At 43.3% G+C, this 288,358-nt stretch overlaps 3 protein-coding genes across 7 annotated transcripts; 2 read left to right on the top strand and 1 right to left on the bottom strand.

The window, feature by feature from the left end:
- Positions 1 to 107,418: 107,418 nt before the first annotated feature.
- Positions 107,419 to 229,199, top strand: TRPC7 (transient receptor potential cation channel subfamily C member 7). Of its 4 annotated transcripts, XM_045552657.1 has the most exons (12): positions 107,419 to 107,710; positions 115,408 to 116,185; positions 148,547 to 148,729; positions 174,763 to 174,927; positions 183,118 to 183,334; positions 193,931 to 194,164; positions 198,646 to 198,910; positions 213,073 to 213,268; positions 218,074 to 218,295; positions 218,947 to 219,027; positions 226,060 to 226,135; positions 228,378 to 229,199. In XM_045552657.1, coding segments are annotated over exons 1-12 (2,589 nt in total). In that variant the 5' UTR covers positions 107,419 to 107,708; the 3' UTR covers positions 228,548 to 229,199. The 4 variants fall into 4 exon arrangements, with proteins under 4 accessions (XP_045408613.1, XP_045408615.1, XP_045408614.1 ...); XM_045552659.1 differs by lacking the exon at positions 148,547 to 148,729; XM_045552658.1 differs by lacking the exon at positions 174,763 to 174,927.
- A 16,929-nt stretch (positions 229,200 to 246,128) lies between these two features.
- On the top strand, positions 246,129 to 246,467 carry SMIM32 (small integral membrane protein 32). The gene has a single exon (XM_045552656.1). The coding sequence runs from the start codon at positions 246,156 to 246,158 to the stop codon at positions 246,465 to 246,467; it is 312 nt and encodes a 103-aa protein (XP_045408612.1). The 5' UTR covers positions 246,129 to 246,155.
- An 8,505-nt stretch (positions 246,468 to 254,972) lies between these two features.
- SMAD5 (SMAD family member 5) lies at positions 254,973 to 286,737 on the bottom strand. 2 transcript variants are annotated; one of them, XM_045550850.1, is made up of 7 exons: positions 286,617 to 286,737; positions 274,676 to 275,247; positions 268,861 to 269,112; positions 266,566 to 266,685; positions 263,563 to 263,784; positions 261,200 to 261,456; positions 254,973 to 260,045 (listed from the first exon to the last, which is right to left on the bottom strand). In XM_045550850.1, exons 2-7 carry the CDS (start codon positions 275,076 to 275,078, stop codon positions 259,902 to 259,904), a joined length of 1,398 nt encoding a protein of 465 aa, XP_045406806.1. In that variant the 5' UTR covers positions 275,079 to 275,247; positions 286,617 to 286,737; the 3' UTR covers positions 254,973 to 259,901. The 2 variants fall into 2 exon arrangements, with proteins under 2 accessions (XP_045406806.1, XP_045406805.1); XM_045550849.1 differs by having other exon boundaries at positions 286,621 to 286,737.
- Positions 286,738 to 288,358: the final 1,621 nt, after the last annotated feature.

The raw sequence follows: 288,358 nt of genomic DNA, 5'->3' as shown, positions 1-288,358 counted from the left end.
GTGAGGAAACTTCTGTCTCAAAGTCTCTGGTGGACTTTCTCTCATTGTACCCAATTAACCACGTGCGCGTTCCCGAACCGATCAATCTGGCCAGGGTATGAGGCCATCTCATTCATATCCTGACAGTGCTGCAGTTATAATTACGTGCTTTGTAAAAGTGGGATACTGTAATTTTTCCTGCTCTAGTCCATCTGGGCAATGCTATCTATGAAGTCATGGGTATGATTCGATGATTTTTAATTTCCTGATACATATTTACTAAAACCCTACATGTTAAACATTTTTTTAAAAAAAGTTTGGTCTACCACCCAATTATACACAGATACACATACTCACTTGGCAATACGAGGCATGACTGAAGAAGAGGGAAAGAGAGAACAGTGCGGGTGAGCCATGGAAGAGCAGATGGTGCAGCACGTTACAGGGACAATGATTCCTAAGAGGATTCACTGGAAAATGGTGGAAATGAGAATTAAAAAATTGGTGGATAGTGAAGGACCTGGAGTTCCAGGCTGAGGAATTTTGATATCACTGGATAGATAACTGGGAGCCTTTTTGAGTGGGTAATGGTGTAATGAAAGAATTGTTTTAATAACATCAAGTTTATGAAAGTTTAATACCATTAAACTGTCTGTGAAGGATTGATTGGGATGGAAGATCTTTGCAATAACAAGGGAATAAAGTAGGAAGACAAAGTGAGAAAAAGGGAAAACATAGGAAGGAAACATTTCAAAGAGAAAATTGACTGCATTTGAGAAATGTGATACCCAACATGCAAAGAATGAGTCATCTAGAGTGATTCCAAGATTTATTAGAACAGATTCTCTGATCCAAGATCCCATTCGGCCTATTTAGAGTTATCAAATGTAAGCGTGCATGTGGCCAACCCAGACTCAAGATCCCTGTCAGGTAGACTCTTGACTTGTTCCCAATATATCACTGCTCTGAAAGAAAGAAGTCATGAGTGGTGGGAAAGCTTGGCCTTGAAAAAACAATGACATGATTAAGTGGTCTCGCCAAATCAGTCCTGAAAGTTAGACCCCATAGTCCATGCTGAACCTTTTCCCCCCCTCAAGAACAGGCCTGGACACCCCCTTGCAGACAAAGAACCTGCCTCACTTCTGCTCCTGCCCCTTAGGTGTCATCACCTCCACCCTTTAGGAGTTTCAGCCCAGGCCCTGCACCATGGAAATGTAATGGGTCTTTTCTATGTAGAGGACGGGCAGAGCTCTGTTTCTGGAACAGGCCATCTTCCCAATGTCTGCTGAGCAGCTTCCTGGAAGAGTGGACACACGGAGCAGGTGCTGGAGAGAAGTTGCTGTGGGATCAGTCAAGCTCAGCACAGAGTTGCACTGGCGGCCTTCCCACTCACTCACTGTGGGGTATTTTACAGTAATTTCCACCCTGTATCCTGGATTCCATGACTCTTATTTCTCAGTGTCACTGGCTGCCAGCTACCACAGTCCCCTGGGAACAGCTCCTGGCAGCTGTATCCCAGAGCAATGGTGAACAGAGGCCCGACTAGATGTGGCTGCCATGCTGCTCTTGCAGCTGTGGTCTTGGGAATCAGGGGCACACCAGATGGCTGCCCCTGCAATGAGCGGGCAGAGCACTTGGGCTCCCTGGCCAGGTGGTAGGGAGCTCAGGGTTCCAACTATTTTGTTTCTGAGGTGCTAGGAAATGCAGAAGTGTCAGGGTGACCAGGAAGATAATCTCTTGACAAATGTCTGCTCATCTGGCTAATGCCACCTAGACAAAACTGAGTTCTGGCTTGTAAACGTCCTCTTGATTATCTTTTTTAAAGACTATTTCCTGAGGTTGGTGGTTATTGCAAAAATATACATATACAGATGGCCAGGTTTATTTGCTTCTCAATCTTTCTCACTGCTGTGGGTAGAAGGGAAGTGCTGGGTGCAAACAGTAGTAATAACAATAATGTGACAGCAACCATTACCTTGAGGTTCCTACGTGTCAGGCAAAGTACTAGGTACTTCAAATGCATTATTAAATTAACACAATTGTATGAATTTTGTACTGCTGTCACCCTGTTTTACAAACAAGAAAACAGAATTTAAAATGTTAAATGTCTCGCCTAATGTCACACAGCAAATAAGTGGCAGAACCAGGACTTGGACCCAGGTCTTTTGGAGTCCAGAGCCAGAGCACTGACTGAGCCCACCACTCAGACCACCTACAGGAGTTTAGCCCATGAAACTCCAAATGTATGGATTTCATGCAGTTAAATATATTTTAACACAATGAAAAGCCTTCTTTCCTCTCTTAAAAGTTAAGTGGAAAATTGTCATATACTGTTGGTAACAGTATAAATTAGGACAACTACTGTGGAAAACTATTGCCATTATTTGCTAAAGTTGAAGATTTGGATATTATATGATCCAACAATTCTACTCCTGGGTATATTTCCAAAAGAAATATGTACACATGTGCATCAGAATAAAGGCACAAGAATGTTCATAGCAGCATTACTTGAATAGCCCTAAACTGCAAATAACCCTAAAGTCTACCTACAAGAGTGTGGATACACAACCGGGGCACATTCACACGATGGAATACCACACAGCAATAAAAAATAATGAGCCAGTTAAATGCAACTACATGGATGAATGTTGTGCTAAGGAAGCCAGACAGAGAGAACAAATGTTGTAAGATTCCATTTATTTAAACTTCAAACACAGACAGAACTAAATTATACTGTTTAGCGATTCATACTTATGGGGCAGAATTACAAAGGAAAGCAAGGAAGTGATTACCATAAAAGTCAGGAAGGTTGGGGGGAGGCATTATGAGAAGAGGCTGAAGAAGCTTCTGGGTTCTGGTGGCTTCTATTTCTTGGCCTGAGAAGGCAGTTACATGTGGCTTGTTTGATAGTAATTTCTGAAATCAGACATATGCATTTTATGCATTGTCTTTATGTGTATAATATTTTATAATAGAAATGGCTTTTTTAAAAGTTTAAAGGAGGAAAAGGAAAAAGTAAGACAACATTGGGTTTCTGTTTGAAAATTCAGGCTAAAATGTCTTGGTAAGCAGCCCATTTTAGGGCAGATTTTAATCAGCAGAATCTGCCACCTCTGAAATCCCTCCTGCCCTGTTTGCTGACCCGAAACCTCCCCACTCCCACCCTTTGTTGTCATTAATGTTTTTCTTGTTAAACAAATGTTTTCTTGCTCACTTTATAGGGGACTGCACTCAAGTGTTGTTTCTCTACGAAGGAACTGATTGATTTTTCTGGTCTGCTTGGTAGAAGTAACCATGAGCTCCTTGACTCAAGAACATTTCTGCAATTGGAAAATGGGAACAGCAGGTTTATTGTTTTAATTAACACATCAGAATAGAAGCTTGTCAGAGCTAGATACACAGGCAGCCATGATACTAGGCAAGATGTCTGGATATCCCCAGAACTGGGGACGGGGCTGGGGTAGGAGGAAGGACTGGGTCCAGTTCTGACAGGGAGTCAGCTTGAGCACCTCTGGCCAGAGCAGGTAGTGGGTTGGAGCCCAGTTCATAAGGGTTTTAAAGCTCTAAGTAGGCAGCATGTCAAGTTTGGATATTCAGTGGAGTTGTCTCTAAACTCTGAATTCTAGAGGACATGGCCTTTTAAGCTGAGAGAATTCAAGATGTGTTGAGGATTTCTTTGCATTCCAAGTTCAGTGACAGAGTACAGTAAGTGGTAGTAAGAAACCCATTGCACATTCTTCAGAGTAGCAGGCTGTCTCGACTGTGACATCTATCAACAGCCACCTTCATATTCACGTGCCCTGGCCTGTATCCAGTACAAAGCAAGAATCAGAGGGGAACGGGAGGGAAGAGGGTGCTGTTCATTTAGGGACCAGATGGCAAACATACTCAAACAACCCCACGGAGTTCGACACACGAGCTCGATCCATCCATCTAATGACAGTTGCCAGTGGAAGTACAAGCCTAGTGCTCAGAGTGTTGCTACTTAAAGTGTGGTCAGCTGACAGTTCGTTACCATTTGGGACAAGATAAGTTCAGAATGGAAAATGGGCGTTCAGAAACGTTATAGTAATTTGACAGAGAAATTTTATGTCTATTAAATCTAATAATTAAAAATTGGGGGCTCATTTTGTATGCCTTTGCTATTTTGTATTTCTAGTATTTACTTTTTATGGTATTTTATACACGTATTAGTCTACAATGAACTGAAAATTATAAAAAACTAGTGTTTCCTCACATACTGTTTAGGAGACACCACTCCTGATAAAGAGTCTCTGAGGGACATGCCTAATCAAACCCAGCCTAGCCCATTGTTCTTGTTAGTGGGGACAGGAATGGATGAAACCCTTGAACGGGTTCATGTGGCAGGTATCTGCAGTTCATAAATGGACACACATTTATGACTAAATAGCTTTGTTAATTCAGTGTAATAGAAATTCAAGTTGTAGAAGTTGACTGACCATTACTGTTTCCCATGCACTGTTCTAAGCTATTTAGATATAGCATTTCATTTAATCTGAAAAATTATGAAGTTGGTTCTATTTTTTCTGTCCCATTTTATCAAGGAGAAAGCCAAGTAAGGCACAGAGAGGTTACGTAGTTTTGTCTTATTAGAAGCCACCACGCAATCCTTTTGGGGAGAATGTAGTGTGCAAATTAAAGTTAATCCTGAGTTTTTCTTTCTTCCCTTTACTTCTCTGAATCTTACTTACCTTTCAAGGCCCACCTAAAATTCCACTTCCTTCAAAAGCATTCATTTGTGGATTTAGTTTTCCCTGAATTACATTATATCTTCTTAAATTTCACATTGTGACATTATTTATTCCCATTATTTGTGACCTCACTGATGCTTTATCTCCCACGACAGCCTGTAAGCTCGAGACAAGAGCTGTAGACGTACGTCTGTACACCCCATCCTACCTCACTTCCCAAACGGTGACACTTGCAGACACGTGCTGTGCACTTCCACTGTTGAACTGAACTGAGTTACTTAAATTGAAGTTTACTTTTGTTATTTTCATAAGGACCAAGTGCAGAACTATACACATACGTAACAATTTCACATGTGGAGAATCAAAGAGAGATGTTAATTTTTACTCTGTGTATTTCTGTATTATTCAGGCTTTTACAGAAAAAGTTTTACTTATAAAACTCAAAATTCATTTTAACCTTGAACTTAAAGTTCCTGACAGAAAGAGCAAGGTGGGCAGTGAGTTGGAAGAACATGAACTGGAAGAAGAAGATGTTGATTTCCAGTGCTGATTCTACCTTGGAAAAGTCTTAAAGCTTCCTGAGCTGAAGAGAAGGGACCAAGAGAGGGACGATAAAGCCCTGCTCCAGCTTCATGACATTAAGCCCAATTATGTATTTGCGCTCTCAAAATTTTGTTGTCCAATTATATATATTTAGATGCCATAATCCTATAATTTAGTACATTTTAGACTTTTCATGTTGTCAGTGTCATTCAGTGTGTGCACGTGTGTGTGTGCACGTGTGTGTGTGTGTTTCTTTAGACACAGCTGGGAGGAAATAAGAACATTTGGGACCTGGGAATAAATTCATTACTGGAATTCAGACATCAAAATTTTCCCTTGAGCTTTCTGAGAATCAAAACTAAGATACACATATAGTTAGGCCACAGTTGTTTAGAATGGTTATTTCCATTTAAAGGGGTGTCAGCATACAGCATTTGCTTCTTATAAAAGGACCTGGTTCTGTAGGATGTGTTATTCCATTCTACAATCTTTCCTGGCCAAATATTTGAGCTCATTTAAATTGGAACCTTGATCATCCATCAGTCACTTTCCAATGTGGTCTGAATTTATATAGGTTATTAAGCATGAAATATCTGATTTTCCTTAAGTACTAAGTTTGACAGTTAATATCTCTGACATTTCACTTTGACACTTCTAATTTTATTTTTATTGTGAAGGTACATCCTCAGTCTTTCAAACCTATGTTTTGGCTTGCGATTACCTTTCACATTTTTTTAGAGCAATTGTTGTGAAACCATAGATAAGTCAAAAACTCGTGTTATTTTTGAATATAAGTTCCATCACGGAACCAATTCAGTGAAGACAGCTAGAAATATCAACGAAGTGTTTGGGAAGGACGTGGCTAATGAATGCACAGTATGTCAATGGTTTGAGAATTTCCATTCTGGGGATTTTCATCTTGAAAATGAGCCTCATGGGCGACCTGAGACCAAGGTGGATAATGATGAACTGAAAGCTGTAGTGGAAGTGAATCCATCTCAACCTACACTTGAAGTAGCAGCAAGGTTTGACGTTACTATTCCAACAATATTGGACCATCTGAAGCAAATTGGCAGGTAAAGAAACTGGATAGATGGGTTCTGCATGAATTAAACAAGTGTCAGCAGAGAAATCCTCTCAAAGCTTGCCTTTCTTTGGTGTCATGACATAAAGGCAAACCATTTCTACACCATATTGTTACGTGTGATGAAAAATGGATTCTTTTTGACAACCACAAGCATTCAGCACATGGTTAGATAAAGACAAAGTGCCAAAACACAGTCCAAAACCAAATGTTCATCAAAAAAAGCTAATGGTATCTGTTTGGTGCTCCAGTGCTGATATTATCCACTACAGCTTCATGAAACCTGGTCAATCAATTACAGTGGATGTCTACTGCAGCCACTTGGATGAAATGATGAGGATGCTTGCAATTAAGCACCAAGATTGGTCAATAGAGACAGGCCAATCCTCTTGCAAGACAATACTTGACCACATGTCACACAAACAACACTGCTCAAACTACAGAGGCTGGACTTGGAAACTCTCTGTCATCCACCACATTGACTAGACCTTGCACCAACTGACTACCACTTCTTCCAGGCTTTGGACCACTTCTTGCAAGGAAAAATATTCAATTCTCAACAAGCTGTGGAAAACACCTTTCAGATTTTATCGCCACTCACTCTGCAGGCTTCTTTGGTATTGACATAAACAAGCTACCCTTAAGATGGCAAAACTGGTGTCGATAGCTTAGGCACATACTTTGATTAATCGTACTGCTTCTTGTTTGAGATATAATAAACTACACTTTTGATTCAAAATTAGGCATTTCATATTTAATGACCTAATAACACATATGAGTGTATTAGAAATCAGCCATTTTAGGGATTTTGAAACTGTCAAAGACTCATGTCCACAGAGCACTGCTATTAGTAATTTATTCACGGAAGCTCATCCAACAACTGATAAAAAGAGTATGTGTGTACACAATATAATTATTTCAGACTCAATGTGCTTTTTCTATTAGCTTTTAAAATCTGTTTGCATAAAAAATTTCTTTCCCAACCAAGCTCCTCTGCGGGTTCTTGTGGGAAGAACTGACTGGGGACATGATCTTTGCAATATTTCATTTCGTTATCTCTTATTATTACACGGTGGCCCAGAGCATGGCATGAATAAAGCTGTCTTGTCATCAAAATGCATTCATTCATTTAACAAGTTCCTGAAAATAATGGAACAGTTGCTAAGCAATGGGGAAATTATACATTCTCAGGGATCTGTGCAGATTCTAAAAGCAAAAGTAGTTCTGGGAATCAGTATTAGTGTCTCTGAACCCATCTAAACAAAACCAAGAAAATCACGTGCTCCGCCTAATAGCCAGGAGGCAGCATCTCTTCATTTTTCCCTCATTCTGACCCAGGTTTTCAAAGTGACGATGTAGGTAGAAAATTACCTGGCAAACAGTGATTTGTGTCCATTTATGAGCTACAGATACTCGGTAAGTTTTTATCACATTTATTTTAAAAGAACTATGGTACGAGAGGATGTATTCTTTTAACTAGGAAGTTTTACTTTAGATGTAATAATAATATTTTAATTGCAAAAATGCATATTTAATGAAAAATACTTAACACACAGACACATTTTTTAAAAAACACACAAAGTTAAATTATTTAACACATACATGGACAATACACATATACACATACCTCATTCTAAACAATGTAAATATTCTTTTTAAAAGAATTCTTGAAAATTTGGGTTGTCCCTAGTACATGACCATTATAAATAACTCCTAATTATCCTGCACACACATTTTTAAAAATTAAGTACTTGTTATTGCTAAAGTAATGCATGTAGAGAAACATTTCTGGAATAGTGCAGTTAGAAACTCTGAAAATCTGCTACTCCATAAAATCAACAAAAACACTAGGAGAAAAAAATGTCCAAAAAAACTTTCTTAGAATTCTGGAAATTAACAAAAGGCTTAGAAAAATACAAGTATTTATTTAAGAAAAATGGCTGAATCTCAGCAATAATCTCAGCAAGTTTCCTGGAATTCTAACTTGCATTATTCGCATCCCCCTCTCCTGAGATCTACAGGAAACTTGAAAACCAGCAGCCTCACAACCGCAGGTGATGAAAAATCAGCATCCTAGCACCCACTGGAGGGAGAAAAATGGGTTTGGAACTCTCCAAAAAGCCCTGAATCTACAGATTGTCACTATATGACCGGGCTGGCAGCTCACTGGAAAATCCCCATTTGCAGTGTTTGTCTTTATATGACCTGACTCTCGGAGCTTGTAAATGGAAAAAAGCCCGATCCTCAAGGTGTTTGTTAACACAGCCGCTACAGTCAGCAATACCATTTAGAGGAAAGAAAAGCTGTCTAAAGAACTTAAAAGAAAATCTGAGAATAAGATATTCATAGCACATTTTGAAAAGATCCAATGTATTCCTGGGGACTTAAAAAGCCACGTACTTATGTAGAGCTGTGTACATGCCCAGGAAAAAACTGAAAAAGTCCCAATATTTCTGCATATGCAGAAGAATTTCTTTATGATTTATCCTCAAAGGTGGAGTGGCTGGCTTGTAGGTTTTGCTTGTCTTTAATTTCGCTAGCTATAGCCAAATTGTGTGTACAAATTCACACTCACATTTGACCAGGTAAGGCCCCTGACCTTATGGAATTTGCATTCTGATATGTGTTCAGAGGATGAGAGATTGATGAGTCTTATTTCTTTGCATCCTTGATCAGCCTGGCATTGTGGGCTTTTTAAAATATCTCATTATTGTTTTAATTTATTTTTAAAATTACCAGTAAGATTGAAGATCTCTTTATTTGTCAGTGAATTTTATTGATTTTAAAATATAACTTCCATTTTTAAACATATATTTTTATGATTTAACACCACTCTACATGAGCCAAATGCATGGATCCAACAGTAGAGAAAAAAAGAAAAAAATATTTTATAATAGTAGAAGATAATATGAAATAGTTTGATTGTCATAAATAAGAGGGTTTTTTTTTTTTTTTTTGACATCTGGCCTTAGGAAACAGTAACAACTGATAAAAATAAAGAACCAAAGTTTCTGATTAGGAAGACAATTTAGGCACTTGATTTCTACAGAGAGCGGCCTACACTTTGGTTCCTTTTTGATTGAGTGTTTTTTTTAAAAAATCAAAGAAGTTAATCTATTCAATTCTGAAAATGGTATTCCAAAGGACTTTCTGCCTTAAAATGCTTGAATTATTTAGAATTGGGGTAGCCTGGGTAAGAGCTACTTGCAGGCCGCTGGGGTTTGCATGACGCACGGTCTCCATGATGTGAGCAGCAGTGGCGTGTCCTGGGTCCTCATGCTTTATATAGGGGACGAAGAAGGAAAGAATTTCTAAAGAAAATCTCTCAAACTCGAGTTCAACCTAGAAAGGATTTTCTCATTTGAGCACTGAACATTGAGTATTGAGCATTGAGCATAGAATATTGCCCAAAGCCACTTAACTAGCATTCAGAACAATCTTTAATTTTAATCTGTTTCAAACAAATGGGCTAATAAAGTAGCAGGACTTGGTGCATAGCCCAGGATGTTATTCATGTCTCATCAAGTCATGATTTATTAGAATTTTTCATGACAATATTAAACTGATGGATTATAGCAATTATAGAGCAGTGATCACAAAACAAAGCAGTGTATTTTAATAAATGCTTGCATGCTTCTTTAGAATGGCTTCATCCTGTCTGGCATTGCATTCTGATAGGTGATATATACACTCCACTGAAGTTTTTAAGATTAGACGCACATTAGAGCTGTAGTACAATTTCCTTGGAGCATTTAGATATTTCTATTGGACTTTGACCTGTAGCTATTCTGCTACAAGATAATAGACATTCTGAATTTCCTTGACCACCGCTTCCAGACCTTTGAGGACATTCCTTTCTCTCCTTCTTGCTTACGGATCTGCTCTCAGGAGTTCTGCTGAGACTCCGCCTCTTCACCCTGAACTGCCAACTGCCTGTTGGAAGATGTTCAACTACAAGGGGATGGAAGTCACTTCTGCTTTTGTTCCTCCAAACAATCACAGCCAGAGAGCAGCTTGTTCTGTCTCACAACCAGACTAGATGCTTTTAGTGTTTTTCTTGACCCTTGATAAGACTGGATTCTTCCATTTTCACTCCTTGGCTTGCCCAGGAGTCTGAACTGTCTCACAGGCTACTGCGGACAATGAAAGCAGCCAAACTCCTCTACCAATGTGCTACAGCCAGGCCTCTGGAATTCCATCCTAGTCCTGCTGTGGAAACCACCCAGACCTCCGTAGATGCCCTTACTGGTTCTGTGGACCCATTCCCCAGCTTCTGTAGTGTTTGCTCCTAGTGGTACACGCCTTCCAGAAAGCTGCATCAGAGACCTACCTGTTGGTTTCTGGAGCTGCTCCACTCAGCTACTGAGAGCCCAAAATCCGGGGAGTTAACATGCTCCTGGGGTAAACCTTAGCCCATAACCGACTGTTGCAGGAGGGCGAAAGCCCAGCTCCTTTGGATTAAAAGACTCTGCTCCAGATATTCTGGGGGCATCAGGCTTAGGCTGAGTCTTAACCTCGAATTGTCTCCTTGCTTGGTTTCTTCCTCTCCCTCCCTTACTTATTTCTCTTGGAAGAATAAATCCTCATCCTGCGTCTGCCTTCAGAGAGTCCAACTTAAGAAACCTGCTTTCAAGAATGATTATCTTTACTTACCAAAATTAATTCACTTAAATATCTACAGAGCTCCTACCTTCTGCCAGGCCCTGCTTTATATGCATATATGCTGATGAATAAGACAGATACAGTCAGATACTTCATGAAGGTTGCTTTCTTTGGGAAGGAAGTGACACATTCACTAAAGAAGCACATAAACGAACAAGATAAGTTGAGTGGCTAGAGGGGTTATTAAGGAAAATAAAATAATGTGATAGAAAATGACCAAGGAGGAGTGATGGCAGCTATCTTAGACTGAGTGGTCAAGGAAGGAGTGTCTGCTGGGGTATTTGAGCAGTGACTCTAGAAACTGAGGGAGCAGGCCATACAAAGGTTTGGAGGAAGAGCCTTCCAGGTGGAGGAACAGCACATGCAGGCTTGGCATGCTCTAGGAAAAATCAGAAGTTACTGTAGCTGGAGCCAGCGAATCAAGGCAAGAGAGACAAAGAAGGCAGCAGGGTGAGGAGTGGCCAGGTCAGATAAGGATTTATAGACCACATGGATAGCTCTTTAGTGTTGATAGAAATCCACTAAACAGCTCTAAGGAGGGTAGTGGCATGATTTGATTTATATTTTAGAATGACCACTGAGGCAGCTGCATAGAGCCTAGTTTGTAGACAGCAAACTTGGAAGCTGCAGGACCCAGTAAGAAGCTCTCTGTGGTGACCAAGCCACTGTTTTGAACAGGGACACTTTTGAGCACATGAGTAGAGTGGTGTTAGCCTGACAACAGACAGTCACAGAGTAGTGCTCTTATGGTTGCAAGTGGGGGTACAAGGTAAGTAGGGTTGCCGCATAAAACATAGGACATCCAGTTAAATTTAAATTTCAGATAAACAACAAATAATTTTCTGACATAACTATGTCCCAAATATTGCATGGAGAGAAATGCCATGGGACACTCTTATACTAAAAAATTATTCATTGCTTACCTGAAATTCAAACGTAACTGGGCCTCCTGTTGTTGTTGCTGCTGTTTCCTAAGTCTAGCACTCTATGAGTAACAGCTGCTGAACAAAGAGCCCAAGTGAACTAACAAGAAAATAGCCGGAATATGCGGAAATCTCTTAAATCTCAGTGTCTGTTTTTTTCTCATCTGTTGTAGGGTAAAGTCAAAATGAAAGCATCATGTCACTGATGTTAGAAATAATTTACAATCATACTGCTTTATGTGAAGACTTAGGCATTAAATTATAACAACAACAACACACACACACACACAAAGCCCTGATGATCCAGACTCCATATCTTCCAAGTATGTCTCTACCCTGACTTTCTGTCCAACAGAAAGTTCTGTCATATTTTCTTTTTTTTAATTTCAGCATATTATGGGGGTACAAAAGTTTAGGTTATGTATATTGTCTTTGTCCCCCCTCCCCCTGAATCAGAGCTTCAAGCATGTCCATCCCCTAGATGGTGCCCATCGCACTCATTATGTATGTATACACCCATCCCCTCCCCCCAACATCTGCCTGACACCCGACTAATGTTATTCTTAAATGTGCTCTTAGGTGATGATCAGTGAAACCAATCTGATGGTGAGTACATGCAGTGCTTATTTTTTCATTCTTGGGATACTTCACTTAGTAGAATGGGTTCCAGCTCTATCCAGGAAAATACAACAGGTGCCATATCACCATTATTTCTTATAGCTGAGAAGTACTCCATGGTATACATATACCACATTTTATTAATCCACTCATGTATTGACGGGCACTTAGGTTGTTTCCACATCTTTGCAATTGTGAATTGTGCTGCTATAAACATTCAGGTGCAGATGTCTTTGTTATAGAATGTCTTTTGTTTGTTTGGGCAGATGCCCAGTAATGGGATTCCTGGATCAAATGGCAGGTCTACTTGTATCTGTTTAAGGTATCTCCATATTGCTTTCCACAGAGGTTGCACTAGTTTGCAGTCCCACCAGCAGTGTATGAGTGTTCCTGTCTCTCCACATCCATGCCAACATTTATTGTTATGGGACTTGTCAATAAAGGCCATTCTCACTGGAGGACTGTCATATTTTCTTTATTCTATAAAACTGTGCTGAGCTAAAAACAAGGGTAATCCTTTAAAGGTAACCTATATGGTTATGAAAATGGTCAAACACTGTCTTGGCTGACCAGTGTACGTGCACCTTAGAATGTGCCCAGGAATGCCCAAGTGTCCTGAGAATGATTTCTGAACCTGCTACAGGAAACATCTGGCCTCTTCTGGGGTCAGATAGCTCGGTGGTTACAGAGCTTGGGCTCTAGAGTCTGGCAGCCTTGGGTTTGAATTCCATGTTGACCACTGAGAATCTATGTGAACATAAACAAATGAAGCTATTTCCTTGTGAGAAAAAAAAAATAGATTCCCTTTGGGTAGACGCCTAGTAGTGGGACTGCTGTATCAAATGAGATTTCTATTTTTAGCTCTTTGAGATATCTCCAAATTACTTTCCACAGGGGCTGTACTAATTTGCAGTCTCACAACTCAAATGTGGTGAGCACACATTTGTGGCAGCACAATTCACAATTGCAAAGATGTGGAAACAACCCAAGTGTCCATCAATACATGAGTGGATTAATAAAATGTGGTATATGTGTACCATGGAGTACTGCTCAACTACAGAAAACAATTGGTCATCTAGCACCTCTTATATTATCCTGGATAGAGCTTGAGCCCATCCTTTGAAGTGAGGTAATCACAAGAATGGAAAAACAAACACCACATATACTCGCCATCAAATTGGTACTAACTGATCGACACTAAGGTGCTCACATGGCAGTAATATTCACTGGGTGCCGGTCAGGTGGAGGGAGGTGATAGGGGTGGGTAAACTCACAACTAATGGATGTGGAGTGCGCCGTATGGGGGAGGGCACGCTTGTAGCCCTGGTTTGGGCAAGGTGAACACATTATATAGAACCAAAATGTTTGTACCCCCATAATATTCTAAAAAAAATTACAAAAAAAAATAGATTCCCTGTAATATGTGCATCAGATGGGATACTGCATGAGATAGTGCTTAGCAGAGCACTAGATTCATAGTACAATTTCAAAATTTTTAGTTACTGTAGATTTTATTAGTCATTAGAGTGCACAATACAAAGAGAATTTTCCTGACATAAAACTTTAAGTCTACATATTGATATATGTGCCTTAGGGCGCATTCCCCAGAAGCAGATATAATTGTGACGATTTGTATGAAATTGATTTGTTAGTGATGACTAAGACAGAGACAGTCAAATCTGTCCCTAAATGTTCTTAGGAAAGTGGGAGGGGGAGTGGGAGCTGTGAAGAAAAGAGGTCAAGCTGGGGTGCAACATCCAGCGGAGTTCTGTGAAGGATGACTTTGGCTCAACCCCTCAGGAGAGCTCCGGAGACAGAGTAGGTCACACTTGAGCTGTCCATCTCAGGACACAGGGGGCTGTGCAGTCACAATAATTGTTCAAGGGATGCCCACAGGGAGACGTGAAGTCCCTGCGGGGAAAGTGGGTTATGGCATCATGAGGGCTGTCCTTCTGCAGGTGCACATGCTGGCTGTTGGGAGTGGAAACACACAGGGATCTACTGTATATAAAAAGGCAAAGGGGTCTTGGTGGGAGAAGCACTGGCAGTGTCCACTCCCCATCCCCTCATTCACCTTGAAGGAAGAGTCCCAGAGGGGACAGGAAGAAGGGGGATCTGTGGTTCTCACTCACTTCAGTGCAGGATGCCTGCTGGGAAAAAAAGGTGGGTAGGTATAGATACTTTCTGGGGTGGTAAGCTGAGGAGAATTATTTGCAAACTTTGCTTAATAAATGGCATTTATTAAAAATCCAAGTATTAATATAAGCATCTTTGGTGTTCATTAACTATGAGTCCAGGATGGCTGCTCACATCGTTTCCTCTTTTAAATTTACCTCAACTATTGTTCATGTCTTTTGCCCACTTTTTGTTGGGGTTGTTTGTTTTTTGCTTGCTGATTGGTTTGAGTTCTTTGTAGATTCTGGATATTAGCCCTTTGTCAGATGTGTAGTTTGTGAATATGTTCTCCCATTCTGTAGGTTGTCTATTCACTCTGTTGATTATTTCCTTTGCTGTGCAAAAGCTTTTTTAATTTAATTAAGTCTCATTTATTTATTTATGTTGTTGCCGTATTTGCCTTTGGGGGGTCTTCGTCATAAATTCTTTGCCTTGGCCAATGTCCAGAAGAGTTTTTCCTACATATTCTTCTATAATTTTAAACGTTTTCTACATTACATTTAAGTCTTTATTCCATCTTGAATTATTATTTTTGTATATGGTGAAAAATAGGGTTCCTGTTTTATACTTCTGCATGTGGCTATCCAATTTTCCCCCTATTATTTATTGAATAGGGCTTCCTTTCTCCAGTGTATGTTGCTCTCTGCTTTGTCAAAGATCAGTTGGTTGTAGGTAGATGGTTTTACTTTTGGGTTCTCTATGCTGTTCCATTGATCTATGTCTCTACTTTTTATATCAGTCCTATGCTCTTTTGTAGTATAATTTGAAGTCAGATAATGTGATGCCTCCAGATTTGGTCTTTTTGATTAAGATTGTTTTGGCTATTCAGGCTCCTTTTTGGTTCCAAAATAAGCTTTGAATTATTTTTTCTAGATCTGTGAAATATGATATTGGTATTTTGGTGGGGTTGACTACTAAAAAACATTACATAGAAAACTACCCTGTTATTGCCTCCCAAATGGTAAATATTTCAATAAGAAAAAGAGAAACACTGCAATATAAAAATGAACAAAGGACATGAACAGGCCATTTACAGAATAACAAGCAAAAATGGCTGATAAACATAACATTGTTGCTAAAACTCACCAGTATCCAAAGAAATGCAATTTAAACTATAGGTTTAAACTCAATTTAAACCTATCAGATATGCAAGGATTTTTAAAATAATAATACCTAAGACTGCCAAAAGTATAGAGAAATGAGCACTCTTATATAATATAATGTTGTTATGAGTACAAATTTATATAAATTTCCTAGAAGATAATTTGACTATATATATATCAAAATACATAAAATATGCAGACCCTTTGACAAAGCAATTAAACTTCAAGTGATTTTTATTTACGAAATGATTAACGTGTATAAAAATTAGCTTCAATAATGTGACTGCAATGCAACTTATAATATCTAAAACTGGAAATACTACAAATGTCTACCAATAGAGTATCCAATTAGAACAGGAGTATATAAATTACCATAACTAACTATATAGCTATTTGTAAATGTTATGAAGATATACTTATTGACAGAGAAAGATTTGAATCATATATTACTGTCAGAAAATTAGAGAATATAATCCAATTTAAAAAGTTAATATATATGCATATAAACAAGTCTGAAAGGATATATACTAAAATATTAATAACAATTATCTTTAGGTACCAAAGATGACCTTTAATTTCTTCTTTTGCTTCTCTGTACTTTTCTCATTTTTCTACTGTAAACATATGTTGCTTGAGTAATAAAAAAAGTTATAAAATATTATTTCCTCTCTGTACTTAGTTAAAAATGAAGCACTCTCAGAGATTGAGCAGCAATAGATATTTTTCCATTTTATTAATTTCCTGGTCCATTAAGTGTATGTAATGAACAACCTGCCATGACTCCAGCTGGCTGGAGGAGAGCCAAGTGCTATCCCGCAGGCGAGGCCGGGGAAATCGTCCATCCCCAGCTGAACCCCAGCCAGCAAACCATGGCCCCAGGACTGAATCCATCAAGCTGCACTTTTAGACAAAGTCTTCAGTCATGTAAAGGATTCACATGAGCTAAAGTTGTCCCTAGAAAGGCACCTTTTTATAGTAGTTGCTGCCTCACTGAATTTGAAATGTTGGCAGTGACTTTACAGTTGTAAAAACCTAGCAAAACGTCCTGTGTGTGATAGATGCTCAAGAAATGTTTGGACTGCAACACAACAACCTTCATTTTAGGAGTGACAGAGCTGAAGGGAAAGCTAGGATGATAAAACATTTGATATGTGCCACCAGGAAGCCATTAAGCACCCATATTAGTAATAATGTATATTTTTTTCTAAATTCAAAAAGTGTGAGACAGGTCCTGACTTACAAACTCCTAACTGTCCATTGCTACTGGTGCCCCACTCACTGCTGCTTATTTAAAACAACAACAACAACAAAAACAACAACATCAAAAGCTTGATGCTTTCTAAAAGCTCTCGGCTGAGAAGCAGAGGAAAAAACAAGCCATGAATACAAGAAACAACTCAAGGCATACCCCACTGCCAGAGTCTGAATTGACCTGTTTATGTGATCATCTCCTTGTCCAAAATACCCGTTTTCATCCTTAGCACCACACCCAGAGATGGAGTGGACACTAACCCAGCTGACAGTCTTCTCTGTCTGTCTGTTATCTTTCTCTTTATTAAAAATGTGACCTTTTGTCAATTTCCCTGCCAGGGTCTTTGTAAATTTTATATCTAGAATAAATTGGAGTTGTATTTTGCCCACTGCTTTTAAATCTATGAAGTAGTGGATTTAAAAAAAAAAAAACAATTTCATCTCCAGCTTATGTGTAAATACATAGGTTGCTTTGAAAAATGTTTTGTTTACCTAGTGAACCATAATGGAACCCATTAGAGAAAATTTATACTCCTCCATAGTGGCTTAACTAATAAATTCCATCACAAAAATATTCTGCAAATGAGGCATTTCATTTTAGCCTCCTTTTCCATTCCAGTAGCCTGCAGGAGTGAAACAGTCCCTTAGTATGTCGGCTACATGTGGGTGGCTAAGAATGAGCTTTGAGGTTTTAGTGATCAACTGCCAGATGGAAAACCAGAAGTAGATGTATCACCACCTGTAACACAATCAAACTGTGACCCTGTTCCAGAAATCCAGGTTGGCAGCCTGAAGTACCATTATGGACACATACTCAGAATTAAATAACAGGCATGTTCCATCCCAAAAAATGTGAGTCGGGAAATGCAGACGACTCAGGGGGATCCAGCACCAAACACTGTGGGAGAGAGTACTTGGAAGTGTGTCCATAAACAAGGAGAATGTTTGAAGGTACACAAAGTCAACTATGGATACTATGTGACATTGGTCCCAGTGTCATTTGATCTGTGGCAGGGCAGAACTGCTCCTCCTTTCTCCTTTCCACCACCTCTTCTCTTGTCTGGTTTCAGATCGGGAGGAGAGTCTGAACACGAGTCAGAGATCCCAGGGAATGAAGCATCTTCTGGTGCAGACAGGCACCCACCTGCCTCAAGAAATTTGAGCCATTCTGTGCTTCCGTCTACAACTGCTATTGCCTCCAGTTAATGAATTTGGTTCTCTCACGCTCTCCTGTCTAATAGCCATTATTTCTTTAAGGAATCGCACATGTTTGTAAAGTGTGAATATCTGCAATGAATGCTTCACCTCCATGGCTGAGGTAGGTTTTCCTGCCTTCATAGGGCTGTAAGTCTGTTGGTGGGAATATAAATTGATGCAGTCACCATGGAAAACAGTATGGAAGCTCCTCAAAAAATCGAAACTAGAACTGCTATATGACCCAGCAATCCCACTTTTGGGTATATATCCAAAGGAATTGAATTCTGGATCTCAGAGAGATATCTGCGCTCTCATGTTCATTGTAGTATTATTCATAATAGCCACGACACGCAAGCAACATAAATGACCACTGATGAATGAATGGATAAAGACAATGTGGTATTTATACACAATAGAATATTATTCAGCCTTTAAAAAGAAGATCCTGTCATTTGCAACAACATGGATGAACCTGGGAGGACGTTATGCTAAGTGAAGTAAGCCAGACTCAGAGAGACAAATACCACATGGTACCACCTATATAAGGAATCTAGAATAGTCAAACTCATAGAAGCAGAGAGTAGAATGATGGTTTCCAGGTGCTGGGGGGGAGTGGAGAAGAAATGGGAGGTATTAGTGAAACGGGATAGAGTTTTAGTTACGCAAGAAGAATAAGTCCTAGAGATCTACTGTACAGCATAGTGCCTACAGTTAGCAATGCTGTATTGTACACTTAAAAATTTGGTAAGAGGGTAGATCTTATGTTAAGTGTTCTTATCACCAAAAAATAGTAATAATAAATAGAGGAGAGGAAAATTGTGGAGGTGATGGATATGTTTATGGCATAGATTGAGATGGTTTCACGGGATATACTTGTCTCCAACTCATCAAGCCGTGTGCATTAAATATTTACAGCATTTTTCCATAGCAATCATACCTCAAAGTGGTTAAAAAAATATTAATAAAATAAAATCATGCCAAACATTTTAGCAGAAAAAAAAAATAGTGCTGTAAATTAAGGTCTTTCATTCCATAGTGAATCCCCTTTTCACATAAAACAGTGCCATGGCACGTGTAGAAACTCAGTATTCTCCTTAAATTAAAACAATCCCCTCTCCTCAATACTGTGCATTGACCATTCTTACTCTATGTGATCAGACATCCACTGGTCTGTCTGCCTTTAGGCTCCAAATCTCTTGCTCTAAGTCAGTTCCCTCAAATTTAGGGCCTGGTTTCCAGTCATCCAATATTCTCTAGAAACAAGATTAGAGGCTACAATCACCTTGCTCCCACCAAGAGGCTCAGGCACAGCTGCTGCATGGCGGGACCCCAGCAACACGCAGAAGAGTCTGGCTGACACAGGATGCAGAAAGGTGGCTCCTCCTCAGCCTTCCGCCTTTCCCACCTCACTTCTTCCAGGAACCTTCCTCTCTCGCATGCATCACAGAAGTCCCCGCCTCACACGGTATTTATTTTATTAGTGTGGACATCCAGAAACTTCATTTCCCTTGAGACAGAGAATAGAGTCGTGCCACCAGTGGTGGCCCCTTTTTTACCTGATTATCATGTCATTGTCTTCTTGTTCTAGGAAGAACTCTTATTTTCTACCAGAACTATTTGGCTTATTTAAAGTGTCTGGACTTTGTACTTTCAAAAATAGAAAGAAATGAATACCACAACTTAGAGACTAAGATTTCATTAATTTTAATTAAGGAAACAATTGTCTCATATACATCAACACAGGGAATTACAAAAAAAGTTATGATATTAGCAAACAATATATTATTTGCTAACATATAATATATAATTATATATTATATTCCTTACACTACACTAGTCCTAACATAGTCTGTTAGATTTATAACTATTTCATGTTTTCTGGTACTTTTGTAAATGGCAGTTTTTTAAAAAATTTTAAGTTGTTCATTGTATAAATATATTTATATAATTTATTTTTATATATTGACCTTGTGAAGTTTTTAAACTCACAATTAATTCTAGACTTTTGATGGATTCATTGGTATTATCTATGTATATATTTATGTCATCTGTGAATGCAGAGTTTTATTTCTTCCTTTCCATTCAAGATGCTTTCTTTTTTTCTTTTACTTGCCTTATTGCACTGACTAGGACTTTCAGGACAATGTTAAATGGAAGTGGAAAGAGAAAACATCCTTGTCTTGTTCCTGATTCCAATCTTTCACCATTAGGTATGAAGTTATCTGTAGGTTTTGGTAGATGCGATTCACAACAATGAAGAAGAGTCTTTCTACTCCTAGTTTGCTGAGAGTTTTTAACAAGACTGAATGTTGAAATTCACCAAATGCTTGTTCTTTATCTGTTTCTATGATTATAAGCTTTTTCTTCTTTTGTTTGTTGATGCGATACATTACAATTACTGATTCTGAGTGTTAATCCAGCCTTTAATCCCTGGTTAGAATCCATCTGCTTGTTGTGTCTTATTTTTCTTATTCATTCCGAAAACCTCTCTCTTAATTGGTCTCTCTGGATGACTTACATTTTATATAATTACTGATATGATTAGATTTAGGACTACCAATTTATTACTTGTTTTCTGTTTTTTTTCCTTCTGTTCTTTGTTTCTGTGTTCCACATTTCTTGTCTTCTTTTGGATCATTTAAATACTTTTGTATTTTATATTAACTTACTAATTGGCTTTTTGACTATATAGCTTTGCATTATTGTTATTTTTGCTTTCTCCAGGAATTAAATACATGGTTGAAATTTGACCACTGTGAGTAAAACATGGAAGCCTTTCAACCCCATAGTTTCCTTTATCCTCTTACCTTATATTATGATTGTCAGATATATCACATACATCAAAAAACCCACCAGATGATGTTATACTTTTAATGTTCCATAGTCATGCTATTTTAAAGAATTTAGGATGATGGATATGTTAGTTTGCTTCAGGTTAGTTAGTAACTATTTTACTATCTGTATGTACCCATAACATTATGTTGTATACCTTGAATATACACAGTAAAATTTATCTAAAAAAACATGATATGCTAACTTCATTTTTTCCTTCTGACAGGGCAAACATTAAAGCAGGTATGTCTTAGTTCATTTTGTGCTACTGTAACAGACCACCAGAGACTGGGGTAACCTACAAAAAAAGGAAATTTATTTTCACAGTTCTAAAGGCTACAAAGTCCAATATCAAGGTGCTGGCATCTGGCAAGGGCCTTCTTGGTATATCATCCCATGGTAGAAAGTGGAAGGGCAAGAGAGAAAATGAGCAAAAGAAGGTTGAACTCAACCTTTTATAAGAAACCCACTCCTGTAATAATGTACCCACTCTGGTGGTAACTACATTTGCCATTCACAGGGGCAGAGCCCTCGTGGCCTAATCACCTCTCGTTAGGCCCCGCCTAATTGTTGCACTGGAGATTAAGTTTCCAGCACATGCTTTTAGGGGACACATTAAAATTAAAGCAAGATGAAACACTACTTTCAAAAGTGTTAAAATGACCATCAGCTAAACTTTGCAATGCTGAACATTGTCTGCTCTCATGTCTAGCTAAATTTATAGTCTGTATTAGATATGAACAGCAGTGAAGTTCTATTGCTGGAGGTGTTCACGGATCCTGGAAACAGTTGATGCTGACTGTAGGATGCTCACAGAAAAAACACGAGACACTGAACTGAAGCCACCTTAAGGTCATTCTTGAATTTGACAGTGTCTACCCAAATTAGTAGTGCACATATCCTTTGACCAGGCAAATTTAATGGTGGTAATCTAGCCTACAGAAGTCCCTGTACATGTGCTTAAATATACCTTTGGAATGATGGCCATGTATTACTTTTTATAAAAAATCAAAACAAAATAAATAGCCAACAATAGAGAAATGACTAAATGAACTACTGTACATCCTTTACATCCTTCTAGGAAATTTAGTGCAAAATTTGAAAGAAAATTTACCTATATGAAATTACATGAAGATTTCTTCAAACATATTAGTGGATTAAAAACAAATTGGAGAACATTAATTATTATGCATTGCTCCAACTTGGTCCTAAAACATACACATAGAAATGTACTCTCTATGTGTATAGCACAGAAATATGTGTGTATATATATACAGCAAACTCTTTTCTACTTTTGCAACAGCCTTATTGAGATATAATTCACATATGTAATTTACCCATTTAATGTGTATGATTCATGGTTTTTATTTTCACAGAGTTGTGCAATCATCACTATAATCAATTTCAGAACATTTTTATTATCCTAGAAAGAAACTTATACCCATTAGCAATCACTTTCCATTTTCCCTCAATTCTTCCCCTCAGCCCTAGACAATCACTAATTTGCTTTCTGTCTTTACAGATTTTACTATTCTGTACATTTCATACAAATGGACTCATACACTGTGTAGTCTTTTGTAACTGATTTTTTTCACTTAATGTTTTCAAGGTTCATGTATGTTGTAGCATGTATTATACTATATTCTCATGTATGCCTCTATAATATTCCATTGAAGGAATATATTATTTTTTGTGAATACATTCATCAGTTGATGGACTTTGGGTTATTTCCACTTTTTGGCTATTACAAAAAATGCTTCTATGAACATGGTGTGCAAGTTCTTGTGTGGAGATATGTGTTCATTCCTTTTGGATATGTACCTACAAGTGAAACAGGTGAGTCATACAGTAGCTCCATTGACTTCTGAGGAACTGCCAGACTGTTTTCCAAAATGGCTGCACCATTTTACGTCTTCACCAGCAGTGTAGGAGTGTTCCAATTTCTTCACACCCTCATCAACACTTGTTACCTGCCTTTTTGATTACAGCCATCCTAGTAGGCATGAAGTAATATCTCACTGTGGTTTGATTTGCTTTTCCTAATGGCAAATGATGCTGAGCATTTTCTCATGTACTTGCTGGCCATTTTTATATCTTCTTTGGTGAAATGTCTACTCAGATTCTTTGCCCATTCTTTAATTGGGTTATTTGTCTCTTTATTATTGAGTTGTAAGAGATTTTTTATATATTCTAGATACAAGTCCCTTTTCAAATATATGAATTGCAAATATTTTCTCTCAGTCTATGAGTTGTCTTTTCACTCTCCTGGTATTATCCTTTGAAGTACAAAATGTTTTAATTTTGATGAAGTACAAATAGTCTTTTTCTCTTACATCTACCTATGCTTTTGCCATCATATTAAAGAAAGCTTTTTCTAACCTAATGTCACAAAGAATTACTCTTATATTTCCTTCTAATAGTTTTATCATTTTTGCTCTTACATTTAGGTCCATAATCCATTTTGAGTTTATATACATTTGTTAGGAAGGGGTCCACCTTTATTGCTTTGCATGAGGATATTCAGTTGTCTCAGCACCAATCACTGAACAGATTATTCTTTCCCCATTGCATTATCTTGGCATCCTTGTCAAAAATCAGCTGACCATAAATGTGAGAGTCACAGCAAACTTTTAACAATGGTAATTTGTAGGGTTACATCCATAGGGAGTAAGATTTGAGGTGGCACAGCAACATGTGAGGAAAGTTTGTTTTTAATTTTTATATATTTGTATCATTGAGATGTTTACAATCAGCATATATGACTTTGTAAAATAATTAAAATATCAATTAACTCTTAAAAATACCACATTTGATACACCTTTTCTGATGAGGAAAACCTACTGCCCAAATTGATACTGTATTTCAGAGACAGAACCACAAGAGAATATTTTCTAAGCTGTTTTAAAGGTATTTTAAGGTTAGTTTTGCATATTCAAATATGAAATTTTTAATGTAGCCACACAACACTTGTATTTTTACCTTTCAGGTTGAAAATGGCAATGGAAGATACTGAAGGGGAATGTTGATATCCTGACAGGGTAGACAAAAGAAGGAGTTAAGTATTTTATGAAGCACCTGTTCTGGTTCTCTTTGGTTGCTCCTTCTTGTTTTATAGACTTGTGTTGCCTGTTTTATTCCTGAATTAGAAAATTTAGGTTTGTGCTTTTTGCTTAAGAACTGCCCAGTGTTTCTTTCCTTTTTCATTTTATTTAATTAATTGACAATGATTTAATTTGTCTGATAGCTTCCTAAGGAGATCCAACATAATCAAATGCTTTTAATAACATCCCAGAAAGCTTATCTTTTGGCACCTGAGAGTAATGGTGCCTTTCTTGCATTTATGGGCTGCCAGGAGCATCTAGTTGATTATGTTTTTTCTAGAACAAAAGAAAATCAATATAGTTTACCCAATGTATTTGCTCTTCTTGTCTAGGCCCATGACTCTGTAACCATTTGCTGATCCTCCCCTTTTATCTTATTACTAGAATTGGAGGAATACTGGTTAACTCTAAAATGAGGACACTTTGATGTGATTGATTTAATAAATATATATGGTACCCCTGAATCATTTCTTGTGATCTAGGGATGCAGTGGTTGGTGAAACAGCCACAGTCCCTGCTCTCATGGGACTTAAACTATTGGGAGATATAGACATTAAACAGATAATAGCATAAGTAAATGTGCTATTACTGAGGGAGGTGAGAGCTTTAAAGAAAATGAAAACAGTCCTGCAATAAAAAGCCTTCAAGGAAGGCTTCCTTGAAGAAGTGATGTCTTAGGTGAGAAAGTTAAAGAGGTGAAGAGAGAAGAAAGGGTGTTTCAGTCAAAGAGAAATGTACATTTTTGCAAAGGTCCTGTGGTAAGGGTAAGTATATTGGAAGAAAGAAAGGCTAGTGTGGCTCGAACACAGAGAGGGAGGGAAGAGGTGAGACATGAGGCCAGATAAGTGAGGAAGGGCCAGACGATTCCCAACCTTGCAAAACTCAAGTTCCAGCTCTGTCACTCACAGCCAATCTGACTGGGGCCAAATGACTTAACCTCAAAGAAGCTCAGTTTCCTCACCTATAAAGTAGGAATAATAATAACTACCTCACTGATGCTGTGAGGAATTCTAAATGAAGTATTATACATAAACACAATGATAGTAGCTCAATGATTAAACAACAGAACTGCTAGAGATTATTTCACACTGCTCTGCCTATTTCTTTTCTCCTCTACCATCAATCCTCCGGTCACTGGGAACCTACTAAAACATGGTAAATCGCATACCAATATTACTTAAAAAACAACAGTCATCCCTGGTTCTCTCCAGCAGGAATGGCAAACAGGCTTCAGCTCAAGTGCTGATCCCAAGTCACTGACAATAGATTTCTGGGTTGAGACTTCTGGACTCGGTAGTAAATATCCCTATAATTGGTTAGTAATATCTGCCATGGGCACTGAATGAAGAAATTGCAATAGGTGCTTCATTCCTCAGCTTGGAGTATAAGAACTTCCTCTATCTTTTCCCTGTTTTTCCAGTGTCCCTAACAGTCACCCTCTGTCCTCTCTCCCAGTTTCTAACTCCAAGAACTGTGTGGCCAGAACACACCCTTCATTTCATTTCACCTTGGTTCATGCTGTTTATTTTGCCTAGAATACCATTCACAACTCAGGGAATTCTTAGTCATTCACAAAATCTTTGTGTGTCCTATTTGAGAAGTCTGTGCCTCTATCCTACCGGATTTCCCACCAAAAGTCTCTGGGACTTTCATTCTGTGCATGGAAGCACTCGCCACGCTGATTACAGTTCACTGCACTGTGACGCTCTTGGCGTTAGTCTATCTTATTCATTGCTATAGTCCTGAGCTCTATCACAGTGGTATGTGATTGATACTAAGTATATGTTAAATTAATTGAAAAAATAAGTAAATTAGTGATATGCTATCAGAGTGAAAACATCTTTGTTCAAAAACAAATCAAATTAGAAAAAAATTTTTTGATGTTGTGATGGTTAATCTTACGTGTCAACTTTACAGGGCCATGGAGAGCACATTGAGTCACACGGCACGCGGGTGTGTCTGCGAGAGTGTTTCCGGATGAGACTGACATCTGAGTAAACTGAGTAAAGCAGACTGCCCTTCCCAATGCCGGTGGGCTTCATCCAGCCCATTGAGGACCTCAGTAAAATAAAAAGGGTGAGTAAGAAGGAACTCTTCCTGTCTGACTGCTCCAGCTGAAACTCTGGTCTTTTCCAGCCTTTGGACTCAGACTGAAACAGCAGCTCTTCTTGGGTCATGAGCTGCTGACTTTCGGACTGGAACTTACACCCTCCGATCTCCTGGTTCTCAGGCCTTCAGACTCACACAGAAACTACACGTTGGCTCCCCTGGTCTCCAGCTTGTCAACTGCAGATCTTGGGACTTCTCAGTCTTCATAATCCTATCAGCTAATTCCTTACGATAAATTTCTCTCCCCGCTCCTCTCTTTCTCTCTGCTTTCTCTCTCTGTCTCTCCCTCTGTCTGTCCTATTTCTCTGGAGAACTCTGACTAATGTACACGTTTTGCTTTGTGATCACAATAACTCTCTGAACAGGAATCCTAGAAGCAGACTCTGAGATGAGAATTGAGGTACAAGTGATTTACTAAAGAGTGGCTTCTAGGAGAACCATGAGAGCAAAGAGGACAGGAAGGACAAAAATTCAAGCAACGGCATTATTTAAGGCAAAGTCCCATCTCTAGCCTATCTCTCGGGGAGAAACTCTGGAATACAAACTCTACCTTGGCTTATCCCCACTGGAAGCCAAGGAGCTGGGCCTTCTTGCTCCCTTGCGAGACTAGCACTAGCTAGAGGCTGTACTGGGAGAGAAACCATGCCATTAGAAGCAAAATCACATAGAAACTGTGCACAGAAGTGGGAAGCAGGAGGATTTGGACACACACAAATGGTAAAAGGGACTGGAGGGAATCTGGGCAGAGCACCTACTGGTTCCACTTCCGTAACTGCTATATTGATCTGGTTACAACAAATCCTCTACAAACCATTATATAGATCAGTAAGTGCTTCACTGAAGGCATCATTTTAGGAGTCAGCTTTGACACTTTTCTCTACTTCTCCCCACATACCTGATCCATCTATCAATCAGTGCTGACAATTTAGGACATAAACATTCTCCAGCCCTTGGCCATGACCAGCTCTCACCTGGACAACTGCAAAGCCTCCAAACTAGTCTGCCTGCCTCCATTCTCATCCTCTAGAATGTACTTCCTCCATAGCAGGCTGACAATCTTTTAAAGAAAAGTCTGAATCACATGACCAGTTGAAATCCTGCAATGGTTTTCTATTGTTCTTAGGACACAGTCCAAACTCTCCCCAAGGGCTGGAGGGCCCTGCATGAGCCAACCTGTTGGCACCTCCAGGAAGTCTTGTGCTATTTTTCCCTTCACTCTCTCTACACAAGGAGCCACTGGCCTGCTTTCAGTTGGTGAATTCACTTTGCCCTGTGTGGCACTGGGCCTTTGCACACCCCCTCCCTGGGATGTTTTACCCTTTCTCCCCATCCCCATTTGGTTCCTCCTCATCCTTCAGATCTCAAGTATCACTTCTTCAGAAAGCACCCCCGACCTGCTGGTCTAGGTAGGTTCTTTGAGTATGTGCTGCCTTGGAAACATGTGTCTTCCCTCCAGAGACCTCATCCTAGTTGGAAGTTGGAGTCAGCAACGCGATTATGTGATTACTGCCCGTCTCCCTCACCACACTCCCAGCCCACAAGACAGGGGGCCATACCTGTTTGTGTCTACCTTTCCATCTCCAGCACAACCACCTCGCCTGCCAAAGGTGCCCAATACATTCTTGTTGAATGAATGGACAGTCCCAAGGTATTTCATTTTTTGTGTACCCTTTATGTAAATTCCTCACCAATTCAGTATCAATGCCAAACTCCAGGTAAGAAAGGAGAGAAAAAAACATGATTCTCATATTTCAGGGAGTAGCAGTTGTTCTACCCTGATCTTCCTGGCCCAGACTCTCCCATTATCCTTCATTGAAAGATCTGTCTAGATTCCCCAAACAATCATTGGAATGCATGTGTTGAAATAATCTAGAGATCTAAAGGAAAAATTGGGATGCCTCTCACTTTCTCCTATTGGGCTCAAAATACCCTTTTGATGTGTTAATTTCTCATGTACCAAAGTCAGAGGTTTTGTTTTTTAGTGACATCTAAAGATCAAAATGAGAATTCTAGCTCCATATCCATTATGATTTCAGGCTGTACACTACAACGATTTTAGGTAGTTATATGGAGTCTAATGCTGCTATCCAGAGCTCCAATGGATTACAGTCTAGGGGAGAGAAGGTAAAGGAAATACTCTCCTCTGGGCAATTCTGGTTCCACGTTTTCCAGCTAATAGAATCTTCCCCCCAATAAATCCTAGGTTTTATTCACAATAACACTCCAGTTCTTGAGTAAGAAGCAACCACTTGGAATATTGAGGGAAGCTCTGTTGGGAGGTGCAGGCTGAGAATAATGTTGCTACTGTACAGATTCAGGGTCCCCTTGAGGATGATGCCCTCCAGCAGTACATGCACGCTGTTTTGGAGCTGACAGGGATCTCAGAAAGCTTCCAGTCTAATATTTTCATTCTATAGATGAGAAAACCTGGAAGTAGTTATAACTAAATCTGTGAGACACTCTATAAAACAGCATTTTTTCAAAGAGTGTTCCTTGGTGTTCAAGTCTTGTGAGATGTTAATATTTGTTTCAAAAAAGGAAGAAAAAGACTGTCCTCACATTAGTTTGGGAAATGTTGAATTAGGGAAAGTTCAACAAGTATCTAGTGCAGGAATTCTGAGGGGCTCTGACAGTAGATGATGAGTCTCTCCAAAAAGGAGGATGCAGGGAACAACTTCCCAGGTAGAACTGTTTTTCAGGGACTGTTGAAAGGTGTTAAATGAGGATGCCGCTTTAGCCCACATTTAAAGGGATTACTTCAGGAGAAAAGCTAGGAATTGGAGGAGGGAAAGACGGTCAAACTAACTGAGCCTCTGAACTGACTTAGCAGCACGCAGGATAAAACCAAAGAGAAAAATTCACAAAGTGCGACTTGAAGCCTAAGAGAGACACCTCCAGTCTTGACAGAAGTGCCGCGTTTCTTTAGTAATGGGGACACTGCTTCTTGGTTCACCTAGGCAGGCTGGGCCCTCAGGTCACGGAAATAGCTTTCCTGCACAGGGACTTGCACCTGCCTGCTCAGCTCTACCCACAAAAGAGGATGGAACCCAAACAGAGAGCAGCTTCATAATTGGACTCTTGTTAATGCCCCTTCACATGAGAGGCAAAATGGAAAACAGGAATGTTTGAGGTAATTGCATTCTGCCTAAATCCATTCTGCCTTTGGTTACAATCGGATACCTCTGCCTTAAATTGTTGTCTAATGTATCTGTGGGTTGTTAAATAGCAAATACCTTTCATTTCACAGGAAATGGCTTTTGACTGTATAAAGCAATTTTTGTGGGAAGTTTATATTTCTCTTCATGCTTGCGAAGTGCTTTGGAACAAAGGTCACTATAAAATCCAGATTTATTATGACTATTAGCAATAGTAAAAGTGTTATGAAGCCATTTATTCTGCTTTTGATATTGATAGCTGAAAAAAGGCTGATTCTCCTGTGTGGAACGGGAACACAGCCTCAAATTATAAACATCCGTCTTCTCCATGGGCCCCTCGCTCCCAGCTGCAGGTGTGGAGAGGGGCTGGGCAAGGGTTTTGGCAGCTGAGTCTAGGATGTGGGCTTTGTGCACACGACACCCCTGAACTCGAGCAGCGCTGAAAGCCACACCTTCTGAAGTACAGGGGAGCATGGGTATGTACATAGACACTATCACAGTGTATCTAATGCTTGTTCCAAATAATCAGCAGCGGTTTTGTTTTGTTGCTCAGATTTGTCTTTCTTTCTTTCCATATTTATTTATTTGTCTTCACTAGAGCTATCTTAAAGAAATTAACTATAAGCTTTTAAGACTGCCCAGAGAAGGGGAACAAAGAGTAATTTCACTGGCCCACTGGAAATTAGTTTCAAAGAATCCTATTCCTCAGATCTTCTGAGTCCAAGCTGGCCCCACTATGCACTCTGACATTAGATTTTCTTGCTCATTCTTTAGTTTAAATTCTTACCCTTTCCCCATGATCAAATGAATACTTTCTATCTGAACATTTGCTATCGTGGAGAAATCGAGAAAGATATGTTTAACATGAAGGTCAACTTCTAGCAGCCTTTAATTATTTGATTTGGTAAGCTTGTTAATGTCAGTTACAGGAATAGAAGCACTGTTTCAGTAAATATTAACAAACATCTTATATAAATCTCAGTCCACGGAGTCTTACACGTCTTACCAGGAGTTAATAAGGCTGACAGACACGTATTCTCCTCCACTCCCAGCTTGCATTAGCTACCTCAACAAAATCACTGTCCATTACTCAGTGCTGTAGTAACTAGGGGAAGGCTGGACGAGCATTCAGGGAGAGCTGTTATTAATATGGAGAAACTGGAGGCTGCCTGTGCACTGACAAGAAGATCAAGCAGACAGGACGCACTGATGATACAGAAGAGAGTGTGAATAATTAACAGCGTCTGGCTCCTAAGAAGATGGAAGGGAGAGGATTTAGAGAACAAGTGGGATAAACAAGGAGGAAGGCAAAGAGGCTTACAGGATGGAAACTCCTCTCCCAGGCCTTCTACTCTCTCTTTAAGAGAAGGTCATCTGCTAAGAAGATGAAGACGATAGAGGGAAATTTAGGGGTCCTAAGGATACCAGGAGACCTGGACAAGCCAAGATAGGTCTACACTGAAGGTGCAGTTGAAGGTGAGGTCATAAATTTATAATGGCACTGACTTGCCAGGTGACGTCATTTTCTCCAGCAGCTCTTGGCTGATCAGGTACCAGCCCAGAGAGGACAAGAGGCTGGGTTACCAATTTCCAGCATTATTCAGGTTCAGGAATGTTCAGATGAGGAACATCACCTTGCATAGGGGTTAGGAGTGACCCTAAATAAAATGGAAAAGAGAGGAACCCTTAGCTGCCTTGGCCGTGAGGGGCTTGCTCTCACCTCACCCGGTCAGCAGGGGCGGCCCTGGGACAGGAGTGCTGACACCAGAGTTCACCAACGCAAGTTCCCTGCTCTGGGGCAATCCACCTCCCTCCCGGTTTGGATATGGGGAGACAGCACATGTAACTTAGCACATAGTAGGTGCTCAGCAGATGATGATTAAAGGAGTAACAAATCGATGATGTTCTTTTTTAAAAAGCAATAGTGGGAACTCAGAATTTTTTGAATTTATTCTGAGCAAGGGGTTAATTATTTTTATAGCTGAATTTTATCTTTGCTATAAGAGTTCCCTAAAAAATTATGGGTTTTTTTTTCCTCCACTACTAAAAATAAAACGAAGGAAGGAAGAAGAGAAGGAAGAACCAAAAGCGGGGAGGGAGGGAGAGGAAGGAAAGAAGGGGAAGGGAGAAATAGAGGAAAAGAAAAGAAAAGCAATTTCTGCATGCTTTGAAATATGCCTAAGAAAATGACTAATAAAATGGTTAAATGAATTCTTAAGTAATTCCAAGAACTCAAACTGCTACCATCCATTACGGTCTGGGATTCATTTTAAAGTCCTATAAAGCTCACACTTGGCCTTATTCTCTTTGTCGCCCCGTCTGACAGCGCAGCTTTTCCCACATGGCAGCCTGTGCTGTACACGAGCTCTGTCGTACGTGGCTTTTAAAGATTTGGAGCCATGTGAGCTTTGGTGGGAAAAGGATGGTCCAAAACCTAAGGATCACTAAATCACGTAAAGGAGAGTCATATTTCATTAATTATATTTTAATATATTAGTGTGTGAGGAGTTTTTACTGCCAGAGCCACTTCTTCTCCCCTGCTGCCGTATCAGGTATAGACTGTAACAGGTAATCAGGTATTAAAGTACTTAACCATAATTCAGCACATTGCAATTTTAAAATATAAATGGGAGTTTTTACTCTCCTGAGTGTAAGGACCTTTTTCCTTGGCATGCCTCACTTAAGGAATTACCTTGGGTTATAGCAATGAGCAAATCACGGAGAGCATTTTACGAAGACACAGGATGCCCATTTTAAAAGCGACATAAAACATCTTGAGGACTATAATAATCTCTCTTTCTTTTCACTTCTTTTACTCAACTCTAGGGACAATTATCCATGCATTTCTGCATTCAGTATTTTTTTAAATGTAGGGTAAGAAGATGGCATATGTGAGTTATTGGGGTTTTTAATTTACTCTACTATAGTTTCCAGTTATTCCAGTTAGACAGAATGTCCTGGTGTCTGAGTGACGAGTTTCAATAGCTTCAAATATCACTTTTATTTTTTCTGATTGTAAAAGCAATATACACTTATGTTTTCATCCACAGTAACTGTATCCACTTTGCAGAGAGAAGGTGAAGCACAGGGACTGAGAAGAAAGACTCTGGAGTCAGGCAAAAACTTGGTTCAAATCCTGCTGCTCTCACTTATTAAATTACGGGTCACTTTTGACAAACAGCTCTACCTCACTAAGATTCAGTTTCTTCATCTGTAAAAGTGGGCTGAAAATGCCTTTCTTTTGAGGTATTTTCAAAGCCTCAGTTAAAATGCTCAGTCCAATGTCTAGTAAATGCCCCATCTTAGCGAGGATGGGGAGGAGATTGGAGGAGCTTTTAGCCATCAATTATTGAGTTGTCTGGTAACAACGTGGCAGGTTCTGCCTTCCTGGATTCTCCAGGTATCTGGGATTCTCAGATGAAACAGCAGGGAGGTGTCTGCCTTCTCAGTTCTGTAGCTTAAACCTGATGGGCTCTAGACACTAAGCCATCTCTTAGACTTGAAGAATCCCTAATTCATTTTCCTACTGGTTATTAAAAGGCGAAATGAACTTAGCATTGATGAGACTGAGCCTGCTTTCCAATGTCACGCAGCTGATTTCCATTTCAATTCAATCCTTGAGCCTCCCCACCCCATCTTGACAAGACTGACAATATCTTGATATGCAAAATGTTTTCCAATTTACAAAGCACTTTTGAGTGGTTAGATCACAACAGCCTTGGGAGGGGGGTGGGATGGCTGTCATCAAAACCATGAAAGCTGTTAGAAATCTGAGTTCTCAAACTGAAGGCCTAGCTCAGAATCCCACAGGTAATGAGTGGCAGAGCCAGGATCTCATCTCAAGACTTCCAAAGGTAAGTTTTCCAATTTCTTGTTCACACCTCTCTGCTCTTGTGCTCTGATCTTAGGTCAACATCTCGGTCAGCAGTTCTCAGGTTTTGGGTTGTACAAGGATTGCCTGGGGAACCTAGGAACGTGCAGCTTCACAATCCTACCCTCAAAGATTCAGATTCACCAGTTCTAAGTGGAGGACTGGGAACGTGAAAGCTTCATGTTTCACAAGCTCCCGGGTAATTCTGAGCTGGCCCCACACCTGGGGAACTGTGAGTTTTATATATATGTATACATATATCAATTTAAGATTTATAAGTGCAGTTTGCTACATAGATATATTGCATAGTAGCGAAGTCTGGGCTTTTAGTGTGACATCATACCAAAAATGTACGTTGTACCTATTAGGTAATTTCTCACCCCCCACCCGCTTCCACCCTCGCACCCTTCTGAGTCTCCAGTGTCTACTATGCCACTCTATGCCCATGTGTACACATCCTCATTTAGCTCCCACTTATAAGTGGGGACATGTGGCATTTGACTTTCTGTCACTGAGTTGTTTCACCTAAGATAATGGCCCCCAGTTCCATCATTTTGTTGCGGTGAAAAATATGATTTCATTCTTTTTTATGGCTGAATAGTGTTTCATATATCACATTTTCTTTATCCAATCATCTGTTGATGGACACATATAGGTTGATTCCTTATCTTTGATATTGTGAATAGTGCTGCAATAAACACATGAGTGCAAGTATCTTTTTGATATAATGATTTCTTTTCCTTTACATAAATGCCCAGGAGTGGGATTGCTGGATCAAGCGGTAGTTCTATTTTTAGTTCTTTGAGAAATCTACTCTTTGAGATTGTACTAATTTACACTCCTAACAACAGTATTGGTTGCATTCCCTTTTCACTTGGAGAAACTTTGAATCCTTAGAGCTCTCTGCTGTCCACAAGTCATGGCATCACTTCTCTGAGAAGACCAGACCATTTTGTCAATACTCTCCACAAATATGAAGATGATATTAATCAGCTGAGGCTCAGGTGTGCAGCAGTAACAAAAGACTCCCAATATTAGTTTCCTGCAAAAGCAAAATTTGGCTCACTGACTCACGTTTACGTCCATATGAATTGGCTATGACTCTACTGTATGTTCTCATCATTTGGGGACCTGGACTGAGTAATAGTCCCACCTGGAATATCCTGGTCTCATGGCAGAGGGAAAAGAGAGATGGAAAAATCTCATGATGGCACTTAAAGCTTTTCCTAGGAAGTGTCATATGTAACTTCCACTTACATTTCATCAGCCAAAGAAAATCACAGGCTCATCCTTGTCATCAAGGGGACAGGAAGTAGTCTCCTCCCTTAGAAGTGGACCCGAAGCTAATACCCATGATCACTTTCACAATAATACAATGAACCCAGAGGCCCTATCTGCAGCTTGGAATGGGTTAAATTGTCCATTTTTCCTGAACTAACCTCAAGATTTCTTCTTCCAAGTAAGTATTTGCTGGCTAAGCTTAATATTTTGCCACCATAATTTCCTTCCATTTTTTTATTTAGCTATCCTTTTCAGGTAAGTGTGTTTTCCATCTTCTGGTACGTGAATACTTTTGATTACTTAAACATATAAGAGCCAAATTTCTAAAGTCTAAGATGTTATAGCGTTTTTAACATTTCTCCATGTTCAAAAATGTGCTTTAAAATATTTAAAGCAGACTCTGGGTCAAACAGTGATCCTCTGTATCTCACAATGTCTGTTGCTGCTTTTGGAGCATGCCGGTGGCTGCTGGCCACAAGCCTCAATCACAGGCAATTTTCCTCTCTCTGTTTAGCTCTGGTTCCCAACCAGCAGAGAGAATAACTCTGAAGCTTTCCCATTTCTGTAATAAACAGGCACTTCCAACACCAGTGTCCTGTTCATCATGAAAATCCATCTTACACTGCGCCACCTCCCAGGTGATGACTGATTCATGGTAGAGCTCAAGTGCCTATTTTGCCCCTGGATCCACAAGGAATGCATTTGGCAAGTGTAATCTTATTTTCTATGCTGAGTAAGTGGTTGTTAGATTATATTGAATCCAATATGTCTATAGACAGAAGCATGTGATTGGTAAAGCCAAGACTTCATGAGACACACCACCAAACACGTTTCCTCACTTCGGAATGACTGATGCTGAACTAAAAAGGAAGCTGATGGAGAGTCAATATGAGTTTTCATGATCAGCTATATTTACTCACAATTTTCTTTTATTTTGGGGGAGAACTGCGAACTTTATTTCAAATCATAGACTTCATATAATAAACTACATATGATCTCTGTAAAAACCAATGTGAAACGGGAGTGAGCTCTGAAATATCAGTACTTGTTCTCTCTTTCTCTTGTTCTTTCTCTTTCTTCCTTTCCTCTCTTTACAAACCTAGTAATCTTCCCAATCGTTTTATTAATGAGCCCGGATCTATCCACCCAATCCATAAATACACACTGAACATCTATGACGTAGCAGGCCCTCTCTGAGACATGGGGGCACCGCAAGGCACCAAGCTCAGTCCCTGCACTCATGGAAAACACTTCTAGTGAGTGCATACGCAATCTGGGAGTTACTGTTCATAATACATATTTATTTACCATATGTTTAATGAAATTTGACCCAACACTTACTATGTACCACTCACAGTTCCATATGCTGCAGAGACAGTGGGGAATAAAACCAACAAAAATCCCTACATTAATGAAGCTTACATTTAGTAGGGGAAAAATGATAATGAACTAATAAATAAAACATAAAATAAGTACTATGGAGGAAAGTAAATCACAGAAGATGACATAGCAGGTGCTGGGAGCTGCAATTTTAATAAGACGCCTGAAGTTGATGAGGAAGGGAATTATGTAGGCCTCCGGGCTGAGAGCATTCCAAGGAGAGGTAATGGCAAGTGCAAAGGCCCTGAGGCAAAACAGTGCCTGATATTTTCAAGGGCAACAAGAGAGTCCCGACGAAGGTAGGAACTGACGTATACAGCCATGACATGTCTAACCCAGCTTCTTTTTATGGAAAAATAAACTCTGAATCATCAGCTGGAGTAAAGCAGAAGTAGGCAGATAGCACAGGATTATAACTGAAAAGGTCTTGCTCATATTCTTACCACCTAAAATAGACATAAGATGATGATGAGAAGGATACTGAAAGAAAATGACATAATATTTGCATACCACATATTTACAAACCATATATCTGATAAGGGGTTAATATCCAAAACATCTTAGGAACTATAACTCAATAGCAAAAAAAAAAAAAAAAATCCCATTAACAAATAGGCAAAGGACCTGAATAGATATTTCTCAAGAGAAGACAGAAAAATGGCCAACATGTATATGAAAAGGTGCCCAAATCATTAATCATCAGGGAAATGCAAATCAAAACCACAGTGAGATGTTACCTCACTCCTACTCATTCCTATTAGAATGACTATTAACAAAAAGTCAAAAGATCGTAAGTGTTGGCAAGGATGTGGAGAAAAAGAAGCCCTTGTATGCTGTAGGTGGGGTTGTAAATTGGTACAGCCATTATGGAAAACAATATGGAGATTCCTCAAAAAATTAAAAATAGAACTACCATATGATCCGACAGTCCACTTGTGCGAATATATCCCTGTATCTCGAAGAGATATCTGCAGCCCCATGTTTACTGGAGCACTATTCACAAGGTCAAGGTATGTAAACAACAGCAAGACATTTGAACAAAGACATGCAAGCGTCCGTCAATCAACGAACGGATAAAGAAAATGTGGTATATGCACACAATAGAATATTATTTAGCCATAAAAAGAAGAAAATCCTGTCATTTGCGATGACATGGATGAAACTGAAGGACATTATGCTAAGTGAAATAAGCCAGATATTGCATGATCTCACTTATATACGGAATGATCCCACTTATACATGGAATTTAAAATAGTCAAACTTCTAAGAGGCAGAGAATAGAATGGTGGGTGCCAGGGGCTGAACTGAGGGAAATGATAAGATGTTAGTCACTGGGTATAAACTTTCAGTTATAAGATGTGTAAGTTATGGGGATCTAATATATAGCATAGTGACTGTAGTTAATATTAATCTATTATTTACATAAAATTTGCTAAGATAGTTGATCTTAAGTGTTCTCACCACATTTATACACACACACACATACACATACAACAGGGCAACTATGTGTGGTAAAGAATATGTTCATTAATTTGATTGTGGTGATCATTATACAATGTATACATATATTACGTATATTAAGTCATCATGTTGTACATCTTGCATGTATACAATTTTTATTTGTCAATTATACCTCAATAAAGCTGAAGAGGAAAAAAGAAAAAGAAAATGACATCAAGAAAAGTTTGTGCCTGAATAGCATGCTCTTTTTCTTAAATATTGCATCTAGATGTTGACTACAAGATAATTAAAAGCTTTCTCCATTTTAATCTGGATGCTGGAAGAATTTACCTTAAGAAACACACCTTACTTCTGAAAACAACCACCTTATGAGTTCACTATTGAAAAAGTACAATGACTTGACTCTATTTTCTTTTCTTTTTAAAACAGCTATAATTCTCAATGAGCTCTGTAATTTCCTAGGTGGTTTATTCCTAAATATCTTCCCGTTTTTTTCCATCCTTTGTGAAACGATAGAAACAATTCCCTGCAACATCCCGAAAGAGAGCTGACTTTATAGCAGATGTTATATAATATATAATATATATTATAAAATCATAATTAATTATATATATTTTATAAAATCATAAATATAATTTCTAGCCCTAACAATTACCACACATTATTATTTTAGTGCTGGAATTCTACATCAGTACTTTGAGGTTTCTTGTAACAAATATATAGTTTTCATTGTCCCGTTGTTGTTGTTGTTGTTGTTGTTGTTGTTAGGAACCCATCACAGGCAATGTCACCTGTGAGAGCCTTCATGCAGTCCCTATGCTCAATGCATGTTATTAATAGCTAATATTATGGATAATAACTGGTACATTATCTGCTCATTTAAATATGAACCTGACCAAAAGTCATATATGAGGGTATTCCTTTACATAAGCCTTTCCCTGGGCCTCCTTTGTTTCTCTCTGGGGTCAGAAGGCAAGGAAGCCTTCTGGGTTTCATGAACAGGACATGGAGCCTGGGCTGTGATCACTGGAGTCACACTCCCCACTTACATCTCTTGGTTTTGTCCTCTCAATAGGAAAACTTTCAGAAAATGAGATTTACCCTCTGTTAATAAAAATCTACTTTATTTCAAATCAAAATTCTAAAATGTGTTAGTTTTAAAATAGTTAAATCATGTCTTCAATAGTTTAAGTTATTTTATGCAGAGAGCAGCCAAGAGGAGAATCATTATTAAACACTCAAAAGAAAGAAAAAAGTCTCTCAAAGCAAGACCAGCTGTTTAATAAATAATCCATTGAATTGTTGCAGCCCTTTCTTTCAGATAAAAAGCAACGGCAAGGCCTGTTAAAGAAACCCACCACAGCAACATCCACACCCAACAGAAAGTGTCTGACAGAGTGAGATGACAGCACAGCACAAGGGCTGAAGGAAGCCTGTCTTTGTGAAGGGAACAAAGATGTCTCTGGCAATCAGAAGCACGTCCGTCTGTTCTGGCTGTGCTGCAGGGAGAGACCAGGGAGACCGCAGTGTTCTGGGTGCTGCGGGGGTAACCCTCCTCTGAGGCATGTGGCAGGAACACATTAACGGGGGCACAAAATAATGATCAAATCAGCTAAATTGGTATGGGACTATTTTAAATGCACTATAGCATAATTGTAGTCTCCCATCTGCTCTCATGTTTTGTCTGCTGTGTGGTCGTGTCCTTGTGTGCTCGGGTGGAGATAAGCCGCAGTAGAAGTCTACAGGTCCGTCTCCTGGGGGTCGGCACTAGCCTGGCAGGGAAGGCCTGCAGATCGAGGACTGGCCTCCCATTTTAGAGCCTCTGCTCTCGCCAGACTGACCAGATTGGGGGTCTCCGACCAGGATGTGCTCTCCAGGTCTGTTAGCAGCCACTTCCTCCTGCCCACCGCCGTTGTGCTTTCTGGCCTGGCCACGCTTCTTCTATCGGGGGCCGTCCTTACCTCCCCCAGCAGACTTCCTTGTTCCCTGTTCTGTCCCCAGGGTGGTACCCAGTGCCACACTCTTCTCAGAGCTCGGAACCCCACAGGGCCCTGCAACTACGTACTTGTGTGTCTTCCCGTGAGGCTGGGGACAGTCAGCTCCACGTGCCAAGCTCCAGCACAGCCCTTGACACTGAGAGGGCCACAGTCGATATTTAAATCAATGAGTATAACTTAGTGAATAAGATTTATCTGTGTGGAATATGGAATAACAGGGTGTTTTTGGTTTGTCTGTAACTTCCTTAAACAAGCTTTCATCCTAGAGCTTCTCTGAGGTAAAAATAAATGAGGTTGTTGAGTTTGGGCCATTAAAATGTTACAGCTCCACTGTATTTTACCAATATCCGGGGGCCCAGCCAGACCTCATTAGATGCTGCTCGTAGGGAGGGTTCTGTGATGGGGGGCAAAGCCAGCCCTTTCATTTCTGGATAGGATTGAAAAAACCAATTTGTAAAACAGAACGAAATTCAATCTGGGGTAACTGAGTAATCCCATTTTGTTCACTGAAAGAAAAACAGGTTTATTCAAGTCTTCAATAGATAGGTATAAATTATCAACTTCATAACAGGATTGCAAATGTAGGACTTTTAAAAGTAATAATTTCAAGTCAAGAACAATAATTTTGAAAGGTAAGTGATAAAGGTGTTCATCCAACCCATCTGTGCCTCCCAAGCCCCAGCCTCTGAGAGCACACGGTGGCTGGTGACCAGACACGGGGCACAGCAATTAGTGGCCAGAGCAAACTCAACCCAAGAACCTGCACTAAAACTGGGAAAGCCACAGATTGCTCAGGTGAACGGAAGAGGGACTTTCTCCACATAATCCTTCCTCATTCCAGAGAATATTATTAGAAAAGGGTCCAAGGTTTAAAATGTTAGCTCTATGACCACCTTGTAAGCCCACCCAAGAAACTTGATGGTTTTGGTATTTCACATTAAAAATATTCATCAGCTACTTAGTCAATATCTGCCCCAGTCCAAGCCCTGTGATGCCACCACCCATGTGAGTTGTCCTCTGCCGTCTAACAAGGGGAGACAGACAAGTAAACGAATGTGTGCAGTCATTTGCCCTGGAAACCATCATAGAGTGGGTTTAGGTTGCTGTGGGGCCATAAAACAAACTCAGATTGTCATTGAAGGTGGCCAAGAGGATCAGGAAAGGGTCAAAGAGGAGGTAGCTCTAGAACTGCGGTCTGAGACATGATGATGGTTGCCATGGAGCAGGGCTCAGATGGGAGCACAGAGTGGATGGGTGGGTGCAAGAAGGCAAGGTATGTCCTCCAGGAGAGTATGTTGGAAGACTTCTCACAGCGGATGGGACGACAGCACAGAGCACTGGGGAGGGCCGAAGGAGTCGGGGCCAGGAAGGCACCTGGGCAGGTAGACAGGGCTTGATTATTAATGCTTCGATATGCTAGATTGCAGAGTTTGGATTTTATCCTACAGATGATAGAAGCCCCTTAAAAAGATTCAGAATGGGTGAGAGGGCCTAGAAATGAAGTAATTGCTTTACACTTTAATTTACATACATTATCAATCAGCCCTGAGACTCGCTTTTCAATAAGAATTCTAGGTAAGTAAAAATTCATGCTAAGCACCAAAATCTTTCAATATCTGTAACTCATTTCCCATTCACTTGCTCCTGTCATATTTAACATACTTGAAACTTGTATGCTTCTAATTGTCTGAGATACTTGATAAGATCAGAACAAAAACTGTCCCTTACTGTGTGATGAGATGTCCCCCACTTGGTCATGGAATATGGAGAAAGTTTATTTGCCTTCTTTTGTCTAAACACTCACCCAACCACACAACTTAAAGACCACTAAACTACAATCCTACCTGATTTCTAAACCTTCACGTTTCATCAAACACGAGTCCAGCCTTCTCTATAATGCATCTGCTGCCATGTCCCAGGTCCAGGCATGTGTCCCTACAGAGAGCCTACATCAGAATTACCTGGGCGCCAGCCCAGACCTCCTGAATAAGGTTGACAGTAAGTAGGGCCTGGGACTCTGCATTTCAGCAAGATTCCTAGGAAGTTTTTTTTTTGTTTGTTTGGTTGTTTTCTTTTTTTTTTTTTTGAGACACAGTCTCACTCTGTTGCCCACGCTAGAGTGCCGTGGAGTCAGCCTAGCTCACAGCAACCTCAAACTCCTAGGCTCAAGCAATCCTTCTGCCTCAGCCTCCCGAGTAGCTGGGACTACAGGCATGCACCACCAGGCCCGGCTAATTTTTTCTATATATCTTTAGTTGTCCGGCTAAATTCTTTCTATTTTTAGTAGAGATGGGGTCTCACTCTTGCTCAGGCTGGTCTCCAACTCCTGACCTTGACCGATCCTCCCGCCTCGGCCTCCCAGAGTGCTAGGATTACAGGTATGAGCCATCGTGTCCGGCCTACCTAGAAGTTTTTAATCTCATTGATATGTGCAACCTACTGGTCTCGATTTAAGCACCCTTATGGAAAAACATCACCCTGGGAGTATTTTGAAGGTAACTGGCTCTAATTTAAGTAAAAGTGATCTAGCAGTTTCAGGGAAATAAACGTTTATAGTTCCCCACAGTATCAGGCTCCTAGCTGAGAACATGCTGTAGTGACTACTTGGAAGGCTTGTGTCATTTTGCCAGATTAAATGATCCTTTGGTGGGTGACTTCTCCCCGCCTCACTGGACTAACTTCTGATGTGGAGGTTACAGACTTCACACCTTCTCATTTCTACGTCAGTGTCTTTTGCCCAAAGCCTTACTTAAAAGCATCAGAAAAATGTGTTTGTCTCTATTCTCTCAAAACAAAAGTCATATTCAGGAGACTGTCGTGAACTCATCGTGTACTGTCGGCACCTTTAAATAAGCATGGATGAGCACTAAGGGGTGTTTAGGACCTGTGAGAGACTGGAAGAGAGAGTGAAGGACTTGGATCTTGGGAGGAGTGGGCTGGAGTTTCCCAAGAGTGAGGAACAGGAATGAGAGAGGACCCTGGGAGCCAGCGCAGTCAGAGGGTCCTTCCCCAGGGATGGATTTGGCAGAGGCAGGGGGAGATATTGACCTTTAGACAGAATGCGGCATAATGAGAGTTAACAGCAAATTTAATATTGTTCAGTGTTCAAAGGAGCTTTTTTCTTTGTGGAGTAAAAATGAAGCAATTTCACTGGATATAAAAAAATGGCAATATTTCTGACTGTCCTTGTGTATTTTTAGCTGTCGAGATGAGATGATTATCTTACAACCATAGTTAATGCATGATTTTCAATGGTTCAGATTTTCCACGTTGCAGATTTGAGTATGACATTTTAAGATCTCTTTGTGTTGAGGGAAGATAGATTTCTTTCTTTGTTAATGATTTAGAATAATTTTTATCTGAGTTCTAACAGATTTTGTTCTTTCTGAAGACCCTTTTCTCTTTTTAAAATGACAAAGAAGGAGAAAGAAGTAGGGCTGGGAGGCATTTCAAAGCCATCTTGTCCAGTCTGCTGGCCTATGTGGGAACACATTTCCGGTTGAGCCATTTCAGACACTAATTTGTTTGGACACAAATGCAATGACATTCAAACAGAACATCCAAGTCTGGGTTGCTCCAGACACAAGAGGTGCTAAAATGAAGAATGCATGAGATTTTGAGCATAAAATATATGACAAGTCAAGGCATAAAAACAATAGTTCATTGATTTTAAGGAGTCCATGCTCACTTTCAAGAACTTTGGTAAAAGGACATCATTTTGCAGTTACCCCAATGGGCTGATTATATTCAGTATCACATCTTACAAAAGACAATGTTGAAATATTGGGAAATTTTTATTTTGCAATTTAACAAATGTATATGAAACACTTTAAAAGGTAGTTTGGAAGGAGCCAATTCATATTAGGTGCTCACCTGTGGTGAAAGATGCCCTCACACTCTGCCAGTGGGATCAGCAATTAGATAACGTCATGGGACTGTAAGCTTTGCAAGGATGGAGGCTTCACGTTCCATTGTGTTCGCATAACTTTTCTCCAATGCTTATTACTGCCTAAAATATAGTAATTGCTTAAAATATTTTTGTTAAATGAATATATTAATTAATGAGAATTTGGCTGTAATGTTGTACCCATTTCTTTCTCTAGAGAAATAAAAATGGGTGAGATCAAAGGTTTAGGTATATAGATTCTCATCATGATCTTTTTAATAATGGCCCCCAAAAGTATAGGAATATAAATGTAAAAAATGGGGCTAGGAAGGATAAGTTGGTTAAATTATGGTAAATCTATATAATGGAGTACTATGAGGACATTAAAATGGTGTTATATAATGGTATCTAGTGATAGGAGAAAATGAAATATGTTGATAAATTAAAAAGTAGATTACCAATCTGTAATACCTGTAATATTTATCCAAATAATCATAGCACTTATCACAGGGTCTTGGAATTGGAAACAAATTCATTTTCTTATTTTTTTTTATTTTCTACTTTCTATCATGAATGTGTATTATAGATGGTCTTTGTAGCAGTAAGACATTATTAAAATATAATACAAGAAAAATATTCTCCTCCTCTCCAATGGTACCTGAAATTTCCAAAAAGTTTTATTCTGTATAATACTCTATTGATTAAGCTTCACAGGAGGTCATTAGTGAATTCCACGGTCATTGTTAGTTTCTGTTTAATTTACTTTAGACAAAACAAAAATTCAAAGAATAAAAAAAACTGAAAAGCTACAAAGGGGTATATTTTTTCATTTATACTTAGAAATGGCATTTCAGAAGTGTATTAGAATTCTTGGTGCCACTGGAAAACATAACACGACATGACCGCAGAGCACCTGCTATGGTCGTCTAGGACCTGAAGTCCCTCCCCACTGAGTGGTGCCTTCGGAGGTGAGACGTGGCTGCAACGATCCCTGTTAAGATGCCAAGTGACTACTGGGGGGATCACTGTGCTCAAGCCATTGAAATTAACAGATCAGCACAAACAGCCATTCTTATGAAATGATATCAAGCTCCGGTCTTATTCAGCTCAGGCTGCTATAACAAATACTGGTTGGCTTAAACAACAAAAATTTATGTCTCACAGCTCTGGAGGCTGGAAAGTCTAGGATCAAGGTGCAGACAGATTCAGTGTCTGCTGAAGTCCTCTTCCTTGTTTGCAAATGGCCACCTTTTCACCATATCCTCACACGGTGGAGGGGGTTCTGGTATCTTCCTCTTCTTACACAGGCACCAATCCCATCATGGGAGCCCCACCCTCATGACTTCATCTAAACCTAATTACATCCCAAAGGCCCCACCTTCTAATCTATCATATTGGGGGTCAGAATTTCAACATATGAGTGGAACAGGAGCCAGAATGGGAGACCAACACTCAGTCCAGAGCACTCATTCTTGCTTTTTGCTAGATTCTAGCCAGGTAGAGCTAGAAATATGACTCTGAGGACAGGATGGATGAAGTGTTACGGCACAGCAGGCACAGGGAAAGCCCAGGGTGTGGAGCTGGCTGGTGCCCAGCAGAGAGCAGGGCCGTGTGTTGGGAAGGAGGCCGCCTGCCAGGAAAAAGTAGAAGGTGGTAGCATTTCTTTAGGACCTTCCAGGTGCAAAGCACTGCTTCCTTCATTATTTGTTCCAAGCCTCACACAATTTCTATGAGCCAGAATTATGGTCCACATTTTAGCCATGAGAAAAAAGAGGCTCAGGCAAATTAAGTCACATAGCTAAGAAGCAGGGGAATTGATTTTAGAACCCAGAGCTGGCTGGCTCTGAAGCTAGTACTCTTTCTACTTAATTATGTAAATTGCTGGAATTTAATTTCTATGAAAGCAGGGATCTTTGTTTTGGTCACTGATGTATTCCAAGCATCTAGAATAGTTCTATACACAATAATGAGTGTTCACAAAGTTTATTTGTTGAATAAATGAATTAATCAAGACAAAAACTACAAGTTGCATGGGAAACATCAAGTCTCACATCTTTTTTCTTGAGCTGAGTTTTCACTGACATTGCAGATTGAGCCCATTAAAATTGCGTTGGCTGTGTCTTAGCTTATAAGGTGTTCAGAGTAACAAAGCACATGTCTCAATATTGTTCACAAATACAATTAATTGCTAAAAGATGACATGGCTAGAGAAATATTCATTCTGGTTGGTGGGGTGATTCCCAGCTAACGGCAACAACGTGCTGCCCCTGCAGGTTCTCTGTCTCCTGAGGCTGCCCCTTCAGACCTTCACCTGTCCTCACTGCAGCTGCCCACTGGGACAGGAGAGCTGCCAAGCTGAGCTGAGCAGGGCAGGATGCCATCAGCTGATGCAGGCAACCTGATGTCTTCCTCCTTTGCAGCTGGCTTTACACTCTTTATTTCAACTCTGTCCTTGAATACAATTCAAGCACAGTGGTTTAACATTTTAGTCAGTCCCCAGTTCAGCACATTCCCAATTCAATTTAAATGATGCCAAACGGCATTTATAGTCATCTCACATAGGCGGTGCCTCCGGGTAGTTTCATTAGAAATCCTTCCCCATGCAATTTCTGTTACAGAATTTATTTTAAAACCCCACCCAAGGATTGTAGAAAAGACCAGAATTGGCTGGATTCTGATAGATTTGCTCTTATACGTGGGTGTCTAGGACAGGGTTAGACCTCTCAACCTGTGTACGTTTGCTTTTGGCGCCTGGAATCCACACCAAGAGCAAATTTTCTCTATGCCTATGGGTGCAAAAATACAACATAACTTCGAACAGAGCATTTGAACTCTGTAAGCTTCAATTCCCTATTCTGTAAATTGGGACCAACATAATCTTAAAAAGTCTTGTGAGTATTAAATGAAAAAATGTGGTCCTGTAGCCCTCTTGTTAGGGGAGCAGGCGTCAAGACCCTGAGAGGCCAGGTGGCTTCCACCAGCCACACAGCGAGCGAGAGGTCCCTAACTCTATGCCCACTTGTCATCTTGTCACACCTACTACATACTTCCCAATTTAGACAGGAATTAGAGCACGTTTTGTATCATATCTGGGCCATAATTTTCAGTCCAAAAAGCCAACCTGGTGTTTTTCTAAAGAACAAACAATATACAAATTATATTAAAAATGATTTACAGTTATTTATTCTTAGGATGTTGAGATACTTCATGCCCCTTTTGCCTCATTTTGTTGGTCATAATATGAACCTGGAATATAATTATTACTTGCATTATTCATGGAGTAATAATTTGTCCTTGATTCAAAAAGTAGGTGTATAGAACATTTTTTTTATTTTCTTACAGAAAAAAAAGTTGTGATCTTTTAAAAAATTTAAATAAATGATTCCCAAACTTGATCTTGCATTAAGGTAAATTATATTGCCAGATATTTTAGTAAATATTTAGGCTCAGTTAAAATATTACTCTAATAGATTCACAGGAAATGCATAACAGTTAATAATAAAGACACTCTATTGTAGGATATTCACTTTTGTTGATGTCTGGCTTCACTGCAGAATTCCCAAATAGAGTATCCAATTACTTGGCATTTGAAATCAATGGGAAAACTCAAGGAACCCAGGAACAAGATGAACATGAAAGCAGATGCCAAGGTGCCTTATACCTTCTACCTCCTCCCTTGGCCCCTAACCCAATACTGGTCATAGTTCAATTCATTGCCTAAATAGTAGATTCACCAGGCATTTGATTCTCTAAATTGTGTTTCCTATGAAATTTCTTCATCGTGATGTCAGTGTCAATCTTTGGACCAGCAGTGGAGTATATACACCATGACTTTCTTACTCTGACTGTTGTCATAAAGGATGTTATCAACACCTTAGTTTAGGTATAGAAGTGCAGCATCGTCATGTTATACCTAATGAATAGCCTATTGTGGCTGTGCTGGAGAGGGGTTGCCAGAGTCTCTGGTACTTCCAGAATCGATGTGGCACCAGGATGCATCCCTCCACAGTGCAGGGCCTGGGGACTGGATGAATTCATCGGAAATGGCACTTGCAGGAAGCAAATGCAATCATTTGTCAGAGCCCTGGAAATCAGCTAAGCTTCCTTTAAGAATCCTTCAGAATTTAGAAAAAATAACAATTTATAGGAAAATGAAAAGATCATCCTTCTACTGTACAAAAATGCTATTATCTATCACTGGTAGAGAACGGGAAGGCCTGATGCTACATAAAAGATGTTGCTGTGTTCTTAGCTCGCTTCAGGCAAAGCCCAGTAGTGTTTGTTTTGACCACAGGAATTTTTCCCCCTCCCTTTGTCCCACTGGCAGAAAAGAGATGAAGTTCTTTGAAAAAATATTGTGCTTAGATTTTCTTGATATATCAAGGTGAAAAGCCTTACTGAATTTTACAACTTCATAAAACCTGAATTAAAGTGTGAGTACTACCTACTCACTACCTGATGCTTCTTCCTGGAGAAGCACAACATTTTTCCTGGTCATTTCAAAAGTCTGCTGTTTTGCCTGCAATCTAATCTGGATGCAATGATTGCAAACAATCAGTAAGAATTGGGCCTTTGTGATTCTGGGTCCAGCCACACAACCATAACTCACTCGGGCAGCTCAGCATTCATCACATGGAAGCTTGTGGAAGGGTGGCTATTAATCTCCACAGGGCTTCCTTTTCCATAAATTTTCAATCCTGGCACTAATGCCGTGGTTCAGGATATGGTATGCAGCCAGCTGGAACTACCAGACCAATCCCTGCAGGGTGGATACACATTATGTCCATTGGCAAAATACCACTCCCCATAACAATGGAATAAAATATTACCAAGTAGAAGCTATAAATTTTATGTAATTTAACAAATATCTGATGATTTCCTACTAGCTCTACTCTGCCACAAATTAGATATGTGAACATTTGGGAAAGTTTTCCAATTTTCCCAAGCCTCAGTTTCCTCATCTTTAAAGTAGAGATAATAATAGATCCCTTCATAAGGTACTTGTGTGGTTTAAACGAGATGATACATGTACATGAAGTAATATTTGTAAGTGCTTAGAATAATGCATAGCACATGGTAAATGCCACATAAATGTTTGTTTGTTAAATAAAATGCTTACCCTGGTGCCTGGCACACAGAAAGTGCACAATAAATGCTTGATGTTATTGTTACTGTCATTGTCACCATTATCGTCATCATCAACACATCAGGCACTATGCAAGGCATAATGAGGGAGAAACAAAGATTTAAAATGTAGTCTTTTTTCTCAAAGAGCTTATCTTTAGTAGAGGAGACAGACACACAGTATGTGGGAATGCATCCTGCTGGTCACTGATCTTAAAAGTAAACCCAGAAACGGTAATAGTGGTATCCTGGATTGAATCCCATAACAAAGAGCGTTAGGTAAAACTAAGGAAATCTGAGTAAAGTATGGACTTTAGTTAACAATGATGTATCAAATTGTTTTATTAATTGTAACAAATATACCACACTAATGTAAGATGTTAATAATAGAGCAAACTGGGTATGAAGTACATGGAAACTCTTTGCATTATCTTTGCCATATTTCTGTAAATCTAAAACTGTTCTAAAATAACACATGTATTTTTAAAATGTAATACAATGTATAATCACATAAAAAACACAAAATCCTTAGAAGTTCAACAAAAGACATGTAAGACCTCTACTCTAAAAACTAAAATTCATTTCTGACATAAATTGACCTATAAATCAAAATAATCCCAATCAAAATCTTAGCAAAATTTAAAAAAATTGTCTAGCTGATTTGTCTGAAGTTTATATACAAATTTAAAGAACACAGAATTCTAAAACTATTTTGAAAAGGAAGAAACAAAATTAGAGGACTGTTACTATCAGATTTTGAGACTTATTATAAAGCCACGATAATCCTGAGAATGTGGTATTAGTGAAAGGACAGGCACATAGACCAGGGGAGCTGAGTAGATAGCTCAGAAATAGACCTACACGTATTTGATAAATTGCTTTTTTTATACAACTGCCAAGGTAATTCAATAGGGAAAAAATAGTCTTTTTATAAAATGGTGCTGGAACATTTAGATATTCATATGGGAAATAAATGAACTTCAATCCTTACCTTTAGCCATAAACAAAAACTAATTCAAAATGAATCATATACCTAAACTTAAAAGCTACAACTGTAAAACTTCTGGAAGAAAACAAGGGACAAAATACTCATGACCTTGAGGTAGTCAAAAATATTTTAAACAGGACATAAAACATTAATAAGAGGACAATTTAATAAAATATGGGTAAATTATCTGAAGAAAATACATCAAAAAAGAAGATATACAAATGGACAATAAATACATGAAAAGATTTTTACAACATGGGGAAAAGCAACACGGGGAAAAGCACAATGAGATGCCGCCACACACCAACTTGAATGAGGACAATTAAGAAGACTGATAATATCAAGTACTGGCAAAGTTGTGGAGCAACTGGAACTCTCATATATTGCTGGTGGACATGTAAAATGAAACAATCACTTTAGGGAAAAATTTGGCTGCTTCTTAGAAAGTTAAACATATACACACCCTACGACCCAGCAATCACCTATTGCTCCAGACTATCGTCTCTTGCCTTAGTTACTGTCTTGGTCTCCTGTGGCCTCTAGTTTCTCTTCTTGCAATTCTTCCCTTAGGTATTTTACCTAAGAAATATGAAAATATATGTCCACCAAAAGACTTTCACAACTATATTTATAGCAGCTTTATTTATAATAGCCTTAAACTGGAAGCAACCCAAATTGTCCATGAGCAGGTGAATGGATAAACAAACTGCAGTATACAGGCTGAGCATCCCTAATCTGAAAATCCAAAATCTGAAATGCTCCAAAATCTGAGTCTGTCCAAACCTTTTGAGTGCCAACAGGATGCCACAGCAGAAAATTCCACATATGACTTCATGTGTTGGGTCACAGTCAAAATATAGGCACAAAACACACAGTTTATTCAGCACCCCCAAGAGAAAAAGACCCTCCCAGCTATTCAAAACAGCCATCTAGCCAAATGCCTCCTCATTCCTGGAGGACCCACTTCCTGGTCCCTCAACTGCTTCTGATACTTCTTCTTGCCTAATAAATAAATAAATAAATAAATTACGGTGTACAGTAAACTTTTAATCAAAACACAGCATTACAGGCAGAGACTGAAAGCCTGCTGTTACATGTCATGGCTGTTGTTTAACAGTTGATGCAGGTAGGGTCGTCTGGTGGAGCTATTCTGCTGATTAGTTACCCTGAACATATTATTTTTTCACATTGTTAATGGTATGTCACATTTTTTAGGGTCAAGTATTTATGTGTAAATAAATGTAAGGAAATTATTGCTTATCAGTAGCATATAAATTCAGAGTCAGGAATGATGGTGATGCCAAACAACCACAGACTGTCCACATGTGTGGCTGAGATAGTGACACCTTTGTTTTCTGATGGTTCATCGCATACAAACTTTGTTTCAGGCACAAAATCATTAAAAATATTGTATAAAGTTACCTTCATACTTTGTATACAAGGTGTATATGAAACATAAAAGAATTCCAAGTTTAGACTTGGGTTCTATCCCCAAGATATCTCATATATTTGCAAATATGCCAAAATTCCAAAATCTGAAACACTTCTGGTCCCAAGCATTTCAGATAAGGGATACTCAACCTATATTCACACAGTGGAATACCACTCAACTACTCAAACAAAAAAAAAAAGGAAAAAAAAACACAAAAAACCGCTGACACACCTCGCATAGATGGCCTCACAAATAGTACACAGAATATAAGGAGAGAGACACAAAAGAACACACATACTGCGTGATTTCATTTATACCATGTCCTAGAACCGGCAAAACTAACCCTTAATGATAGGTAACAGGTCGATATTTGTCTGGTAAGAAGAACAACCGGTTGACTGCAAAGGACCTGAGGGAACTTTCTGGAATGGTTAAAACGTTCTATATCTTAACTGGGGTGATGATTACATCGGTGTATGCATTTTTTTCAAAATTTGTACATTGAAAATGCATATATTTTATTGTACAAATTACACCTAAAACATTGATAAATAAATGTTTAAAAAAATCCAGTGGGGGAGGGAAACGCACGGAGACAGCAGGCCTTGTCTCCTCCTACGCCCCGTGTACCCCGCTAACGTCTGAGAATCCTGCAGCAGGAATCAAACGCAGCCCCTGCCCACACTGGCAGCACTGGGTAGCGAAGTGAGCAAATAATTAAATACAATGAGGAAAATGCTCTGATAGGACTTATCTAGGTGTTATGAGAACACAGGAGGGGTGGCGAACTCTTCCAACAGGAGGTCTTCAAAGGAGAGGTGACAACCAGAGTTCTGGAGGAAAAAAAAAACTCCAAAATGCTAGAGGAAGGAAGGGTAAGTGGTCATAAGGAAGAAAATGACAGGCAGAGGCAAAGGAGCAGAGAACAGCATAGCTTCCTTGGGGGGCGAGTTCAAGACGGACAAGGGATGAGGTAGCAGTGGAAAGGAAACAAGGACAAGGACGTGTGGGGCCAGGCCCCAGACATCAGAGTGGGGATTTTCCTCTGGAGATGACTGGGAGGCATTAACCTGAGAAGAAAGTTGTCAGATTTTGAAGGTGGGAAGCTCATGGTGGAAACTACGGGACATGGATTAGAGAAGGAGCAAGAAGACAAACTAGAGGCCATAGGAGACTAAGATAGTAACTGAGCCAAGAGATATTAATAATAACCTGGAGCAGCAGGTGGGCGAGCAGGTGGCAACTGGAGGAGGGGCAGTGCTCAGCACCTGCCAAAATCCCTGAAGCAGGCCACAAGTTCAAGTCCATTATCTCTCAAAATGAAATCTTTCCTAACATCTCAACCTTCTTCAGCCGTTAAAAAACTAACCTAGTACATCCAGTTATAGAGCCATTAAGTCGCACCAGAGCCTCTCTGTGATTAGAAAGGAAGGGATACACCACCTCTGAGCGTTAGTTCATTCAAATTTCCCTTTACACCAACAGACATGGCAAGAGTTTCAAAACAGTGGTCTCCCACATGTTCTTGGGTACTGCCTGCCCTTCTACAGCATGTTGGATGGGAAACTCCCATTACTGATCATGCCCCTTGGTCCTTCTTCACAGTGGATTGAAATTCCTGTGCACATTGTAGTTGCCCATGAATCTGGAGTTGACACCTAATCTTGCCATTCATTTTTCTCCTATATCCCTGGGACCAGGCTAATTCTCTTTATCCTAATGAGATCCAGATTGCAGACCTGTACCACTCTATTTAGCATCTGGTAGCAGCTTGAACAAGAGGTTATCCACTCATGTCATGGCATGTTTAACTACTCTGACAAAAACAGGAACAATAGATGGGCACTCACTCTCTGAATATTTAGTGGGCATGGAAATGACCCAAATCATCCTGAGAGTTCTGAGAATGAAGAAACAATCTACTACAGCTTAGATTGAAAGTGTGGTGATGACTTCACCTCCAAGTTTCAAGTATTCATTCATCCATCCAAGAAAGTATTACTGAGCCCTATGATACCATACTGTATACTGGGCCATCAGAGGAGGGGACAGTAGGAGACAGTTCACATGCTCCCATCTGAGCTCTCTGAAGACATGAGGTGCTTCACAGCTGTCGTGGAATGTGGGGTTGGCTGGGGTCTGTGGGCACACTAGGGCAGAGCCTGATGGATGCTCCTGGCACTCAGGGCAGGGGGATTCTAGGTCAGAGACTGACACCCTGGTATGTTGACAAGTGAGAGCAGAGAGACCCTTCTTCAATCAGGGAACTGCAGAGGAGACAAATCATTGCTCTGACCTCCTGGACTTCAAGAGAGGCCAACAAGAGTGTGGACAAGCCTTTCCCCTCACCTGAGCTTCTTCACCTGTAGAAGTGTCTTCCTTCTTCCTAGGGAACCTTCTCTCTCTCTGTCCCCCATCGCCAACCCCCCTTCCTCTTTATCCACCTGGAATCAGCTCTGACAGCACCTCCTCCTCAAAGGCTTTCTGATCATCCAAGGCGGAGTTAGATACTCTGTCCTTGGTACTCTCATGATCCTTGTATGTCAGGAAGAAGGTGGTACTGTAGCTGGGCTGAAAGACTGGGTAAGATTCTGGAAACGCTGTGTATACAAAATAAATACAGGGGCTGGTCACAGTGTGAAGTCTTGGAGGGGTGAATGCAGAGTCACTAATCTACTCGCTCATTCATTTAACACATAGTGCTGGGCTCTGACCAGGTGCCCAGTCAGTGCACAGTGTGAGAATCTGGTTGGGACCCGACAGACCCCGTCCTGGCCTTCGCAGAGAGGTGGGCTAGTGAGCAAACGTGGTCTCTCTCACGTGAACACGCGTGCTTTCAGCAAACAGCGGTCCGCTGTGGCGGCAACTACAGCGTCTGTGTCATCCCGACCTACGGGCTCAGTCTTGGGAAGGGCTGGGATTTTATAGCAGATTAACAGCAAAGCCTTGCGGAGATCTGCAGAAGACAGAACCACAATTGCGTCCTATTTTTATACACAAACAAGGCTTTTTCTTCTCTGTTCTTGCTATATCATGGATAGGAATCTTCTTAGAAATTGTATATCTCTGGAGCTAATAGCAGGATATATTTTTCTGGATTTTTTTCCATTTATTTCCCCACAAAGAAATATTTGTTTCTAAAAGAAAAGAAAATCTCCCAATCAGTCATGTATCCTCTGGAAATACAGATGGGCTGGATTATTCTGACCAAGCGGAACGCCGGGGTATTTATCACAGTGGAGAAAAAGACGGAGTGTGGTTTCTCTTTGAGCACTAGTCGGAAACTCCAGAGAAGGGACTTTCATATATTCGTATCAATTCCTACTGCTGTGGTGCCCCAAATTTGGGTGGTTTTGACCTCTGCCTAATTTTGTTTCAGCTGTTTTCAGCCTCCTGGTCAATGAGTTATATGGCTTATTAATCTTTAAATAAGTGAGCTAGATGTAGTTTTCTTTGGAAGGACTGGGCGCTGCTTTCTGAAATAACGGGTGGTTCCGCAGAGGCTCGGAGAACGGTCACAGGGAAGAGGCCGTGGATCTACGGAACCAGAAGCCCAACCTCGCACCAGGGTTGAGGGCAGAGCTCAGCAGCCACTCCCGGTCACCGGGCCAGGCTCAGGCCGTGGAGGAACCAACAGGAGACTCTCGGCCTTTATTCATCCAGCACTCTGACAGGTCTGGTGACCTTTGTCCCCAGTGGGAAACAAGCAAGTACCCTGCCTGGTGCAGGAGACAGGCAAGGGCCTGGAGAAGCTCCCGTGGGCCGGGCACCATGAGAGAAATGAGCACAGGGTGCCAGGGGAGAAGGGCAGCTGCCCCCACCCGGGGAGGAGTGAGAGGTGTGCTGAAAGGAAGGAAAAAGCAATACTTAAATAAGCCTCAAAAGGCAAATGGAAGAGAGGCAGGTGAAGAGAGCTTGTGACATCCCGGAGAAAGGAAGCAGCATGTGCAAAGATGTGGCGTGTGGACAGTTCACACTGTAAAGTGCAGATCACTCCGCATGGCCGAAGCAGAAGAGGCATGAGGGGTGTGGGAGGAAGGGGCCTGACAGTACTGTGGGTACCTGCTACACACTGCGCTTAATCATTACCAGAACCCAGTCAACAACCACCTCTAGAGTCTTTCTGGGCGAACCCGAGCAAGTTACTTCATCTCCACTTCCTCATCTGTAAAATGGGGATAATAACAGCAATAATAATCACCATAATACAAGAGTCCTGCCCACATAGACTTTGCATTCTGTAAGTGACACATGTATTAATAATATGGTTGGCCCAATGACTAGCACAGTGGAAATCCTTAAAATGTTGTAAGTGCCCTCTGTCTTTTACTTTCCATCACTACTACCATTATTATTGCTCTTTGCTTTCTTTCAAGAGAGAATATTCTTCCTACCAATTTGTATTTCCTAAGCCCCTCTCAAAAAACAAAACCTGTGTAAAAGCCAATCAGATTACTTTCGCTTTCTTAATTCATGCCACAGTGCAAAAATATTGCTTTATGTGCCTATTTCAGTGATAATTAGAAAGCACGTTTATTTCCCTTTTAATTGGTAAATTAAAGACATCCATGGGGATAGGCATGAACTACATAGAGAGTAAAACTATTTGTACAAAGAAACTGACCCCTATAAATTAACAAGAAAATTAAATGAACTGAAAAGAACTTCCTGTGTTCCCCCAGAATGTTAAGGAAATAGTCTGTCCATCTGATCTAACCAAAGTCATAAATAAAATATTAGCAAGTGGAATCCATCCCTGAGTTTAAAGAATAAAAACTGAAGTCAGTGCTAGAATGGTTCCATATTAGGAAATGTGTTAATATAATTAACTGTAACAACATATGGAGCAATAAAAGGAAATGACTGTTTTGATAATGCCACGGCACTTTCTGTCGAGTGGTTGAGACAGAAGCTCTGACTGCAGTGGGCCCAGGAGGGAACTGGACGAGGAAGTAGAGATGGCAGCTGCAAGGCGAGTCTTTCAGGGCTTGTACGAAGGGGCACAGGAAAGAGAGATGGAGACAGAGGATAGTGTGTCGAGGGACTGTGTTTTCAAGGGTCAAATATTAGAACACATTTACAGCCGCAAGACAGGAGCCAGTGATGGGGGAATACGTCAATAAAGGAAAGGAAAGGAGAGGAGAGGAGGTGAACTCTCCGGCCATCAGTGAGTAGTATAAGTGGCTAAGAGCTCACATCTGGAGCCAGACTGGTGGGTCTGCATCCTGTCTCCTCCATCATTTCTGTCTGTGTGACCTTGGGCAAGTCATCTAACCTCCCTGTACCTTATATCCACACCTGTAAAATAAAAATACTAATGGTGCCTTCCTCATAGAGTTGCTCTAAGGATTAAATGAATTAATATTTATAAAGTACTTAGAATGGTGCTGGTACTGTCTGTTAAATAAAACAAAATAAATGTCATCTATTAAGCAGTACTTGGTATTACTAATTCTTAATACTACTAAGTATAGAAAAGATATTATTATTTATATTATGAAATAGATATTATTTCTTTCTGATGGAAAAGGATGGAAACAATGAATTGAGAAGATGCCAGACAATTAGAGGAGGAGTTGAGATCAAGAGTTGCTGATGCTGCCAGGCACGATGGCTCATGCCTGTAAGCCTAGCTAGCACTTTGGAAAGGCAAGGCAGGAGGATCGCTTGAGGCCAAGAGTTCAAGACCAGCCTGGGCAACATAGCAAGACCCCCATCTCTACAGAAAAATTAGCCAGGTGTGGTGGTATGAGCCTGTGGTCCCAGCTACTTGGGAGGCTAAGGTGGAAGCATTGCTTGAGCCCTGGAGTTCGGGCTGCAGTGAGCTATTAATCACACCACTGCACACCAGCCTGGGCAACAGAGCAAGACATTGTCTCTAAAATAAAAAAATTTTTTAAAAATCAGGTTTACTGACACCACCTACAGTCATCAAGTCATCATCAAAAAGAGGATTCCCAGAGTGTCGAAAACAATAAGTCAGACAGAAACCCCAAATTTCCATTCGCCCCAGGAACACACGGGCCACTGTGACTAGACAAGGAGCACAGGGGACTGGAAGGCGGAGCAGATGGAAGCAGGACGGGGTGAGGGGAGAGCAGCCGGGAGAAGAGCCAGGAGGTGAAAGAGGGGCCTTCACGTTTTCTTCTACGTACCTCAGTATTATTTGAATCTATGACAATGAAAATGCATTAGTGTAATATTTAGGTAGTTAAAAAAATTAGTAAAGTGTAGAATGTTACCATCAGGGGAAACTGCGCAAAGGGTACACAGGAGGGTCTCTCTGTACTATTTCTTACAACTGCACGTGAATCTGTAAGTACCTCAATAGAAATTTCAATTTATAAAAGGATGGTAAAGAAGAATGTGCTTAAAAGAAAACCTGACACTGTCTTTCTGACTGGGACCGCAGACAGCACAGTAGCGTGGGGCACATACTTTGTATGTAGAAACAGAGATGACGACGAAGGGCAGAGCTCTTGGTGCATGTGGTGATGCACAGGGGGGAGGCCAGCACGCAGTCCCTCCAGGGCTGGCGCCATATACTTCGCTTCGGTCTCTTTGCCATGGTCCATGGTCTTTCTGCAATTGTTTGGCTCAGAATCTTGGTGTTGTCAGTGTGCCAAGAACTCACCAGTACTCAGAAGTGGACAGACAGAAGCCAAGTTCACCATACTGACAAATGAACCCAGTTGCTAGCACAGCCAGGATGGCTAAGAACACAGATTTTATGAAGAAGTAGCCTTCAGTTGAAATTCCTGTTGCCACTTACTATCTGTGTGGCTTTGGGCAATTTTCTTAACCTCTCTGGGCCTCTTTTTCCCCATCTGTCATAATTAGGTTACTGTATCACCTAATATTTGGAAGATGAAATGTCAGGAGACTTCATGATAAACATGGTGGACTGAATAAATATATTGATACCTACTCCTCCCAAAACTTTTTAAAGATGACAGTTAAGGAATACAAGACATAACAATATTCAAGGCCAAAAGAACAGAGTAGACAAAAGGGGACAGAGGCATCAACAATATTTTGGTATATAAGAAATTGTTAAAGGAAAGTAATGGACCAGACAGAACAGAGGAAACTGAACCTAAAAGTATCTACCCAGCCTCCCTTGTAAAATCCAAGTATTGAAGAACTAAAAGAAATTTTATCCATCAAGGTTCACTTTTTAAAACGGGGGACTAAGACCCAAAGAAGGACAGGGACTTATCCCGGGAGACACGGCAGCGGGTAGCAGAGCCAAGGCTACAAGAGGGTCTATACTTTCCAACTCAGATCCTAGCGTTTTGCCCTTAGGCACTTCTCATTCCTTGACTTGGTGTTTCAGAGAGAGTTTCCCATGTGCTGACCAAAATCAGGACTTTCTATTTTTCTGAGTCTGGGGCCCTAGAGACCTGAAGGAGGAAATGAGAGTTGCTGAGATGGGAAGGAAGGAAGGAGTCTTGGGACCCAGGAGGAGCCCCAGGGCACCTCCGCGGCCAGTATTAGCAGTCTGTTTGAATTTTCCGGAAAGTATCTGCAAAGGCAGAGAGGGGTGCTCTGCAGAAGACAGTAGCACGAGGGAGGCCGCTCTTGATCTTCTGAAACTAGTGGGGGTTCAGAATGAATTTGCTGCTTCTCTGGTCCCAGGTGACAGCGCTGCTGGAAGCCTGAATGAAGTTCAGAAAATTAATCTTGCATATTTTATGGGTCCTGAATGCTGTATGCACAGCGTTCCTGACGTTGATTACTGTCTCTGCCATGCAGGGGGGATTTGTTTCATGATGATTTCAATTACAGATAACTGTTATACCCGGAATCACACATCAGCTGCTTGTAAACCAGAGCATACTATGAACACAGGCTGTCAGAGGCCAAGGGCTGATGAGAAATAGCTCTGGTTCTAGAGAAAGTTCTGTTTCTTTCACGTTTTGTGTGCTTTCCTGTGGGCCCTGTCTCTGCTTTGGATTTGGAATGACAAAGAAATGGAATGTGACAGTATTGCTGCTCTATGTTCCCTCCTGGTTTTCCATTGGGAATAACTGAAATTTTAATACGTATTTGTTGTACAGACCTGGGCAGAGAGAAGTGACCCTGCAATCCTGGCACTCTCAAGACGAATTTCCCGCATTATATAGTAGGCTCCCGGCTTCCTGCTGGTGACCCAGGAGGACACCTACAAACGATGCCCAGAAACACCACCGGGTGGGGGGCACTACGGAGAGACAAAGGGCCATCGAGCTTGCAGGCTGCCCGGGCAAGAAGGCCTTTGCCCTTGTCACGCGTGGGCTCCTAAAAGCCAGCCTTCCTCTCCTGAAGCCATCAGGGTGTGCCAGCCAAGGACAGCACTCTGAGCATCTCAACTGGAAAGAGACCAGATCTCAGTGACAGCTCCGTCACCGAGGCCTAGAGCACCACAACTGGAAAGGAGCATGCCCTCTCATTTCACTGAGGGGAAACTGAGGTCCAGAGGGGGCAGGGTCCTCCTCAAGGTCACAGGGAATTGGAGTCTCCTCTTGGACTAAAATCTGACCTTAATGCTCCAAGTTCAGTGCTAAGTTTAGCAACCCATTATTTGTGTTTCTAACTGGTCCCTCATACCAGAGTCTCCAAAAAGGCAAAACGTGTAGGAACTTGTTCCTGCTATCACATCTTCCATCTCTTCCATTTCTCACCAAATAGCACCTTGGAGAATGCCACACTGTTGGGTTCTCTTTTCTGTTTTAAATAGCTGGTGGCCACCCTGCTGCTCTCCCACCCCGGGAACGCTGGTCGGCAGTAAAGCAGAGGGACAGGCGGCCAGCCCATTACCCTCCAGCACGTGTGAGTAGGAACACGCTTGTTTTCCTTCACCTGCACTTGCACAGGGTCGACTCCGCACACATCAGCCCTGACCCCTCCCGCCTTTGTCTTTCTGGTCCAAAGAGTACTTTCTGCATTTTCCATTCGGGAGCCCTGGCATGAATCCCACATATTAATGTAATTGATTTTGATTTTTATAAAGAAAAATAATGTCTTATGCAGATTTGTGAGGATTCCCATGGAAACCAGGAATCCACATCCTCACCAACCTTTGACCACAAATCAAAGTTACCATTTTTGTACCTAAATTATTAGAAAGCATAAGCCCCATTTATATAAATCCCTCTAGCAAATTCCCAGCAACTTCCTGTTAGACCCCTTGTCTGGCCAGACACAGCTGCCTCTTCCTCCTGGTCTCTGCTGGTGGTGACACCATTCCAACTTTGGGGTGAGAATACTGTGTTTTCTAATTCCCCATTGCACAGCTGTAATGTTCACAAGACAGCACAGGTTAAGGGAAGCGTAAGTCTCCCCAAAAAGTAACTACATTCTTTTGGAGCTGGCCATTCTAAAGGCCCTGTCTGGGGCTGGCTCGCTCAGCACGTACAGAGCAGCTAGGGGTCCTTGCCCATCTCCCAGGCTAGCTCAGACGGCAGGGCCCAGCTCACTGCCTGCACCAGGATGCTCCAAGCATCTTCATGCCCGCGGCCTCCCAAACCCCTCTTCACTTGTGGCTCCAGATTAAGGACAAAGTCCTTCTACACCTCCATCCAGTGCCAGCAGTCTTCTTGCTCTAGAATTAACTTCTTCCCAGGCTGACAGTGGAAACCTCCAACTTCCTCAAGAAGCCACCTACAAGTGCACCCTGCAAAAGAAAGTCATAATAGCCAGTAGTAAATTTAGTGACATCGGGCCTCTTACTACGATAGATAACAGCACAAGAGTTATACCAATGGGACAATCCACCCTGTCCGAGCTTCTAGCTCCCTTCTTCTGTGAGTAGATGCCACAGTGAGAAGACTAATGTGTTTTCCAAGACCAGGCAAGGGCAGAGAGGTAAGAGCAAAACACAATTATATAGAGCAGCTCTCCAACTTGGAGGGGACACATGGCTAGCTGTCTTTTCAGAACACAGCACTTACAATCTCAGTCTAAAGTACTTCCGTTTCATTCTTCGGTACACGTGGGAGCTTCCCCAAGAAAAATGAAGGTGTTATTAACTGCCCCCCTCTGCATAGCTGGAAGGGCCCCCACCAAAGAGATGGTTCTCCCCGAAACTTAGAAGGATCTACCCCAAAGGCAAATTGCAGTGTTCATTCAAAAATGAAGAAACTGCCTTCAGCTCATCAAATGGCAGAATTTCTAGCTTCTAAAAATTATGCAGTGTCTGCCAGACTTCCTACTGCATTCAAATGACCCTCCCAGTGCCGTTCGTGTGGAGATTCGACATGGATGTTTCCAGGCTTCCTGTCCACAAGGAGTTTGCTGAAAATGTAGCTGCCTTAAAAAAAGGGGGGGGGGCACAGCATGACCAGGTATTAAAGTACAGTTTTGGTATATTGAAGCCTTTCAGGGAAAATGGCATGTACAAACATGGTGGCCCACTTTAGCACATCAATTTCTTGAAAATGCATTAATTTTTTCTTTCCAAATAGAGAACTAGACTTAGGGAGTTAGATTAGTAGGAGATAAGAAACTAACATTCTACTAAATCACAGCCAAAAAGGGGAAAGATCAGGATTTAACAACGCTCCAAACGTTAGGAAGGCATTCAGTTGACCAGAACGGGAGAGTTGAATCTCACCCTCAGGACCACATCGCCCCGTGACGTGGGCCAAAATCCACCCTGAGAGCTCCACGTCCGCTTCTCCCGGGGCACCACATCCCCTGGTCACCACGCTCCCTGGGCAGTGCCACACTGCTGCACACACCTGTGGCCCTGAGAGCCCACTGCCTCGCCCAGACCCTGCCGCCACTTCTAAGTGGATGCTGCCTCTGAGAGGTCCCTGGATGCTCAAAACGGCACAAGGGTTATAAAGGCATGGGGGAGGGGAGGGGGCTTCATATGCTCTCCAAGGGGGCTGGAAACAATGCTCCTTGGTCACCTTCGTCAGACCCACCTCCAGCTGCCTGCTCAGCACAGACCTTAGTCATCTGTCCGAGGGAAGCCCAGGGCCAGAGACAAATGAAGGAGAAGGCCTTTCCACTGTGTCCTTCCCAGGTGTGCCCTGCCTGGTTCTTCTTCCCTTAGGTTGAGTTCTCTCCAGGAGGCTTCTCAGCTCCTTGTGAAGAGAGGATTTTTGCTGGTTCACTTACAAATCTAACAGACACACCGACATGAGTCTGACACCCCGTGGGCACTAAGCTTAAGTGCCCCGACCCAAGCAAGTCCACTCTGTAATACGTCCATTCATTTGGGGAGCTCTTAAATTTCTCAAGCCCGCACTGGTACCATAGACATGCAGCCCCAGCCTCAAGGAACTTAGAATATAAGAAACACCACAGATAAAACTTCACATACACCTATTCAAGAAAATATCAGGAAGACATCTCTAAGGGAAGCAAGCCAGCACAGCCAGAATACTCTGTTTGGCACCGCAAGTAGCAGCTATCCTGGATCTGTAGTTTCACACCCAGCTTCATCCAGTTCTTTGGTGAATTTAACTTTGCCCCTTTTATTGATGGGGTCTGAGTGCCCTTTAGTTCCTGCCTGGGTTGACGAGGAAATGAGCTGATGGGGTGTAATCTTTCAATAAAGAAAATACATATGGGAACATATGTTTGCTCTATAAACCAACAGTCTCCAGTGTAACCCTTAAATGATTATTTCCTATATTTCCTCCAATGCTCCCTGGGGAAGCTGTCAGTAGGAGGGACGGAGTGTGATGATGGAAATCAGACCTGAGGAAAAGCAAACACTCATTCCTTGGCCTCTCTTGCCAATGTTGCTAAATTTATTGATGGCATAATGGGAAAGTTTGGCTTTTAGCCAGTGCTGCCTTCTGAACAAGGGGTGGGTGCTGGGGGAGCCATAAAATGTGAGTTGCTCTGTGTGCAAGCTCAGGGCCAGCTGCCCCGTGCTTCTGCGCTGCATCCGTCATCTCGGCCCCTGGTCCCACCCAGCGATGAAGAGGAATAATGAACACCGACCTCCTCAGGGGCCGCAGCTCCTGTCTGCACAATTAACATTTATAATACGGGCCTCACGTTATTGCCAATGCTCTGGAAGCTCCATTCCCCAGACAGAAGCGGAGGGTGCCCGCGTTTCTGAGTGTGCGGAATGAAGCAGTGGTCGGGCCCACTAGGCCAACAGTTCCCCAGGGACAGAGAGTCCCATCTGCCACTGCTGAATCCTAGCCCACTGCTCAGCCCCTGGCACTGAGCAGAAACATGATAAAGAGCCACAGTCCCGTCCCTCTGGCTGTTGCCTGCAGGTCTCCCCTCAGCCCTAGACCCACCAACACATGCAGGGAACCACAGACACACACGAAGCCTCAGCCAGACACCGCACAGCACGCATGTACGCAAACAGATACAGGCACGTTCGCAGCTACCCCACCCCCCAACACACGCACACACACTCAAACACACACAGACAGCTTTACCCTCATAACAAGATTTAAGGATAGAATTACCACCACTTCTTTCATCAGTTTGACACTGCACTTTGCTGGTGAAAGTACAGCAATACGTACGGGGTACAGGAGCAGTTATTTTGCTTTATTTATTTCCCAGTTGCACTGGAAGAGCCATTGGAGTTTTTCTAGGCCAATCTATTCATTTTAAAGGTCAGAAAACCAAGGCCCAGATGGGGAGGGGAATTGCTTAGGCGAAGCAGAGATGGTCAGGAATCAGTTCTTTGCTTCTTAAGCTAAATGGTCCTTCCGGAGATGACTTCTCAGCCATCACAGCCACCATGGTTAACCTGATAATGAAAGGGGCCACCATTTGTTGAGTGTCTCCCACTTGTCGGACACAGGACTGGGCCCCTGACACGTTATCTCTAATCTCAGCATCAACATTGTAGGGTACATATTGTACCATCTTAGCACTGAAGAAACCAAGGTTCTGGGAGGCAAAATACTCTACTGAACCATGTGAAATTGACAATATTCCATCATTTCTGTCTGACAAAAATGGCAAATCAGTAATTTTCCACAAGCCTCAGAGCAGGTAGGGGCTGAGCCATGCTGTGCCTCCAGAGCCCCTACCCCTCTCTTGCCACCTCCCTGAACACCCAGCCCAGGCACCCAGCTCCTCTGGCACCCACACTGGCCTGCCAGTCAGGCCGGCTCTCGCAACCACCACGCCCACCCTGCACCCTGCATGTAGAATCTCCATTGCGGCCGTCCTCTGTCTTTGCTGATCTCAGCTCTCTCTGCTTTGGAACTTTTCCTCCCTCATCAGGTCTCTCATCATCCCTCTGACGCTTCCTTTATCCACGAGGACACCTGTGCCCACACTTACCCTCCCTTGTGCACACTGGCCCAGACAGCTCCTCTCCTCCGGGACTGTCTACCCTCTTCCTCACTCAGAGCCTCTTAAGCACTCACGCCTCACATTTTTGCAGTTTACTTTAAGCATGGATGCTGCCTTGGCTTTAAAAATACGTCCACAAATGTTTTAATACTCCAGCTTTCAGGAAGTGAAGCTTAGCTCCCCTCCTCCTGAGTGCAGGCTGGACTGAGGGACTGGCTTCCAACAGAGAGAATGCAGCAGTGATGGGATTGCACTTCTGAGATGAGATTATTTTAAAAACACCTGCTGCTTCTAATTGCATTCTCTCTCCACCATGGATCACTTGCTCTGGGGGAAGCCACGTCATGCACAGCCCTGGAGAGAGGCCCACATGATGAAGAACCAAAGGTTCTCTCAAACAGCCACACGAATGAGCTTGGAAGAGGAACCTCCAGCCCAGTCAAGCCTCAGAGACTGCAGCCCTGCCAACCGCTTGACTTGAGAGAACCCAAGCAGAGCCACCCAGCTAAGTTGCTCCTGGATTCCTGACCCACAAAAAAAGTTTGAGATAATAAATGTTTGTCTTTTTAAGCACCTAAGTTTGGATGAATTAAATAACTAACACGGGTGGCTTTGGCCTTACTTGGCAGAAAAAGGCCACTCCCGTAGTGACACTCACTTATTGCAGACGGGCTTCCTTATCCGTTCTCCCTGATTATTCTCCACGCTGCCTCCTCAGTGGCCCCCTCCCCGGCGTCTTCTTTTGCTGGGTGCTCATTGCTTCCAAGACCTAAGCTAATGGGTATCTTCAGAACTAGCTTGTTTTTAGTTCTAGTTATAGCTATAAAGCAAAGAAACTAATAAAAAGTGAAACTACAACAACATTTCCAAAGATATGATGTACCTGTCTGGTATGAATATAAGCTGCTTCAAAACTACTTACACAGCTACAGCACCACTCGTACAAAACATCTCGTTGCTTTGTTCCTGATCTCTGATTTTGAGCTACAAGATGAGAATTTTCCAGTCTACTGAAATACATGCTGACATTAAAAACATGTCAGAGTGAAGACAGAGACAAAAGACTTGAATGTCAGAAAATTGGGTTTGATTCTCAGGAGTGTGCACCTTGCCCTGTGTGGGCAAATTACTTGAAACGTTTACGCAGGGATAAAATCCCACAGCTATGAACATGCACGGCCCTCGGGGTCCTTTGGTGGCCATGGAATTCTGTGGAATAGAATTTGATTTAATGTAAGTGGACTTTGAACCTGCGTTGGGAATTCAGAGGCTTTTACCACAAGAGTGTGTTTGATAGAGCAGCTCGCGTTTGCTTTAGGCCACTTAGGCAGATGTTCCTGGTGTTTTCTCTCTCATTCGCTTTGTTCCTTTTGTGCCACCGCTGGCTTACACTCCCTCATCTGAGTCTTAAGCCACTCCAGTCTTTTCAGAAGAGTTGGGGACAAGTTTCATTACTTGTGGCTGGTCTATCAAAACAGCTCACAGCAGATGGCTTGGCGTGGGTCCCATCGCTCCTCTTCCTTTCCTAATCTCATTCCCCAGCCCTTGCCTGCCCCTAGGTGAGCAGCTCTGAGTCGTATGCATCTTCAGGAGTCCAGGGTGCTGGGTGGGAGCTGATATTAAAGATCCGCTCACCCTTGGAGCCACCAGGCCTGAACCTCTTCTCACAATGGAAGTGCACTGAGAGCACTGCCTGGCTCCAAAGTTGGACAGACCCCAGGTGCATGGCTGTCAAGATGGAAGGCTGTCCTATAAAAGAGCTGACATCGTCTAAGGTAAGACATAGCTAGAGGAGGTCACATGAAGTGGATAAAAGCAAATCTTAATTAGAGAAAAAAAATAAGCCTGTTAGATTTGCTTTTGGAATTGCAGATAAGGGAATTTTAAAATATAGCCTGTATGGGCTTCCTCCACTTGTCAATTCCACTGACTAAATGGATTTCTGAAGCAGCCAACTGGAAATGTAATCTGTATTTCAAGAAAGCAAAATCGGCTTTCATCACTCACATTTGGTGATTTAGTGTCAGCACACATGCTAAAGCATGAAAAAGAGTAAAACAATTTGAGATCAAAGCCTGAAAGCACACAGATGATGAAAAAAAAAAGCAACCGGGCCCTTATCAGGGACACCCTTTATTGTCCCAACTGTTAACAAACTCTGGATCTAGCTATGAGATTTCAGTTTTGTTCCATAACCTCTCTGTGCCTCGGTTTCATCACCTGTAAAGCAGAGAGGTTAATAGAATCTTCCTCACAGGGTAATTGTAAGAATTAAATAAGATCACGTATTAGAACAATTCCTGGCACTTAGGAAGCACTCAATAAATAACAGCTCTTGTAGTTGATGTCACTTTTATCACCATCCCATTCTGCCCCCGTCGGCAGATCCACATGGGAGAGCCACGTCATAGTCATAGTGCTACTGCGTGAGCACAGGGTCTGCACATCAGGATGAATCCGGGGTTTAAAGGCAACAGCAGAGAAGGCCTGGTACCCCAGCTCTATGCAGAGGAACGGTTTTATCAGTTGGGCCAGGATGTTCTATTGCAGAAAGCTGCTTCTATTCTGACCTGATGAGCACTATTTCTGTGTCTTTTTGCCTCTCTGTCCTCTGCCATTCTTTCCTTTTAATAAATAAAACATTCTAGATAGTCTTTCTTTTTTTTTTTATCTCAGCATATCATGGGAGTACAATTGTTTTGGTTACATATATTGCCTTTGCCCCACCACCCGAGTCAGAGCTTCACGCATGTCCATCCCCAGACGGTAAGCACCGTACTCATCAGGCATGAATATACCCATCCCCTGCTCGCCCCTCCCACCTGACTGACACCCGACGAGTGTTACTACTATATGCACACATAAGTGCTAATCAGTTAATAGCAATTTGGTGATGAGTACATGTGGAGCTTCTTTTTCCATTCTTATGATACTTCACTTAGTAGAATGGGCTCTAGCTCTGTCCAGGATAATACAAGACGTGCTAGATCTCCACTGTTTTTTGTGGCTGAGTAGAACTCCATGGTATATGTATACCACATTTTATTCATCCACTCATGAACCGATGGGCACTTGGACTGTTTCCACATCTTTGCAATTGTGAATTGTGCTGATATAAACATTCCAGTGCAGATGTCTTTTTTATAGAATGTCTTTTTTTCTTTTGGGTAGATGCCCAGTAATGGGATTGCTGGATCAAATGGTAGTTCTACTTGTAGCTCTTTGAGGTATCTCCACATTACTTTCCATAGAGGTGCACTAGTTTGCAGTCCCACCAGCAGTCGATGAGCATTCCTATCTCTCTGCATCCACACCAACATTTATTGTTTTGGGACTTTTTGATAAAAGGCATTCTCATTGAAGTTAAGTGGTATCTCATTGTGGTTTTGATTTGCATTTCCCTGATGATTAGAGATGTTGAGCATTTTTTCATATCTTTGTTGGCCATTAGTGTGTCTTCTTCTGAAAACTTTCTGTTCATGTCCTTTGCCTACTTTTTAATAGGGTTGTTTGATTTTTTTCTTGTTGATTTTCCTGAGTTCTATATAGATTCAAGTCATCAGCCCTTCATCAGATATGTAGCATGCAAATATTTTCTCCCATTCTGTAGGTTGTCTGTTAGTTCTTGTGATGGTTTCCTTAGCTGTGCAGACGCTTTTTAATTTGATCAGGTCCCAGTTATTTATTTTTGTTGTTGCTGTGATTGCTTTTGGGGTCTTCTTCATAAATTCTTTGCCTAGGCCAATGTCTATAGAGTTTTTCCAACATTTTCTTCTAGAATTCTTATAGCTTCATGCCTTAGGTTTAAGTATGTTATCCACCATGAGTTGATTTTTGTGAGAGATGAAAGGTGCGGATCCTGTTTCAGTCTTCTACATGTGGCTATCCAATTTTCCCAGTACTGTTTATTGAATAAGGATTCTTTCCCCCAGTGTATGTTTTTGTCTGTTTTGTCAAAGATTAGATGCGTATAGGAATACTACTGATTTGTGTACATTGATTTTATAACCTGAGACTTTGCTGAATTTGTTTGTCAATTCCAATAGTCTCATGGCAGAATATTTGGGGTTTTCAAGATATAAAATCATATCATCAACAAAGAGCGATAGTTTGACCTCTCCCGCCCCCATTTGGATGCCCTTGATTTCTTTCTCTTGTCTGATTGCTTTGGGTAGGACTTCCAGCACTATGTTGAATAGAAGTGGTGATAGAGGGCAACCTTGTCTGGTACCAGTTCTAAGCGGGAATGCTTTCAATTTTTCCCTGTTCAGTATGATGTTGGCTGTAGTTTTGTCATACATGGCTTGTATCATTTTTTGGTAAGTTCCATCTACGCCTATTTCGTTAAGTGTTCTTATCATAAAAGGGTGCTGAATTTTGTTGAATGCTTTTTCTGTGTCTATTGAGAGGATCATATGGTCTTTGTTTTTACTTCTATTTATTTGGTGAATTACATTTATAGATTTGTATATGTTGAACCATCCCTGCATCTCTCGGATGAAGCCCATGGTCTTTTTTGGATGGAAAAGCATTGTTTCTCTTCTAGGTCTCAATCAACTTCTGTTATGATCAGTTTGCATTAATCATAACATTTTCCCTCTCTTACTTCCTTCTCTTCCTAGTTCTTTCTGGGTACTATGAGCCCCCTCAATTTTACTATCTTTCTTACTGACAAATCTTTTGCCAATAAAATTTTTTTGGAAATCTGTAGAATTATCCGAATTCAATTTAGATATTTCACATGTTCATTATTCTTTTTTCTGAGTTTGATGAAGGCAATTTACCGTGAGGTTTAGTATTGCTGTTTATCCCTACTTAAATGGAACAAGGAAGAGATCATCCATGATGACTTAATTCTAAGGAAACTTGAAAAAATGTAATCATCGTTATATATAACCCTGCTACAGTTTTGGCTGATCATGGGACATTACAGCATAACTGCCCAAGAAACCCCATTTGAGATTAGCAAAAGCAATTGATCAATACCAGGAATAATAGCTTTAATCATTTTTTCTAATGATATTTTTCATTATTTTTTACAACTGCCCTTATAAATAAGTAGATTATCCTACCTACATTTATCCAAGGGATACTTCAAGCCAGATCAGACTCCCATATCAACTGTAGACAATGAATCCACTTTCTCTGAAATGTAATCCTAATACAAATTTGGTCAGGCCAAATTTCTCTAATACTGAAAGAGATCTTTCCATGTGCCAAATTCCTTATACCTACTGCACCATCAAGTTTTTACAACAAACCTTTGAGCTAGCTATTATGTGAATGAGGCACAGGTCCATTAACTTATCCATGTACCAGAACTAGTAAGAGATAGAGTTGGGATTTTTTTATTTTTTTAGCAATAATTCAACCTGAAAAGCAGAAGCCACTCCAGTTACTTTAAGTAGAGAGGGATTAAGTACATAGAATTGAGTTTTAAAAACTACCGGGAAGGCTGGAGGAGCAAACAGGGGTCATGGTGCCATCCACAGATGAAGAACCGCAGGGAATCTTCACCCACTCCAGAGCTGGCACTTTTCTGACCCATCCTCCTCTGCTGCCACCTTCACGGGCACTGCAGCCACCTGTTAGTTCCACTGGTGCCAAGGCTAGATGAAGTTCATTTCTCCCTGACTACACCTAAGTGCCCAAGTAGGAGAACCTACTGGAAGAACCCAAATGAGATCCCTGCTGAAAAGAGTCTGTAAAATGAATTCACAGGGAACCAAGGGGTTGATAAATGGAATTCAGGGGACTCAGAAACTTGGATGAGGAAAATAATGATGTTACCATTTTTACTAGCCTCTTGCTGAAATTTAGCATATATTTCAATTATGAGCATAGGTAACTACCGACAGAAGAATGAATAATACTGTGACATTTTGATCAACAGAAGTCACAGGTAGGCATCCATAAAGAAACAGGTATATTACTACATCACAAACTTATCATTTTATATATTATCATAGCCAATATCATTGGTTTCTTAAGAAATCTTATGTACATTATTTTAGTCTTTTAAAAGCATTACTCTGAAATGGAGTTCACGGGCTTCACCAGATGCTGAGAGGTCTATGGCTCAGAAATGCTAATCACCTCTGGCCTAGAAGGGTACCAACACACACAGTCCGAGATTCGAACCCCTTTCTATCAGACTTTCAAATCTGTGCTTTAATCATCACACTCTACTGGGCCTTGAGAGTTAGAGTAAGCCTTTTAGGTTTTCTGGATGCCATCAAAACCCTGAGTGTTCCCAGCTTGCCTGGCATCAATGCAGCCTTGGGAATCCCCGGTGAACACGGCAGGAGCAGTTTTTCATCCAGAAGATCAGTCCTTTTCAGGGGGTTGGTAGGGGTATCGTCTTTCATCATCTTTGAAGAATTTCATTCCATTTCCACACATTTTGCCTTTTCATTTGCAAGGTTACAGTGATGTCATTAAAACTTCTCTAAACAACATAGCTGATTCCTTTCTTCATCAGGCAGAGTAATGATATGTGCAAAGATTAAATGTTTAATGTGTTTAGAATAAGAAATAAAGATGTTATCCCAAGATTTTTTTCTGTTAAATATCCAACTCAATGCTTATGTATAGTATTTTCTTTTCTGACAGGGCTTCCATCTGTGAGTATGACTAAAAATTTGGATGATCTGTTTGTCTTCATACATCTGAGAAGGACAGAACTAGAAGAGATCTCATTTACCAGATAAAGAAACCAAAAGAAATACTGTGTAGCAGTTAAGAGCTTGACTGTCAAGTCAAATGGGCTTAGGTTTGGACCCTCATTTTTTCATACTATTTGTGTGACAATGGGTTCAGATCCTGGATGGGGGGGTCAGAGAGTCACTTAACCAAGAGTTCATCACCTATGAAGTAGGGAGATGTTATTTGTCAAGATGTTTTCTTTTCTAATAATAAATGAGATAAAACATGTTGAGATGACGAGCACATGCAATGAATATTATAAGCACAGAGATGAGACTACTCAAGATCATGAGATGGTACAGAGCCAGGTCTAAGACCCACAGATTCTGGCTCTTTCTGCATGTTCTTTTCTGTGCAAAGATCTTCTATGTGACTGTTTTCTTTTCTCTAGGACTTAGCTGGGCAGCTAGTAAATTGCCTGGCCCCTTTCTAGCTTGTGCCTAGGGAAGGAAAGGTATAAAAACAGCATGTTTATATAACAAGCAGAGGCCCCATAAGTTACGCTTGCTGCTTCCATCACCAGAAGATGAAAGAATAATAGTGGACCAGCCAAAGACAGACATCAAGGAAGCTTTTAATCTTGTACCTGCTAGTAATCTGATTTTTAGAGTCTAAGCTCCCTCTGATAAACTGGCTGCTCCCTTCTCACATCTCTGTCGTCCATTTGCAGCATGTGCACAGCCAGGTCTTCCATTCAAATCATAATCATCTTTGGCAAACTCATTTCTAGGTGGCTCAACAGACTTCTGAGAGATGACATGTTCCAAGGTCATCCTGTCATTCACAGGGGGCTCCTATCCCACCCTCTGGGCTGAACTGAGTCAGAGAACAGCATCTCAGACATAGTCCATGTGCTCAGGGATCTCATGGTACAGAGAAGAGAACATGAAAACAGCTTGTGACAAGACAAACCCAGGATTCCAGTGGAGTACATGGAAGGAGTTCTGATCTTAGTGGAAGAGGCAGTCAGGGAAAGCTGCCTGGAGGAAGTCACCTACACTGAGAAGTAGTTCAGCAGGTAAAGAGACAGAAGAAATGTCCAATGAGGAAACAGCATATTCCAAGGCCCAGAGGTAAAAGAAGTAGAGTGGGTTGGAGAAAATAAAAATTAAAATTAAGAAAATATCAATAATGTAGAGAGCACAGAGACTGAAAGGAGAAACTGCCAGAGGTGAGGTGCAGAAGTGGGTAGAAGTGAGGTGCAAAGGGTGTCATCGAAGGAGTCTGGACTGTTTCCTGAGGGCAAAGGGATGCCATCAGGCTTCACACAGAGAGAATGCCAGCCTTAAGAGGAGAGTGGTAGGGAGAAGTGGGGCTTCAAACTTGGGGCCAATCTGCATGGGGAGGCCAATCCAACAGACCACTTTGGACTTTTACGATGGAGTCAGTCTGGGAGGCCGAATGCCCCACCAGCCTCTCCTCCCAAATAACTCTTAACTCTCTTCTTCCTGCTACTGAGCTCTAATGGTTTCAAATGGTCACCTGTGTCCTCATCACATCAGCTCTATCCTTCCCTCCCATCTTCACTGGTTCCCTGTTACCTGCCAAACACCTTGTCCTGCTTGGCGGATGAGACCTTCCTCTACCTGGTCCCACCCTCTTTTTGAGCCTCTTTTCAGTTCATGAATCTCATGCTCTCACTGAACTGATCTCCTGTCACCTCTTGTCTCTATGACTTTATCCCTATACTCCTTTAACTAGAATAAACTCCAATGTTCCAAACCCCACTTGGGCTACTCTTACCCATCCTTCAAGATTAGCCCAGTGCCCATCTCCCATGAAGTCTGTACCCATCCTTCTCTGACCCTCCATCAGCATTAATCCAAACCTCTCCTGCAGCATTTATCACATCTTATCTTGTATGTTTACTTATGACCTGGTTTTCTGTCCCCTGGTAAATAGTTAATTCCTTAACACAAGGGTCATGTCCTTTGGATTAGGGCCAATTGGAATCCTCCCCAAGACCCCAGACAGAGGAGATACTCCACCAAACTGGAATTTAAATTCTGTGAGGTTCTGGGACTTGTGAACATCCAATAAAATCTGACATCTTAGATTAAGAAAGTTTTCTTTCTTTTTCCCTTAACATCCTGTTTTATGCTGCACTGAGATAGAGCCAGTTATTTCCAGAGTGGAAGGACCATCCTTGTGGGCCTCTGACATAGCTGAGAAACCAGTGATGAGCACCCACTAGTTGCTGGGGTCTGTGTGAAACATAGCAAGAGCCTTCAAAGAGACCACTGGGCTGGGCCTGGCAGCTGGAATGGCCTCACTGCACATTTCTCTCCCAGTGAGAATGAACCACGCAGGAGCATGACAGCATTCCCACTGACGGTGCCTCCAACAGACTCCCTGCTGGAGGGATCGACCAGAGGTGGGGCTGCATTTCTACTGAGCCATCCACTTAGTGTCCTGAAAGCTCTTGCTTGCTAAAGGCAAGAAAGCAAGTCAGGATTTGTTGACTCAGCCTAGGGTGTGAACTATTCCAGTTTGCCCCGGACTCAGGGCTTCTAGGAATATGAGGGTTTCAGTGCTAAATTCAGGAAAGTGATGGACAAACCAAGACGAGTTGGTGGTCCCAGTGCAGCCCCGTACAAATGCACCACTCTGTGCTAGGCCCAGGCTATACACTAAAGAAGCGGACAAGACGTAGTTACTGCCCTCAAGAATTTCAGAATGTAGTGGAAAAGACAAACATGTAACCAAAATAAACCCTGGGACCCCCATGGAGCCCTGTCTTGATTAAATGGTGAATTCAAAGAAACAAGTGCAGCAACTAAAAGTAATTAAAGTGTAATTCTAATCTCTATTTATATCGCTCAAAGAATATCAAATGGGATTCAGAGGATTTCACATTTTTTTATCTCTTTTTCTTAAATATCTCTGTTCCACCTTGTCCCTGAGGCTCTGAGGCCCTTCTCACACTCAACTGCCTCCCCAAGATTTCCCTGGCACCCTTCCTTCAAGGGATCTTCTTCCTTCTCTTTTCCCTGAACGTGAAACACTAATTCCCTACCAGGGTGCCTTTGGGGACCAGCCTTTCTTTGGCCATTCCAGCAAGGCAGGAGGACACAGAGGGAGCCCCTAGGAAGTGCAGCTCCTTTCTCACTGTGGCAGCATTTCTTGCAAGAAATTCTCTACCTCCGCCTCATTTCATCACATAAGCAGATCAGTTCAAACTGCTCTGATAAGTGCTGTGACAAGGACAATGTGTGCACAGGGAAGTGTGCAGCCACAGAGGCGGGCACTTAGCTCAAAAGCAAAGCAGGCGCTGGGTCTTGGGAACCAAAGTGGGCTCTGTCCTACAGATGTGGAGCTTCTCACTGTTCTGTGCCCAGAACCCAGGAGCTAAACTCAGGTCTGTCTGACTTCTAAGCCCATGCCTTTGGCTCTTTTGCCATCTTGACTTCCCAACCCAAGTTTTGGAGAACTATGCCTTGAAGAGTTTGTCTAGGACCCTCATTTAGCACCTGCCTCCCCAAGAAGTCCCTCAGAAATCTGGGGCTGTGTCTCACAAGAACCTCTGGGAGCTGCAGAGGAGAGGCACAGCCATGGGGCCAACCCGCCTCCACCTGGTTCCTTGCAGGCAGGGTTCTAGGCCAAACCCTGACATCAGATAATGAGCACAAGCCCCTAGTGGAGGGTCCATGTGGGAGCCAGCAATGTCGTTCTCACTAAAACAGTCTGCTTCCTTCCAGCCACCTTGCTCATTACTCACAAGAGTGCCTCCCTTGTAAAGCACTCCCTGTCCTCACTGCCAAGTGACCAAGAGAACCTTAGGTCCCTAGAGCCTTCCCCATCTGGCCAACTCTCCTCCCCAGAGGAAGGATGCCATCTCTCACTTTGAGGGCAGCTCCAAGGATGGGCTCAGGCCAGGACAGAGGACAAGACAATTCCCCAACCTAACACTACAGCTGTTTCTGAGGATTAACAATAAGAACGGTAAATATAACAATGAATGTATTATAACTGTCATTATAACAGAAATAGGAACTAACATGAATTGCAGGAGTAACTGAGTGTAGGGTGCTATTCTAAGCGACTTACATACATACATAGTCCACATACCTATCACCATTGCCCATGTGCCAGGATAAACAAAGGACAACTCAACATGTCTTGTCATCTTCCCAGGCTCCACCCAGAAAGTTAAGTGCAGATACCTTCTGTCCCAGGTTGTCCCCAAACCTACCTGGATATGTTATCCATTCCCGCCCTAGACACATCCTCCCTAGGACCCACCCCCGAGAGTCACGGGACCCTTCCTAAAGGAACAGCGCCGGTGCTTATTTCTACTGCCTTCCCTCCAACTCTCCTCCATCAGTCCAGAAAATCTTTTATGGAACAAGAAAAAAAAAAACTGATTCTGATTGATCTTATACTCTCTAGACCCTGGGTCCGTTCGAGGCAAAGACTTTTGGAATCCCAAATTCCTAAGCTCTTAGAATCCAAAAGACTTTTCTGTCAAACTGTTGTCTGCACATTGAGTTTTCAAGCATATTTTGAAACTCAAAAGCCAAGACTTGATTCTTACATCTCTCTGTGTTCTGCTGTAACAGCTCTTCCCTGAGGCAAAGAATGCCTCAAGGTCTAGTTTAAACAGGGAATGTGCCACAGGACAAAAAGAGAAAAAATAGTGGGAACTCAGAGTAGTAAACACATGGAAATAGTATCCCACTCCTTCTGTTAACTTGTCTGATTCTCTGACAGACCAAGCTCTCTGAAAACAATTATTCCATATGTTTTACTGATCCTTACTATATGTTCAATGAATGTTAGCCGGCAATAAATGAAACATGATTGATTTCTGCTCACAGTGTTTGGAATTTCAAGGAATAAACAATACAATGGACTATTAAATGGAGTTTGGATTGTTAAAAGAAAAACTTCAGATAAATTAAATTTAACAGAGTTTAATTGAGCAGCGAATGATTAGCAAATCGGGAGGCCCCCAAGCCACAATAGGTTCAGAGTGACTCTGGGGCTGCCACATGCCTGGATGATACTTAAGGACAGAAAAAAGAAAATGATGCACGGAAGACAGACATGAGGTACAGAAACAGCTGGAAGGGTCACAGCTTGGCATTTGCCTTATTTGAACATAGTTTGAACAGTTGGCTGCCTGTGATTGGCCAAAACTCTGTGATTGGTACAAGACTAGGTGACAGTCTGTTTACACATCTAGTTAGTTACAGTTCGCTATGTACGAGAAACCTCTAGGCCGAACTTAAAATATGTAAGGAGGCAGCTTTAGGCTGAACTTAATTTACCAGTATGAATAACACAAAGGGAAGAAATCTCCCTGGGAAAGCTATTAAAATGGTGAAGACAACCAAATGACTATTCTTGATTCTTCTGCATGACTTTTTTTTTGTTGTTGGAGACAAAGTCTTGCTCTGTCACCTGGGCTAGAATGGTGTCATCATAGTTCATTGCAACCTCAAATTCCTGGGCTCAAGCGATCCTCCTGCCTCAGCCTCCTGAGTAGCTGGGACTACAGGTGTGCACTGCCACACCCAGCTAGCTTTCTATTTTTTGTAGAGACAGGGTCTTGCTCTTGCTCAGGCTAGTCTCAAACTCCTGGCCTCAAGTGACCCTCCCACCTCAGCCTCCTAAAGTGCTAGGGATTACAGGCATGAGCCACTGTGCCCCACCTGCCTGCCATTTTTTTTTAAACACTTATTGAGCAGTTACTATGGGTCAGACACTGTAGATGCTTTATATACATTATCTCATTTCATTTCCACCTTAGAGAGGGAAAAAATGAAATCTTCCAGGTCACAAAACTGATAGCATTCGGGGCCCACTTTTTTCACTATGAGATGGGAGCCGCTCTTTCCCCATGGAACGGCTGCCATGCTCAAAGCCTGGGCAGCTCAGGTGGAGTGAGACGGGGGACGTGGGAAGTCGTAGGAGCTGAGCATCTCTCCTGGCATCTGCGGCACTGACCTCATTAGATCTGCAGGACAAAAACCTGGGAACATATTTATCATTTCATTTTATGTTTTGTATAATCAGCTCTTGAACTGAGATGCATTCATGGAACTTAAAATAGGAAAACTGGTAATAATTTCAGGGAGGCTCTTAGAAAGCTCATATCGCATTTGCCCCGAGGCTCATAATTTGACTTTCAATCAACACAGCTGAAATACGTGGCATAAAAATTTTATAGCAAAAGGAAAATGTGTGCACCAAGAGGTAACCTCCTTTATGAGTTAATTATTTACTTTTAAGGGGAAAATGCCGCGATGTAAATCACAGGTGCACTGTTCCTCATATTCTGACTGGAGTATGGAGATGACTATGCTCTGTAAAACCAAATGTAGTCGTTTATCCAGATTCATCCAAAAGCCATTGCTGTTCAACTGTATTGTCAAATTGGAAACTAAGGAAAAGGCAATTTGGTGCTGGGAAATGATTGCTAGACTTAGCCAAGGGACTCAAGCTCAAGCCAGGACTCTCTCCTGCCTCGCCTGCAAAGTCTTTGTGACCCAGACTTGTTTCTCACCTCTCCCCTGGGGATAATATTAATAATATCAACCCTACCTATAGCACACGGTTGCTATGAGGACCACATCAGCTGACACATGTGAAACAGGTCTGTGCACTGCAAAACGCCATGCCCTTGTGCAAGCAGAGAAGTGCCCTATCAGGCTTGTGTGTCCTGTCCCTCTCGCAGGAACAATGAGAATGACAGCCAACACTTCTCTGTACTCTCCAACACCAGCACTGCTCTGAGTGGTCAGCCTCAAACAACCCAACGTGACAGGTACTCGTTATTATTCACATTTTCTATGTAAGGAAACTGAGTCATGGAGAGGAAGCTGTAAAGCTGGGATTCTAACCCAGGCCATCTGGCTCCGGAATCTCTGTTCTCAATGCCCTTGGTAAGGATGCCTTCCAATCCACCTCCAGCTCCCCTCAGACATCTTTCTCCTTTGATCTACTGAAAAGCCATACTTCTTTGGGCCATTAAGTAGCTAAGAGAACATCTCTCCAGAACAGGGCTTGCCTTGGGATCTGACACCACCACCCCCCTTAGAAGTGTATTTACAGATCCTGTGGAGATGTAACTTCTGCACGCTGGTCCTCCCTCTGCCCTCTGGGGCCGTGCAGAGCAGGTGAGCCCCTTCCACATGGGGCAGTTCAGATCCTGAAGACAGTCCTCAAAGCCCCCCGTGAGCCTTTTTTAAAGACTGAACATTCCAGACACTTCAGTTTATCCCATGGGCTGTTCCTAGGATTTTTCCAGATGTTCACCAACCACCTCTGTGTTTCTCTGATGTTGTCCCCTGGAAGTGGGCTGTTGACAATTGGACACACCACCCCAGCCGCAGTCTGTCAGGGCAGGTCCAGGCCTGTGCACCACACACCACCAGCACAGCCAAAACTCACGCTTGGCTTTCACACACCGCTGCACCTATCTGAGCTCAGCTTCCCTTCAGGCCTGGTGTTTGCAGGCTCTGAGATGTGGACGCTCTTTCTGGTAGAGAACAACTTGTCTAACTGAGGAAGGCTCAGCCAACTCCCATCGCCCAGAGCTTGGTTATTATTTTTAAATTATTCTCCCTCCCTTCCCCCCATAACCTTGGTTCTTTTCATCAGCCTTCCTTCAGGCCTTCCTTTTAAAGCTTCTCCAGTCATTTATCCAATCATTCACTCAACAAATATTTATGGAGATGCCACAAAATAACTGCCACTCCAGAAACTGGGGTCAGGAAACATTAGAATTGCTTAGGGGTTCTGAAGAAGGTGAAGATTTGCTTTTTTTGTTTGTCTTTTTTAATGCTTTGGAGAATTTGTATAGATCTAATTTATCGAGACTGTCTCTCTGCTTATCACAGATATGATCTACCTTTCCTTATAATAGGTGCTCCATAAGTGCTTGCTGAATTTAAATACAGGTGTATAAATGTATCATGTACATAAATATGATGATTTATGGTGTTTCCAAACTACTGTTGCAAAGAGGCAATGGAGAGGCACCCACCTTACTTTGTGGGCTCTACATTTATGTTTCCATCTTGCAACTGCACTAAGAGAGTAACAAGTCAGGTAGTTTTCAAAGAAATGTCTAAATAAAGAAAACCGTATGTGAATATTCTCAAGGACATTCTTTATTCTGGCTTAGCTGTTGACTTTGGGGGGATGTTGGGTACTCAATGGTTTGTTTTAATAATAATTTCTTTAGATGAAGGGTTTTCTTCAATATCTTTTGTGTTTAAAACACTTCTCTGTGGAACAAATTATTTAACTCCCAGCCAAGAACAAAGAGGGGACTTGTTGTTAAGTCACTCTATACTCTTAAAGAGTTTTTAACAAATAAATTGTTCTTTTTAGGCCTTTAATAGAGCTTTCCTCTCCTTTTATATACGTATCACTCATCTACCACTGCATCACACACAGCCTCAAAATTCAGCGGCCTAAAAACAACAGTCACCGCTGCACGGCTTGTGTCTGCTCCACGTGGAGCCAACTGAGACAACACCGTCAGCAACAGAAGATCCCGGAGAGCCTCATTCACGTGTCTGGGGGCTCGGTGCTCGCAGCGGGCTGGACTCCAGAGGCTCCGATATGGATAAAATTCAGAAAGACAGAAACACAAAGTACCAGAAGCGAGATCTGCCAAGAAGGTAGTCTTTAAACCTAGAAAATGGAAGGGAAGGAAGATTCCTTGGGAAACATTCACGTAACTTCTGCCAAGTCTAAAAGTGTGTGTTTGCTGGTGTGAGGACCCAGAAACCGCCCCTGCCTTTGAGGAGCTCAGGAACACAGGCCTTAAGTTGGGGTGTCCCGGGAGGCCAGCGACTGTGAAGAGGAGGAAGCAGAGGCTGAAGGGAGGCCTCCAGAGAGGAAGGGCAGGATGGAGGACACAGATGTGCTCTCAGTAGCAATATAGTAAGTGCATGAGTGACAGGGCTGAAATGCCTATTTCCCAAGCCCGCTAGTGAAACCTTCCACAATTTGGCTCCAATTTCCCTTACCAGGATCATCCCCCAAAAGTGGAATTGCACGGAATGAAGAAAGAAACTGTCCATACTCCATGGGGTACTTACGAGGAGTAAGAAAATTAACATACATGTGAAGCGCTAACTCAGAGCCTGGTCCATAATTTATACTCAGTAAATGTTATGTTTCTACTCCAAGTGCAGTTGTGCAGTTGTACACTGCTCAGACGTTGCTCAGTAGCTCCAAACCATGTTCCTAAGAGGTGCATTTGCCCCAGGGAGCACCATTTTCTCATTCCCCACAACCACTGCATAAGGGCCTAATTACATCATAAGATTTTGTTAGAATTAATTGAGATTATGATTATTACGTGCTTAGCTCAGTGCTTGACAAGGACTGTGTTCAATAAATATTCATTGTCATTGCTTTATTGTTGTTGTTGTGCTAATGATGTTTGAGCCCTAAACCCTCTACACCAAAAAAATAAAAAAAATCCTTTCTTGTCCAACCAGTTTACCCACTGTCTGCTAAACATGGAGTGTGCGTTGCCCCTCCGGGCTTTTACTCACTCTGTCTTGTGCACCCTCAGACTTCCTTTTGGGTGGTTTAAACCCAACTCAGGCTCCAAATCCCTCTTCAGTTCCTGCACCCTCTGCAATACCTCTGACAACTCTTACCTCCCACTTTTGAACCCCTAGAGCATCAATTTAACATAATTTACTTGGCAACTAATCACATTCTGCCTTGTCACAGCTCCAGGACATAGTTAAACCAATCATGCCAAACTGCCTTTGTAGTTTTCCTGCTGTTTGTGTACCCTCCAACTTTAGAATGTTGAGGTACTATCGCATCTAGCCCAGTATCTGACACCTAGGAGAGGCTAGGTGATTCATCTGGAGAATCACGTGAGATATAGTAGTGACTTGAGAGTTAAGAGCCTACGAAAGGTGCCTATGAAAGGTGCTGAAATGATTACAAAGAAATCTGCAAAAAGAGAATCAGCACATTAACTGATGAAAATATCCACTTCAGGGTGCCTGTGTGGACAAAGCCTAGGCAGGTGGTTCATGCCTTGTGTTGCTCATATTCAAGTCTGCTCCAAAACAAAACACAGCATCCCACAGAGCCCCTGCGATCTTCACAGTGCAGCTCTGAGGAGCTGTTTGCTAGCTAGGGAACCATGGGAGCCTCAGGCCTGACTTAGTGCTACCACTGAAATTGAGGAGAGATGATCTCTCCCTCCACACTTCGTGCCCTCTCTCTCACCTAGGACCCTATTCATTGGATAAGCCACACTGACTTCTGGCAAAGTACCGAAGAGGACAGGGGACCAAGAAAAATGAGTTACAGACACTGACCTGAAAGGGCTCAGGATCTGCAGGGCAGATGTGCACACATGAACAGTAGATTCTTGCTCAGCTAACACAAAATGCCAGAAATTCCACCTATATTAGGAGCCCAATGCTGCTGAGGGCAGAGAGGAGGCAGATGGTCCAGGTGGACCCCCCCACTCTCATACCTATCCCTTCACCAACAAATCATTCCCCATTTCCAGGATTCATTGCAATCTCGACTCTTTCTGGAGCTTTTTCTGGATTCTCCAGCCACAGGAATCACTCCCCTGTTCAGATCATTCAGCCCTTCAGGTCAATTCCAGACTGTCTCACAAAGCATTCAGACAGACTCCTCTGGTAAAACCAGAGGCATTTCTTAGGAGGAAATTATCAAGGTTCTGTGGTGATTTTTCTTCCTTCCTGCCTGCCTTCCTTCTTTCCTTCATTCCTTCCTTTTTTTAAAATATAGGGACTCAGAAATCATGCCTAGACACCAAAGATGTTAAGATGCTCAACAGTAAGAAGACAAAAACTTTGGAATCAGAGAGATACAGGTCAAAGCCTAGTTAGTTTAACCACAAATTATGTAATCACTGGCAAGTTACTTAAACTCTATCAGTCTCATTTTTCTGTTCTGTAAATGGGAAAAGTAATATATGTCTTTGCAAATTGTTGTCAGGATTAAGTCAAAATATGTAAAGCACATAAGCTGGATTTTTTCCTATGTAACATTAAGCAAAATAGCCTCTGAACATCAATTTCTTCATGAATATGAGGATTAAAATAATCTCTTGGGTTTTTTAAAATATTCTTATTGAGTTATAATTGATACATGATAAACTGCATCTATTTAAAGTGTACAATTTCGTAAGTTTTGACATATGTGTACACCTATAAAACCATCACCACAATCAAGACACTGCTTCCTGCATCTTTGTAATCCTCTCCTGCCCCTTCCCACTCCACCAACACCCACGAATTCAGGTAACCATTGATTTGGTTTCTGTCACTATCTATTAGGCTGGATTTCCTAGAATTTTAGATAAATGTATACATACAGTAGGTACTCTATTTTTATCTGGCTTTCTTGATTCAGCATAATTATTTTGAGAGCCATCATAATGTGTATCCAGTTTATTTTTATTGCTGAGTAGTATTCCACTGTATTCATATAGCGCAATATATCTTTTTGCCTGTTGATAGATATTTGGGTTGTTTCCAGTTTGAGGCTATTCCAAATAAAGCTGCTTTAAACATTTGAATACAAGTCTTTGTACATACCTATGCTTTCACTCCCCTCATGTAAATTCTACTCCTAAGAGCAGAATGGCTGGGTCATACAGCATAGGTGATGTTTGACATTTGAAGAAACTACCAGTTTTCTGTTGTACCATTTTACATTTCTACCAACAGTTTACGAGAGTTCCAGATTCTCCACATCCTTGCTAACATTTGATATGGTCCGTCTTTTTAACTTTAGCCATTATAATCAGTAGGTAGCAGTATTTCATTGTGGCCTTCATTTGCACTTCCCTAATGATTAATCATGTTGATCAGCTTTTCAAGTGCTTATTTGACATCCATATATCTTCTTCATTGGAGTGTATGATTTAATCTCTTCCCCATGTTTTTAATGGGTTGCCTTCTTATTTTTGAATTTTCAGAGTTCTTTGTATACTATGGAAATAATCTCTTTATCTGATATAGGTTTTGCAAATATATTTTTCTCAGACTCTTGCTTGTCCTTTCATTTTACTACAGTGTTTTTCAAAGATCAGAACTTTTAATTTGATGAAGTCCAATTTATGAATTTTTTTCTTTTATGGATCATGCTTTTGGTGTTGTATCTAAAACATGTTTGCTTAATCAGAAGTCATAAAGATTTTATCTATATTTTCTCCTAGAAATCTTATAAATTTTATTTTACATTTAGGTCTATGATCCATTTTGAGCTAATTTTTCCATGTAGTATGAGGTAAGACCAAAGTCGTTTTGAATGTTTTGTTTTGTTTGTATATAGATGGTCCAATTGTTCTAGCACCATTTGTTGAAAAGACCACTATTTCTCCACTGAATTGCCTTTGCACTTTTGTCAAAAATCAGTTCTCCATATATATGGATCTAGTTCTGGATTCCCTATTCTGTTCCATTTTTCTGTTTATCTACCTTTGCATTGATAACATACTGTATTAATTATAGTAGTTTTAAGTTTTGGAATCAATAGTGTATATTCCACTAGATTTTCTATAAGATAATGTTATCTGTGAACAAAGACAATTGTACTTCTTTTTTTCCAATATGGATACCTTTCATTTCTTCTTCTTGCCTGTTTGCACTGGCTAGAACATCTAGCACACATTGAAAAGATGTGATAAGAGTGGACATCCTTGTCTTGCTCCTGTCATTGAGGAAAAAATTTTCAGTCTTTCACCATTGAGTATTTAATTATAGATTTTTTGATGTCCTTTCTAAGCAAGAGGAACAAAGTTATAAATAAAAGAGAAGTCTAAAAGGGTTTCATAAAGATCCCATTCTTGTCTGCTGGCAGAAATAACAGCAGAACTTGGGCAAAACAACATGATTTTGGCAAAGAACAGGCAGTATAGATACAGATGGCAGGCAGCACTTCTTGTGACACTGTTAATGGAGATAGGCCTCCTCCTACTACAAATTCATAGAAATGCTTGCTAAAACATTCTTTACACAATGTAAAATTCAAAACTAAATGTGAAGAGGAAATCCCCAAGTGCCAGAAACTAACAGGCAGAGCAGTAACTAACAGGCAGATGCTACTGCCATGGTAAATCAAGGGTGTGTATGACCAAATACAGGTTCCAGGGGCTGGAAGTTGGGATTTTAAGACCCACACAGAAACCCAGGGTCACATAGCCATTACAACAGGTGTAGCCATTATAGGGACACAGTATCCCATGGAGATGTGGCCATCACAGGACATAGGCTCACATGAGACATCTCCACCACAGGGATATAGAATCCCTGCTATACAGAATTTCATTTATAATTACATCAACTTTATTTGGCCATTCTCCAGTAGATAGATACTTGGGTTATTTCTGGTCTTTATTAATACAGACATTTCTGCTGTGAAAAGTCTTAAACAAATCTCCTGGTGCAAAAAAATCAAGCCTTTCTTTAGGTTATATGTCTAGGAATGGAATTGCTAGGCCATAATGTACTATAAGTTGTTTACAAAATATGGTATTTTCAGAGGTTCTCATGTTACTAACTGACAGGTGAAACATGGTCTTTATTGTGCTTTGAATTTGCAATTGTTTGGGTACTGATGAGGCTGATCATCATTTCATATGCTTATTGGCTGTTTGAGGTCCCTCTTCTGTGATGTACCAGTTTAATTTGTGTTCATTTTTCTATTGAGTTTTAGAGAGCAGTTATTTACTATAGATACTAATTATTTGTCAAAGACATGTATTGCAAATATCTCCTCTCTTTTTCTTGGTGTTTTTCACTTTATTTATAACAGTTTTTGGTGAACAAAAAATTTTAATTTTACTGTAATCAAATAAAACAATCTTTTCTTTGTATTTTGGGGTTTCTGCTACCATTTTAGGAGATCTTTTCTTAAAGATCATAATATATTTTCCTATTTTGTCTCCTTAAGTGTTATTATTTGAACTTTCACCTTAATTTTTCTTGGATTTTAAGAAGGAATTCAAGGACCTATTTTTAATACGTATGGACCCAGTGTCATTTATTTATAGAAAAGCCCACCTTTCTCCCAATGATCTGCAATGCCAACTTTGTCTGAAATTAAGCATCCATGTGTATGAAATCTATTTTTATTTAGATCCATTGGCCTATTTTCCTATCCATATGCTAATACCTTACTACTTACTTCTTAAAACTTTAAAAGAAATCTTGAAATCTTCTAGACCAATCCCTTCTACCATATTTCTTCCTTTGGGAAGTTTTGGCTTTCGTTAGCCTTGTGCTGTTCTGCATAAAACAGAACTTAATTAAAATTAACTTAATTCCCAAAACCAAGCAAAATATACTCCCTACACACAGAGACACACACAAATCTGCTTTTTATATTATTAGTCAAGTTTGATAAAGAAAGGAAATACTAACAGAAAGGTGATACGAAAATATCAAATTATACCAAGACAAATGTCTCTTTAGGGATAAAATAGGGGCTTACTTAATGATGAAAGAAAAACTTCACCAAGCAGATATAACAACCCTGACCCAGTATAAATGTAACTACACAGCCTCAAAATGTGTATAAAAAATTAGTAGAATTGAGAAGATAAATTGATCCAACATCACTGTGGGATATTTTAACACACTTCACTCAGAAACTGATAGATCAAGCAGGGAAAAAAAGTAAGGCAATAAAAGATTCAAACAACAAGATAAACAATATTGATCCAACAGACACATCCTACAAATAGAGTAAACATTCTTTTCAAGCACATGTGGATAATTCACAAAAATTGACAATGTTCTGGACCATAAAAGAAGCTTCAACCAAGCAATCAATACCAAGCACTGAATTCTCTAACTACAAGGCAATAAAATTAGAAATCAATGGTGAAACGACAGCTTTTAAAAGTCAACACATGGCGCTCAGAATTTTTCACAGCTTGCCAAGTTTTGGAAAGACATCCCCCCTGCCACCATAAGATGACCTGGCCCCTAAGAATAAAAAGAAAAACAAAACTTAACAATGTAGGCTGCTGAGTCAAGCAAACCCCAGAGGGAATTCCATCTCCATTAGTTATGAGCCACAGGACCTCAGACAAGTGACACAGAGTTTCGGCGGCACTGTGTGTTCACACTCAGGCTGGCAAGTGCCTTTCTCACACAGCTGTGTGAGGAATAACTGCGGTAAGACCCAGTTCTCGGCACAGAGCAAGACCATAGAGATACATCTAATATTTGGGGTTTTTAGGTTTTATTTGTATTTAGTTTATTATTTAATTTTGTATTATTATCACCATCATATTTGCTTCTCAACATCACAAAGTGAATTTCTCCTAGGTTTTCTATCCTAGCACATGGCACCCTTTTTCAACTCTGAATCCCTGATTTAGTTTCAAAGATAGCATTACAGTAGAAGTGGCCAAGCAAAGTAACTTGCTTCTTGTTTCTTATACTTGGTTTCCCTGGATGTCTGTGGCCCCCTAAAAGACACCTTTTCCAATTTCCATGTTTAAAACATCCAAAGAGGTTGTTCAAATTTGTCCAACAAATTGAATGGACTAATCATTTTTTTTTTCTATTGCCCTTGTAATTTCCTCCTTGAAATCCTTTGAAGTCTTTTGTGGATATGTGGGAATGCTAAGGAACTAGCAACAAAGTGCCTTGGGTTAGAAATCCAGGTGTGTCTCACTGAGTCACCTGTGACCTTAAAGAAGTCCATCCACCAGGGCAAGCCCCTCTGTGCCAGGAAAATGCTGAGCACTGCTGGACGGCCAGAGGAATATGAAATGGCATTTCCACAGCTAGCTGGGCCTGGGCTCTTCCTCTCCCCCTCCAGCCCCCACAGTGCCCCGTGCTCCCTTCATATACTGTCCCGAAAATGGGAAGGGGGAGAGGGAAAGAGGTACTTTATGGAGCAAAGTTCAAGAAGGTGGAAAGTGTCGCATAAAATCAAATTAGTAGGAATGGTGGAGAGAAGAGAGGACTGTGGGAACTCGAAAGGCAGGCACCGATCATGAACGCGTACCTCTGGCAATAATGCCATGGACCCAGGTGAAGCCCCCAAACAGATGCCACATGGGAGAACAGTTAAAACATAATGTACCTGTTCAAGTAATAAAATACAGTTTGAACTGCGAGGCTGTGATGCACACACCGGGGCTCCAGCCAAGCTCAGACCAGCCCACGTGGAGTGCTGGATGTGGCACCTTCAGAATTGCCCCTCATTGAGAAAAAGAGCCCAACCTTTGTACCCCTGGGTCCACCGATCATGGGAAATAGATGTTCTGTGGGAAGACCTCAGCCTTGGCAGATCCCTATGGCCCAAGGCGATTCCTGGGGAGGGACTCAGCTGTGAGCCGTGGGGAACACTTCAGCAGCTGCTGGAATAAGTACCTGCATCCTGAAGACAGTCTGGGTGGGCGGCCACAGCGTCCTCTTCCAGGGTCAAGTAAAAAGGGGTCCAATGGTAGACAGACCTGCTTCCAGCCCTTATGGAGTGGGGAAATCAAGTTTCTCTTTATAAGGAGGAAACCAGTCCAATCAAATCAAAGTTTCTGCCTACATTGTGCCATACACTATACTTTACATCCATTACCTTACTGACACCCAGTCATATCCCAGTGCAATAGAACAGGCGGCTGAGGCACAGGGAGGCCAAGTGATTACCCAAGATCACATCATTAGCAAGCTCAGAGCCAACAAGCAAAACGCCGTGCAGCCTGGTCCTATTTTCAACTACTACAATCTGCTGCATCTTGGAGCTTACATTTCTACTCACATTTTATATTCTATTTTATATTGCATATGTCATCTTTTAAAAGGTACTATTTTTGCATGTTATGTTCAAAATGTGAAAATTGGCAGTGTGACACACACTAATTTTATAAATCACTCAATGCCTATATTAGAAATTACCAAAGTCACATTTGCAAAGTTACATGATATTTTGTCACTACATTAGGAAAGGCTATCATTATAGCTTCTAATCGTTGATGGAGTGAAAACATCATCCTACGATTAGGCTGACTCAAATAAGTTAGAAATAGGAAAAAAAAAAAAATATATATATATATATATGTATGTATATATGCTCTACTAGAAAGGAGAACCTGAAGGCCCAGGTACAGAGCCTCATTTCTTATTAACCAGAAAAAGGGCATCATCTATTGAATTATCCTAGTGCCTGGGATGCCAGGTTTGAGCTATGCAGAGACTCCAGTCAAACGTATTATTGTACCTGACAAGGTTCAATCAGAAAAGCAAAAGCAGATGTGTTCAGAGACGCATTACAGAGATTTGACTTAGACAATTGGTGGAGTTGGTCAGTCTGTGTGAAGCTATTGCACCTGCTTCTGGTGCTGGAGCCTGAAGTTCACAGACAAGGCCACCAGGAAAAGAAGGATGTGAAATAGGGGAAGCAAGGACCAACAGGAACCTGTGAGGATGAGCTAGAAAGCACTAGTGCCACTGCCTCCATGCCTCCTACTTCCATGGCGGTCTCCTGTGGGGGAGGTTTATCCCCTTCACCCTGGGCTGAAGCACACATCTGGTCCAACAGTCAGAGAAGCTGCAGGCAGAAATGCTGCAGGTGAGCTGGCAGATCAGCTACAACCTGGGACAACGTGCCTCAGGCTGCCCCAGCACCTCATGCCTGGACCTCCTGGGCGTCAAGAATATGGCTGCTGCTTCACTGCGTCTGCACTTCTGCAAAATGCCTTTCAGAGTGGCCCAACTGACCTCGAATCCTGCAGGGAAAGGAATTCTGAGAATGTCATTTTAGCTAAGGTGACACAACACAAAGCTACATCCCTATTGTTGAGAGTAGATCTAGCACAAGAAAGAAGTGACCAGATGTTCTGCCTACAAAAACGTCACCTTAAATCTACTTAAAGCAGCTATTGAAATCAAACAGGCAGAGACTTGGGTTTTTTCAAAGAAATAGTGACCAGTTATGAAACCTGACACTTCTTTCACTGCTTTACATCCACTACTCTAGCTAGTTAACTCACAAGGTTAGTACTATGATTATGACCCCTATTTTACAAGCAAATGCACTGAAGCTTAGAGAAGTTAACTGGCTTGCTTAAAGCCACACAGTAAGTTTCAAATCTGAGACGCAGGTCTCTCTGATTCAATAACTCCTGCCTCTCACCAATTCACTCTACTGTTAGTGACAAAAGAATAAATAAAAATCATTAATAATTAATTTAAAAAGAGGTGTGATCATTATTTTGATCACAAAACCTAAGTGTTCCTGTGTCACTGGTTGCAGAAAATCTTCTCAATTACCACCTTTTATGAAAATCTGAGAAGAGCCAGACTCTCCTTCTGTTACAGCAAGTATTACAGCGAGTGGTCCCGAGGACAAACCGAGCGGCACAGGGAGAGTCGGAGAATTAAGGTTTATTCATTGGTGGGCTCAGAGGGGTCTTGTCACCAAATCCTGAGCCCCGTCTACCCAATTTTTCCCACTTTTATTAAGTTGGGGTGATCCAAGGGGTGGGGTCTCAGGTGAATAATGTCCACCAGGTAATAGGTTAGGTGATGTGTCAGGTAATAGGTTAGTATTATGTTGATGCACTAGGTAATAGGGTAGTTGCTGCACCAGGTAATAGCTTTAGTGTTATGCTGATGTGCCAGGTAATAGATTAGTTGATGGGCCAGGTGTTAGGTTAGTATTATGCTGATGTGGGTCTTTTGTGAGGGGTGGGGTCTCAGGTGGCTGTTGTGTTAAGTAACAGATGGGGGTTTTCCTTACCACCTCCTTGCTTTAATGTAGCCCTACTTCTTCCTGGGTAGACACTGAGAAAGTGAGTCAGAGACCCACGGGGAATTAGATCTGGAAGGGAATCAAGAGACGCTCTACCCAGACAAATAAGGAAGGAATGGTGAAGAGAAGACAATAAAAAGTCCAGGAAGAAACTGAGAGAGTAGGACCACTGGTTTGAAAAAGGAAATGTTCGTCAGAATGAAGGCAGGAAGAAAAAAAAGGCGTGTGAGCAGAAGGAAAGTGCACAGGCATTGTCAAAAATACAGAAAGGCTTGTCTAGAGTCAGGAGCAGATCCAGGGCAAGTCAGGAAGTTTAGCGAGGGCCAGACACAAGTCTCCCATCACTCACTCCAACCTCTGTGAACCTGCATTGTCATGACCAAGGGGCCCGGCTTGACTGAACCTTAGACAGGCTTCCCCCAGGTTTATTTCCCCACCTTCCCTTTTTTAGAGCATTTACTTTAGAAAACTGATAATTGTAAATCCTTTCTCTGCTCTTTTGAGATGTAAACCTTTTTAAAAGCCTCTTACCAGTTTTACAACTCTAGAATGTCTTTCTTAAGGACCTGGGAGCCATCTCTTTGAAATGTAAATACTCCCTTACTTATTATGGTTTGACTTATGATTTTCCAACTTTAACGATGCTGGGAGACTGATATGCATTTAGTAGAAATTGTACTTCAAGTACTCATATAACCATTCTGTTTCTTACCTTCAGTACAGTATGCAATAAATTACATGAGATATTCAATACTTTATTATAAAATAGGCTTTGTGGTTGATGATTTTGCCCAACTGTAAGCTAATGTAAGTGTTCTGAGCACATTTAAAGTGTGCTAAGTTAAGCTACGATGTTCAGTAGGTTAGGAGTATTAAATGCATTTTTGACGTGATATTTTCAACTTACAGTGGGTTTATTAGGGCATGCCCCGCTGTAAGTCAAGAAGCATCTGTATCAAGGGAGATAGCATTGCTATGTCCCAGTTTCTGTGGGAAGATTGGAGCCTAAATTCCATTGGCATCTTGCTCCAAGTTATAAAACTACCTCCTGACATGAAAATACAGAAAGTTTACTTTTCCATTTGGGTGAGGCCAGTTAGCAAACACAATTGGCTTATAATTCCTCCACCCCATCTCAGCTCTTAAAAACTTTCTGGCCCTTTCTTTCAGTGGAGTAGAGCTCAGACTGGGTTCTGACCCTCTCCCCTATTGCAATAGCCTTGAGTAATGTCTTCCTTACCTGTTTAACTTTGTCCAGTGAAATATTTGCTTTGAAAGTCAAAAGCCCAATATGAAATGGGCAGAAGTTTGATTTTGCCCTAGCTATGGAAAAAATGTTTATTATTCAAAGGAAGATATCTTCATCAATCAGAAAATGAGGAATTCAAGCACTTCGAAGGCCAAACTGAGAGAAAGATGCCATAGAGGTTTAGAGAATAGGCTTGGGAGTTAACCAGACCCAAGTCTGAGCCCAGAATCCTCCTCTTACTGTTCATATGACATTGGGAACATTATTTAACCTTATTTTTCTCTATGCCATGGCAGAATAGGGATAGTAATAAGATTGCTGGTTGTGTTGAGAACTCAACATATGTGCCTGACACTTACATGAGTGGGATCTAACTAGGAATAAAGAAATGATCCTAATTATTTATGCAAAGGGAGTTTTTCCTTGCTAACTTCTTATTTTGAAATATTTTAAACCTAAGGATAAGTTAAAGAATAGTATGACAAATAATCATACTCCCTTTATCTAGATTCACCAATTGTTTACACTCTGCCTCCCTGCCACTTGAAAATAACTTGTTGACCTCATGCCGAAATACATCACCCCTAAATACTTCAATAGCCATCTCCAAAGAGGAAGGACATTCTCTTACGTATCTTAAATAATCACATCTAAAGAGATTCAATAACATTATCTGACATACTTGTATTTATATACATATATATATGTATTTTTTTATTTCAGCATATTAAAGGGATACAAATGTTTAGGTTACATATATTGCTTTTTCCCTGCCTTAGTCAGAGCTTTAGTGTGGGGGTATTCAAATGAAATGAACAACTTCCTCAAAAACCACAATTTACCAAAACTGACCCAAAATTTAGATTAAGTGTTTTTAGCAAATATACTATCTAGATGATGTTTTATATTTCTTACTGTATAATATTACCTCAGGAGGCACATAATTAATGTGCCTTAATATGAGAAGCCCCAGGCTTGATTACTTGGTTAAGGTGTGGGCCATCAGATCTGTCCATTGTAAAAGTACATTTTTCCTTTTACCCCAACTAATCTCTGGGGTGATACTTTGAGATCACATAAATATGCTGTTTCTCAACAATCCTTTACCCAGTGGTTTCAGCATGCACTTAGCATCCTTCTTTGAGTCAAGTATTCCACTGAGGTTGAAAAATGGTTGTTTTCTAATTGTATGATTACATTCACATTTTTATTAGCTAGCATTCCTTTATAAAGAGAGCTTCCCCTCTCCTTCATTTCATCACTGTAAATCTTGAGTTGAGTTTTTACTCAATGTGTTATAATCAATTATCATCTTTTTTTTTTTGATGTGTTACTTGTCCCAAGATAGCTTTTGTATTTTTCTTTTTAATGAACCCATTAGTCTTTGTGCACTTACTTGCTTTTTGACAAGAGATTTTTCAGGCTTACCTTGTCAGTTCCCTGCTCTGGGTCTAGAAATAGCCGTTTCTCTAAGGAGTGCTTTAGTGGTGATTGGTATTTAGAAATCCAGCTCTAGATGCCCACTATGCTCATTGTTACTGAATTGGCATGCTTCAGCAGACTGAGCTAGGAAGCATGCATGTGTGTCTGTGTTATTTATCTATCCATCTATCTACGTATGATGATCTCATCCTGACACCTCTGGTATCTATGTAGTTTGTCCTCACCAGTGAAAGTAAAAACTATGCTTCCCAAAAACACTGATACAGTTACACATTTTTTTTATCCTATAAACACATCATATAATTTTAGAAGTATACTACCGATACCACTACCAAGAACAAATCTGCTAAGTAAATGCTGACATTTCTTTACAGTTCTTTTTGGCTTTATTATATATTCTATTTAGGGTATATAGTCAAAGCCCTGTGCTCAAAAGTTACTTGACTTAATTCTTTTCTTTGCATGATTATTATCAATTTGATATGCAGCTGGATTATTTTTTTTCTGTTTATATTCAAGCTTACTGTCTGCCTTTTAACCTTTTTATTATACTTTTGAATACTTAAAATATTTACATGGTTCAAAATTAAAACTATATGAAAATGGTGTACCAAGAGAAATCTCTCATATATCCCTCTACCCTCCATGCCATCCTTACACATCCTGTAAGTAAATATTTTCATTAATTTCTGGTTTATATTTCCTGTTTCACTTTGTAAGAATAAGCAATTTCCCATTCTTTCTTGTAATGATAGGTAGCCTATTATATGCACTCCATTAAGACAGGAAATTTCATTAAAAAATACATCCTGAATTCACAGAGAGCTTCCTTATTCTCCCTCTTTAGCCACATTGTACACCATATTTAATGCAACCATTCTCCTTTCAGTGATCATTTAGATTGGGTGCAATGTTTATAAATTATTCCTTAATAAATAACCTTGCATATGTACTGTTTCATATTTGTGGAGGTGTGTCTTCAGGGAAAATGTCTAAAAGTGGACTTTCTGAGTCAAAAAGTAAATGCATATCTAGTTTCATAAGATGCTGTCAAATGCCCTCCAGAGGGATTGTATCCGTTTGCATTCCCACCAGAAATGCCAGAAAGTATATGTATTTCCACAGCCTTGGCAAGTGTGTTATCTAGATTTTGAACTTTTTGCCAATTTGGTAGGTGAGAAATGGTCTCCCCATAATGTTCTCATTTGTATTTTATTATGATTAAAGTTGAATACTTTTTCTTGTATTTAAGGGCCACTATTATATCCTTTTTGTGAACTGTTTGGGTTTTTTGTCTATTTTATAACATATTTTCCAATTTTCTCTTGATTTTTAAGAATATTTTATTTGTTGCAAAAATTAGTTCTTTACCATGTTTGAAGTCTCCTGATTTGTCATTGGTCTTTTGATTTTGCATGTGGCATTTGCCATATAAAAATATTTTTCATTATTTTTATGTAATTGATATTATCAATCTTTTCTTATTTCCAGATTTTGGGTTATAATTCGAAGGTTTCTCCATGCCCAGGTCAAGAGAAAAATCACCCATGCTTTCCTCTAATACCTAGATGGGTTATTTTTCACATTTAGATCTCTGATCCATTTGGAATTTATTCCAGTGATTGGTATGAGATATGAACTATTTTTTTCCCAAGTGAATATCTAGTTTTCCCAACATTATTTATTTTTAAAAATCCATATTTTCCAAGACAGAAGGAATCTGAGGCATTGGATTAGTTGCATGAGTGACAAACGAACTGAGAAATCAAACAGGGAGCAATGGGACAGCTCAAAGACTGGCAACAAGAGGAAACTCTACCTTTACCTATTGGCTCAAGTATCAAAGGAAGAAGAAAATATTCGTGTAGTCCTGGGTTTAGGGCAACCAAGCAAATGCTAAAATCATGGTAGTCTATCCAATGAGATCTGAAGCCATAGAGGAGCTGCAGTTGCTGCCTATAAAGAGAGTTGTAAAAATTTCTCCTTTCCTTCTGTCCACCTATCTCTCACCAAGGATTCCCACTGGCAATCCCAGATGGAAGCCAACTGATAGGGGAGCTTGAGATATGCATCCTACAGAGTTTAGTCCCCTTGCAAAAAAAAAAAAAAAAAATAGAACAGAGATGGGAGATGGAAGAGGGAATTTCTCTGAGGGTAAAGGACTGGAACAGCACTCAATAAAAAAATGTGAAAAGAGTTCTTTATCCTTTCATTAAAACAAATTCCCAGAAGATATATCACACAACTTTTAATACTCTAGTAGCCAAATTTCTGTAAGTAAATAAAAAATGTATCAATTGGCTTAAAGATAGACTGTAATACGATCTTCTTATTAGTTCAAATCATCTCTCCTGGAAATGATCTGAATCATCAAGATTCTTGTTAGGTCTGTGTTTTGTATGAAGAAGAATTGAGGAAATCAAGAAGGTAGGGATGGAACTAGGAAGATTGAAAAAATAGAATTAGTCTTGCAGAAACTAGAGCATCCAAAAGACTGGGACTGAGATCAAACCCAAAACAACTGAATAAAAAGAATTAAATTTTCTTTAAAAACAATTAAATAAAATTGAACAAAAAGAAACAAAAATAATGAGCCATATACAATGAAGGCAGGAGTTTAGATACTCAGAGGAAGCAAAAGTTTCTCTTTTACCCTTATAATTTCTCTAAGTGTTGCATTTTAATGTAATATTTTTAGAAATATGAATTCTAATAAATCAATCATTCTGTTTCATACGAGAAACCCATTACACTAATTATTCATACATCCTAATCTATTAAAATCCAAAAATAATCCCAGTTTTGAAGATTTTTTAATTGATATATATATAAAAGAAATAGTTTGATTTTTTTAAAGGAATGATTTATTCCCAGAATTAGTCCAATAAGATCACTTTCTTGTAAGGAAACCAGTAACATACCTATTCAATCACTTAGAAAATCAAATACCTTACTAATTCACAATTCAGTTATTCAAGAAAGAATTCTCCAGTTGGAGGATTCTCTGGGCTCTTGAGTGTTCCATTTATTTCTCTCTCTTCTCTAGTTTTCTCCCTTCTTCTATTTGTCCGTGTCCTCTTCTATACTGAATAGCATCACCATTTTAGGAAAGGAGAGTTAAAAGGGGAAATAAGTCAGCACAAGCAAAAACATCCTTGTGTGCAGGAGGATGAAATAAATAAAAATAGTATGTGGGACACCATTAGTCATTGTTCTGCACACACCATCTCCAATAAAACCATCTTAACCAAACACCTTGGATAATTGGTTCCAATGACTAATACATACCCACTGATCCAGAGCCTAAGGAGTGTGAGTGACAAACAATAAACCTGCTTAGGATAATGTGATTGATTATAATTCCATTTGAAATAAATGTAACAAACGGCAATGGCAATGAGCCATCCAGTTAACCATGCAGCACAACTATAATTGTTAAGGTTGTTTCATTACACAGTGTGTCCTTTCTCAGAATTTTTTTTTTTTTTCTGCTCTTGGGATGAGAAATTGTTGTCCTTCATCTTGTCATATGGTTTCCACTGGTCACTTGGCTTGTTTTAGTTTACTATGGCTTCTAGAAAACATGGAGCCTGTCTATAGCCAGCGGATAGGACTCGGGGAGATACATGTATGTTGGCTTAAAGCAAGCAGTTCTATGGCCCTATCCTTATTATTTCCCTATTCTTTTTTACATATTTTTAATTTGTTTTGTATTGTATATATCCCTATAAGCCATATGTTGCACGTTGAGGAATCTGGAAACAGATGCAGAGATGGAGTTTAGAGTACAAGATGTTTATTTGTAATCAACACTGGTGAAGAGAAGAAGGAGGAAGTGGGATTGGGCAGAGGGAGAATGCAGGCCTGATCTAGCCTTTGCCAACATATTAGGCAGGGTGCTCCGAAGCAACTATTGCCCGTAAGAGCGTCCTGTCAGGCCAGAATGCCCAGCATACACACCCTTCATTCAGTCACCAGACACAGGCTGCCCCAGCAGAATGTGACCTCAGGCAAGGTAAGTCTCTCTCTAGAGCTAAGGCTGACCCTGAACAAGACAAAATATGGAGACTATTCTGCTGATACTACTTTCACTGGGCAGCAAGTGCTTCCTTGAGTGGGGAGCTGGGTGGCACATCTCCGAGCCTACCACAGTCCACCTCCTCTTCTGCTTAGATCCACATCTCCATATGGGATGGGCAACCAGCTCCTCCAGATGTCTGGTGTGTGTCTCTTCCCAAAGGGAGACTTAGCAGAGAGCCGTTAGTGTGCTTCAGGGTCCCACCTGATACTGATTATCTCCTTTCCTCACTAGGTATTTTAGATTCCATTAACCCCCAAACACCACTTCTGCTGGCCTGTCTGCTTACTTGTTAGTGTGACTCAGACCTTCTGCCCTAAGGACCTGTGTCACTGGTCACCACGCTCTTTGGCTAGAGTCACTGTACCGATCGATTTACTGACACAGTTGGAAAAAGGAATACTAAGGCCCAAGTGGATCAGCTGAGCTCCACACATATTCCTCTCTGCCTCCATTAGCAGCATTACCTCCTCTGAACAATCAGAGTCAATTACTTTGCTAAGATGATGACTCCTCTTCTTGCCTTTGGTCAAAGGAGGTCAAAGTGCCCAAGTGACAACTGAAGCTTATAGAATTCAGTGGGACTTTTGCCGTATCCCCTTGAGAAAGTGTAGCCCCTTTGGAGACCAGGACCTCTAACCCAGCAGAACCCAAAGTTATGGGGAAAGGAAACACAATATCCTCAGTGCATCATTAAGAGTGATGGTAAGTTGAGCTACTACTGTTTCCACTCCTTAATTCCTATGTCTGTGTATTCTTCCTACTGGGGATGCAGCATCATATAAAGTGCATTCATTCAATACATACACTGCATTCTAGACAACGGTAGCCCATCTGGGTAGAGTATCACCTCTGAGCCTGTAATGCTCTATCAGACTACCAGTTTCTGAATGGAGCAGTATGTGCTATGACCCATAAATTCCATGGTTATAGGCCTAGTCACAAACTTCCTTTGCTATAAAGTAGGTTCCTCAGTCTGATGCAGTGTTATTCAGTACCCCATGCCAGTGAATCAAACACTCTGGAGAGCGGAGCTGGCTGACATCATGTGGGCAGGAGAGGCAAACTCATACTCAGAATGCATGTCCATTCCCAGGAGACATACGAGAATAAACCACTAACCCTTGGGCTACCCTTACTACATTGGGCTCATTAATAGGATGAAATGAGCCCAATGTGGTAAACCTGCCACCTAGAGGCTGGTTGGTCTTCTTGGGTAATGGTGTCATATTAACATTGGTCTCTGTTGCTGGCATATTAAATATTCAGCATTGACCATAGCTAGATAAGCCTTGGTAAGTGGGAATCCAGGTTGTTGGGTCATGCCAGTCCTTCACCATTGCTGCCCTCCTTTACGTATCCATTTTATCAGCACTGGGGTGGCTGATGACAGGCTGGGCTGGATAGGTCACTTTGTCTACTTGGTTGTTTTGTATGCTTCCATGGTATGTGCTATCTGGTGGGTGTTGACATGTGATACAAAGATCTTCACGTGGATCTTCATATCCATTGCCGTAGGTCTGTGCACTTGTTTCTACCACATTTTCTTGTCACTAATGTTCCATTCTTTTCGTTTCCAGGCCCCGGACAAGCCGGCCAGGTCATTCACCACTAGCCATTAGTTTGTATATGTTTAACCTCGGTTAGTTCTTTTCTATGCAAGGGAGATAACCAGGTCTACCTCTGTGCATTGGGAGAATTTCCCTTGTCTTTCAAGGCCATCTTTGAATGAGATTGTAACGCAGGGCCATCATTTTTTTTTTACTTGTATCCAAATGCTAAGCCAACCTATCTGTACACCAAACTCAGAATTTTTTCCTCTTCCTTTACTTGGTATATTAAATTCTCCACAGAACCATAGGTGTGAGTGAAGGGAGAAACAAACAGTGACTCATGCCATGGGGACTAGAGCCACCTGCTCATGCTCAAGCAGCTTGCTTGGGCTCTCTGGTCCTCCCAGCACTCAGTCCTAGATGTACCACTTCCATTTTACAATGAATTGTTCCTGGGCCCATCCAACCTTCTAAGTTGCTGAATCTGACAGGATCCAGCTGATAATGGACAGTTCTAGACATATGGTCACTTAGTTTCTCATTCAGAAGGTGTATAATTCTCCACTGCAAATGACATGGCCGTGCTCCAGAACCCCAAAGGCCCACACTCCCACGGGGACTTGCCCCAAACTATATATGACATCCTTTCCAACCACTGATAACCTCCAATATTATTTTGTCTGTCAGATTATGTGGCCCAAACAGCAGGTCTGATTGCATCACCACCTGGTCCTCCTGGAGAGTCTTTTCCTGGTCTGGGCTCCACTTAAAACTGGCAACACTTCATGATCCCTGGAATACAGGTTGGAACAGAATCCCTAGGTGTAGAATTTGCAATCTACAGAACCCAAAGAGGCCCTTCAGTCATTGTGTTTCTTTCTTTGGGTGGGAAATTACAAGACACAATAATTTGTCTTTTACTTTGAAGGGGATGTATTAGCATACTCCTGATTCCCAGACTCCTATAAATTTTACATATGGCAAACTCATAAATCTTCCCCCTTGGAAGGTTTTATCCCCTACCCTCTGGAGTACATTTGTCTTAGTAAGACCTCCAGCCTGCTGACCACCTCTTGCTCATCTGGCCCAATCAACATAATATCATCAATGTAATAAATCAATGTAATGTTCTGCAGTATGCTCAGGCAGTCCAGAACTCTTTTGTACACTATTATGACAGAAGACAGGACAATTAACATAAGCCCTTGAGCAAAACCAAAAATATAGTCTGTGTCCATTCCATGTGAGTGTGAATGATATCTGATTCGCTTTTATGATTGGGATAGAAAATGTATTTTCCAAAACAGTGACAACATATATAAGGTCTATTAATTTACCCAAAGATACTACATATAGTACCTGGCTGTGATCAGAGCTACTATTTGCTTGAACATGCAGTAGTCTACAGGTATCATCCTAAGGCCATTGGCTTCTGTAATGACAGACTGACCAATTAAATGGAGGTACCTTGGGGACCGCCACCTCTGTATCCTTTACATCCTTAAAAGTGCCATTAGTCTCTACCACTTTACTTCTCTGGGATAACATACTATTATTACTTTACTATCTTGGCTGGAGATATGAAGGTGGTTTTAGAGCATTCCAGCTGGTTTTCCCTGCTGTGATAATTCTTCCCTACATGACTAGGACTCATGTGAAAGTCGCAGCAGTTGCCAATATTCCAGGCTCACTTAACATTCTGGGACCAGAAAAATGACCATCAGGAGGGTTCATGGGCCCAGTGGACCTCCTGTAATCTCAACCTTTGCCAAAACTCCCTTTATTACCTGGTCACCATATGCCATCATCTATCAAGAGGGCCATGATAAGGCTTTGGGTCTCTGGATATTAATGTTAACTCACATGCTCAGTCCAACAGATCCCCCAAGTGCCTGGACATCCCCCCTTCTCTCTTTCTCAATACAAAATTACTCAAAGGCCATAGGGCCCTTTGGGAAATGACTAAGGGAATCATTACCATGTAAGAACCTAGGGCTCTTTCTGTTGGTGGTTAACCCACCTCTTCATTCAGTTCCAGATCTGAAAACTGGATCAGATTCAGAAACTGGGCAAGGAATAATGAAGTTTTTTTTAATAGACTATATTTTTAGAGAAATTTTGGGTTCACAGCAAAATGGAATGGCAAGTGTGGAGAGTTCCCACGTACCTCCTACCCCCTACATGCACAGTCTCCCCATTATCAATATTACACACCAGAGTGGTACGTTTGTTACAATCAGTGAATCTACATTGACACGTCCTCATCACCCAAAGTCCATGGTTTACATTAGGGCTTACATTAGGGTGTTGTGCAATCTAAAGGTTTTGCTATGTGCCCACTATTAATTATAGTGTTATGCAGAATAATTTCACTGCCCTAAAAATTCTCTATATTGTGCCTATTAATTTCTCCCTTCCCCCAACTCCTGGAAACCACTGACTTTTTCACTGTCTTCATAGTTTTGCCTTTCCCAGAAAGTCATATAGTTAGAATCATACAGTATTTAGCCTTATTCAGATTGGCTTTTTCATTTAGTAATATGCATTTACGATCTGGAATCACGTCCTTTTATTGGAATAACCATCCTCAGCCTACCAGTCTCCTTTTTTGGTTTTTCTATGGGCACAAATAGAACGGTATTCTAGTCAGCTACCTATCTATTTTGTCCCTAGGGATGCTATGTTCTATTAACCCTTTCCTTAGCTCTGTGGGTTACACTCTCTTGACTGCCCCTCCAATCTTGCTGTTCACTACAATAATCACAATAGGCTAGTTTAGGATGTTCAAGTACCTCCACCTGGCTTCTATTGTTTCAGGGTTCTCTCATGCCCACTGCTATTGGTGAACCAAGTTAGGTAACAGACTATCCCACTGTTAGTCCTGACCTACAGAGAACCATCACTGAAAGTTTAAGTGATTCTGGTACCCCTCTATCCAGTGCCTTTCTCCTGTCTTTGGTAAAAGATGTGTTCTCTGAGTCCCATGAACACAATCACCTCACAAGCCTGTTAACCAAACGGGGTATATTGATTCTAACATCCCCACATCTGTAAACTTTTTATTCCCTTCCTTCATCTTTTGCCATAAAAGTTCTGTCATTTCAACTTTGTGTAATGTGAATCACTGCTTTTTTCATGTTTCCAGGGACTATCCTAGTAGTGAGTTTATACCACCCCCTGGGATCCTTGCAAGGATGTTAAATCCTGTAATTCAAGAGAATGTTACCAAATCAATAAACTCTTCACTACCCAATTTTTATTTCAGCCCGCCTTGATCAAGCATCCTCAGAATCCAGTTCTGCACACACTCCCCCCCAGCTCTCTCTAGTACGTGCTGGCTAGTTCTATAGCTCCTTTGGGGAACGGTCTCTTTCTTGCCACAATCAGCCTCAGAACACCCTCTGCTGTACTGTAGGACTATGGACAATGGATATTAATGTCAACTCAGACCCTGTATACAACTTAACTTTAGTTATAGGCCTTGTGGGAAGGAGGGAAGGTAGGTGGTGGTGGGGGTCCTGAGCAGGCACAGGTTACCGCATGGAGGTGAGGCCTATATGTCTTCCATTGCCAGGTAATAGGGATGGGTGAGCCATGTCTTCAGGCCCAGAGGGTTCAGAGGTACAATTGACCCTTCAACAACATGGGTTCCAACTGCACAAGTCCAGTTATATGCGAATTTTTTTCCAAATAAACAAGGATTAAAAATACAGTATGCATAGGATCGAAACCCGAGTACACTGAGGGAAGAAGACTTTTCCTATATGCAGATTCTGCAGGGCCAACTCCAGGACTCAAGTATGCAGATACAGTATGGTATACTCAGGGGTCCTGGAACCAATCCCCTGTGTATACTGAGGGAGGACTGTGCAGTTGACCCTGGAACAACATGGGTTTGAACACAGATCCACTTATACATGGATTTTTTTCAACCAAACACAGATCAAAGATACAGTATTTGCAGAATACAAAGCCTACATATACGAAGGACTGTCTTTTCCTTTACACGAATTCCACACAGCTAACTGTGGGGCTTGAGCATGTGCAGATTTTGGGTATGCCTGGAACCAACTGCCCACATATACTGAGGGCCAACTGTATATGGGAGACAAAATCTTCCCAGACATCCATGCAGATACCCTCATTTCATCAGAGTTCTGGATTTTTCCAAATAAGGTGTTAACCTGACATGACAGACCTATCTTGGTTGGGCATGTAGTCATCTGTGAAACTCAGTCACTCTGAATATGAATTCCCAGGCTTAGACCTTGACTTTCTCTACTCTCCCACTCGAGTTGATAAGAGATTCTTTGTATGTATCCAAGAGGTCCTCCAGCTTTTACTGCTAAATTTTAGTTACCTATTATGCACCCTTAGCTACTCATCTTTCTGTTGGATATCAGTGGCATTTAACAATAGTCATCCAATACCATTGTATTTTTCATTATGATTTCTCCTGTAGGTTTCAAATGCATGATATCTCACACTTACCAATGCATTCTCTTCCACCAGTACAACCTCCCAATTCATCTCAGATGCAAGTGTAACAACTGGACCATCACCTTGTCCCGTGGACCATCTGTGCCCCGTCTATGCCCAGTGATGGGGTACTCAATGCCAGCTACATGACGGTAATCCAGCTCCAAAACCCCATCTTATCACCTACCTCCTCAATCCATTCCTGGTACCCATTAATGCAGGTTGGATTCTCCAGAAGTAGATATTGATATGGAGTTTAAGGTAAAAAATATTTACTATGGACTCACATTTATGAAAGGAAGAGGGAGGAAGCAGGATTGGGCAGACAAATAAATCAAACTATGATAATTTGGTCAATATAGCAGCAAGCCCTGGAATGACTACTGCTCATAAGAGTGTCCCTGAAATGGCCTGTATTCTCCCACCTTGCTTAGTTACAAGGTATAGTCTGCCCAGAAACGGTGTGGCCTCAGGTAAGGTGGCTCTTTGTTGCTGAAGCAGACCCTGAAAGGTGTGACAGTTGGAGCTATCAGTGCACTGCTATTACTGCACAAGTCCTTCACTGAAGGAGGATGTCCATGCCAATCACCCCATCTTAAATCTTTTTCAAGGAAGAACATAAATGTCTTAGTCTGTTTTCTGCTACTGTGACAGCGTATCATGGACTGGTAATTTATAAAGAAAAGAGATTTCTTTGGCTCACAGTTCTGAAGGCTGGACAGTCCAAGATCAAGGGGCCACATCTGGTTGAGGCTTTCTTGCTGTGTCTTAAGATGGCACGAGGCGTCTCATGGCAGGGGTCATCCCCTGGTGAAAGGCAGAAAGGCAAGCAAGCAAGTGAGACAGAGAGAGAAAAGGGGGACTGAACCCCCATAATAACTAACCACTCCCACTATAACAACATTAATCCATCTATAAGGGCTACACTCTCATAAACTAATCATCCTTAAAGGTCTCACCTCCTAATACCATCACAATGGCAATTAAATTTTAGCATGAGTTTTGGAGAGGATATTAAACCACAACAATAAATAAATATTTTGTATTAATATTAGTTTTTGTTTGCTTTTTCATCTTTAATGGTCACAGGCCAATTATAGCTTAAATAAATCCTATAAAAGCGCAACCACTGAAATCCACAAAGTGATAGCCCAAACTGGAAGATCAATAATTTTCCATAAAACACATAAATATGAATAGAATTAAATTAGCATCACTCCTATCATCACTTTGAGACACAGAGCTATTTCTAGTCACTCCCCACCTGTTTGTGAATAAAGACACAATTTTTTATCACTTGAGAACAGTCTAGAGCACAGGAATTTTGCCAGATCTTGTGCTCACTCTAGAGAAGCTTTGCAGTGATGTTGCCATCAATCAAGATGAGCGAGATCGCCTCTGTTTTGAAGATGGGTTCAACATAGTGGCTGCCAGCACTTTCAACCAGAATTTTTTTTCTATGGGATCTGATTTACATCAATTGATTTGCATCAATTTCTTAAGTCTAAAGTCTAAGAAATTCGCTCAATATATTTCTATCTAAGAGAAAGAGCCAAATCTGTCTAGTACCCACACAAAGTTGCATAGACTATTAAGGAGCATTTTGAGACGGGATAAAAGAGAGAGTATCCCAAAGGATTCATCCATTTGAAATAGACCTTTATACTCATGGCTGCAGTTTCCAAAACAACTCAGTCATTCAAGAGACAAAAGAAGTGTTTCCTCAAAGTTTGATTTATGAACTACCTGCATCAGAATACTCTGAGGTCCTTAGAGAAAAAATGCAAACTTTTCTAGGGAGAGATCACCAGGAATTTGTATTTTTATATTTTTAACATGCTGGTTAGGTGACGATAGAGTGCACAAAGTCTGAGAACCACAGATCAATAATATGTTCGCTGTTCAGTCACAGAGCGAGCTGTTGGGCAATAGTGAAAGCCGGCATATGCTGAGCTCTGGCCGTGCGCCAGGCACTGCTCCAAGCTCTTTGTGTGGGTTGTCTCACTTTATCCTCACTGTAACTCTACAAGTAAGGACCTAATGTTACTTTCATTTTACAGGAGATAAAACTGAGGGAGACCCTTGGGGAATGGAAGATTTGGAGCTAAAACACAAGAAGTTTGACTAGAAACCATGCATACTCTTCACCACTAACCTCTACTGTGAGCTTCTGTCCGGCTGAGACTGAGAAAAGCAAAGCTCAAGTCCTTACACAGGACCCATAGACATTTTCTAGCCTAAAAGCTGAGCATGTTCCGAACTTTCACTGTTGATAGTGAAGTCCTAATTACTTCATATTTACATATTAAAATGATAATTTGATATGGATGTGACATCTTTCAGATCATAAGTATTTGCCCTCATTGAACCAAATGTCTATGATATCCTCTAGAAGTAATCAAGCACTCTAATAATGAGGACCCTGAGCATCAGATCCTTCATAAAATGCCATCTTATCCTATCACTTTTGAAGAGCTGTCTGGCCTGATTCTGACCTGCCTTCAATTAACTAATATATCCATAAAATAATTAGCTCATTTGCCCCCAAACTCTCTCATATTTATATACATATGTATGTATATATAATTACATTATATAGAATTTATTATATACTATATTAATATAATTACATTAATATATAAAAATACGTAATTGTTGGGTCCCAGTCTGAAATGTCAATTCTTGGTGCGCTCTTGGTTGAAGAATGACCAGACACACCGAAACCAGGGTAAGCACAAAAATGAGGTTTACTGAGGAGAGAAAGATAGGATTATAGAGCAAGATATAGGTTTATAGAGCGAGAGCAAGATACATTCGCCACAGACGATGAATGGACCTCTTGTCACCACAAAAAGGCCTTGGTTATGGTCTGGGTCTTGTTTTATAGTGTCTGGATTGGACCCTCCCTATGGCTCAGATGTCACCATGGAACCACTTTGATTGGACAGTTGGGAATTATATGACCTGAGTCTTACTATGCATGTGGATCTCCCAGGAGCCTCTCTGAAAGCCAGTTGTCCTAGGTCACTTTCTAGACTCTATTGTGCCTATGCTGCTTGGCCCGTGCAGCTGGCACACTAAGTTCTGATTGGGGTGTTCGCTCCTTCCCCAGGTGTGGCAGCTGGCGGCCTTGTCCCCAGGAGGGGCTGGAGGTCCCTAGCTGTCTACCTAGATAATTACATTAATATATTATATATAATACGTATATTTTATATATATATGAGAGCATGCCAACTATTATATCGTCATTGGCACATTTTTAAAATGTGCTTTGATTTTTTAATTATCTTATCATGAGTGAAAACAAGAACATAGCTCATGTCAAAATTTCATGAAAATATGCTCTTGGCTATTTATTAAAAACAGAATATAATAAGACCTCATCTCCATCGTATCAACACAACCCAGTATTCTTTTAAAAGTATTGTATAATTAACAGTATCTTATTCTATACTGCTTCACTGATCATGACGACGAAGATCCCAATCAAAAGGATATTATCAGTTGTCAGAGCTAAGCCTCTAATTTTGTGGTTGTGTAAGACATTATTGTTGGCTTTGCATATTATATTTTATTCTACACTTCAGTGTAATACTAAAGAGCTCTTAATTCATTAACATGCTACTCAAATGAGTCAAACCTACTTGTTTCTGAGTCTAATAAAAAATGTCCTTATCCTTCAAGGCTGTAAACTTTTTTAAATAAAAAGTCTTAATTTTATAAAAATTTCTTTTTAGAAAGGTATTTTGTCCAACAAAGCAGAATCATTAATATTGAAAAGCTTGTGTGGAGACTTTCAGTAGTAAAATTAATTTGTTGTCAATCTTTTTAGAGAGTTTTCACTACAGAACTACCTTAACTTCTTTTGAGCAGAGAGGAGGAAGAACACTGGAACTTATCATGCAAACCTTAAATGCCAATTCTTATGGACTCTTTGTATATGTTATTTCAATTAATTATCATCACAATAATTGGTAAAAGGCATTATTAACCCTATTATTACCTACCATTTACATGTGAGGAGACTGAGACTCAACGAGGTTAAGTATTACATCCAAGGTTGTACAGTTAATAAGTGAATCAAAAATCCCAGGGTCTTTTCCCATACACCATGTTGTCTTCAGAGAAAATCCTAGCAGCTTATTAATAAACCAGTACAGTCTTATTTGCATATAAAACTAGAATGGCAGTGTGCAAAATATATTATAAGCCAATTCTTCAATCCTAAGTATTACATTTGCACACAGCAGCAGTATTCACAGAGAGTCAGTTAGTAATCCATGAGTTGGTTTCAAAAAATAAGCACTTTGATTTATCATTCAGAAAACCAGGTAGATCCTAGAAGCAATCATGGTTTTTCTCACATAGGCAATATTTCAATTAAGGAATTTTCTCTTCAGTGATGTCATCAAAATGCCCTAGTATTTAAGAATCACAGACTATTTGGTAACCTGCCAAATGGTAATAGTAGTGGCTGTTGGGAAAATAGATTTTTATATTGGTAATTTCTTTTCAAAAACTGGAAAGTTACAAATGAAAGCTAATCCTTTTAAAGTCTTGTTACTAACATCAGAGTTAATCTATACCACTGACCTCTTTCTGATCCTAGACCATGCTAAAAGATCCTGAAACAAAAGGGTAAGGTTAGAAGATGCATCACTCACAGAAGACAAAGTGGGGTGTCTTATTAAAGGAAACTACTTCTGTCACTCTTTACACTCCTCTGGTTTTAGTTTTCTTCTCGATTCCCTCCCTCTTGAAAATACACAGACACAACAGGTAGGAAACCAGCTCATTCCTGATTTTTTCATTTGTTTCAACCAATGACTAGTCTGCCTCGGGAGCCAGCACACGCTGCATTATATAACTGAGGGGTGTGTGTGCGTGTGTGTGTGTGTTATGTGCTATTCTGGGACAGGAGGGGGCAGGTAGAAATCCTCAGTGGCTGTGGTAGGAAGGCAGAGTTGCAACTTCCCTTTCAAAGCTACGTCTGGGAGAGGGTGGGGACTGTACCAACCCATCACCACGCTGCATGCCACTCTCACACACAGATGCTTCTCCGTCATGTTCTCTGGGAAATTTCCCCCAGATTAGGAAAGGGACGGTAACACGGGTCTGCCTCAGACGGCGAGCTTTCTCCACTGCAGCACGAAGAGCCGCGGGGCGCGCGTCCCCGTCGTTGCAAGTCCGCTCGCTCGCCCTGCTCCGCGCTTCAGCACCACGGAGAGCGGCACCTCCCCGGCTACCCCCCATGGGGAGCCAGACTCCCTGCATTCAGCACCGGATCCCGGTCATCTAGAGGAGGCACAAGCCTGCGTATTCTACCCTCAATGTAAGCAGCTATGACGATTCTTTCATGCTGATTTTTCCAGTAGAGATTCTGTTCTCACGGAAATATGGAGTTGAACTTTTATTTATTAGCCCTCTTGCTCTAGTGCACTGCTTAAATTTTTAGATGTAAGTCTGGATCTGAGATCTTTCGTATTTGTTGAGTTGGTAAGGGGATTTTTTCTTTCATTGAATGTCTAAGTTTATGAAGCCATTTAGAAACAGACAACTCATCCTGGTAGCCTAGTCCTTTTGTGTTGTAGTATAGTTATATTCTTAGAAGAGATTATTGTGTTGTCTCCTGAGAGCTTTCTAATCTGGTGTTTTTGTGGTTGTATTTATCTTAATATAAATGTGGGGGTGAGAAGAGGAAGAGAGCTATATTCTAATAAGTAGCCACCATTAGAGAACTACAGGTGGCAAGAAAAAGATCATCATCCTTCTTTTTTTCGTATTGAAAATATGGTCTGAGCTCTATGTCTCCTTTAGACATCCATTTCAAAATAATAAATATGCTCTTAATAAAAGAGGTGTAATCTAGGCAGAGTTTTGACATGAGATCTGAAACTCTGAATCACAGAATCTCCCCTTTAAGTCTAAAGTTGTAAATTCAATTATTTATGATTGAGTAGACACAACAAAGATGCTATTGCCATTAATTGTAATTTAAAGGCTTAATGGATTCAGGGTAGATTTGAAAAAGGCAGTAATGATTGACCCTGTCTGGTGGCACTCAGTGAATTTTTGCCTCAGAATGCCACCTGCTGGTGGGTCCTATTTCTGAAAAACTGGGCATACCAGATTTATGAATGAACTCACATTAAATCCAGAATATTTATTATGGATATGATACAAACCTACTAAGATCTTTTTAACAGTGACATTAATTCAATTATTTAACAACTTACCAAGGTTCTATGTCACAATTACACTTTCATAAACATTTATTTCTAAAAACACTTACTCCTAAGCTTAGGGGCATGTAGACTAGATAACTCCTTTAGGCAGTAATTAACCCAGAAAAAAATCAGGACTGTGTGAAGCCTCATTGAGGCTAATTGCAGTATGTATGTGGTATCTCAGATGAGAGCTACCAGGAGCTCTTGCTTAGTAAAAGCAATCAGCATTTCCCCCCAGGTAAATATTCAGCATGTTGCTTTTTTTAGTATTGTTATTTCATAGTTTAAGGGTCTCTCTTACTTGCTTGGTAGTAGATGTTCATTTCAGACTCTTATTACAGAGATCAATGAAACCATTAGATTAATTCCAAGACAAATTATTTTTTTAAAAATGTAACTATCATAACTTGTTTCAGCTCTACCTGGAGCTATACACAATGAGATACAGACATTCAGTTTCATAACTTCCCAGTTTTAAATAGGCAAATAAGGATTTTAAAAGTAAGAATAAAAAAACACTCACGCAAAGCACTAGTTGTATTTAGATAGCCAATACATAGGGAACTTTGAAAATACTGAGAACAGCCTCTTCTCTAAATGAGATTATTATTTGGTAGAAAATGAATTACTAATAGAATCATTTATTCACATTCAGGAACACTAGATAATATGTTTTGGTCTAAGATGCAATGGAAAAACTATCCCACATTATCAGAATTGTTCAGAAGTATATTTTAATATAATATATTTTAATGAGTAGCAGAGGGATACCTTGCTTGTTTTCTGTAGGATCTGACTGATAAGACGTATGAACTCATATATATTATGAGGTAACTAGGTGAGCATCATTTTTTCTTTTCTTTAAAATATATGTTGTATAAGCAAATTATTGTCACTAACAAGTGGGAACTTGAATGCCTTAGACCCACAATTAATATAATTGCAATAAACTAAAATAAATAATATCCAATGTCACTAGAGCACTTGCTAGGCACTGATAAGTAATTTATAATATATGCACTATCTCATCTTAACTTCAACAGAATAAAGAAGGGGATACTTATAAATAAGTTGGATGTTTTTGGAAACATGTACAAATTTTCAGGAATATTATGAAGCAGTGGGAAGGCCTCAATTTTCTGCCCCAGTCACTCAACGGACTTACTATGCCCTCTGCTATTAGCTGTTTCATCTAGCAATTTATGGGTCATCATTTATAGTGGAACTAATCAGTAACTGATTTTACTTAGAACTCTTACCTTATTTTAAAAGTTTTTGATCATAAATAGGAAAGAATAGTTATAAGATTATATGGCTGCTGTATTTTGTAAGAAGGAAGATGCTGGTAAACATTAAAGGCTCTATTTTATTGGTCTTCTTAAATGACCAACCCAGATTCGAGTATTTAAGAATCGATTACAGTATTTGACCACGCACCACATGTCAGGCCATCAGCCGTTCTGGGTGCCCCGTGCACGCGCCATATAAACAAGAAACTCCCCTGCCCTCAAGGATCCTGCACTCTAATGGAAAAACTTGAGTCTAAAGAAACTTAGAAAAATGCAGGAGGAAAATGAATGGCTGGCCTACCAGACCAGCCAACAGCAGGGACTTTGAAATGAGACAGACTAGGCTCTTAATAGTGGGTCCACGACTCACAAGTTGTGTAGCTTGGGAAAAGTGGTTCATTTATTTGAGCCTCATCCCATCATCTGTTTAATGGGAATGACAATAGCACCTAAATCATGTAGCAGTTTGTGAGAATTTAAAGTGGCAATGCATGTTCTCAAATTTATCATGTTCTCTATACATTTCTAATCATCTTTGCTTAATGATTTATATACTTACCTCCTCTGTTGTTTATGTTCATGTTTATAATTCATTCATCATTACATTGCCATTTGTCCTCATAGTCCAGCATTATTGTGTTAAGTACATATAACATTAAATTCCTCTTCATAGTTTATTTGAATAAATAAACAAATAAAAATGCTAATGCATGTAAAGTACTCAGCATAGTGGCTGGCACGTGGTTAATATGTAACAAATGTTAATCATTATGATTAAATAGTCATTTAGGAAAACAGCTAAGCTTATCATATGATAATTTATTTAAAATGATAATTTATATAAAGTACTTAGTACAGTGTCTGGCACATGGTAAATGTGTAATATATGTTAAGTATCAGTATTATATAGTCATCTAGAAAAAAAGCTAAATTGAGTATATCAGTGTAGAGTAAAATGTGAGTCAGTTCAAATAATTGTGTACTTAAGTGCACTTACATGTGAGATTTTGATCACTATTGTCATGGACATTCGTACAAGGCTTCATGGTATCCAGGGCATTTAAAAAATGTTATTTAATGTTCACAGTGGTCCTGAGGAACATGCAGGATGGATTTTACTATACTGGTGAGAGAACTGAGGTTTAGGAGAAGACTCCAAATCTCTTGACAATTTATTTCATCACTGTGGCCCTGGACTAAAACCCAGAATATGTACTCCTGGGAGAGGATGGCCAGACCAGAGCTGGGTTTTCCTGGGTGTTTGATCTGACTCTTGGATTTGGTTTGGTTCTATGTGCAGTTGGGAAATGTTACAGACTGAATTGATTTCAGGCTTAATTTCCACAGAGACCTTTGAAGCATGTAGCAATTTTAGAAAAAAAAACAACAAATATCTCTAAAAAGACATTTTGATTAAGTAGCCTTTTCCTCATCAGTAATTAACTACAATCTCCGTCTCCAAAAGGCTTTATGGTCATGCCCATTTTCAGCTGGACTTAGGGTTCAAGATTTGTACTTTTCATGGATCACTGACATACGGCTTCCTTCAGACTGGCTGATGCATCTGTAAGAGCAGCTTGATAAAAATAGCAACTGAAGGATCAAGAGGGGGTTTAATAATCAGTCAGTCCTCCTCTCATATATGGTTTTGTTTCTACTGGAACCCTCCTTCTCAATGACATCAAATGTCAATGTATGCATTTCTGGAAAATGAAAAACACAGTATCTTAATTGAGGTGTTTGAGGAGTTTGATCACTCATTATCTCAATAATATATGCAAATAAAAAGGCATTTGCATTTAAAGTTCATTTTTAGGAAAAATACTAAAGTAAGGGCAATCAAATGCCAACTGCGTTTTAGGGAGAGTCATTTTGCTCATTATTGGCCCTGAAACTGTGAAAAGATCACGAGAGTCCAGAGGGCAACACGTCTGATTCATGAGTGTGAGTTTTGGTCACCACCGAGTGGGGGCCACGTGACCTTATCTTTCTGACACATCATCTTTTGTGGATTCTTTCCAACCCATGTGATACAAATGTCTGTGATATCAAGAATAAATGGCAAAGATATCTTGGCTGAATATATTCATAGGTGCATAAATGTTTCAAAAGCATCATTAGATAGATGTCAGGGTAAGGGGGAGCCAGAGCTAATAAGAAACCCAGAGTGAGGTTAAAAGGCCTCCATGAATATCTGTGGCCCCAGAATCTACTGTGAGGCCCCCCACGTTGGAAGCAATATCACTGAGAAGCATACGTGACTTGAAGCCTGAGTTTTCATTTTTAATGCCAAATTCTGCTAGGAAAGAAACAGAATTGACAGTTCTGTAAGCATCCAAATGTACCTCAAAGCTCAGGTTTTAAAGGCTGCGAATGAGAGGCTTGTTTATTTCTTACTATACCTGGATGTCTGCTTTCAAGGTCATTCAGAAAAATGCATGTCAAGTGGTGAGGACATACTAACTTCTGACAAGTACTACCCATACACACAAATTTTTTCTCTGATAAAATCGAATTATTATAGAAACATCAAGATTTATATAATACTCTACCCTTGTCCAGATACTATTGGTCTTAAGGTTTAGTCTTTCACTTCAGCTACCTCAGTTTCTTGACCTAAAATATAAGCATGCTAATAATACCTTGTCTTTCATATTTTTGTTTTTTAATGAATGGAACTGACAAACAATGCTTGAACATCCTTTAAATTTGTAGGCTGTGGTGTCTATGACATTCATAGGGACTGAATTTAGATTGGGTACTTACGTGTTCCTTGTGAAATGTTTCTCTGCTCTGACTTGGTTCAGTAGTTATTAAATTTCCCTTGAGTTAATCTCTCCATGGCTTGTTGCTGTTAATAGTTGGGTACCCTTGACCTTGACCCTATTCTCCCTCGTGAGCAGATCTCTAATGGAAAAACGACATGGAATCAAGCTGGAGTGCCTGCTTCTCCTAAGAACAGCTGCTGTTTCATATCTGACACACTGCTCAGATGCTCTTGAATAGAAACTGCTTTTTCTCAGGTTGAGTTGTGATGGCTAAGTCCAGAGAAGTGCTTCTGAGAGGGGCAGAAGTCTGTCATAGGACAGGCTGAGTAATTCCATGAGAAAGATGATTAGTCTTCCGTGGGCTCAACTTCTACCTATGTGTGTGTGTGCCCAGATGACAGGCCTTAAAACTGAGTTCATTACATCCCCTGAAACAAGGCCCTTTGGACATACAAATGGGGGGACTGCTTAGCTTTCAACTCAATCACCTTTCTCCTTCTGAAAAAGCTATAATAATAAACGCCTGTACACTATTTGTGAATCCTTCTCTCCTGTAAAGGTTTCTGCGGGATTCCCAATCTAAGGTCTGCCTTTGGCACCAATGAGCAGCCTTTCTCCCTGGAATGATGGCATTGTTGAAAGAAATGTGCTCAGAAGAAGCTCATGAACTTGAATTCTGATAATCTTTTCCTCAGCAATCTTTTATCAAAGTACACTTTTAAAAAGTGGATGGCAGTTCAGATGCTCTTCCTAAAGGCATGCAGAGCTCTCTATTAGGATTTATCACCCACAACTGCCTTTTGAGGGAGTTGCCATAATTATTCTTTTTATTTTTTTGCAGATGAAGAAGCTTCTCCACAGTATAGTTTAGCAGCTTTTCCCAAAGGGAAGTGTGACTCAGCTTCAGGCAAGATTAGAGTACCAAGCTCCGATCTCCATTCTTTGCTGTGTATTAATACCAGAGATAGGGCCCCCAAGGAGCTAAAACCAACGGGGTTTAAGTGGGTCCAAAGGTAAAATAAGCAGAAAACTAGATGGATTCCAAAATTCAAAAATTCACAAGACTAACTGACACGACTTTTTAAATTTCAAAACACTGGGTTTAATTTAAAAGCCCTCCTCTGTGACCACTTTTGTTTGCTTATCTTTAAGAATGTTGTAAGTGAAATACTGAGTATTGTTTATGCATGGAGACATAACCAACAACAAAAGGACAATTCCTGGGACCATGGAAAATAGTTAAAAAGAAAACAAATCCCTAAGTACTTACTCATTAGAACAGATACTCTTTTGTTAAAATTTATGCCATTCTAGTATTATTTGAATAATGTCATTAGATTAGAAAAGAAGAATAGAAAACAGAGGTTGTACCAATAGGAAAACGAGAAAAGTTTAAGATGTTCAGGTAGATAGAGGATTAGGAAACATCTGGTCTAACCCCTTCATTTCACAGTTATCTGAGACCTAGAAGCCAGGGACCTGCTCAAGATCTCAAACCTAGCTGGAGACAGAATATCCTGAATTGAGCTCAAATTACACAATAGGTATTATTCTCTCTAGTTTGGTATTTTAAAACCTTGCAAACTACAGTTAGGTAATTTTTCCAAGGCTATAAGACTGGCAAACGGTGGAGCCAGGATTCCTGCCCTAAACCTTCTGGCTTCGAAGCCTGTCTTTCAGCTGCCCTACTCTTAGTTATCTTCATCTGAGATGAGGATAATCATAGTACCTTCCTCATAGGCTTCATACAAGTTACTATATGTGACAGTCTTAGTATAGTACTGATATATAATAGGTGCTTAATAAATGTTAACTGCTATTATTAGTAGTATTAACCTCTACTTTATGCCACAATGGGAAAGAGCAACAATTTAGAAGTGAACTCAGCATAAAAATTGACCTATTTCTTCCATCCCTATAAATATCCAGGCTCAACCTTAAGAAGCTATGGCTGAATTCCCTCAGGAGGGTTGCTTCAGTGGCCATCAGCAAGCGGCAATGACTCTAGTCCAGTCCCACATCTTCCCCTTTAGGGGGTGCTTAAGCTGTCTGGGGACCAGAAAGCACAGTCCCCATAGAGCATAGCACAGAATGTAGAAACAGACAGGTGTGGCCACGCTTGTATGCTGCTGCAGTTTTGCCAGAGTGAGGGAGCTCCTTGGGCAGCTATACATTGGAGCCAAAGGCAGCAGTGTCAGTGGTGGCCAACTCAGTGGCATAGCCCTTGGAGAACTGGGCATACCAACAGACAGGAAGAGAGGAAATGAAGCCAACATTGAGTACTTTCTACATGCAAGTTAGTTTATTCAATCCTCCTATAGACACTATGGTGCACAAAGTTATCCTCGCTGTTCAGATAAAAAAACAAAAGTTCACAGGGGCTAAGGGATTTGCCCAACATTATAGTAACAGAAATAAAACCAACAGCCCTCTGCCTGTTTCAGCACACACTGCCCCAAACCCTCACAGCCAGCTCCAGCTACACTCTGCCGCCGCCCCTCCACCTAGGGGTATGCAGTCTGCACAGCTAAGTCAATATTCTCCCACTCAGAAAAATAGTTCAGGTAATCCAATTTGTCTTGATCTCAGTGATTAAGACAATGATTTCTAATAAGATTTCATAATTTCTCATAAGATTCCAAGCATGATATTCTTGCATCTCAACAATTTGCGTTTGCTCTACCCCTGGGGAATCTGCAAGCCCCTGGGAAAGTAACCGAGCATCTTTGCCTTGTTGCCCCACAGGCTGGGGAGCAGCGCCTTCAAAAACATGCAGCGCCGGCACACGACGCTGAGGGAGAAGGGCCGCCGCCAGGCCATCCGGGGTCCCGCCTACATGTTCAACGCAAAGGGCACCAGCCTGACGCCGGAGGAGGAGCGCTTCCTGGACTCGGCCGAGTATGGCAACATCCCAGTAGTCAGGAAAATGCTGGAGGAGTCCAAGACCCTCAACTTCAACTGCGTGGACTACATGGGGCAGAACGCACTGCAGCTGGCCGTGGGCAATGAGCACCTGGAGGTCACCGAACTGCTGCTCAAGAAGGAGAACCTGGCGCGGGTGGGAGACGCGCTGCTGCTGGCCATCAGCAAAGGCTATGTGCGCATCGTGGAGGCCATCCTCAACCACCCGGCCTTCGCGCAGGGACAGCGCCTGACACTCAGCCCGCTGGAGCAGGAGTTGCGCGACGACGACTTCTATGCCTACGACGAGGACGGCACGCGCTTCTCCCACGACATCACACCCATCATCCTGGCGGCCCACTGCCAGGAGTACGAGATCGTGCACATCCTGCTGCTCAAGGGCGCCCGCATCGAGCGGCCCCATGACTACTTCTGCAAGTGCAACGAGTGCACCGAGAAGCAGAGGAAAGACTCCTTCAGCCACTCGCGGTCGCGCATGAATGCCTACAAAGGACTTGCTAGTGCCGCCTACTTGTCCCTGTCCAGCGAAGACCCTGTCCTCACCGCCCTGGAGCTAAGCAACGAGTTAGCCAGACTAGCCAACATTGAGACTGAATTCAAGGTAACTCCCGCTCGCCACCCCGCAGACGACTGCCTAGTGGGCTCCTGCATGCGTGTCCGGTAGCAAAATGGGTTGTCTTCCGCTCTGAGAAAGGGTGAAAGCCTCAGGGCCCTGCTGTGCAAGCTGAGGGGGAGGAGGAGGGACACGTCTCACCTGTCAGATGTAGGCCTGAGGGAAAAGCAGCCCACTGGGTGGAATATTTTAAACTACTTACATGTGGTAAGACATGACTTGAGCACAAATCCACTCAGTCAAAGACAAGTAACATGCAGGCAAGATTACACTGTGGCTCTGGTGCAAAATGCCCCAGCTGGGCCCCAGGGAGCTCAGGCCTTTCTGGGACATCTAACACTGTGGGGTTACTCCTAGTCCAGGGTGTGGACTTCCTGATTGTTTCACCTGCATGGGTCTGATTTGTCTTGTTCACATCTCTGTCCCATCCTGACTGCCTGGGAGTCTGAGTCTAATAGAAAGACGTGGCCACAGCCTTTCTTAAACCTAGCAAGCTACTGCTTTTATCCTGTCAATGGGCTGAGGAGGAGGTACATCAAAGTAAAAACAAGTTGCCTCTGTAGAGTTGAGCTCATCTCCCCAGTATATGTGCCCAGGGCACAGCTCTGTAAGTCAGTCACCCTGAGAGCACCATGACCTACCAGGCCTGCCTGGGGGATGGAGATCCATCTCCAAAGTCCGTTATTCAGTATCAGTCCTGTGCTTTTACTATTAATTGACACTCCTGAAAAAGAAGACTGGAGCTAATGTAGGAAATTCCTTTATACGACATTTAGTAATAATAAGAGCAAATATTTAATGGGCACTTGTGTGCCAAGCACTAATTGCCTTACCTGTATGATCTTATTTAATGCTTTCAACAACTGAATGACATGGATACAATTATTATCCCCATTTTATATGAGGGCACAGAAGTAAAGAGAGATCATTCAGCTAATGAGCAGTAAAACCATTGCTCTAATCTAGGCACTCAGACCCTAGAGCTAGCTCTTAGCCATTCCGGGAAACTGAGAGCCAAGGCCTTACTTGTATATTGAGCTTCTTAGAGTTTCACTTGTTTTTATCTGAATGGTGAAAGGATTCCTCACTGCAGAAGGTGTGGCAGGAGGAGTAGGAGCCACAGCTGGGCTTATTATTTCTCATCCTACCATTCGACCAGAGACTACTGTGCGCTAGTTGCCATGAAATATACAAAGAGGTGTCACACACAGGGCTCACAATTGAGCTGAGAAAAGATGTCACCTGCAAGCGAAAAGTTCATTATCCAAACAAGATGTCAGTGCAAGAGCTGCCCCTTTATGGGATACAACTGGGTGACCAAGGATGGGTATCAACTCACAGCAAGGGAGGCCCCCTGGGCCATGTTCAGGGAGGCCTCAGAGGAGGAGATGGACTTGCATTGGATCTGTGGGAAGAGAGGTGGGCATTTGGAGGAGCCAAGTGAAGATGAGGCCCAGAATGGCCCAGGAGGGAGGAGACAGATGAGAAGCTCCGTGTGACTAGACGCAGACTTCCTATAGTCCTACGGGAGGAATGCTGAAGAGCTGAGTCAGGAGCAGATGGCACAGGACGCTGCCTGTCAGGCTGAGCACCTTGAATGTTATAATGTAGGAAATGGGGAGCCACTGAAAGTTTGTGATTAAGGGACTAAAGTGATGAAAACTAGACTTTGGGAAATGTACTTGAGTGGTAGATAAGATAAATTGGAGAATTTGGAGGTGGAGGCATTGGGACTGATGAGGGAGACAATTAAGTTGTGTGCACGTGAGGCCATGGAACCCTCTGTGTAGGAAGAGGCTGGCGCCACAAGCCAAGGACAGAAAGACCGGGCCAACGGAGAGTTGAAAGGCACCACAGATTGTGACTAAAGATCCTTTAATTAAGCTAATTTTATTCCATTTCTCCCCTCATCTAAAATCTATCCACTGAATTGGAGCCACTTCCCTAAATCCTGCATTGTTTATGGCCTCATCTAAAAAACGTAGTGAATGTACATGTAGAGATTACCCAAGGAAGCTCTCAAGGAACGTGCCTATTGCCTTTTCTTTCTTTTTATCTGTACAGTAAACCTCACTTACCAACATTAAGATCAAATATGCCCCAAGGAAGACTGAACTTTGCTGGTTCCCCAGTCTTCAGACCAATTCTGTATAGGCCATGTGAAAGGAATGGCTAAGCCAATTTATTCAGATATTTCTGACAAAAAAAAAATGATACAAAGCAAAAAATGTTTTTTGGATCAGATTAGCTGGGTAATTGCACAATTCTCTACTTATCACACATATGGCAGCATGCCAGCCTTATTAAATAAAACAACGCTAGGCTAACATTTGGAAATACATCTGAGCCATTTGTTTCCTTTACTAAAACCTAAAGTCTGGCATATTTCAGTGTATGTAATATCTAAAATTGGAAGTTTGCTGAAAGCATCTACTATGATATTTTGATTTAAAAAGTAAATTATGAAAATTGTGAACAATTAAGAACACTACTAACATGATGACAAATCCTTTCTGCGATGCAATGATTTACTCAGAATGAGAGTTAGCATCAATACATCCACTGGCTATTAACATCCCCCTAGCTACCTTTGGTAGAATTAATGTCTTTCAAATTGTCGACAAATGGTGCATTATAAATTAACATAACGGTTCCTTCAGAACTTTATTACTTATTCAACTATCCTTGCACGTGCATTCCTGACATTATAAATCTTCTCAGAGAAGAGAGCAGCTTAGCACGAGAGAAGTGGAATTGTAATAAAAGAACAAATAGCAAGAGTATGAGTTCTAAAATGCACTCCTTATGAGTCTTTCAAGGGACAACACGTTGCTGCTTGCAGTCATATGTTATGGAGACGACCTGATGCCATCAACTGTGTAAAAAGCCATTAGGCTTTCACTGGAAGTGTCATGTCATCCTGCACATCCTCTTAAACACTCATTCTGGGGGTGACTCTTCCCGACTAGAAAATATCATGAAAAACCTGGATTCAGTTGCCTAAGCTATTGTTTTTGGAGTCATTTTAATTTATTACCAGAATAGAGTCTAGTCATTAAGAAGAAGTGCAGCCAATACCAAGGTCTCCAGTAAATTATGGCTGGAGTCAGATGCCTGCTAGCAAGCCATCATTTTTCTGTGTCTCTCTAATCTTCTTGGGTCTAGATAGATATTAAAGCTCAGTGTGGTCACTAGGGCCTTCCCTAGTGACCCTAGTGGGGCCCAGTAGCTCGTAAGCACTCCAAAAATACCTGATGAAGGGAATGAAGGAAATCCTAAAAGGGTAATCATTTCAACTGATGAAGCAAGTGATTACTTTTATCTATGGCTGAAACTCTTGCTAAACGTATGTATTTAAGAGGACGCTCTAAAGAAGGCTTCAGCCTGGTGGGGGGGACAAAACCCACACACATGAAATAGCTGCGGACCAGTCATATGCTGTGCTATATGGCATATGGAGGCAAAGTGTCTTCTTGGTGTTACCCACACCACCTAAAATGGGGTCTGGGAGCACTGTTGTAAATGACATTTTGGTTGACTGGTTTATCTGTGCAATAGGAGCTAGAGAAAGGGAAGATCGGTGCAAGCTAGACTATTCAGAGGTGTTTCATCCTGGTAGTACGGGCTTTCTCTGTGTAGAGGCACCCGGAGTAGCAAGGAAAAATAAAGGATTTATCTGTCTCAGTTGGGTTATAGTTCCTGCCCAGGAACACAAGGAGGTCTCTGCAGCTCTCTTGAATTAGTCTGCTTGGTTTTCTTCACTGATCATCTTTCTGATAAAATTGCTTAGGATCCTCTTTATTTTGCTGGTACCCTTTATTTGCTTTCCAGTCAAATTCTTGGACATTTGTCTATGTGTGTTGTTTATTTGTGGAGCTATTATTTCACAATGATTAGAGGAGTCAACCCTTCTTCCAACTCAGTGTTATGGAAGCAGCAATGCCTGGTGGGGCGGAGCAGGGATGAGGAACGAAGAGATGACAAGGAGTATTGCAGAGTGAGGTTTAGGGCTTTACAAGGATGGGATGGAGGTATCCCTCTTGCTCTCTCACCCTTTGCTTAAATTTAAAAGCGTCTGATGTTCTCAGATCAGGGACTGTAGAAGCCCGACAAACACTGGATCTTGGTTATTTAACAACTGTTCATTCTGAAGAACAGCAAAGCTACAATTGAGAAGGCTCTTCCTGTTGACAAAATGTCAGCATGGAGGCTGCCAATTGTGCCTCAGTCACAAGCAATTTATCTTTAGAGACCTCAGAGGGGAAGAATGGGGGCAAGAACACTAAAGCTGTAACTTCATCCTGCTGAAACTGTTAATGATTTTTCTGTTTATCAATGCGTTGTTAACCACATGTATTATGAAAAACAGATGATGAATTATGTATCAATGTTTGTGCTGTCATTTTAAGACCCATAAAAAACTCTCTGGGCCTAAAATACTACAAATTAAAAATGCAAATAATGATAAATCAGACCAATTTGCCACCTGCTAAGCTCTCTAGTGAAATACCATTGTGGAAGGTAAAGATGTTGAGATGACAGTTTGTAATCTGCTTGCAAACTTATCAAAATGGAAAAGGGGAGAGGAGAGGAGTGACTTTGTCTTGCAGTGTCAGAGCCCAGGGCACATTTGACCTATGGCCAGCTGCAGCCAGGAAGACAGGAAGTGTGAGGAAGGGCCTAGCCTGGGCCAGAGGCAGTACCAAAGGCTGCATAAGCCTTTATACCAGTTTCTTACATGCTTTGAATAGTTTTAGGATTTTTAAATTTTGTAGACCAACACCCTGGGAAAATACAGTTCCTTGAAGTTTGAAAGCTTGGCTGGTAGTATAAACAAATGCTTGCTTAACATGCAGGAAATGACTTGAAAATTCTTTTCCATCGGGAAAATATTTTTTAAGCTGTGAAGGCTGTAGGTCTTAAAAGGAAGTTTTGTGTGGTGTGTGCATGCGTGTGTGTGTGTGTGTGTGTGTAATGTGTGTGTAAGAGAGAATCTGCCAGAAAAGTCCTCAAACCACTTGCTTACATAGTCGGCCCTACGTATTCTTGGGGTGTGTGTGTGTGTGTGTGTGTGTGTGTAAGAGAGAATCTGCCAGAAAAGTCCTCAAACCACTTGCTTACATAGTCGGCCCTACGTATTCTTGGGTTCTGCAGCTATATATTCAACCAACTATGCACTGAAAATAATCAAAATAAATAAATAAAAACAATACAACAACAATACAAATAAAAAACAGCACAACTATTTACATAGTGCTTACACTGCATTAGGTATTGTAAGTAATCTAGGGATTATTTAAAGTACACGGGAGGATGTGCGTAGGCCCTATGCAAATAGCATGCCATCTTATATAAGGGCCTTGAGGAGACACGGATTTCGGTACGGAGGTGGTCCTGGAACCAATCCCCCGAGGACCCAGAGGGATGACTGTGTGTCATCCAATACCCGCAGGGATCTGCCTGTGTCACTCTAGCCCTGTGCTCGAGCAATTAATGAAGTGGCTTCCACTCACTAAGCACTGGCAGGTGAGGTGTGGTGAGGGTGGCCCTCTCCACAGGGCCACACTGGGGCGGCGGTCATGGGCCCCATAACTGAGAACAAGACCCAGGTGCTGGCTTATTTCAGGAAAAGGGACAAAGGAGACTTCTGCTCATGTTAGCTTTGTCTGTTTCTATTTTTCTGCTTAAGTGTCTGGGGAGCACTTTTGCCACAGCATTCATTAATGAGTCATCACAGGAAAATGAGCTAATTAATTAATATGTCCTTTAATGACAACTTTTGATTGGGTCACAAATAATGCCTGAAATTAGATGATGTTCCTCTTCTAGGATTTGTGCCAAGAGTATTAGGGGGACAGTGTATGTAGGGTGATAGGTATTTGGGGGAGAGGATAAAAAGACTACTTTGCTAGAAGAGGTCAAGGGCAGGGGACAGGCTCTGGGGAGCGCCCAGAGCAGCCGTGCTTCATTGCTTCAGGGCTGAGGAGTGGAGAGCAGGGAACTTGGCCCTGGAATCAGACTGACTGGTTCTGTCTCCTTCCAACCATGTAATCTTGGGCATCTATTGGAAGTTAATTTTCTTGTTTAAAAAATGGAGGATGAGATACAGTCATATGTCACTTAATGAAGATACATCCTGAAAAGTGCATCATTAGACAATTTCATCGTTGTGTGAGCCTCAGAGTGTACTTACACAAACCTGGATGGTCCAGTCTACCACACACCTAGGCTCTATGGTAGAACCTGCTGCTCCCAGGCTGCAAACCTGTGCAGCATGTTACTGTACTGAATACTGCAGGCAACTGTAACACAATGGCAAGGATTTCTGTACCTAAACTTACCTGAACATAGAAAAGATACAGTAAAAATATGGTATAAAAGGTAAAAAATGGTACACCTGTCTAGCGCAGCTCTACTATAATCTTATGGAACCACTGTCATATATATGGTCCATCGGGGATTGAAACGTCATCATGCGGCCCATGACTGTATTTCAGCTGTAACTTGTCTAAAATGGAATGCTTGTTTCCTCCACCTAAACATTTGCTCTTACTCTGACCTGTCCATCCCCATAAGTGACAGCACCATTCACCAAGTTGCTAAGAACGTTCTAAAGTCCTGGCACATATAGGATTAGGTACTCAGTAAATATTCGCTCAATAAATAAATAAATGAATCAGTGAATGAATTAATGAATAATGACCTCCCAGGTTGTTGGTGAGGATTAAATGAGGTCAAGAATATGTAACTCTTTGCAGAGAGCCTGACCCATAATAAGCACCAATAATTTTTCACCAGACAGCTCAGTGGAGATCCCTTTTGTTTCCCAAAGCCTGCTGGATTCTCAGTGCCGCAACTTCTCCTCCCAATAAATACAGCTTAATTTCAGCATCTCCTCTAGATTTCTGTTAAGCTTCCCACCCCCTCAGTAGATCTTTCCAGAACAAGAAAACATCTAGGCTGTACGTGTGAGCTCCACGGTTAAAAATAGGCCAAGGGAGTATTTTCCAATTGGAAAAATGCAGACCAGTAAAACTGAATAAGCTTGGAGTGTTGCTAACATATTACCGTGAAAAGACGCGACGTGGGCCGGGAAGATAGAGAAGCAAAAGAGGAGGAGGGAGGAAATGGGCAGGCAGAGCTCCTGCCAAATACAGACACAGATTATTTTTTGAAAAATATCTCTGTGGAAAAGATTAATCACTACACACAAAAAAATTGGGAAAAATCATTTCCTACACAAGTGCAGCTATCAGTCTGAAATATCACAGATACGGAGAAAACGGAGACAGTTCTTTGAGAATACTAGCCAATAAATAGTAGTACAAATTAAATCAAATGGAAATGCAGGAATTTTTCTCTGAAAAAAATTACAGTGCTATATAAATTAATCATAGTAGGGTAGCATTAATCAAGTATGCTGCACACACCATCAGCATGAAAGCACATGTCTTATTAGCAATAAATATAGAAAATATTTATCAGGATGGTAGGGTGGGGACAGGGTCTGTAGACTCACAGACTATCAGAACTGATTACAGAGCTCTCTGAAAATTCAGCGTTCATGCAACAAATACTCATTAAGTCTTTAGTCTGAATAAGAATCTGGGTTAGGTGCTGAGATAAAACAAATAAGATAAAGTTCCTGCCGTCAAGGAGGTTATTGTCTAGTAGAGGAGACAGGCATTCTTCATATGATCATACTAGTAAACAAGTCATGCTAGGAATTACAAGTTATGCTAGGAAGCACAATATTCAGAGTTGACTTAATGGGGCAGCTGACAGTGTATTTGTTTAAAGATGCCTCAGAGAAGGCAATGTTTAAACTGAAGTCCAATGGTATAAACGAGATAAACAAACAACAGGGAATAGGAAAGAGAGTTCCAGGTACAGAATGGCACATGAAATAGCCCAGTGCAGAGAAGGAGAAAGAGAAGCACATTCAGACAGTTTTGAGTAGCATGGGATGGATCTATTGTAGGGAGCAAACTAGAGAAGTGGCACATGATATGGATGCTCTCCTGGTGGCCATGTAAGAAGTTGGACTTCGTTGTAAGGTGAATGGAGAGTCATCAGAAGCTTTTAGCAATTGAGTGAGTGACTCATATCTGCAACTTAGATAGATCCTCTCTACCTGCTGCAGAAAATGGATTGAAGAGCACAAGAATGGGAGGAGTTGGAAGACTTATGTAGGAAGATGAGATCCTCCCAAGAAAGGGGTGAGTGGCACGTGATTACAGAAGGACCAGAACACCTCAACCAGCAGGTGAATTCATTACAGGTGGAGCCACAGCACAGTCAGAGAAGGCGACTGGCTTATGGATGCTTCCAGGACAGCTTTCTTGTATTTAAGCCTCCCAGGACCCTGTTTCTCCTATCTCTGGGACGTCTCAGTGCTTCACAGTGGTGACCCAAGCAGTGGAGAGCCACAGGGAGAGGAAGAAGAATAAAGCCAGCTCTTTAACTTCTCCTCCAAAGCAGAAGCCCAGTGGAGTAGGAGGAGGGCAGAAAAGTGAATGTAGGTTCCAGTTTTTCATCCTAACCTTTGGAAGTAGAAGAGAGTATGTCCCAGGCTTGGCTAAACTGTTCATTGCAAAGCAGATGTATTGGAAAGTGGGTGCAGAAGTGATAGCCCCAGAATGGAAAGGACTCCATTGGATTTTTTTATTACTTTTTATTCAAAATATTAAGGGGCCACAAGTGGTTTTATTACATGGATATCTTGTATAATGCTTAAGTCAAAGCTTTTGGTGTGCCCCTCACTATAATAGTGTTCACTGTACACAATAAGTAAGTTTTTTTCCCACACCCACTGTCCTGCCCTCCCCTCTTCTTGGTTTCTCATGTCCTTTATATTGTTTTGTGCCCATGTGTACCCATCTTGTAGCTCCCACTTATTAGTGAGAACATATGGTGCTTGGTTTTCCATTCCTGAGATACTTTATACCAGTTCCCTCCACATTGCTGCAAATGACCTTATTTCATTCCTGTTTATGGTTGAGTAGTACTCCATGGTGTGTGTCTGTATACATATGAGTGTGTGTGTGTGTGTGTGTGTGTGTGTGTGTGTGTGTGTGTATGAATTGAAGGGCACTTAGGTTGATTCCACATCTTCGCAGTCGTTAAATGTGCTGTGATAAATACTCATGTGCAAGTACCTTTTTGATAAAATGGCTTCATTTCCTTTGGGTAGATACCCAGTGGTAGGACTGCTGGATTGAATGGTAGGTCTACTTTTAGTTCTTTGAGGTATCTCCATACTACTTTCCACACAGGTTGTACTAATTTGCAGTTTCACCAACAGTGTACAAGTGTTCTTTTATCTCTGCATCCATACCAGCATCTACTGTTTTTTGACTTTTTGATAATGGCCATTCTGATAGGAGTAAGGTGGTATATCTCATTTGTAGTTTTAATTTGCATTTCCCCTAATGATTTTCCCATGTGTTTTTTGGCCATTTTTCTACCTTCTTTTGAAAAACTTTTGTTCATGACTTTTTCCCACTTTTTAATAGGGTTGTTTGATTTTTTTCTTGCTGATTTACTTGAGTTCTTTGTAGATCCTGGATATCGGTCCTTTGGGATATATAGTTTGCAAATATTTTCTCCCATTCTTTAGGTTCTCTGTTCACTCTGCTGATTATTTCTTTTGCTGTGCAGATGCTTTTTAATTTAATTAAGTCCCATTTATTTATTTTTGTTGTTGCTGTATTTGCCTTTGTGGTCTTAGTCCTAAATTCTTTGCCTAGACTGATGTCTAAAATAGTTTTTCCTACATTTTATTCTAGAATTTTTACAGTTTTATACCTTACATTTAAATCTTTAGTCCATCTTGAATTAATTTTTCTATATAGCAAGAGATAGAGATCCTGTTTCACTCTTCTGCACATAGCTACCCAATTTTCTCAACACCATTTATTGAATAGGGTGTGCTTTCCCCATGTTGTTGTCTGCTTTGCCAAAAATTGTTTGGTTGTAGGTAGATGGCTTTATTTCTGGGTTCTCTAGTCTGTTCCATTGGTCTATGTCTCTACTTTTATACCAGTACCATGCTGTTTTGGTTATTCTACCTTACAGTGTAATTTGAAGTCAGGTAATGTAATGCCTCCAGATTTATTTTTATAGCTTTTTCCAGATTCCAGAGACATTTTTCCCTCTGTTGACTGCATGGACCCAATAAATTGTTTGTTTAAGTAGAGGAAAATGGTTAAATCTTATCTATGATTGTTTAACTGGAGCTTGTTTTAGCATAAATAAAGGCATGGAGTGGACATCTCCTTCTCCTTCTCCTTCTTCCCTCTTTGGGCCTTCGGATGTTGAGAACACCAGGCCAACAAGAAACTGGACACAGGCAAGACCTTGCAGGAGTGGGGAACCTGCAGCCTTAGGGTCACATGTGACCATCTAGGTCCTTAAGTGCAGCCTTTTTTCTGAATCCAAATTTTACAGAACAAATCCTTTCATTAAAAGGAGTGCAGCAGAGAAAGATGAAGCTTTTCTTGCCTCCTTGGTGCTTAAAAAAAAATCTTGAAATCAGAAGGCCGCAGGCTTGCCTCCCCTGGGTGGATGTATTAGTTTCCAAGTGCTGCCATAACAAAGAACCACAAACTTGGTGATTTAAAGCCATAGAACTTTATCTGCTCACAGTACTAAGGGCCAGAAATCCAAAATCAAGGTGTTAGTAGGACCATGTTCTCTTTGAAGGCTCTAAGTAAAGATCCTTCCTTGCCTCTTCCTGGCTTCTGGTGGTTTTCACCACACCTTGGTTTGTTGATGCATCACTCTTAACCTCTGCCTCTGTTATCCTGTAGTAATCTTCCTGTGTATTTCTATTTTGATGTTCTTCTTAGGGGATGAAGTCATTTGGATTAAGGGTCCACCCTATTCCAGTAGGACTCCATCTTAACTAATTACACCTGCAACTACCCTATTTCCAAATAAGATCACATTCTGAAGTTCCAGGAGAGACATGCATTGGGGCAGGGGACATTATTCAACTCGGGGCAGGCATGCTGCAGAATGAGGGTCTTAAGAATGACTTTCAGGCAAGGTAGGCCAGAGAATTTCTTTATGGCTAGCTCTCACGGAAAGGAGAGGGGAGGTCAGAGTGACCACCTTACTTCTGAGCCCCACCCCCCCAGTAGCCTTCAGCTCAAGTACTTTGGGGTTGTGTTTTCACAGTCCCAACATCTGTTAAATTTTTCTATCACCCTGTGTTAAACAGAAACCCTTATTTTTGAAATGGTTTGCGTACATTTAGTCTTGTTAAGAAATCCTTCCCCACCCAAGCTCATGAAGATATTCTTCCTTGTGAAACTCTATTTTTTTCTTCTATTACCTTCATAGATTTACCATTCACTTTTAAGTCATTGGTGCAATTGGAGTCTACTTTTGTATGCAGAGTGAGTTTGTATCAGATTTTACTTTTCTCCATAAGGTGAGTTAGTTTCCCAGCATCATCTATTAACTAATCTAACTTTTCCCCACTAATCTGCAATGCCATCTCTATCATATGCCAACTCCCAAATACACGTTTCTGGTTCTGGGCTTTCAATTCCGTTTCGGTGTTCTATCTGACTATTTCTCCACTCATTCCTCCACAGTTCCATCCCTAGGACTTTGCTTTATGACCTATTACCCAGTAAGGAGATCTAGTTATTTTTTTCTTTGCATAGATTTGTTTTTCTTTCACAATTGTTACAAGACTGTGATAAGGAATTTGGAATCCTGCTTTTCTCACTAAATATTGCAACTTTGGCATTTCCCCCATGTTATGTCAATACTTTATAAACATCAGTTCATTGAAAATTTAGCATCACCATCAATGAAACTAAATCTCTGACAATCTGGTGAGTTCCCACCATAGAGCAACTTCTGTGGCCCAGTATAGGGTGAGCGTGGGCCCCAGGGTCAAGTCTTAGGGGTGGGGGGTGGATGTTCTGAGCCCTGGCCAGGGAGAGACAGATGGTATCTGGACTCAGACTTGGTTTCAACAGGCCACCTTTAGCCATCCTCTCCAAAACAGAACCCACTGCTCCCAGAGGCTAGTGACAATTCATTTAGAAGAAAGAAGGACATTCTCATTTTCCGAGAGGCTCCTTCTCTTACACACCCAGCAGTTGGCAGCCCTGAACAGAGTAAGAAGACAGATCCCTGGGATCCTTGATGCTCTGCAGATGGCCCTGTAGGATGGCTTGGGAACAGAGGGAGGCGTGTGAGCTCACAACTACTCACCAGCCCAGCCCAGCCTGTGGGTGGACCTCATGGGACGGAGGCAGCTTCGTGGCCAGGTGCCCTGATGGAATTTTTACCATTCTTTGTTGAGGTTATATTTAAAAGACACTTAGAAGACCCATGAAATTCATGAATTAGGGGTAAAAGAGGAAGTGACGGAGTAGGTGGTAGGGAAAACCAGGAGGATGGGAATAAATTACCTGAAGGGCTATTAGGAAAAAATGGTGAGGGCTGTTTTCTATATTTCCTGAGAATCAAGAAGGAGCTAGAATTAAAAATCAGTGATAACAGGGCTAAGATCAGAGATTTTTCTTAAAATGGCTTCAGCAACATGACCCAGATATGCTTACTTGATTTCAAGTGAATTATGCCACAATGTGGACAAGAACTAAACCGTGATAATAATCTGAGGCCGGCATTGCTGCTGGCTCGTACCTGGCTGGAGAGTTCCTTGTCAGATGCAGGAGCTGAGCTTGGAGCAGTCAAAGTTTGGTTTCTCCTTGAGGGTTCCCGAATAGTGAGGAACATGCAGGAACAAGGGGCAAATGAAGAAACCACTCATCTTCTTTTCACATCGTTAATCTAAGGAATATATGGTATAAAAATTATTTATATAGGACCCAAAAATCTACAGTGAGAAGTAAGCTCCCTTCCTTAACCTTCTTTTGGCCCCAATCTCAATTCCCATACTTGGCCTTATTAATAATTTATTTTATATCTAAGCATCAATTTTAATTATATATAGGCATATGTACATATGTATAAGTATATGAATGTATGTGTGTATTTATTTACTTTTTGTCTTAATTGTATTAAAATATACCCCATATTCAGTTCTCATTCATTTCACTTAGTAATAAAATCTGGCAGGAATGTCTTTCCATATCAACATTTCCAAGTCTACCTCTTTCTCTCAAACAACCGTAGAATGTTCCACAGCATGGACACACTGTGATTTATGGATCATTCCCTACTGATGACTGTTAGGTTAGTTCCAGTTTTTGTTTTCATGAACAGTTCTGCATTGAACATCCTTGTACATACAACTTGGCGCACTTCAGTGAACATATCTGCAGGTGAACTCCTCAAAATGAAATTGCTGGACCAAAGAGCACAGGCTCAAATGCTCTTACCCTGTGTTAGAGATTGACAACACCCTCCCAGTGGGCAGAGCCAAATTATCAACTTTACCAGCAGAAAGTGTGAGAGTCTCTTTTCCACAGGCCCTTACCCACAGTGATTGTTATCAGACTTTTTAAATTGCTGATTTCATAGGTGAGAAATGGTATCTCAATGCTATTTTAATTTGAATTTCTTTTATGAGTAAGGTTAAATAACTATTTGTTGTTCATTTATATTTTTTTCTGTGAATTGTCTACTGATGTCTTTTGTCAATTTTTTGGCTCATTCCTCTTTTTATATTCAGTTTATAAGAATTATTTTTCTGCAGAATAAATCAGATCTTTATCTATTATGTATGCTGCAAATATTTTTCAACTTCTCTTTTTGTTTCCTTTGTGGTATTCTTTTCTGAACAGAAATTTCATTTAAATTATATGTTTTCTTATTTGTGAGTCTTTTCAGTTTGGTTTGTAGGTTTCATGTCATGCTTAGAAAAATCTTACTGCTTGAAGCTTTTTTTAGATTCATATTTAGTTGATAATTGTATATATTTAATAATAATTGTATATATTGGGCTACAATGTGATGTTTTGATAGATATATACACTGTGGAATGATCAGATCAAGTTAATTAACATAGCCATCACCTCAAATACTTATCATTTCTTTGCAGTAAGAACATTTAAAGTTCATTTTTTTGGCTATTTTGAAATATACCTTATTATTAGCTATTGTCACCATGCTGCACAATAGATCACCAGAACCTATTCCTCCTAACTGAAATTTTGTACCCTTTGGCCAACATCTTCTCTTTCCCCATAACCCCCCCCCCACCAGACCACCACTTCACTCTCTACTTCTATGAGTTCAACTTTTTTAGATTCTACATATAAGTGAGATCATGTGGTATTTGTCTGTCTGTGCCTGGCTTATTTCACTTAACATAATTCCTCTAGATCCATCCATGTTGTTGCAAGTGATAGAATCTCCTACTTTTTTTAAGAATGGATAACATTCCATTGTGTATATGTGCCACATTTTTTTATCCATTCATCCACTGATGGGCTCTTGAGTGGTTTCCATGTTTCCATGTCTCGGCTATTGCAAATAAGGCTGCCATGAACATAAGAGTGCAGAAATCTCTTTGACATACTGATTTCAATTCCTTAAAGGTTATTTTTTTTAAATGTTTTCTTCTCATACTCCTATGATTCCATTTTTGTGTATTAAACTCTTTAATTCATCTGGAATTCATTTTGGTGTAAGTAGGATAGCCTCTTACCTTCTTAGTAGAAACATTCCTCTTATCCTTTTAATTAGTTACCAAGAGTTTATTCCATTTGTGTAGTTGAAGACTCCAGTTTCTGAAAATATTAATGAAAGGAACATAGTGTAATTAAGCAGAATGAAGGTGGATGCCAGTGGAAAAGTGATTAGCTATTTGCCCATCAAACCCCAGATATGTATTTTTCAGCCACAGATTTTAAACAGGAAGTCAAAAGACATATTCAGTTCATTTATAATTTATTTTTAAGGTTTTTTTCAGGTTTGGGATTATTTTAGTGTTTGCTTTTTAGGTTGCTTAAAACAAGTCATGGTTCAACCATGGTAACAAGACATGGTTCTTGTTTTCTCCCATCAGCCCATGAATTATACTATGAAAAGTAAAAACAGTTTCCATTACTCAGATGTAACATGCCATAAATTCTACTTGGCATTGATGAACCAAGTGTGTCTCTCTTTCTTTTCCATTTATAACCTATGTGATTATACAGCAGATGTCACACACTCAAACACAGTGTAGAGATAAATACTCTGACTCTCCTGGCATGGGCTTCCTTTCAAAACACGTACCTCCTAAGCAGCAGGAGGTCAAGTACTTTTCCATCAGCTCTCAGTAAAATGGATCAGGTGGTATGGTGCCATCTGCACTCTTTTACCAATCTCTATGTGGCAAAAAGGTCTGGAGAGTTGGGGTACAAAGTTCTAGTCATGGTAGTGGCAGTATGGTGTAAGATCAAGAAAAACTAAGAAGAAATAGGTAATACTATATACCTATTTCTAAAATTATAGTGATGTAAGAATGATTAAGGCTAAAATTTTCTAAGTACTATGATTCTCAAATAGGAAAGAGCTACCCAAAGATGATAGCATGATCATCTTTCCTATTATTGTGATCTCTCCATCTCCCATACCTACAGTGCCTACAGTGTGAAATTAATAACACTGACCTGTTTTTCTGCACTCCAGAGCAAGATTGTTAATTACTGATGGACAAATGCTTTGAAAATTCGGAAGGGCCATACTGAAATGCTAAGCACAGCTGCTCTCTCTCTCTCAGTAACTCTCCCCCCCCGCACCCCCACCCACTCTCTCCCATGCTACAATACACTTACTCATAATGCAGTTGCTTGGACCTGGGAGGTCAGAGCTGATGTTTGCATTCTTGGGCTTGGGAGCAGTGGCAGGCCGCTGCCAACCTGCTGCATGACAGGGATTAGGCCTTTGCCTACAGGATTTGATAGGTCTCCTCAGCTTCTACGTATTCTTTGAAAACAGTAGTTTGGGCCTTTTTCTATCTCACTTAGGAATGCTGGACCAAGAGTCTTTCTGATGACAACTTCTCCTCTGTGGTGATTACTAATTTTGTTTGAGGTTCATACTCTAAAGAATTCACCCAATACTTTCCCACAACACATCAGAAATTTGATGTCTTACGTGCTTAAAATAGATATTTTAACACAGACATGGAAATGAGCACCAAGAAATGTTCAGGAAGAGGAATAAATATTTTAATTAGGCTGAAAAAATCAGAAGCAAGAGTTTACTCCTCTAAATGGTATCTCCTCTAAGACTGAAAATCTAGAAAATCAGATTTTTAAGCATAGTGTTTGGTCTCTTCTTCGCCCAAAGCAAATATTTGAGGAGTGCTGTCATGGTAGTCAAATTTTGGAGATTACTTGAGGGAACCAAATAGCTTGTAGCCTTTGGTGTCTCCCCAGGACATGGCCTATGTCACTAACAGTAAAACATAATAAGGAAGATCCTTTGGGGCAATACTAGGATGGCCTTGCCAGGTGGGCTTCCGTAAGTAGAGAGGTGGAAGGAAAAGGCATGGAGTCAGGAGACTCAGGCTCTACCCTGAGCTGCCATGTGACCTTGGCTTAGTCATTCCACTGTTCTGCAGCTCTTCTTCCTCATTCAGAAAGGCAAGTGCTTGGACTGAAGAATCCCTTAATAACTGCTCACTTCCCTAACCTTTTCTGCTTCTCATTTCTACAGAACATTTTCATAAACATCTAAATTGATTTTTAAGAAAAGATTATTCTTTTTGAGGAAACAGACTGAGAGTGGTTAAAATATTTATCAACAAAGGGTAGTCTTCCCTGTGGGTGCCAGATACTGTACGAGGTACTAGGACTACAAGCGGGAGTGAGCTCCAGGCCCTGTCCTCAAAGGAAGGGAGGAGCTGGAGTGTAAAGAGATCTTTACAGTGTAACAGACTACCAGCAAAGTGTCATGAGAATGCAAAGAGAGCAGCAAACTGTCTTTCAATGTGAGAGAAGGCTTCGCAGAACAGATGATATTTTGAAGTGGTTCTTGAAGGATGAGTAGGAATTTGGCAAGTGGAGAAGAGAAAGAAAGGCGGAGGAATGAGCAAGTGCAGAGGTATGAACAGGCTCAGTGCCCTTGGTGGACAGGTGTGGCTGGAGGCGAGTTCGGTTTATGGCAAGGGTGTTAACATTAGTGAGGGATGTTGAGGTCTGACGATAAAGATGCTTGAGTTTTATCTTGTAGCTTTTTAACAAAGGGAATGATGGTTTGACATGTGGGTAGAAGACAGGACTGCTGTGGGTAAATATACCAAGCAGTAGGCTAGGGCGAAAGTCTAGACACTAAATGACGAGGACTTAAATTAAGATCATGACTGTGGTTATGGGGTATAGGGGTCGGACATAAGAGATACTTTGGGTCACAATCTAAAGCCCTTGATAACTAAGAGGCAGAGAGACAAAGATGAACCCAGGGTTTGTAGCTCTGTAGGCCGAGTAGATAGGGACTCTTTCCTAAAGCAGAAAGCAGATTAGTTTGGGTGTCAGTTGGAAGACTCATATCCTCAGTTTGGGGCATGCAGATTTTGAAGTGTCTGCAGGACTTACCAGTGTAGATGACCACTTGGCAGTTGAATATTCAGATCAGCTCCTCTGAAGACAGGTTGAGGTTGGAGCTAAGAGTCTGGGAATCATCAGCACAGAGGTGAGAGTTGAAGCTGTAGAGATCAACAAAATTATGCCAAAGCCTCATATCATGTCTCTTCATTTACAAAATAGGTAGCAGTCCTACTCTCCATGTTATCCAGTCACTCACTGGATAAGTCTGTTTAAAGCAAAACACGAGAATCTGATTTTTCTGATCATATTTAAACTTATTTAAATATAATCACTTACTCATCTTTTACCTGTATCTCCTAGGACTTTTAGAAAGTCACTACAGTCACCTATGCACAAGATAATGGGCCTTTAACAGTAAGCTCTGGCTTCAAGACCATCTCTTGGAGCCAAGTATACCTCCTCATGGCTTCTGGATCAATTCCCTGGCAGCCACATGCCAGCACTTACTTGCTCCTCAGCTTTCTTATCAATAAGACACTTGAATCAGAATATATATATTAAGTCATTTTACGCAACACTTATTAAATCCTGTAATGTGGCATACCCTGGGCTGGAACATACAAATGAGTGATGTTGATTAGTTAAATATTAAAGTGTCGAAAAGACAGAGATCAGTTTGATGCAGCTATTGGATCCTAAGAATAAAACACAGTGGGATGAAATGGTGAATCTCTCCAGGGATCCAGGAAAGCCATCCTGAGATTGCCTTCGAGCTGGTCTTGAGAAAGACGAGGGTTCTTAGCGATGGCAAAGAGAAGCCTAGGAGGGGTGTCAGCCCAGAAGGGGTGTCAGCCCAGGCCTGGGAATGCACTGGACAGAGGCACCAAGGTGAAACAAAGGGTGTGCTCCTAGAGCAGAGAAACCACAGGTACTGATTTGTCTAACTTGGTTTTTGTTTTATAATTAGAAGGGCTCTACGTTTTTTTTTTTCAATTGTCACTTTGCCATCTAGCTATTAGCCCCACTTAGTAGTATTTTCAGCAATCAAAAACAATTTTAAAAATTTACTTCTATACATATGATACTCTTTAATTACTCCAAAATGAGTCTCATGCACATTTCTTATTCTGAATCTATAATCAGGTGAGTCATGACATAATCTTCCAGAAGGATATGTTATCTGGTGATGCCAATTCCAAATTAGTGTTTCTCTGAAATGTTTCCACAATATACAGTTAATACAAATAAGATGTGTGGGTCACATTTGCTGTGAACCTCTTTTTGGATCTTCTTTCAATTTGTTATTTTTTTAAAAATCAAAGTTATCAGATATCAAGTAGAGATGACAGCAGCCCTGGCCAAGAGAGCATCAAGGGTGGGTGTCCCTCCCCCTAGGGTTTAGTAAATTTGATCCACAGGAAAATAGACTTAAAATACTGTAACGTACCCTAAACCTTTTTCTTATTATATTGGTAATGTGTGATTACTGTAGGAAATAATTTGTGTATAAGAAGAAAAGAAAAATCATCCAGAATTCCACTAGACATTCTAGACATTCACATGTTAGGGAAATTCACTCTGGTGTTTGGTGTCCCAAACATGCTGTATACTGAGCTCTCACTTTCTCTCTGTACCTTAAATCCTGCTAGTATTAAAACCTGAATGTTCCCCCAATCCTTTTCCACCCTGAATCCCTACACCTCTGCACCTGACCAGATGATTACAGCAGAGCCTACCTGATTCTCCTACCGCTGGACCACAGCACTCTGGAACACTGAGGCTGGCCTCCACAGGGGGCCAGAAGAATGGTGCCTAGGTGTAAATCAGACCCATGACCCAGCTCCTGTTTCCTTCTCCAAATTCACCTTCTGCCATCCTCTGCTTCTACTTGCATAGTTCCCTGTATATTCAGATATCATGTTTCTGGGGCCTCTATGCCTTTGCCAATGCTGTGTCCTCAGCTTGGAATGCTCTTGTTCCACCTCTTGAACTGGGTAACTCTGATTTAACTTTCAAGGCTCAGCAATAACTATTTCCTCTCAGGAAACAACCCTGACTACCCGGACGGGGCTAAGAGCCTGTGTCTGATGTTGACATCCTGAAGCACTGAACCTACCTCCATCCCCTCATCAGTCAGGTAGTGCCACAGCGAGGCTGTGTAACAAACCACCCCAGAACCCAACAGTCTACACAATTAAGAGTTATTTTCACATTCACAAGTCTAACGGTCAGCGGAAGAGGCTGCTCTACACATTGAATTCTGGGGCCTATGGAGGGTAGGTAGTGGCTACTTAGGACACACTCTTCTCTTGGCAGCTGTCAGAAGCTTCCAAAGGCCCAGGGAAAGTGCACGACGCCTCTTGAGACATGGGTTTCACACTGTCATTTCCACCCACATTTAACTGGCTAAAGCAAGTCCTGTGACCAAACCCAACATCAGTGGGGAAGGAAGTGTATTCTTCTCATAGAGACAGACAGGGAGGGAAGAAATATTTGCTAAATGATTAGCTAACCTATCCTAGTGCTTGTTTTATAAATGCTAACTCTTTCTAGTGGCTAAAGCTAAAACTGCACATTCATCCTTGTCTCTTTTCTTTTCCTTTTTTCTTACTTCATGCCCATCAATCAATCCTCTTGGCTCTGTCTTTCAAAGACGTCAGAATGTCATGCTGCTCCCCTCCTCACCCATTAACCTGTCCAGCCCCAGCCTCCTTCGCCTGTCCTCTGGGTAACTGCAGCAGCCTCCTAACTGCTCTTCCTGCTTTGGCTCTTGCCCCTCGCGAGTCACTCTATCCCAGAAGCCAGAGGTACCCTCTCAGAGCGTGAATCAGGTCACGTTACCTCTGCCCCTTGAAACCCTCCAGGGCCTCCCCATCTCTCCAGAGGAGAAGCTGCAGCCCTGAGCAGAGCCCATCAGGCTGTGGCCCTCTGTCCCCTGCCGCTCCCTGGCCTCATCGCCTGCTTCCTCTCACCGACTGTGCCTGGCAGCTGGCCTCCCAGCTAGTCCTCAAACTCCCCACGCGCCCTGCCCCCTCTTTGCACTGGGGACCCTCTGTCTGGAACACTCTCTGCTCATAAACCGGCATAAATTCCTCCCTCGCCGCCTTCAACTCTCTATTCAAAATCGCCTCCTCAAGGAGCTCCTGACTCACCGGCTATATACGATGGCACCCCCCTCTCTGCTGTGTCTGCTCCCCCAGTGAAACATAAGCTCCATGAGGGCAGGGCTGCCTGTCTGGCTTACGGCTGCATCACACAGAGTCAGAGCAGCACCTGGCACAGCGTGGGTGCCTGGTGAGTATCTGCTGAATGAACGACTAGCTCTCACACGGAATACTGGAACGATTTGCTCCTGTGTGGACTCCCCCACAGGCGAGCAGTAATCCTCGCTCACCCCTCACTCTCCGGTGTAGGCCACGGCTCCGGCACACCCGGGGCTCAATAAGCACACGCTGAGCTGGGCGGAACGTCTTTGCAAGGATGGATTCCTGGAAACCACGCAAGCTTTTAAGCTAACAGACCCATACCATTTTCTGCAGCTTACCAGTTGGGTTTATTTGGAAGGAAATGTTTTCCCAGTAATTACTATGAGGCTAGATGTAAAGAAACTCAGGTCTAATTTGCACAAAAGGGGGAGCTCCTCGTCCCACCTGACTGCAGGGCCTTCACTGTCTGTCGTTCCCTCTGGGCCGTCAGCTCCCCGAGGCCATGACCGCACCTGCCTCACTCTTCACTGGACCTCCAGGGCCCGGCACAGTGCTCAGCTCTCTGCAGATGCTCTGCTCATTTTGGTTGATTAAATGAACGCATACGTGATATCTTCTAAGAGCCAATCCATGGCTAAAGTGGCTTAGTTGTGCTTTGTGGCTGAAAGTTTTGGAAGGGTCCAGCAAGAGGGAGTTTTTAGTTCAGCACCACTGTGCAGCTATCTTGTTTGCTTTGGCTCCAACAAGGCAAACAGACCCAAAAACTGTGCTTGCTAAAATATTACACCAAGACAGGAGTCACCATCATGCCGCCTCCTTTAGAACTTAGCTGGCACAAGCAATGCTGCCTCATCCCACCACTCTGTTTCTCTGTGTACCTTGAGGAATGAGCCAAAAGGCTCCCCCAGCCACTGGAGGGAGGAACTTTGCAAACCCTCTGCTTACTCACTCAGCCCCATACCTTCTCACCATGAAGACTGGGTGGCGATGGGAGACCCATGACAGAATAGAAGTGATCAACCTCCTGGCGAGAGTCCTGAGAGTGGACAAACTGTCACTTTGATAAGTGGCTTAGAGCCTTGGGAGCAATAGGAATGGCCCATCCCATTAATCCCATTAGGGAAGACTTCTTTCTGATCATCAACACACATGCTAGGAACACAGAGTGTGCAGCTCAGCCCGTCTCAACTCCCTGGCCTTCCGCTGGGTACGGAAACCAGGATGTTGCTTCACTTAAAGTTTCCGCACCTCGGCCTCTGAACAGGCCCTCATCTTTCTCTTCCTTTTCATCAGGGAAGACCCTGCACACCCTCCCACATCCTGCCCTCCAGGGTATGTTCAGGGTTTTAGAGCATGTACCAGGGCAGTTGGTATTTTTATCAAATGAGCACGTACCAGTGTTAGGATCATGAACTTCGGAGTCAGCCACATCTGAGTTCAGATCCCAGCCGCCACTGAAGTCTCCGGGCCTCAGCGCCTCTGCCTGTAAAACAGAAATGATAACAGCATGTACTTCCTAAGTGTGTCATGAGAACTCAATGAGCTAAATATATGCAGTGCTCAGCCCAGGGCCCAGCACAGGTTAAGCACTCAGTCAGTGATAATACTAGTAATAACAGCAATAGTCATATTTTTTAATATTGTCCCCCATTCTAGTGTCAGCAGAGACCAATCCGTCATGCTTCAGCCACTTCCATGTGGGGGCAGAGCGGGGAGTGCTGCTTCTGTGTAAGTGGACCACGGGGCTTCCCGAGGGTCCCCTTCCTCTTTCAACTCACACATCTGGACTGATTTCCTAAGTCACAGCCTGGAGCAAGCACTCTGCCGTGGAGCACTGATCTGTGGTTGAGAGAGAGAGAGAGAGAGAGAGAGAGAGAGAGAGAGAGAGAGAGAGTGTGTGTGTGTGTGTGTGTGTGTGTGTGTGTGTGTGAGAGAGAGAGAGAGAGAGAGAGAGAGAGAGAGAGAGAGAGGAGAGAGCACTAGAGAGAGGAAGGGAGCCCAGAGCCCCACAGGGAGGCAGGTGGCCATGAGGAGAGGGGTGAGGGGACAAGGCAAAGCCCAGATAGACAGACTGTCTCCCAGTTTGGCCTTACTGTAGTTTCAGCAGAAAGGCAGAAATTTAAGGAGAGGCTATTCCTGGAGCTCCACAAGAGAGAACCAAGCAGCATCTTTAATCTGGATAAGGATGTGCAGAGAATATACATGAATTCCTCTCAGGATACCTAAGCAAATTCATGTTTATTTAATTATGAGAAATTATGTAAAATACTGAATACTGTGCAAAACCTACCCACATACCCAGGCTGTAGTTGAAGTCAGCTGATATCCGTTATAATCCACACAAGAGTGAATGTTCTTTCCCCGATGAAAATACACAGATGGTCCTTCCAATGCCCCAGCTCAGTTTCACGGACTCATCTTCACCAGTGGTCTTACCCTCCACCCAACCTTAGTCACCATGAGCCTACCTGACCCTGCACTTGCCACAATCAATAAATGCAAATGCTCCATAATCTAAGGATTGCACATCACACTCTCTGACTACTACCTCCAATTTTTCCATCTCCCTTGAATACCCCAACTCTGTCAATCTTTTGCCTCCCTCCAGAACCTCCAACTCACTGATCTATCTTTTAACTTTCCCTCTCCCCCTCAAAGTCCTGTCTTCCCTCATACCAGCCTCAGTTCCATAAACTGTCATTATGATCACTCCCTCACGTGTACCTCTACTCATCTGCCCCTCTCTTGATGTGCTGTACTCTTTATCAAAAACACAACCCTGGTGAAATCTAATTCTCTATCTAACATGCTGGCACTCAGGAAGGTGAATGTGGTTAGAAAAAAACAACCACATTAACTGGCCTCATTTTAAATTTATGACCACAAACCTCAAATGGACTCTTATAGTTCCCCGGAAATCATATCCTGTGTCTCTAATCTATTCATTCTTATATACTTCTAAACACTATCTCAGACCTCCTATCCTCAAATTTCCACCACTTCATCTCCTATTCTAACTTTTAGCTGATAATTTTTATTCTTATTTCACTGAAAAAAAATTGAAGCAATAGGAATAAAATGTCTACAGATTCCCACCATCAATGCATCCACCTTTTAGCATTCTCACCTACATACTGATCTTCCCTCCTGTTACTGTAGATAAACCCTATGTAATTCTATATAAATTTATGTCTCCACTTATACACTACCTTCAATCTTCTCTCATATATGTTACTGAACTGCTGGATTAATGTAATAATATACCTATTCCACATTATGATCATAATTACCTACTAGAAAATTCCCATCAGCATACAAAATATTATGGTTTCTCCCATAAAGAAAATGAAGGAAGGGAGGAAGCAAGCAAGGGAGGGAGGAAGGGAAAGAAGGAAAGAGAGAGAAAGAAAGCTGCTCTTGACCCCACTTCTCATATCAGCTCCTCCCCCATTCCCCTGATCTCTTTTGCAGTAAAACTCCTCAGAAGAGCTATCTACATCCCTGGCTTCAATACCTCCCCTCCCATTCTCTTTCAATCCTCTTCAGTCAAGCGCTCCACTCTTCCAGAACTGCTCCAGTCAAGGTGACCGATGATCTCCAATTTGCTAAATCCAGTGGTCAACTCTCAGTCCTCTTCTTTAAGAACAATAATACTATCAGTTTTATGGTACAGTTGTAACCATTTAAAGAAATATTAAACTGTTTAAAACTCTTTTATTGTAAACTGTCAGTACAACTCTTTCTTAAATAAACTCAGCCTAAATGTACGTCAAAAGCAGAAACATCCCCCAGGTTTACAGCATGCACACATCTGCTGACTTATCTCCATTTGTGTTTCAGCTGGAGCTTTCAATAAATATTCCTTCCCCATAACTGGGTCCCTGAAGGGAGGAGCGGGGGAGTGGATTTGAAACTCACACTCTTTTTTAATCTAATTTCTAAGGTCTCCATTGAGGAATGAGTGTTAATTATCCTGTATCGTGTGGGTGTCTCCACAGCATCAGTCTGAGAAATTCATTTAACTTTTGACCGATCAGGGTAATGAGCTTCTCTCGCTCTTCTGATTTAAGTTTGTCAGTAGCTTTGAAAAAGTTGGAAAGTTGGGGTTTAAAACCAAAGTCAAGTAAACTAATAGTTTCCTGAAATTGATGCTGTCAAAACAATAGCCTCAGCACCAAAAGTTCAAGGTATCAACATATTTTGTTAGATGGTCTTGGATTGTCCTCTGTGTTAGGGTCAGAAATTCATCTCAATAATAAATAAACCTGTGAGATTTATGAACCAAAAGGAAAGGGAAATAATTCTGAACTAGCTGAGAATCTTAGTTAATATCTGTATTGAGCAGAGAACCAGAAATAAACAGTGGATGAATATTATACAAAACTGCTCAATGTATTTAACTACATAAAAAGCTCTGAGCCAACAATTTTAGGTTGAAAACCAACAAAAATTTGTTGGCAACACTGTGTTCCTAGAAACAATACTTTGTAAACCTTCAAACCAATGTTAAATCATATTGCTGAGCATTTTATCAGTCATCTTAATAAATGCCTCTGAGTTAGGTATTTATTCAAAGTCAGCAATCCATATTTTTAAACAACATGTTTGTTGATGTAGAAAATTTCAAGAAATCTGCAAAGCACAAATAAGTAAGTTTAGCAAGCTCACAGGATATAAGGACAGCACACAAAAATCAATCATATTTTATATGGAATAAACAATCAAAAACATAAAAACTGATATTTTAACAGCTGAAAAATGAAATACTTAGATATAAATCTTATAAAACATACGCGGACTCTGTATTCTGGAAACTATAAAACACTAATGAAAGAAATCAAAGAACACTTAAATGAAGATATATATCATGTTCACAGTTTGGAGAATTCAACAAAGTTAAAATGTCAATACCACCCCCTCAAACTGATCTATAGACTGAACACAATTCCAATAAAAATCCGAGCAGAATATCTTATAGATATGAATAAGCTTATTCTTAAATTTATATGGAAAAGGAAGGAATTGGAAAAGCCAAAGCAACTTGGAAAAGAAGGGCAAATTTGGAGGACTCAGGGTATCTAGTTTTAAGACAATATAAAGCAACAAAAATGAAGATAGTGAGTATTAGTGAAAGGACAGGCATATAGATCAACGAAACAGAACAGAGAGCACAGAAATAGACTCATACAAATATGGCCAATAATTTTTAACAGTTGTACAAAAGCAACTCATTGGAAAAAGAATAATCTTTTCAACAAGTGAGGCTGTAACAAATGAACATCCATGTGTAATAAAAGATACCTCAACCTATACCTCACACCTTATACAACATTAACACAAAACAAGTCATAGACTTAAGTGTAAAACCTAAACTATGAAACCTTTACAAGAAAACATAGGAGGACATAAAGAAAATATTTCTTAGTTGTGACACCAAAAGCATAATAATATAAGAAAAAAATGATAAATAGAACACTACCAAAATTAAAAACATCTATTCTTTGAAAGATACTGCTAAGAGAATGAGAAGATAAGCTACAGATGGAGAAAAATATTTACAAACCCTATCTCTTAAAAAGGAATTCTACCCAGAATACATAAAGACCTCTCAAAACTCAATAATAATAAAATACCTCAGTTTTTTAAATGGATAAAGGATTTGAATATACACTTCATTAAAGAAGATAACAAGATGATAAATAAGCTTGGAAAAGATGTTTAACATCATTAGCTATAATGGAATACAAATTAAAAGCACAATAAGATACAATGACACAGAAATTTACAATACCAAGTGCTGACAAGAATATGGAGCAACTGGAACTCTCATAATTTGCTGGTAGGATGTAAAACAGTACAGCCATTCCAAAAACAGAGTGGCAGTTTCTTACCAAGTCAAACATAAACTTATCATATACTCAGCAATCCCACTCCTAGGCATTTACCCCAAAGAAATAAAAACTTGCGTTTGCACAAAAACTTGCACATGAATATTTATAGCAGTTTTATTCTTAATTACCAAAAACTGGGAACAACCAAATGTCCTTCAATGAGTGAGTGGATAAACAAACTGGTACATCCATACAGTGGATATGAAATAGAAACAAATTAACTAGTGATACATACAACCATATGGATGAATCTCAAAGAGATTATGCTGAGGGAAAGAAGTCAATCTCAAGGTCATAGACGAAATGATTCCATTTATAAGACTTTCTGGTAAAGCCAAAACTCTAGGGTCTCTTTCCACGTCCTGCACAGCCACAGCTCGTGATTCCAAGAGCACTGCAGCACGCAGCAGCTCCGGAGCACAGAATGCTGGACAAACTGCTGTTTACTCCTCATCTATTCACCAGTCCCCGCAAGCTAAGAATGGCTCCACCTCATCACTTTTGTAAAGAACAGATTTGAGTGTGCCCCAACAGCAGATGAACTGCATGTAGCGGTTCAGTGACACGGATAGCAAGGTCTACACTCATGTAACTCACGCTGCAGTTTATAAATGTCATCAGCATTGACAAAACCAGAGAGAACTTCCATCTGACCCATGGCATCAAGGGTTCCTTTTTTGTTCATCATATTACTCCTCAGGAGATCGGATATAAATTGTGCAAAGTGAAAAGATCTTTGTGGGCACAAAAGGATTCCCTCAGCTGATGAGCCACGACACACGCTGTCCACTCCCGATTGCCTCGGCAAGGGGCGCCACACCATCTCGGATCTAGAGACTGGCTAGATGACAGACTTCACCACGTTCAGTACTGGCAACCTGTGTTTGGTGACTGCAGGTCCTAACCTGGGAAGGACTGGTGTGATCGCCAGAGAGGAAGAAAAGTAGACAGATTCAGGGTGTATTTTTGATATATGGGTTTGATCTGAAGTGCGAAAAAGAGAAGAATCTGGGTTTATCCAGTATCGTTTGTTCTCCTCCTACCCATGGACCAGTCTTGCTCCCACTATAATAATTAAAAAACACAAAGATGAGAGTTCAGGAGTTTGAAATCAATGGTCAAAATGAGGTGGTAACAATAATAAAGATTGCCATTTACAAGCTTTATCTTATTATCAATTTTTATTTTTTTATTTGTTTTGTTATTTGTATAATTTACTATTAACTATCCTAAGCATGTAATAATATTTTGGTATTGAATTCTCCCAATGATCATACGATGTGTATATTAGCATAGATGGAAGACTGAGATGCAGAAGAGTTAAATGGCTTGCTCAATTCCCCAATTTTACTAGCAAGTAGTAAAATAAGAGTTCAAACTCCAGGTCCTTCTAACTTCAAAATCTGTGCACTTACTTACTATCCTATAGAATCTGTCAGGGATTCATATATCCATATGCCTACCCACCCTTTGTTTCCCCAAGTTGGTTGAAAGTCAGCCCCAGTTGAGCCTCTAGTTTTTAGAATGGACTAGGGAGAAAGAGACATGATGGTCACCAAGAGGCAACAGGATTAGAGGGAGAAGAACAGATTTGGGTCAGACCAACCTGCTTTTAATCTTGGCTCTACCACTTAGTAGCTATGTCATCTTAAACAAGTTCGTGGCTCCAATTCATTCAACATTTTTACTGAATGCCAATCATATTCCAGATAATGTTCTAGGATCTTAGGATAAATTTGTGAACAAAACAGAGAGAATTCCTGCCATCAAGAAGCTTATATTCTAGTGGGAGACGCGGACAATAAATATAAAAATAAGTACAATATATAACACGTCGAGTGCTCACAAGTACTACGAAGAAAACAATAAAAGCAGGGAAGGGAGTGAAGGAAGGTTATAGTCGTTTTAAAGATAGGGAAGGCTGCTCTGAGAAAGTCACATGTGAGCAAAGATTCCTTCAGAGGAGCTGAGAGAGTTGTTACGTAGGTTAACTGGGGAAAGAGTATTCCGAGCAAAGGAAACAGCCAGTGCAAAGGTCTGGTCCATGCCAAGTGTGTCTGAAGAATAGCAGGGGTGCCAGAGTAGCTGGAGCAGATGAGTGAGGGGCAGAACCATAGGAAATAAAAACCAGGAAGATGACAGGGGCGGCTGGACCAGTGTAATGACTCCACTTTTACTTTAGGAGGATGGGGAACCATTGGAGGGTGTGAGCAGAGCAGTGCCATGATCTGGCCACCTTTTCTAAGTATTCATCTCGCTAATGTATTGAGACTAGACCACAGGGGACAAGAACAGAGTCAGGGAAGCCAGTTAGGAGTTTATTGGGTTAGTCCAAGCAAGAGATGGCGATGGTTTGGACCAAGGTAGAAACAGTGGCATTGGTGAAGAGAGGTCAGAATATGGATATATTCAGCAAGAAGAACTGGAAGGATTTGCTACCAAATTATACGTGGGTTACGAGAGGCAGATAAATCAAGGATAAATCCAAGATTTTTTTTTTTGTCTGGAACAACTGAAAGAATGGAGGAGACTAAACAAGGTAGAGAAGACTAGATTCAGAGTTAGTTTTGTTAAGTTCAAAATGCCTATTAGACATTTTTCCTTTGGAAAAATTTGTAAAATTTTGTAATGAGTATTTTGTAAGTGAAGGTACATTTAGCTACAATTTCCCATTTTTTCTATGTATGGTGACTTTTGAGACACCCTGTATAAGCTCTGCAAGGAGGGAGACAGTGACCTACAGAGGAAAAACCAGTGAAGAAGAGGTATAGTCAGCGGCTGCAGGTCTGGTGGAATCAAAGGATTGCTGGAGTTGGGAACCCAGAGGGGGTGAGCCAAGCATGTGGGCGGTGGTTGTCAGAGACAGGGAGGGAGACTTCAAGTTGGGGTCATGCAGGATCTGCAGTTACGGGGAATAACTAAGAGACAGTGGCTGAGTTTAGGTTGAGGATAAGGTCATTAGAAAAGGGGCTGTCAAGAAGGGAAAAGGGCAGGGCAACGTGAGGGTCATCTTCCAGGATACTGAAACCACCAAGAATCACAGCAGCAGTAATGTTGGGAGAGTGACAGTGAGACAGGAACTCCAAGGAAGACGAGTGACCCAGAGATCAGGGACTAGTATGAGGAAGAGGAGTCTACCTGTTACTTTATCCCTCTGAGTTTCAGTTTCCTCAATTGTAAGTTGGAAAATGGTGATAGCCCCTCCATCATAGGGTTTTTATAAGGATTGAGTGAGATGATGCAGGTGGAATACCTGTCACCTATTGGGACTGGCAGACTTTGGTGTTTAGGAATATTAAAATATTTTTAATGGGCATTTGTGAAGTCTTGGATATTATTTTATCTACCCCCAACTGCAAAGAGGAGTGTATCTTGGAAGGCTTACTGAGCTCAGGGTTGACCCAATAAATCATAATCATCATTATTCCCCAGAGATGTTCACCTATGGCTTTCCCTGTTGCCATCTGTATTCCTGTCATCTCCTTCTTCCTGGCAGCCTTGGGTTCTCTCTATCCCCTCTAGCCATCTGCAGACACCGGAAAGCTTACTGCCTTCCTGAGTGTCTAATGCAGAAGGCAAAACACAAATTACCTGCTTTGGCTGCTCTGATGCCTCCCCTTTGGACGGCAGTCTGGCTGAAAGAGCCCAGGAAAGTGACAGTTTCTAATGAAATGGCTCCTTCTGTTCAGAACTGCACTGAACTGAGACGTGTGCAGGGGCTCCGGGCAGTACAGCCTGACTTGCTCCTAGCACAGGGAGCCTGAGACAGGAGCTGCAAGCCCTGCCCACTTCCTTTCCTGAACCACCCATGCCTGCCGCCCTAGGCAGGAGTTTCCACCAAGAGATGAGGCCTGGTCTAGCCAACAGGGCAGTATCTGTTTTGTCAGTAACAGGCACTAATGTTCAAAGAGACTCCTTGTTCTCAAGAAAGGCATAATAAAGTCGATGGGGTGGAGGCTGAAGACATAGGGAAGCCGAGTTGCAACAGAGGGGCCGTCAGAATTGGATGGGTCCCTGAGGGGAGGTGACCCACCTTGCCATTTTGGTGGTCCCAGTGTACCTTGAGCCTCCCACCTCTGGCTCATCGGTGCTCTGCAGAATATCTTAGCCAAGACAAGCTCTGGGCAAGTTTTACTTAGCACTGCTCTTGTGCAACCCTGAGGAGGGACCCCCAGCTTCCTCCACCCTCGCACTGCTCAGAGACTTGCCTGGTTCCCTGCTGAGTTTTCATTGTCTGTTACATAGTAGGTTCTCAGTGATGAATGAATGAATGAAGGACGGAAGGAGGAGCAGAGTGTGACTCCTCACCAGCTCTCTGCTAGGTGCCAAAACCTAGGACACTCCAAATGTCTCACTTGAATTTTTTCCCATGACAATCTGCCTGAGCTCAGTGATCATTTTTCTACCCAGAATTTCTGAAACTCTCTTCTTCTACCTAAATTATATATACAAATAAAGGGTGGCCACCCTTGTCTGAAAATACTTTCTTGATCCTTTTCCTTTTCCTAGCAAACAAACATTGACTTACCTCTTTCCATCATGCAAAGTGACATTTTGATGCAGCAGCCCTGGAAGGAGACAAGAATCATTAACTCAGAAAAATGGCTGAGCCTCTGCAGTTTGCCAGGCTCCCACCTATTTGCCGAGGAATCCAGGTTCTGGAAAAGCAGAGCTGCACTCCGATTTGCCAACTACTGTTTACAGTCTGAGGGGTGTTGACGGTGATTAACATTGAAAGTGACATTTGGCTCTTGTGTAGTTTCTGAATAGACTCAACTAAGAAAGCAACAAGGAGGCCTCTGGGGGGAAATATTTTGGGGGAGCAGTGGTGTGAGGGTGACAGGAGACATTCCTTTGTCTGACGTTCTGGATCATTATCTGGAATTTAAGCAGTCTGTCTGGGGGAGAGAGAAGTTGGCATGTCACTAGGAAAGGACGCCAGCCTCTCAAAAATATTCAGAAAGGTATACCTAGGGAAAGGAAGAGAGAAATCCAGGGACAACTCATTAAAAAAATGAAACAACATGAAGAACAAAAAGGTCAAGGGCTAAAAATGTTTATTCAACAGGCAGGTAATTTAAGGAGCCATGATTTGCTGTACAAAAGGATTTTTAGTAAGAAAGGACCCTGTTAGATTTAAATTACATTTGATTTTTAAATTTATAATTTACAAGCAGATCTGGCACATAACAAAAAGCACACCTGTGTCCATTTTTTTCCCCAGTTTTAGAATATCAGCCATATTTCTCCAGTAAACTTCCTGCGTGGAGCAGTCACCGTTATAGGTTGGTGGCAAACGAGTGAAATGTTATTTCCATCAGCCTTAAAAGTTCATGTCCTTATTATTTCTCCCTCGGAATTAACTCAGAATTGGACACAGAGAACTGCTGCTTTGAAAGAACCCAGGATGGGCTGTGGCAGGTATCTGAATCACTCAGAGAGCAGGGTTCAAGGACAGATTTCTGGGCCCCATCCATAGGTATTCTGACTCAGTTAATCTGGGGTGGGGCCTAGGAATCTGCAACTTTAGCATGCTCCCAAAGTGACTCTGATGCAGGTGGCCCACGGGCCATACCTTGACAAATACTGGCTTAGAGAAGATGTTTTCTGGGATGTATGTCAAGAGAAACTGCCCTGCCTTCTGGATCCAGCATACCCCCTTGCTCCCAGTGTGCTCCATGAGCTCACGCTTAGTGGATGGTTGCTGATCGACACTGCTGTACTGGGCAAGCCGGTCTGCGGGGCTCGCTGTAACACACCCCTGATTTCTCTTTATTCTGTTAGAACGATTACAGGAAATTATCTATGCAATGCAAGGATTTTGTGGTGGGCGTGCTGGACCTGTGCCGAGACACAGAAGAGGTGGAAGCGATTTTAAATGGTGATGTGAACTTCCAAGTCTGGTCCGACCACCACCGTCCGAGTCTGAGCCGGATCAAACTCGCCATTAAATACGAAGTCAAGAAGGTAAGCTTCCCCACCTCTCCCGGCCTTCCCACTTCGCCTCTCCTCACAGGGCTGCTGGCCTCACTTTGTGCTCATGCATAGTTCATGTTCCCGCAAGGTGACTGTGATGACACCCGAATTCTCTCTAGACAGAGAGCTTTCAGCCTCGCAGGGCTGCTCAGAGCCCCTCTCACCACCCGCTCCAACTTCGACCCCCAGCCCACCAGGAGAGAGAGCAGAATCATGAGAGTTAGTCCACAAGCAGCCCTTGAACCTGGAGAGCAGAAAAGGAGATCTTCAGCCTCCAAGCCACTGGCAGGGACGGTGTCCCAGTGACGGCTCCCATCAGCTAGCAGGCCGATTCCCAAGTCTCCAGGAGAAACATGTAACTCAGGTCTTTCAGTAGCATTTATTGTGCTGCCTCTGTGTGCCTAGGGACTAGTTGTGCAGAAATGGTTTAATGTAGAGGATTTATGGGATCCATGATCCTGGGAGGCTTAGAGGAATTTCACTCCAAAGGCATAGGAAAGCCCGTAGTACAAAGCATAAGTAGATTTTCCCAAGAGTAAGTCATCCCACCTCCTCAATAGGCATCAAGGTGTCTCTAATGGCCATTGTCACCAGTAGCCCTCAGACCTGTAGTGGCTGGTGAGACCGAAGCCCTATGGAGCCAAAGTCAATTGTATTTTCATTTTGGATGTACTCTGGATCCTTTAGAATCTGCTCTTTTGCTAAATGATGCCACTCATCCTGATGGAAACTGGAAGTTCCAAAGATCCATGTGTTTAGATATCACTGTGCTTTCCACGTAAGCAAGGCAGCTGATCACTCTTCGAGGGGTTTTATTTTTTTTTTCAGCAATTTCACATGATCAAAACTGAATGGTATTTTTAATGCTCCCAAATTGGCCTCTGGGCATTTCTTCTCTTACCTGATTATCTTAATTCGTGTGTATCTTAATTTGTGCCTTTAACAGGCATATACATCTGTGGAATTCATCCATAGACAGCTTTCAATTTTGATAAAATCTTACCGCCCTTTTGCTTTAATAATCATCACAAATTTCAAGAAAAATAGCTTTTTCCTAAACCTCTGAGTCCCAAAAATGAAACTGGTGAACCATGAGAAAGGTGGACTTAGAGATTGATATTAGAAAACAGAGTTGCTGGGGGTTGGGGGGAGTCAGGTTGCAGTTTCAAGTACAGTATAATCCTATTTACTTAGCTCAGGGAAACTCATTTTTTAGTCTAACTCAAGAACTCACTGAGGCTTTTTGCCAAAGCTCAGCAATCACTTCCTGAAGTTGCCGAGATAGCTGTGCCCCTGGGTCCAAACAAACCCTGCTGTGGAGGCTGTTTGGGATGGTAAACATGGGCTGGAGCATCCAGAACTACAAACATTTGCTTACTTCCCCAAGCCAGATTATCCTCCTGCCTCCCAGCACAGGGCAAAGGTAAAGATATCTAAAAACCAAAAAAAAAAAGAAAAAAAAACCAGTGCTGGGAATTTGCAGATTTACATTCACAGTTTGGCCATTTATGAACAATTCCAACAGTCTGTGGCATGTAGGCATTCACCATTTTTCTGTAACGTAAATTCAAATCTCCCAGCAGAATTGTCTTTGAAGGTAGAGTCACTCAGTTAGTCGAAAAGTATGGCCACCACCTCATAGCTACACATTTCCTCTCATTGCCAATTACCAAGTACAAAATGGCCCTAGTAATGAATGCGGAAAAAAAAAATGAAGCCCTCCATGAACACAATGGCTTCGGTCAAAATAAAAAAGTTTCATGAGGGAAATTATTGGCTCTAGTAGTATTTGCCAATTAAGGGAGTCATAAAGGCCTGAGAAAATACTCAACATGAATGTCAAGTTTCTGCTGCCATCCATAGGTAGGAAGATGATGAGTAGCCTGCCTAAAATGCCAGTTTGGCTCATCTCCAAAACCTCCAATGGATAAATTCTCTCAAATCCTATCTGCCATCACGCAACAGCAGACAGACTCATAGCTCTCCTTCATATTCATTCTCCATGAATTACCAGTGAAAATACCTAATATTAAAAAGTCTTACTAATATTATAATGGGATTCCATTTTTAATTTATGAACTTTAGCAGGCTTGCAGGGACACAGTCAAACCATGGGTATTTGAGTTATGAAATGGCTAGCAAAAGGGCCTGGTTACAAATATATTGTCTCTTACACCAGATAAATAGATACATACATACATACATACACACATGGAAGGAAGGAAGGAAGGAAAGAAGGAAAGATGGGAGGAAGGAAGTCTTAAGGCTGGAATATAAAACCATAAAACATTCCTAAGTCTCTGCCCACATGATATAAAATCAACCCACTAATTCAGTGATTAAAGCAAACTATTTTTTCTTGGCAGCTTCATGGGCTGCTAATAGGTATTACCTTAAAAAAAAAAGAAAAGAAAAGAAAAGAAAAAAGGTTTTGTGTTCAAATAAATCTGGAGACCTCGTGTTAAATACAGTCAAACAGATTTGGTGGATTAAAGACATGACAGAGACTTTAATCTACATTACTAGTCTACTAGAAGAAGGGCACGATATGCATTACCAAGCACAGAACTCTATTTCTCATGGTGAAACTAGTTTTCCATGTATGAGTCTTTGGGAAGCTAATGTAGAATCAGCTTACCTGCCTATGAAATGCCTGGACAGGCATGAAGCAGGTGCCGCTCCGTGGCTCGTACTATGCCCTAGCTCACATCTTCTGTTTGAGTGTTTGCCTTTCTTCAGGCACCGCCTGAATGTCTGGTCCCTGCTGGCTGAGTCTTAACCTCAGCCGCTGTGACGTGAAGACAAGCATTCCCCCATGGCACGAGAGAGCACCTAGTGAAGGGGAAAGAATACTAAACCGGGTGTCAGGAGACCAGATTTCTAGCCTGATTCTACCAATGATGTGGTCTCAGCCTCATTCCCCATCTGCAAAATGGACATATAAGCTTTTGCTCCACAGAGGTTTGTTGTGAATGTTCAAATTAGAGGAAATGCTCCAGAAACTGCAACGCCCTCTGCAGCACCAAGGGGAAGCTTCATTGCTGTCATTCAGTGATGACCTCTTTGGTGGGGACTCTGGGGGTTCTTCTATCCCCAGAGATATTATCTAGCTTGTCCTTTGTTATCTCCCCAGAAAATGCTAGAAATGTCCCCCTGGGCAAGGACATCATCCATAGAGCCTAAAATTCCTCCTAGAAAGACCAAAGGCCTTGTGAAGATATGATTGTTCTCTATGACTTCTGCCTTAAGAGGGTAACTCAGCCTCCCCAATAACCCAGGTGGGTGTGTCTTTGCAAAACCATGGTGTCTGGGAGGCAGTGTTAGAGATGTGGCTAAGAGGGTGTCCACTGAGGTCAGTCCTGGGTCCAACCACTTATTAATGGGGTCACTCAAGCAAGTCACCTAACCTCTGTGTCTCACTTTCCTCATAAGTAAATTTGGAATAATGCCTCCTATGTAGGGTTAGGATGGTAATCAAATGGGATAAAGAATGTGTGCCCCAAATATCCTCAGGCCTCAGCAGCCCGTGGGTGTAGATGAGGCAGTATGAATACACACACTGCCCTGGCTAACAGTCAAGGCCCACATCACTCCAGGACATTTCTGCTACCCACCTCGGTCCATCCCAGCCCTTCTAAGCCACAGTCCCTTCACAGACCAAGCTGGCCCCCTGAAGAAGCAGGGATAAGACCCTCTCCCCCATGCTGAGTCACACCTAAGCTCAGCAGGACGCTGCTTGTGCTCCACAGCTAAGGAAACAATCCCTCTGGCTCTGGCTTGCAGCCCCTCTATGTGTACAGGCTTTGGCCTACCCCTCCAGGGCCATTTTGGGTAGTAGACACCTCACTATCTTCTCCTGCTCTGTCTCTGTCCCCATGGACTCACGCCTAAATATCCTTCTCAAAGGCCCTCTTCTCCTGCAGCATATCATCTCTAAACAAATTCTTAGGGGACTTCCAACCCCACCACCTAGGAAGACCTAATCAATCTCTGAATCCCAGTTTAGGACCAGTTTAGGCTTCCTGATGCCAGGCTGCCTTAATGGGGATCAGGTGGATCACCTATTCACTGCAAGAGAATGCTGTTATCAGTCCCCCAGGTGCAAGTGCCACAGGAGAGTGGGGCTATGAGACCCAAAAAGTTCTGTTTTACATGACAGAGGCCTCAGCTCTACCTGTAAAGAAAATGGAGCCTTGTTTGGACATTACTAAGCAAAGGCCTGCTACTGAAAAAAAAAAAAAAAAAGAAAGAAAGATAAATGAATAGTTTTTCTAAAATATATTACTCGCATTGCAGAAAGCAGGTCTGTTATCAGCAGTATGGCAGTATCACCAACAAGGGTGATTAGTTCTATCTGACAAATTATTTTAGCCACCATCTCTGAGCTCTACAGACACTGAGCTCAGCCTTCCAGGGAACCCGAAGAAAATGGGACACAGTCTTGCCCTCCAGGAGTCACCAGTCTAGAGGGTGAAGTGGGACAGGTATCCCATGACTGTTAATAGTGGCAGCCTCTGCAAGGGGATGGGAGGAGTCACTTAAGTACTTCACTAGCTGAGCAAAGTAGCATTCACAGCTGTGACCTCTTTCAGATTTCAGGTGGCCCCCAATTCTAGCATCTTCGGATGCAGCTTGCATTAGGGGACTTTTATCATGGTGCTAGCCACCTTTCCTTCCAACCGAGGAGATCCCCATTCTCCTCAAGAAGCAGCTTCCAGACCCTGGAACTTTGGAGGTGCCCTTTCCTGGCTCTGCCAAGCTCCCTGGGTTATTCCTGACTCAGAAAGCTAGTCTCACATGAAATAAAGACCTGGGACAGGACCATGGGGAGAGGGGAATATGTGAAAAGGGCAGGGAAGACCCTCACTAGCCCTCACTCACCAATATAGTTCCCTTTTTCTTCACACTCTTGTATTAAGGAAACAACATCCTTATGATTTTCATCGATTTACTCACTGAGGAGCTCATGCTTGCTCTGAAAGTGTAAGAATGAGAAAAATTAACCACACCCTGGAACTCCAGAGGCGCCCTCTGAGGTGGGGAGGCCATTTTCTGGCAGAGAGAACACGTTCAAAGCATGTTCAAGGGCCCCGTGGTGAGAAGAATCATAGCATGTAAGAGGAATTTAGAGAAGGTAGACATGGCCACGCCGGGCCTTAGGAGGAGCGGGCTGTGGGATGAGTCTAAAGAAGCAGACGGGGCCAGACATGCAGAGCCTTGGCGACTGTGCTAAAGGATTTTATCTTTTTTTTTTTTTTTAAAAGAACAATAGGAATCCATCAGAGGACTTTAATCAAGAGTGGTTGTGAAGATCAGGATAGATGGAGAGACAGCTTTTCCTATGAGAAAGGCTGTGAGGTAAAAGGGGTAGGTAAGGACACAGCATTTTTGCTAGGGAAAGGAACAGAACATGGGTGTAGAAAGGCTGCTACGCCGTGTTGACAAACAAAATCGAGTTACCCAGGCTTCTAAGGAAAGAAGGCTGGTTTCTTTATTGCTCATTCCATTTCCACCCTGGAACTGAATCAACCAGGCACCCAGGCTAGCCACCATCTCAGATGTTTCCAGCATCCCAGAGGGACATTCCGTTCTGGGGAGTCTCACCCCAGCAAGTATATGCTGTCACCTGGGAGTGACACGTGTTGTTTCTGCATAAGACTCGCCATGAAGAATCCGTCGTGCCTCCCACCCCATCACAAGAAGGACCAGGAAGGGTAACCCTGCCGTGTGTTTGAAAGAAGAGAAAAACAGAGCTATTTGGCAGACAGCACTAATGATTACCACAGGAGAAAAGTTGAGGAAATTCCTATTGATAGCTTCAACTTCTCCATAAATAGGAAGCTCAGTCACTCTCTCGGTTAGTAAAGACAGTAAAAAAAAAAAAAATGTTTGGGAAAAATTCTGTGGGAGATGGAAGAGGGAGCTGAATAGCAGGTCCAACCGCCAGCCATGACTGGCGATTGCAAATCATTCGGCAACGGCCTGCCTTTTTAATTAAAATGGGAGATTTCCACAAAGGATGGTAACACATTAGACCAGTGTCCTCCATAAACCTCAATTCCCTCCTGTCAACTTCATGTCAACATTCTTTCGTAGACGTGGGGCCAGAAGCACCCAAAATGTGCCCACAGGGAACAGCACTAAGGACAGTTCCCTCGGAGAGGAATGCCGAGGAAGGAGGGGGCGGATCTAGAAGTGAGGGAGGTGGGGGACCATTTCCACACACACTACCACCCAATCTAAGTCGGGCCAGCACCTCCAACCCCATTAGAAGTCCCTTTCATTCTTGCTTCCAAAAGTGACCATCTTGTGCACATTTTGCAGTCATGCATAAATGGACCCATTTTTCTACCTAGAAAAATCCCTGGGAGAAGAAAATAGAACTTGTCAGGTAGCAGTAAAGTGTTATGGCCGGGAAGCTGACTGCTCAACTTCTCTCTTACTAGACATGAGGCTTTAAAAAAGGTACTCAATCTGCTGGCCTACAGGGACCTCCCAGACACGGCAGACACTGCTCCAACCCTTCTGGCCTAAATATGTGCTCAGAGGGAGAACGATGCCCGGCAGCAGATGCACAACTGGCTGACATCCTCTCCCTCGTGTGGCGACCACAAGTAGGAACACTGCAGAGAAGGCGAGTGGCCTCTGCTGAGCTCTGTCTCATTTCCTCTTTCTGCACAAAGCACAGGCAGGGCCAGTGAGCAAAGGGGACCTGGGGACATCAGGGCTTTCTAGAGGACGTCTGAGAGGCCAGTCAGACGCTCACATGCTCTGAGCAGACATTCTCCCACTGCGTTTTCCTGCTGAGACATCGTTTTAACAGATGCTCAGAGTTAGGAAGATCAGAGTTGTCACAAACACAGTCTGGCCGGTCAGGCACGACCCCAAACTGTGCCGCAGGATGCCCAGGAGCCGCCAAACACTGCTGGAATCCAATGGTGTCAAAGGCATCAATCCTCCTCCTCTTTGGGAATTCCTCTAAGCACTTCCATGGCTCCAGCCCAGCCACATGGCAGAAAAGTGATCAGTATCCACCAATCTCCTAGCTCAGAAGGGCTATCTTCTACAGGAGGAAGTTTTGTTTTTCAAAAGCTGAAAATCTTAAGAAGAGAAGGAATGATCTCAGTATGCATACATGTAAATATGAACTGTGATTCCTTTTCTGCCTGGAAAAACTCCCAGGAGAAGAAAAATAGAACCTTTTGGGAAGCAATACAGCATTGTGGCCAGGAGCCTCACTGCCTGTGTTCAAGTCCCAAGTCCTTCACTTACGAGATATGTGGCTTTAGGCAATTTATTTAATCTCTAGGCCTCAGTTTTCTCATCTACATGATGGGAGCGAGTTATAGTACCTAATAAATAATAGTCAGCGCTTATTAACACACATAATGTACCCAGAACATGGTAAGTGCATAATAAATTAGCTAATGGAAGATGTTTTCCATATTGGCTCTATAAGCAGAACTACCCTTAAGACTAAATCATCATTTCTCAACCTCAGCACTATTAATATTTTGGGCCAGAGAATTTCTTGCTGTAGGGACTGCCCTGTGCATTATAGGACATTTAGCTGCATCTCTGGCCTTACTCAGTAGCACCCTCCTCCCAACTTGTGTCAACCAAAAATATCTCCAGACGCTGTCTCCAATGTCCCTGGGGGAAGAAGGGACAAAACTCTTCCCTGTTGAGAACGTCTTAGCTGGTTTTCAGGATCTGGGCCATAGCCATGTAACTGTAAGCCCGTGGACTTGGACTGTAAGTACCCAAGGATGCCTTGTATCTCTCTAGACCAGCAGCTCCCAAACTTAGCTACATAATGGAACAGTTGGGTACTTTATAAAAAAAAAAACATCAGTGCCTCAGAAAAACAAATACCACATGATCTTACTTATATATGGACTCTAATAAAGTTGAACTCATAGAAGTAGAGAGCAGAATGGTGGTTACCAGAGCCTGGGGGGTAGGGAAAATAGGAATGAGGAGTTGCTGATCAAAGGGTATAAAGTTTCAGAAAGACAACAAGAATAGATTTTGAGATTTACGGTACACCAGGGTGACTATAGTCAATAATAATGTATTATATATTTCAAAATAACCTAGAGTAAAATTTCAATATCTCACCATAAAAATGATAGGTAAGCAAGGTGATGGATATGTCAATTAGCCTGATCTAATCATAACATATTGTATACATGTCAAAACATCACATTGTACCCCGTAAATTATAAATGTATACAACTATGATTTGTTAAAAAAAAAAAACTGCCTGTGCCGCACCCCCAGAGTTTCTAATACAATCTGGGTGGTGGGAGTACAGTAATTGGTGTTCTTTAAAGGCTCTCTGATGATTCTAAATGTTGTAACAATGGAGCCCCTGGAAGCTGGAACTTCTCCTGGTTCATCTTGGTCTCTGGAGGCCAAGGACAGTGCACACTCGGTAATGGGCAGCCTCTGTGTTGAGTAAATGAATAGACAGTGTGCATTCAGTGGGAAGCTGGAGGCTTTAATGCTTCTCCAAACACCTGTAATTACTCCTTGTGATTAAAAATCTAAATAAAGAATCCAGATGATGTTCCAGCTGGCCCCAGAGTGTGTGCCTTCTCCATTCCCCCCATTGCCAACCCTGTGCCCATTAACTCTGGAAAGGAGCACTTACTTTCCAGGGAAGCCCTACCACTCGTTCTGGCCTGGCAGTCAGGGATAGAGCAGAGAGGTGCGTGGCTCCCAGGGTGGCCCTGCACAGTCAGGGAGAGGCAGAGGGGCCTTTGCCCCTAGAGGGGAGCTCAGATCACCGAGCGCTCCACACTGGGTCTCAGGAGTGCTCCCTCCACTCACCAGCCTGAGGAGTGCCTGGGAGCGGGGTGGGGCGTTGCACAGAGGGCATGGGGCCTCCTTTCTGCCCTTCCTCAGGCATGCTATAAGTCATCTGACACGACTTTCCCTTATGGGCTAATGCTACTGTGAATTTGCAAAAGAGATTTCTGATCTTCAAAGTAAGGGTTTCCCAACAATAGAAAACTATTTTTTTGGCACTTTTTGTTCATCTCTTTCAATATATAATTATATGAAAGAATAATCCTTTAAAGAATGTTTCTTCTTCTTCTTGGTTATCATGTTTCCTAAGCTGTGTAGCCTTATCTTGTGTAAATTACATTCATTGTGTGCTGCATTTGCTCAGATAGTCAGACCCTGATTATTATTATATCCTGATTTAGGGGTTAACAGGAAGAGAGGAATTTGAGGCGCATTCAAGGGAGGAAAATAAATCCCCCTGATGCTCCCAAGAAATAGATGCAAATCAGATGCATTTACTAGCCCAAAATGGAAAGAACAACATGAGCCATTTTCAAACTGTCACTTTTATCTCAAAGTCAAACAGATCTTAGAAATTACAGTTTCCCCCACGGATCTGTGAATAACTCCAATAATTAAGCTAAAGACCAACTACACATTTCTATCTCATTATTTCTGTACTAACTTCATATATGGATTCAGAGTTTTAATGAGCATTTGATCTTTCATGTATTCCTCCTGTTACATACCACAACGCATTATTCTTTTATTAGCATTCATCTGCCCAAGGTCAATTGCAAATTTTCTTGATGGAAAGGGAGTTTTGTAAGTATAATTGTAGATGAAAATTTTTGCTTCACAGGGATGCTTTCAATTTATGTTATCCAAGCCAAAGTCATACCTTGTCTGGATGCTTATAAAAGTAATCTACCTCTTTCCTCTCCTCTCCCCCACTTCCTCTCTCTCTCACACACACAAACTCTCACACCAGCCAGAGAACTTTTTAAGTAACCAGATCATGTCATGGTCCCATTTAAATCTTCTACTTAAGAACGAACAATCCAGTCTTTGCCCTTAGGGAGCTCATAGTCTAATAATCATCACTACTACAAGTAGAGCCTGAAACAAGGATTCTTGTGCAAATGATCCATTAAAAGCATGAACTCAGGAGAAACCTGAGGGACGGAAGTGGGATGAGGCAGGAGAAGAAGTTAAGCTAAGAGGTGGTTTTCGAGAAGTCTAACCTCAGCTTGATCTCATAAAAAGCCTTAGAGGACGAGCAGCACCACAGAGTCGTCCCGTATTAAGGCAAGGGGACTGGCCTTTCGCACAGCTGTATCAGTCAGTCATCAGCTCACCTCTGTGTCCCTAACTCAGAGCAGATTCAGGCAAGTCGAAGGTCCTCAAAAATATTTACTGAACAAGTGAATGAACAACTGAATAAATAAATGCATGTACCATACCTGACCTTTTTCCCATTTTTGTTTTTCTGAAATACAATAAAATCTCACATTCAAGGAGAGATGCATTTCCAAATTCTTTCTCCAAAAGAATCTCTCAGGGAGACTCTTGAGGATCAAAGTGAGATCACTGGGACAGTGACCCAGGGTGTGCTACCAGACTAGACATTATTGGTCTCATTCTTGAGCTTCTACAACCATGTCACTGAATCCACGGAATCTCAGAACAGGGCTGATGGTCTTACTTTACTTAAAAACAACAACAAAAATGGAAAAGTCATTTAAATATAAAATACTGTTTAATAACATTAGCAATAATTTGGTCTCTGAATTCCATCTGAAGAAATTAAAAATTATTTTTTATAAAAAAGTATGCTTATACTAATAATATATTTGTATCATAAGTATACTTATTGCAGAAGTATTACAAAATAATCTTTTTATAGTTATTGCATACTTAGTATACTTGTGATGCATTTGGGTAATAAGTATACTTAATACAAACCAATTCATCTTCTAATGCTGGTTACTCCGAAGTAACCCTCTGCTGCACCCTCACTGACTGCTTTGCCTGCTCCCCTTCTGATGGTGTCACCAGGTAGACCCGAGTCTGAAGAAGGAGGGGGTGACCACGTAACACCTACTGTCAGCTAAATCCGTGGACAATATACAGATAAGTAAGACCCAGCTCCGGCTTGTCAGGAGCTTTTATCCCAATGGGTTACACAGATCTGAATCCAGCCCTTTAACAAACAAGGAAAGATTAATCCAGACCAATATGGTGTGGGAAACCTTCATGAAGGAACACTAAGTAGCTTCCAAGTCACTTCTGAAAGGTGGGTCAGAGCTCCAAAGAAAAGGGAGAATAAAAACATTTCACACAGAGAAAGCAGTGGGGGAAACACAAAGGTACCATAATGTTTGGGAACTTGCGGATGGCCTGGGCTGGGTTTATGGGAAGAGAGGAGCCTGGGGAGGAGGAGGCAACCCAAGGTGAGAGAGCAGGAGCCCAGGGCAGGGGGAAGGATGTCTGGCTGGGGAGGCTGGGCCGTCTGGGCTGGGAAGACGGCTGAAGGCACGGCCCTATTCCAGGTGGAACAGGGGCTTCTGGGTTGTATTTGCAGTTTGTATTTCTAATTTTACTGATTTTATTTGTTGCACAAACATTATAAAAATAAGGAAGATTTTGAAAAGAAAACAATAATCTACAGTCATATACCCTCTGTGTCCATTGTTTTCACTTGTTTTCAGTTTCCCAATTCTTTCTCATGTGCAGACATGTGTTTACATACCTGTACCTGTAGGGTAAATGATTTTGTGATTTGATTCATCTAGCGTTAAAGTGTAAACATCTTTCTATGTATTCTATAATCATTATTCTGATACCAATATAAGATGTACTATTGTTTATATTTTCCCTACTGTTGAGCATTCACTTTTTAAGTACATTTCTATTTTACTATTATCTCTATATATATATATAGCTTTCTCTCCTACTTTTCTGATACTAAATTTTTGAGAATGAGTTTACTGGGTCAAATGACGTAAATATTTGCTATGGTTCTTGAAACATATTGCAAAATTGTTTTCCCAAAGAGCTATACTATTTTGCAATGCCACTTGTGGTACACAACTGAACTGGTTTCATCTACACATTGAAAGCATTGGCTATTATTAGGATTTTCCCCTTAATTTAATAGCTGTCAAATACTATCTTATGCATATTTTAAAATGCATCCTCTGGTTACTAGACAGATGGGTGTTTTTCTGTGTGAATCTTCCTCCCCTCCCTCAGACGTCCATACCACACCTCCAGTTCCCTGTAGCATCTCTGTACTGGAGCCGTAATATTATCCATGTTGACTTGTATGATTCTCGTGCAATATATTAATAGAACTTTCTACACACTTGTGGCCACGTTAGTGGTATGCCATGACTGTGGGCAGCCTTGCTTCAGGAAGACAATTCTAGCAGCAGGGTTTGATGGTGTGCACAGGAAGGGGACTGGATAAAGTGCTGTAGGAGCTGTTCGGTAGAAGGTGAGGGGCGCTGAAAGCAAAGGCTGTGTTCTAGGAGGAAGTATGTATAACTGTCATTGTGGAGGCAGAAAATAAGGCTTTGCAAGTCAGGGCACAAATTCTGCCTAGATGCTTCTATGAGAATTGGGCATACCAACCCTAGAATAAACTACTCCACATTCCTACATTTCCCTAACAGAGATTTAGCTTAGGTGACGGAGGGAATCAGAGGCCATTTAGGATCCTGGAGGACTCTGTGGCAAGACTAGGCAGCACAGAGCTCTAACAGCCTGCAGGAGGCCAGGCCCATGGTGCATGGGGAAGGGGAGGGACTGGGGCAGAGGACAAGGAGGGCAGGATCTAGACTTGAGAGTGATGCTCAAGAAGAAGTAAGGTAGAGGAATGCTCTGACTATGAGGGACCCGAGGCCCAGAGATGGGGAGCAAGTCACCTAAAGTCACACAGCTGGTAAGAAGCCAAGCAGGGACTTGAACCCACATCCATCTGGTTCCAAAGCCTCTGTTCTAAACTCCATTTTTAGCCACCACACTGTACTAGGACCAGCGGCGCTAACAGAAGCTCTGCCTGCCTAACAGGCTGCCAGAGGAATTCTCAAGGCTGGGGAGGGACAAGTGACCCCACACGAGGTGCTCTTGCTCCAGTCCAGAGAGCCTCAGAGATACCAGACCTCTCCCAGAGCCTCAGCTGGCCCTCCTTATCCAGGTTCCCCAGATTATTTTTAGCAAAAACAACATAATACTTGTTTTTCTAATAAGGGCTTTCACTCGATGGGTGAAAAGGAGATATTAAAGCATTGGCTAATTTGGAAGCTGCTTTCAGTGACCAACAGGCTGAAATTTAGTGAAATTAAGACCCATTAGGGAGGATTTACAAAGACAAAGTTCCAACAACCAAATCCATTAGCATCAGTTTACAGACCCTTAACTGATAATAAACCACTGCCCAGAGAAAACTGACTTTGTGCTATGGGGGCAGGATACACACACATATATCTCATAATTGTAATTTGTTATTATATTTACAAACAGTGAAAAAATATCCTGAAGTCCTTTACATGATTGTTAAAGATTTCTTCGTGAGATAACTGACTCCCTCCCAGACAATCAAAGACTGCATGTTTCTGACCTTTCAACATGATGCGGAAAAAGCAACTATGGAGTAGTGGTTAGAATCGTAAGAGTGAGACAACCTAGGACCAGTGGTTGTCTAGGCAAATCATCTAACCTGGCTTTTCCTTCCCTCGTCTCTAACGTGGGGATAAAAATGTGTGCCTGACAAAGTTCCAGTTCATAGTAAGTACTGCATAAATGCGGGCTGCTGGCATATTACAAATATTCTCTTTCAGGAACTGTCGTAGCCCACAGCAGGCACTAGTTAGGGGACCAACTGCTTATCATCTGGGTGGCTCGCAAGGCACAACCCCACTCCCTGTTGTCATACTCAATTTCTAGGGGGGAAATCTCTATTTCTAACCTTAATCTGTTCTGTCAGAATTATTACTTTATTATATTATTAAAATGTTATATATAATCTACACATATATATGATATTAAATAGGTAATTACTAGAGAAATGGGCATAACCAGTATGAATTTGCTTTATGACTCTGGAGGGTAAGAAATATTGTATCTTAACTGCTAGTGGGTATAGGTCAAGCTCTGAAGCAGGCATATCTGGGTTCACATCGTGGCTGTGTGACCTCAGACAAGTTACTTAGCCTCTCTGTGCCTCAGCTTCCTCATCTGGAAAATAAGAGCATGGAACCCTCCTGGCCAACTTCTCAGGAGGTGAAAGGCAAAACACCACTCAATCTCCCATGATGAGTCTTCAGCCAAGAAAACCAGACAGGCTTGCCTCCCATGCTGGTTACTCAGACACCTAGCCACCCAGGTGGGGTCAAGGGAGGAGGGGTTCATGCCTCAGTGAGTGGTAGGCAGCGTCTGACCACAGAGCTGTCGGAGAGAAGACACAGAATAGACTTAGTAGGAAATTAACAAGATTTTGAAAGAGCAATTTCAGTGGCTTAGAAAAAATAATCATTTTATTTGCTCACAATTCCATAGGTCAGGAGATCAGGCAGGGCTCAGCTGGAATCTTTCGTTCGGCTGTATTCAGTTGCTGGCTGGGCTGAGACGGAGGATGCCAGAAGGCCATGCCCACATGGCTGGCACCTCAATGCTTCTTCATATTGTCTCTCTACTGCCACATGGCTATTGTGAGCTTCCTCACTGCATGATGACCCCAGGGCAGGGCCGCCTTCCAAGAGGGAGCTTGCCCGGGAGTGAAGTTAGGTTCTGGAGATGTCTAACGCCCAAATTGCAAAGTTTTGCGGCATCATTTCTGCCACCTTCTATTTGTCAAAACAGATCACTGAGAGCTAGTCCAGCTTCTAGGGCAAGGATATAGACCCACCTACCTCTTAATGGGGATTGTCAAGATCACATTTCAGAACGTATGGGATGAAAGATATTGCTGTCACCATCTTTGGAAATGCCATCTACCCCAGGAGGAGAGAAGAGCTAGAGCTCCTACTTGCAGGATTGTACTGTGGAGTCAAGATGAACCATAGATTTATTTATGAATTCATTCATTTAACAAATATTTGTTGAAAGCCTGCTATGTACTGGATGCTGTTCTAAGGATTACAGCTATAATGTGGTAAAAAAAAAAAAAAATTCCCTGCACTTATGGAGCTTATGTCCTGGTACAATGACAGACAATAAATGCCTAGCAAGCTCTGGGGTTGCCAAGTGATATAAGATAAAGCAGGGTTTGAGGACAGGAAGGAACTGAGTGGGGCAGAGGGAAGGCTTCTGCTTTGGGCAGGGTCATCAAGGAAGGCCTTGGTGAGTTTCAGGAACAGTGCGGAGGCCAGCGGGGCTGGGTCACAGCAAGCAAAGGGGAGAGCGGCAGGATGTGAAGTAAGCAAGAGCCAGATTATCAAAAGCCTTATAGACATGGGAAGAAATGTGAATCTTTTCTCAAGCATGGCAAGCAGACATTCATCCGGCCTCCTGTCCCGCTGAACGAGGCTCAGTGCTCGGCAGACAGCATCCTCACTGGCCAAATAATGCTCCTTCCCTGCCCTCGGAGAAATGGCCAGAGGGGAGATTATAAAGTCCACTATCAGCTTTGCACCCTCTGACTCATCCTCAGGCCACTGGGCTTCCCTTCTGGATTCTCAGAGCCCGAGGGCAGTGTCTTTACTATAGGCGTGACATTATAGTGACTAGAAACCGTCTAAATTTGGTCTGGAAAAAAAATGTAAAAGGAATTCTGCATAGCTCCAGATGGCTCTGTAAATTAAGTTAAACCCACACCAGCCCAGGAACTTTCCCAATTATAATTACATTATTGATCATTAACATTTAAAGAGGCTGCAAGCAGAATACTGGACATTGCAATATATTATCATTGTCCACTCAATCAGGTTCCCCTGGAGCCTTTTGAGACTGTCTGATGCTGTAATTTAAATGGAGGATGTTGTTCTGCTCTTTAATAGATGGGAGTACAGTGGGGGCAGGAGTGAGGGCAAGTGTGTGAAAAAACCTACACTATGGATATCTGGCCCACATATCTAAAAATAAAAGTCTATTACAATTCCTCCTAGCTCCCAAGGCACCTGCTCGTCCAAGTCATGTTTAGTCTCATCTCAGCATGACTCACAACACCCTTCAGGGCCTGCCATCTCCCAGCCCTCCCCAGTGATCCAGCCACCCTGAGCTACCTACCACTCTCTGACAAACCAGGCTCTGAGGCTTCAGGAACAACAATAACAATTTGCTAAATTCTTAATCCGCGCCCTTTACTCTGCCAAGTGCTTTCAACACACTCATCCAGTGCACCACCAGTCTTGACATCCCCACTTCACAGATAAAGCAGATGCAGCTCAGAGGCCAAGTAACTTGCTCAACCTCACACCGCCAGCCACAGGCAAGATTTAAACCTAGATTTGTCTGACTCAAGAGCCCAAATGTTTTGCAGCTCCTTCTCTTCAGCCTGCCCTTCCTGACTCTCTCGGTGGCCTGAGTATAACCTTCACGACTCAACACAAAAATCCCTCCCCCAGCAAGCCATCCTCACCATCCCTCCATGTCGCAGCCTGGGCTGTGTGTGTCTTCTCTGCCATTCTGGGGCACTGGTGGCCAACCCCTGTTACAGCGCTGCTTGGGCCCCACTGGATTTCCTGCTTAGCTGTCTGCCTGACTAGGGCCATGACAGCCAGGACATTATCATTGACCTTTATATTCCCAGTATCTGGCTCAGGTGATATTTGTTGAAGGAATGAATAGAGACATAGATAGATAGATAAATAGATAGATAAATTTGAGCATAGGGAGATGTCACTTAAATGTATCACTATTTCTTATAGGACTCAGTTCTGACTTCTGAAGAATATGAACATGCTGAGAGAAAGAGAGAAAGACTTTTATTTGCTGTAGATTGATAAAAAACCAGCATTCAAAGTATGCCCAAATTGACTCAACCCATCATATGCATGTGGGTGTGTGCGCGCGCACACATATGAATTAATGATTTGGCATGGGGGTTGGCCTCTGAATGACAAAGGGGACAAATAACAAACACAAGTGCCCAGATGACCTTTGCACTGGATGCTGATTATTCATATCCTCATTTGACATCTAAGAACAGGGAGCCAGAGGTCCCCTGCATGATCAGAACATACCTTCACCAGAAATAGTGTTTCCAATGTTTGGGATGTAATGAATTCCCGTATTTTTTGGAGAAGTGAAGAGAGGGACTACAGTTGTCCAAACAGAAGCCTTGGGTGGCAGAGTAGGCACAGATACCACCAAGAGAAAAGAAGACAACATTTACTAAGCATCTTGCTTAGGTATGTGCCAGGTTCTTTGTCCAAGTAACAATGTCCCTTAAAGTATTAGAGGGTAAGAATGGGCAGAGTGACATAGGAAATTAGGAGACACGCATTAAAAGTGCTCTGGGCACTCTACAGGGGAAGAAGGATGGTGGCTGCTGAAGGAGAGAGATGTTCATTGATAGGCACCCCCCGCTGTTTGCACAGTGCCCAAAACCACATGGAAAAGAACCGTAACTCCATCTGCACAGGTCTGTTGGTCAGGTTGGTGCTGAGACATAATAGAACAGGAAATAAGGTTAACTTTTAAGGAAAATATGACAGAAAAGTTTGCAGAAGTAAGAAATCTGGCCAAGACCTAAGTGTGGGGGATGAACAGGCTTTCTGAGCTCAGCATAAGGTGGTCCTTGGACCCTCTTCAACCTCCCTCTCAATGAGCCAAATGAGCTATGTGCAGGGAACTAGGAGTACTGGTTCAGGATTTTACACTTCTTTCCATCCTGCCTTAGCGGAAGGCTAATTCATAGCCAGATAGAGAGAAAATGAAACAACACAAGTAATCCTCCTCTTGGGATCATCAGAAGCAGAACCATGCAGGCCTGCACCCTGGGAAGGAGAAACTGTGGGACAATGGAAGGCATTACTTCACCCGGGGCATTGCTCCCATCAACTCTGCTGGGGGACTGCCCTTTAGAAAAGATGAGGAGGGCATGAGGAGAGACAGGCATTTCTGGGGTAAATAGATGGAGACCTGGAGACAGGAGCAATGGAGAGCAAGTGGCCACCTCTGCAGAGAAAGTGGACACCCCACACACTAAGGAGGCACCCAAGTCCAGAGGAATTCAGCACCCAGCCCCACGTGGGCCCCACTGCCCCATCCACAGAACTACAAGACGATGTCAGCCCTTGAGGACAGAGCAGAGAACTGGTCACGCTCGACAACAGCAGGGACCAGTGCAGGAGGCTTCGGTGCAAGCAGAATCACGGGTCAGAGAGCTGGTGATGGGGCAGCCAGAGCAGGGCTGCAGAGACGCAGCAGCAGCCATGCCCAGGTGCTGGACTGGCCGCCTGGGCCCACTCAGAGAGGGAGGAGACAGGAGCCGCTGCCCTGCACCTGCTACATTCAGTGACAGGTAAAGTGATGTAAGGTATCTGAATCAAACGGGAATTACACAGCAGGAGGCCATCATTAAAAAAATCCTCTGCCATCCAGCCTGAACAGACTCACAGACATCAAGACTGGTACACTAACAAGCTTCCCAGGGTCAGGGGCCTTGACCATCTTGTTCACTGTGCCCTCCATGCCTGAAGGTACCTGGTGCCTAGTATCAATAGGCATTTATATATGTCCAGTGGATCAATAGATGACTGTCTACCAATGGGACTGGGTTTGACTCACCAGCTGTAATAGTAACATTTTCTAAGTCTGAGAATTCAAATACTAAAATTTAAAATCAGTGACTCTAAACCTTGAGTATATTTTAAACATAAAACTGTACATACAAATAAAAGCATTAAGTAAAGCTTAAATACGGACAAAATGTTACACATGTATCAGCATAATATAAATTCACAGGAGATGAAATTAATTTTAAAGTGTTATTTTAAAAGAATTACATAAAAATAAAATGTAAAATGTGATTTAAAAGTATATTAAATATATCATTGTTGAGTTATATGCACATTTCTCTGTAAGAGAAATTAAGAAAAGTTAGAATCATAAAAAGATAGTTATAAGTAAACTCCAAATATTTCCTTCTAATTCCTTCATCTGCCTGCAATTGACCTAATATTTTATTTGACAATATGAGGAATCTTTTTGAAAAGCGTATGACCACCCTACCCACCAGCCCCATCAACCTAGCACTACAATTTTTGCTGTGGTTTATATCTGAAGAAAGTATTTCCACTCTATCTTTGCCTTCTTTCATTTAATTAGATATAGATACACATTCCCATGCAGATTTCCTGTAACAATATCAGGACCTCAATATCTTTGGGTATGTTCTCCTTGTTGATAAAGTCTCTGCACTAGAGTAAAAATTATTCTTGCAAGAAAAACTTTGATTTTATTGCTAAACAAGTTTCTTTCTCTACTTTAGAACCATGAAAAATAGGTGATACTCTAAGTGAGCACATCTTTGGTTGATTAAAAATTTTAATGCATGATATTAAATTAAGTGATTTATATTTCTGACTTTTATTTCAGAAATAAAATATTATACCAACCAAAAAGCAGTATTTTGGTACTTAAAAATTACACCATAAACCAAAAACCAAACTGCATTTTCTAAACCTATGAAGCCTCCCTTGAATTAGTCATGATTATGGTCATTTTATATGCAGAGAAACTGAGGCCTGAGAAGTTAAGCTACTTGGTTCCCCACTAGTTAGTGGTGGAGCCAGGACTGGTATTTGGCCATGTTTCCAACTCCTGAACCTTTGCACCCAAGAGACAGCACAGCCACCAGAGAGGTCTACAGAATTATGGAATGAACCTGAGAACATTATCCAGTCAGAACTCAGGCTCAGGGAACTGTCTGGAACTGCTGCTCTTCCTAGGAAGATATCAGTGCCAGGTGGAACTTGGCAAGGGACCTGAGATCCTAATTAGTTCCTTCAGCAAAGCAATTTTTTGAGCAGAGGCTGCACTTTTCTAGGCTGTAAATCTGGGCGTAGGTGGCCTCAACATCAACCTGGCTTCTGGCAAAGGGGTGACCATGCAGCTGGGCTATCACAGAATCAGTTGCTGCTACTCCCATCTTGACGTGGAAGAAAGAGCCTGGGATTTCATCGTTAGCAGATGACTCACTGTTTTTAAGGGGATGGAGCTGTCAAGAAAACTGGCCACAAGCCCTTCCCCTTGTGTATTCCTGACTTTTATCTCCACTAGGACTTGGCTGACCAATAGGCAGAAGGGCAGAGAGTGGAGAACTCTAACAGCACCTTGAATAGTGAGGTCCCTTGGCCTTTGTGGGCTTGAAGAACTCACCATAATCCCTTGTACTTTGGTGTTTCTGTCTGATTTTAAATCTACCTTGTGGAAACATGGGATAATAGTTCCAAACTTTATCTTTGAAGTCAGACTGGCCCAGGTTCAAGTCCAGGTCCTGTCCTAATCACTTTTGTGATTAATTGTAGGCAAGTTACTTAATCTCTGTATCTTATGCCTCTGTATTTAAAATAGGGATGTAACAATACCCACCTCAAAGAACTGATGTGAAGGTTAAATAATACAAGGACTGTTAAGCACAGGGCCTGGCACAGAATAGGTGCTCAACAAATATTAGCTATTCCTTATTATTGTAATTATTATTACTACATAAATATTTTCTGAATTGATGTCAGTTTACAGTGGTGCATGTCATACATAGAAATTAAATAATTCTCATCTAATCCAAGAGGTACTCCTCAAACCTTATTTTAGACTCACATGTCAATCTTCTCCTGCATAAGACAAGAGCTTGGCTTAGCTGTCATCCCCTCTCTGTCTGCCTTTTAGTAAAGATGTGAACACAGTTAAGTGTTCATCAGACCCTGAGTAATTAGGAGTCATTATATTTAGAAATTATTCTGGGATGATGAGTCACAGAGAAAATCATGGAGCAAATCTCAGAGGATCTGGAAGAGCACTTAGTTCCTCAATCACTCAACAGACGTTTACTGAGCACCTACTATGTGGACAACATAAGGTGCGCACTCTTAGGGATACATAGACAGTTGGGTCCCTCACAAAGATTTAAAATATCAGAAAATAGCAGATACAGACACAAGAATATAGGTACAGACACTTGACCCATGAACCGTGACTGGCAAGTGAGTGGGCCACAGAATAAGACCTGCAGGAGTCTAAGACATCTCTGGGGCCTTAGGGACTTGGTAAAACTTGGAGGTGGAGAAGAATCTGGGTCTTGAAGGCTGCTGAGGAATTGAATCAGACAGGAGCAAGATGGACCTGCTTTGAACACAGACAAGAGATGGCTACATGAGCCATGTTTGGGAACAGTGTGTAGAGCAGCTTGGCTACAGGACAAGGCTCAGGAAGGGGACTCGTTGAAAATAATCCAAGAAGATGTGCTAGAAACAGCTTCCAGTTCTCCTTTGGTTTCAGGTGAGGACACAGCCCTGGGTGAGGCAGAGAGAGTCACTGCCCAGGTATGGAGAGTGGCCTCTAGGTGACACTGAGAGAGAGCAGAGGCGACATCTGGAGCTACTAACTGACTCTGAGCCTTCAGTGGGACTCTGGCCATGGAATGTAACTACACTGGAACCAACTCACCTCTTCAGCACCCTCTGGGCACACTGCTGTGAGAGGACTCCTGTGAGCACTGAAAATCAGCACGTAGCCTCCCCCTCCTGGAAGGCAGCCCGCACTCCTGCCCTCACACCTGCTCTCAGGAAACGGCTCGCCCTCAACGCTGGGAGAACTCCAGCACCATTGCACCCCCAAGACTGAGGCATAGGCAGGTTCATGAATGACTTTCATCATCAAAAAAATCATTCTTTCTATGGTAAGAGAGACGCTGCTGGGTCACAGGTACAGTCCTCAGAGCAACCCATCGATTTGGGGCATTTGTGACAGTAATCCTCCTGGGCTAGGAAATTGGAGGTCTGCTTATGGAGAGGCAGGAGAGAGTTTTCTGTGTTCTGCTGTCCCTGGAACACAGAACAGAGAGCTGCCTTTGAGAATGACAAAGAAAACTACCTCACTGAATAGGCGGATATCAAATATCTGTGGGAGTGAAGAGCCTTCAGACATGCCCATCTCCTCTTGCTGACCAGCACACTTCTAGAATGGCTCAGTGAGCAGCTGCCTAGCAGGCCCCTCCGCTGTGGAAATAAGCAACAGGCTGCCAGACCTGGCTGGGATCCAGGGTACGAGTGGAAGAGGAGGCAGGGGAGGCTGGAATCGAGCAACGGACATATCTACAGGCATCCAGATGGAATCTTCCAGCAATGAGAGAGATGCCTGACAGATGCTCAGGTGGTCAGAAAAGGGAAAATTTTAAAGACAGTGCTGCAAAAAGGCGAGAAGAAGTGAAGAGCAGTTTGCCTAGGCAGGACACACGAAATAAAGAACCCCAAATCCCCGTGAGCTGAGTTACAATTCCTGTCCCCCTCCTTGGCTCATTTCTTGGGGCACACCCTACAGATGATGGTATGAACTTCTTCTGGTAAATTCTTTGAGCTCCTAGCTCAATTGCCCTTGGGGATTAGGGAAGTTGTTGTTTTCTAATCGCCTGGCACTTCTACAGTGACAATCAACTCAGCAGAGACATGAATTCAGTCATTTGTCTATTTATCATGTCTCCTGAAAGGCAAGCCAACTTTCGTCCTCTGGTACCCATGTGCCTCTTCCAGATGTGGTGACATGGCCAGAAGTGCTGGGAATCTGCCACCTCACAGGACAATGAGGAAGGAAGGCCACTGTGGTACTGTGATGGCACCAGGCTTACAGTCTAAAAGCAGGGAACTTGCAGCTTGCCATTTACTCATTTAAACAGCATCCACTAACGACCCTGGGAGCCCTCCAGGAGGAGTTTTCTCTCTAGTAGGGGATCATACAAAAATACAACCATGATAAAAGGAAGAGACTAAGAATTACATGAAAGGAAAGAGAGAGAGATTCTCACCTACATGGGTAGGGTAAGCCTTTCCATGACAGAGAATTCTGAGTCCCCTCTTGTCTCTCCATGCAGTGTAACTCCTCTTAGCTTCCTCCCTTGCCCAGCCGTTATGGATGCAGTCCGATTTGTATTCTCTTAAAGGGCTGCTCGGCCTCATGTACACCTCCTAAGAGTCTCAGCTCCAACCATTATAAACTCTCTGCTATGAAGAGTGTGAATGGTGTTGTTGGAAAAATCAAAGCAGTCATTTCAGTTCTTCTCTTGAATTTTCCTAAAAGTGTGCCATGCTCTGGGCAGGAATGACCTGGGCAAAGCTCTCGGTGACATCCATCCTTTGATCATTCCATCCTTTTGTGAGCTAGATGCCGAAGAAAGCAAGTCCAAGACAACACATATTTTCTGAGTTTCCATTCTATTCTAGCTGTCAGTTTTTTCCCATCAGTTCCTCTGACCCTGTTCTTGAAAATCCCCCTCCCACCCTGAGTTCTTCCTGCCTTTGTTCTTTAGCCTTGTGCCCTTCTGGTTAGAGTTTTCTTTGTGTCCTGTTGGCATGCTTCATTTGCTACTCTCATCTTCCTTGGGTCACGGATGATATTTTTTTGTGCTTCAAAATCACAGTGGAAAAAATCCTCTGATACACACTGAACTGTCTGTCATGCAGTTGTCTTCCAAGGCCTACCACAAGTACAGAAAAGTGCCCATGTAAAGGTAAACACCAACGGGTCTGTGGCTCGCAGCTGCAGTCAGTTCTCTGGGAACATTATATCGTAAAGTCTACCTATAAATACATAGCATGTTTGAAGCTAGGTTGCTTTAATATGGAAGAATGAATGCAGCTGTGGAAATCAGCAAATGTCTAATCAGAGGAAGACAGAGTCCCGAGGGGACCCGCTCCCCATTTAGCTGGTGCCACCGTCTTCCTCTGAGGCAAGCAAGGCGGAGTGGGAGTGGTCCCCACGGTGCTCTCTCTCAGAACGTCTGCCTGTCTGGCTCTCTGTGCAATCAGTGATGCTGATTTGTCTGCGCAGGGGCAGCAGAGGAAGCAGGGGATGGGCTCTCCCAGACACAGACTGAGAAGCTCATGATGGGACTGCGACAACAGTCCTTCCAGAGCAGCGACAGTGCAGGGAGCCACAGGGCAGCTCAGGCAGTCGCCTTCTGTTTCACGGGCATATGTGCCGCCTTCTAATCAGACTGAGTCTCCAGAGCAGAGCCCTTTCAGCACCCACAGAAGGCCCACTGTTGAAAACCAAAACCGACTGCCCCCATCAGTCAATCCCACCCGCTGTCCCACTCTGGGACCTGTGTTATGACCAGACCCTGAGAATCACTGAAACGCCCTCATGATTTTCTGTTGCTCGCTCCTCTTTCCTGTGAGCCAGAGAGACCCAGCATAGCACACCACCCCCGACCCTGGGGGGCCTCCCTGGGCTGCAGAGAATCCCTTGCTCTTATTCTGGGAGGGAAAGACTACAATGGTTGCTATAAACCCAATAATGATACAAAAAAGACGCATTTGTGTCTAATATTCAAGTAATAGTATGGTCAGGGGTTGCAGGGCCAGATAAACCTTTGATATTAATAGTTTCCTCCCAGATCATCTGGCTGCTACCATGAGTTCCCAGAAACCGGAAACAAGAACATGTTGCCATCTACACTGAGAATTTTAAAATAGCTCTATTTATATTGTTCTTATAATGAAAAGAGAATGTTTCACATTTCCCAGGAATCATTGTACATGTCCCTTTAATACCCAATAAGGCAAACAGGATGAAAATTGGCACATTCTGTTCCAGGGTAATCATGAAAATGAAAAGTCGCCCCTTTGAAAAATACCCAGTCTGTCTTCTCTAGTCCGTGGGCCCCAGTGCTCCTGGGACACACAGGTGTCCTGAGTGGGGCCAAAGCACAGGCCTGTCAAATGCAAGCAATGACTCCCTTCTATCACAGGGGAAAAAATAAGCTAATAAGTATAATTTTCTTAAATTTATTCCCAGAAATTTTACTTAAATACTGCTATTACTAGCAGTTTCCACTGGCTAGGACTTAGGGTAAACTAACAAACAGCCAAGTAGCAACTACCATTTGCAGAAAAGAAATGTTTCAGTTGTAACAACTCAAGCCAATGTGCTGGATCAAACAGAAAAAGAAAGATTTTGTCTATGAATGTGGCGGTGTCTCATGGACCACACAGGCAGAGCACAGCTGGGCCCCAGAGAGGGTCAGACACTAGCTCAGCCTCTTCCCGCACATCCTCATTCCCTCTCTCTTTCTGACTCATTCGTTTTGATACTTAGTCCACAAAGGGGAGGACTGCTGCCCAGATCTCTCAAGGTGACATGCGAACTCCCCACTAAATACAGAGACACATTCTCCCAATCATAGTCCCAAATACTCAGGAGAGAAAACCTGATGGGCCCAGTGTAGGTCAGGGTTCCACCCCTAGTGCAATAAGCTGTATCAAGGGGGTGTGGGGAGCAAGGCTACACTGTGTAAAATGGCCACGCGAGGTCTGTGTTGTAACCCAGGCATCAGGGCAGGATGGTTCCCGGAGAGGGAGGTGGTGGTGAGAAGGTGCACGATGTCGCTACGGAACCCAGCCCAACACCACTGAGATCCAGTGAGAAAACACTGAGGAGCCTTAACCAGTTCTCTGAAAATACTCTGAGCATTTTTCTTTAGTTTACATAGGAAAACCTTTCTACATTATCTTACTTAATTCTCTAAGGCAGTGTGATAGGCTCTGTTTTGCAGCTGAGAGTAGTAAGGGTCAGAGAGGTTAAGTAACTGTCCCAAGATTACCCAGCTAGTAAATAGCAGAACAAACTTGAAACCTATGTCTGACTCCAAAACCCCATTCATGCTCCATCCATTCCTCTGTGTTGCTTCCCAAATGAACTCTGCCCAGAGATAAGTTTTCCTTGTTCAGCTGAGCAGCCTGGATGGGGCACGAGCATTTATCTAAAAGTTGATTGTCATTTCTGTCCCTGAGACTTCTCCAGGCCCTCAGTTTGCAAAGCACTAGTTCGACCAGTCCTGTGTGTCCTCTGGCCACAACACGAAGCTCCCCAGCATCCCCAAGTCAGAAGTCCCTCAACCCCAAAGCCCCAGCAGGTACCTGACCCAGCTGCTCTGGCTCTAACACTCAGGCAACCCCTCAGGTGAAACATCTCGGTCCCAAGCTACTCCTAGGTTATATACTGTTCAAGTGCTATCGATGCCATTTTCCTGTTTGCGTTTTGTTTTTGTTTTTGTTTTGTTTTTACAGTTCGTTGCTCATCCTAACTGTCAGCAGCAATTGCTTACCATGTGGTATGAAAATCTCTCAGGCTTGCGTCAACAGTCTATCGCTGTGAAATTCCTGGCTGTCTTTGGAGTCTCCATAGGCCTTCCTTTTCTCGCCATAGCCTATTGGATTGCTCCGTGCAGCAAGGTACAGACTGCTTAAGGTGCATGTCGTTTGCGGTTATTTCTTCTCTCTTCTTAGCATGACCTGAAGTCCATTTTGTTCAAATCAGTGGCTCATCTTTTCCCAAATTTAAAGATAATAGTCCTGACATACTTGGCAAAAGTAGAAAACCACATAAAAGGGAAAGTGTTAAGACCTGCTCTTTTTAATCATTTTTTCAGAGAGAGAGGAGTGATAAAATAAGAAATTTTTAATATAAAAGGCATAATTTTAAAGGATCAATAACAGAAACGAGAGCAAATTAAGGCACTTTTCCTCCTCAAATTATGCAATGTCCTAAGCATGTCCTCCAAACCCATAGTCTAATAATTATAATCATGATAATAGTAACAGCCAACATTCGAGTACGTTCCCTTCGCTAAGCCCTTTTCATGGAATATCTCATTTCACAGCCTCAATTACATTATGACGCATCTGCGTCCTGAAGTAGGTTCAGAAAGGAGAACTAGGCAGAGTGCAGTGCAGTTCATGCTGGGGCACCGCAGGCCCATCGCAGCATCTTCCCAGTCTCCCCGACCTCCTTGTTGGGGTTCTGGCCAACGTGGGCAGCTAATTAGGTCACAAGAAGGAAAAAGGCAAAGGAAAGAGAAGAGGAGCTCAAAAGTGCTGGACTGGGTTCCTTCCCTGGGGGCGGGAGTCAAGCGCCCACCGGTGACAGGAGTGGAAGCTGCAGGTGCGAGCTGCCCCCCTGCCGGCCCCCCACCCCCACAGCCCTGCCGTTTGGGCCAAACCCACAGAAAGCACCAGCACCCCAGCTTCAGACAAGAGTTAGCACCTGTAAAAGAGTTAGCAAACCATGGTCTTAAAATTTTGAAATGTGTTTCGTGGGTCTAAGATTGTCATGAATGATCCCAAAACTGCATTTACCTAGAGATGTATCAAAAAAGGAATGAAGCTTAGGTAATCAACATTCAGTAAGAGAAATATGACTACAGGAAGATTAGTTCCCCAGCAAATCTGATCAGCTGATACAGTTAATAAAAGTGTCACCAGTGAACCGACCCTCTTGTCAACTCCACTTAGGGGAAACTCATACCAGAATGATGGGCCCGCCTGAGACTTCAGGGCTGCTGATGAGACCGAGTGACCAGTTAGGCAATAACTGACTGCCTCAGAGTAGGCGCAGGTCACAGGGAAAGGTCAAGCCTCAAACTCCTCCTTCTGGAGAATAGCATTAAAAACGAAAGCCCTCATACGGAATATTTGCAGTATTCACCCTTACATCTATTGAGGATTTTGTTTCTGTGGCAGTCTACCATAACAGGGACTTTTAAATCAGAATCCCCCAAATAACATATGAGTAGGTGAACATAGTTTTTTCCCGTCCTTCATTACGAGCTGAAAAGAGCACAGTGAGTGAAAAAATTAACCAGATTTAAAGCCAGATTGAAGGTGGTCACTGTTTTAGGCACATGTTTTGAAGCTGGAATTATCTAGTCTGTACTCCAAGTTGGATCTTTGCCTTCACCCACAGCCTCAGTGGATAGGGACGCTTGCCTCCACTCTCTGAGCCCCAGAACAAATTCTAGGCTGTTCAATCATTAAAATAGCAGCAATGTTATGGAGAAAATGCTGCCAATCCTCACTTTTGCTACAAAGCTAAATTTGACAGCTTCCAGGAACCTGGGACTAGCCAACACCAGCAAACTGGTTTGCCTCTGCCTGCCTGGTGGCACGGGGGAAGATTCAGGAATAGATGACATGCCAGTTGCTGACTAAAGTTTTTAGATTTTTGGCAGGTCTGAGAAAAAGAATCTTGGCAAATATGCAAATGTGATACCATAAAAAAAGTATGTGGTTTTGGAGAGGGAATTCTGGAATTTCTTGGCCCAGTAAATCCAGGAAGCCAATAGCACCATGGGGCATAGAGAGTCAGACCTATGGCAGTCTTCTGGAACATTCTGGAGGAAATGATTGCTCTGGAGGAGAGTTTGGCCCACAACTGGGGCTTCCTCTCCTCTGTTCAGATACTTGTTTGATTCACACTGGTGCTCCCAGAACTTCCAGTAATACTAAAAAAAAAAAAAAAAATACTCAAGATAAACATGATATAATCCTTAAGCCACTTGTCACTTTTTTGCACTCTCTGGATTCCAAGTCTGAGCTCAATGCAATGGAGGGTGTGCCGATAACTGAGTGACAAGTCTTACATGAGATGACTTAGTGCCACCACTCATTACAAGGAAAGATCCCCTCATTAAAGAGCTTGTTGAACCTGCTCAGAGGCAGCCAAAAGACAGACAAAACAGTCAGGATATTTTTAGTGTCTCCTTTCACCATTTAGAAAGAAATCTTTTCAAGTATGGCAGAGGTATTAATGGGGATTACAGGGAGGTCACATCTGCCATGTGACAAAACCAGCCCTCTGTGAGGAATCCTAATGCCCAGAATATCAAGTCCTCCCAAGAGGAAGACATGGTGGAAGAGTCTGTTCATAGGTTAGTATCCCTTATTCAAAGCGGTCACTACTGTAATGCCATGAAAAAGCCAATGTCATTCCAGAGAAGACATTCTATGTTCTAATAACATTAATATACCTATTTCTAAGAATTTAGACGTTGATATTCTTTTATAAATGTATTTGTAAAACATCACTACCAAACTCATCAACTTATTAATGTTCATCAAAGTCTACCAAATGGTGAGATTTCTGTTTCTAACCCAACGGTTCATTCACTTCCTAATAGTTGCCATCCTAATTTAGGGACTATTAAGAACACCAAAATTACTTGATTAGCCTTCCAAAATGACCCCATCATTTCTTTCCTATTGAATTCCCAAGGCTGTCAATTCTATTTTTATACTCTTTTAAGTTTCTGAAGGTGCCTAAGAAAGACAGTTAAATGAGAAAATTATAAGGCTAAAGATGTCAATAGAAATCCAGCTCACTAATATGTTGGCTGAAGAGGGTAACCAAGTCACAAATGGGGACATATGCTGATAAATGCAGGCCCGGAGCATGGACAGGTTATTCAGGGTCAAGAAAAAGAACAGTGATTTTGTTTATCATTTCTCATTGTCATCACCAACATGGGTGAGGTCAGGCACCCCACTGGGAGACTGGTGAGTTCTTATCCACATGGATGCACAGCTGTTAGGTCTTTTCCTAGAGAGTTCTTTATCCTCTCAACAAGGGCTCTGATGCCAAAGGGCCTTTATGGCTGATAAGGCTGTTTTCTATCCTTTGCTATCCCATTATGATTCATAACTTAGATTGTTTGCCTGTAAAGCCTCAGAACTGAAAGAAAAACAGTCATCCTCAAAGGTTCAAACAGTGTTGCTATAGCAAGTGGATTAGGGCAGAAGTCAGCACCATGAAAATGCGGAGGAACTGCACACACTGTAATTCTGAAAGTGTGAGAGGAGTTACCTGTTAAGCTGCATTATTTAATTATCCTTAAAATGAGTCCCAGGAGATGCAGGGAGAACTGTAAACAACCTTAGAATCCAACCTGGTATCTTTGTTGTGTGTGATCTATCAGTTCTTACTGCTCATAACTCTTGCTTGTAGAAATCTCACAGTGTTAGTTGTTATCCCCTGTCCAATGTCCCAAACAGGAGCATCTGGTGAGGAAGGCATGAGTGAGCAGGCAATTTTGGAAGATCTCTGCTTTGCCTTACCAAAGCTGAAATGGTTTGAAACAGGGGTCCTCAAACCACGTGGTCCAGGGCTAACCAGGAGAGGACAATGCCTCCCAAGGCCTCTGTTTCTCCCACATTTAGCTCTAGCAGAGGGCTACACTACATTAAAGAAAAGCATGATGCAATGGCTGAAGCATTGGCTTGGAGTGTGCCAGGAAATAAAGCGTTGATAGGCTTATTTTACAAATGCTTCTGCCCCCAAGTCCAAAAGCACAGTATAGCACCTGTCCCCCTGCTGGGATAGGATTAAATCCTAACTTATTGAGTACCAGAAGCTGATCACTTTCACACTAAGCCCAGGTCGAGCCCTACAACACTCCTCCCAGTAATCTCCATCTATTTCCTACCTACCACAGTTGTTAACCAGCGTCTCTCCCCACTAGAAAATCAGCAGCTTTGAAAGGAAGGTCCTACTCTTCTAGTTTGTTTTATCTCCATCCCTCCAGTGCCCAGCATCATGGTGCACACAGTACCCCACATAGGCTCATGGCAGAAATACGTAAGGCGGTCCACCTTTGTGTGAAGTTTCTTTTACATTTCCCCTTAGCAGAACTCCCTGAGACCCTCCAGTGCCACATACTACGCCAGGTGCTGTCCTAACTGCTTTGCACATATCAAATAATTCATTGCTTCCATAAGCCCTATGCAGTAGGTGCTATTTTTATCCCCATTTTATAGAAGAATAAACTGAAACACTAAGAGATTACGTAACTTGCCAAAAAAAAACAAAAGCTGTGATTTAAACCCAGGGTCTCTAGCTCCACACATCCGCTCTTACACACTGAGTGTGCATGGGCGCAGATGTGCACACACACCCCTCTCTAGTTACATCAGCACCATCACAGCCTTCAATGCCTCATATAAATAGCTTAGCTGCTAACTGACCTTGGAATGGACTCGATTCAGAACTTCAGAATTGGCAGCACTTTTCTACCCCTTATGACAAACTCTACCCTTTCCTTTCTTTCATTAGAAGCCCTACCTTGTAAATCTCTCCAGCACGTAGCACCTGTTCAGGCCGCAGGACAAAGTGTGGATTAACACTGCAATGTGAGAATACTCTAATTAGCGATACCTAGTGAACACATACACCACAAACACACACACACACAGTGAAAAAGGGAAGATTCCTGAACCCTAGGTTAGACGTTTGGAAGAAGCATCTTGAGGAATCTGCCATTAATTTAGCCAGAACCTCTCTAACATTTGAGAACCACTCAACCTTAAAGATGTGCATGTTTCTTTTTGGAAAGATTGGTCCGAGTTTGCCTTCATTCCGCTTATAAACTGAGTTCTTGCTTAGGACCATTGGTATCTGGCGGAAAGTGAGGGTGGCATTTGGTGGGGGGGACTCTGGTGGCACAAGGCCAAGAAGAAATGCTGGAAACATTCTCTGTGTGATCTACCATAATCACAGCCATAGCTACCTTCTCAGGATATGGGGACCCACAGGCCACCAGGTCCCAGTTAGGTGCCTATACTTGTGGTCAGGGCTAAGGGCCCAGTGGCATGGAGCACAGAATTATGCCAGCCAGTAAAAGCAGGTACCCACCCCTGAGGGCCCATGAATGCAATCTGTTTGGAGCTAATTCAAGGGCACTACTCAGTTGCTGTCACATTCATATATTCCTCACAGTCAAACAGTGGCCAGGAAGTTTGGGCTGAGCCAGAAACCCAGATCCTATAAGTGTGGATTTGCTGACAAGTTCTCAGCTCACAGGTCCCAGTAATGACTGAGCTGCTTCAGCCCATGTTTTCAGACTGCCCAGTTCCTCATTCCAGCCAGAGCCGGCTAAAGCCCCATCTGCTGAAGCCATACCGTCTCTTTTTACACCTGACCCAGCTTTCAAGATTCTGCAGCTAAGAGCTGCTGGCACATACTGGTTGACTTTTCTCCTCTCTTTTGGCTCATCTGGTGGCCTTGTGAAAGGAGGAAGTTTTCCCCTAGGGGAATCTGCTTCAAAAATTATCAGTGTGAGTCAAATAGGGAATTTCACAAATAAAGAAAAGAAAAAGAAAACCACTGAAATGACTGGATCTCATTTGACTTTTATCAAGGTTTTACCAGTTAAAAATACACATTCAAACTCAGCAGAATAGGAAAGAGCATGAATTCCTAACCTCGCTCTTCCCTCCCATGACCTAGATCAAGCAGGGACTGAGCACAGGATAACCTCCCAAGTCACTGAAGGGCATTACCAGGATTTTTTGTTGCAGGTTTGCAGTGAAAATAATAATTTTCACAAGCTCATCTTCTGCCAGAAGATAACAATTTGAAGGAGGTAACAAAGAAGAGAACATTAAATTCCTCAAACCAGGTCTTCTGGGGAAATTCCAAGGCCAGCTTGGGTGCAGTTACATACAAATTCCAGCAATCAGGTGCCTGACCTGGGTGAGAAGATGGAGAGCTATACTCTGTATGCTCATCCAGGTGGTCACTGGAAGACACTATGTAGAGTCCACAGATACAGGATTGGGGAAAATTGACCAACACTCCCTTAAGAGTTGTGTCTATCTCAGAGTTCCCTATCTTTTTCTGACATTCCTGTGCCCCTGTTGGTATCCCCTCCCCCTCCTCAACCTCCCCTCTCCCCACTCTCCACTCCTCTCCCTGCGGCCATTCTCCATCTTCCCTCATCTCTTATCAGCACTTCAGTCAGGACACAGTGACAAGAAACAATGGGAAGACTACCTAAGGCTGTCTCCTGGACACACAAAAATATCCCAAGGTCCTGGTTGGGAAATGGGGCTCCAAGATGCCAACACTGTCAGCTAAAATGTTGAAAAATTCACACTAGCTATTTGATATTATATAAATCCAAGTGAGACATAGTTTTAATTCAATTTTTTAACTGAATTTACGTGAGACATTTTATTTGTCCTTATGTCTAATCTCTGCATTCTGAAATAAACCCATCTGCCTATTGCCAAAAATAATCTACAGTTCCTATTTTTGTAAATGATAAAGTTAAACATTAAAATGTTGTTATATTTGTGGGCCTATGATTGTCAGATAAACGTCTTTTTATATTTCTGAAGTTATTCCTAGTGTCACAGGAAACTATGCAGTTGAATGCAGATGAATCCTAATACAATCAGGGATTCCCAATGTCCAGACCTGAGGTGCAGGTTTTAAAAAAAGATAAAAACTAGCACTTCTTTATCACAATAGATGGGTTCTATGGCATCAGAATCATAATAAATCACATTATATTAACAACTAGAATAATAAAGTATATGATTACCATACTAAAGCACATTAAAAGAACATTATCAAGCCATCTGATTTATAAATGTTATGTTGAACAAAGTCATAATTAGGAGAATTTTACCTAGAGAAAGCCCTGTAATTTATCTTCTGTTGAACCAATACTTTATCTCCTGGGTGACATTTCACTCTAGGACTCCTGAATGAGGCAGAATGTGAATGTCAAGTAATCAGTCACTGGTTATAACTGAGTATCTACCCTGTAAAAGGAACTGAACTTTAGAAAAGATTTTCCTGTTTGCTCTTGTCTTACTGTCTCACCTATAAGGCTTGGTGCATAGGTAAGGACAATGACAGTGACCTGGAAGAGCCCCCGGTGAGTTCTTTAACAGGCGGTCAGCAAGGATTCAATGTACAGCTCCCAATTCAGTCCTCAAAGATCCAAGTAGCCTTCGGATGGGATGCCATAAGATGGAGAAGATGCAACCAATGCTCACTCCCTAACAGACATCTCTTGGACTATTTCAGACTTCCATGGAACAATTATACAAATTAACGATGCACCGTGCCAAAACAAAAACCTCAATAAATTTCATAGTAGTATCATAGAAGCTATGTTCTGTCAATGTGCTACAACAAAATTAGAATGTTTTAAAGCAGGGAGAGGGAAATATGTCTGGAAACTAAATAATCCCTGAGTTTAAAATAAACTCAAAAGATAAAATTAAAAAATATTTATAACTGAATATCAGTGAAAATGCTACAAGTCAAAGTTCAGAGTAACACAGCTAAAGCAGAACCTAGAGGGAAAGGTATAACTTTAAACATATTCACCAAGAGATAACAATTGAAGACAATAATCTAAGCATAAAACCCAAGTAAACAGATAGAACAGCAACAGAGCATATCCAAAGTGTATCACTTTAAATTGTGAACTTTCTTCAGACATTATTTTTCCCAGATTTGAAGGGCATAAAATTCATACCCATGAGGTTGGGTGTATCAGTGCAATGAAATGTAACATGATATGTCAGTGTGCTCTATTAATTTCTTTTATCCTCTCCCACTAAGTCTTCTAAATAGGAAAAAAAACTGAAGTCAGTGGAAAATAAATTTGATCAAGCAGCATCTCATATAAAAGTGCAAGACAAAATGTTGTCTGGGTTCAGAGAGCAGTTTCTGTCTAAGATGGAGGATTCTCTGGTTAAATTCTGGTGAAAGTAATGTTCTAAAGAGAGACCTGCATCCACCTAAAACTGCCAGTCTAACATGTCTTGTATGCATTTTATACATTTTGTTTCCAGCTAGGACGAACCCTGAGGAGCCCTTTCATGAAGTTTGTAGCCCATGCAGTTTCTTTTACAATCTTCTTGGTATTGTTAGTTGTGAATGCTTCAGACCGATTTGAAGGCATTAAAACCCTGCCAAACGAAACCTTCACAGACTATCCAAAACAGATCTTCAGAGTGAAAACCACACAGTTCTCCTGGACAGAAATGCTCATCATGAAGTGGGTCTTAGGTAAGCAAGTCGCTCTACCTTTTGTCCTCTCCTTCCCTAATAGTACATTATTAAACTCTGACTTCTGAATGTCTCCCTCTCCTCTTGAGCACACTCTTGGCAGACAAAATGGTGAGTGGATAATCAAGAAAAAAATCCAAAATCACCTTATGTATGTGCTGGTATATAAGATGCACAGACTTGTAATATATACCCTAATTTTAAAAGGAAATGTTCGGGGAAAATTCATTAAGTACATGTATTGAACATTCATTATACAAGTATTGAAAGTAGTTTCACATGGGAAATATATTATTTTGATCATTTAAATATAGTCTACTGGAAGTCTTAGGAAATCAAGTTCTGCTTCTAAAAAAGGGAATAAAATTGCATAGCTTAAAATATATTTTTGCTCTCACTAAATACTGACCTATAGTAGAATTGTGATAATAAATATAAATCCAAAAAGTTAGGAGAGTGACATTTTCTCATTATTTGTGTAAATGAGTGTACTCAAAGGCTGTGAAACTCCTCCTTGTAGAGATATTTTGTGCTGCCAAGGAAAAATTGTTCCCAATTTCCTCATTGATTAACTAAGAATGGCTATCTGTCTTTTACCCAATTCATAAGAACTATTACTAGTGGGAATGAGCAAAATAAAATAAAACTGACAGTGGCTAAAACTGAACATGGCAAAATGTGTTATAGATTTTTCTAACACTGAAAATTGCAAAATTGATTGGTAAAAAAAATCAGGCTTGGTAGGAAAAAAGTTAAAAATTGCAAAGGCTATAATCAGTGATATTGTATATACACAAAACCTTACCAATAAATTTTAAGATTTACGTCAAAAATATTTGAATTTGATGGGATTATTTTGAATAAAAATAAAAAGAAGATTTAAAAGAATGAAAAATGTATGCAGTATTAAGACTGAATTGGCTTAATGGTGTTCACCCCAGATTTTGCATTCTTGACAAAAATTCAGTACTGGTATAATTTTCATTATGTTTATGTTCATAAACACTGAGTCAAAATGTATTCACGGTCAAAGTGCCTGTGCCGTAAATCAACAAAGTCACAAAAGAACAAATACTTGGAAAGATAACCCAAGGCATGGCCTGTGCTAATACCCTAAGAGAGCTACAAGAATTGAACCACTGCAGAGCATCCTATGGAGGCCCACAGTGAGAACAGCTGGGAAAATAATCTCTAAGCTGGATCTCTAAAAAGGTAAAAGGAAATGAGAAGAATGGTCTTATCCAAATGGCAGAGGCAGGACAGTATACCATGCTTCCCAGGGACTTTCAATTAACCAGAAAGCCTGTGACCAAAGGCTCATTTAGTGGGGTCACTGGCACTAAAGTTGGGAAGGGACACTGAAGTCTATCATGAGAGTGAGTTCTATGGCTTAATTTTCACAATTTAAATTCCATCCCACTTCTCCCTGGTACATCCCCCAGGGGTTTAACTAAATTAAACATTTTAACATTAGGCATTTTTTAAAAAAACACACATTGGGTTTATGGGAAAAAACTTAAAGTATTTACAGCATCAATCACCCACCTACCCCATTTTCGCACCTGGATCCCAGGTAGAAGTCTCTGGTAAATACGTCCATACTTTCCCTTGAGCAGGTATAGCTGCTAATGTTAACAGCACCTCCTGAACCATGACTTCCTCCTGAGTCTGCATATTTCTTTTTCTGAGTGTCAGAGAATTATCCCAATAAGACGGATGTGTTTTCAGATACAGGGAACCCAACTTGTATAGGTTGGTTCCAGCTTTTGCCCATAAGAGCTGAGCTGAGTTTTCAAGACTGTTGTATCAGAAGTTTTGTAGAGAGAAGCACTTATTTTTCACTGACTGCTTTCCTATTGTTTCAGACAGAAGAAAGATTCTAACTACTTTTTCTGAGATAATTTTTTTTTAAAGTTTTGTTACAAATAATTTTAAGAAAATGCAAAAATCAACAGAAGAGCATAATGAACTCCATGGACCTATCTCTCCTCTTCAACAATTAGCAATTCATGGCCAATCTTTGTTTCATCTGTACTTCCCCTGCTTCCATTCTTCCCAACCCTGAAATATTTTGAAACAAACCCCAGGTATCATAAAATTTCATCTGTAAACATTTTTGTGTGTATCACTAAAAGGTAAGGTCTCTTTTTCCTTTTTTAAATCTTTTTTCTTTCTATGCGTCACACTTTTTTTTTTTTTTGCTGTGGTGTCTGTGATTTTAATCCCAATCAGTAAATTTTTCATTTCAGATAACTGTATTTTCAATCCTTGAAATTTTATTTGGTTATCTTTCATATCTCCTACTTCCTTCCTCATCATGTTTGTATTTGCCTTTAAATCCTCAAACATATCGTGCATATTTAGAGTAACTTTTGAAGTCTTGACTCCTAATTCCATCATTTCTGTCACTTCTTGGTTGATTTCTATTGACTAATCTTTCTCCTGGTTACGGATCATGTTTTCCTGCATCTTGACATGTTCAGTAATTTTTGATTGAATGATGAACACCTTACGTGTTATGTTGTTGAGCATCTGGGTTTTGTTGTCTTCCTTTAAAAAGTTTTTTCTTTATTCTGACAGGTTGTTACGTCACTTTCAGATCAGTTTGATCCTTTTCAAACTTTTTAGAGTGGATCTGAAGCAGCTTTACCATAAAGATTATTTATCTTTGTACTATGGAGACACACTTCTGGGGTCTCCATTGAATGCCCTGAGTAATCAACAAGGACTATCAACTCCGGAAGGTCATAGCTCAAATATCTCCCCACTCTGGGTGAACTCTGGAAATTTTTCAGCTTACTGCTCCCTGGCAGTGGTTTGTGGAGTTTCACCCTCTATATATTCATGATTTAGTATACAGCAAACATTCAAAAGAACCTCTATTTAAATTTCTGAAGTCTTGTGTTTGTTTAGTTTTCAGTTTTTTATTTCCTTGTTTGCTTGCTTATTTTTGCATGGTACTTTCTCTCTGGAGCTCTGCCATACAATATCAGTTCATCTCAGCCTTCCTAAACTCCAATCTCTGTCTCCACAACTCAGGGAGACTGACGACCGTGCTTCTGGGCCCCCTCTCCATGCACTGTGAACTGGAATGTGCCTCTAGAAAGAAAGCCATGGTGGTCACATGGCTTACCTCACTTACTTTACTTAGAGGTCACAGTCCTGCACTGCCTGTTTCCAATGCCTGGAAATAGTTCTTTTTCTTTTTTTTCCTTTCTTTCTTCCCCCGCCCCCCACTATTTGTTACTCCATCATGGCTGGTAACAGAAATCAGAACAATTTTTCTAAAAGAGAACCAGAAAAAACATTATCAAGCCTAAAAGAAATTGAGTAATTTCTTAATATCTTCAAATATCTAGTCAGTAACCAAATTTCTTTGATTGAGAGAGGTAAGCTGAATAAATATCCACATGACTTGTTTGGCCTCTTCCTCCAGGTCTCTGTTCAAATTCCACCTTATCAGAGCAGCTGGGCAGGTATGAGCATGCCCTCTTGTCCCTCTACTGCAATAAAGTGAAAAGCACTCCAGGATTGGAATGGATTCAGGGGCAAGCTGGACATGTTCAAAGAACAGCAAAGAGACTAGCATGGCTGGAGTAGATGAATAAGGAGGAGAGAAGTAGAGATGAGGTCAGAGGGGTAGCCTTTCGAGAGTCTGGAGCACAGAACTGACATCATATGACTTCAATTTTTAAAGGGTCACTGACTGCTGTGTAGAGAACAGATGACTGTGGGATAAGAGCTGAAGAAAGACGACCAGTTAGGTTGCCACTGCAATGATTCAGACACGAACTGGTTGGTGAGAAGGTGGTAGATAGCGATTACATTTTGAAGGTAAAATCAATAATATTTACTACTGGATTGTATATGGGATGTGAGAGTCAAGGACAATTCCAAGTGTTTGAGTTGAAGCAAAGGCATAACAGAGAGCCACATTAGTATTACATGTGTGCTTCTTCACATGTAAAGGAAGCATAATTACAGCACCTAGCCATCAGACTATTATGAGGATTTAGTGTTTATAAAGTGCTCAGCACAGGACCTGGCACCTAGAAGGTGCTCAATAATTGTGGGCTACTATAATTAGAAAAGAGGAGGAGGAAGAAGAGGAGTTTTGTCAAGAAAATTTTTAATATATTACTATCATCTTCCTGCCTGGAAAACAAATGAACCCTGAATGTGTCTGAAGCCCAGATTTGTGGCAAAGAACCTGCCACTGAGATGGTGTTTGGATGTTGGGGCTGTGGATTCGGAGCTTCCAGGCATATTCTCCCTCCTGTGAGTTCAAAGAACACCCCATCCTGGACCAGGGATGAGAAGTTGGCCTTAGAGAACAGGGCAGACTGGTAGCCCTGGGGGCCACGACCATTTGAGGAATGTGAATATTTAAGTGTCACAGGACGGTGAAGAGGGAGCCCTTCTGAACAGCATCTGAGGCAGCCACTGCAGTGCACTGCCTTTGAACTGTAGAGCTCCATCTCCACAGCCTGCAGGCCGTTACTCAGAACCTGCCTGCATGAGGCTACTCACTTCCCCTGAGGGCTCCTGGCACTTCCTAGCCTGTTTCCCTGCCAGACACCCTCCTTAATTATCAGTGACCTTGTTCTCCGGGCTCCAGGCATCCCTGAGCCAGGAGAATTTCGCCTGATGGAGGCTCAAGTGCTCAGCATTCATACCCCTCACGCCCCTGGCCTCTGCACACTGCTCTGATTGACATGCTGGAAGCAAAAGACCACGAGGCTCAGCCTGGATATAAAATGCTGAACTACGCTCGGCACTGTGGAAGCAGGAGGCCTAATTTCACTCACTAAAATACTTAATTTCACACATTTCTTTTTTCATTAAGCATTCCTGCTGCTCAAACCCTTGGGCCCATGTTACTTTTACTTACTTACGGCCTTGGAATAATTTAAAATTAGTCTGGGTGAGTTAATATTTAAATCTAGGAAGACTGACGCAGAATTTGACCATGGAGGAAGTGATCGATCTGCAATGCCCAATGAGGAGCTACTATAAGAGTCAGAAAAGTCCGTTTTCTGCAAATAATTTGCATTTCAGATTCACAGAGCTCTTAGTGCTTCAAGTTACCCCAAAAGTCCACTTCATTCAGTTTCAAAAGACAGCATCTGACGTCCACAGCAAAACAAGGGACTTATCCAAAGCCACACTGCCAGTAAGCGGCCAACCTAGAACTTGAACCTAGGGCTTCCCAAATTAAATCCAAACACCCTAACTTATAGCCTATGATTCTCCTAGGGCCCAGCTAAAAACAGTTCCACTACGACACTGAGAATTTTAATTTGGGAACAGAGGAAAGCAACAAACACTATTTTGTCCAGACAGCAATGGTTTTTTTAAATAACATTTTTATAATAAATGCCTATTGAACAAGCACAGATGAAAGTACATGTCAGTGTTAAGAAAATTATTACTTCACTGAATTATCACACAAATTTTGATAGGGTATGCTTGAAACATAGGTTTGTTAAGAAAAAAAGGAGGAGTGTCTTGTAAATAGATCTGCAATGTTTTTGAATATTTCCTACCGTGAGGACTCCATTTTGATACAGACAAGCAGATCTTCATCAAACAAAGCTATGACTCTTCTCTATGCTGCTGCTTTCAAATTACTTTTCTCCTTAGAAAAACATTTCAATTCTTTTTATTGGATGGACCATTTTTACCAGAAAAGGAAAAAATCTAGTTTTAACAGTCCCTGGACAGAGTCCCAGAGGAGTGAAGGTGATCCGTTCGTCACTCAAGTGTGCCCAGAGGCAGGCCTGTGACCAAGTCAGCCATGCTCTGGCCAGGGCAGAACCCTCCTAACTGTCTTGTCTGCTCCCAGCATGGCCTTTGACTCCAGGCTTTTTCAGCAGCTAGATCCTCAAAGACCACTGTATTATAATATGGGCATCTATCAGTGTGCTTGGGCTTGAGGTCTGGGGAAAGAAAGGAGGGAACACCAGCAGATGGCTGGGGGTGGACCTGCTTTGCTGAGTATAGGATGTACGGAGATAGCGGAAAGTCACGAGAAGGCCTGACAGCCTAGCTTTCGAGTCTGGACTTTATCTTGGTATTATGAGGAATACACTGCAGGTGTCTGAAGAGGGAAGTGATATGGCCTATACGTTATGAAGTAAGAGGATGGAGTTGAAAATTGAAAGGGCAGATGGATCTGACACTCCACCACAGGAGGACGTGCAGAACTGTGATGATCCCTGGGGACAGCCAAAAGAGTCAGGGGTGCAAGAGTAGATGTACTAGGCAATGGTGGCACACAGTGAGGGTGGAAGGGACAGGGAGGCCAGCTTGGGTATGTAGTATTTCTGGCACTGGCAGGATATCCACTAACAGCAGTCTCTCTGCATGATGGGAATTTAGGTTTGAAGCTCTTTAAGAAAAAGTAGGAAGATATTTACCTGTGAGACATTTGCAAGGAGATGAAGGACAAAGCTTCAGGGCTGGATGCACTTACTCAAGGTCAGAGGGAAGAATGAGAAAGCCAAAAACTTGGGAAGCTGCAGCCTTTAAGGAGTGGGCAGAGAAAGAAAAGCAACAAAGACAATTGAGGAGGAGCAATGGGAGAAGCAGGAGGCCCATGGGAACGAAGGCCGCCATGTCTGACGCACAGGGGTGAGGGTAGTGCCAAAAGAGGCTATCAGTGTTAACCTTTAGCTAGTGTGTAGTCAGTGAGCTGGAGCTGTTTCACTCACTGACCAGCTAGTGATTCTTTTACCACACTAATCCTCGCAAATATGCAGGTTAAGTATAGCATGGTTTTGCATCAAATCTTTCCCAGGTCTGAGTAGCCATAAAACCCTTTGATGCCATTTACAAATGTTCAAGAGTCTTTTCTATACATTAACTAATCTGAACCCAATGTTATTTCCTGGTGAGCCAGAGGAACATAGTGGTCAAGAGCATGGATTCTAGAGGCAGACCTCTGCCTTCAAATTCCAGATCTCCTGCTTCCCACCTTGGCACATTACAACCTTCTGTGCCTCTGTTTCATTAGCTATAAAAATGGGATAATAATAGAATATATACTTCACACAACTGTTGCAAAGATTTAAGAGAATATGTGTGTGTGTGTGTGTATATGTGAATATACACATACATATACATAAGTGTGCCTATATAGCAGCCAGAACAGTGCCTAGCACATAGTATATGCTCCAATTATACTTGAATAGTTAACTTTTAATATAGGAATACCTAGGAGATATTGCAGGTTCAGTTCCAGACCACCTCAATAAAGTGAATATCACAATAAAGTCACATGAATTTTTTGGATTCCTGGTGCATATAAAAGTTATGTTTACACTATAGTATAGTCTATGAAGTGCATAATAGCATTATGTCTAAAAAATTCACATACTTTAATTTAAAAATGCTTTATTGCTAAAAAATGGTGACAATCATCTGAGCCTACAACAAATAATAAGCGTTTTGCTGGTGGAGGTTCTTGCCTCAATGTTGATGGCTGCTGACTGAATAGGGTGGTGGTTGCTCAACGCTGGGGTGACTGTGGCAATTTCTTAAAATAAGACAACAATGACGTTTCCCACACTGATTAACTCTTCCTTTCACAAAACACTTCTCTATAGGATGCAATGTTGTTTGATAGCATTTTATCCACAGTAGAACTTCTTTCAAATTTGGAGTCAATTTTCTCAAACCCTACCATTGCTTTAGCAACTAATTTTATGGACTATTCTAAATTCTTTGTCATTTTAACAATGTTCACAGCATCTTCACCAGAAGTAGATTCCAACTAAGAACCATTCTCTTTGCTCATCCGTAAGAAGCAACTACTCATCCACTGAAGCTTTGTCATGAGATCGCAGCAATTCAGCACATCTTCAGTCTCCACTTCTAATTCTAGCTCTTTTGTTATTTCTAGCACACCTGCAGTGACTTCTTCCACTAATGTCTTGAACCCCTCAAAGTCATCCAGGAGGTTTAGAATCGACTTCTTCCATTTAACGTTGATATTTTGATCTTTAATGTTAATATTTTGAGGAGTCTCATGAATCATGAATGTTCTTAATGTCATCTAGAATGGTGAATCCTTTCCAGTAGGTTTTCCATTTACTTTGCCCAGATCCATCAGAGGAATCATTATCTATGGCACCTGTAGCCTTACAAAATGCATTTCTTAAATAGTAAGACACAAAAGTCAAAATGACTCCTTGATGCATGGGCTACAAAATGGATGCTGTGTTAGCAGGCAAGAAAACAATATTAATCTTCTTGTACATCTCCATCAAAGCTCTTGGATGACCAGGTGCATTGTCCATGAGCTGTAATATATTGAAGGTAATCTTTTTCCTGAGCAGTAAATGATGCTATAAACAGTAAACTATGCTATATTCAGTAAACTATGCTATAAACAGATGGGCTGTCACCCAGGCTTTATGGTTCCATTTCTACAGCACAGGCAGACTAAAGTTAGCAAAATTCTTAAGGGCCCTAGGATTTTGGAATGATAAATGAATATTGGCTCCAACTTCAAGTCACAGCTGCACTGGCCCCTAACGAGAGTCAGCCTGTCCTTTGAAGCTTTGAAATCAAGTATTGACTTCTCCTCTCTAGTTATGGAAGTCCTATATGACATCTTCTTCCAAGATAAGGCTGTTTCATTTATATTAAAAATCTGTTTGCTGTGGCCACCTTCATCCATTATCTTAGCCAGATCTTCTGAATAACTTGCTGCAGCTTCTCCATCAGCCCTTGCTGCTTCGCCTTGTACTTTTAGGTTATAGAGATGGCTTCTTTCCTTAAACCTTATGAACTAACCTCTGCTATCTTCAAACTATCCTTCAGCAGCTTCCTCACCCCTCTCAGCCTTCATAAAATTAAAGAAAATTAGGTTGCTTTGGTTTAGGATTTGGCTTAAGGAAATGTTGTGGCTGGTTTAATCTATCCATACCACTAAAACTCTCCATCACCAATAAGACTGTTTCACTTTCTTATCATTCATGAGTTCACTAGAGTAGTAGTTTTAATTTCCTTCAAGAATTTTTCCTTTGCATTTACAACTGGCTTCTTGGCATACGAGGCCTGGCTTTTAGTATATCTCAGCTTTTAACATGCCTTTCTCACTAAACTTAATTATTTCTAGCTTTTGCCTTAAAGTGAGAAACGTGTGATTCTTCCTTTAACTTGAACACTTAAGAGGCCACTGTGGGATTATTAATGGGCCTAATTTCAATATTTTTGACTCAGGGAACAGAGAGACCCAGAAAGAAAGAGAGAGCTGGGAAAATGGCCAGTCAGAACACACACATTTATCAATTAAGTTCACTGTCTTCCCCATGGGTGCTGTTTGTGGTGCCCCAAAACAATTAAAATAGTAACATCAAAGATCACTGATCACAGATCACAACAGATATAACAATGAAAAATCTGAAATACTATGAGAATTACCAAAATATGACAGAGACACAAACTGAGCATATGCTGTTGTAAAAATAGCACCAATAGATTTGCTCAATGCAGAGTTGCCACAAGCCTTCAATTTGTAAAAAACACAGTATCTGTGCAGTGCCATAAAGCAAAATGCAATGTAACAAGTCATGCCTGTAATTGAGACTAATTGAGTTTTAACAATCAGTGCATATTAAAAAAAGGTACAGAATAGCACTACTCAATAGAAATATAGTGCAAGCTACAACTGTAAGCCACATGTGTAATTTTAAATTTATAAGAAATCATATTATAAAGTCAAACAGGTGAAATTAATTAACAATATATTTTTAACCTAACATATCCAAAATATTATCAATGTGATCTGAATCAATGTAACAAAAATTATTAATGAGGTATCTTATTCTTTTTGTAGTAAATCTGGAAACTGGTGTGCCTTTCACATTCACAGCACATCTCAATCTGGACTAACCACATTTCAAAGGCACAGTGTCCACATGCGACTGGTGGCTACAGTATCGGACAGTGCAGGTCTAGAAGGATACACATCAAACCATTAGCCCAGCCCACCTCACAGGGTGGCTTAGGAAAGGGGCGAGAAAACTACTAACACTTTGTGTATGTACTTCTGTGTTGCTTAATATGTAACAATGAGGATACATGTCTTTAAAACCCAAAAAATTATGAATAAGAAAAAAATTTAAATAATAAACCCAAACTAATGTCATTGAAACAGTCATATTAATATGGAGGAAAATCATTTTAACCTGGGGGTTAGGAAACTGTTCTAGGTCATATGTAGGACCTTTAGAAAGTTATTTTCCTTTCTTGAACCTCAATTTCCCTGATTCCTGAAGATCTCCCAGTTTTTAAAGCGTATAAGTGCCAGCAACTATATTTCTCCTATATTGCCTCCAGGAATCTATCAACGCAAGAGAACTCTCCTCACTTCCGGAGATGGCGAGTTTTTAAGCACAGGGACAAGGGAGGTGCTCCTGAATCTAGATTTGTCTTTAAAGACACCTTTCTGTCTGCCTTTAGCTATCAACATTCCCAGCTCCAGAGAGCTGACATCCACACTTGAACCCTGGTTCCCTCCGTCCCCTCATGTAGTCACAAACGCCAAGAGAACCGGAAAACTAACCTGGCCTTCTCCCTCCCCCGCAGGGATGATCTGGTCCGAATGCAAGGAGATCTGGGAGGAGGGCCCGCGGGAGTATGTGCTGCACCTGTGGAACCTGCTGGATTTCGGGATGCTGTCCATCTTCGTGGCCTCCTTCACGGCGCGGTTCATGGCCTTCCTGAAGGCCAGCGAGGCGCAGCTGTACGTGGACCAGCACGTGCGCGACGACACGCTGCACAACGTCTCGCTTCCGCCGGAAGTGGCGTATTTCACCTACGGTGAGTGGGCGGGCACTGCCGTGGTCCGCCCTCCGTGCTTCCGGCCGTGGCCCTGGCCCTGGGCGGCTGGTTCCGGCCGACTACGGTGGTTGCGACGGCCTGTGCGGTGTCCTCCATTCGGCTCAAAAAAAAGTCCTGGTTCCTACAGTGCTGCGGTCCCGACCCCTGGGCATGTTGGGAGCCAACCCCTACGGCAGGAGAGCGGCGGGCGGGCGAGCCAGCTCCATCCCCGTCGCTCCCGTCGTGGGGTCAGCGGGCCTAGATTCTCGGGTACACTGCGCGTGCGCGGGAGCTAGGCCGCCCGCTCCTTAGGAGAATCTGTTTTGGGGGGCTCCAAAGAAATACAAAATTTATTTATTTTCCAGAGAAAGAGAGAGATTGAAAGGAGAGAATTACTTCATTAGTAATTACCTTTTTGGTTTAGATCCTTCCTATTCCTTCCTACCCCCAGTCAGTAATTTCTGCTCATTTCTCATTATCCCCTTCTGTTTCTTTATTCTTGCTCTGTAGTGTTTCTACCATCTGGAGGTGAATGCAATCTTTTTAAATGTATTTTTATTAAACGTTTCTCTGATCCGTGTTCAAAAAAAGAAAAACCTTATGAGAATCCAGTGCCTGATGGTCTGAGGTGAGCTGAGGCGGTGATGCCAGCGCTGGGGAGCGGCTGCAAACACAGATTCTCGTTAGCAGAGAGGTCTGACTGCACAGTAAATGTGATGCGCTTGACTCATCCCCAAACCATCCCCCCTCGCCCCCCAGCCATGGAAAAATTGTCTTCCATGAAACCATCCCTGGTGCCAAAAAGTTTGGGGACCGCTGCTGTAGTGCAAGCAGCTGAATAGAATGTGAAAGCAGTGACTTAGAGAAATGAATCTTTTTGTGTTAGATAGGATGAGTTTGTTTTGGAAAGGCTCTTCGGGTATTTCTGTAGTTTTTTGGTGTGTGTGTGTTTCTTTTAAAGAAATGTCTTGTTTCTGATGAGGATCCAGGAACACTAAAAGGAGATGTATGTACTGAGGAATTTTCCTTCTGTGTTGGATCCCTTGTGCAAAGATAAATGCTGCTTTCCCATTTCCTTTCTTTGTGGCCAGATAGGTTCTCAGGAGATACCTCAATTCTTTCAAACTATCAGCCCATACAGTTTAAGGTAGATTGAGACTTCAGGAAAAATAATAGTTATAGCATCCATTTACTGAGGCCCTACTATGTGCCAGGATCTGTGTAGAACATTTAACACACATCACACATAAATTTCCATCCTTGCAATAGCCCTGCAAAAGAAGTCTTTTTTTTTTTTTTTGTCCCTGTTTTATACATGAAGAAACAAGTTTTCATGGCAGGGCTCATAAGGCTTCCAGAAATACAGGATTGCCTAGCAGGAAATCCTGGCCTGACACGAATTGAAAATCATGCCAAATGGCATAGTCGTTATGTCAGCCAAGCTTTGGAATAAGAGAGACCTGGATTCAAATCCTAGTTCTGTAGCTTACTGTGAGACCTTGTTTATTTAACTTTTCTGAGCCTCCATTTTCTCATATGTAAAACAGGTATAATAATACCTACGTCAAAAGTTGTTGGTTTTTTTTTTTTTTTTTTTTTGAGGGTTAGATAAAATAGCTAATGTGAAGAGTTTGGCACTACTCTGGAAACGGTAAATGCTCATTAAATAGTAACAGTTATTATCACTACTACCTTTTGGGCCATTTTCTTGCTCAAACACTGTACTTTCTATACTGAAAGAGAAAGATGAGGTGGTAAAGGAACAGTAGATTTCTGTTGTTGTTACTGGTAAAAAGTATTAAATAGCTGAACATTTAGTAGACATTTGTTAATGGCAGCTGCAATATCTTGAAGGGTTTGAGTGTCAAATGTTCCTGTTAGATCAAGCCAGATGGCTCCATGACCACAGAATCTTCACGGTCAGGTACAGCAATGATCTGGAGAGGGTTGGCCACTTGATGCAAAATGTTGAGTTGTTGCCCATTTTCGGTGTAGATTATGTTATGTGTAGAGGTGATAGAGAAATCCCCATTGAGAAAAAGAGACTCTCGTAGTATTACAAATCATCCACCCACCCACTCTCTGCCACTTTTTGGTTTAGCAAATTCAGCCTTTCTTAAAGCAAAATGGGCTGGGATATTGTCCCTTCAGTGCTGCTCAGGGTTCATCAAGAAAAAGATGAGAGAAATGTGGATACTGCATTAGGTACTTAATGCCATGATTCAGGCTGCAGTATTGTCCACCTGTGACTTTATTCCTTCATGGATTGTGTTAAGGTCTCGCCCAACTCAAAGCATAGTACATACTTGTTTTTGTGGTTCACCCTGTGCCCTTGGAAATCTTGAATTTCTCGATGTTTACTTGGGCTCCAGTTACAGGGAAAGGGAGCCCTCTTGTGGCCAACCAGACAGTGAGGCCTCCAACCTCTAGAGCACCAATTTTTCAGGTTGTCATAGGACAATTTTTCTCATGACAACAGCTCCAAGAAAAAAACCCTTTGTCTGAATCATCACAGTGCTGTTTACTGTACACCCATAACAACTCTTTACAAGCCAGTCCAAGTATGGTATTTTTCAACAAAAGTCCTGACATGACCAGGATCTGACAACAGCTAATCTATCTTAACAGGATATAGGAGTGGCCTTTATTATTGTAGTTAAGGTTTAAGATGGTAAATTAGTGGCTGCAGAAAAAAGAAATTCCTTTTTAGTGTCTGTTTAAAAGAAGAAGTCATGTCCTATTTTATGTTATCCAAATGTGTTATTTGTCCATAGAAGGTGACAGATATATTAGCAAACATATAATTTATTCTGCTTGTCTTTCGTGGACTTCTGAAGTATGACCTTGATAAGAATAGAGTGTATAATGTTATTGTATTTCCAAATGTCATAGAATTATCACATGAGATTTTGTGACCTGGTTTCCCTTACTAAAGGTTTCTTAGTGCTCTCTATTATTATAATTATTTAACAGAGTCTAGCTTCGAAAATAAAGAACAACATTCTTCCTCTTCTATCCCCCTTAGCATGCCAGGAATTGCAATGTAATATCCTTTCTATCTGCATTTACTGGGCTCTGAAAAGGACCCCATACCCCAAATCCAATCTTTAAAATGGCAATAATGATATCTGCTCTACAGGGCTGTTGTAAAAATTACAGCTAATGTAAGTATAAGGGCTAATTTAGGCTTCTCAGTGTTTCTCAATTAAAGTTTCACTTAGCATTTCTCAATGGGGACACGATTTTTCTGCAGGGCAGTTTTCATGGTGTATGTCTGTCTGGAGTATCTCAGGACATTAGCCTCCTAGTAATACTCTTACCCAGTCACTGTGACAATCAGAGATGCCCCACACTTCCCCCATGAGGGAGGGGCTGCCCTGACTTGAGAATCACTGTTTGTCCTGGCACGTCACAGACGGCTGACTGTGACAGGTGCTGCTGCTTGCACCATTAGCGCTGCAGTGGGGACACTTGAAAGGTTTGCTCTGCTGCAGAAATACACACAGGGCAGCTCAGGCCCTGGTGGTCACAGTGACCACAAGCAGAGCCTCTCTGGTTCCAGATCAGTCCTAGGACTCTTGTCCACTTGGAACAGGGCTGTCGTGGCACACCTGCCTGCCTGGTCACCACTTTGGGGGCCTTAGCTTGATCAAGGAGCAAATTTCCCAGTACAAACTGCTTAGGGAACAAAACCCAAGAGCATTTCCTCAGGCAAGATCCTTCAGATTCCTGGTCCCCACGTGAGCTCAATTGTTCTGACTTATGGCTAGTCTAAACTTGTGGTTACGACTTCACTCAGTCATTTAACAAACATTCGTCAGTACCTGCTGTGTGCCAGGCCCTGTGCTAAGCACTTTACATATACGAGTTCATTTTATCCTCACCGCAGTCTTGTGGGATGGATGATATTATCCCCCATTTAAAGAAGAAGAAAATGAGGCTCAAAAAGGTTAGTCTACTTGCTCAGAGTCATATGGCCAGCGAGTGCAAAGGCCACGTTCGACCTCAGGTCTGTCTAACTCCAAATCTACACTGTTGCCCACCACCTCCTTGTGCTGCCTCCCCGGTGAGTGGGACAGCTCTGCGTGTGGAGTTCGAACAGAGGTGAGGGGGACAGAAAAGCAAGCAGCATGGTAAGTGCCACAACAGGCGGGAATGTAGGAGACCAGGGAAGCACAGAGGAGGAGAGGGAACCTGTCCAGCCTGTGGCAGTCACAGAAGGCTTCCTGAGAGAGGAGATGCCCAAGAAGAGCCTTGAAGGATGGTTGGCAATGAATCAGACCCAGAAGTGAGGGAAGGATGTTCCAGACAGATGGTCCAGCACATTCCAAGAGGGAGGGTGGCCCCTTCTGTGTACGGGATTAATTTAAGGACAAGGAATGGCAAGCTATGTGCTTGGAGACCTCTGAAGATGCCTAACTGGCTTCTCTTCCAGAGTAGATCCTGTGCCCCTGTGAGTAACCCAGGTTGTTTTCTTTTAGCCAGGGACAAGTGGTGGCCTTCAGACCCTCAGATCATATCGGAAGGGCTGTACGCGATAGCTGTCGTGCTGAGCTTCTCTCGCATTGCGTACATCCTGCCAGCCAACGAGAGCTTTGGGCCCCTGCAGATCTCCCTAGGGAGAACTGTGAAGGATATCTTCAAGTTTATGGTCATCTTCATCATGGTATTTGTGGCCTTCATGATTGGGATGTTCAACCTGTACTCCTACTACCGAGGTGCAAAGTACAACCCAGCGTTTACAACGTGAGTATCCCAGGCCTCTCCCCAGGGGTCTCTCTGGGCTTCCTGGGCATCCTTGGGAGTCTCTTACAGGTGGCTTCTTGCAGGGCCTCAGGTTTCACTGGTATTTCTCCAGGTTCAAGGCAACTTTATTCAAGGATGGCTTAGAGTTCAGGTTCTGGAGTTGAAGAACAGAAGAGGTGGGTTTTATCCTCACTTTGCCACTTACATTCTGGGTGGCCGTGAGCATGTTCCTTAACTCTCTGAACCTTCATTTCCTCATTTTTAAGATGGGGATAATAGTAGTACCTGCTTCATCGGGATAATGTGAAGATCAAGTGAGATAGTATAACACATAGCAAATTCCCAATAAATGGAAAAAGTATTATCAGCAATAGTATTGTCTTAGCCTGTGTTACCTAGAAAACAGAGCCCTGGGCAAAACGTGCATGCCAGCACTTAGTTAGAGCAAGGGGGTTGCAACTCAAGGGAAAAGGAGCGTGAAGTATGGGAGGAGAGGAAGCAAGTTCCAGGTGCTGCGGCCTGGGAGGTGCGTGCCGTGAGGTCGGGAAGGCACATGGCGGCAGCTGCTGGGCCGCGTCTCCCAGAATGCACAGCTTGTCGTGACGGCCTCTCCAGGGAGCCTTCATGGAAACACCACCGCTCAGAGTAGCCCATCAGGCTGGGAAATAGAGGCTTTATCAGCCAGATCTGCCCCATCTGCTGTCCCTGTTAGTTACTCCACAGGACATTAACTCACCTACACTTCCAGGGCAGCCCTGGGGAAGCCGTACCCACACGCACGGGAGGTGGGTCTGCGAGTGGGTACAGGCCAGCTGCTCTGCGTGCCTGGCTGGCGACAGTGCCTGTGCCCGCAGGTCCTGCGGCACCACATGCCTCCACAGCAGGAGGGGGGCCTGCGCCAGACAGGCAAGAGGCGAGTGGCCTGAGTGTGAGTCCAGACACTGATCTCGGGGTCCAGCAGCAGCCGCTGTGGGCACTCCGGCTGGCCACGCAGGCAGAGCAGCCCGATGGCATGTGCCACCCCCCACTGTGGTGACTACCAAGCCTGCGTCCACGGAGACCCAAAGCTCCTCCTCTCTGTGGGGGGAGGCCAAGCCGTCTCCTCGAGGACCAGCCATGAGCAGGGTCTAGTGGGAGAGTCTAGCAGAATCGAATGTACCTCCTGACACAGGCGTGTCCTGGCCGGTGACCGTAAGCCAAGTCAGTTGATTTATCTGAGCCTCTGCATCCTTGTCTGTGAAGTGAAAATAAGATTTCTCCCCTTATTCACATGTGCCTTCCTGGATAAATGAGACAGTTTGTGTGAAGTGCCTGAAACACAGCACTGTTTCCATTCCAAGTCCTTCCCAGACCCACCAAAAAGTTTCAGAACTTCTCCCTGCCTCCCTCAAGCTCCTGCCCAGAATCTTGAAAGAAGGAGGGTCAGGACTCCAGCCACGAGCATAGCAGCTGGGACCAACAGAGCTCAGCTCTTCCTGACACTGGTCCCAGGGAGCCCTGAGTGGCCTGGAATTTGTGCTTTCCAGCCGGTGGGCACGGCTCAGAGCCTCCGCCGTGCAGGCTCCCTGAGCATCCCCAGCTTGCAGTGAAGCCTCCCTTAGCCGTGCTCCGGAGGAATCTCCCATCATAAGATACTTGTCCCTAAGAACCAAGTGCAGTGAACCCTGTGCCACTCGGCTCAGAATCATGGACAGGGCTGCATCACCCACCTGGAACCACCTATAAGGGCGGGTGGGACCCTGGTGCTGCCGAACCACAGAAGCTGTCACTCTCTGAGGCAAAGAAGTAGTTTGTGTGTCACAGAGAGCAGGTGCCAGCCCAGTGCTGAGAACTGCACAGAGGGGTGCCTGGCTCCGCCCCCCAGCCCACAAGCTGTGTTGCAGCCTCAGCACCCCGCGGGGCAGACAGACTAGGTGTCAGTCTGAGTTCTGCCTTCCACTGACTTTGTGGTCTTGGACAAGTGCTTGGATCCCCTGGGCCTTAATTTCCCCATCTCTGAAATGAGAATACTAAGAGGGCCAACTTCATGGCATTGTTGTAAGGATCGAAATAGAAGAAATAGCATCAAATACAGGCATCTAATGAGCCTTCAATAAACAGTAGTGGTGACTAAGGGGGCAGGAGGATACATTGCAAGAGAAGACGCCTGGGTGCTGATGTGGCTCTACAGGACCCTTTCTGGGCAGTGGCCTCGCTTACAAACTATACCAGCTCGGGCCAGCACATTACTGAGTCAGTTGGACTACTTTATATCACTCCAATACTCAGTGATTAACTTTTGAAGGAATGGGATAAGTTTGAATCACGCAAAAGCAAATTTGCTCTGGATCTGCTAGAGGCAAAAGTAAATGTCTCCACTCAGTGTGGGCTGCGTCGTTAGTGAACACAGCGAGGATGTCAGCTCATAAACAAAGGCTCTTCCCTCCGTGGTCAGGCCCTGATGTCTCTCCTGTGTTTCAGTCTAGCACAGGGCCTTGCACAGTGTTTGCTCTCTAAATGCTTCATGACAAGAATAAGGAAATAAACAGGGAAAACAAAGCCAGATTCAAGGAATTCAAGTAAACAATATCTGGGCATCTGGCAATGTGGACTTCGGCCCATTCCTGCTGCCCTGCGTGTTGCGTGCAATCCTCTTCCCTCCTCTGACAGGGAGCCTGCATCACAGGCCCTCGATCTCTCGGAAGGTCAGTGCCACAACACACAGGAAAATGAAAAAGGTCATGGCTCGGAGCAGGGCTGACCTGGCCGCGATTCTCACCTGGATACGGCACAGCTAATCTGTGGACAGCGTAAGGCAGGTGGCCTGGGCTGGGGTCTTTGGGATCAGGAAGCGCATGAGGAAAGGCAGAAGCAGGAGAAAGGGGCAAAGCGATCAGCTCGTCCCACGTGCTAGAAACTGATGGAAGACTTTGTGGATGTGAAGGACCCAAGCAAAGAGGACCCCAGGCCTTCCAGGACGGGAGAAGGGAGAAGGGAGAAGGGGGGCCAGTAAGCACAGTGCAGAAAGGACGGGATATTTATCACCTTGGCAGCTCCTGAGATGGGCTGTGTAGCTGTGAATAGGATTTGATTGAGCAGGAAAACAGTCAATAGAGCAGTGAAGTAGAGAGAGAGAGAATGGATTTTTGTAAATGTCATCTTTTACCTTTTGACTGCTCTCTGGAGCATGTCACCCCTAAGAGATCATCTCTGATACAAAAGCCATGTAAGGATAAAAGAGACTCATGCCTTAGTAGACTTGAAGCTGTTCTGAGTGCCAGCCATGCTGATGGTAAAGTCTGGCCCCCACTCAGGTGAATGTTTGCTCCAGGGGCCGCCCTGCCCAGCTTGGGGTCTTCCCTTTGGCCCTCCCACAGGTGAGCCTCCTCTCTGTGGAATTCTGAGTTTGTAGGGAAGACAGGGGTCCTTTCATCTGTTTCTGTAGACTCAGAAGACCCAATCCTACAGAAGGGAAATTTGGGTTGGAGCTCACTGCAGTTATCCCCCTGGCCCCAATCTGATACTCCCCAACCCCACTCCTGCCTTGTCCAGGGGCAGCTTGGGTTCCTAAAGGCTTTCCACTTGGAAGTCAGCTACGGGGAGCGAACAGGGAGCTTTCTCATATGAGCCCTGCTTACCCTAGGAGTGTGGCCTCTGGCCAGCTCACAAAGCCGGCCCCACCTGAGTCCCCCCAAGTGACAATGCTGTCCCAGTGGGGAGGGGGAGGCCAGACACTCTGGGACCAACAGGAAGAAGGAAGGTTTCGCTACCAGCTGCAGCCCCCAACCCTCAACCAAGCCCTAGCCTGTCTCCCAGTGTGTTCCAGTTCCAGAATCCCGTGTCTCCCCCTCACTCCCAAATTCTCACTTTCTCCGTCCAGCAGTCTTCAGCGAAGGAGCTAGAAGAAAGTAGATAGATTGAACTGGTTCAGCCCAAGGTGTGAAAACACAGTATGAACAGCCTAAGCTGGGTGAGAACAGTGGTTCTCAAACCATATCAGAATCACCTGGGCAGGTAGCTAAATTTGGGGCTTCCCAGGCCCCACATCTTATTAGTAGATATTTTGATTATAATAGTTGAGGGTAGGGCCCAGAAATCAGTATTAACAAGCTACCAGGGGGGTTAAATCCGGTCTAGGATCACAGGGTGAGAAAGGCTGATCTGGTCCAACCTCATCATTGCACAGATGAGGAGACAGAAGCCAAGCTCAGATCTGTGCACTTCAAAGCCAAGGAGCCTGTTAACCTAAGGGAGCATCTTATTGGTAGGATTTCAGGCCCTGGGCAGCAGGCCATTGTAAGCACAAGCCGCTGGATAGGCAGTCAGATCCAGCAGGAGCAAGCCTCACAGTCAGATCCTACGAGAAGTCCCCAATTTTTCAGCCTCCTGCCCCTTCAGAACCAAGGATTCTCTCAAAGGTCTGGGTTGCTTTTCACAGCCACCTCTGGCCTGAGGGGAGGCGCAGGGCCCTGTGGGGGCGGGGGGGGGGGGCGCTGGGGAGTGGCCGGGCCTGTCTGGGCCTGACAGATAGAACACCTGCTGGCAGCTCATTATCTCCAAGCCGCTTCTATAGAAACTGCAGGTGACCGTGGGCGAGGGAGAGGTGTTCAGACAAGGTTTATGCTCTCAGTACAAGATCGAAGTACCTCCAGACGTGAGTGAAAAAATGGAGAGAAAAATCGCCTGAGAACACATGTCCTTTAAGAAAGTTTTTAAGAAAAGTTCTCAGTTCAGAGTGTTAGGAATGTTGGTATTGGTAATATGTTTTTTATTTTATCACGGAAGTCAGTAGAAAAATAGGATTTGCTTTTTTGGAGGTTTGTTTTGTAGCCAACTTTGCTGAAATGCACATATTCTAGGACTTTCTGCTTAGAGATTGTATGCGAACCTTAGAATCCTAGCACTATGATTATAGTGACAGAAAAAGGGAAACAAAAGATCCTTGGCTCGTAGATGAAATACAGCTGGGTGAGAATGCATAGAAAAGGATGCCTTCCTTACCCCCTGGTTGGTGACGATGACAGGCCAGGTACACAGAATGGGAGAGATGGGAGAGGCTGGGGGCAATGAGGTGACCAGAGCAGGGACATGAAGGGCTCTCTAGCACAACCCCTGATGAGCCCCTGGTCTCCTCTTCGGGTGAACTTGGCCTTGCCCACTTGGTTCTGATTGGAGATTAAATATGGGTTCTGTCCCTCAAAAGATGAGCCCATCTTTTCTATAGGCCGTTACAGACAGCTTCATAGCATAGCTGGGTTGAGACTTTTCTAATCAAAATAATACCTCTCTTAAGGTTGTTCTGTCTCCCCAGGAATCATTTTAATGGAAGGAGCTTCAGCAAAGCTAGTAAAATTAGAAGCTTCTATTTTCCATTACACTTACGGGAAATTTCCACCCTGTGTGAGGGAGGGATTCCTATGCCCACCAGGAGCGGGACGCACTGATTCAGCCCCCCCCCACTTGTCCTTGCCACGGAACAGCCAGCTGCCCCTTCCAGCGACCGGCACTGGAGCCGCGGGAGAGGATCCTTAAGACTCTGCCCACACATACCCACCCCACGCCAGGACTGCGGCACCACCCTGCCCGCATGGGTGGTCCCAGCCTATAGGCTGAGCCTGACATACTCTTGGCTTAGAGCTGAAGTCAAGGCTTCCAGTGGTCCTTTTGGAGTCAGTAATGGGCAGGGATAATAACAATAATAAACACTTATAGGTTGAACAACTTATTGTGACAAATGCATGCATTTGTGCTCATTTAATCCCCACACAATGGAGAAACACAGACACTACCGCAGGAAACGGAGGTTCAGAGAGGTACTGGGCTTGCCTGAGATCACAGAACCAGTAAGAGAATCTGAACCCAGATCTGTCCGACTCCAAGCCCATCCTCCACCTTTTGACCTAGAATTCCCAAGAGTGGGGACTCCATACCCATATTAGGGCCAGTGCTTTGAGGTGAAAGCTAAGTCTCTTGAAAAGCTAAGGCACTTGCCTGCAGTACTAAATTCTAAGAATAGCATACGAAATTCAGATTTTGATTATTGAGAACGTGATGATTCTACACACGCAGCCAGTGACTCTCCCCTGGATAAAGCAGGTTTTTATTCCGAAGTGGGCTCACTCATGTGACAAACATTTATGGGGCCGCTACTCGATGCCAAGCTCTATGTTTGTCCCTGGGTTCATAGAGAATAAGACAGTCTTCCTGCCCCTGGAAGACTCATAGGCAAGTGGGGATTCCAAGAAGAGAAAAAAGAAAAAAGTAACAGCCATTATCCCACGTGATCCTTGTCAAAGGGTGTTCAGGCAGCGCAGGGAGGAGGGAGCACTGAGCTCTGCCTGGCAGGGTCAGGGAAGGCTTCCTGGAGGGGATGGCCCTTAACGGAAGGTTTAGGAGGATAACTGGAAGGGCATTCCAGCCCGTTTTTGGAGAACTGCAAGTAGAAAAGAGTTTGGGGAGATGGCAGGAGAGTAAATCAGAGGGTCCAGTAGGAGCCAGATTGTGAAGGGCTTTATAAGTCCTGACAGGGTGTTAGAGTCTCCATGAAGGCCCTTGTAAGAGGAGGGTGTGACCGAATCTGCCTTCGAAGAGAAGTGGCAGCTGCCTGAAGGGTGGGCGGGAAGGGGTGAGCTTGGTGCTGGGTTCTGTGTGAGCAAAAGCAGACAGGGCCCCATCGCCCACAGAACTTGCAGACTGGCTGAGAAGACAGATGTTATTCAAATAATCACAGGAATGAGGGCATGTTTGCAAATTGAGACAATGTTCTGAAAGACTGGAATGTAAAAGAAAGGCAGCTCCACAGGGGACTGAGCTAGATCCACCGGGAGGCTCTGGCAGGGAGCCACGTGGGCGAGGATGCCACGCTGCACCCAGGCAGCAGCAGGGATGGGCGGGTGCAGAAGGGAGGTCGGGAGCAGAATGAAAGGGTCTGGCTACAGGGGCCCTGCTGGGGCTTCCCAGGCTGGGTTGTATCGTAAAACTCACTGAAACCAGTGACCTGTGGAGAGAAGCCAGGGGAAGGTCACCTGAGCACCCTAGCACCTTGTCCTACTGCCATTTTCCCTGTGCAGAGTGTGCTGGGTGCGTCTGCAGGTGGGGTGAGGCATGGAATCGGCCTGCTGGGCTTTACAGGGGACGGATGTCTCCCAGGACCCTGGGTCAGATATGGGCATCTCTGACCCAGAAGCTCCACAGGCTGAGTTTTATCATCGTTCTCGATTACAATTTGAAAGTTCTCCTCTCCACCTTTCGTCTCACAAACTCAAGTCAGGCATAAGGGTGTCTGGGGGATGAGAGAGTTTATTGTGCCCATTTGCATGTGGAGAAACGAGCGCTAAGAAGTCCCGGGCTTGACGGAGGAGGCAGCCGCGGTCAGGGGTGGGGCTGGGAAACTGGAAATGGCCTTCACGTGTCAAGAGAAGTATGAATTCTCTGCATAACTCTCCAAAGTGGTAAAAATATAGATCTTTTCCCGGACTGCTTTAGAAGAATAATGAAGCTTGTTACCGCAGACACTCTACTATCATATAATGTTGACTTACACATTCTCCTCATGTTTATTCGTGACGGGGATTTTAAAAGCCCGGTGCCTTTCAACCTCTGGAACGGGCTGACAGCCCAGAGTTTCGAGGGAAAAGATCTGCTGATGTGCAGAAAGTGTGCTCCTTTGCGTGACTTCTTAGTGGCACGCTCCTGGCACTGCCCCAAGTCCTCCATCGTCCTCTCAGGCTGACAGTAGCCCTCTGACAGGGAAGAAATTCCTCCCTTTTTATTCACTAAAAATCAGTTCTAGGATGACAATAAGGTTTAATCTCATTCTTCAGAGTGACAGAGGAACAGGAAACTGTCCCACCCCGGGTTAGCTCTAGAGATATGATCGGCAGGGACAGTTCTCAGGCAGGGCTGAAGCAAGCCGGGTAAGACCAAGTGCCCGAATCACCTCATGCCTCTGTTTCCCAGCAGTCAATCATTTATTGACCAAAGTGCTCCTGGAGTCGCCACGACAAGCCAGGCACTGCTCTGGGTACTGCAGACAGAGCGATGAGGAGGTCATTAGGCCCTGACGTCACATCACGGGGCTCACATTTCAGAGGGACGAGAGGCAAAAGGATAAACAAATGGACGAGTAAGATCACTATAGATTAAGTGTGGGAGCCCAAGAGGAAATGAAAACACGGTACAAAAGAGTCCTGGGGGGACCTCCTCCTCACCGGGCAGTGGGAGCGGCCTGGTGAGCACGGGATGACTGAGTCTGAGGCCTACGAGTGAGGAGGTGGCCAGGTGGCGAGAGGGGAGAGGACATCCCAGGAAAGAGCCGGCGTGGCCAGGCAGAGGGCAGGGGACGAGGGAACAGCATCGTGGCGCGCCAGGAGGCGGGAGCAGCCGGGTCACCCCGGCCTCGAGAGCCGGGCCAGGTGATTGGCTTTGGCTGTCAGCCACGGGAAAGCCGCTGAAGGAGAGAGACAGGATCTGATGTCTGTTTGTAAAGGATTATTCTGAGAATTAATAGTAGGGTGTGAGAGTCTTTCAGCCAGATGCTGGAGCCTATTGCAGTTAAAGAGAATTTAAAAAACAAAACTAATACCAGTAATAAAATGAGTAACATTTACTGAGCAATTGACATGTGCCAGGCAGTATTTTATGCACTTCACAAGCATTCCATGAATTCATTCCATCCTCACAACAACCCTGTGAAGCTGAGATTGTTGTTTTCCCATTTTACAGCTAAAAAAAAGCTCAGAAAGCCTATTTGGCCAAAAATTGTTCTGAAACCCAGGCTGTCTGGCTTCAGAACCTGCACCCTGGCCACTCCGTCAACTCCTGGACTCGACAGACACTTGGATCAGGTAACAGGAAGCCACAATGTGCAGCAGAGATTCACTCATTCATTCATTCAACAGACACTGAACTAACTGAGCACCTTCTGTATGCCAGGTGCATGACTAGGTTTGCAGTTTCAGTGAGGAGGAAACCACAGCTTCTGCTCTCAAAGAACTCCCAGGCTACAGGCGGTACAGTGTGACCCTCAGTGTGAATAAACCCAGGCTGCTCGGCCTCTGCACAGCTCAGCTCTGTGGCCAGATTCTTCTACTTCTAGACTATCTAAAGCCAACTTCTCATTTAGGGTCCAAGACAGAACCAAGCGGTGATTCAGAGGCCAGAACCTTGCAGGGCTGGGGCAGGGTGGGGTTCAGAACTCCTCAGGCATTTGACCTGCCTCAAGCCCGGTCCAACTGTTTTTAGTCTTTGGGTCTGGGCACCAGAGAAACACGGCTCTCTGGCAAGATTGTGGCCCATTCCAAACACCTCCGTCCATCGTCCCAGCTTGGACGGCAGGCAGGCATCATTCCTCCTTCAGCACAGCCCTGGCATGCTGCCAGCTGCTGTCTTCTGCAGTTGAGAAACAGCCTCTCGAGATCTGATCTTCCTGCTTAATCTCAGCCTGCTGCTTGCTGGTTTGGGTGGGTGACTGAACTGAGCTGTGCGGTGGCGGGGAGTGGGAGTCAGTCACTGTGTTCTGAAGAAGAAGCAATTTCCATAGCAGTCACCCTAAACCCTTCCCTTGTTGATCAGTTTGTTCTCTGAGGCCTGTGTACAACTGCCTCTTCAGGCAACCTGTTATTAATGTCCCATTATCCAGGCGAGGCAGACCTGCTAGAGGACTGATTACCTCGTCCCTGCCTTGTGCGTGACACGTCAGCCCCACCTCCCCACACACCCACACCCCCGCCCAGAGAGAGGAGGTGAATCATGGTCTATTCAGCGTCACTCACAGACACTTCCCTGCCTGCCTTCATTAGGAGCTCTTCTTATGCTCGGGCAGCCTATTGACTGCACTCCAGCCCCTCTCCCCGCAAGCCCAGAGTCAAATATGAACAGACAGCACGGGCTGGAGGAATCAGAAAGAGGATTTGCATGAAATCAAGGGTTTGTGATGATCTTTGCAGATAGGAAGGAAAATGAGGCTTGTTCAAAAACTAAGCAGCTGAATCCTTGAGTGCATTCAGCCCTGCGTGGAAGCACCGGGGGCTGCGGGGGCCGTGCGTGCTCCTGCCTCGTGCTCTCACCGCATGGGGCTTGCTTCTGCACTGGGACCTCCAAAAGGACAGAAATACATCTGTTCTGGACACCACTGTATCCTCGTCACCTGGTACAGTGACTGACACATAGAGTTCGATAAATAAACAAATGAATCAAAATAATAGCCACCATTTATTGGGCTCTTGCTATATCTTTCACATGGGTTGCTCATTTAATCTTCACTGCAACTGAACAGTAAGGCACCATTATGCCTGTTTCATAGATGGGTAAACTGAGACTCAGCTAGGCTCTATAAAATGCCGAAGCTCACACTGCCAGTACATGGTATGGCTGGGATTTGAACCCAGGCATACACCATACTCCTGCAGCTCTCTCTGTGGAACCTCCCGTGATGGACACAGTTGCAGGAATCTGTGGCAGACGTGATAGCTAGCCAGGGTGGGTGACAAGAGGATGTGGAGACATACCTACCAGTAAAGAGCCTCAAGTTTTGCCTTGAGACCAGCTGGCTTACACTGGGGGCTTCCTGTGAGGCAAGTGGCTTTGTGGTAAATATCAGCTATACTAATTCCAAAGTATTTTCTTTCTGAGAGCCAGCCCCAGGCCTCCCCAGTAACTGGCTTTAGGTTCCATGCCCTGGGTTCCAGAGCTCCTGAAAACTGTGGGTGATGATTAAGACATGACCCAGAGAGCTCATCATAACCTCCTTGGGCACTAGGGCCAGCTTCAGTGCCCAAGCCCTTAGGTGGCTCCTTTCCAAGGCCAGCTTTCTCTCTGAGAATGTATTATTATAGGGTTCCAAGGTCAAGGTAACGCAGCCTTTTCCCACTCAGGGCAGTGAAGCCAAGTTTCATTTACTTCCTGCCACATGTAAAAACAGAAGATAACACTAGCATGGCCTCCCGAGTTAATTGTGGAGCTCTCATCACCATAGAAAGCATCACGTTTTCATTGAAATTGTTTTCCTTTTTTTTTCCTCTCTTTTTTAAGTTTTTTCTTTTTTTTACAAGAGGAGGGGTCTCACTCTTGCTCAGGCTGGTCTCGAACTCCTGAGCTCAAGCGATCCTCCTGCCTCGGCCTCCCAGAGTGCCAGGATTACAGGCCTGAGCCACCGAGCCCGGCCTGTTTTCCCTTTTTCTTTCTACTAGGATGTCTGTCATTTTCATTTTGATTTATGAACTCTCTATGTAAGAAGGATATCATCCACTGTCCGTCTTACGTTTGCAAATACAAATCCTTTCCTCACTTAGTCTTTTGCCTTATATTTTTGCTTACTATGTTTTGATGTATACAAGTAAAGTTTTGTGTAGTCAAATCTGATAACTCTGTAGTTTCTGAAACTTCTCCCAGCCCAAGATTAGATAATAAATGCTTATCAAGATTTTATTCTAGTTTTTTGATCACATACTTTTTTAACATTTAACTCTTCAATTCCACTTAGAATTTATTTAGTTATATGGTTTGAGCTATGGATAAAATACTGTATTGCTTTATAATTTCGCCCAGATAACTGGGCATAACTCAGCCCGTAAGATCCCCTCTAACAAAAACGCAACAGCAACAAAATGGGTCTATTCAGTTAGTCCACTGAGTAATTCAGTTAGTTCACGTTAAGAGGGGTGGATACAAATGAAAGATGAGAGACCCAAATGGCGAATCTAGCCATCCTGGGTGATTCAAGCCAATAGACCCACCTTTCTTTAAAGGAGGACTTTGTCACCCCACTCATTTTGTCCCATAAGGAGGGGAAGCAAGGGCCATAGATGCTCTCCCTTAAAAGCATAGAAAAGATTGTTAGAAATCCATACTTGGGCTAAGATCCCTTCCCACCCAGACAGGTGCGGCGGGTTATTACTCTGGAGCAGGCGGCCTCCCCTCTGAAAACCCCAGTGAGTCTGAACCTCTTGTAGAGTCTCCTGGAGATCATGGCCAAATCAAAGTCCAGAGATTAGTCCTTAAACTATCAAATAGAAACGAAACAGATGTGCAGTGATGAAGACTGTCTGGAAGAGACAACAAATCGCACAGATCATCGTTCCGAGCCAGTTAATTGTTCTCCGCTGGGGGCAGGGGGTTCATGTAAAGGCGGGACGAAAGCAAAGGTTTACAGATTAGTAAATATTCTTTTACCGGAACACACCCTGCTTAACTGGCCAGCTCTGCCTCCTTCAGATTGTTGACACAGGATGCCTAAGTGAAGGCTCCAAGGATAAAGCAGGGCTCAGTGGCAAAATTCATGGCAAGAAGCAAATGAGAAAAAAATGCATGCTGAATCTAGGCTCATTTTCCCTAATCAAAACCCAGAAGGTTTTCCCTGGATGTGTTCTGTAATTGCTTGCTTCATTTGTATCAGCCAAAGGTTTGTGGGGTGTTCCAAGGTAACAAAGCAAAGTTGAATTTGGGTAAAACCTCTCTCAGTCGCAAATGTCCATTTCTTAGGTGGCTCCTGGCAGGCGCACAGACCTGGCCCCATCTGGCCAGCCCCTGCCAGAAACAGCGTGTCCCCTGCTCTTCACCTGATCCTGCCAGCAAGGGAACGATTAACCGCGACAGAGATCATGTCCTGCTGTCTCCTTCCAGCTTGGGATTTGGGGCTCATGCAGGGTCTTAGATTTTCCTTGCCACTGTTCCCTTCCACTAGGGTGACAACCAAAAGACTGTTTCATAACGGGAGACAACGCCGCAGTGAATCATGCCACGCGGTGGATGGCATCTTGCACGCAGAAACAGTTTTCCCCTGTCCCGGAATAGCATCAGGAGCCGGAGCTCTGCAATAATGGCTTAATACCTAGTCATTGCTTCTAAACCCCCAGCTAAATTCCTTCTCGCTAACACGAAAATGAATTAAATGTTCCAAAGCCACAGTTTTAAAAGAAGCCAAAAACAAACAATGACAGCACAAACCCACTTCAAATATCAGTTTTTCAGACTCTGGGGTGCACAGGGAACGAGCCAAACAGCTGGCTAGACACACTCACGCCCACGCAACCACACTCGGAGAGCTGCAAATTCATGCGAGTCAAGGGTTGGATTTTTAGCCCAAGTGACGAGCACTAGTATTTTTGTACATCTTGTCAAATAAATACCAATCCTTGAGAAATGCTGATCTTTTTTTTTTTTTTGAGATTTAGCTAATCCTGGCCATTTTGTGGGTGAGTGTTGAAAACCTGAAATGTTAAAGAGAAGGGAAAAAAAAGTACTTTCTCAGAATGGTACCAAAAATCAGGATGCAAACTAAAAGAACTGCCCTTAACCATTCAGATGTTACCAGATGCATCTTCATGGTCTATAACCACCCAACCAAAAGCCAGCTTTCTGATTGGATTCTCTATCATCAACCCAACACAGGGTCATGGCCGTAAAATATGGACTGTGAAATGTCCTTGGGTCTTATTCTTAAAAGTCACCGTATTTCAGTAACTTAACAGTCTCCAAAGGGCCAAAGAGCAGTGTCCTGACAGCAAGACCTCACCTGAACTTCCATCAAAGCACGTGCAGCATCTCCCTGAGGGAGCTGCAGGGTGAGGTTTGCACAGTTACCTGGTGAATTTGAATAATGTGGACACACCAACTCGCCCTCCCCCGTTTTTGATAATTCAGCCCCAGTGTTGAGGACTTCATACATGTGACTGGCCTCGGGTGTGTAAAGTGGAAACAATAGATGAGGCCACCACAGAGGTGGCCACGAGGCTTAAGTGAGCCCTGCATCGAGTGCCGGGCACCATGGTGCCAGTGCCACGTGTGGACGGGGGGCTGCCACAGCTCCCCCTCACGTGGGCTGCGGACTCTGAGAAGACCCGCTTAGGAGCCTACTGAAGGAAGCGTGTGCTTTCTGAGGCTAATAACGCATAAGAACAAACATTCACCCTGGAGTTCAATTTTAAATGTTTAATTAATTGCAGCAAGATAAAAATGATACCACAGCCAGGAGCCCCAATAAATGGATTGAATGAGGAAGAAAGAGCCTGCCATTTATGCTAATAATACTCTTTCCAAGTCTTCTGAGAACTGAGTATTGCATTATTCCAGAGCGTAGGCACTACCAACTGGCCCCAGCCCCGCTCCATCGGGCACCGGCAACTCTTGTTTTAAAAAGTGTGAGCTGATGCAAGCCATGTGAAAGACGATCTGTTTCCTTGCAGGGTTGAAGAAAGTTTTAAAACCTTATTTTGGTCCATATTCGGCTTATCTGAAGTCATCTCGGTGGTGCTGAAATACGACCACAAATTCATCGAGAACATCGGCTACGTTCTCTACGGCGTTTACAACGTCACCATGGTGGTCGTGCTGCTCAACATGCTCATAGCCATGATCAACAACTCCTATCAGGAAATTGAGGTAAGGCCGGTCCCTTGGAAATGCTCTCCGCCTTGGTGGGATTTACCTTGCTGTTTCCAGCGACGTGGGTAAGGACGTTAGGAGCCTGCGTGTTATTAAATGTGCAGCCAGAACAACACACGCCAGGGCGTTCCTCCTGCACTGCTCAGGGAGTGCTTCTGGCCAGTCTGCCACGTGGCATGGCTGTCACCACCACACAAAATGGCCCGGAGAGAGCAGAAAGAATTGGGGTTGTGAATGTCCTCTCTTTCACATGTGTCCTCTTAGGACATCATGCAGGTGACCCATGGCAATCAGAATGACTATCTTTCAGCCCACAGTCAGTCCCCTTTTGCCTTTTACTTGTTATTTGTTAAGTACCTACTGTACGCTGAACCTATGCTAGGCACTGGCGGTACAGAGATGACTAAGACACAGTTCTTGCCCTCAAAGAACTCACAGTCCAGCGAGGAAAGCAAACACGGCAACCAACAAATCACAATGCCCAGGGGCCGGTGCAGCCAGGTGCAGGAGGGGCAAAGCAATGCTAGCGACTGACCGCGGGTGGAGGGAGCATCCAGAGGTGAGGCTTGAAGACCATGTAAGATGAGAGCAATTTTGCCAGACAGACAGAGGGGTTGAGAGAATGTATTAGGAGGCAAGTTACCAAAATCTAAAATGCACAAACCATAAGCTATTGATTGCAGCCTTGTTTAGACCAGCAAGAAATTAAAAACAAACTAAACAAGCATTAATAGGAATCTAGGCCAGATGTGGTCGCTCATGCCTGTAATCCTACCACTTCTGAAGGCCGAGGCTGGAGGATCACTTGAGGCCAGGAGTTCAAGACCAGCCTGGATAACATAGTGAGACCCTATCTACAAAAGAAAAAAAAATTCTAATTAGCCAGGCATGGTGGCACACGCCCGTAGTTGCAGCTTCTCCAGAGGCTGAGGCTGGAAGATTCCAGTAGTTCCAGGCTGCAGTGAGCTATGATTCCACCACTGTACTCCAGCCTAGGCGACAGAGCAAAACCCTGTCTCTAAGAAAAAAAAAGTCTAATTAAATGAATTATGATACATCTGAACAATGGGATAATGTGCAATTTTATTTTAAAAAGATGAAGATGTCCTCTATATGCTGATGGGGAAAGATCTCCAAGTTATAGTGTTAGGAGAAAACAAATCAAATTGCAGAACAATGTATATAATGTACTCATTCTTGTATAAGAATGAGAGAAAAGGGAATGCACATTCATCTGTGACTGTACAGGCATTTGAAAAAGACAAAACCTCTGAAGGAGTCCACAAGAAAGGCGGAGAAGTAGGGGTGGGGCATGGTGAGTGGAATCCCTTTCTCTTTATACTCTTTGTGCTTTATAAATCATGTTATTGTTTTACCTATTAAAAAGTTAAATAAATAAGCAAAAAATTTTTTAAAGGCACTGACCCAGTGACTCAACAATTCCAATTCTATGCATAGATCCATGCATAAATATGATTTTTCATAAATGTTCATTAAAGGAAAAACTTGGAAGTAGCCCATCAATATCATCACAGTGTTTAGATAAACTGTGATACAGTCACACATTAAAATAATGTATAGAGTATACATTCTATGTATACAGCGAGAAAGACCTTTTTGTTCTGACATGGAAAAATCCCTAAGATATTAGCAAGTGAAAATGCAGGTTGTAGGAGATCACATATAGGTGAGTCTTGGTTACATGACAATACGAATGCAAATATACAGAAAGAAAAGGCAGAACAAAGGAACTCCCAGGAGGCTTCCACACTCTTGACGGGGCACCCTGTGGGGAAAGGAGTGAGAGGAGAGAGATTTGAAAGGGGACTTCCACATTTCCTTGGTACACCTCCGTCCTTAAATCACAAGCAACAATTATTGTGTATTTCTCATATAGAAAAAAAAGTAAAGATCCCTGTGTACTGGTTTGCTAGGGTTTTCATTAAAAGCACCGTAGACCGTGTGCCTTAAGCATCAGAAATTCGTTTCGTCATAGTCCTGGAGGCTAGAGTCCGAGGCCAACATCAGCAGTGTGGGTTTCTTCTGAGGCCTCTCTGCTTCCCTTACACACGGCCACCTTCTTGCCGTGTCCTCACACGTCCTTCCCACGAGTCCTACGGGATTGGGGTCCCAAACTCTTATGACCTCATTTGACCTTAATCACCTCTTTCAAGGCTCCATCTCCAAGTACAGGTACTGGAGGTTAGACCTTCAACATGAATTTTAGAAGACACAATTCAGTCCATGACACCCCAGCCAAAAAGAGTGTTCGGAACGGTAGGAGCAGCACGTGCCAAGGCAGGGAGAGGTGAAACATCACGGGATGTTCGGTGCTGCAGGAGCGTAGATGGAGCAAGGGAAAAAGGCCAGAGGTGAGGGGAGAGGCGAGCCCAGCTGTGAAGCCTCAGCTGCCCACCCCTGCAGCCCCAGGAAAACGAGCACTTCATGGATGGACAAACAACATGTATATTTTTAATGCATTTTATATATTTGGTCAGCTATGTGGATGATGAGCTGTTGCTCACTAGTCCGCCATGGCCTTCTGGGCCTCAGTTTCCCCGTGAGTAAGAGAAAACCAGATGGAGCCTGGAAAACCTGTGGGCCTCTGCACCACTGCCCACTGCGGGCAGTCGGCCACATCCTGACAAGCACGTCCTGCTTTGGCCCCAGTGGTGGCAGCACATGCCCCTCCCTCTCTACCTAAGCCTTCCTGCCAGCAGTTAAATACGTCTCTTGATCTTTAAAGGAAAAAATAAAAGTAACTATAAAAAGTCCTCCCTCTATCTCACTTTCCAGCTCTCAACCTCTTTCTCCCCTGCTCCCTCCTGCCGGCGTTCTGGAGGGTTGTTTACTCTGCTCTCCGCCCCTTCTGCTGGTTAACTCCTACTGATTCCCACCCCACGCTGCCCACACCTGACCTTCTTACCAACCGCCCACTCCTTGGATCTCAGCTCCAATACCGGCCATCGGGAAGCCTTCCCTGACCCCCAGACCAGGTCACAAGCCCCAGCACCCAGACCCTCCCACACCCAGCACACCTCTGGGTAAAAGACTGTTTCACACCCTCCTGTCATTGGCCAGACTGTGTGTTCCACCGCGGCATGGAGTGTCATGCCCAAGGCCTCCCCAGCACTGCCAGGCACATAGTAGGTGCTAGATCAATGCCTCCTAAGGCCTGTGCTAGGCTGTGAGGTGAGAATACTGTTTACTGGGTGTTTCCTAAATGTCTGGCACTGTTCAATGTCTTCTATACATTCACTCCTTTAATCCTCACAACCCAGGAGGTGGGTATTTTTACCCTCATTTTGCAGATGAGGAATCTGAGGCCCAGAGTGGCCCAGTATCCCGCCATGGTCACACAGCCAGTGAGGAGCAAAGCCAGGCTTGGAGCCCAGGCGGGATCCAGAACTTGGCGCTCTTCCCACCGCACCACCTTCCTCTCAGGCCGAGGAGGCTGCAGTGAGCCCTTTCCTCAAAAGCTTCCGATCTATGGGACTGCAGAGGATGTCCCCAGGCCCAATGTCAGTCCTCAACAGAAGCAAACAAAGCGGCTGAGCCTGCTGGTGCATCCCAGGGGCCTCACATGGGCCCTTGTGGGGTTCGCAGCCCCTCGGGGTGTGGCCCTACCTGTGGAGAGAGGAGCCCCCCACTTAGGAGCCCGTCTCACTGCCAGCCTCAGAGCTGTCACCTGAATCAGCAAGCTCCAGGCTCTGGCCTTAAGTCATGCAGCTGATAAGGGGTTTTGAGTCCAGCTCTGTCTGATTCCACATCCCATGGCTCTTCCCGGCTGCAAACTGCCCACCTAGGACAGAGGTCTGAGGGGCCTGTCTATGGAAAGCACACCTGTACCTCCCAGGGCGCCACTCAGCACTCTGGCATTGACATGAGCTCAGAAGGATCCCAGACCTCAGTCTAACCGCACCACGCAGGAAGGGAACGTGGCTGGATCACCTCCTACAAAGCACAGGCATCTTGAATGACATACGCTAGATGACTGAACACCCTCCGCAGCAGCCCTCTAATAAGAAATACACTTTCTAATAAACACACCACTGTGTTGTCCAATATGCTAGTCACTAACCATATGTGCATATCGAGCACTTAAAACGCAGCTAGTCTAAACTGAGAGGTGCTGTAAGTATAAAATTCACACTGGATTTGGAAGGCTTGGTATGAAAAGAGTAAGGTAAGGTATCTCAATATAATTTTATAATGATTACATGTTGAAATGATAACATTTTAGGTCTACTGAATTAAATAAAGTATATCACTGAAATTAATTCCACCTGTTCCATTTTACTTTTTATAATGGGGCTAATGGAACATTCAAACTTGCCTGTGTGGCTCACGATCTACTAATATTTCCACTGGGCAGCACTTCTCTAAAAGATTAATAAACACCCGAATGCTGTGGTGGATAATGAATCAGCTAGCAGAGCTGGAAAAATGGACAGATAACAAGATTAAGTGGTGGTGAGGAGAATCCTTTGGTCAGTTGCAGGTGGAGAGTGGTGGTGGAGATGTCCAGGGGAGACTAGGGGAAGTTGGCATGAACCAGCCGAGGCTTTTTAGCGATGAGTCCCACGGAGCTGGGGGGAGATGGAAGAGGGACTAACACAGGTGGCTTTAGTGAGAGCAAACTCCCCATATTTGTGCAACTGTAGAGAGACAGAACGTCCACAAATACAGCAGAGTCCTGCTTGGAAATCTGCTCTCAGAGTCTGTAGACTGTGCAACCCGATGGAGCTCCCCTGTTAACTCACGGCCCCTGATGGTGTGTTGTTATTTCCCTTGTGCCACAGGAGGACGCAGACGTGGAATGGAAGTTTGCCCGAGCAAAACTCTGGCTGTCTTACTTTGATGAAGGAAGGACTCTGCCTGCTCCTTTTAATCTAGTGCCAAGTCCTAAATCATTTTATTATCTCATAATGAGAATCAAGATGTGCCTCATAAAACTCTGCAAATCTAAGGCCAAAAGCTGTGAAAATGACCTTGAGATGGGCATGCTGAACTCCAAATTCAGGGTAGGTAGCATGCGGTTTATGGGGCAAGAGAAGGCAACAGGAGGGGCAGAGGAAGTGGAGTGTGCTTGACTCACATGTCTGCCCCTGATACAAGGGGAGCCAGGAGCCCCCTGCTTTTTAGAATCAGCTGGGCGAATTCACAAAGTTCCCTCACCTGCAGAGGCTGCTGTGGCACCTGCCTTCTCCTCGCAGTTCCCTGGAAAGAGGCATGGCTGAGGACTTGGCAAGCCGCCTGGCTGAGCGGTGACCCCAGAGACTTGGGGACTTGGAAGTGTAGTAACTTTTCCCAGAAAGTATCTGGAGAATGATCTCTGAGAAAACAGCTCCCTTGCCCACTGTTGGCCCCTCCTGGAGATTCTCGAAGTTTATTAGCATATTAAAACCTCTAAGGAGTCCTGGAGGAAAGACACCCGCATAACTTTAACTCAGTCTTCCCGAGCAAAGTTGACCAAGCAATGTTCTGTAACCACTGTTAACATCCAACAGAACTGCAGTTCCCGGGAACAGTATTCTAGGAAGCCACAGAGCAGCGGGGAAATCGGCCTTCAGAAGGTCCCTACGGAGACAGTCCCACATGTGCTTACAGTTCCAGTCCTGCCATATACATTGGTATGTGTGTGTATATGGGTGTTTGTTTGTTTGTTTCCCCAGAAGACTCGCTACCAGGCAGGCGTGAGGAATTCTGAAAACCTGACAGCAAATAACACTTTCAGCAAGCCCACCAGATACCAGGTAAACGCCCCTGTCCCCAGCATGGGCCAAAGTAGACCCCACAAAGACGTGGATTTAGTCCCACGGCTGTGACATCCCCACAGAATGCAGCTTCATTCCTTCCTTTATTGAGCAAACATGTTTCAAGCGCCTACTACCTGCCAGGCAAGGTGCTACTTACTAGGGATACAGACGTGGCTCCTACCTCAGTGGTACCTCCAGTGTGGGGAGAGAGAGAGACAATGAACAAGTAAACATGCAGATAAATAGATGACTTCAAATTGATAACAGTGCCAGGAAGAAAGCAGTACGGTTCAAAAATGGAGAAAAAATAGGGAGTCTCTGCTTAAACATGGTCATCAGAGGGCCATGTTCAGAGAGAGGGCAGTTGGCCAAGACATCTGGGATGAGCAGAGGAGGAGTATCACCAAAGGCCAGAGCGGGGAAGGTTGGCAGGTCCAGCGGAGCTTGGGCCCAGCCACGGGGGAGAGCGGGGGAGATGGGGACAGAGGGCAGGCGGGGCCAGGCCACGTCAGAATGTGGATTGTGTTCTTTCTAGGTTGTGTGGGAAGGTGGAGGAGGGGTAGCTTTGCAAGGGGGCAAAGAGATGATAAAATTGTATTCATGCTTTAAGAAGACCACCTAACTGCAAATGAGAGGAGACGAGGAGGGATAAGAGTGGAAGCAGCGAGACCAGGGAGGAGGATGTGACCGTCGTTCAGGCACAAGGGATGACGGCTTGGATTGGGTGCGTGGGGCGGTGGGGGAGAGCAGACGACGCAGTGTGAGTTCTGGAGGTGAAGCCAACAAGACCTGGTGCTGGGGTCCCCGTGGGGAGGGAGGTGCAGTGCCCGGCGCGACTCCCAGGTGTCTGTCACAAGCAACCAGGTGGATGGATATTGGTGTCTTCAGTGAGCACCTGACCTTAGACTGCCAGCCTGCCGAGTCTGTTGTTATAAAAATTAGAAAAAGACCTTTTATACTTGCAATGCTCAAATTGCTTTTGGAAATGAATGCCGAATCTCTGTGTCAGTTTGAATCAGCCCGTGAGCCGGTGATAAATGGTAACCGCAGCTTATTGATTATGAAAGTGCAGGCCATTCCTTTCCTGCCTTCCACCTGTCTGGGATCAGCAGTTTTATCCATGCTGATCTTCCTTATCAGATGTAAATTTGCTGCTGTCCCAAGCATTCCCTTGGGCCCAGCTGAAGGGTCCCTGGACCACCTTCCCCAAGGGAGCTATTACAGACCTAGCGTCCTCCAGACTCCGGTCTCTAATTGGATCTCTCCAACCCCATTTCAGAAGCCAGCTGTGCAGTTTGGGGAATTTAATTATACAATTAAGAAACGGCTCATCCCTCAAAGAGCTTATAGTTTTATCAGATGACACAGGCTAAAAATTGGCAATAGGCAAATTTCGTGTTTAATCGTGCACAAAATTGGGACCAACCAGTTCGATCTGCTTTGAGCTATTTTACCAGCCAAATCCTTTGGTCAGTGGAAGAATTTTTATTTCTCAGCTTCTCAGAAGTATAGATGATCTGTGTCACAGAAAACATAGAAAACCCTAATGGGTCAGGGCCAAATCTCTCCTGGGTTTGAGCAGAATCAACTCCTGAGATGAAGGAAGGCCGAGTGTGTGCGTCTGTCCTGTCCCAGAACAAATCCTCTCTGAAGAAGGCTGTTTTCACAACAGCAATCACGTCCCTCTCTCCCACCCTCAGGAGCTGAGTCCCCACTGCCTTAAATGGCCCCAGGAACTTCCTGCTGTGATTACAGAGATTGCTGAGCTTGGTGTTTGCAGCTTCAGGCTACTGATGACCTTGGAAAGCTTTGCCTGCCTTGTATCTTGTGAATCCACAAAGCAAAGCCTGGGGCTACTTATTCAGATAACTGTCACAGAAAATAAGAGAGAAAAACCGGCCAGTAGGACTCAGAGGGGATGGGCTGAGGGAACGATAGTCTGGAGCTGGGAGGACCCTGCTTTACACACTGGCACTCTGCTCACCCCTGCTAGGCCGAGTCTTGGTATCTTCCTGAGCCATCGGCTGCTCAGGACAGGAGTAAACCTTGCGATGGCACTGAGGGACAGCCGAGGCAGGCGGCACGCTCGCCCAGGCGCAGCCAGTCTCCACATTCCTGGGAGAGGGGCGCTATCTTTAACCCCATTTGACAGATGAGGGAACTGAGGCTCAGTGGCTGAGGCCACACAGCCGGTGGAACTGAGATCTGTCTGGCTCGGATGGGGGCTCCTCTCTCTCCACGTCACGCTTCCCAGGCACTTGCTTGTTGTTCATCTTCAAAGTCCTGACCCAGAGCCTTCCTTGGAACCTGCCTAGCCTGTGTCTGACAGTCACTAGGAAGAGACCTACCTGACCCTCCAAGCCCGAGGGGAAGGGGCACCTGCGCACTGCTACCACCACGGCAGCCCAGGCCAGGCAGAGGGACAGACGTGAGCAGGGATCTGACCACGGCCCACCCGGCCTTCCGATTCGCATCACCTTCCTCCCAAAGCCGTGTCTGAATGTGCAGAGAGCACTGCTAGGCTGGCTTCGGGTGGGGACCCGAAAAGTATGTATAGGACATGATACTTGATAGTGATTATAAAGCCTGAGAAACAGAAGCCTAGAATCAATCCCAAGGTTGTAAATCGAACAGACAGCTGCGCTGGCATTCCTGTCCCCCCGAGAAGGACAAAGTTACTGCCCTCCACCCCCATCTCTGCAGGTGTTGCTCACTCCCCCTGAGAAACCCTCGACAAAACCCAAGGCTGTCCCCGCCCTGTCTGTCCCCTCCCTTCTGGTGGATGCTCTTTCGGCCTCCACCCGTCTGCGCCCAGATGCTCAGATAAACAGCATTTTGCTACACGTGAGGCTTCGTGTGTCGCCCTCTCGGCTCCAGACCTAAGAAGCACGAGGAGCCGGGGTGACTCCCGCCTTCTCACCATCCAAGCCCTGTCCAGAGCTGCCACCTCCCTGAACCGAGTTCTAGCAGCCTCCCCCACTGCTGTGGTTCTGAGACACCGTGTAGCGCTCCCAAGAAGACGAAAGCACACACACATTTGGTTACTAAGCTTGTTTCCTTTTTTCTCATCATTAGATCTCTTAATTGTTAGAGTTTCAGGTGTTTATTTTAATCCTGCCAGTCCTTCCACTTTTCTGAGCCCTTTGTTGTCAGAGAAGACAGCTCCTTCCGACTTCACACGTTCTCTATGCTTTTCTTAGGCTCCAGGGTGTCTCAATTATTATTTTTCACAAAACTAGCTCCTGGCTTTTGCAATGTTTTTTCCAATCTTGGCTCTGTGGACATGAGACCCAACAACGGAACAAAACCACGCGATTGGTGAGATGGCCAAAGTGCACCTCCTCCCAGCTCCCTGTGACTGGTTCTAGGATCCCGAGTGTCCGTTGGCTGGGGCAGGGGGTGTGCAGACCCACATCCTCACTCCCTGACAGGCAATCTCTCCAAGGGCAAAGCAAACAAACCGTATCCCAAATAAACCATAGCATCTAGGCACAGCCCAGCATTCAATAAGCCCCAATCTTTATGTTGCAATCACCCCAAAACCCAGTAGGAGTCTTCTTTTTCGCTTTCTTGCCTGTAGAGATGAAAGCAAACAGGATCAACAACTTGCCAGTGCTCATTTCTTCTGTTCTGGTGTCTGATAAACCCCAGCAAAACAAATGACTCGTCCTGTGATCCAGTTCCTCTACTGGCTTCCAAATGTCCTTCACTCTCTGGTTTCCTAGGAGCAACACTGTTTCCCTCTGGATGCCACCTCCCTGGCCATCGTCACTGTGCAATGTGTGTTCTCCCTTTGTCTGTGTCCTCATCTGCCCTGGCTGTGCAGAGGGAACTGTCTCTGCCGTAGAAAGACTTGCTACGTTCCCCTCCACCAGCGGCAGCCAGAGGCCATCTGGGCCCTGGGAGTCTGGGCTGGGGAGCTGCGTTTCTCCCTCCCTGCATGTCGGTCTCCACATGACAACCTTCCTTAACCTTGTGCATCTCATTTTCATGCACTTGAGTATTTTTTGTGCCTGAGCAATAGCGCTAAATATACTCATCTCCAGCGCTTGCTAAATGCACGGGGGCAGGGTGGGGCGAGGTGCCACCACTAGGGACATACTAACTTGGGGAGAGCTTGTCGTCTCCATGAAGCGAAAGAACTCTGTGGAAGACAGCAAGGAGGTATCTCAAACTCACCACAAGGAACACACTGTCCCCCCACATAGTAAAGGAAGGGAGGCTTCCGATGTCTTTTCTGGAAACATATCCTCTGGGGCACCCATGTTAAACAGAACTTGGGGCATCTTTCCAACCGTTTCAGACCTTCTGGTGGCAAGACTGGCTCTTGAAGATGCTAAGTTGTCTAACGTGTATTCTACATACCAGAAGGGAAGCTAGGTCCCCACAAGGATGTGAAGGCTCTGTGAACTGGCAAGCAGTCACACTGCTCTTCCTGAAGGTCCCTGTCCCTCCTGGGAGTGACCTGGAGGTGAGGAGGGAGGTCAGAGGGCCCCTGTACACCTGCAGTGCTCATCCGACTCCGCTTCCACCTGAAGCCTTTACAATCCTGTGCATGTTGAGGGGTTGAACGCAAATCCTGGCATTTCTACCATTGGAGCCCTAGGTCTACACCAACCCTAGCGGAGGTCACACACGCCAGTGCTCAGGAGTGGGCCATGAGCTTTCATGCCAGTGCCAGACCAGGGACCCTCTTCCCCAAGGGGTGGCCACTGGATGAGGTCACCTGTCCTCTGAAGCCTACTGAGGCTGCCTCCTGCACAGAAAGGCCTGGAACCCAGAAGCGGCCCGGAACCCCTTTGACCAATGGAAGCCAGTTTCCTGCATCTTAGTTCCTAAACCGTCTCACATTTGACCTTTCTCTGAATGAAGCTCAGACAAAGCCCCAGCTTTGGTTTCTATTAGGTTAAATCCCACATCTGCCACTTCCCAGCTGTGTGGAAGTCACTTTGCTCTCTCGTTGTCCTCATCTGTACGTGGAGGACAACACCTGTCTCACTGAGTTTCTGGGAGGATTCAGGGAGATCATTTTTGTGAAAAAGGCCAAACAATTCTGGTCTATGGGAAGCTCCCAAGACACTTGTTCCTTTGCTGCTTTTTCGTGCTTCCTGCCTTCTTCGCAGACTCCTGCAAACGCGTTCCCACCGTCCAAGCAAGTGGAGTCTGAGGGGCACGTTTTGTATTAATAGTAAACTGATATTATGGGATGTCCACGGGAAGCAGGAAGAGTGTGATTGCTGCTGCACCTATGGAAGGGTTTTTCTCAACACTGTGTCGCTTCCTGTCTCTTGGTTATCATTTTACATCAAAAATATTAAGGCTCTTTAACTGATAGATCCAGAAACTGAGGAGTTCTTAATGCTTAAAGTTTGCCTTGAAAAGACAAGAGACTTTCACTAGATCCTTTCAACTCGTGTCAGCCTGAATGTCTGCAGTGAAGAACTCTTCCAAATTCCTTATTCAGTAGGAATGACAGGTATCTAGGTACTGGGGGGAGGGGGGTTGTTTGTTTTTTTGTTTTTTCATGAGAACTAGTTCAGGACAAAGTTTTTGTTTTGTTTTGGTTTTCCAATTCAAAGTGAAAGAGCATTACTGAGTCTCGTGGAAAGGGATGTATTCTTACAACTCAGATAACCTGCTTTATTGACTAGAAGAATATCCGCAAGGAGCCCAGCACTGCAGTTTAACCGTGACCATGATAAGCCCCAGGCCTCTCTGAGCAGGAGCAGCAGGAAGGCAACTTGCTAATTAGCCGTTCAGCTTGAAATGAGATCACAGCTCAAACCGCAGGGTCAGCTGGACATGAGCCCAAGGGCTGGGGGAGCAGCACTGGCCTGAATGAGCCGACCCAGAGCCTTTGCTGCGTTCAGGTGACGTCTTGGAATCACAGGCCAGGAGATGCCTCTGTAGCAAGGTCTTTGCCACGCGAGGTGTGGACAGAACCATCCCTCGGTGGCAATGATGATTGAATTACCCGGCTCTTTGCGACCAGTTCAATTCCCATTTACTTGCAAGAAGCTTTCCCTGAGCCCATGTGGTCAGAGAGGACTCAGCAGCCTGCTCGACATCACACAGAGAAGCCAGGGACAGAATTCAGGTCCCTACAGGTTTCTTCAGGCGAGAAAATGCTGCCTCTGTCCACTTGGTCCTCAGGTGCGAGCAGGTGTGCAGGTCACAGGAAGGGGGGGCGGAGCGGGGACTTCCCTTCCTCTTGTCCCTGCTGCTCATCTCTTGCAAGATGCAGAAGTCCCAGCTCCCGGGGTATTTTTAAATCCTGTGATTTCACAGGAACCTTGGAACGACTAGCTGGCAAAATCCAAAGTTCACCTCCTGCCGTCTTTCCTACACTTGGCTCTATTCTTGGTGTCTCTTAAGTGTTTATTCATGCCTCGCTGGCTTAAAGAATACAGTATCTGCATCATAAACGGAACACGAGGGCCGAATCCTTCTCCTCCGGTGTGACTCTGGCAGCACAGTGTCAGGCCTGTGGGCTTTCACAGGAAGTGACGTCTCTGCAAAACGTGCAGAGGCCCAGCTGTACCTGCGCCTGCTTCTGGTGGGAATTTTCCAAGGTACAATGGCCTTGTCCTCCCAGCCTGGTCCCGACTTCTGTACTAAGCAGGTCTCTTCTCATGAAGGGGACACCATTCACTGTCACCTCCAAGGGAGGCAGTTCCACCTGGGCTGGCCAGCTCAGCCCTCCCAGGCCTCCCTCCACGAAGCAGAACTGAGGGCAGGGCAGAGTCAGGCGTGGGCAGCACCAGGGATCTAAGGTGTCTCTCTCCCTGCTCGGCTGGGCTTCCTGGCGTTGAGAAGTGTCCTGTTCTTACGTCCCAGGGTCAGACAGACATTGAACTCTGCAGGCAGATTAAACGGAGATGGGCCGGTCCCCCCGCTGTGCAGGGCACCCCTCCAGAGAGCGGCGCCAGGCGTGGGGGGGCGCCGAGGGAGGGCGGTGTGGCGCTACTGTGCCGGCGGCCGCCACGCTGAGCCACGCCGGTCTGACCCCTGCCCTGCTTCACATTCCAGAAAATCATGAAACGGCTCATAAAAAGATACGTCCTGAAGGCCCAGGTGGACAGAGAAAATGACGAAGTCAATGAAGGTACGTGATTGGGTCACCGCTGACCTAGTTCCCTAAAACCGCGAGAGTTCTGTGGGTCAGAAGCCGGACGTGGTCTCACGGCGCTGGGGCAATGTGCTGTCAGGGCACTGTGTTCCCTTCTGGGGGCGCTGGGGGGAACGTGTCCCTGGATCATTCAGATGTCAGCAGAATGCACGTCCCCGGGCTCGGGCTTACAGGCCGTCTCCATCTCCTCACTGGCCACAGCCGGGCTGTCCTGCGCTGCAGCCGGGGTGCCCCCCAGTCTGGGCAGATGCTGCCTCCGCAGAGCAGCCCGCATGCAGCCACCTCTCCTGTCCTCTGTCACCCCGTCCCTCTGCCTTCCTCATCCACTCTTAAGTATTCACATGTCTACATTGCTTCTGCTGCGATAATCCAGAACAATCTCCCTATCTGAAGGTCAGCTGATGAGCAACCTTGATCCCATTGGCCACCTTAGTTCCCATTTGCCGCGTGACATTACCACACTCAGAGGCACAACACCGGGCATTAGGATGTGGCGGACGTGACTCTGCCTCCCGCCGCGATGGCGGCCTGGAGTCGACCTCATGTCCCTTGAGTTCGGGATGGCTCAGGATTGCGGTGCCCGTCCTTCTCTCGTGGGCGCACACAGAGCGGGCAGACTGCACCCCACTTTCAGAGCCGCTCAGTTCTGCCCGGCCCCATCCCCCCTCGGGTCTAGGCTCTCGGAATCTGACACGGGCAGTTTCTCAAAGTCCCCCCACCTGCAAACCAGCTGCTGAAACTGCAGATCCCAGACCCCGCCCAGACCTCAGGCATCATCAGCCTCTCCACGAGGGGCTGGGGCTGCCTTTAGAAAATAGCTCCAGGTGACCCTGACGCACACTGAAGTTTGCAAACTACATTATTTTCACTGTTTGGGTTATTTTCCAGTCTATTTTAAGCAGTTACTCTTCAGTGAAAAGCAAATTACCTTATGCCAGGTAATTAACCTTCACAAGACACGTAGGATAAGTATTTGCCACCAAGACAGAGCCTCCATGATGAAGGCTCCAAGGCCCCCCTGATCTTGGGCCTGGGGGCTCCCTGAAGAGCCTGGCCATTGAGCGACCTCCGCTTTGTCCCGGGGCACCCAGTGTGCAGCTCAGCAATGACCGAATTGCCACCTGGGCCGACACTGTTTAGGGGCTGAGCAGTGGCCCACCTACCCAGCCCTACCTGTGGGTCTCAAACCTACAACTGCCAGGTGTCACGCAGCCAGCCTCCAGCAGTGTGTCCCTGTGACCGACGGAAATGTCATCTAGTATAACAGGTGGGGCTACCCAGGCGTCTTGCCACGTCAACCGCACCGTGAAACGAGGGCTCAGGGAAGCACCTGATGACAGGGAAATGGCAGGTGTATGCACTTGTCAAAACAGAGCAGGGGTACCTTTAAGGTCTCTGCATTTTACGTGTGTAAGGCACACCTGAAACACAGACATGACGGACGTGCCCACAGGCAGTGGACCCCCACACGAGTCAAGTCCAGTGTCTATAGTATCAGGAAATATCTTCTGACTCTCCCTTGTGGCTAATAAAGATTCCACAGCCCAGACCCATTGGACTTCTAACCACGTGGTTCACTGTGGAAATAAGGAGTGAAAGTCCCCGCTTGGTGGTCACTTACTGCGGAGGCGGCAGGCATTGTCACAGCTTGCGTGAGCCAGGTGGCGCTTCTCGCGTGGACTCAGTGGACCCTACTTGGGCCGTCGGCTCAGCCGTGGGAGGGAGGCCGGCCGGCTCCATGGCTGCACCCACCGTGCTGAGCCATCTTCTTTGGGCTCTTGGGAGTTTCTCTCCTCTACAAATAACGACGACAGAACAAAACTTAGAGCATCGTGAAAATAGATGTTCCAGTTAATGAGGGTGTTGCTCAGAGTCTCGAAATCTGCCTTTAACGACTCCGAGACCAACGTTCTAACAATCGTCATATGAAACAGGTGCCAGACACAATTCACAGCCCTGATCTTCACTCTTCCCTCAAACACTTAGGGAAAGGCTTTTCAGGAATGGGAGGAGGAAGGCTTTAAGTGGATGCATGTGTCCTTCGGTGGTGTGCAGCTGGGTGGTTGTCGGGTTAAAACGAGCCCCCATCGCCTCACCTGCCTCCCTGGTGGGCGAGACTAGGGCCCGGGTTCTGCTGGAAGGATCCCACCCCACATGCACGGGGCCAGCCCCTGGCTCCTGCCTGCCCGTGCTCAGCAAACTCTCGTCCTTCCTGCAGGTGAGCTGAAGGAAATCAAGCAAGACATCTCCAGCCTGCGCTACGAGCTTCTCGAAGAGAAGTCTCAAGCCACCGGTGAGCTGGCAGACCTGATCCAGCAGCTCAGCGAGAAGTTTGGAAAGAACCTAAACAAAGACCACTTGAGGGTGAACAAGGGCAAAGACATTTAGCAGCCCGAGTTGGCATCTGTGACTTCTACCAGCATTCCAAGGCCAGGTCGGACGCCCTGGCCCCCGGCCCTGGTGGGGAGGGGTCCCCAGCCCACTCCTGCAGGACACGAAGGGGATCTACTGGCTCAGTCTCCAGCGGCCCGGTGACATCTCTAGCCCAGTGCCACCTGGACCCAGAATTGTTGTGAGTCCAGGCTGTTGGGCAAGAAAAGCTGCCACGGGAGGAGGGGAGGAAGTGCCCCTGACACGTGTGAGACCGTTGGTCCAGCCACGGTGAAATCCGTCCCTGCTGCCAGACCAGGAAAGGCCATCTTGGATGCACACGCAGGGCCGTGTCCTGGGAAGACAGACCACCTCCTCCGCAGCCCCCGCCCACCCCTCCCCGCCACCCCCACACACAGCCACACAGAACCGGAGGTGACCTGCGATCTACTCTTAAGTGCCAGATGAGAACACAGATAGCCTAATAGCAAAATAGTTCTATTTGTTTATATAAAAAAAGTTTAAAAATCCTAAATCAAAAACTGTACTGTAGGTAGCACCGTTTAGAGAACAACGACAAAATCCAAATGATGTATTTTTACCTTTATTAAGATTATCTTGTATTCACTATTTTTACCTAAATGGAAAGAAATAAAATTACCTCATCATAGCCTGGGAGCCTCTGTGGATGTGCCGCCGAGGTTGTCCTGCGCCCTGTCTGGAGGTGGCCTTGGGGAGCCATGGCCCAGGGGTGCTGCGGGAGGGAGAAAGGTGCCAACCCCTGGGAGCCATGTGGCCGGGACCCCCAAGATGTTGGCTTTGGCCTTCACCGCCAAGCCCCTCCTCCTATCCCCAGACCTGGTGACCCCAACCTCCCCAGGCTGGGAAGGAGGCGAAGCATGTGGGGAAGGAGGTGGGGCGCTTTCCCCCACCCCACTCTGGAGTTTTCCTCGTGCAAGTGGGAGGGGTGGGGGGCAGCAATGGGGCCTACGTGTGAGTGGGGAGAACGGCCACCAGAGGGCGCCCAGGCCCAACCAATGCCTGCTCCGAGCAGGTGAGGGACGACGTCCCTGGATTCCAGAAAGCCCCCTAGTCCCAAGGAAATGCTGGCAGCTCTTCTCAGATGCTCGTCCGTGACCCCCAGGCCTGCAGAGGACAAATGACTTTATTCAGCAGATAGTTACCGAGCCCCTTGCCAGCCACTGGGGATGAGCCACGTGTGTCCAGCGGGCTCCTTTTGAAGCCTGGTCTCCGAGAAGAGACGCTGGAGTGCTTTGTAGGAAGAGCAATGTATTTGTCCAGGGGACAAATTACCAACACTTCTGGAAGATTGCCTTTCCGATGGCCCACTTACCTTCATCAGAATGCTAACAAACACTTGTGAGATGCATTATTCAAGTTCCCTATCTGCCTCTTCCTATCAAACCTAAGTCTCAAATCTGCTCCTTACAGAGATAAAGGAAAACCAGTCCCACTAAATAATTAAAAACTGGAAGAGAAAACTAGTGCCATCCATTATGTTTTCAATGGCACGTCTGGGAGGTGAGGTGGTCCAGGCGTAGATTCATGGCTGCCAGGTGGCTGAGGGGAGGGGCAGCCAGCCCCTTCTTTGGTGGACTGTGGGGGAGGCGGGAGCCGAGGGCCCGCAGAGCTGGCCTGGAGCAGGGGGAGAGCTCGGTGATCTTCAGGCACTGACAATGCCCCGCACATGCCCGTCTCCTGGGCCGCTGCTGAATGAGCCGGGCAGGGAAGCAGCGCTGGGAGAAGCCCGGCAGGAGCAGGAGGACCTGAACCTGAAGGGGCTCACGGAAGAGCAGGGAGGAGAAGGGCCCAGCCCCTCCCTGGAAAGTTCACAGACAATCCCGGAGACGTGCACACTTCCCAAGGCACCTGCCTGTCCTCTGCAGCCTCAGTGTGTGCATTTAGCGTCTGTCTCCACAAATCCAGGGGAGGCTCCAGGAGGGGTCGGTCTGTTTCATGCACAGGGCCAAGGAGTGGCCACTTGTGACTTACTGCTGGGCCCTTCCAGGGCTGTTCCTTCAGACAGCACCATCGGGCCCTGGAAACCTCAGTGAGTGTGCAGAAAACGCAAGCCATTCCCTGCCATCCCTCGGCCCATCTCCCTTCTAGTCGTGGCCTGGAAGGAGGCCCAGCTGCCTTTCACCCAACACAGCCTGCTCTGCCCGCTGCGTGTGCAACGCGGGAGTGGCAGCCCCTGTCCAGGCCTCTTGGGTAACCAGTAGTTAAGCAGCAAGTTCTCTAGTGACTTGTCACCTCCAATGGCTCCTAATAGGACTGAATGCATCATAGTGACACTCCCCAGGCAAAACCCCCAATTAGCCCCAGTGCTGCTCCTAGAGGACGCGTGTCACACACTGAGAAAGCACAGTGCCACCTCTGCCCGTGGAAGATTTTCTCCCTCCCTCCCAGCGAGGTCCAAAGACAAAACGTCGGCGACACTAGCCAGGCCGGGGGAGATTCCCGACGCAGGGCCGACTCTGAGAAGGCTCCTCGAGCAGCAGCAGGCCTGGGAGGATGGAAAGAGACATCTTCACTGGGGACAGGGACACCTTGTCCTGCTTAGGAGCACTCAGCACCTGGTGACAAGTAAGTGGCCATTAATGTGCATGTAAAGTCATTGTTTTGAGGGCCCCAGTGCTGGCAGGCGCGAGGAGCTTGCATCCTCCGGGGCAGGCAGGCACGTCTCCGCGCTGCTTATCCCAGCTCTTCCTGCACCCTTCGAAGGGTGACAATACTAGAGGAAGGAACTCCAAGAGACACACGTAGATGTCAGTCAGCTGATGCTGGTTAACCAGGCAGCGAAGCCACTTCCGACCCAGGCACAGCCTCAGGCCAGTCCTGGGAGGGAGGCCGTGTGGGCTGGTGGCACCATACATACACTTGCCGGTTTGGGGCCTGGGATCGCCCCTTTGCTGCCTCAGTGCCGTCAAGCAGCTAGGACAGCCTAAGCCCGTTGCTTCAGGGGAGGGGCGACACGGAAAGCTGGAAAAGGCAACGGTGTGCCGGGCCCTGGCTTCCCAAGGCCTGGGCTTTAGAAAGCAGACAGCGATGAGGGAGGAATCGGAAGCTGGAGGGGAACCGTGGCTGAGGAGCCCGGGGCTGTCCCCTGCCGAGACTGGAAAGGGGGTGGAGGCCAGGCCGGGGAGCAGAGTGTCCGGGGCACCGGCAGCGAGGGCCGGACCCCAGTGGGGGACGGCAGCGAGGGAGGGCCGGGCTGGGTCAGCACTGCCGGCCGCGGCTGGAGTGAGCAGGGACAGCCCGGCCGCTCCCCTGCTCCTGGAAGGGAGGGGTGGAGGAGGGAAGGGGCATCCCCCAGGCCGAAGCAGGGGCCAAGTGTCCTCTCCTCAGTCCTGCCTGCATGTCCTCAGAGTGTCTGAGTCGGAAATAACTTGGCCAAGTGGAGCCAAAGAGGCCCACGTGTCCCATGGTGGCTGACATGACATCCCGAGGTCGTCAGCCCCCATCCTACCCCACAGCCACAGCACATGGGGAAAGAGAAGACAAAAGAAGGCAACCAAATATGCCAACTAAAAACTTAACAAGACACTTTCAGGCACCTGAGGGCAGGTCCAGACCTCACAGGATAGACCACACGTCCAACTAACTGCCACCCCCGCCAACTAACTGCCACCCCCGCGGCCCCAGCCACGGTGAGAGCCAGGGACAGAGCAGGGAGGCAGCGGGTGCAGAGGCCAGGGGAGGGCAGAGGGGCAGGGGGGGTGCAGAGCACGTGGGCTTTGTCCTGGCTGTGACCTCCTCTTTCGACGGCAACACAGCTCGCCCCACCCCAGACACAGGCCGGCCCCTAATGCCAACGCCGCCGACCAGCGTGCCCAGTGGCGCCACACTGGCCGCAGACCCAGCAGGGCCAGTCAGTCGTCCCTTGAGTTGTGCGCGGTGTGGCCACGGGGAAGTCCTTCCTCAGCAGGGCAGCTGGACAGGGGGAGGCGGATGTGGTCACCAGTAGACCCCTCCCTGCCACCTGGGGAGGGACGGTCTGCAAGTGTAGTCAAGGAGAGAGAAGAGAGGAGAGGAGAGAGGAGGGGGAGGAAGAAGGGGACAGGGGTGACGCTGGCCTGGGCGGAGCCCACGCCCGACGCCCCGCCCCTGCAGCGCCCCCTCAGATCCGTGGCCTGCTCCGAAGCCTTCTCAGCCTCACCGGCAAAGAAATCCCATTTTCATTTGAGCTGATTTGCACTGGGTTTTCCATTACACGCTCAGTGTCCTGACGAACACAGGAACGGTGCTGTGACTTCCTGTCCCCACCTTCCCGGGGCTGGTTTCGAGCTTCTGTGGGTAGCAGCGAGGGCCGGAAGCTGCTGGGACCGTTTCTGTGGAGACTGTGGACACGAAGTGAGGGCGGGACGAGAGGACGCTCACGCCGTGGGGCACAGCCGGGCTGCTCCGGGTCACCAGGCCTGCGTGCACCCCAGGCCCGGGGGACAGAGGCTTCCTGCTCCGCCCGGGCTCCAGCTCCGGAAAGACGGAGCGCTGGCACGTTGGGCATTTCCGTGAGGGACAGTGGCCCCAGCCAGGCACCTCTCACCACCTATGGAGGCAGCAGGTAGGGGAGAGGCCGGGGGAGGCAGAGCAGCGGGACTGGGCGGCCGGCACGGTGACCACGGCTCTCACCTCGGTCGTGGGGTCACCCCTCGGCAGTAACGGCAGTCACTGAGGATGACCCCTCCTGGCTGGCAGGCTGTGCTATAAAGAGGAGCTGCGGAGGCCTGGTTGCCAGCTGGACTCACAGCAGCACAGCTCAGTGTCAGCGCGGGGACCCCCGCTGCTCCCCAGGAGCGCAGACCACGGAGAGCAGCGACTGACTCAGAGGGTTTTCAGACTGGTGATGCCAGCGGGGAGCAGGGACTGCCCCAGCCCTGAGCAGAGTCAGTCACCGAGAGAGGAAGTGACTCTTTGGATCCTCTGGATGCCAGAACAGAACAGAAGCCCAGGGTTTCACAGGCAGCTCGGAGGAACCGCAGAACGAGCAGCACCCCGGCAAGGCAGAGCCCTGGGGCTGCCCCGATCGGCAGCACCGACCCAGCTGCCCCCACCTGGGGCCCTGCTGCAAGCGAACCTTCCCTCTGAGAGCCGAGCTGCTTTCAGACACATCGTCATGGAAAGATGCTCACGGCATTGTCACCGTCTGTCACCGGCAGTGGGAATAGAAGGTGTGTTCTATGCTTCAGCAAACGCTGTGGGGGCGTCGTCTCATGATATTTCCCCTTCAAAGACACACAGATGTTTTTGCTGTGTGCTGGGACTCCTGAGCCTAACGCCCCCAAGCTCCAGCTCAGAAGTGAACGGTTTCCATCACACAAGGCTGCAGGGAAAGGACAGTACAGATCAGCATTCTAGTCACTCAGGACAAAGTTTCAGTTTTTCGCCCAGGGGGTAGAAACACCATTTTCCTGATCCTTAAAGACCCTCCAGTCCGCCCTCCCCCTGCAGTCACCTGATATGAAAGATTCAGCCCGAGGTAAAACACAGGGGACACTTTCTGGGACAGGGAGCAAATGGTTCTAGACAAGAACACGATTGTGTGAGTAAATGAAGGGAACCGCCATTCCCCACATAGCCTGTGTAGGCACCACCCACAGGGGCCTGGGTCAGACACCAGGTAACTCTAAAGGGACTGCAAGTGTGCCCAGGCTCACCCACGGGGCTGCTGGTCTCTGGTGCTCCATCACATGGGCAGTGACAGGAGGGGGCTCTGGAGGCCAGACTGGAATCAGGGCCCAGGCCCCCAGCACACAGGCACAGGGAGGAAAGGCAGGGGAAGAGGGACCCCATACTTGCTCCGACATGTGTCCACTGGGCAGCAGAGACCTGGAGGCAACCCAAGGGGATGTGGAGATGTCCACGGCTTCATTTTCATGGACATACTGGGACTCCCACGGGCCCTTTGGAGACACCACCAGGAACCAACAAGCAAGAAGCAGCATCTGGGTGAAGCCACTGTACGGCCAGGGCAACGGGAGAAACTGCCTACCCGCCAGGACTCAGTCTCCTCTCTCCAGGCTGTGGTCACCCAGGGGCATAAACCATGTTGGCACCAAGCAGAGCAGCCTGGGTCTATGCAACCTCCTCCAAGTCACAGCACGGCCGCCAAGCACAGGCAACGGCAGGGCCAGCAGCGCAGGGTCCCTGTTCTGGGGCAGATGCTCCATTTCCCAAATAAACACGTATGTCTGGCATGGCTGCTGTTACGTTCTGTTAAGTGTTCGGGCGACTTCCCAAGAAAGACAGGAGAATACAGTTGTGGTGAACTGTGACATCCATGGCTCCAAAAAAACATGCCTCCTAGTTCTCAAACCCTTTTGTGTTCCTCTCCCACATTGACGCTGGGCTTGGTCATGTGACTTGCTTTAGCCAATGGAGCATTAGCAAGTGTACCATACGCAGTGGTTGATGAGCGCACGCCCACTGAGGCTCGTCTTACAACACACCGCTGTGTTGTGAAGGAGCTCAGCTAGACCACTGAGCATTGAGAGCCACGTGGAGAGAAACCTTGGAGGATGACAGGCCTCTCGTACTTTCTGGTCTGGTCAAGCTCCCAGCTGAGTGTGGCCACGTGAGTAATGCAGCTACGGGGAACAGAAGAACTGCCCAGCTGAGCCTTGTCAACCACAGAATCATGAGAATAATCAAATGTGGTTGTTTTAGGCCACTGAGTTTTGGGGTAATATGTTACCCAGTAACAGATAACTAAAACAGGCTGAAAGATGATCCAGAAAATTTTCATATCATACTTAGCCCATCTATAGGAGAATAATCAATCTCACCTATATATCTCAAAAAATTGATTTACTCCTGCATCATGAGGCCTGGTGCCTCAAACAACAGTGCCCTACAAATGCAAGTCAGTGGGTGCTAACGAAGCCACCATTGGGGTTTCTGATCTACCCAGGTTTTCTTTCCTCTACTTGGAAAGAAACCCTGTTTCTGGATACCAATAGAAACCTCCCCAAAAATAGCTTTGTCCATCCTGCAAAAGGCTGCACGCTGACAAGCTGAGTGCAGCCAGTCAACTCAGTCATCACCTCGGCTCATACGCTGGAAGGAGGCTGTGGACTCCAGCTTCGAGGAGCTCTCGGTCTCATGGGAGAGAAAAGAGACAAGCCTGGAACAGGTAAGCAGATCTGTGATGTTAGTAAGAGCGGTGGGCAATACAGAGGAGGTGGCACAAGGCTCAAAGGACAATTATACCCCCTTAGACTTCTAACCTTACAACTATCTGAGCACTTTCACAGCCCTTATCTCATTCAGTTAAAACCACCACCCAGGGCGGTGGGCCGGGCAGGAGTCCACATCCCCTTATATGAAAAGAGCTTAAGTAGAGCAAGAACGGAAATTTACCTCCTGGGGCCCTGGGCCCTGGGAACTGGGCCGGTGCAGAGTGGGTGTCGAGGAACAGAACTGACAGGGAGGAATGCCCTTAGGCTAGGCAGCTAATGTAGAGGCGCTGTCCCTGGTAGGTGACCTGGGGAGAAGGGACATTCTTTGCAGGGTAGTTTTCAATGCAGTCCTGAGACTTCCTGCTTCAGCATCCCCTGGGACACGCATTGAGAGATGCACAGACTGGGGTCAGGGTTAGGAACTTCTATTTTAAGACGCTTCCAAGTCACCCATACTTGAACACTATTGCCACAGAGGTCCTCTTGCTGGATGGCACCTCATTGGTGGATAGTGAGGAGGGGACTGTACCCCAAATCTGGTCCAGTGCTCTGGCTGGTTCTCTGGTCTTCACTGAGTGGGACTGACCCAGTTTTGGAAGGATCTGTAAGATCTGGACATGAGAAGGATACAGGAAAAGCATTGGAGGCACCAAGAAAAACAGAGGGGTGAATGTCTCCCTCCCACCCTTTGCTGTGCTGCATGCCTGTTGTTAAGCAGTGCCGTTATTCAGTGAAAACTCAGAGTAAAGGGACAGTAACCACTAGCAAGGCTTTGGGGTACTAGCATTCTCCAGGGTGGCCTAGTTTGGATTTTGTCACCTGTTTCTTGGAGGTGAGGCAATGTCACTTTTGCACTGGGCCATGGGCAGGGGCCCCTCCCCCTCTGTCCTGGGATCTGAGAACTCACCTGGGGTCAGAGAACAGAGGCCTGGGGCAGACAGCCTGCAGGTGAGGAAGCTTCCAGGGCATCCTGGCATTACACCACCTGGGGGGAGGTGGACCCCTTCCCTCCTCGTGCAGACAGCTTCTGCCCACAAAGGGAGAAAAGTTCCAGCCAGGAGGGGCAAGTGAGGGGTGCGCGCGCGTGTGTGTGTGTGTGTGTGTGTGTGTGTGTGTGTGTGTGTGTGTGTGAGAGAGAGTGAGAGAGAGAGAGAGAGAGAGAGAGAGAGAGAGAGAGAGAGAGAGAGAGGGTCCACTCCTCTTCTCACCGCAACCCATGGGGGGCACGCAGAGGGCAGGCAGGGAGGGAGGGAGGGACGGGGGCTGTTGCTGACGTTTGAGCTCTATCTTTCATTTCTGCCCCTTTCCTGCTCTTTGTCACTGCGCCTGAGCCCCTCCGATCTGTATCAGGAGGAATGTGCTGCTGAAGTGCCTTCCTAATTAGAGCCAGGTAATTCACTCCTTAATAACCAGCCTGTTTCTCCGCCAGCCCACTAAACCTCCCCCTCCTGCCTCCCTGTTCTATTTCCATCCCTGTCCCCTCCCAGGTGGGGATCCCTTAAAGGGGCCAGGCGGTTTGTCAGCATTTCCCTTTCTTTCCAAACGGTCCTACTGGGACCCAAGAGCCGGTGCTGACTCAGAGTGAGGTTCTGAGCAAGGGCTCAGGGGCCGGAGAGCCAGTGCCAGGACGGGGTGCTATTTCGGGAGCCTGGACGGTGAATGAGCCCGGCCCACCCGCCCGCCTTCCGGCTCAGCAGAGCCCAGCCAGGACCCTCCCACCTTGGCGGGGAGAGACCATCCCTCCTGGAGCCAAAGCCGAGTTTCCCTTCCATCCTGGCGCAGAGAGCAAAGAAAACTGTCCCTTGTGATGTTATCATCACTGTCATCCAGGACTCCCACCTGGGGCTCCTCTGCCCTCCCCCAGCCCCCAGCCCACCCTCAGCCGGTGCCCAGGCCGCTGCATCCTTCTGGAGGCCCGAGGGGGCCCCGGGGCTGAAGGCAGCCAGATGCAGGAGGCAATTAAGGGACCAGGGCCTGGGAGAGACACGAGAGAACTAAAAATGCAAATTACATTTTCTGTTTTGTTTTATACTGTTTTTAGGAAAATATTATTCTCATTACAAAAGTAAACCATGGTAACTGGAGAAATTTTCAGAAACCTCAGCACTCAAAAAAAGAAAAAGAAAATGAAAATCACCCTTAATCCAACCACCCAGGGATAATTATTAGGAGGTATTTACTTGTGGTTCTCTTTGCATATTAATAAACCTTAATCCACAACCTCAAGCGGGTAGGAAATGTAAGATTATGTTTCCATTGGTCAATCTCTGTCAGGAACACACCCCTCCTGCCAGTTTCTCGGAGGTGGTAGAAATCTCAGCCCAGTTCTGAGTCCCCCACCCGCTTTCCTGGCACTGTGCCGAGTCCTGCGGGCTTAGGGCAGGCAGTCACCCCACCCCAACACCCTCCTCCCCCCACCCTGCTGTGTCAGTGCCCACCAAGCCTGTACTGGTTCCTAAAGCTCAGTCCCGTAGGTCGCTGCTGCAAGGACCCTCACTCCCAGTGGAGAGACCCCCTCAGGACCCCCACTTGCCTCTTTCATGCCTTTCTGGGAGCACCGACTCGGGAGTCCTTCTGGAGGCAGCTCCCCCTGGCCCCCAGCACTTCCGTGCACACTTAGGTGACTTGCAGGAATTACTCTGCCACCTCATGCCCAGTGGGCCTGGGGGAGCCATCAACACTCTGAGAGCTGCTGCCTCCCTAGGGCTCTACCCAAGACAGGTACTTACGATGTCCCTCTGTACTCTGAGCCCCCAGACTGTCTGGGTTTCTGTCATCCCTCCCAAGGCAGAGAATCCCTCTGTCCCCTCTCAGAGACCCACCCACATCTAAGGTCTCTTTGTCTTCCCACCAATTCTCCTCTCCTCCTCACCTCCCACTCCACCCTGCCTCAAGGTCAGGGAGATTTTTTTTCTAACTTCAAGGATGGGTAAATTTGCCACTATGCAGGGCTGCCACATAAGGTTGAGCAGTGTGTGCACTGCACAAAGGTACCCTGCTGAAAGGTGGGGGTGCAACAGAAGGCTAAGGAAAAGTTTTGGCAGCGTTTTATAATTCACTCAAAGGTGTTATGTGTGCTAGTCACAGCCCTGTTTTTTTCACGTCTTTTTCCAGACCTTTTACCCAGGCCTAGACTTTTGAAACTCAAAAGCTAATAATTTGATTCCTTTGTTAGCTGAGTTCTGCGATGTCCTCCCTTCCCTAAAGCAACTGACGTTGAGCGGTCTGATTCCTGTCTGGCTGCAGGGAAGGATCACAGTTGTCAAGAAATGCAGGGGGACGCCTCGGTTACTACTTGATGATACCAGGCACGTGCACACAAATGCACTTGCCCATTTACAGCTCCAAATGCTAGATTTGAATATTTGGGGTTGGGGCCAAAACCTGCATTTTAAAAAGCATATCAAGTGATTCTGAAGGGGCTGGGGGAGAGGGGTCCTCTAAGGAGAAATTGAAACCAGTTCTGGGAGAATGCCACCCCGAGCCCTGCAGCTGCTGTTGGAGGGCTGTGCGTGACATCGCTTTTCTCGCCTGTGTGAGCGAATTCAGGGCCAGGAGGTCTGAGCTGGTTGGAGGCTTGTCATATCTTGAAATGCCCTGAACACCTCCCAGCATATTCTTGTTTTCCCTCTTTAGTTCCGGCTCAGATGCTGAGACCGTGCGCTCCCTGGTGGAGCCCAGTGCCATTTCTCCAGGAATGTCATCTTAAAGGCTTTCTCAAAGAAGCACCAAATCACTCCCAGTCATCCGGCCCACTCCTCTCGCCTGCCAGACACCAGCCCACAGGGAGCCTCCTAGGGGGGGAGGAGCCCCTTCCCCAGCAGGACTGGGGTGCAGAACCCCACGTGTCTCCCCAGAGGAAACCCTCCAGGATGGAGACAACCTCACGTCCGACCTGGGAGCCCGAGAGGAGCATGACGAGTCTCCATTGCCTCAGCATAAAATGGCAATGCTAATGTAGTTTCCAATTTAGGTTTTAAAATGCCACTTAAAGGACAGCTTCAGTTCTCTCACTTAAAACTTTTTTTAAATAAGCACATTTCCTCATGAATCAGGCCATGGGCATTTTGGTCCCTCCTTCTCTGTCAAGTACTGGCAGGGAAACAGGGATCATCTTTCTCAGATTTTTGGTGGCCAATGTGCTGCTGCTTTGGCCACAGGGGCCTTTCTCTGCCCCCCCCATCCACGGTCCCTTCTGCCTCCGGCCTCTGAGCAGCCAGTCACCACCCTGCCATGCCCCACGGAGAAGACGGCGCTGCCCTCCCCCCCCCGCCCCCCGCCACGGCAGAGGGGTGGGAAGGACCAGGGAGAAGTGGCCAGGGCAAGGTCTGGAGCAGGGGGTGGTTGGCTTTGGGGAGGAACTTACCCGGACAAGAGAACTGAGATCCCCTAGTAGTTTTCTGGAAGAAAAGTCAAATTGTTGGGTATTTTAACCTTTAGGAGAAAAAGAAAACAATTTCAAACCTGAAGGACTATGCTCTTGAATTTTGTAAAACTGGCCTTTCTTCCTCTTTCTGGTCAAGGGCAGAAATTCTCCCCTACGTCTACAGGGGGCATGCAGAGTGAATGCCGCCAGAAGGACGAGCCTCCTCTCCCAGCTTCCCATCAGTTCCGGAGGTGACCTCGGGATTTGTGCCCATGACGACGACAGGAGGCCAAGCCAGCGCCCAGGGACCCCCACAGAGAAGGAGGCTTCTGCCTCCTCAGGGCTCTTCCCAAGAAGGGTATCTATGTACTCTGTACTCTGATCCCCCAGACTACCTGGGTTTGTCATCCTCCCCAGGCACCTCTCTGCGCCCCCTCTCAGAGACCCACCCCCATCTAAGGTGTCTTTGCCCACAATCTCCCCTCCTCTCACCGACCGCGCCACGCTGCCGCTGCAGGATCCGGCTTGCAGGCTTGGCCTGGTGTGTAGGGAGGTGCGGGTGGGGAGGGGAGGGTCCCGTCCTTGCAGGGACAGGGCTCATCCGCTGGGAGGACAGTCAGGCTTCTCAGCCCTGTCCAGGTGCTGGCTCAGGAGCAGACTCCGAAGGAGAGAGCTCAGGGCTCCCCCGGCCTTGTGCCGGCACCTCTCCAACCCACCACCGGCGTCTCCCCAATAAATCCCTCGTCATGCTTCTCAGAGAACCCTGATGGAGCACCCAGACTGCACTTTTCTTCCTGCCATAATCAGAATAATTAAGAGATTAAGGACAGAACCTTTGTCATCGTGTGATTCAATAATGTTTAATGCCATGTCCAAGCACTGCCTAACGTCATATACTGCATCCCACTTGAGCTGTGCATAGGAAATCGTAGGAAATGCGATCCTAGAAAACACAGACTCTTCCTCAGTGGCTTCTTTTGCCCTGGCCTCACAACCAGGCTTGCCGGGAGCGGCGCTCACGGCACCACAGGCGGTTTGGGGCCTCCGAGCTGACCGCACACACCTGCCCGCTGCCTTGCTGCCGTCTGAGGCACTTCTCCGGCCCCCAGTCTCCTGGCAAGTGCACCTCACAGGCCAGGGCCCCTCCCCTCGAAGTACAAGGACAGAGACCTGAGGACCCCAGCAAGACTGCCAGGTGCCCCTGAGCCTGAATACTGATCCCAGACAGCAGTCTTTTACCGGGTCCCTCTACCCCTTCCAGCATTTTCTGGCTCTCTCCCAGCTTTTGCCTACTGCCCTGTTCTTGGCCGGAGCTGTGGCCTGTTCCTTACTATGCAGGGACCCCACTCATGACTCCACCCCAACACCCCCGGTTGGGCCCGGCAGCAGGAGGAGCCGTCTTACTGCCATGCCAACCCCCGCCCCTCCCAGGAAGACTAGGTGACTAGGCCCAGGTGGTAACCATCAGTCTGCTATCAGCCAGCAGCCTCGTGTCACTGTAACCACTGGCCACTTGGCTGGTGGCCACACAGCTAAAGAAACCTGGAGAGACAGTGAGGTCACATGTCACTGGGACCACAGAGAAGATGTTGAGGCACTAACCAGTGAGTGGTGAGACTTGGTCCAAAAAATGGCCCAGCAACCACCAGCCTGGTGAATCTCAAAACTGGCTCTCTCCAGCCCACCCTCTGAACTGACCAGAGACCCACAGGCTGAGGGGACCAGAGGACAGAGCCAGAGACACACTGTCTGGGACAGGAGGCTAAGCCCTTTTGGGAGCTCTCTCCTTGCAGAATCCTCTCTCCCTCACACACCGCCCTCTCCCGGTGACCCCAGGCCACTAACCCTCCTGCAGCCCCCTGCAAGCCCTGGCATGACCGTCCTCCAAGCCTCCCTCGGCCCATTCCTGTTAAGAAAGTGGCTTCATTTCAGAGCCTCAGCTTGGGCTCCTTGCTGCTAAAATGTAACCTCAAGTCACAACCACTGCTGTTGCCAAAGCCATTTGTTAAAAAAAAAGAAAGAAAGAAAGAAAGAAAAAATGTATTTCCTGGGAGTGATAGGTAAAAAATAAGTTCTGCAAGCGGAGCCTGGGTTCGCGGAGGGAGCGGCCCCCATCCTGCAGCCGGCCAATGCCCATACAGGGAAAATGACTCCAGCGGCGACAGACTCCAACCTTCAGACAGCAACTTTTCACCTTTGGTCTTCACCCCCAGCTTCTGCATGACGTTGAGTGGTTTAATAATAATTCCCCGGCATGTGGAAGACACAGAAATAGCTCCGCCAAGCACTGCAGACCGCGCGGCACACTTCATGCAGCGCTGGGCTCCGGCGCTCCCAGTCCCCAAGTTTCCATTAACCAGCTGCCAACTGGCTCCCTCGCGGCAGGAAAGGCACCCTGGCCTCGCTCGCCTCTCTCGGTTTCTCCGCAGACGGGTCATTGGGGAAGGAACGTATGTCACTCAACAACTACGTAATGGGAAAGAAGTGGCCCCGAGGTCCCGGCCCTACGACCTCTGCCTGTCAAAGCCAACTCCTGAGCCCCTTTTATATAATCTTTTCCAAAGACTTAAAGCTATGAGTACACAAAGCTCCCTTAATGGAAGGCCACTCTGGCTTGTATAAAAAGCTGTGTAAACTTCATCTCTGCATTTACTCAGTACCAGCCTTGTTTAATTTCCTGCCCGCGGACGTGCAGGGAACGTGACTCTCAGGGCTCTGAACATCTTTCGAAAAAGAAACAGTGCTCTCCCTACTTCGGGACTGAAGAGCCCCCAAAAAGGGCAAGATACCTCCTCCAACTTCACCAAAAGGAAGGGCATGTTGGCCACACTCCCTTTGTTCAGTTTCTCATTAGAAAAAGCAGCCTGAGACTGAGTGGAAGGTACAGACTGCAGAGTTTGAGGCTGTTCTGCACCCAGCTCTGACCTTGGCAAGTGACACTACTTCTTGGGGTTACAGCTGCCTCCTTGGCAAGAGGGGGGCGGGGAGACAGGATAGCAGTGCAGATCACAGGTTGCCGTGGGGAGCAATAGTAATGCTGAAGCCCCAGCCCAGTGCTCAGCTTGTGGTAGGAGGCCATGAATGGAAGCTACTAGAGCAGCTCTGCCATTGGAGGCAATTTATTAGAGGGGCTAAGCGCACAGACTTTGGAGCCTGGCTCCCCAGGTTCAAGGCCCAGCTCCTCCAATCACACGCAGGAGACCTTGCATGTGTCATTTAACCTCTATAAAATGCAGTATGGCATCAGCAGCAGCAGCTGGGGGGAAGGAAGGAACAGTGTCAGGGACCCCAGGTTCAGAGACTTCCCCACCCCCCACCATGAGCCTTGGAGCTGCAGGGATCCTCCACCTATACCAAACCCTTTGCAGACTCCCTGCTGCACAGCACTTTTCCAGGGCAGGATCAGAAATCACCTGCCGTCACCCCTCACTTACAGCCCATAGGGCTGGGCCTGCCGCAGGTTCTACCCAGGGTCCCCCAACTGAGCTGCCCAGGTAGTGGCCAGAAGCCCCCCATCTGGGCTTATCCCCAGTGACTGGGGTGGAGTTGAGAGGAAGTGGGGGGAGCAAGCCATGCCACCCCCACACAGGGCCCAGGAGGAAAGGCCAGGCCAAGCCCCACACTGAGCTGCTCAAGTCATTCAAGCCTTACCAGGGCCCAGGAAGTTACTGACAGGGGGGGGCTTCACCTGGGGGATACCCCCTCATTGCAGCCCACGTGCTGAGCCTCCCAGGGCTGACCGTGCCGGGGGGCAGGACTGCTCTGCTCTCACATAACGCCCTCTAGGATCCTGCTGGCTGAGAAACTGCTGTCCAAAATAGGTCAGGTCTTCAGAGAAAGGGACTCCTGCCTCTCTCCTGGGTGGCCTGCTGTCGCTGCAGCTACATCACTGATACGTGGTCGCCGTCCTGTGCTAACACGGATAAGCCCTGGCCCCTCTCAGAGCCAGCCTTCCCATCTGGAAAACGTGGTGCTGGCCTGGCAGCCTCCAAGCACAGCACCCCAGGGGCCTGTGCCCGTGCAGTGCACTGAGCAGCTCCGTGACCACGGCGGGCTCTGTCTGGAATGGGGACTGGGCGGATGGGCAGTGCTGAGTCCTGCCAGGTCCTGCCCTCCACACAGCCCCCTCCTGTCCCGGGGAGGCCCCCACAGGCCCATCTGTGGGACTAAGTGGGAAACACTGAAGATGGCCTCTCTGGGCATTTTTGCACCCCGCTCAGCTGTCACTCTGTAGAGTCAGGGCTCGGGACCACAATTGCGAAGTTGGACAAAAGGCCTGCAGAGGTGTCTCTGCTGGGCAGAGCAGGGATCCATAGGGATGAGCTCTGTCCGGGTCTGCCGTGCACACTTGCAAGGTCACTCTTGCTGTGCCTCTGGCCAGGTACGAGGTGAAGTAAAGAGGAAGAATAACTCATCTTTCTGCCGGCTCATTCTGCCAGGTCCCCAAGCCCTGCCCCAGCACTGCACTCCTTGATGGAGGAAAAGGAGTGGGGACAGAGACACAGATGTGAACTTAGGTGATCCTGTGAGAGTCTCAGACAAGCGACCAGACAACAGTGCTGGGACTAGGGGGCAGGGGAGGCATCTAGGGTGCAAAACTGAAGGGGGCATCTACCCCCCACCCTTGCACTTGCAGGCCCCGAGAGCCCTGCGCTTCTCACTCACCTCCTCCCATCCGGCCCACCGGACATGGGGGTCCGGGGCAGCAGGTGCTTGCTGAGGAGGAGGTTCCCATTCTGGCCTGGGGCACTTGGAAGGCTTCTCAGAGGACGGGAGGAGTGTGGACTCCTGGGAAATGAGACCCCTGCCCCCCACAAGTCCAGCTGACTGCCACCGCTGTCCTGGCCATAAAGCCTTTCCAGGGCAGCCAAGGGCAGGCGGGCCACTCACTGCCAGCGCCATGTCCTCCTCCTGCCCTTCTGCGTCTGAGCAGGACAAAGGGGAGCTGAGCACACTGCTCATGGTGCGGGAGACGCACGTGTGCCACCAGGACACAGCTGGGGAGGACACCGGGCCGGTGGAACCAGCCCCAGCTGGACCGCGCTTGTCTGAGGTCTCTGCCTTTTCCCAGGGCCTCCGGGTGCGCCCGGTCTGCGACACCCAGCAGCCAGCCAGGGCTGGGAGCAGCCAGGTTGTGCCTGGAGGGAGAACGTCAAGAAGAATGAAAGCAGGTGTCCACGCTCCGCCTGGTCTCCGAGGCGGTCTGCTCACAGCTGTGCCTGCTCCGTGTGGCTCCGCGCACGGGTCTGTAACTGTGTCTTTGTCAGTCTTTCCGTGACCCCGCGTGGCTTCCTCCACCCCCTCTGCATGTCCCTCGGTCCGAGAGTGATGTGAGGCCGGGCCGGGGCAGTGGCAGCCGCGTCCTCCCGGCCCCCATTGGCTGGCAGCCGTCCCCGCGGAGCCGCCGCCAGGCCCGCCCCTGCCCCCACCCCCGCCCGGACCGAGCGCTCGGAGCCGCCTTGGAGCTCAGTCTCCTGCTCGAGCCCGAGCGCAGCAGCCGGAGCGAGTGAGGACAAGCTTGCCGCACACCGGGCGTCTCGGCAGGGGCCCGAGGCTGCAGGACTGCTGCGAGGCACTGCGGTGGCTGCGGCGCCGGAGGACGCAGGGGACTCCCGACCACCCGCTGTCCGTGCACTCTGCGCCCGGCCGCCGAGCGGGGACCCGGGCTGGGGCCGCACCCGCCGGGCACCTCTCGCCGCCGGTGCAGCCCAGAGACGCCCCGGCGCCCGGGCTACCGGAGCTGCGGGTCCGAGCTGCGAGACCGGTCAGTGACTCGGGACCTTTACCCTGGTGGCAACGCGACGGCGAGAAACAGGGGCGGCCCGAGTGGCGCGGGCACGGAGCTGTCCAGCTCCGGCGCTGGGGTCCGCCGCCCGGCGGGAAGGCAGCCGAGCGCGGACGCGTCCCCGGGTCTCTGCGGCCCCAGCCCGCCCGAAGGCGACGACTCTCGGGCATTTGCGCGCAGCGGGGCGGAGGGACGCGCCATGGGGGCGCCGGGTCGCGCCGGTCTCCGCGAGGCGAAGTGAGGCGGTCCCGGCGGGGTCGGCGGGACCCGCGGGCCATGTACGGCGACGTATTCAACGCCACGGGCGGCCCCGAGGCGGCGGCAGGCAGCGCTCTGGCCCCGGGAGCCACGGTCAAGGCCGAGGGCGCCCTGCCGCTGGAGCTGGCCACCGCGCGCGGCATGCGGGACGGCGCGGCCGCGAAGCCCGACCTGCCCACCTACCTGCTGCTCTTCTTCCTGCTGCTGCTCTCCGTGGCGCTCGTCGTCCTCTTCATCGGCTGCCAGCTGCGCCACTCGGCCTTCGCCGCGCTGCCCCACGACCGCTCGCTGCGCGACGCCCGTGCGCCCTGGAAGACGCGGCCGGTGTAGCGTCGGGCTGAGCCAGGGCCGTCGGGCACCGTGTCCCGGCCCTGCCACGACCAGCCGGCATGAGCGCGGCAGGGTGGGCTCCACCACGGGGTCCCTGGCCCCTGGGACCACCGCGCCCTGACCCCAAACCCCTTCCCGACCTACAGCGGCAACCTGAGAGTAAAGGGGGACTGAGGTGCTGGGAGGCTGCGTAGGGTCCCTATCCCAGTACCTGGAGGTGCCATGGTTCTGACCCCGGCCGGGCCTTTCTTCCCCTGGTCAGCAGGTCCAGTGGGGAAACCGTCCAGAAAGACGGCGCGCCCGCCGGGAGCAAGAGCCCTGCTCGCCGCCTGCTGACTTCCTTCCTCGGCGCGGAGCGGGCAGGCGGCCGAGCGCCCAGCTAGCCTGCATTTCTGCAATAAAAACTCACCGAATTAGATCTGGTGCCGAGAACGCTCTGATCATTGGTTGCGCCGCTTTGGAAAAGGGGATACGGGCAGGTTGATCCTTCCCAGGGCAAGACCCAAGCGCGACCCGCTTCCCTCACAGGCCCAGGGCAGCTGATGATACTTCCTGCTCTCCAGCTTCCCCCGGGGTTAGTGAGTTACTCGCCCAGGGAAGTTTTTGCAGGGCGGTCTCCAGGGAAAACTGCTGCCGGGTCTGCTGAATACATCCCCATTAACAGGGTTCCACAGGACCTCTGTGCGGTGCAGTTGCTTCTACCTGCATCCTCCCCTTTGCTCTCAGAGCCTCCCTCCCTGGGCCCGAAACCTCTCAAGACCCATCCCTGGACCAGAACCACCTGGGGAAGGAAGAGCCTGAAGGTCAGGTGGAGGGGCAGCTGCTCAGCTCTTCCCAAAGCAGGTAGGGAGACCAGCCCTGGAGAACCTGCAGGGAAGAAATGGATAAATAAGCGCAGCTAGGGGAGAATGATTTCAAAGAACTGGAGAGGGCACAGAAAAGTTTGTGATAACTTTAACCAAAGTTAACCTAACTCTAGGGAGTCTTTTCTGTAGGGATTTAAAATAGTTGCAGGAGTCACCGAGCTCAATGGGGCACTAGAGCTCAGAGAAGGTTCGACTAAAAAAGAACTTGACTCTTTATCTAATCCAGTCATTCTAAACCATGTGGGGGTCACTCAGGCTTTCAGAATCTGAAGACAGCTATGGACTCTTGCCCCTGGCCAAATGCATACAGGCATGGAAGTCTACCTTTCTAAGGTTGTCAGACACTGAAACTGGTTCCCGAGGCCAAACTGAGGCTGAGGAAGAGACTGGCCACTGCTCCCCAGTCCCAGCCCAGCCGACCACTTCTCAACCAGCACCCAAGACTCCCTCCAGGTTCCCGTCCCAGGAACATTAGAGGGGAGGCATCAGAGAGGAGACATAGAAACCCGGAAACCCCCCCTGGGCTTGATTACCTGTGTCTCCCAGAACTAACACCAGCCAGCCCCCAGTGGTGCCAATTCTATGATCACCTCACAGGGCATTTCAGTCTTTGGAAATGTTGCTAAACCTCTCCAGCCTACAGCAAGTGTAACCCAGCTGATCTGCACAAACCTTGGTTGCAGCAAGGACTAGATGGGAATAATGAGAACTCCGAGAGCCCCCAGCTGGCAGACCGAAATCACACACTGTTGATACGGGGGACCCCTTACCCTTGGTCTGGGGGGTTGAGGAGTAGGAGACTCAATGCAGAGGCAGAGTATTCCTCCACCACAGGGCCCAACTGCCAGATCTGAAGGTTGTATGCAGAGTGGTCAGAAGTCCAAGCTCTGGACTCCACCTGTCTGGCTTTAACTCCCAGCTCCACCTCTCACCAGCTGTGTGACCTTGTGCAAATTGCTTAACCTATTTAGCCTGTTTCCTCATCAGTAAAATTGGTGTTATACCACCTCGCTCTACAAGGTTGAATCATAAACAGTATAACCAATGCAATATGCTAGCACAATGTACAAAGTGAGCACCCAAATGTTAGCTATCTTTATAACTGAGCTATGGGCTTGAGGTAGCACGGCATGGAAGAAGCTGACCCACCAACAGGATGTGCTCTCACTAGGGCCCAATGTCTTCTGGGGCCACAAGCAAATGCAAGGACTAGTCAGTCTCTTCAGGGGAGAACATGAGTAGAGGAGGCTTAGAAGCCACCTGTAGATCCTAGGCCAGAATCAGCTGCAAAGTGATCCAGGAGGCCCTTGGGATCCTTTGTTAAGATATTGGCCCAAGGCATCAAGGGGTTAAAGCCAGAAAGTGCAAAGATGGACACGATTTGGAAAGCATCTCTCTGATGTCTCCACAGGGTTGCAGCAGCCTCAGCCACCTAAGCCACAGGTTTGTCCACTTCAAATGAATGGATACTTCTGGAATAAACTTCACAATAAGTGAGCCCGTATGGAGCTGGAATCTAGAAAGCACGCAGGGTCAGTAAGGGTGCCAGCTGCCAGCACTGTGACCCTGAGTAAATGTGTACCCCTTTCTAGGACAGTGTTGGACTACTGGCTGAGCAGTAACAGGTTCTTTCTTCATGTTGGATCCAGCCTCAGATTCTCCCCTGGGCAGCAGGGATGTGGCCAAGTTCATGTTCACCCTCTACTTATGTGTAAAGTGGACTATAATATAGTGATTGCATATTTAGATGGTGTGGACTAAATGCATGTGGCATCCCAAAATTCATCTGTTGAAGCCCTAACTGAAGGAAGTAAAGGTACATGAATCGTAAGGTTGGGGCCTGGATCTGATAGGATTAGTGTCCTTATGAGACCCCAGAGCTCGAACTCTCACCACATATGTGCACTGACAAAAGGTCATGTGAGGACACAGCAAGAAGATGGTCATCTGCAAACCAGGAAGAGGTCCCTCACTAGAAATCGAGTCAGCTGGGGCCTTGATCTCGGACTTCTAGTTTACAAACTCTGAGAAAATACATTTCTGTTGTTTAAGCCACCAGTCCCTGGTATTTGGTTATGGCGGCCCAAGCAAAGACAGCTGGACACCGGGGAGGTAGATCTGTACACACACATCCTCCACCCTTTACTATCCCACCAATTCCAAGATGCCTTGGAACCACCTTTGGAGAGCTGGGCGTGGCAGGCTGAAAGCAGCAATAGAGCCCATGTCCTGGGCATATGGGCTCCTCTGCCCTAACAGCCACTGGGAGCCAGCCAGAGGTTGGGGAAAAGACATTTTTGATGGAGGTTAAGGGGGGTGGATATTGGGGTGGGGAGGTGGATGCAGATTACTAGGAACCAGAAAGAGGCAGCACAGTGGTGACCAAGAGCCTGAGTCCTGGAGCCTAAGCTTGCTCATCTAGTCTATGCCTTGATCATGCATCTGAATTCTGATAGCTTCAATTTCCTCCTCTGTAAAATGGAGATAATAATAATACCTGCTGTTTAGAATTTTCAACATTGAGTGAGACACTCTAGGTAAAGTGTTTAGCTCATGTTTGATATGTAGTAAATGCTATCATCATTAACCAAGGTGACATCTGAGACGTGCCAGCAGCAGTACAAAGAGCTTTCTGTGAGCGACTGGCAGCCCTTTTTCAGGCAGGTAGTATCACAGAACAATGAAGAGGTCTGCACTTCCCGGGAGCCATGCCCAGAGTTGGAGGGCAGCCATTCTGGGTCTTTTCTCAGCTCTGCACTTTCCCCCAAAGCTACTCACCACTCTCATGGCTTCAGTCACATTTCATACTCTCTCCATACCATCCCTGAGCTCACTCAACACCTCCATTTGGGTATCTCATAGGAAACTTCAACCTCAACAAGCCTAAAACTCATCAGCTTCCTCTCTAAATTAGATCCTCCTTCAGTCTTCTCCATCTCTATAGATTGTGCCAGCATATGGTTACCCAAAGGAATAAAAAAACATGGTGGTCATTCTTGACCCCAAACTCGTCTTCATCCTCCCACATGCAATCCATCACCCCCTAGACACCTCTCTATTCCATCCACTCCCTCCATCTCCACCATCACCACCTAACTCAGAGCCCCACATCCACTTTTGTCTTTCTTCACTCAATACACACATCCGATGGCTTCTTCTTGCTCTTAGGATTAAAAACAAAACCCTAACAAGGCCTAGAATCGTCTGGCCCCACCAGCCTCTCCGGCCTCATCTCCTTACACTCCTCCTAGTCACAGTGGCCCGTCAATCCCTAAGGTCCCTCGCCTAAACTGTTTGTCTCTCCTTCCTCTGGCTGATGCCTTCTCATCCCTCAAGTCTCAAATCTTTCTTCCTCGATAAGGATTTGCCTGAGTCCTCAGATAAGATTATCCTATCACAGTCCCAAATCACCTCCCTCATTGCAGCTATTAAATGACTGCGTAATTAGGTACCTACTGCCTCTTCCCACTACTAACATGTAAGTTGTGTAAGGTCAGGGATGTCCGTCTTGTCAGTGCTGTATTCCCAATGCCCAGCATAGTTTTAAACTCAAAGCAGGCAATCAATATTCGTTGAATGAAATATAAAAGTTAAGGTAAATTTGCCTGTGTGTTCTCATCTGAACATGTCTCCTTTGGTTTTCTGCCTTAAACTAAACTTTTATCAGATGAAATACTGAGTCCAACTCTCCTTTATCGATTGGTCCTCCAACTGGCCAGTTTCCTGCGGGTGGTGATCCACAGAGTTGTTTCCAACTAACATTTCTTGTCTCCATCCATGTAACACCTCAATTATTCTTGCAGAGACCAAAGAACGTGCAATTTACAAGTTTGTACCTTTAGCTATTTCTGCTTGAATTACTCCTTTTCCTGCAGGAAAGCATAGATTGTTACAACGTCATTCATATGCCTTCTGAATTGCCTTAAATTAGAATCAGTTAAACCACTAGTTCACATAACGACTTCCTCATCTCTTTCTGGCCTTCGTTCAGTCTTCTCAGTGAGACCTTCTCTGGCTAGTAGATCTAAAACCTCAATTTCCCTTCTTCCGCTCACCCCGCGTCTCCCTTTCCTGCTTTATTTTTTCTCTTTAGAACATACCAGTAAACACTCTTTTATTTACCACGTTTGGTGTCTCCATCAACCACAATCGAAGATCCTCAAGGGAAAGAATTTTTGTTTCATGCACTGTTTATCCTCAGCCAGACATCTAGCAGGCCCTCAAATATTAGCTAATGAATGAACAAGCTGATAATGCTCAGGGCCAGGAAAAATACAAATACTCAGAAACACAGGAGCAGAGTCTACATTTGAAAGTCTCCCTCATTCTGGGTTCCTGCTTCTCCACCCTCCCAAACTGATCAGATTAACCTAACTAGGTAGGAACCAAATACTCTACACTATGCTACAGCCTCACTTTCCAAGGGACAAGAACTGTGGCTCTAGCTCCCCTGCCTGGCACGCAAGAACCACACAACACCCGATGGTGCTGCCGGAGCTGCCTGGTCTAACGCTTGACTTGGAGTGAGCGCTCCATGAAGGTTCGGTGAGGGCAATGGAATGAGCAAATTGGTATTAATTAGGTTACAGTCTACGCTGTTATAACAAAAAACAGCCACGTGCACCCATCAAGTTTCTCTCAAGTCATCTTCCAGGGGTAGCACAGCACTGTCACCCTCCCTGCTCAGCTCCCATGTCCACTTCAAGGTGGCTTCTCTGGTTCCTGCCATCGTATCTGCATCCCAGCCACTGAGAAGGGGAAAGGAGCAAGGAGTATATTCCTCCTCCAGGCATAATGCAGAAGTGGCACCTATCACTCCTGCTCCTACCCTACTGGCCAGAACTTAGTCACATGACCACACCTAGCTGAAAGGGAAGCTGGGAAACGTGTCCAGCTGGACACAGGTGTTCTGTAACTAAGGAAAGGGAGAATGGGTAAACTTCCAACGGTTATTAAACAGACAAAAGGAAAGGACCTTCTTTTCATATGAACATCTTCTTGGCAGCCTTATTATTTCTACATTACTCTAATAAAATCAAACAACAAGCTTCTAAAACCCCCACCTCTATAAGCTCTAAAATAAAAGTACACCCTTTTGGATTATTTTCTCTTGTCAAACACATCAAGAGAACCATGCTCTTTCTACTTTCTCTGGGAAAATATTAAATGTCAACAGGTTAAAACTCCAACTTGACTGTTAATTTTGTAGGTTCTCCAAGCAACAATTCCAGGAATCTGATAACTTTGAGGCAAAGGTCCAAAATTCAAAGAGAAAGATAGATATCAGTGCTCTAAATTTCTTAGCTGAGTTTCCCCTTTCTTCTGTCATGAGGCATGTAACAAAGAGATATAATACAATGCTGAGCTACAATCAATTCAACTAAGAATTATCTTATTACATTATTCAAAACGTGAATTCCAGTACTAAAAACAATCCCATCTTGCTTTAGTATTCTCATTCATTGAACAAATACTGGTGTGCCTAAAGAACTGCTCTGGCAGTGGGAACACAGGTCTGATCTCACATAGCTTACATTCCCATGAGATGAGACAGACATTAAACAGGGTAAAGAAATAAAGTATATAGTATGTTGGATGGTCATAAATACTATGGAGAATGAAAAGCCTTCTTGGGTATACAGAATTCAAGAAACACTTTGGAACCAAACCAATTTCTCTGAGAATCCTCTCAAAAAAAGAAGCTAGAGCTACATCCATAATCAGCAAAATATTAGTCAAAGAAAGCAGAGCATCAATGTAGGGTGACTACCAGAACAGGTTGGAAAGGCAATCATAAGCGTTAAGTGGTTGGCTATTGCTTTTGGATTTTAGTTTATACTTTCCTGTACTGTTGAAAATCTCCACATTTTTCTCCGATAAAAGTATTCCTTAAAGTGAGATGATGGGGGAGATTTATTAGATGGGGAAGGGGTAAGAGATTAAGACAAAGTATAAGAGGCTTTTCAATATCCGTCTCCAAACACCAATAAACTGCCTCAGGATACATGTCTCAGTAAGAGGCACCACCCACTTGATACAATACGGATAATACAAAAGTTTTACCCATCAGCCTAAACCCACCTTCCCACCTCCCATCCAACACGCTTTAACATGGAAATGGTTAGGCAAGCTGCCAACAGCTCTTTAAATTTTCCACATAGTCCCACTCTTTTTAAAAATACAACAAAAAAGTGAGTTAGATAGAACACGAGATTTTTTGTTTTTGCAAAAAGTTTATTAAAGATAGACTTATAAATTCAACAAAAATCACAGTAACACTTAAAATGTTCAATGGGGGAGGGGCTTTTAAAAATGCTTCTTTTACCCACATACTGTAGAGCTCTAAATAAGTACTTTCTTATAAGTACTGCCCAACCTGCTGACAGCCTTCTTTTAAATGTTTATAAAACATGATGAACTGCATTAAAACTGCCATAACATACAATAGTATTAGCCACTGTCTCCGCCCCTCAACTGTTTTGGCTACAGCAATTTGAAAACTAATTATCTTAAATCTGAAAGATGTCAACAGCCTCTCAGTGTTCACTGAAGTCTTCTGCTAGGACTAAGGTACATTTTTAAAAATAGCTTCTATAACAGCCGGTGAAGTTGTTAAAAAAAATGCCTTACTAAATGCCTCTTAAATAAAAAAACACATATGAAGGAAATGATTCACAGAAATGGATTCTTTTAAGGAAGTCTTTTCTCTAAAGAGAAACATAAGAGCTTTTATATTTATTCTTTTGGGTTAGAATATTTAGTTTTGGTTTTTCTACTTTTCTAGCCAGGGCACATGAATTTGCACCATCATTCCTAATTAGAATGAGTCTGCACTTCTTGTATATGCAATTCAGAGGGTGGTAAAGTTGTACACCATGGAGGGGATGATAAAAAGTGAGTCTGTGATTTAAATTTTTTTCAAAAAAGGAGAAGACAAAAAATGTTTTAAAATATGGCAAATTCGCAAAGTGGATAATCAAGGGTTGATCTACCAACGTCAAGCAGCATTAGAAATAATTACTCCGAATCAAAAAATTAGAAATGTAAAAGATAATAGTAATTTAAAAATATGAGTTCTTATATGCTAGGTACTGTTCTAAGTACTTTATATATATTATTTCACCAATAATCTCCCCCCAAATCCTATGAAGTAGACTTTTACCTCACAGATCAGGAAACTGAGGCACAGAGTAGTTAAGCAACTTGTCTAAGGGCACAGAACCATGAGGCCCAGGACTCAAACGCAGGCAGGCAGACTACAGGACCAGTTCTGCTAAGAGGTATCTGCCTACTCTGCCTCCCCATCCCCAGTCAAGCCCCCTCATTTATAGACTGTGGGATCTAGAGAAGGGAAATTGCTGGTTAGACTCAAAAACCCCAGACTCCAGGCCCAAAACAAAACAAATGAACAAAACAAAAACATCATTTCCTGTACAAACAGAATGGAAAAAATATTGACCATTCTGAGCAAACCGCACGTTGCGAGGAAAGGCATGGTGCATTCACTCTCTATCAGCTCAACAACAGACTGGTTACTCAGCAGGTCCCAGCAACTGATCATCTCCTCCCTCATTTTAAACTCTGCTTGATGAAAACGTAAGTCAAAACAGTACAAAAGAAAAAAAAAAGACACAGTAAACAGGTTTTGAGGTTTATTAAAATAAAGTATTAGCAAACAATATGCAAAAACAAAGTTCTTAAGAGTTATGGCTTTGAAAAGCACAGTATAGTAAAACCTAATACATTTTTATAAGTATCAAAAAGATAACAGAATTGAAGCATGTTGCTAGAATCTCATTTTCTACAACATAAACAGAAGCAGAACAAGTACAAATAAGAAGCAGACCTACAGTGCAGCCACTGGCGTGGTCTTTATATCTGCGTGTGAAATATTTTTAAGAGAATATGGGCAAGTAAATACAAACCTGATTACGATCCTCTCCAATTTTAAAATAAGTGAATTTCAAAATGGAACTTTAACCAACCATGTTAAAAAGAAAATCTCACTTGTCCAACCATTATCTTCAAGAGTCCCCACAGTTAAACTACTTTATGAATAAATTAAAGCAGCAGCATCTCCAATGGGATTAGAGAAGAAAACTTGACCCTAAAAGATTTCTTTTTTACAAAGAACTTGGGATTCTTTGGCCTCACTGGAGTTTGTTATAGCTAACACCAGCTTGCATTAAGAAGGCACTATTAATGGGTGAAAAAATCTACCTGTACACAAAATTATGAACTTTTAAAAAATCCTCATCTTTGAACAAATCCTTATGATGATTTTAAGAATTTTAAAAACTGAGTTATTTAGACAAGAACCACACAAACCTTTTCTACTCTGCCAGGAATGACCAAAGAAACCTGCTCTAGGACTGGATCTTTTCAGTGAAATAACTCATCACTTGTTTTACAGCAACTGCTACAGCAAATTACAGCGTGCTTCCTTACTTAAACACAAAAACAAAACTGATGTGTGAGCTCCCTTTCATTGGTTTTGGTAAACCATCCAATTTCAGGGTGTTACTTCAATTATAACACAGTTGTTTTTCAGGAGATAAGATTCCATTATGAATAATCCAATATAACAAAGGCTTGATAAATACTACCTCCTGTAATCAGGACATAGTAAACTGTAATCCAGTGAATTCCAAAGAACTGTCCAAGTTTCTGTCCTGCAGGTATAATTCTTCGTTTATGCAGAAGAAATGCCTTGAATTCTCACTTCTGATATGTGCATCTTTTGTGATAAAAACTCCCAAGAATCTCACCTGTAACAGTGAGGAAAATGCTGCTGTTCTGGGGGAAACAGGCATCAAACCTGAGATTATCCCTCAAAAAGCTGCCCTAATAACGTCTGAGACCACCTACAGACCACCACTTAGGAAACTCCCATAAAAATCATCAAACACTTCTAAAACCACCAGATTATCTACTACCTTAAAAGATACCTGCTTATCTAGCTGATAGGTACGATGATGACACATTAGATTCATACCCGAGACATTGAGGATTTAACTAATAAGACAAATAAGGGCTTTAACCCTCTTAAAAGTTAATAGATCCAAAAGTCATCACTGGAGATTGAACTCAATAACTATCAAAAGATTCTTCCTTCCTCGGAAAGTAAAAAGGATGTTAATATATATATTTTCAGTGGGAAAGGTAATAATGATCCAAAGTACTATTAAGTAAATGATTAGAAAAAGTATAAAGAAATGGATCTAAACTGGTATATTAGATGCTCCCTATAATAGAAGTACAGCACTTTTACAGGTACTATCAAATTTTTTAGAGTTTCTTTGTTGTAGGGAGGATTTCATTTTTTGTACAAACTTTCTCTTCCAACAGAACATTACTGCAGAGGAAGGAACTGCTTCCCACAGGTGCCTTCAGGTAATATGGAAGGTTTTATAACATGAGTACCAGTTCTTATCTGGGCAACAGATTTCAGATCTGAATATTCATTGATCACTTTACATCCTAAAAGGATATCTATCAAATGTCACGAAAAGTACAAAACAGCTATATCCTCCTTCTGTACTATTAGATGTGGCTTACTGAACTGGCTATCTGGTAATCTTACTCTGGATTTCACCACAGAAACCTAGCCAATTCTATTACCAGTTTTCTTATGCACCAACAATAAAATATGAAAAATGATTTATAGTCTGACACATATATTTGACATTTTGAATGATGTCTTCCTTGAATTCTCTCTCTAAAAAAACGTGTCCATTTCAGTAGATCAATAACATGCCTACTAGTTTACATTCCATAATGCTAGCCAGGCCACACCCACCTGACCATGATACTCTTCATGTAGAGATATTGGGCAAATGTACCTCTTAAATCCTGCTTTTATCCAATAAACATCTTTTTGCTGCTTTAATTCATTACTGAGATTTGATTCTATCCTGCTTTTTGCATTTACCAAATTGGTTGCAATTTCATTGTTTTTAGATTTTGTCTTTTCAGCTGGCATAAATTAATGTTGTACATGCTATAATATGTGATTATTCTTGTGGTGCTGATGTTCTCACAACTTTTACTCTAAACCATTCTGTAGAATAAATAAAAACTTAGAACTGTAATTTTCTGAAGTGGTTTTGTTCAGAGGTGCTTTCTTTTCACTGGCCAGAATTTTAGTGTTTTGTTTTACCTTATAGCAAATTTTATTTCCTATATGTAGATATACGGGCATCTTTAGGGATTATAAGAGAAGCTAGACTGTATTTTCATTTAAAGTCGAAGGGTCTGGAGTTGACAGTTTTTAGGAAATACTGGAGGTGTATACTTCTTATGAAACTCTTAATGGTTTTAATAGTGTTAGTACTATCACCCATGAAACACAATGACTTAGAGAAAACAAAGAAAAGGCCAATCACATAAAATCTTGCTAATTCTAAAGGCTGTGACATGATGACCCCAAATAAAAACAATTTTTAATTAACTCTCATTTGAAAACACCAATAAGACAATAGTTTCCACTAGTTTACTACAGCCCACTTAAGTTGATTACATGTACTTGTCATTTAACAGAAGTGATTTTTTCCTACAACTTTCTTCCAACAGTTGTGCCATGAGCCTGATAAATTAAAGAATGATGAAAATACCTAAGTTCCGTCACTATGACAATAGTTCTTTCTCATGGGGCTGACACAACTCTGGAAGACTCAGGACGCACGCTGTGTAACACTTACGTTTAAGACTGAGGTGACTGTCAGTCAGAATTTCTTTTACCCAGCAAAGAACGGCGAGCTGAAACACACAAGCGGCACTTCATCTGAAAGAGCTAAAACCATCCATTGGCTGCACACTGACAAAGTAATAAATAATGACACATGAAACAAAGGAATTGTATAATCCTTTCCTTAAAAAATGTACTTTTTTTTCCTCATAAAAACAGAAAGGGCAAAGTGGAAAGTCAAACCAAACTAACATTTTAAACAGAAGAATGACATGGCTCCATGTACTTTCAAAAGGCACCAGAAAATAAAGTTTCTGCTGACAGGTAAATTAGGTTCATGTATTTTTTTAAAGAATAATTTCTTCATTCTCATGTCAAAAGTGTCCATTTGGCTGTTCCCCAGAAAAATTAGTTGAGAGTCCTTTACCCAAAGCCAAAGGTATGAATGATTAAACGGATGTTTCAGAGTTTTCATGTCTTTCCTCTCTGAAGATTGTACTCTGGGAGACTAGCATCCATGGAGATACTAAAAAAATGGAAAAAGAGCATCGATGATAAGTAAGAAAACAGTCTGCATTCTTTGATGCATGAATGTTTTAAAATCAGCTATCCCGACATCCTCTTCTGAAGTATCAGGCCAGCAGCCTCATCCTTGGGGCCCAGCTGAAGACCCCTATGGCCACAGTGCATGGGTCCTTGCATAGGGAGGCTGATGCAAGTAAGAGCAATGGGATTAAGCACATGATTTTCCAACACTAATAACACCCATAAAACTACAGAGAATTTAAAAGGCACCTTGATTTGGAGCTATAGAATAACAGTCTTATAATCTAGGCTTAAAATAAAACAAAAACTAGAAAAGCATAACTTCCTACAACTGTAATCTATAAACTGCATTGTTTGTTAATACAAAAGGGGTACCAAGGAAATAAGGACAAGCATCTAAGTCCAAGTCACTTGAGTGTGATTTACCAAACGTTATGCTAAAAATTATCACCCATAAAAGTGCAAAATAAAAGATTAATGCATGTCAAAATTAGAGTTCTTGCAACATTGTCCAAAAGCAGCAAACATAGCCAACCAAACAAGGCCGTGCACATACTGTCACCAGCTACAAAGTAGTACTTATGACAAATTTTGAGTAAATGACATACTTGAGATCAGTTATTTGCAATAAGTTTTTTAAAAAGGAAATGTTTTACAAAAGATATATAGCATGAAGTCACATTACACTGACGAACATTTATCTGTATTAAATGTCAATTTTATGATGTCACCTAGAAAACTATCACTTTGCTTTTACTGAACACTACTTGTTAGAGCAGTGCATAGTGTTCCTTCAAATAAAAGATTTTTTTATAGTTTCTTTTAAGCCCCTACCATACACTTTTGCAAAACAATGAATTATACTTTTTTTTTAAGTTGGTGGGACAAAGAAACTGGTAAAAGTACAGCTTTGGGAAGACCAAGAATAGAGAATGGGAGGGAAGACTTAGGTTTCATTGTATATACCCTCTTAAACACTATTATAATTTTTCATCATGTGATACATTACTTTTTCAAAAAAATTCAACAAATAAAAAATTGTTAGGACAATACAGTAAAAGCATGTTCCAGTTTAAAATCAATACCAAACTTTCTGAACTGGGGCATAATACTTACTCTGCGTCTTTCACAACACTTTTGAGAGTTAATCACATGAACATCAATACAAACAAATGTAGATTCATCACAAAATACAAATGTATTGGTCACAATTATGTAGAAAAAAAATAAGCTGTAATATCTCTTTTCCATGTAAGCTCACAGTATCTGTACTCAAAGTTTCCCTAAAATTAAAACAAGTCCACTAATAATATAATTGAAAAGAATACTTCTGCACTATGAAACAGAAGATATGGGGTTCAGAGGGGAGCCCATCTGAGTGAGGACTTTATCCAGCCATTGAAGAGGCCCATGAAGATGGATTTCAATCCAGCATGGGGTGCTGGTAACATCCTGCCGGTGATATTCTGCTCCCCAGCCCTGTGAAAACGAACAGAGATCACAAAAAATCCCTCTTTAAATTGTCAACCAGTATAAATCAATTTTACCACAAAACAAAAAGATACTTTAACAGCAGAGATATACAGAATGTATTTGAAGGGAATAACTACCACAAAACCAATCTTAGCCTTACCATGGAATTAAAAACAAGACAATAGCTACATTTTTCAAAGATACATGAATTTTTAAATAACATATAATTCCCGTAACAGACACCATTAAGTCTGGATGTTTCAGAATGTTTTTAATTTTATAAAGGTAATACAGTACAGTATCTCATGATTAGAACATTAATATTTCTGCAGAGAGATAGTCTCACTTAATGAGATAAATAAAACCCACAAATTGCCTCATGTAAGTTCATATCAGATTTTGTTACCAAAAATTTTTGGTTTTTAAGTTACTTTTATTTTCCTGGATTTATTAAGTTCTCAGTTTTACTTGTTACGGTACTCCTGGCCGGTGGAGAGGAGAAGAGTGGAGAAGCTGGGGGAGTGGAGATTAACAAAGCTGGACCGTGGTACCAAACACCAAAAAGAAAAACTCACACACAGCATTTAATAGTTGCTCTTCTTAGACTAAATCCTTAAGGCCCATGTGGATATAGTTTCAGGTTGCTTAAACGTATGACTAAAATTCTTTCCAAATTTTTTTCACAAACCATAATCTTTGGAGTGTCAACAAAATAAGGCCAAGAGAGTCAATGATAAACTTGAAAAGCTCTTTGAATTTTGCAAATCCTTAATAACAGACTTTAGATACAAGTAAAATAATTTTAGTACTCTAAAGAATTCTGTTAAGCCACCCTAATGGAATTTAATAATAATCAAAACTGTTAAAGCTAAAGAACTCAAAAAGCATTATTGATATTAAACACTTTTAACTCAGCCCCTATTCAATATCAAAATCAGTATCAATCATCAATTTTATGTCTGGACCTCAAAATGAAATCTTAGACCTATCATGTGGTTGCAATTATAAATTCAAGAATTTCATTTAAAAACCTATTAAACCAGGTCAAAAGTAATTATCACCTTTCATTTAACAAAGAATTTTTTCTATTATAACCTAAAGACATAATATACATACTTAAGAGTTACTCAAATTACCTTTACAGGTCACAACCCACTCACCTTGACAAAACTCATCCGAATGGTACACATTTTGGTGAGCTCATATACTGCCTCAAACCCATGGTTGACAGACTGAGCCAGAAGCTGAGCAAACTCCTGATTGTTAAAAATTTTGAGGCTGCAGCTGCTGGGAATCTTACAGACAGTAGTAGGATGAAAGCCATGGTGGAAGTTGCAGTTCCTACTCTGCACAAATATGCTGCTGTCGCTGAGGCACTCCGCGTACACCTCCCCGCCAACATAGTACAGATGAACACCTTAAAAAGACAGGCGTTACGAGAGTCAGTTTAACAAAGCATCGTAATGAAACTGAAGACGGATGTTGCAACCAAGAAAACCACGAATCCGTAGCAAACTCCCAACAGCCTTTAGACAGAAGCTACCACTAGGTGGCCTTCTGCTGCCAGAGATGAACAAGAGGTAAATGTCTGCCTAAAGCTACAATGATCCTCAAATAACTAAGAGTAAAGCCTCAGGTTGGCAGCATATTAGGTTATGGGTTCTTAGGTTTTTTTCCCTTTTCCAACAATCATTTATCATCTCTATGAGAGAAAGAGGTGGCTATAAAAAAAAAATATTCTTTTGATGAGTCCCTTCAAATGAACGACTGGTGGTATCAACTATCACAGTCTTTGGCAGATTTTACAGACTCTTTCTGTTAAGGATGAAAATGGCAACACTAAAACAAAACAAAACAAAAAACAAAGAAAAAACCCCCCAAAGTTACATATGTTATTTCAGGTCACAAGAAGAGCTTTTAAATGGCAGATTTATTTTACTTTGCTTTAAAATTTTTTTTGATATTTAAAATATATATAAATAATACATGAAAATAGGTTCAATATTAAAATTCAAATTATATAATGAAAGCTGAAGTCATGAAGTATTTTCCCAACATATCCCTCCATCAGCTAATTCGCTTTTCCGCTTCAGAGGCAGAAACTACTGTCAGTTTGGTGTATATCCACTCAATTACATATACATGTCCCTACGTAACATTTTTGTGTGACTTTGTGTGTGAGCACATATGTGTGTGTGTGGTTTGGTTTTAACACATTATTAACCAAAAACTTGCTGTTTTAACTGAAAAGATGCTGGAGACTTTGCTCTAAAATATAAATCTGCCACTGTATATATATTTTAAATGCTGCATATAATTCTAGAATGAATATACATAATTTATTTAACTGTCTACCAATGGGCAACTTTGCACTACTTGTCACTACTGCAAACAGTGCTTTTTAGCACCATCTATACAGATACCTCTGCACAGTGAGTCACAGACTTATTTTGTTTCGGAGCAAATAAAAATAAGCCATGAAAGAAAGGGTCCTAGAACTATATACTGGGAAAAAAAGGAATTGTAGAATTTCAAAATTTACCAGAGTTTCCTTAAATTATTTCTACTTTAGTGTGTGTGTTGGGGGAATCAATGTAGAGAAGTGAGACATTTTACCTAAAAACAATCATGGCAAGGTGGCAGTAAAGTCAAAAGAGAATGAAAACATTGTTTTCAACTTATTTTTGGCCATAGTATTTTCCTAATTTTCTTCTTTTCTATATGAAATCCTATCACAATTATGTTTATTTACCTTTAGTTCCTATTTTGGACCAAGACTCTCACAAGTCAAGAAGCAAAAAGAAACAAGGGAGAAAAACAAAACTTCTCCAGAAACGGGCCATACCTTCTACCTGGGATGGGTTTCCTTCCTGACCACTAGATGCATGAGTCTCTGACATTTCACTGCAGTGTGAGAAGGGCCTTGTTTGTTGTGGCAACTATTTTGGAGGATGAACTGTAAACAGAACCTTGTTACCTGAATTTAAAGGGGGGAGGGTAAAGCCACTGAAGCCTTAATGTCATTCACATTGGATTTCCCACTTCTAACTCTGCTCCTCCAACATCATGGTAATTCTTACAAGTCATCTCAACCTCACATACTCCACAAATACCATAATTACAAAATTCTAATCTTTCACCAGCATTCAAATACGCCACTCAAAATATCTGTTGTGTATTTACCATGAGCCAGGCACTGTTCTAGCTACTGAGGATGTTGTTGCAAACAAGGCAAATTCCTGTACAGCTTATTCCAGTCAATGTAACATTCAAAAAACCAAAAAAGTAGTAATACGATTTCAGATCCTTAGCACTAGGAAGAAAAACTAAGCAGGATAAGGAAAACTTTGTTTCTTTATTTATGTCTTTATTTGAGTAATACATTCTTCACTATCTGCAATTTTAGGAGAGGCCACACCTTCAGCTTCTTTGTATGCTTCTAGCTACCTTACACAATGCATGGAACACAGCAAGTACAACAAATGACTGAATTCAATTAAATACAGGGAAATGACATGATTACCTTTTCCAATATGTCGCCTAGTGTTTTCAATTGTTGAATTACGATTAACATTTGACAACAACCCCAAGCAGAATCTACTTTTGTTATTTGAAGGATCTGTGAATCCATCTACTAAAACACTAGTAGAAGACGCATGAAAAGCTTCCCCAACACGGTTGTTTAATTCATAGTAGACAATCGAACACCAATGTTTGGGCTCTTCATAGGCAACAGGCTGAACATCTGTGAACAAACCAGACACGAAAAAAATTTCATAAATGAGTATCAGAAAATCCAGACTTCTTTATGTGTTCTGTGTCTACCCTTTAACCCAACCCAAGCACTACATGAGCAAGAAAATTTTCAGATATTTCACTCAAGTCTCACTCAATGTCCTTCCTAGCTTTGAGTCTACAGCCAAAAAACAGACAGTAGAAATAGACTTGAATATGACAATTTAAAAAATTATAGAAATGCAAGGATAGGCAACTGTCTCAGCTTCCTCGGACTGCTGTAACAAAATACCAGAAACTGAATGGCTTAAACAACAGAAATTTATTTCTGACAGTTCTGGAGGCTGGGAAGTCCAAGGTGCCAGCCTATTCTGTGGGGGCCACTTCCTGGCTCGGAGACAGCTGCACTCTCGCTGTGTGGTCACACAGCCTTTCCTCAGTGCATGCTCTTACGAGAAAGATCCAACTCCCTTCATCTTCTAAGGAAAAACAGAGAAGAACCTATCTTTGTTATAAAGTGGCAAAGAATTTGACTGCATTATATTCATGTTGTAGAGTTTTGTGGAAGGCAGAACTTTTTCTTATAATTTCTGTCTTCTTATAATTTTATCTGTAAATACTTTGGTATGTATCTGTAAAGGATAAGGACTTTTTCTGTTGTTACTGTTGAAGTATAATCACAATAATCTCATCATGAGGGCATAATTCAGAACATAGTAGCAACAACACATTTTGATTTTTCTTTTTTTGCAGAAACTAATTTGGGTTAAATTTGAAACACAACTTTTTCAGCATTTTCAAAGACTTAACTCTATTAGTATCTGTAAAATTATTTAAATAAAAAGATGAACTAAAAAACTGAATTAGCAAATAATCCAGCAACTTCAGTTCTAAGTATATATCCAAAAGAACTGAAAACAGGGTCTTGAAGAGATATTTGTACACCCATGTCCATACCAGCATCATTCACAATAGCCAAAAAGTGGAAGCAACTCTAGTGTCCATCAATGGATAAATGGATAAACAAAATGTGGTGTACACACAGAATAAATTACTATTCAGCCTTAAAAAGAAACGAAATTCTGACATATCCTACAACACAGATGAACCCTGAGGAGAGTATGCTAAGTGAAATTAGCCAGTCACAAAAAGACAACTACTGTATGATTCCACTTACATGAGGTATATAAAGTATTTGAAATCAGAGACAGAAAGAAGAAGGTGGTTGCCAAGAACTAGGGGGAGGGGAGAAGAGGGTGTTTTTATTTAATGGATTTAAGTTTCAGTTTTATAAGGTGAAAAGAGTTATGGAGATAGATGGTCATAACAGTCACACAAAATTATGAATATTAAATGCCACTGAACTGTATACTTAAAAACAGTTAAGATGAGAAATTTTATATTATGTATATTTTACCACAAAAAAAAATTGGGGGGAAAAAACCTTATAATAAAGCTTTAGTAACCAAGACTATGAAGTATAGACATATAGACCAATGAATAAAACAGAGAGTCCTGAAATAAACCCTCACATTTATAGTCAACTCTTTTCTAGCAAAAATGCCAATTCAGTGGAGAAATGATACTCTTTTCAACAAAAGGTGCTGGAACCAGCTAGATTTCTACATGCAAAAAAATTAATTTAGACATTTGGCATATACTACACACAAACTTAATCCAAAAAAAAATCATAGATCTAAATGTAAGAGTTAAAACTATAAAACTTCTAGAAGAAAACAGAAGAGTATTTTCCTGGCCTTGGGATAGACAAAAATTTCTTAGATGCATCACCAAAAGCATAATCCAGAAAAGAAAAAACTGATAAACTGGACTTAAAAACTTAAAGCTATTGTTCTTCAAAAGACTCCAAGAACATGAAAAGAAATCCACAGACTGAGAGAAAATGTCTACAAATCATACAGCTGATAAAGGACTCATATCCAGAATATATAAAGAACTCTTACAACTCAATAGGACAACAAACAACCTAATGGGCAAAATATTTAAAATAAATATTTTACCAAAGAAAATACATAAATGGTTAATAAGCACATTTTATTTTTATAAGTAGGTTTTAAAATGCTCAATATTATTACTCATTCGGGAAATGCAAATTAAAACCATAATAAGCACTTCACACCCACTAGAATGGCTATAATTAAAAAGAGACAATAACAATGTTAGGAGGATGGGAAGAAACTGGAACCCTCACACTTTGCTGGTGAGAATGTAAAGTGGTATTACCACTTTGGAGAGGTTTTGCAGTTTTCCTTAAATAGTTAAACTTAACATATAACTCACCAATTCCACTCTTAGAAATAAAAGTAATGTCCACACAAAGACATGTATGCAAATGTTCATAAACCTTTAAATAATTCAAATGTCCATCAATTGGTGAATGGATAAACAAAATGTGATATATTCATACAATGGAATACTGTTTAGCAATAAAAAGGAATAAACTATTGGTACATGCTACAACTTGGATGAACCCTGAAATGATGCCATGTGAAATGTTCAGAGAAGACAGATCCAGATACAGATACACGATGGAAGGGGCTGGGGGTGGCAACGGGGACAGACTGCTAATAGGCACAGGAGTCTCTCTAAAGTTATGGAAATGTTCTCAAACCAGATTGTGGTGCAAAGTTTTATACATTTACCAAAATCATTGAATCATACACTTAAAAATAGGTAGATTTTACAGTATATAAATTATACCTCACTAAAGTTGTTTTTAGAGAAGTGGCCAAGAAGTTAAAAACAACATAAATATGAGTACTTCTCCTACCTCTGCTGGATATACTGGGCATAATCTGCGGAATCATGTTATTGCTTGTATCCATCGGCTGGGAATTATCTTGACCCATTTGATCATCGGGAGGCATATAGGCAGGAGGAGGTGTATCAGCTAAGAGAAAATGAAACCAGCAAGTTAAAGTCTCAAAAGCATAGTTAAAATCTTCATCCTGATCAAAGTTGTTATTCTAAAAGCATTAAAAAATTCTTAAGATTACCAGCAGGGTTCATGACATCAGACACACAAATGTAGGCTGTGATCCTAGGGCAAGGGAAAAGGAGAAAAGACGGCACACCTAACAGCTACTAAAAATCCACGATAAGCCCATATTTATTTAGCCCAGATCCCTGGTAACCCAGGATACTAGAATCACTACCAAAATTCACTAAAATAGAACTCATGGTAAAAAATTTTGTCTTTATTGCACATGCTCCAAGAAACTAAAGTTATTGCAAATCAATTTGAAGGACAAAGATTATCCTAGTTTGGGTATCCACATACTATAGAGATACTTATCAACTATCAAGATCATCATATACTGTATATTGTCATTTAAAACTAGAAGATAAAATCATGCCCCTTGAAAATTTGCCATCAACACTAATAGGAACTGTCTAATTCTTTGGCAACATCCAAAAATGACCATTGTGTCCTATTTAAATGGCTAGGTAATTCACTTAGGAAACTGAATGTTAATCAGAAAATCTTTTAAGTTCCAGCACTCATGGCTGAAAATTTTTGTAAAAGCTACTGTTATACTTCTTTGTCTCATTAACTATAAATATTGAATATAATTTGTCTTTCATCCCAAGGTTTATACAGGCTATATTTTGAGACAGAGCTATAATTAGCACTGAATCTAAGAAAAAGTATGAAAACTTGTTTTTCAGCAAATTTCTAACAGCAAGTTAAACAGTTGGTATTTAATTCCCCTTCAAAAAAAAACTATATCAATTTACATTTTGTTGCTATAGAGAAATCACAAAGAATATATGGTAGGTCCTTGAATAACACTCTATTTAGTGTCATTTCATTATAACACTGATCAGGAAAATCATCATCATCATCATCATCATCATCATCTCCCAGCCAGGGCCACCACCTGTGTGAGTTTTCAGTCTCCCCATGGCTGGGTGGGTTTTCTCCCGTACTCCCACATCTCAGAGATACGCACACGAGGCAAATCAGCATGTCTACATGGTTCCAGAGTGAGTAGGTGCAGGTGGGTGTGTGTGCGTGCACCCTGCCATGGGACCGAGCCCTGCCCAGGGCTGGTTCCCACCTTGTCCCCTGAGTTGCCTGGATAGGCTCTGGCCACTCTCGACCCTGAACTGGAATAACTGAGTAAATAATTATCTTGTTTTTATTAATCTTTCTTAAATGTATGTATAGCTCACGTTTATTTCAATGTTTAATTTCAGAAGTGTTGGGTCTTTATTTAGAAGTTTGTATATTGCTGTGACCAGAAACATGCCCTAAGAAACTAATGCTCATTTATATCAACCACTACCCTGTGGTAAAATTGGTTTTGTCATGTTGTTTCATTTAAAGCTGTAGTTTCCAAGAACCTATTGACAATGGTAAGTGAGGACTTACTATACTTACATATTACTCTGCCAGACAATAGTAGGTGTTCAAATATGTCTTGATGGTGACAGAATGATGCATCTATTCATGTGACATGCCATTAACAAAATTTAGAAACTTTACAAAATCTACTTATTAATTTTCTTCAGTCAAATCAGTTCATCAGTTATCTAACTAAAGATAATCAGGGTTCATTTTAAACTTCCAAAGTGTAAAATGATTTGAAAAGCCATGTAGTCAAGCTGAAAGAGCAACGACTTTAGAGTCAGACGAACCTGCCTCTGAACCGCTACTTATCAGATCTGCAATCTTAGGCAAGGAACTTAAACTTTTGGGGTTGATATCAATTTTTTTTCTATCTAAAAAACAAGAATATCTATCTCACATAGTTCTGACATTAAATTTAATGCAATAGTTTTTATCACAGTATCAATTATACAAAAGATAATAAATGGTACTTAGTATTATAAATTATATGAAAATATTTAAGTCAAATATGACCACCTCCATTTTTTAAACATATGGTACTTGGCAAAATAAAATTCAAACTCTTCTGGAAATCGAACAATTATCTAACGAACACAGAGTCAACAGCTAGCTCTTGACACGTAGGAGTTCACCCAGAGGGCCTCCAGTAATAACAACTGCTGATTCTCGGGGCTTTTTTTCTTTTTCTGTATCAATAAAATAAATTCTTACCTGGGAGCTGAAACGGACTTCCTGGTCCAGAACTTGCTGGGGAGTTGGGGTAGGTGCTACTGGCAGGGGACGGGGGGTAGGGGCTGTTTGGAGATAAGGGAAAAGGAGTGTTGTTGGGCTGGTGGAAAGAATCTGGAAATGTGGCGTTTTGTGGCATGTGCGGTTCATTGTGGCTCAGGTTCCTGAACTGAACCAGAAGGCTGTGCTGTGGGTTGAATTCATTATGACGAGGCACTAACACTGGAGGTAAGACTGAAAGACAAAAATCAAAAGTTAATCGTCAAAAATGAGTAAAGCAAATGTCCCATCCACACTGAGGGGTCAGTAGAAAGGATTCATGTAAGACTGTATACCTATTAAAATAACCTACTTTTATGAAGGGCTGTTTTATAGAACCCTGAATCTACATTTACAAAATAACTAAACTCAAAACTTTTTCAGCATTTAGCCTGTATAAGGCACTCTGGAAGACAGAAAACCCAGAAAACATACCACTCCTGCTCCATAGGAGAGAAGGCATATTAAAAAACAACCACAATACAGAGAATTTAACACAATGGGAGTTCAACAGAGGTGAGCACCCCCAGCTAGCGAGGAATCAAACAAAGTATTGTGGGAAAACAACACCCGACTGAACCTGAAAGAGCCAGAAGGACTTCACGTGGCAGTGCCAGGGGTGGGGAGAGGTAGAGGAGGGAGATGTCCCCAGGTAGAGATGAGAAAAGCCAGTCAGTGGGCCCGAGCACTGAACAAGGAGGTGTGACTAGAGAGTGAAGCTGGGGTCTATTATGTGAATGTCCTGAAAGCCTCCACATTTCCAATTTTGTATACTTTCACCTGTCTTAGTTTGAAATATCTCATATTTTATGTTCTTTAGTAAGATTTTCCCTACTGAAAATAGTAACATTACCTAGGTAGAAGTCTTCCGATCAAAGTCAGTCTTCTAAATATGACCATAATGAAAACATATATGACAAAACCTAAACCTTTTAACAGATTCTTTTTTAGAGATAAAGTTTAACCTCATTCAAATGTTCACTTTCTCTAAAGACCCAAATGATCACATTCAAATACCTGATTACCTTTCCCTAAACTGAAACAAACCTGAATCTTCAAACAATAAAACAATTCATCTCGTTCATAATTTTCCTATATTTGTCAATGTAGTTTCACTTTAGAAAATCTCACTGTGATTCTGATTATCACTCAACAACAAAATCAGTTTGTTTTTAAGTTACCTAGGTCATCCTTTACACCTCCTGAAGCAGGGATGTACACAATGAATCAGAGGCTCTGTAAGTCAATATTTGCAGTTTGATTTTTGTTTCTTTTCATTCTACTGAATTAGAATTTTAAATATGTGGCTAACATCTGACTATAACTGTTTTGTTCTACTGTGTGTTAACAACTGCTGTTCTCCTTACAGAATGATGGGGCAGCTGCCCCTGGAGAGTAGGCTATTAGACAGCAAGAATTTATTTCTATGTTTAGCTGGCTAGTAATCTGAGCGAAATAACTACGTAGGAATTCAGTCTCGTAAGGCTTTCTTTACTTATTTATTTTTAGAGGCATAGATAAAATCACTGGTTTCTCTCTTACTTGTACATTATCTGTGCACATAATGTTTTAAAAATTTTATATTCATCCAAAATATGTGGACAGTTCAAAAAGACAGAAGCTATAAGAGATCATAATAAAATAGCAATTTCTAGCCCCCTCCCACACTGTTTCCATAGATAAATTTAATTCTTAGCCATTTTTTGTTTTGGGATTTTTTTTTTTGTTTTTATTTTTGTTTCTAGACAGAGTCTTGCTCTGTCGCCCCAAGTAGAATGCAGTGGTGTCATCACAGCTCACTGTAACCTCCAACTCCTGGGCTCAAGCAATCCTGCCTCAGCCCCCTAAGTAACTGGGACTATAGGCACATGACACAACGCCTGGCTAATTTTTCTATTTTTAGTAGAGACGGGGTCTCACTCTTGCTCAGGCTGGTCTCGAACTCCTGAGCTCAAGCGATCCTCCCGCCTCAGCCTTGCAGAGTGCTAGACTTACAGGCATGTGACATCACACCTGACTTTAGCCATTTTTGGTAACATTTACTTTGTGTATTGCCAAATAATATACTTATATTGCTATTATTCATTTGTCAAGACATTATTTGTAGACTTGCTCTTATGGCAAATGAAGCAGTTTTTAAAATTATTCTATCCCACTTCCATTCCCCACAATAAAGTTACATATAAAATTTTGATTAAATAGATATCCAGTATTTATGTTAGATATATAAAATTATTCATTGCTGAGTCAACTGGACTGATTATATTTTTTCTTAAAAAGTGCTTTTATCAAAATTAACTATTGCCTTGTTCCTTCATTTGCTTAATTTTAAGTACGTACCAATGATCTTTCCAGAATTCCAATAGATCTGTCAATGGCCTGTCAATACTATTTTTGGATGCCCCAAATCACCAAAAAATTTATTGACTCCATGTTTTCCCCTGGATCTTCCATTCCTTTGTTCCAACTATACTGTTTATTGTTTAAGTCTCCCACAACTCTGAAGTCCTTGGACCTCTCTTCCCTCCTCCTATTGGATCCCATTGCCTGGACCTCATCCTCTATTAGCGTCCTAAGAAAGGGTAAGAAAGATAAAATTTTTTCATTTCTTGCATGTATGAACATATCTTACTTTTTGTCTGCAAGCAGAATTCCAGATAACGTTTTCCCTCTGAATTTTGAGGGCACTGCTTCATTTCCTTTTAGAATCCAGAATTGCATTGAAAAATCTAATACTCTGATTTTTAATCCTTTGCATATGTTCAGTTTTTTCTCTCTGGAAACTTTCAGAGTCTTCTTTTTATCTGTGACTTACTAAAATTTCATATGTGGGTCTTTTTCTATACCTTGTTCTAATTACTCAGTCACTAGGCCCCTTCAATTTTCAGTTCTGGGAATTGTTCTAGCAGTATTTCCTTGAAAATTTTCTCTCTGCCATCTTCCTCTATTGCTTTATTTCCAGAATGTAGTGTTCTATAAGAATCGACATTTAATTTGAAACTGATTCTGGGCCAGTGAGTGTTTTTAGCAGTACTTTTCCATGCATTGACTCATCTAATCCTCATAACTACTCTGTGAGGTAGGGATTATTATTCCCTTTTTACAGATGAGGAAACTCAATCACAGAAAGGTTAAGTAACTTGCCACCCCAACTATGGGGGAATACACGAAATTCTTAGACTTACTCCCAGAAAGTATAAAGCTTAGGAGTTTTTCACACTACGCTTTTCTATTAAATCTTCACACCTTTCTTCATCAATTCCTTCAGGCTATAGCTCTCCTTGGACTCAATAAGAAATTGAGAATCACCTCATATCAACTGTCAAATATCACTCTGAAACTCTTATGTTGAACTTTCCCTGACAGGACAGTCACTGCTATCCTTTTCTCTAGTCTCCACATTCAGTGTTGTTTTAGGTCTTTTTACCACAGTGTGCTGACGTTGTCTCCATGCGAAACCTAACGGGGCAGACGGACTACGGTGGCTGCCAGGATTCCCACCCCTGGGTACTCATGCCACAGGGTAATCAGTCCCCTCCTTTTGAGTATGATCTGTTGACTTGCTTGTAACCAACAAAACATGGCAAAGGTGACAGGAGGTATGTGATTATATTCCATAAGAATATGACACCCTTGTTGTAAGAAGACCCTCTCTTCCTTACTGGCTTTGAGGAAGCTGCCATGACTGTGAACTACCTATGAGGAAGCCACGTGGTAAACAACTGAAGGCAGTCTCCAGGTGACAACCAGCAAGAACGCAACCGCTTCCAAGGAACTGAATTCTGTCAACAATCACAGAAGCTTGGAAGCAAACCCTCCCCAAACTGAACTTCTAATAAGACCCCAGCCCTGACCAACACCTCAATTACAGCCTTGCAAAGCCTTGCATAACCCAAGTTATGACCAGATTCCTGACCCACAGAAACTGTGAGGTAATAAATGCATGTTGTGTTAATCCACTAAGTGTGTGGTAATCTGTCATGCAGCAATAGAAAACTCATGCACCCAGCCAGTATCTCAGCTTAGACCATTCATTCATTGCAAATAAATGCAATAAAAAATATTTACTGAGCCACACCTATTAAATGCCAGATAACAATACTATTCTAGGCACTGGGGATGCAGTAATGAATGAAACAGAGGAAGGCCCTGCTCATGTCAATAAACAATAAACAAAATAGATATCTAACACAGAGTCGACTAGTGATGTGGGTATTTGAGCAAGGGCTGAATGGAGTGACAAGGGTGCCCCTTTCCTGGGGGGACAGTAAGTAGAGCCACCAGCAAGACCTAAAGCCTGGATGCAGGAACATGGCAAGGCGAGGAACAGAGAAGTGTGAGAGGAGGCCATGTAGAGCCTTGTAGAAAGCTGTTCTAAGTGTGACAGAAAGCCTTTAACATGTTTTCATGAGGGACTGACATGATTTATGCTTTTTAAAAATCACTCCGGCTGCTGTGTAGGAAACACAATGGGCTAGGGAAAGAAGAGAGCCAGGGAGACCCATCAGGAGACTAAGGTGAGAGATGATGATGGTCTGCACTAAAGTAGTGGTGTGAGAGATGACAGTATCAAGATATATTTTGAAGGTACCGCAAACAGCATTTGCTCATGCCTCAAATACAGGACTTAAGAGGGAAGAATAAAAGATGACCTCTAAGTTTAGGGAGTTAGTGACATGAATGCTGGTGCCATTTACTTCAATAGAAAAAACTGGAGAAAAAAATGATCTAGTGGGAAACAAGTCAAAAGTTCTGCTTAGACAAACATTACATCTAATATGCTTATTAGACATTCAAGTGGAGATGTCAAGTAGCCAACTAGATGTACAAGCATAAAACTCAAGGGAAAAGTTGACTCTGGAGTTGAAAATGTGAGCATCAGCTTATAGATGATTTTAAGACATGTGACAACATGAGAGCACATAAAGAAAAGAATATAGATGGAGAATAAGCCAGCAAATGGATGGAGTAAGAACAGCCAGTGAGGCAGAAGAATCAGGAGGAGAGTACACTGTCTTAGAAGCCAAATAGAGAAAAAGCTTTTGAGCGGAAAGGAAGATTAACTGTATCAAATGCTGCCAAGAAAGCAAGTAAGATGAAGACAGAGAAATGACCCTTCAAATCTCTAAGAAGGCAGTCACTAGTGATCTTGAAAAGTTAAATGGTAGGAAAGAAAGACTAACTAGACAGGTGACAAGAAAGAATGGGAAATAAAAATATGGAGATAATAAAAATAGAGAATCCCATAAAAGCATCAGCAGAAATAATGCAGTAGTAGACTGGAGATGGGAGTGTGTGAACGAGATCAAGAGAGGGAATTCTTTTGTAACTTTTATTTTAGGATGGGCAGTATCATGACATGCTTGTATACTGTCAGAAACAGTCTGGTAGAAAGTGAAAATATAATGCTAGAAAGAAGGATAAGAATTGTAGGAACAAAGTCATTGAACAGACAAAAAGAAATGGACATAGTGCACACATGGAGCTTAGGCTTTAAATAAAAGAGATAAGTCACCCACAGGAAAGGCAGCGTGGATACATGGGAGCTTACAGTGAACAACAAATTAGAAGAAGCCACTTGGGAATTGTATCACCTACATATGAAAAGATACATTCAAAATCCAATATTACTTCCAAGATTAACATCTTTAAGAAGGAAATACAATGCTAATATGGCCTTTTAATTACTAAATCAGTTACATGCAAATCAGGAAGAGAGAATTTTTTTTTTAATTCTTCTTAGGGGAGTAAAACCTACCTGGACTCTCCACTCTCTTATAGTGGTATGGGTTGATGCAAACTTCTTTTTGCTTAGATCCAAAAGGAAATTCACAAATATCCAACGGTTTTAGCTCATGATGACTCTGCAGATCAGGCCAGCGCCAAACGCGACAATAGATAACGTGGGGTAAGCCTTTTCTGTGAGACACCTGGAGGCGTCCATCTAAAGATCTGGGAATAGTGACACATTTGCTCGGTTGTCCTGGACTGCTCAAGGCTTTCTCCAGTTCCTCCATGGCACCCTTTTTCTTTTTTAGCTTTTTCACCAAAGCATCGACTGCCTTCTCTGCCCATTTCTCCTCCTCATCACCTTGTTTCCAGCCCAATAATCGCTTTACTGCTGGACTAGTAAAAGAAAACAAGCTGGCCATTGACGTCATTTGATAAAAATCTTCAGAGACCTTCCTGTAACTCAAAGTCAACAGCTACTGCAAGAACAGATCACAGGTGAAAAGTCACATACAGGTTCTAAGCAGAAGTTCCAATTTAAAAGGGAGGAGTAACATCTATCTTCACAAGTGCCATATGCTTCTTTCATTGGTTCAAGTCCTGAAAGAGAAAGGAGGAAAGGATTCTAATTTAAATCAATTCAATTTACATACATTTAAATCAATAAAATTGAAAAGTATATTATTTTTATATAACCGCAGAAAAACATTACAAAGTAAACAGAAAACAGAGAAATTTTCTCTAAAAGATCTGTGACCACTCACTTCTTTTTCAAGTCACTGGCAAAGCCAAACAATAACCAAAGCAAAACCAGGTTGCTCTACCTTCTATGTATTATCCAAAAAAAAACAGCCTTTGGTCAGGCCACTGAGCCCTGCAACAGTCTTCTAAGATTTGACTGTTGAAGTACTTTTCTTCACTGAAATCCATGTTACGTGCTACGTCAGTTCTGAACATGACATGTCCTGATCTGAATAAAAACCTTAAGAGAAATCTAGCTCTTCCTTAAGGTCTTTATTCTCTTTAAAATGTTTCACAGACTTAGAAAGTCTAGGCAAAGGCCATGATACTATCCAAGTCACATTATCAAATGCAACCTGTATTAAAGGCTGTATAACATGTACCAAACCCTTGAATAAATCATAACACATATAACTATCGGTATATATTTTTAAAACTAAGAATGCTGAATAAATTTAAAGAGAATAAACTGACCCAAACCAGGTCAGTTTATAATTCCTATTGGCTTCTGTGATGTTTTAAACATATTAATGAACCTGCTCCAAGCAAACTACCATTCTGTACCATTAAGAAGCTCTTGTCAATGACAAGAGGAAGTGATGTGCAGTGGCCACTGATGAGAGCAGGTTAAATCCCCCTGTAGATCACTACACAGCCAACTACAGACAATAAGCACCTAGCGAAACAGGAGGAATAATGTTCAGAAAATGGAAGTCAGTAAGAAAAGACGCTTCCTTTCTTATGCCTACAATCGCCAAAAACTGTTAAAGCTCAGCCTTTGACAAAGTCTAGCAAATTCTAGCGTTAAGATTATTCTGGACTGGGGTGCATCTTCCCAGAAAATAATAGATATGCTCAGTTAAAACCCAGACAATAACATAACGTAAAACTGAGTTAAACTCAAAATATAATTACTGATTGCTTATGTGCCCTGTACTGTGAACAGCCATGATGGGGCTTAAAAAAAAAACAAAAACAGTTATATCAATTAAGTTTCATCTCAAGAATCAACAGATTCATTCATTCAAAATATACTTATTGACAGCCTACTAAGTGCCAGGCACTGTTCTGAGTGATCAACTGCTAGTGGCTACCCAGTCTGCTAGGCTGGAACCACGGGGCGAAGGGTGCCCAGAAGTTAATATATGCTCCTTATGTATGGACATGCCTTGTCTTTCCTAACTGTATGTATACAGTGGTCTGTTTTCTTTCCATTTTTTTCTCCCTCATCAGTTCCCTTCTTACAGGTAATCCCTTTTATATGTCTTTTATATTCTTCCAGAGAAATTTTATAAATGAACAAGCAAATAAAAAAAATACATTGTATTTTTTTTACATAAATAGTTGCATATTGAAAAAAGGTACAGAAAAATATATGCACAACACATCTTTGGATCTTTCCATGTGGATATAGAAAAAGCTTCCACATTCCTTTCTGCGACACAGAATTCCAGTGTAAGTAGTACTACAAGTAGGTCAAATCATGTCATTCATTTCCCTGCTCAAAAATTATCCAGTGGCTTCCTGTTTCACTTAAAATCCAAAGTACTTACTTATTTGGATTTTATTTTATAGGATCTACACGATCTGGCCCTTGGCTTCTCTTCCTAACCCATTGCTTATTCTTCCAGCTAACTCTGCCCTTAACCATACTTGATTTCTTTTCCATTTCTCAAGTACACCAAGGTCATTTCTACCTCAAAGCCTATGAACCTGATGTTCCCTGCCCTGGAATTCCCTTCTCCCAGATCTTACCATGGCTTACTCTCTCAATTCATCTAGTTGCTCAAAGGTCATCTCTCAAAGAGGAGACCACTGATCACTTTATCTAAAACAACATACACTCCATTCCCACATCAATCTCTACCTCCTCACCCTGTTCAATTTTCTTTCATGGTATTTACCCTAACCTGATTCCGTATTATAGATTGTATTTATTTACTGCATGTTTTCTGCACTGAAATGTTAGTAAGCAGGTAGTCTCATCTTCCCTCTCAACTGTCAGATCCCCTGGACCGAGAATAGTCGGTAAAATAAATAAAAAAGCCATGTGCAAAAATATACATACCCTTTTTAAGAATATCTGTATAAAATTCTTAAAAATATATTATTTATGGATATCTACAAATATGAGAAAATAAAAATATGTATGGAAATGATACACACCAACCTGGGGACACTAAATACTGGTTGTCTTTAGTGAGCAGGGAAAGAAGGATGGAAAAAACTTTAGCTCTGTGTTTTTATAAAACAAGATTTGAAGCAAACATGGCAACTCATCTGTCAAGGTACACAGACATGTTATTTTCTGTGTATTTAAATATTTCATAACAAAAAAAAATCACTATGTTTAATTTTTAAGAGTAATATGTAAACAGAAGGGAGATCAGATTCTGTCCTTTACTAGGTATAGGACCAAGAACTAGGTATCACTCTTTCAAAGCCTATTAATTTTTCTTTAACAGAGATGATGGTCCGTAAGTCACTGAAATGTTTGAGTAATAAAATAATAATGTATATCTAACACATGCTTTACAAATTAAAGTGTGATACTCAAACATCAATTATGATCATTAGAATTCAGAAAGAAGGGTCAAGACTTAAGAGACTGGCTAGATCTAGTCCTACCTAACTCTACCCACCACTATACACACCTCTGATCCAGCCCAAATCCCTGCACCTCTGTCCATCTGTGTCTTCCAAGAGAAATCTTAGTCATCCTTAAGGATGAGCTCAAATCCACCCCCTTTTGTGAAGACTTCCTTCACCCTTCCTCTCTGAAGAAGCTATGATCATGGATTATTTATCATAAAAACTAATTAATAAGACATTAATAAGAACATACCTTAACTTCCCAAATGGAGTACAAAATCCTTCCAAGAGGAAGTCTTCAGCACCTGGCACTATTCCATACACAGTACCACACACTATGAATGTATTTAATGAATGGTCATTGATTTTTCTATCAACTGTGCCTTGAAATTAGAGATAAGTTCAAGTTTTAAACCCACATGACTAAGATAGTAAAAATTCCAGAAACAGAATTCAGGACATTCAGAATGTAGCTTTGTCAATAGAGATGATTGTAAACTTCAAATTGGGAAAAGGTCATGACTTCTGGAGATACAAGTTTAGCGAGGTGAAGATGAGAAACAGATTTAAGATTTTTACAAACAGCTGAAACAATAAGAAAGAACAGGTTTCCAACAGAGTGAAAAGAACAGCAAGTAAATGTCTGAATATTAGGAAACATTCAATGTTAGGAAAGAGGAGAAAGAATTACAGATAATGAATTGTTAAAAAGACAGGCTAAGAACTATATACAATGGTATCGCAAAAGATTAAACATACAAGAGAGTTTAAAGAGAATGTGAACAAAGAGTGACTTTGGCGAATGGGGATGCCATTAAATAAACTTCAATAGATTAGCTTCAGAAAGAACAATGGGTGTCAGATTTAAAAACCTCACACTCACTAGTATTGTTTTAAAACTAGCCCAGGGAGGGGGGACAAATCTTGTACTCAACTCTTTAAATATGGAATGATTAAAAAACTTAAGCACATTTGATGGAATTCTTTCAAAAAATGTTTCATATACTTTCCAAAAAGTAACAGGGTATGGGCAAATTACCCAAGTACATGCACTGATTTATTAAGCACCTACGATCTACCAGACACTGTGCTACATGCAAGTGTTTACCAAAACTATGTAAGAGTGGAGGAATAAATAAATGAAGATTCCTTTTTTTAAGTCCCATACAAAGATACTACATGAGTGAGCAGAGGGAATAATGAAAACGCAAATGGTACATATTCTCCTTTCACAGAGTTAAACAGCACCATAGACACCAAACTCTCTCACTATATGTGAGTACAATGAGATATGCTCAAGGTATTACAGGGACACAGAAAAGAAACAGAGAAAGGGCATCTAATCCAGGTATCTAGCACTTGTCACAGTGTGTCCTTTTACTACAAATGAGATGCTGCTCCTCAAAACAATAAAACAAAACTCTAAAAACATTCAATTCTCAACAAGCTGTGGAAAACAAGTTTCACGATTTCGTAGTCACTTGCTCTCCAAGCTTCTTGGCTGCTGGTATAAACAAACTACTGTTAAGATGGCAAAACTGTGTCGATAGTTTAGGCACATACTTTAATTGTACTGCTTCTTGTTTGAGATATATAAACTACACTCTTGATTCGAAATGGGACGTTTCATATTTAATGACTAATATTAACACCTAAGATTGTATAAATGTCATTTTCTGCCTTAGATCACTTTCCTCAAGCCTCAACCACTAATTTCAAGCTCTCTCATCATTCATGTTTCACTTTTAGCTAACATCCCAGACGCCTTCCCCAATCAACCCACAAAGCAGATTTTCCCCAATCTCTAATCCATACTACGTTCGTTTCCTTCACTGTATTAACTGATTTGACATAATTTGTTCATTTACTTGATTTTTGTCTCTCCTAGTAGAATGAAATCTTTAAGAAAGAGTACCTTGCATGTTGAAATAACTTGGTAAATTCATTCAAGTCATTCACTCAAAAGAATATTTATTGAGGTAGCATTCTAGGAGCTGGGAATATAGAAGTGAATAAAAGAGATCAAAACACTTGTCCTTGTGCAGCTTACATTCCAGCAGAGGGAGACAGACAAAATATAAGTAACATGTTTCTCAGGTGAAAAGTGCTATAGAGAACAATAAAGCACTATTTATTACTATTATTATACTATTATTATACATTATAGAGAAAAATAAAGTAGATGGGAAATCCTGGGGGAGAGGAGTAATTTTAAACAGAGTGGCTGAGCTGGGCCACACTGAGAAAGTGCCAACTGACTCAAAATTTCAAGGAAATAGGATTGAGCCAGGCAGGTATCTGGGGGAAAACTACTCCAGGCAAAGGCAACAGGCAATGCCCAGATCCTGAGGTGGGGACACACCTGGCTTACGCAAGGAGCTGGAAGACCAGAGTGGTCTGAGAATGAAGTGAACAAGGAGAAGAAGGTAAGGAATGCGGTCAAAAAGGTAAGAGAGCCAGAATGGTAGTGCTAGATACACGGGCTTTAGCTTTTACAGTACTCCAAGTACAATGTGGACCCAATGGAGACCTCTGAGTGGAAACATGGCATTTTCAGATTTATATTATTAAGGAATTATTCTGGCTGGTGTGGTGAGAATAAAAGGGGGGAAGGGGTGGACAGCAAGGGTGGAAGCAGAGACCAGTTCAGACTTGCAGTAATCTAGGTGAGAGATGATGACAGCTTAGACCAGGGTGATAGCAGTGCGGTGGTGAGAAGTAGACGTAGGAGAGACAATAGGTTTCCCAATGAAAGAGATACAAAGTGTATGAGAACAGAGGAGTCAATAGTGATTCCAAGGTGTCAGCCTGGGCAACTGGAATAATGGAGTCTGTCATCAACTGATTTCGGAAATGCTGATAAGAAAGCTAAAGGAATATCAGGAATTAAATTTTATATGCATTAAATGTATGAATAAAATGCTAAATTCACAAGGCTTCCGTTTCAAATGAAGTCACAGTAATATCAATAAACCAAAGGTCCTGTGCTTACCTCAAGCTACTGAAGTAGGACATCCTCACCAACTCGCATAAACACACCACACAAGCCACCCTCAGCATCCTCCCTCAGAAAGACAGATTGCTCATACCCAGACTTCTAAAGTAAATTCACGGAAACAGCTCCTTCACTTTCTGTTTCAATCCAAAATAAAAGACAAGCAAACCAATCCCCAAATTTTCCCCAATGCCACTAGCTACAACAAAATGTCCTGAGGACATCATCCCACGCAAATAAATAAATGCCCATATGGGTCACAACCCGCCATCATCTAAGCCAAACTTATAAAAAAGAATTACAGGCAGAAATTTTAAAGAAACAAATTCCTCAGAACCATCCCTCAAAATTCAGATTCATTAGGCTTAGGAGTAGGGCCCTACCTCAGACATTTCTAACAAGAATCGCAGGCTATGCAGCAGGTTTGGGAATCAAGGAGCTTGGGATCACCTGCAATGGAAGAAAGCCACTTGCATATATACATCTAAGAATAACTTGTGGGGGAATTTGTGATGGTAAAGCTTCAAAAATATCTTACCCCTGTGGTTCTACTAGTAACCATCAAGTGTCAGCAAAAGTAGACAACCACCATCACTGTCAAATCAACCCTAGATCCAGGTATACGATTACTACAAAACTTGTAAGCCACATCCACAATTGCAGGCAGAGAAAAGAACAAAACCGAAAGCAAGTATGCCAACAGCTTTTCTGGATTCAGAAATCTTATTCTTTATGGGAACATCTATAAGAAAGAGAAGATAAAAATCACATGAGCACCAAAATTATTTTCCTAGACAAACACTTAAATCATCACTTTCCTTAATTGTGGCTCCCAATTTCCAAAGACATCTGAAGTTCTCATAGCGGATTTCAAAGCCCTTCAGGAGCTGAACTTAGGATCCCTGATGCTTCTAACGGCATGATCTTCTTGGCTATTCTCTTTGCGCCCACGGAATTCTCTACTTTTTTATCTCCCACATCCAGACTTTTGTTTCTCAGTTTTTAATCACTGTTTGCTTAAAGAGTGCTCCTCAAAGTTCTCTAATTAAGCAGAGCCTGATCTAGATGTATCACTCATGCCAACAAGCTTGCAAGATTTCTTACATTCCTACCAGATGTGTTCAAGTATGTTTGTATAGGCTTGTAGGCACAGGATTAGATAAAGACCTGGTCAATCTTTACACTGTTTTCCTTTAAATTATAAAATCACCAAGTGCAGATAACAAATCATTACTGTAAAATCTGTCTCCGGAGCACAAAGAACTAACCTGTGTACACAACATACACTCCAATGCCTGACGAAGATGTTCTCCAGACAGCTCATGAGCAGGCCAAAGTTCAAGTTCTCTACTCAGAAGAAAAGGGAATAAATATGGCTCTGGGTACCTTTTCCACTCTAGTCATCATTCATGTAATTTACACTTTCAACTCCAACGAGTGAGAAATGGTCAATGAGTTAGGTAGACACTCATTTAAGTGGGCATGAAGATGTGATTAAGGGGGAAGAAAAGAGAAGACAGGCTTTAAATGTTTCTGCAGTACCCCTCTTCCTGGAAACACACAGACCAGAATAACTAGATCTCGAGTTACATAGCCTAGCAGATAGGATGCTAGGCAGATCCTAACATATCATGAAAACAAAACAGAACAAAACAAAACTTGCCTTAAAAGTACTAGCCATATTCTGAGATCATAGTTAAATCTGAAAAGTGAGAGCCTCCTCCCAAGACTCCAGTTACTATGCTCACAGAAAGGCTGGGAAGCGGACACGAGATTTTTTCTATTATTTTCAATATAACAAAACAATATATGTGGATATCAAAAGGAAAATTCCCATTAAAATCTCACTACAACAGGTCAAACCATTTTCCATAGAATTTCCATAGAATACCAGTCTATAAATTATATACTCATTATAGACAGGAACTGAAATCCCAAAGGATTCAAGAGTAAAACCTATTTACAAAATGCACTTTAACAACTAGTTTCCAAAAGTAAATTATAATTATAGTATTGCACACACAGAAGTGTCCTAATAATGAACTCTTTCTTCCAAAATATTATCTCAAGCAAATTAGGACACAGGAAAAGGAGAAAGAAAAGTTACTGTATGCACCACTCTAATAGAACTGAGCCAAAAACTTCCCACCTAGGGGCCCAAAGTAAAATAAATAAATAAATAAATCCAAACTAAATAAAGAGCCTAGAACTAGCTGACTATTCATGAAAAGCCTAAGAACTCTATAATTACCTCATTTTTCCAAGTTGTGAAACTATAAAAGCTGTTAGAATATGAAGGTGACCTAGAGATTGGGAAATTAGCTGGCCCTAACAACAATCTAATTTTTAACAATTCTTCCAAAAGAGTTGTAAATCTTGACCTTCCATTTAGTAGACACACCTCGCAGATTCGGAGTTCTGCTTAGAGGTTAAGGGTGTGTGAGGGGCAATGACTTGGATAATCCAACACTAAAAATTTCAGTTACTATTATTCTATTAACTTCGGAAGGGGAAAAACAAGGTGGAAAAAGACATGATCAGCTTCCTGGGGTCCTTCACCATCTTTGGTGCAAAGCACCCTATATATAGGCACCCCAGTTTTCTTGGGTCCTGCCTTCCCAGATACTCTTTTCTCTAGAACATCCACACTGGGGGAGATAAGAATTCTCAGGCTACTAGAGTCCCTTTAAAAGGGGATCTTCTCCAGTGTCTTTGACTTTATGGGTAGACTGGCAAACCACGGGATATAAGCTGCCTGTAACATTTGAAGAAACCAACTATTTTTGGCTTCTTCCTTGTGCTTAGTACAGAGCACCAAAAAAAGAGAGAGAAGGAACACATCCTCTAGAAATAAAGAGAAGACTGACAAACCACAGTAATAAAGATGCCTATATCTTAAAGTGTACTCCAGTCAGCTCTGAAATTCACCCAGTTGTGTGGCTCACTGCCTCAACCAACATATACATCTGGTGATAATAATCACTGATAAGTCGTAAACAAAAAGAGTTTTCTTAATTCAAAGACTCTACAAACTACTGGCAATATTAAAATATACATAAAACAAACAATATATATGAAATAGATTTTTTTAGATGGTATTTCAACTTAAGCTACTGTACTAAGAAATGAAAAATTGTTTGGTATTTTACTGCGTGGTTTTCAAAACACTAAAATCTTTGATTTGACCAGTTACAAATCTGTTTTCAGTAGAGAGAGAAAACACACAGCTTCTGCTTAACGCAAAGGACAAAAAAGATCATCACTGCAAATCATAATGTTTGGGTTCATGATGAAAACAGGAAACAGACAGCCTGCCCAGGTATAATTATGATTGTAGTCTAATGTGCCTTCAGGTTCAGCCAAGAATCAAAACCCAATGAAGAGGGTAAGCAGAACTGACTTGCCTCTACCTTGCTACAGAATGCAACTTTTAATAATACTCCCAGCAGCATGTTACATAACCAACAGTAAACAACTATCTGATTCAAACCTCATTAGTAACAACATTCTGCCACTGTCTCCCACTGAAATTAATAGCTGACTTTGCCAGAGGGGAAAGAAATGCAACACATAGCAATCTACCCATTTCTGTGGCGCCTACCACAGTGAACCAGACAAGCAGATAATACTACCAGATCTGTACAGAACCTACGAAAATATTTTATTCTTTTTTTCCAGTTCTCTCTTCCTCCTTTAAGTAAAAGGTATCATGTGGATGCATTTAAAACCTAAGATGAAAGTCAGTTGTGAAGGTTCATCAAACTTTTACCACCCATTTCAGCTATAATCAGAAAGAATGGAAGCACAGAAAGATAAATGAATATTTGTAACAAAGATACCCACGTTAAATAACAGCAGTTATGTAAAAAAGGACTAAGAGAGCAGCAATGTAGAGAGGGCAGGAAAGGAGGATGTTATAGGGACAATCACGCAATCAATCATAAAAATCAAATTTTAAAAATCCAAACATAACATGTACAACCTATAAGAACGTTAAATTTTGTTACAGTGTTTCTTCTGAGTTGTTTTGTATTTTTATAGTTTGGGGGTTCACCTGAGAGGAAAAAAATAGTTATTGTTACAGATGCGCCAAGAAGCTCCTTACCTGGGGAATTTAAAACACCCTAATTTCATGATGACATTCGGATCGATAAATGTGAAGCTGTCACACTGAATGTAGATACCGTTTTCTCCGCAGCAGACTACTGCCCCGGCATCCAGCAGAAATTTTAAGCTATTTGAAACGTTACTAAATCCACTGCAACAAAGATTTTTCTTTTCAACCGGCTTTCAAATTAAAATTAAAAACTCACTCACTCTGGACAGTTCATGTACTCCAAGGAAATTACTCTTTCTCGCTTCTCAAAAGAATTTTTAAAAGCGCAACACAAGTACCCTTTCCTCTCAACTTCTGCGAGGCCAAGCCTCGACCTCCACCTACCCAGTCTTCGTCGCTAGATAAGAACACTTTCGGTGGTGCTAGGCAACAGGCTTGATGTGACAAACCCAACCAGACTTCAAAACTTTTTCCACAGAAAGATAAGGTAAACAAGATATACTTAGCACCACACCCATTTAAAAGCACAAGCAGCCAGAACTGTTGCCCCGCTCTCCAGCCCTCCAGCTGGCCCGGAAACGTTGTCTTTACAACCCAGACAAAGCCCTGGCCCAGGGCGTCCAGGCATTCGTCACCTACGGCCGGCCCAGGCTCCCTGCTCCAGGGCCACCAAACCCAGAACCGGAACATTTGGCCAGGAAGCGGGCAAACGTCCCAACACCCCGACTATCGTCGCCCGAGTTCTTTCTGCAGCCCAAATCTGTTTTGACGACTGAGCATGCTCAGACTTAAGACAGGCGCCACACGGGAGTTTTCAAAGCTTGGGCTCCAAACTGCACGGAACGGCGGCAGCTGAAAGGGCACAGAGGGGAGAAGGGAGGACGAGGGGAAGAGCCCGGAATGCGGATCTGAGCACCGATATCGAAGTGCGGACCCCGGCAGGAGCTGAAGGTGGCGAAAACGAACAGACGCTGCCCCCGCGGTGGCATCTCCGTGCAGCCACAGAAGTTTGCGCGGAGCAGAAACCTCTGGAACGGTTAAAGCTGGCACGGCAAGGGGCGGAAGCCGGGCCCAACGACCAGCTGTGCGCGTAGCAGGTCGCCACCGCCCGGAGTGCGATTCCCAGCGATAAGCGCGGATCCTTATCTCCGAAACACAAAGCGACGGCGGCACTGATCCGCCCAGCCGAGCGCGGCTCCGCAGCGCAGCCCGGACGGGCACCGCGGTCCCGGAGCGGCTGTGCGGCGAGGGCGGCGCGCGGGGAGCGAACTGCTCCTCGGGACACAGGAGGGGCCGGGGGTCCCCTCCGGGGCGTCCCAGACGCCTCCCTCCGCAGCCCCCGCGCCAGCGCCGGCCCCGCCTCAGGACGCCCTGGGCCGCGACGAGGCCTCCGAAGCCCGCCGGGCCGCACCGTCCCCGCCCGCCGGGCCCCCGCAGGCCAGGACTCGGCCTACCTCCCGTCCCGCAGGCCCCGGGTCGCTTCCGCTGCGCGCGCGGCCGGACGCCCCGGCCTCGGCCCGAGTCCGCCCGGGCAGAGCCTGCAGTCCCCGGCCCCGCTCGCCCGCCCCGGGGACCCTCGCTCACTCACGGGCCGCCCGGGCGCGCTCTCCGGCGCCGCTGCGCGCTCCCTCGCCGCAACTTTATTAGCAGCGCGGTCGCGGGACACGCGCACGGCGCCCGCTCGCCCAGGACCCGGATGACGAGGGAGGGAGGGAGGGAGGCAGCCGGGGAGGACGGCCGCCGGGGCGGCGCATGCGCGCCGGGGGCCGAGTGGCCGCGGCGGGGGCGGCGGGGGCGGCGGGGGCGGCGGGGGCGGAGGGGGCGACGCCTGGCCCCGGCGGCCGAAGGAAACCGCGGCGCTGGGCTCTGCGCCGGCGAGCTGTGACTTCCGACCGGCCGGGGGCTTTTGCCTCGATGGCCCCGCCTGCAAGTGGGATTCGGCCAGCTCCTACCACCACCACGAGTGCCTCTCGTAGCCTCCTCTAACCAAATCAGCACTCAAATAATAAAATTAAGGAATTGTCCGTGATATGGACAATTGGAGATTTTCTGTCATGTACAATGTAAATCTTCAGACACGACTGCGCTACTTTTATTGATTTGTAATATAAATGTGAATGGAGAGAGTCCTTTCTGTGCAAAAGTAGCTTCAAAACACGTTTCTGAACATCGCAGGGCTTCTTACCAGGTGCAGGCACAAAACCTGCCGCAGGGGGATCTCGGGGACCCCGGGCGGGGAAGTGCAGGGAGCCCCGGGCCTGCAGCCCCAGGAGTGGGACAGTCCCGCGCTGGGCCAAGCCCAGCTGTTCCCCGCACATCGCCTGCACCCCTGCGGGGAGGCCGCGGGACTGGCCCCTGGACTGGGGGGCCGCTGAGGTGCGGAGAGGCTGTCCCTAGGCTAATTGCCTGCACCCCACCTCCTGGACTCTCTTGTCTTACTAACTAGGGCTCTTCTCAACGCTTTTGCCTCCAAATGCCCAAAACTGTAGGCATTTCGCAGAGTATGATATCGGTACCACATAGGGCACACAATTTGGAAAGTATTGGTGAGCAAAAGCTTTCAAATAATTTTGTTTTTCCTTTACAATGTCAATACTGGCTTTCCAATATTCCATTATAGATTTTCTTTTAAAATAAACTAAAAATTAAAATTGGAGTCACTTTGGAATCCTCTTGGACACCCTAATCCCATCTATCATGAAACCCTATTAAACTCTACCTTGAAAATACATCTAACTCTGAGTATTTCCCATCACCTCAATTTCAGGGGCATCTCACCTGACACACAAATAGCACGGCTGCTATTTTGTTCCAGGATCCAGCACTTGATTTCCACGAGGAAGAGACTAAATAAATGTTACAGAAATCTCTGCAGTAGGGGTGACCATCTCAAACGATGACAGAGGCCCAGGGAGGGAGTGAAGTGTGCCAGGGTAGGGAACCAGAGAGTGCCTGCTCTGATCCAGCCAACTGTCACCACAGGGAAATGTGCAAATAAGGACCTGGTGTTGGCAGATACTTTGATTTTTCAAGAAAAGCTGAAAATTTGGATTTTTATGCAAAAATCTCAGCTTTATCTGTTTAGCAACTTCTCTCTCTCCCCCCCCCACACACACCCTCCTTCCTCCCCCTGCCTGTCCCTCTCATAGACATTCTGGAGGCCAACCCTATACATGCCAAACAAAACAAATCCATGGTCTTGATTTAGCCTGCTGGCCATCAGTTTGCAATCTCAGGTCTACATCTTAAACTTCTTTACTACATCATAAACCTTGTGAAAGTAAAGTCTGTGTACTTTAACTCTTTGTCACACTCACTGATTATTT

Source organism: Lemur catta, chromosome 5, assembly GCF_020740605.2.
Source record: "Lemur catta isolate mLemCat1 chromosome 5, mLemCat1.pri, whole genome shotgun sequence".
In the NCBI taxonomy this organism is placed as follows: Eukaryota; Metazoa; Chordata; class Mammalia; order Primates; family Lemuridae; genus Lemur; species Lemur catta.
The sequence above is the reverse complement of the archived record's forward strand: the minus strand, read 5'-3'. Positions and strand labels throughout refer to the sequence as shown.

Excerpts from the sequence above, each read along its gene's own strand:
- TRPC7 (XM_045552657.1), top strand. Across the intron at positions 174,928-183,117 it reads GGATTGCTCCGTGCAGCAAG|CTAGGACGAACCCTGAGGAG; the intron begins GTACAGACTGCT and ends TTTTGTTTCCAG. Across the intron at positions 226,136-228,377 it reads AAATGACGAAGTCAATGAAG|GTGAGCTGAAGGAAATCAAG; the intron begins GTACGTGATTGG and ends TCCTTCCTGCAG.
- SMIM32 (XM_045552656.1), top strand. The coding sequence starts at position 246,156 with ATGTACGGCGACGTATTCAACGCCACGGGCGGCCCCGAGGCGGCGGCA.
- SMAD5 (XM_045550850.1), bottom strand. The coding sequence starts at position 275,078 with ATGACGTCAATGGCCAGCTTGTTTTCTTTTACTAGTCCAGCAGTAAAG. Across the intron at positions 266,686-268,860 it reads AAGTCCGTTTCAGCTCCCAG|CTGATACACCTCCTCCTGCC; the intron begins GTAAGAATTTAT and ends ATTTTCTCTTAG. Across the intron at positions 263,785-266,565 it reads GCCCAGTATATCCAGCAGAG|ATGTTCAGCCTGTTGCCTAT; the intron begins GTAGGAGAAGTA and ends GTTTGTTCACAG.